This window comes from Cetorhinus maximus, chromosome 7 (assembly GCF_964194155.1).
Source record: "Cetorhinus maximus chromosome 7, sCetMax3.hap1.1, whole genome shotgun sequence".
Lineage (NCBI taxonomy): Eukaryota > Metazoa > Chordata > Chondrichthyes > Lamniformes > Cetorhinidae > Cetorhinus > Cetorhinus maximus.
In genome coordinates this window covers 28,371,039-28,584,917 of record NC_135885.1, presented here as the reverse complement: position 1 = coordinate 28,584,917, position 213,879 = coordinate 28,371,039, and the positions used below count along the sequence as shown (strand labels likewise).

At 41.6% G+C, this 213,879-nt stretch overlaps 5 protein-coding genes across 6 annotated transcripts; 3 read left to right on the top strand and 2 right to left on the bottom strand.

The window, feature by feature from the left end:
• Window positions 1–381: 381 nt before the first annotated feature.
• Window positions 382–48,219, bottom strand: vps36 (vacuolar protein sorting 36 homolog). The gene is made up of 14 exons (XM_078545254.1): window positions 48,068–48,219; window positions 45,488–45,556; window positions 43,769–43,839; window positions 36,905–37,019; window positions 32,100–32,189; window positions 30,179–30,265; window positions 20,531–20,563; window positions 16,564–16,641; window positions 12,000–12,134; window positions 9,016–9,081; window positions 7,737–7,801; window positions 3,470–3,554; window positions 2,602–2,678; window positions 382–2,519 (listed from the first exon to the last, which is right to left on the bottom strand). Exons 1-14 carry the CDS (start codon window positions 48,161–48,163, stop codon window positions 2,426–2,428), a joined length of 1,161 nt encoding a protein of 386 aa, XP_078401380.1. The 5' UTR covers window positions 48,164–48,219; the 3' UTR covers window positions 382–2,425.
• A 4,426-nt stretch (window positions 48,220–52,645) lies between these two features.
• Window positions 52,646–72,974, top strand: LOC144682676 (cytoskeleton-associated protein 2-like). Its single transcript, XM_078545251.1, has 9 exons — window positions 52,646–54,156; window positions 54,356–54,446; window positions 62,032–62,092; window positions 63,400–64,394; window positions 65,021–65,219; window positions 66,119–66,289; window positions 68,620–68,692; window positions 70,881–71,418; window positions 71,685–72,974. Exons 1-9 carry the CDS (start codon window positions 54,099–54,101, stop codon window positions 71,905–71,907), a joined length of 2,409 nt encoding a protein of 802 aa, XP_078401377.1. The 5' UTR covers window positions 52,646–54,098; the 3' UTR covers window positions 71,908–72,974.
• A 4,747-nt stretch (window positions 72,975–77,721) lies between these two features.
• nek3 (NIMA related kinase 3) lies at window positions 77,722–108,460 on the top strand. 2 transcript variants are annotated; one of them, XM_078545258.1, is made up of 16 exons: window positions 77,722–77,894; window positions 79,804–79,934; window positions 80,697–80,790; window positions 83,926–84,023; window positions 84,479–84,562; window positions 90,564–90,631; window positions 90,810–90,896; window positions 92,067–92,121; window positions 93,843–94,043; window positions 94,208–94,286; window positions 94,399–94,457; window positions 95,585–95,696; window positions 96,963–97,118; window positions 97,222–97,356; window positions 107,263–107,389; window positions 108,333–108,460. In XM_078545258.1, the coding sequence occupies exons 2-16, from the start codon at window positions 79,815–79,817 to the stop codon at window positions 108,400–108,402; spliced, it is 1,545 nt and encodes a 514-aa protein (XP_078401384.1). In that variant the 5' UTR covers window positions 77,722–77,894; window positions 79,804–79,814; the 3' UTR covers window positions 108,403–108,460. The 2 variants fall into 2 exon arrangements, with proteins under 2 accessions (XP_078401384.1, XP_078401383.1); XM_078545257.1 differs by having other exon boundaries at window positions 77,722–78,039.
• Window positions 108,461–114,459: 5,999 nt separating this feature from the next.
• On the top strand, window positions 114,460–177,539 carry nek5 (NIMA related kinase 5). The gene is made up of 22 exons (XM_078545240.1): window positions 114,460–114,679; window positions 120,038–120,178; window positions 125,507–125,603; window positions 127,504–127,601; window positions 137,484–137,567; window positions 139,033–139,103; window positions 142,861–142,947; window positions 144,292–144,346; window positions 148,141–148,341; window positions 148,729–148,813; window positions 149,667–149,791; window positions 151,331–151,515; window positions 152,103–152,181; window positions 152,280–152,390; window positions 157,411–157,494; window positions 160,024–160,128; window positions 162,002–162,082; window positions 163,244–163,306; window positions 164,980–165,121; window positions 167,438–167,581; window positions 170,412–170,529; window positions 176,886–177,539. The coding sequence occupies exons 1-22, from the start codon at window positions 114,677–114,679 to the stop codon at window positions 177,151–177,153; spliced, it is 2,427 nt and encodes an 808-aa protein (XP_078401366.1). The 5' UTR covers window positions 114,460–114,676; the 3' UTR covers window positions 177,154–177,539.
• A 1,317-nt stretch (window positions 177,540–178,856) lies between these two features.
• On the bottom strand, window positions 178,857–185,397 carry alg11 (ALG11 alpha-1,2-mannosyltransferase). The gene is made up of 4 exons (XM_078545246.1): window positions 185,173–185,397; window positions 183,150–183,383; window positions 180,570–181,498; window positions 178,857–179,297 (listed from the first exon to the last, which is right to left on the bottom strand). Exons 1-4 carry the CDS (start codon window positions 185,229–185,231, stop codon window positions 179,020–179,022), a joined length of 1,500 nt encoding a protein of 499 aa, XP_078401372.1. The 5' UTR covers window positions 185,232–185,397; the 3' UTR covers window positions 178,857–179,019.
• Window positions 185,398–213,879: the final 28,482 nt, after the last annotated feature.

Below are 213,879 nucleotides of genomic sequence, written 5' to 3'. Positions count from 1 at the left end.
GGTTGTAAACTGTGACTACTAATTAAAGTTGCAAATAAGGAAAAAAAAGCTGATTATATCCCCAAGTTTGATGGCATGCACTGGTGTGTTGCACTGGATAATTGTGTAAATTTTTTATTTGATTATTGATGCAATTTTCTGGTGGACTAAGCTCTGATCTTTAATGCTTCAGTCAAGAATCTTCCAGACAGGGGTTGTAAGGAAATGCAAATAAAGATGGAGGTAAGTACAAACTTTTATTTTAAGCATCTAAAATGTCTCCCTCTCCTCCCTCACACCCAAGAAAAGTTGTCATACTGTTTTAAATATATGCTGTCAATTTTAGACCTTTTTCCCCATAGTAGCATGTTTATCACTGAAACTAATTGATTGATCTGCACCTGCTGCACATACCATTTATTTTTCTGCAATAAATACAACACATCACAGCAAAATTGGAGTGTAAGAGGACATATTTTACATAATAGATTCAAACGTACGAGTTCACACTGCCATACGGGAGTGTTGCCTGATAGAAGCATGTAACAGAATCTCCAGCCGTCCACTGACCATTTGGTTGGAAAATCATGGGCAGTGTACCCCCAAATTTCCATTATGCCCTACAAGCAGGCGAGACTCCCTGCCAATGGCACCAATTCATAAAATTACCTTCAAGTAGGGTTGACCAAACTTATCAAAAGCGACTTAGGTTCATGCCAGGGAAACTCAATAGCCACCTATAAAAAGTTTAAACCCATGTCACATTAATTAGCATAGATCTCAAATTGCTAACATGAACAAACCTTGGTATTCTGATACACAATGGAATGCTAAAAACAACTCCTTTCAAACTTCCAGGCTCCAGAATTGAAACACTGAAAAAGCTATCCAATACGAAAAGGGTCTGAATTTCCTGAGCTTTGAGAACTGATTGCCAGCACTCATTAGGGGGGGGTGCGGCGGCAGTCACAGGTGACCGCAGGGCTGCAAGTTAAACATGCCTACTCTTCTGTATCATGGATAGTGTAATACTGCTGCTCTAATTACATTATCAATCTGGTGTAATTTATCAACTAATTTGACTGCTTAGTTAGCCAAACATGTGTCATTCACGGCTTAAACGACTCGCTGGCCCTTCTCTATTCGCCTTTTTGAATTTTGTCCTTGATCCTCAGTATATTACAGGAACAATACTAAATTCATAGGTTCCTAATCAGGTAAAGATAGTAATTGAAAATCAGGCACCAAATAGTTACAAATTTAAGCTACAGGAGTGTTTGTCATTTAGAGGTAATAACGGATCAATTTTAAAAATACCAAAAAACATTTTATTCCTGTGTCCATTCCATCCTCGAAAATCCACAGTCTGCTAGTTTGAAAGCTTAACCCACACACTGCAGAGTAACGACTAAATCCTGTAAAGGTTTTGGAGATTCAACAGATCCTTTGCTGGGTCTAAAGTTCTCTTTCACTCAATCTTGTCTACATTTTATTTCTGCATCTGTTTCCCTTTCTTCTTTTGTCCCATCCCTACCCTTAGTGCTTTGGCTTGATCTAAGTGTATAATTTCCTTTCTCTCTTGTCTATGTCCTCCCCCTTCTTTTGATTCCGTATCTCTCATACATTTCTCCCACAACCTTCCAATTGATTCTGCCACCTCTAAGGATTTTTTCTCATTACTTCCTGCCTGTCCTTTTACACTGGCTCAAGAAAAAGAAAAAAAAAACAAAAGCAGTGACAAAGAAAATGCAACAAAAAAGGGAAATGCATCAAAAAAGGCAGCGTAAAAAACAAAGAACATACAGGGGAAAACTATCAACTGAGTAAGTCAGAATTAAATTAGGGGAAAAACACAAAATGCTAACCCGAAAGAATGCAAAAACAGTAAAGGCAAAATAGTGTTTTGATGATAGCTGAGAACATAAAAATGTTTAAAAATATTGTCAGAGATGAATTTTGATATATCAAATTTAAAAAAACCTTGACATTGATTACTGTTGGAACCTGAAATAAGGACTTCCATTACTATAACAACATAATTGAAAAGAAACTTCATACAGCGCATAGGGAGCTAAGAATTCAAAATTGTGGAAGTCTTCCCTGATAAGATTTTAATTTGACTTCATTAGTTTAGTTTCCATCAGGTTTGAATTCAGAAGTAAGCCACTTGCATAATGCTACAGAAAAAATCTGGTTCAACTCAAAGTAGAAGCATAGCTAGGGCCAGAGCTCTTGCTTATGCCATGAATCCACATACGAAGAAGAATCCAAACCTTCATTAAATATCACTGGCTGTACTTTTCTATGACACGCTTGTTTTGAAGTCTGAATTTTAATGCATGACATCCTGAACTTAATGGTCATCCAGTAATCCTGTGATACACTGCGCACAGTTCAGTCACTGGGCTCCAAGGAAAACGCAGAACAGTTTTTCACAGGTGAATTTTCAGTCTTGCGTCAGGAACAAATTTGGGTAAAATCGCAGACTTTCAACAGAGTCATCACGACACAGGTGGCCAACTTTCTCTGCTAGCAGCAGTCTGGGTGAACAAAGTGAAAAGGCAAATGTGGAATAATGTTTGGTAAAATGTTCAAACGTACAATTCTGAAGCAATTATTTACCTTTCTTTGGCCAGGAGTACAGAAATGCCCACGAGCTTAGCATACTCTTCAGAACTAATAAAACCTTTCTCTGACACCTGTTTGGAGAAAGAAAGGGAAAACATCCTTGAATTTGCTAGGCAACTAGCTGGCTGGGCAGTATAAAAAAACGAGCTTGAATACCTATGCTCTGGTGGTTTATTAAATGTGCTGTGCATTCTGGAGGGACAGTTCTCTATATGAGAAGTTTCTAATTTCAACCATATCATCAGGCAAGGATGTCCAGAAACCGGTTATTTCCCTCTAGGGAGGAAAAAAATAAGTAAAGACACATTACCTTGGCGTTTTTGCCACCTCTTAATGGGTTGCTGATTAGGTGCAGTTTGCATGCTTATCTTCCTAGATAGGGACAGGCATACAGGTATGTAGAATGGAAGGGTTATAGAATATTGAAATATGCTTTATAAACCTGGTACTCATATAAATTTCTGGGGGTAGAAATTCACCTCAGGTGATGGTGGTAAACAAGCAGCACCAGATTGGCTGCCGGTTACGCTCAGCATCCAGTGTTCAGTTCCATTGCAGTCAATAAAACGGAATATCAGATCCTGTGTATAACATGCGGCAAATCCAATATTTCCCGTTTTTGCATTACCACCGAGGCAAGTTTCTACATGCCCTGTGAGTCACACCAACACTTATTCACGCATTTTTGTGACATCACCGTGCTTACTTATATGGCATCATTCATGTGATTAAGCTGGTGTCATGTCATGGTTCATTTCTTGGTTAATCACTGCCCCTATTGAATAGCCTGTAGTTGAATATTTAAAACTTAGGCTGTTTAAACATTATAAGTTTATTGTTTATTAAAAGGAAGATTCCTTACAGCCTCCACTGCTGAAGCAATCATTTCATCTTCATTGTGGGACTGTAGCTGAACTACCATCACTCCACTGTCAAAAATACGCAATCTGCAGGAAAAATAAATTAGTTTTAATAACTGAAACATACCGTTACATTTAGAAAAGTTTACAAATAATAACTGTGTTCTCCATATATTCTGTAAACATATATCAAATTTTTATAGTAGCTCTCTTCACCAACCATTCACTACCAACCCCTGGCCCATTTCCTCCCCTCTTCTGAGGCTGTGGACTCTTGCTTCCATGCAGCCCTCACTCAAACTGTGCGAGCCTCAACAGTCAGCTAGTGTCAACAAACTATTCAACCACAAAGGTCACTTTTAATAGGCATCCAGATAGGAGTTACTGTACAGGAGCAGGAACACTTACTTCTTTCCACCTCTATCCGCAACACGTAACCCCTCCCTTCCACTCAACCCACCCCCAACAACCCTCACCATCTTTTTGGCATTGAAATCAAAATGCTACCCTGGCTCAACAAAGACCAGATAATGAAGCAAAGCTTGTGGTCTCCAATTAATACACCACAAGATGCATTTCATTGTCAGGATGCTCTATCACAAAAGCACCTTATTGCTAAACAAAAGTTGCAAACAGCCAAGTACTGAATGTACAAAAATTTTTTTTCCTTCTCAGGATGAGGGCGGCACTGACATTTATTACCATTCTTAGTTCCCCTTATTGCATTAAAAGTCAACTATGAAGCATGGGAGGAGACACATGTAGAGTTGGCAAGTTGCTTCCCTGAAAACACTATTTTTTCTTACTTATTCATGGGATGTTAGATTTACTGGCAAGGCCAGCATTTATTGCCCATTCCTAATTGCCATTGAGCTGCCTTCTTGAACCACTGCAGTCCATATAGTGTAGGTACACCCACAGTGCTGTTAGGGAGGGAGATCCGGGATTTTGACCCAGTGACAGTGAAGGAACGGCAATATATTTCCAAGTCAGGATGGTGAGTGGCTTGGAGGGGAACTTCCAAGGGTGGTGTTCCCATGTATCTGCTGCCCTTGTCCTTCTAGATGGTTGCTGTCATGGGTTTGGAAGGTGCTGTCTAAGGAGCCTTGGTGAGTTCCTACAGTGCATCTTGTAGATGGTACACACTGCTGCCACTGTGCATCGGTGGTGGAGGGAGTGAATGTTTATGGATAGGGTGCCAATCAAGTGGGCTCCTTTGTCCTGGACGGTGTCAAGCTTCTTCAGTGTTGTTGGAATTGCACTCATCCTCGCAAGCGGAGAGTATTCCATTATGCTCCTGACTTTTTTTTAATTCAGTCACGGGATATGACTTTATTGCCCAACCTTAGTTGCCCTTGAGAAGGCGATGGTGAACTGCCTTCTTGAACCGCTGCAGTCCAGCTACAGCTTATCCGGGCAAGTGGAGAGTATTCTATCACACTCCTGACTTGTGCCTTGTAGATGGTGCACAGGCTTTAGGGAGTCAGGAGGTGAATTACTTGTCGCATGATTCCAAGCCTCTGACCTGCTCTTGTGGCCACAGTATCAATATGGCTAGTTTAGTTCAGTTTCCGATCAACGGTAACCCCTAGGATGTTGATAGTGGGGAATTCAGTGATGGTAATGCCATTGAACATCAAGGGGCAATGGTTGGATTCTCTCTTGTTGGAGATGGTCATTGCCTGACACTTGCGTGGTGCGAATGTTACTTGCCACTTGTCAGCCCAAGCCTGGATATTGTCCAGGTCTTGCTGCATTTGGACATAGACTGCTTCAGTATCCGAGTCGTCGCAAATGGTGAACATTGTGCAATCATCAGTTAACACCCTCACTTCTGACCTTCATTGATGAAGCAGCTGAAGATGGTTGAGCCTAGGACACTACCCTGAACAACTCCTGCAGTGAAGTCCTGGAACTGAGATGATTCACCTCCAACTACAACCATCTTCCTCCAACTCCAAACAGCATTGAGTTTTCCCCCGCCGATTCCCATTGACTCCAGTTTTGCCTGGGCTCCTCGATGCCATAATCAATCAAATGCTGCCTTGATGTCAAAGGCAGTCACTCTCACCTAGAAGTCTTTGTTGAAAGAATAACCAGGAATCCTGTATTTAAAGAGGTACTGTTGCAATAAAGATACTAATTTCTGAGACTATGGCATCATTGCTTTGGCTAGCGCGTCATGGGGCAATTTTGGAAATGCTGTCAAGTAGACAACAAAATCAAAACATCGACTAAACCTTAAGGACTGAATTTCAAGCTCAACAAGACACTGACTTCTTCTGTAACCTTTACCACTGTACCAACTTCTTTGGCCAAGAGTCATCCCCAGCACAGCAATCCCCTTCTCTTGTCTCCAGAGCTCTTTTTCCAATTGGATGCCACCCTGGCCTTTCACATTCTCTTGATCTTTTCATTGGGAACTGCCCATGTGACATCAGCTATCTCAATTTCTCTGCCCTCCTCACTCACTCAAACCTACCACCTTCTAAACTTTAGCACTCTGTTCTTTCTGGTCTAACCCCAATATTTTCATTAAACCTGCTGATGAGGACAGCATTGCTGTTGTTTGGCAAGTAGACCTCCACATTGCAGAGGTTGAACATCAACTCTCAGGCACCTTCTCCTATTTCCCCCTGGACATGACCCCAAGACCGTATATCAAACCATTGCTTCTCAGATCATCACTATCCTCACCTCTTCTGGAGACCTGACCCTCTACCGATTCCAAACTCAGTCCCCAACCCTGCTTCTACCTCCTTCCCAAGGTCCACAAACACGACTGCACCAGCAGACATATCATTTCAGCCTATACTTGTCCCATAGAACTTATTTATTCCTATTTCATTTATTTTTCTGCCCTTCCTCCTACATCCTAATCACCCGAAATAGCTCAGTTGGGAGAGTGTTAGACTGAAGATCTAAAGGTCCCTGGTTTCATCAGAGAACAGGAAATCTACTGGCTTGAGCGTCTCCAGCAGCTCACCGTATTTCTCTAAAAGTATTTGGATGTGCACTTGTGATGCCATGGCACGCAAGGCTATGGGCCTGGTGCTGGAAAATGGGATTAGGATAGTTAGATAATTGTTTGAACAGTGCAGACTCGATGGGCCGAAGGGCCTTTTTCTGTGCTGTAGACCTCTATGACTCTAGCCTACACCCACAACTCTTCTGACATCCTCAGCCATGTTAATAATTTCCAGTTTCCTGACCCTAACCATCTACTGTTTACTATGAACATTCAGTTCCTCTACATCTCCAACCTTCACCAATGCCCACTACTTCCTCTTTGAACAAAGGCCCAACCAGTCCTCAGTCACCACCATCTTCACCCAGCTAGACTTGTTCTTAAACTGAACAACTTCTCTTTTGACTCCACTCAGTTCCTCCAAATAAAAGGTGTTGCTATGGAAATGAGTCTGGATCATAGCTCTGGGATATGTGGAACTCAGGTCTGCTCCCTCAGCTCTTTGTCCAGTGCACTGACATCAGTGTCGCTGCTTCCTGCTCTTGCCCCAAACCAGAAAATGGCATCAATTTTAATTCCAGTTTCCATCCTTCCCTCGCCTGGTCCATCTCCAACCCTTCCCTTTCTTGACCTCTCTATCTTCATTTCTGGGATCAGGCTGTCAAGTGTTATCTATCAACCAACTCCCTTGGTTATACTTTCTCCCACCCCGTCTCCTGGTGATGACTCTGCTCCATTCTCACAGTTTCTCCGTCATATCTGTTTTGATGATGCCACCTTCCACACCAGCGCTTCTGATATCTCTCCCTTTTCCCTCAACTGAGGATTGTCTTCCACTGTGGTTAGCAGGACCCTCAACCATGGCCGACTCCCAATTCCTGCACTTCCGCCTTCACCCCTTTCCCTCACCACGAGATTTAAAATATTTGCCACCATTAATCTTTATTATCCAGCAGTGTGGAAATATCACAATGATTGGTAGCACAAGCCATATTTTCAGATCAGAATGCTCATCTTGTTTAAATCATTTCCTAATAGTCAGTTTAAACAAATGTTCCCATTGAATTGCTCTGTTCAACATACAGTCCCCACTTCAAGGTAACACGCTTTCATTAGCCTGTGATATAAAACAGAATATGCAAAATATATGCATGAGAAACCAAGTTGATACAATGTAAAGTCTGCTGAAAGGTTCATAAAACTTGCTATGGAATGAGAAACTATGTATCCCTCCTGACAACATTACGACACGAACGTTTGAGAGAGAGAGACTGGTATAAAAATCTCATATGTCTACTTGCCTCATCGGTAGATTCAGTGCCTCAAACATTTTGCAAGCATTCACTAAATCTTCTGGTGAGAGAAGCTAATGGAAACAAAATAAAATGTGATAATTGGAAGTTTATTTGTAAATGTTATTATAAATAGCAGAGGCTGTAAAATAAAAAAATGTGGGGAAAAACAGTTTGCATTACTTTATTTTTGCGACAGTCAGCAAAATCTAAACACTGACCAAGTGCCAAGCACCAAATTTCAAGCTCAAAAAATAGTCATTGATGTTTGAACAATTTCATTTGACACTGCACGTCCTCAGTTCAAATAGTTTTCCAATTTAATGCAACCAAGTACCAGCCCACCCTGACTTCCTCCAGATGGTGAAAGTTCCGTTTCATATCTTTCACCATTTCAGTGACCAAGAACCAAAATTGTATAGAGAAGCGGAATTGTATGTTAATGGCCTGCCTTCCAGTCATGGGTTCAGAATGTCACACTTTCATAGCAGTCACTTGTCAAAACTAAAAGCAAAATACCACAGACGCTAGAAATCTGAAATAAAAAAGATAATGCTGGAAACACTCAGCAGGTCAGGCGGCATCTGCGGAGAAAGAAACAGAGCTAATGATTGAGGTTGACAGTCTTTTGCCAGAACTGGAAAAACAATCAGAAACAGGGAAAGGATGATTTGGGGGGGAAACCAAAAAGGAAGATATGTGTTAGTTAGAAGGCAGGAGGGCAAACAAGCAGGGCAACAGCAAGTTAAAATAGATAAACAGAAATCCTGTCGAGCATAGCTTCTTCATTGCTTTCAGATTTCCAGCATCCGCAGTGTTGTGCTTTTGTGTACAAGTGTTTAATTCACTGCTACTTCCCTTCCTGGAATGCCCAATGCTCTTCTCTCTGATGGGATTTGTTTCTTTCTTACCTTGTTCATTTTCATTGCTTTTTGTTTCTCGGCTCATGTTTGCTCTCCTGCCTTCCACCCAATCACTTCTCCCCTACCCCGCCCTTTCCCTGCCCCTGTGCTCATTTAAAACCTGTTATATCTCTTTTACCAGTTCTGACAAAAGGTCATCAACCTAAACTTTAACTCAGTTTCTCTCTCTCCACATCATTTGCTACACTTCTCAATCCCATAACGGCACCTTAATCAATTCAAATGGAAGGAGTGAAATCTGCAATTGATCTGTCCTGAAAATTTATATCCATGTCCAAAAGCTAGTGCCAGTTTTAACCTGTTCCACATTACACACACAAGCTAAATTTGATCTGTCTTAAAGCTATCACATTTTGTGCCATTACCTCCATGCCTCGCGCTCGGTTTGTCAAGCAATAAACCTCTGTCAGTGCCATCATTCCACCTTGTTCCTGTCAAAATTTAAGAGTGATTTTAAAACATTTTCATACAGAAAAAGACAGGGATGTGCAAATTCTTCTCATGACAGATGCTGCAAAATACCTCCATCTTTCCAGTTAATGTAAAGCTCATCTAATTTAAGAAACTGCTTTAGTACGGTTACATTTTCTCTTAACGAAGACAAACAATTAATTCACAAAATTATTCTTCATTATATTAGTGATATCCATGATATTCACAGTAAACAGGAGCAAATATTGTTTAGTAGAGAAGCACTATAGCATACTACAATGTATTTTTCTGCTACTAGCTTGAAACGTTGTGTAACCTTAATTAGCTTTTGAAGGCTTGAGGTCAAATTGCTGCAAACAGGCAGGTCGTCTGGTAAATTAGAGGATAAATCTCTCTCAGTAGATTGGTAGTATTTATAAATCCTTGGCTCCACTCCAAGGGGTACAAGAACTAACAGGATATAACTGGGGTTCTTTTTGTTTAATGTATTACAAAGGCAAATGCTTTTTAACAAATAGAGACAGTGAAGTGTGATATTTGCGTGCCATGCACAAATCCTGTAGGCCTTAACTTGCTGTTGATTCCATTGAATTTTTGGAGGATTTGGGCAAATGAGGACAGAAAAATGCCCATGGGCACATTGCACATGTGTGGATGGGCATGTTTCAATGAAATAGCAAATTTTGTGGGATTTTTATAAAGACAGAAACACTACACATTGCAACACAATGTGGAGGGTTTTTCCCTTGTCAGGCGGGCGGGAAGCCGAGCACCGCCCGCGATCGAGGCCGGACCACAATTTCATGCTGGAGGGCCAGTTAAGGCATGCCCAGTGTGAAATGTGAGCAGCAGCACTCTGTGCTGCCTGTATGTGGGGGAGGGGCTGGGGGTGGGGGGGAGGGAGGGGGGCGAGCACGAGCTTTGCGCATGCAGGAAAAGCTCCCTGAGACACAGAGCTGCCTCAGGGAGATGAACATTTTTCAAAATAAAGATGTTAAAAATGTTATAAAACATGTTCCCTCATGTCACATGGGGCAGACTTTTCTGCCTGTCGGGCGGGTGGGCCCGACCCAATCTCCGGCGGGCGGGGAGCCGATCCCCGCCGGAGAAGCGGGCCCTGCCGCCATTTTACGTGGGCGAGCCAATTAAGGCCCACCCAGCGTGACGTCCGGCGGGAAGCGCTATGCACTTCCTGTGTGGGCGGGGGGGATTCCCCAAAAGCAAGAGTGCGCTCTTTTGCGCATGCGCACGACAGAGCGCACATCTCTCTGAGGCTAAGTGCTGCCTCAGGGAGATCGCTGGTACTTTTATAAATAATTAAAAATAGAAAAAAATAAATTCCCTAACATGTCCCCCTCCTGTAACAATGTCACGTGAGATGGGACATATTCATAATTTACATAATAACTTTATTACAATTTTTAAAACCCTGCATGAAACCTCATCCCGCTGGTGGATGAGATTTCATGTTTTATCTCTTTCCTGCCCACCAACCTGAAGGTTGGACGGGCAGGTCCTTTAATTATTTAATTGATCCTTTCAATGGCCTCAATTGGCCATTGACAGGTTGGCGGGCCCGCAGCTGATTTTGCTGTGCCTCTGCCTTCCTGAAAATTTAAATGTGGCGGGGTGACGTCGGGGGCTCCGCCCGACATCATCCCGCGTCATTTTACGCGTCGGCGAGCGGACCCTGCCCCCTGCTCACCGATGGCCAAATTCTGCCCATGAGCACGGACATGTTATAAATGAAATTTTAAAATTTTAATTTTATTTTTATTTGCTGTTGGAAACCTCATCCCGCCCGTGGATGAGATTTCCAAAAAATGCAAAGGCCGCTTGGCCTTTTCGCCTGCCCGCCAACCGTATGGTTGGACAGGTGGCAAAAAGTTTCTTTGAATAACTTTTTTAATGGCCTTAATAGGCCTTTTAATTGTCGGCAAGCGTGCTGCCAACTCCTGTGCACGCCCACCAACCGAAATATCGTGCAAGTGCAGGATGACATTGGGACGCTTGCCCGTGTCACTGCATGTTATTTTACGCTCGGTCGGGTTGGGTGCACGCCTGCTGACAATTCTCCCCAATGTGTTATTTTGTACATCTCTCTCTGCTGGCTAGAAAGTCTAATTGATGTTAATTAAACGCTGAGTAAATTAGTATGCAGGGTCAGTTATCAGCCTGGAGACATTGTGGTTGCAGTATTTTCAATTGCCTGATAGTTTGTCTATATGTCCCAAATGCCTGCCTTTATCTCTTTATACTATTTCCAAGAGTGGAGCACAGAAGTGTGCTTTAAACATCTGAACTGCAGTGCACCCTATGAACTATGAAGGTCAGAAATTGTCTGCATTAGTAAAAAGTTTTAAAATACAACTTATAATTTCTTATATTTTGTTATGAAACTATCTACGAGATATTTCAGGACATTTTTGTGCAGTTGTTGTAACACAATGCTACCCAGAAACAAGTATGGCTACACTGACATGTATTTACTTTATTTAAAAAATGCCTGACTCATTGCTCACGAAATATGTGTAAATATACATCAAGCACGTATATTTACTTAAAATTCCCATCACGGTTCAGTAAGCAAGGAAGTACAGCACCCACAATGATCACAAAAATACTCTCAGACTCTGTTTTCCTTCTTACTAGTTTACCAACAAACTCTTTAGCTTCTTCTTTGGTTTAGTGTCAATCTTAGCTTGAGTTCTCTCCTTGGGGTGTTACATGACATCTTTATAAAGGTGCTTTACAAGTGTAAGTTGTTGTTGTAACATACTGGTGCCGAGTGTATAATTGTGAACTCCTAAATTTTTTTCATGTCCAAACATTCAATGCTTTAATTTGACATTCAGGAATTACTGTACAGAATATTTATCACAGGGGCGCGATAAAGCAACTAAGGAGCATTATTTACCTCTACTGGCACTTGCAACATTCCTGCTAGCTGCTTAGCCAATTGCATGTGGTAATGTGTTCCGGATCCGTGTGTTTCTCTGGTGACTGGATTAGCTATGCCCATGCTCAGCAAATAGGACTTGAAACGAATAGTCTGTGCAACAGGGAACACATGTCTTTTCATTTCACAGCACATAAAAAATGCATCATTTTTGCACTGATGGCTCATATCACATGACTGCATGAAATCAGAAGTACAAGTGGATAAAACTCTAATATAACGTTTTTAAAAGTATACATTTTTGGAAAAAAATGTGTCTATGGGGACCAGCTGACAAACAGTTGAAAACTGAGCTAGTAAACTACAGGTAATGAGTACAGCTCATCAACTTGCCATTTATGCCAGCCTACAATTATTAGTGGAGCAATTCTCAGACAGCTGGATTTTGACTATGAAATAGCGTATTTAATTTTTAGCCAGAGACCTGATAATCATGAAATTCAAACAAAACAAACTCTATCACTTTGCAAAGATGAAGTTCACCTGCTCTCCAGGATGGCTGCTGTTTGTGGAGATCAGCAAAGCAGGGTTGAATAGTAAAGTGTGAGAATAGGTGAGCATACCTTTGATGGTAATGCAAAAAATCCTGCTCAAAAACTGGATGGGTGACACGGAGCCCATTAAAGGGTAAATTACACATGATATGTGGAAGAAGCAGCCTAATGGGCCAACTGCTTTTCTTGCCTATTTTGTCAATGAAGGAACCTATTTTACTTAAAAATATACATTAAAAGGAAATATTTCTAGTGATTGTATCCACCTGCAATTTTTATTTTCCTGAAAGTATCATTGATTTAAGTGAGAAAAATGGCTGGAACTCTAAGAATGTTCATTCACCAATCTATTTTTAAGGCTTAAATCTCAAACCAGCACTTAACAATTAACAGCCTGTCAGTTTCTCAGACCCCTTCTCCTTTTGTTGTCCTGTGGTTTTTTTTAAGAGTCCATTTCCCCATGATTGTTTGAAGCCCTGCACCTTAAATGGTTAAGCCATCCCACCCAGCTCCCTCATCACCCCCACCCCCCTCCCCTTCCTGCTCCAATGCTCTAGGAAGTAGAGTGAAAAGAAAACTGTTGCAGGACAAAAGAAAAAGAGGAAAACGAAAATTGAGAGAGAGAAGGATAAAACAAAGGAAGGGGAGATAAAAGTAAAGGAAGGGGAGATAAAAGTAAGGGAAGGAAGAAAAGTAAATGTGGAAAAAGATGAACATTAGGGAGATAAAAAGAAAGTGAAAGGGAAGAGACGGGGAGAAACCAAAGATGGAAAATATGAAGGAGTATGAATCAGAGATGGCAGGGGAGAGAGGCGCGGCGGGGGTGGGGGTGTAGTTAACTGTGAAGAACTAGACAGAAACAAAAGGGGAGGAGGAAAGAGGAAAAATAGAAAGAGAATAGCAACAGAGATAAAAGTGAAGGAGGAGAAAGGTTTTCTTTTTGCAGGTTTACCACTACCAATAGCTAAAGAAGTATCAAGATTATGTTTTTGGTAGCATCCAATGCAGAAAGGTTTGCGAAACACTAAATCAAATAGTTTTGTTCAAATTTGTTAAGAATACCAATTTGCTTCAAGCGGTTTTAAGTGAAAATTTGTGAGCAAGCACAGTTTCCCTATGATTACTTTGTTAATGACTGTGCTTACAAGTCCAGCTGAAAGTGGGAGCATGAAACCTGGTTCTGGGTCCCTGTGATTCAATGCTAGGTTTTCCTTTCTGCCCTGATAGTCTTGCCTCAACTTACGCCCCAGTACATCCTCATTAAGATGTGGATGTTATCAAAAAGCAATTGAATCTTATTCACTGCTTCAAATTCCATACTGCCATCTTGCATATCGAAAAGAAGTGATAAGGTTAAGTCAATGAGATCCAAGAAAGATAGGCAGGGAAATATATGTAGTATTCCAACAAGGGGGAAAGGGAGGGCAACCAAAGCCAGGGCTCCTTGGATGATGAAGGAAATGGAGAATATGATGCATCATAACGCTTTTTTCTTTTGTTTCATGTCAGGTTAATTCTTCAAGTGAGAAACAGGCCAAATGCAATAAGTTGAGGGGGTGGGTGGGGAGGAGTGAAGAGGGTAAAAAAAACTGCCAAAGAGAGAATATGAAAATAGAATGGCAGCTAATATAAAGGGGAACCCAACCATCTTCTACTGGCATGGAAATATAATCTGGGTAGTAAGCTTAGGGCACAGGGCAAGGCTAGAATATTTAATGAGTAGCTCGTATTGGTGTAAGAAAGAAGGTGCTGACAAAATATTGGTAGAAGCAGAGATGGAGGTAATGGAAGGGGAGAAAACTGATAGATAGGATGTACTGGAAAAGGCTAGCTGTGCTTAGAGTAGATAAATTGCCTGATCAAAATGGGGGAGGGCTTGTCATAATCTTCCACACTTCCCTAGATATAGGGGAGGTGCCAGATGATTGGAAAGTGGCAAATGTGACAGCCTTGTTCAAAATAGGGTGTAAGGACACGCCCAGTCACTATAGGCCAGTCAGTTTAATGTCAGTGGTGGAAAGGGTTTTAAAAACAATAATCAAGGAAAGAATTAACAGGCACTTGGAGAGATTTAAGTTAATTGAGAAGTGCCAGCACAGATGTGTAAAAGGCAAATCCTATTTGACTAAGCTAACTGAACTTTCTGATGAACTAACAGAGAAGGTGATGAAGGGAATGAGGTGTATGTTGACGATATGGATTTTAAGAAAGCATTTGACAAAGCACCATATAAAAAGGTGGCTAACAAAATTGAGGCTCATGGAATAGGAGGGGTCAGTACAAAGGCCATTTTTTTTTTTAAATAAAAAATACTTGGATATTGGAATACAGTGAAATTTCAAAATTTATTGATGATACCAAACTTGGAAGTGTGGCAAACAGTGAGGATGAAATTAACTGCAACATGACAACAGGCTAGCTGAATGGACTGACAAATGGCAGAAAGAATTTAATACAGAGAAGTGTGAGGTGATATATTTTGGTAGAAGGGATAGGGACATTATGGCATAATTCTAAAAGGTGTGCAGGGACAGAGGGACCTAGGGGTTCATGTGCATAGATTTTTGAAGGTGGTATGAGATAGTAGTTAACAAAGCAGATGGGACCTCGTGCTTCATAAGTAAAGGTATTGGGTACAAAAGCAGGGAGTTACGCTAAACCCTTAAAAGCTCTGGTTAAGCCATAACTAGAATATTGCATCCAATTCTAGTCACCACACTTTAGCAAGGATGTGAGGCTCCATGAGAGGGTATGGTGGAGATTTATCAGAATGATTCCAGGGTTGGGGGAATTTTAAATACTAAGTTAAGTTGGAGAGCTGGGATTGTTCTCCTTGGAGCAAAGGAGATTGGGGGAAGGTTTGTTAGAAGTGTGAAAAACTGTGACAGGTTTGGATAAAATAGATAAAAAAAAAGCTGCTCTCATTTGTTGATGGTACAGGACTGGGGACACAGATTTAAAGTTCTGGGCAAGAGATAAGGGGGAGGTGGTGGTGATATCAGGAAATGAGGGGAAGGACTTTTTTTTTTTAAACACTAGCCACACCTGGAACTTGATGCCTACCAGGGTGGTGGAAGAAGAGACAATCAATGATTTCACTAGGAAATTGGAGGGGCACTTGAGGGAAATAAACTTGCAGGACCAGGAGCATAGAGTGAAGAAATGGGACTAACCAGATTGTTCTACAGAGAGCCAGCATAGACTTGATGGAGTGAATAGCCTCTTTCTGTGCCATTATGACTATGACATTGAACAAAACAGAAATACAAAACTACATTTCTCTCAAAAGTTAAAGTCAGGTCTTGTTCTAGCAAATTTGAGGACACTGTTAAAGTTCTTATGCTCGTTGAGACCAGTTCAAATATGATTAACACATTATTATGGAATCAAAGGATAAAACACATGATAAACAGAGATTGATGATAAAAGCTGACTTCCCTTAGAGAGGAATATAGTTCTACCTTCTTATTCCATGCGTAACAACCTTTTTTTGCTTACAACTTTGTTGACCAAGTAGATTATATCACCAAAAGAAGCACTTGCGATGATTTCTTGGCTGGGCTATTAGACTGGTAATTTAAGCAAAGTTTTTCTCATGTTTCACTCAATCATGTCTAACACACAATATTTGATCCTGGATTTGAGACTAACGCTTTAGAACAGTGCTGAAGTAATGCTGCATTGTTAAGGGTGTTGCCCTCCAGGTGAGATGTGAACCAAAGTCCTATTTTCTTGTTCCAGTTGTTTGCGTGAGCATTAATGAATGACCCCATGGCACTTAAAGAGTAGGGAGGATTCCCCGGTGCCTTAGCCAACAGCACACAAAATATATTAAATTGGCACTGTTTACACTGCTGTTTGTGGGATCTTTCTGTGTACAATATGGTTTCCATATCTGTCTACATAACAGTGGTTGGCTGTTAAGAGACTTATGATATTCTTGAGCAACATGACAGATGCTATCAAAGTATTCTTTATTTCTTTGAAGTCAACTAAAATCCTAAAAGTTTGTTAGGCATATTTCTTACCTCATCTTCAGAAATATCACCTTGCTTGTCTTTGATTTTATTTGCTATTAATTTTGACAAATCAACCATCTCTTTGGCCTAAAGAAAAACAGATTACTTAGACCACTCTGAATACATTCATCAGAAAAAAAACACTTCAGAAGAATTTAAAATAGTAACCACCATGAATGAGCAGTGACGTGAATTGTACTAGATGATCACTTAGCTTTATTACTGACCATTAACAAGCTTTCCTTTCAAACTAGCCATCAACAATTACTAGTGTGGACTGCTGTGATCCACATCCAAGCTACGTCTTTAAATAAGGAGAATGTGCAGTCTCATTATAATTGCTTCTACTGATATCCTCTTTTTTGGTTCTTGACAGGTTTTTGTTTAAGGTTTTCTTTTGCCCCCTCAAACACATACCAGTTGCAGCTAAGTGAGTGAGTGAGTGGACAACCACAAAACCTTAGGAATGCAGTTCGCAGGAGCTATCCGACAGTTGCCCATGTGCAACTATCCGTGACTTATTTTGCTCCATCTGCTCCACCCCCTCAAACAGTATAAAATCCATCACATTTCTACTTCTCTTTTGCTCTAAAGAGGAGTCATATGGACTCGAAACGTTAGATGCTGCCAGACCTGCTGGGTTTTTCCAGAATTTTCTGTTTTTATTTCAGATTTCCAGCAACTGCAATATCTTGCTTTTATCACTCCAAATGTTCTTGTCCTCTGTGGGGAGGTCCTTAGGCTCAACAGGACCACCATGACCCCATTATAACTGGGTGAACTCAAACTGAACTGGACTGGACTGAGTCATATAAATATTGTGGCCACAAAAGCAAGTCAGAGGTTGGGAATTCTGCAGCGAGCAACTCAACTCCTGACTCCCCAAAGCCTGTCCACCATCTACACGACAGAAGTCAGGAGTGCGATGGAATAATCTCCACTTGCCTGGATGAGTGCAGCTCCAACAACACTCAAGAAGCTCAACACCATCCAGGACAAAACAGCCCTCTCAATTGACACCCCATCCACAAACATTCACTCTGTCTAACACCAACGCACAGTGGCAGCAGTGTGTACCACCTACATGACACACTGCAGCAACTCACCAAAGCTCCTTAGACAGCACCTTCCAAACGCGCAACCTCTAGGACAAGAGCAGCAAATGTATGGGAGCACCGCCATTTGCAAGTTCCCCTCTAAACCACAGACCATCTTGGCCTCGAACCACATCGCCGTTCCTTCAGTTGCTGAGTCAAAATCCTGGAACTCCCTTCCCAACAGCACTGTGGGAGTACTAAACCACATGGACTGCGGTGGTTCAAGGAGGCAGCTCGCCACCATCTTTTCCAGGGCAATTAGGGATGGGCAATAAATGCTTGCCTCGCCAGTGACTCCTTTATCACATGAATGAATTAAAAAGCAGATAAGGCAAACTTAGGACCCCAATTTTTATGGCACAATACCTAGGTGATGCTGCCACCTATTAATTTTTCCTTATGCTTTTAAGTCTTTACATTGCGTTAGAATTTTTAAAAAAATTTGGGCTGAGCAAGAACACATATACATAAAAAGAATCAAAGCAGCAGCCAGGAGACTGCAGTGATAATGGGCCTTGATGAAGATAATTTCCAGGTGGTGGCAAGTGACCGTCTCTGCCTGCTCCTCAGCTAAGAGTTGCAAGAACTTTTTAAATTCGTTGCTGAGATGTCAGCGTTGCTGAAAAGGCCAGCATTTATTGCCCATGCCCAATTGCCCTTGAGAAGATGGTGGTGAACCATCTTCTTGAACCACTGAAGTCCATGTCATATAGGTACGCCCACAGTGCTGTTAGAGAAGGAGTTCCAGGTTTTGACACAACGACAGTGAAGGAACGTCGATATATTTCCAAGTTAAGGCACTGTGTAATTTGGAAGGAAACTTTCAGGTGGTGGTGTTTCCATGTGTCTGTTCTCTTTGTTCTTCTGGGTGTCAGAGTTCGAGGGTTTGGAAAGTGCTGTCATTGGAACCTTGGTGAGCTGCTCCAGTGCATCTTGTAAATGGAACACACTACTGCCACCGTGCGTTAGTGCTGGAGGCAGTTAACATGGCGGATGAGCCGCTGATCAAGAAAGCTGCTTTGCCTTGCATGGTGTCAAGTTTCATGAGTGACTTAGAGATATAAAAACATTTACTAGTATTTGTTTACAAAGGTTTCTGCTTTTCAACAAGATACAGTAAGTCCCCTTTTAACATTGCCCCATTTAATGTTGTTTTGCTTTAATGTTGGTAAGTTAATGGGACCTGTAAACTTGTTGAGTGTTGAAGGATTCGTTTTAACATAGCTTCTCACGTGACCTGATTGGTGCCATTTTTGACCGGCCTACCCCACTCTCTAACTCTTGCGGCTGCTCCCCATGCCCAACCTGCGATCTCTCCCCGTGCCTGAGCCTCCAACTTGCACCCTCTTCCCCTCCCTGACCCTCCAGCTTACAGCCTCTTCCCCTCCCCAAACTCCAGCTTGCGGCCACTCCTCATGCCTGACCCGCCGACTTGCAGCCCCTTCCCCTCTCTAACCTCTCCCTGTGCCTGACCTCCAACTTGCAGCCTCTCCCCCATGCCCAACCCACCCTCTCTCCAAACCTCCTGCTCCCTGGCTTGCCCTCTCACTGGTACCCTCTCCTGACCTGCGTTCCTGTTCAAGATCCAGACACGATCTGATGCTGGAGCTCTGGGGGTTGTGAAAGTGAGAGTCCCGAAGGTGCAGGAGTGCCAAGCTGGGACTGTTCTAATCCAAGTTTTTTTTTTAAACTGGCTGTCGAAGCTGCTCCTCCTGCCTCGCTGCTCAGCTTCAGAGGTCTTGCACATAGTGCGGGTTGAGGAGAAGGAAGCGTCGAGCAGGAGCATTTAAAAAAAATACATGGATTATAACAGCCCCAGCTCAGCACTCCTGCACCATTGGAACTCTCAGTTTCACAACTCCGGAGTTCTGGCTTTGACTTGGATCTGGATCTTGAAGGGGATCTCAGGTTCAGGAGAGGAAAGAGGTGAGAGGGTGAGAGGAGGCTTGTGAGAGGCTGGGTTGGGCACAGTGGGAGGCCGCAAATCGGAGTTGGGGAGGGGCCACAAGGAGGGGAAGGATCTGCAGCAACCAGGAAGATCAGGGAGTGGGAAGTTCAGAAAGCTGGATTGGCAGCAAGCTGGAGGTACTGTAGGTAGAAAGTTACTTTTTTCTTTTATATTTTTAAATCTATTTTATTTTATAAGTTATTTCATTTATCAATGTAGGAATTTAACATGGTAAAGTTTTTCAAGTTACAGGGTATAATGTTTTAATTCTTTTTTCTGACAAGGTCCTACAGAAGCTAACTCCAGTTTCAATATTAATCCGATGGGAACCTATGTTCCACTTAAAGTCGTGACTTTCAAGAACGCAACCACAACTTTAAGTGAGGACTTAATGTAGTCACTTCAGTACGTGTCAAAATTATGTCATGCTTCCCCAGAGGTACAATAATAATTTTTATGTTTGTTCATGAGATGTGGGCGACACTGGCTAAGCCAGCATTTATTGTCCATCCCTAATTGCCTTTGAGAAGGTGGTGGTGAGCTGCCTTCTTGAACTGCTGCAGTCCATGTGGTGTAGGTACACCCACAGTGTTGTTAGGAAGGGAGTTCCAGGATTTTAACCCAGCGACAGTGAAGGAACAGCAATATATTTCCAAGTCAGGATGGTGTGAGGCTTGGAGATGAACTTGCCGGTGGTGATGTTCCCATATTGCCCTTGTCTTTCTAGATGGCAGCGGTCATGGGTTTGGAAGGTGCTGTCTGAGGAGTCATGGTGCTATTTATTTGTGCATGGTATCCAATATCAATTAATGTACACTTTGCTTTCATTTATCACTCATCAGCTTATTTCTCAAAGTCAAATGCCAGTTGTTTTCAGGTAATGTACAATCTCATTATAAAATGATTAGGATTGTTGGATAAGGAAGCTTACCTTTTTCATTAGTTTACTGAGGTCTTCAAAAGCCTGGAAATCAAAGACGAAAAATTAGCTTTGCAGTTACAATTCTGCTTACAGCAATCATGATCATAAAAACATTTGACTATTTGAAACATGTACTGAAGTGACTATCCTGTTGAAAAGCAGAAACTTCCCTAAACAAATACAAATAAATGTTTCTAAATCTCTATTTTGTCGTGATCAATTGCACAAAACTTAAAAGGCTTATGGCAATTAAGACACTGATATAGGGCTAATAGAATGTTTAACCAGGTAGCCAAAACAAGTCAGAGGAAGTAGTGATCAAAATGTAGTGCTCAAGTCAAACCACACCTTGAGTAATGTTAGCAGTTCTGGTTACTGAGAAACAATGGAGGCACTTAAATGCTTGACACTGCAGAGAAAAGCCTCGAGGCTGAACCCAGCATTAAGGGTCTGTGTTATAAACAAAGGCAGAAAAGATGGGCTTTTCAGGTGGATAAAAGGCATCCTAGCAGTGATTATGTAGAAATTATGAGTCACATTAAAGATCTTTCTGAGGTCAACAACTCCTCGAGTGAAGTCTTAAACCTTCAGAGGCGGAGGCACTAATAACTGAGCCAGCCACATGTGCCAAAAGGCACCACCTCTGACAGTCCCTTAATACTGCACTGGACAGTCAGATAGATTTTTTGTTTCGGAAGTGGGATTTGAACTCTCAACCTTCTGACTCGGAGGTAGGAGTGCTACCAGCTGAGCCACAGCTGGCAATGCCACAACATAGTGCTATAGGAATCGAGCAGGTAAATGGGGCCTCGGTTTAACGCCACATCTGAAAGTCAGCACCTCCAACAGTGCAGTGCTCCTTCAGCATCGAGTTTTGTGCTCAAGTCCTGGAGGGTGACTTGAACTCAAAATCTTGTGAGTACCATCAACTCAGCCACCATGCGCGACTGAACAGCCACCCTAGCCAGTACAGGAGTAAATGCCCTGCTAGATGTTCATTTGGATAAATAGTGGAAGTAGGGCAATGAGGCAGAGGTTTAAACTAATTAAAAGGTAACCTTTTCATTGATATAAGGAGGTTCTTCACATTGAGTGATCAATACTTGAAATGGATATTTGGGCAGACTGATGGAACCAAATACCTTTGAATCAATTAAGAAACAATTGAATGTGATAACAGGGGAAAATGTAGGGTTATTCTGGATGGGTTAATTAAAATGGGCCAAATGGCCTTCCTCATTTGACAGTATTGTGTGCTCATGTGCGTAAGGCAGCATTGCAGGAAAGTATTTAGTGAAATCTGGATGCAAGGCACCTGCTTACCAACCTCATTAAATGAAAATGGTAAGACGTTGGGACTAAAACTACTGCTGACATGCTTGATATTTGCATATTTTGAAAATTAATGGTATGCAAGTGCAAAAAAACCTAAATTATAAAACATCAAGACAGTCACCGATAAATCAATTAGGGAATTCAAAAGAAACTTTTTTACCAGAGAATGGCGAAAATGTGGTTTGAAATTGAGACAAATAGTAGAGTTGGATTTAGGGGGTAGTTAGTACATGAGGGAAAAGGCAATAGAGGATTATGCTGATAGAGTTGGATCAGGAAGCATGGGAGGAGGCTAGTGGAATATTATCGTTTATTGTGAGGGGAATTGATTACAAAAGTAGGGAGGTTATGCTTCAGTTGTACAGGGCATTGGTGAGACCACATCTGAAATATTGTGTATAGTACTGATCTCATTAAGGAAAGATGTAAATGCATTAGCAGTTCAGAGAAGGTTTACTAAACTAATACATGGAACGGGTGGGTTGCCTTATGAGGAAAGGTTGGACAGGTTAGGCTTGTAGCCACTGGAATTTAGAAGCGTAAGAGGTGACTTAATTGAAACCTTTAAGATCCTGAGGGGCCTTGACAGGGTAGATGTGGAGAGGATGTTTCCTCTTGTGGGAGAATCTAGAACAAGGGGTCACTGTTTAAAAATAAGGGGTCACTCATTTAAGACAGATGAGGAGAATTTTTCTCTCAGAGGGTTGAGAGTCTTTGGAACTCTCGTTCTCAAAAGGTGGCGGAAGCAGAGTCTTTGAATGTTTTTAAAGCAGAGCTAGATGGATTCTTGATTAACAAGGGGTGAAAGGTTATCGGGGTAGGCAGGAAGGTGGGGTTAAGGTTACAATCAGATCAGCCATCATCTTATTGAATGGTGGAGCAGGCTCGAGGGGCCTAGTGGCCTGTTTCTTGCTGTACATTCCATGTAAATTTTATGTCATTCAATGTAAGGCAGCATAATCACATGGTAAATAATTCAGAATTAAAGGAAAAATATTGACATTTTGACATATTACATCGTGAAATGCTTTCCATAAATGTATTCTCGTTCTACATTTAACACCTAGCAAGAAAAAACAAAGCATAAGCACAATATTTGGACGGGAAATGTGTCTTTCATTATGCTTCCTCAACAGGAAGAACAACTTACAATTGTTTGGTCCATAGTAGCTCCAACTAATATTCACAATTATATTACAAAAATAAACATAAAGCACCTTCAAATTAGAGGGAAGTTTGGCACTGATGAAATATAAATTTTGCAAGTGTGAAGTTTTTGAATAGAACAACTAATAGCAACCGTATTAACAAACACCAGATCCCATTTGGAATCGGGGAAAAAGCCATTTACATCGTTCCACAATAACAAGGAGCTTGTACTAATAGGTTTTAGATGGAATTCTCCACAAAGTATCATTGCTTCTATTACTGCCACATGGGAAGCTTTGCATCCAATGAAGTACTTTATGATGTATAGTAATTGTAGTAATTTAGGGAAATGCAGCAGCCAATTTGTATACAGCAAGCTCCTGCAAACAGTAATGAGATAAACGACCAGATAATCTGTTTTAGTGATATTAGTTCAGGGATACATGTTGGCCAAAAAACTGAAACCGCTCTGCTTCAAATAATGTCATGGGGTCTTTTACCAAGAGGGCAGACAGGACCTAGGTTAAGTATGTCATCTGAAAATCAGCAACTCTGACAGTTGCTCCTTCAGTATTGCACCGAAATGCCAGCTTTGACTCTGTGCTCAAGTCTCTAGAGTGGATATTTAAACCCACAACCAACTGACTCAGAGGTGAGAGTGCTACCACTGACACCGTAAGAAAATTAGTCTTGTGGTTTATGCTGGACTGCTTCATTTGGTTTCACTATCTATGAATGCTAATCCTAAAATATTTTGGCTGTACTATTGAAATACAGGTTATTCTCACCCATGATTGCTGAAGAAAGCCCATAGGGTGCAATCACATTGAAAGCAAGGAAAATCAGTGGAGGTGATTTCAACAGCTGGTTGCCCATTTGTGTCAGGTAGTGAATGGCCTAAAAGGAACTATTGATATCCACCCAAGGAAAGGCCCATAAGATTTGGACATAGAGGAGAAAGAGTTCACCTGGATCCACAAAAATATTGTGGGTATGCTCGATACTCCAACTATGGAATCAGCTCCTTCCACCCAGGTCCACACTGTCAACAAGATTCATAGAATAGTTACTGCACAGGGGGAGGCCTTTCAGTCTGTAGTTTCCATGCTGGCTCTCTGCAAGAGCAGTTCAGTCAGTCCACTCCTCCCATCCTTTCTCTGTAGCCTTCCAATGTTTCTTCAAGTGCTTATCCAATCCCTTTCAAAAGCTACGACTGAATATGCCTCCACCATACTCTCAGGCAGCATATTTCAGATCTTAATCACTCGTTGTGTAAGAGGGTTTTTCCTCGTGTCACCGCTGGTTCTTTTGTTTAAATCAATGACTTCTGGTCCTCGAACATTCCACCATTGGGAACATTTTCTCCCTGTCTTTACTCCTCGTGATTTTGAACACCTTTATCAAATCTCCTCTCAACCTCCTCTTCTCAGAGGATAATAGCCTAATTTTCTCCAGTTTATCCACCTAACTGAAGTCCCACATCCCTGGAACCATTCTCGTATATCTTTCCGGCACTCTCTCGAAAGTTTTCATATCCAACCTAAAGTGCAGTGCCCAGAATTGGACACAATGCTGTAACAGATGCCAAACCAATGTATATTAAACGTTCATCAAAACTTTCTTGCTTTTGCTTATTTATTTCTATTTATAAAGCCCAAGATTCCTAATGCTTTTTAGATCACATTCTCAACATGTCCTGTCACCTTCAATGATTTGTGCAAATATATGCCCAGGTCCCTCTGTTTCTGCATCCCTTTTAGAATTGTATCTCTGTCATGGTTCAACTGGTAGTAGTCTCACCTTACTCTTGTTAAAAGATTGTAGGTTCAAATCCCACTCCAGGACTTCAATTCAAAAATCAATGCTGCACACCAAGTGCAGTACTGAGGAAGTGCCACACTTTCAGACGTGGCATCTTTCAGATGAGACATTAAACTGAGGCTCTGCCTGCTCTCTCAGGTGGATACAAAGTATGGAAGAGCAGGGGAATTATCTCCAGTGTCAACCGGAATCACTAAAAACAGACTGTCTGGTCATTATCACACTGCTGTTTGTGGGGTCTTGCAGTGCACCACCTGGCTGCCACGTTTCCAACATTACAACAGTTGCTACACTTGAAAAATGCTTCATTGACTGTAAAGCACTTTGGGACATATGGCAGTTGTGAAATGCACTATATATTTTATATGCCTCTCCTCATTATTCCCACCAAAACATTTCACTGCACACTTCCCTGCACTAAATTTCATCTGCCTCATGTCTGCCTATTCCACCAGTCTGTCTATGTCCTCTTGAAGTCTAGCATTACCCTTCTCAGGTTTGACGATACTCCCAAGTTTTGTATCATCTGAAAATTTGAAATTGCCCTATACATTCAAGTCTAGGTCATTAATATATATCAAGAAAAGCAGCAGGCCTAGTACCAACCCCGTGCGAACCCCACTACATACCTTCCTCCAGTCCAATAAAGCAACTGTTCGCCACTACTCTGTTTCCTCTCACTCAGCTAAATTCACATCCATGCTGCCACTATCTCTTTTATTCCATGGGCTTCAACTTTGCTGGCAAACTATAATATGGCACTTGATCAGATACCTTTTGGAAGTCCACATACACCACATCAACCCTATTACTCTCATCAAACCTCTCTGTCATCTCATGTGGTTTAGTATGGGAATGAATTGATTTCCTGTTCCCCACACCAGCTGCAGCTGCCTCCCTGACCTTTCAACAGTTTTGAGCAAAAGTGAAAAAATCTAAACCCCATGCACTCCCCAACCCCACGATACTGGCTAGCAAAAGATCATCTTCTCCAATTGTTAGGTAATGTTGCATCTCTCATTTTATAAATTAATGTACATTTTGAAACTTGCACATCAGTAGGTATTGCCTGGAAGTCTGTTTTGGACTGCAGGAAATTATACACTGAACTAAGTGTGAGATGATAGAAGCCTCATTTTTGACATGTCACATAAGTGATTGCATGGATTTGTGAAATAAACACTCCAATCTCTGTGGTACTAATGGTATCAGGAGTCTATTTTTCATGAATTACAATGTTGGAGGTTAGAAGCACAGAAAAAAAGTGTCTTTTTCCCCACTGTCCTTTGAACAGGGCCCATAATCACCAACACAATGTGCAAAGGTTAACGGGGGGCACGAGCACCTCTTGCAGGTTTCAGGTGTTGCTTCAGTGTTCTCCTGAAGTCTCAGGTGAAAATGTCGCAAGGTGATATTACTGAAGTATCAAAGTAAAGCATAGTTGAATCTAAAACTTCCTGGGTTAATTACTATATGTTCGTTAGTCTTAGGTCACCTCCCTCACAGTTGGATTCAGTAACCCACTCTAGCCAGTTTCTGAAGTGCTCAGCAGCCATCAGTACAGAACCAACCACAAGTGCTGAGGGCACTCGGTAGAGCACATACCTCTACCACACTGTGTTACCTGAACATTATCACAATTATGCAGCTCTTCCTTGATGCTTTTCCCTAGCTGCAACTACAAAGCTGAAACAAGATATCTTTTTATGAAGAGGTTCCATCCCACTGACAAGCTTTCAGTTAGGCCAACCCACATCCAACAACCTGCTCTGGAAACTCTGTGCACATTTTGACAGCTGCGACAAATCACAGCAGCTGAGACAATCCACAGCATTCTAAAACAATCAACAACATTCTAACTAAAACAACCCACAACATTCTAAAAGTCAATTCACCCAATCTCCCACTGTTAACGGATCTTTTAGAAAAATTCCAGTGTCCAGATCCTGATCTGCATCTTCGCTAAAAGCTGATTAGTTCTTCCTTGGCCCTACCCTAACTGTGTATAAAGTTTCATTGAAATCCATTAGTTTTTGAGATATAGTTTACAGGCAAGCAGACTAAAAAACAGGGGCGAAAAAATTACCTCCGCCCACCTTCCGTGTCGGAGATGATAATACCGTTCCGCATTCAGAGAAATCAAAAGAAAGCCAAAATGACATCATTTAGAATTCTTTGTGAACAGTTTTTGTTAAAAGTAAAATTTTGTTAAAATAAAATATAAAAACAAAATAAACTTTCCAACTATAGCTTAGTTAGAAATAAAAATACTGCAAATTCACTTGAACATGGTTGGCTTCTGAATCAGCTATTGCGCAGTCCACTTGTGGCTCAACACCAAATGTGGAGTATTCGCCCTTCTAACTGTTGTAGCTTTGGAGAAGCTATGCAGCCTCACTGTAGTTGATCTTACCCGCAAGTAAAAGAATAAAATTATACCTCAAATTTCCCATTTCTGAAATGCTAACTTCTTATCCTCAGCTTCGAGTTCAAGATCTAGGGTTCAGCTTAGCTACAAAATCTATTAGTATCTCCTATTTCTGACAGAGTAAGCCTTGTTGGAATATTTTTCAAATGTAAATTTCAATGTAACAAAATGTATAATGGAGCTCAGCTGAAGTAATCAATCAAAAGGGGGCCGGTCGAATTATGAGAAGCTGGGGTTCAAAATTACTGTCCTGTTTACCTGAAAGTTTGGCATGTGGTTGCCTTAGAAGGGATAAGAACACTAACTTGTTGAATTGAGACCAAGTACAGTATGTAGTCAACATCTTGGACAGTAGGGGGAAAATTTGTACAAACAGATTTAATTTTAGAATCAGCATTCCAAAACAAATGGTAACTTAGCAGGGTGATGGACCTGCAAAGTCCGACTGTGTTTCAATGTGCTTTTGCATAATAAAATGCAGACGGCATCAAATACACGGTGCTTCTGCCACTGGCTACATGTGGAAACATAACCTCTCCGCCGCACCTTATTCTGAGAGGAAGGGAGTCCTGTTTTCTCCTAGGCCTTGCGACCTCCTGACAAATTCAACAGTCAGTACCAAATGGAAAAAATTGTTGCAGAGAGGCTTGTAAAGCACAGCCCTGCTGTAAAATGCACAGCAATGTAAAAGCACCTGTAATTCCTTGTACTGCAGACAAAATGCAACTGGAGGTTCTAGGCAACCTGCCTTTTGGGAATTCCTCAGACCTATTCTAGCAGTGCGAGTAAGCAATCAAATCTTTTAAATATCTGACTGTATTTACTGAAAGCAATGTAAAGCTTCATCTTATAAACTGCGAGGTACAAATTATAATTATGTATAGAAGTCATATTCTGAGAACCAAGTGCTCCTGGCTATTTATACTGAAAAATAATCAGTATCTAGTATTTCTATATTACATGATATTTTAAAATATATACTCATGGTCATGAGCCATAAGGTCATCCTTATTTGTAAGGGGTGTGGCTAAACATGCCCAATTCTGAATCCAAATTGCGCTCTCAAGTGTACACATTATGATCTAAAATAATGCGAATGAAAATACTAAAATTTCTTCCAGATGATAAGCTGAAAGGCCCTGTGGAAAGTTCCAGGACTTAAAAAAAAACATGCAGTAGAATAATCTACTTAGCGTTGTTTCTCCAATGGTGGAATTGTTCAGAGAAACTCTGGGAACAAAAGGGAATGGGCACACACCTAACAGGAACTTCCTGTGATAAACAGAATTGAACTGCAGGATTCTTATCAGGGACAAACAGCTCTGACAGGAAACCTCTACTAGAACCTGGGGTCTCTAAATATGACATAATTCATCCGTAAAATCAAAGTCGTTTGTCATAGCCAAAGGACTTGAAAAGAAATTCTAAAAACAGTATTTTTTTGCAGTGGAGTTTTGTGTGTTTTTTTTTGAGGAGGGCAGAAGGAGAAATTGTGCTTTAACCCAATATATAGTGAAATGTGTCAATTCATTTTGCTGAATACAATGTCATCGTTTCAGCAGTGTATGAATTATACACGCCCCTAAAACAAGAAATGAGTTTACAAGACTTTAAAAGCGAAATATTTCCAGTGAGAGGATTAAACCAAATTTTGTTTTATTCAAATTAAGTCACAGAGCTATGGGATTCAGTTTTTAATATGCGAAATGTATGGTCTGCATTATAATCGGACTTCTTTTCTGCTGGTTTATGTAACTCAAGAATTGAATAGTAAGAGTTACCTGACTCTTCAATCATAACAATAAGAACACATGTTACATTACCAGTGCACGGTCAATACATTAAAAAAAATAAAATATAAAACTGTAGAAATCTGCTACAAAGCAATTATTTTTCTGTAAGGCATAGAATTAGGTCCTACTGTAAAGGTTTCTATAATTTCCTTCAACACATTGTAAAGATTTTGACAATTCTGATAATAGAAAAGAAAACTGGAATCCTCTCTTCAGCAAGTCCCATTTTTCTTTGGGAGCACGTTATTCTCCATTTTCAGATCCATTTGGCCTTCAGAGTTTTGCTGCAGACATATAGAATGTTCTCAGTGACCATCATAGCCACCTAGCAAGTGTTGGTAGGTGGTACATTTGACCCCCCCTTTGAGTTCCCTCATCTGAGAGAAATCCCACAGCCTTCATTCTGTGCTGATTGGGAACAAGAAAGGCTCACTCTTCAAGGTTATCAGTGTGATCGATAGCAGTTAGCATTACTGCTCTGACACTCACCAGCTGCTTTGCCAGCTGAGCCCCAGATTCACATGCATCACTGCCTTAATATTGGGAAAATCTCTCTAGATTATAGATACAGTGTTTGTACTAGGTTCCGTAATATAGTATGGGCAATGATCAACCAAAAATTATATTTCAATAAAATGTTTTAAATAACAATCTTTGCAAACCTTTGTCAATTCCTTAAAGACAACCTTCATAGTGCAGCAAGTACCTTCTTAGGAATGCACAATGTCACTGTCAGGTTGCCTTAGTGTCAATATAAAAATATCCAGATCGAGCTGATACATGAATCACTACAGCTTTGGGATGGAAACATCTGTACCTTAAATTTACTATTTTTAGTTCTGTACTATAGCATAATACAGCATCCGAATCAGGGAAGCACAAACTAAATCTGCAACAAATTTATCTTAGCTTGTACTTTTATAATACTCATAAAACAAAATACAAACACTAAAAAAGTGTACTCATATAAATAACATTTCCTTCCTAAATATCAGACATCTAATCTGGCTTTTCAGGATGAAACAATCTCAGGAGATCTGTTTTGACACAGCATTCACACCAGCTTTTGACAGGAAATGGTTTCAGCGGATCCAGACGGATGGCTGGCCTTGAACATTTACAACAACTTACTTCAGAGATGTTTTTGTCAGTCTCCTTTCGTTTTTCCTCCAGCTTCCTTTCGATACCCACAATTCCAGCAGCCCTCACTCTTCCTGCCTGTAAAATAGGAAACTTTTATAAATTTCACATGAAAAGTGAGCTATATTCTATTCAAGTTTTTGTTCTCTTGCAAATGCGGATACTTCCTACCATATGTGATTATTAAAAGCTCCCACAGGAAATGAACTTTGAAGGAAATTCAAGTTATTTTTATTAACAGCAGTTGAGATATTAGTCTGGCTTTTGCGTCACTTTTTAAAATGTAATCATTTTCACCTCTGCTATATATTGTTCCTTCACTGGGATGTCAGGCAACCTGCTCCTCAACATCCAGCAACACTGTTCTTGTGACAGTGACTCTAGGTTACTTTTTCCCCTGCCTGAAGGAAGTACAAAACCTATGCTTTGCTTTTTCCTTCAAAGGCATAATTGAAATTAAGAACTCATTCTGCGTAAGAAATTACAGCATTGGATTATTTCTCCATCACTCCATGGAATAAAATCATATAGCACAGAAAGAGGCCATTTGGCTCAGTGTGCCTGTGCTCGGTCAAGGAATAAGCTACCAGTTAATCTCCTATTCTTTCCCCAAAGCTCTACAAATTTTTACTTTTTGAAGTATACGTTTGTTTCTTGTGGCAATGCTCAGGTTAAGCCTGACGTTCTGTTTTATTAGTACAGAAACATTATTTCAAGTAGTGAACAATGCATTATTCTGAAGTGAAACTTTGTGCCTTCGATGCCACAAGGTCTTTGCAGAGAGTTATGAGGCTGTGGAATTCACTTCCATGGTTAATGATTGAGGTAGGTTGGATTGGTGGATGAAGGAAAAGGGGTTGAAGGAGGATCAGAACTATTTGCTCACATGGAGGGTAAATGCTGCCATGTGCCGATTGCGTTGAATGGCCTGAACCATGAAATATTCTTTTAATACTTAGATAATAAATGTGGTTGACTGTATTTACAATAAATAACATACAAAACCGATATCCACGTACAATTGTTTCGGTATAAAATAAATTACGTATGTCAATCAATGTCAATTGCATACTTACTAAAATCTTTAAAGCCCACTTTCTTACAGATTCAAGTGCACTAAGTGAAATAAGATTGGGCAGTCTGGTTGCCAGTGGGTGTATCTAAGTGGATCATTTCACCCATCATTATCAAGTGTTCAAACTCAGTATAAATATTAAAATAGCTCTGCTACTTAAATTGTCTTTAACTATTAATGCATTTTTAAACATTTTTTTAAAAATTGTAATGTTGTAATTTTCCCCTGTTCCACATCACCCCTAAAGCTCAAAAGCAAGGTGAGGGTGGCAGGAAAGTGGGTGTCCCAGTGCTTTCTCAATTTTGAAAATTTACATCAAACCTAGGCGAGAAGGATAGCACAAAGGTGTTCTCGCTCTCAGATGAGAGAGCTCTAAATGAAATGACCCAATTCCTAATGGATATGACTGCACTGAAATGAAACACCTATCATTGTCAATTTGACTGAAAAGGGCCAACAATTCATTTGAAACAAAGGTCAGCTGAGATTGAAATCAAGGTACATCATCATGGTGTTCTAAAACTGCACCTGACCAAATTCATGCTGTACCTAGGAATATTTTCATTCTGATGAACAACACAAAGATGCACTACTTACCAATACTTGCCAATGCAATAAGCAAACCAACCCCTCCAACACACCTCCCCCGCCCCAAGTTTCCTTTCCTTCCTGATTACCACTGCTCACCCTGCCAACCATCTCTTCATTTAAAAAAAATTGTATGAGACTAGTGCTGGATGCAGACAGATCTTATATCATTTTTCATACATTCAGTTACAGTAGACTTTTTGACTGATCACAATAAATCAGGGCAGAAATTTCCACATTGATACCTACTTGCAATCTACTGGGTGACTGCATAGGCTGAGATACTGAAATATGCTCCCATCGCTTCTGAGACAATTCTTCTGACAGTCGCCTGTAAAACTTTAACAGCAATGTTAAACATTGATCATAGTTGTTGATAACCACCATTTCACTAATGCTATTCTCAGATACCTCACAGCAATTTACAAATTGAACTACTACAACAAAATTACAACTTGTATTTGTGAAGTGCCTTAAACATAGTAAAACAACAAAAGGTGTTTAATTATACCGCACTCGGGGGTTTGAATATGCCTTACAAAGCTGTTAAGAAATCTTAGCTGCACACGCACTAGATATCCCTAAGTATGATGCCCAGCTTTAGGCAATCTCATCATGTACCACAACTGACAACACTTGTGTGGAAAATATTCATGTGAATGCAGGGCGGGGGCAGGATTGGGGGTTGACTGTAATTTTCTCCCTCGTTAAATAACCTTCCAACACACTCTTTAGGCTCATACATAAACAAATTGTCTAGATAGGTGGAGCAAAGGTACCAGTTAACCACACACCAGCAAGAATCAGCACCTTTGAGGTGGGATAACAGAAATGGAAAAAATTGTGAAGGGTAAAATGTTAATCACATATACACACAGTTGGAGCATGCAGAGATAAATTCAAGGGTTTCGTTGATCAATCAACCTGATAGAAAACTGACTTTCTGCTTGAAAGCTTTTGAAAATCACAAGCTTATCTACCATTGCCCAGCGTCAGTTTGAACTTTGAATGTAATAGGATTTATACAGAGATCCAGCTGTCCAACAGATTTTATGTTCAAACTGGGACATTAAAAAAATGTCATTACTTAGAGTCATAGTCACAGAGGTCTGCAGCACAGAAAAAGGCCCTTCAGCCTATTGAGTCTGTGCCAGTCAAACAAGTACCTAAGTATTCTATTCCCATTTTCCAGCACTAGGCCCATAGTCTTGTATGCCATGGCATCGCAAGTGCACATCCAGATACTTCTTAAATGTTATGAGGGTATCTGCCTCTACCACCCTTTCAGGCAGTGAGTTCCAGATTCCCACCACCCTCTGGAGTTAAGTATATTTAAGCCATGACCTAATACAATGGCAGAACAGGTTCAAATAGTTGATTGGCCAACTCCTGCTCCTCCTATGCTTCTCTCATCTACTTTCAATTTTAAATTATTATATAAGGGTCGATTTTAACCCTGTTTTCCAATGGGATGCTGTGGTCAGGGGAAGCTTAGGCTAGCTCGGTTTGGTACTGCAAGCCAGTTTTAAACTATAAAATTCAGGAGGCAGCACAAGGCTTAAGTAGACAACAGGGCTTGGTGGCAGTCAGCAGAGAGGCTAGAAAAATCCCTGTTAACTATTAAAGTTTAACTTTTCTAGGAATTCTTTGTGCAGGGAGGTGCAGGAATGGTCCCCAAGGCCCATAAGCTCTCCATGATTCTTCCCAACCTTGGCCCTGTCTCTCCCTCCCAGCACTGACATTTCCTGTGGGTTCTCGGGCTCCCAGCCACAACATCACTTCTTCTACTTTGGGCAGGAGGCACTATGTATGAGGCGGTGGAGTTAAAATGGCCTGGATCTACCTATTGGCCTGCCTGCCGCATGCACCCAGAGTTAAAATCAACCCTTTAATCTCCGTTTGATCTTTCCAGGCACAATTTGGTTCCTGTGGGAGCAAGCTCAGAAATGATAACTTGCGGAATGGCATTGCTAAGTATCGAAACTGAAAGGCAAATCCATCATCACTTCTGCTGGGCAATAATTAGAAGAAAATGTTGCAAAATTTTAGTGATTACAAGGTTTCATTTCAACAGCAAAGACTAAGTTAATTAAAATTAAAAAGAACTGCTCCTATAATGAACAAAAACTTCCTTTAACCACAGCTAATGAACACTGTCCCTGATAAGTAATATACTAAGTCGCTGCAAGAATACAAGTCTTCTTAATGTACACTAGATAACATGTCTACTCCACAAGCAGCTTTGTACACTCCGTTGTCACAGGAAGATGAGAGCAGACAGAGGTTCCCTGTACTTAACGATTAGTCTTGCCAAATAGTTTTATATTGCTGTGCCAGATTTGTTTAGAGTTGTGCTACACTGCCTTAGGCATCCCCCCCACCATCCCCCCAACCCCAACCAGTCAACTTCTTCCGTCTTAGTGCTTAGAGGCAGCTAGTCTGATGATAGTTCACAAGACACTTAATTACAGGGTTTCTGTTGCCACTGGAACAATACAATATCAACCGAGATTTATTTCTGGAGAGGTAATGTTAAATTTATCTAGAACTTTGTTTAGACGACACTTGGAAGTACCGTGTGCAATCTAGTCTTCAAACTATAAAAAGATACTGGAATACAAAGAGAGAAATGGGCTGTTACCAGATTGGGAGGTCTAATTATCAAGCAGGCTGGGCTTTCCCTGAAAATGAGAATTCTTTTTTAAAAAAATTTATTTACAGTGTGTGGGCATGGCTGGCAAAGATCAGCATTTGTCAATCCCTAATTGCCCCCGAGAAGGTGACATTGAGCAACCTTCTTCAATACTACAGAGGGGCTTGCTGAGGCATTTCAGAGGGCAGTTAAACGTCAACTGCAATGCTTTAGGTCTGGAGTCACAAAAGCCAGGCTGAATAAAGGTGGCAGATTTCCTTCCCTAAGGACACTAGTGAACCAGATGGGGTACTAGCTTTTGTTTTAATTCCTGATTTACTTAATTAATATAAATTCCTCAGCTGCTGTGGTGGGATTTGAACTCATGTCTCTGGACCATCAGTCCTGGCCTCTGAATTACTAATATGAAATAAGAACAAAGAGGGCTGGAGAAACTCAGGAGGTCAGGAAGTATCTGTGGAGGGAAACAGTTAACATTTCAGGTTGATGACCTATCAGTTCTGACGAAAGGTCATCGATCCAAAACGTTAACTCTGTTTCCCTCCACAGATGCTGCCTGATCTGCTGAATTTCTCCAGCTATTTTTTGCTCTTACTTCAGATTTCCAGTATACGCAGTATTTTGCTTTTGTACCTCTGAATTACGAGTCCAGTAACATAACCACTATGTCATCGTACTCTCTAATACTAAGAAGAAAACTGACAGATGTCTTTAAAATTATGAAGGCATCCAGTAGTGTGGGAAGAAACTGCTTCCACTTGTAGGCGAGTCCAGAATAAGGGGGCATAAGTATAGGATAACCGCTAGCAGATCAAATAAAGAATTTTGAAGGAATTTCTTTACACAGAAGATGGTGCAAATAGGTAACTCACTGTCACAAGGAGTAGTGGAAGAAAATAGCACTGATGCATTTAAGATGAAGTTTGATACATACATGGGGAGAAAAAGTAAAGAAGGAAAGATTTATACCCAGGACTATTGAGAGGATTGAGGTGTAGTAATATTAAAGGGGCAGAAGGTCTAAAGGCTAATAGTGGAATAAAGGCCCTGAGAGAAATTATTCTGGCTTCTCTTAGCGATACACTAACAAATGATAGTTCATTTAAACATGACACATGTATTGGCTGAACGTGCATGGGAAAATGTAGTTTAATTGCAGTAGTCTGATTGATAGCAAGGGGTGATGTGAAGGGTGACTGTGTTAGGTCAATTTTGACCTTTGGAAGTTGAGGAAGAGAGAGAAGCCTGAATAGGATGTAAGATATAGGGATAGGAAATGAAAAATGCTAGAAAACAGTTTCCTCGCAGTCAGCAAAGGCTGACTCTTCGTTCCAGGGAAATCAAGGTCATGTCAGGCAAGTTGGATGTTTGGAACCAAGTGAATTGTTTAGAGATTTTAACAAATGTCTATAAAATCATTTAGCTTAAAAGGGGAACAGCTGTAAATAAACAAGAGAGCAGCAGAAGAACATGGGAGAACAAGGCAGCTCAAAAACACAGGCAAATGAATGCAGCTGAAAAATGTAAGCCAGGGAAGGAAGTCAGGGAAACATTGCTGAAAAACGCAAGGCAGTAGTCACCAATTGCAAAATACAAGCAAGAGCAGGCTGTTAGGAAGATCAAAGTTGGGAGTTAATTATGTGGGAACAATAGATTATGAGGTGTAAGAAGGAATATAACTATAATAGGTTCTGTGTTACAGAGGTATTAATGTGACATAAGAGTGTTACAGTATATATGTATTACAGTTGGAAATTTTGTAATGATATATAAAACTTGTCTTAAATCCGATTTCGGTATGTGGGTGGACAGCTAACTAAATACCACTGATATCAATTGAAGTTCTTAGGTGTGCTAATTGAGGAAAAATAACAAACTCTAATTGATAACACTAACAAACTTGAAACAAGCAGACTCTCCAATGGATTTCAGAATCTTACTCTTAAACTAAACAAGATCTTCACTTCATAGATTCAGATACACAAACTGCTTTTACATATAATTTTTAACACAATATTGTGAAAAGGAATCAGAGAAAGAGAGTAATCATAGCTGTGAGCAAGATTCCCCCCCCCATCACTTTAAGGTATGGCACAACCATTCCTTCCTTGAGAAAACATGGCAATGTCCAGTTTCTTCCACTGCTGGTCTATAATTGCGAAAGAGAGGGATTAGCATGCTTTTGAGTGATTTGCTCTTTCTGGGAATCCAACAACCCAACAGGCATTTGGAATTTGGAACGCACATTAATTATGCCTATGAAATTGGACCCTACATCCTGCCTGGTCACCAACCATGGAATATATTTTCATTTATTTGGTAAAACCCTCTTTCAAGTGTTAACAAAATGAAAAAAGTGAATTGCTTTACACAACATTTTAACAGTCAGAATTATAGTTACCTCAATCTGTCCGTGTTCCTTGAAAGACAGTTTGACGTAAGAGTACTTGCTGCTCTGATACGGACCAGGGTCTTTGTTGGGAGGAATTGGTTGAAGATGAACTACTATTTTGGCACTGGAAACAAAATATAAGGGTTTTGTTTTTTTTAGTAATTTACTTGGTCAAGTACCAAGTGCAGTGTTTATAAATGTAAATGTTATACAGGCAACAGATGGTCTCAATGGCATCTCTTTATCCATATTTAGCCAGAAAATTACACAATTCAATTAGGGACTAAAAGACAATTTCTCCAATCATGATTAAGTAATGACCTCAGAATGAAGGCATCCCTAGGTGGCAGTGACCACAATATGATTGAATTTTACATCCGGTTTAAAAGGAGAAGAGTGAGTCTAAGGCTAGTATTTTAAACTTAAATAAGGGCAGCCATGTGGGCATGCAAGTTGAGCAAGCTGAAGTGAACTGGTAGACACATCTAGGGATAGATAATAGAGAAGCAGTGGCAGACATTTAGGGAATATTTCAGAATACTCAGGATAAGCATATTCCTATTGTAAAGAAAAATTCTTAGGGGAGGACCCGCCATCCGTGGTTAACTTAGAAGTTCAGGAAAGCATCAAACTTAAGGGAAAAGCACATAACCACACAAAGATGAGTGGCAGATCAGATGATTGGTCAAAATATAAAGAAGGGCAGAGAATGACTAAAAGGTTAATCAGGCGAAATAAATTATAGTATGAGAGGAAGCTAGCTAGAAATGTAAAAACAGACAGCAAGAGTTTCTACAGGTATTTAAAAAGGAAAAGAGTAAGTAAAGTGAGTGTTGGTCCTCTAGAGCGTGAGAACGGGGAGTTAATAGTAGATAATAAGGAAATGGTGAATGAAATGGACAAATATTTTAAACATTCCAGTAATAGCCCTAAATCAGGAGGTAGAAAGTAGAGGGGAACTTGGTGAAATTATAATCACCAGGGAAGTAATACTGAACAAACTGATGGAGCTGCAGGCTGACAAGTCTCCAGGTCCTGATGGACTTCATCCTAGGGTCTTAAAAGAGGTGGCTAATGAAGCAGTAGATAATTGGATAGATTCTGGAAAAGGTTCCATCAGACTGGATATTAGCAAATATAACCCTCTATTCAAGAAGGGAGGGAGGCAGAAAACAAGAAACTATAGGCCACTTAGCTTGACATCTGTTGTAGGAAAGCTGTTAGAATCGATCATTAAGGAGGTTATAGCTGGGCACTTAGAGAAATTCAAGGTAATTGGGAAAAGTCAGCATGGTTTTGTGAAAGGGAAATCGTGTTTAACCAATTTATTGGAGTTCTTTGAAGGAGTAACATGCGCTGTGGATAAAGGGAAGCCTGTGGACGTACTGTACTTGGATTTCCAGAAGTCATTTGATGAGGTGCCACATCAAAGGTTATCGCGGAAAATAAAAGCTCATGGTGTAGGGGGTAACGATTTAACATGAATAGAAGATTCACTGGCTGGCAGAAAGCAGAGAGTATGCATAAGTGGATCTTTTTCTGATTGGCAGGTTTTGACGAGGGGAGTCCTGCAGGAGTCTGTGCTGGGGCCTCAACTTTTTATGATATACATCAATGACTTAGATGAGGAAAGTGAAGGCATGGTAGCTAAATTTGCAGATGACGCCAAGATAGTAGGAAAGTATACTGTGAAGAGGACATAAGGAGATTGCAGATGGATATAAATAGGTTGAGTGAGTGGGCAAAAATCTGGCAGATGGAGTATAATGTAGCAAAATGTGAAGTTGTTCACTTTGACAGGAAGAATAAAAAAGCAGAGTATTACTTAAACGGAGAACAGCTGCAGAATTCCAAGGTGCAGAGGGATCTAGGTGTTCGAGTGCATGAGCCATAAAATGTTAGTATACAGGTTCCACAAGTAATTAAGAAGGTTAATGGAATGATGTCCTTTATAACAAGAGGATTTGAACATAAAAGGATGTTATGCTTCAGTTGTACAGGGAATTGGCGAGACCACATCTGAATATTGTGTGCAGTTTTGGTCTCCTTATTTAAGGAAGGATGTAAGTGCGTTGTAGGTGGTTCAGAGGAGGTTTACTAGATTGAAACCTGGAATGAACGGGTTGTCTTATGAGGAAAGGTTAGACAAACAGCTTGTTTCCCCTGGAGTTTAGAAGAGCGAGGGGTGACTTGATTGAAGTGTATAAGATCCTGAATGATATTAACAAGGTGGACGTGGAAAGGATATTTCCTCTGGCGGGCAAGTCCAGAAATAGGGGGCACTATTTTAAAATTAGGGGTTGCCCTTTTAGGACACAGATGAGGAGAATTTTTTTCTCAGAGGGTTGTGCGACTTTGGAGCTTGCTGCCTCCGAAGGCGGTGGAGGTGGGGTCATCGAATATTTTTAAGGCAGAGGTAGATTGATTCCCTTGCCTAACAAGAATTAAAAGTTATCGAGGGTAGATGGGAATGTGGAATTCAAAACGCAAGCAGATGAGCCATGATCGTATTGAATGACAGAGCAGGCTCGAGGGTCCTACTTCTGCTCCAATTTCAGATGTTCATATGATTCCTCATTTTCTGTTGGTTGTCTCCAAAAAAATGCTCACCAATGCTGGATATTTCCCCAGAAGGAAGAAAAAAAATCAGGCTGCATGGTTCGTAACAAGTAATTATACAGGGATAATGAAAGAGCGTTCAAGGTATGCTATTGTCCCACTCTCCTCGGCATGGGACAAATATAATACAAAAGGCTGTAAGAAAAACTGAAAATCAGAATTGTTACAGCACAGGAGGTAGCCATTTGAACCATTGTGGCTGCGCTCTCCTTAGCAGCAATTTACCTAATGCCACTTCCCTGCCTTCTCCCTGTAGCCCTGCACATTCTTCCTTATATTAACTATTAATAAAAAGAAGAAAAAAAGAATTGAAATATAGAGCTGGAAATTCTTCTGCTTGCGAGAAGCACACAAAGCCCATAATGCAGTCATAGTAAGTTAAAACACAAGCAGAATATTGCAACACTTTGTCTGTGAAACCGCAACATTAAAAAACACACAAACTGTAAGCCATAGAACCACACAGGTTTACAGCTCATGAGGCCAATCAACCAATCCTATCTGAGCTAACTGTTGGCTAGTTTAATAACTTACATTTATATAGTACATTTAATATAATGGAATGTCCAAAGTCGCTTCACAGGGGAAGATTATAAAATAAAATTTGACACTTGAGCCACATGAGATGATGTTAGAATAGGTTGCCAAAAGCTTGGTCAAAGAGGTAAGTTTTAAGGAATGTCTTAAAGGAGGAAAGAGAGGTGGAGAAGTTGAGAGAAAATTTTGGAACTCAGGGTCTGGGCAGCTGAAGGTACCAATGGTGGAGCAAAGAAAATCTTGGGTAAACAAGATGTCAGAATTAGATGAGTGCAAAGATTTCGGAGGGTTGTAGGCTTGACGGGGTTATAGACTTGACGGGGTTATAGAGATAGAGAAGGGCGAGGGCGTGTGGGGATTTGAAAACAAATATGATCATTTTAAAATTGACATCTTGCTGTGCCAATGTTGGTCAGCGTGCACAGGGATGATGGTAGATGAACAGGGCCTAGTGTAAGTTCAGATATGGCCAGCACAATTTTAGATGAGCTTAAATTTATGGAGGGTGGAAGATGGGGGGTCTGCCAGGAGTACACTGGAATAGTAAAGTATAAAGGTACCAAAGACATGGATGAGGGTTTAGCAGCCAATGGGAGGGGCAAAGTCGGGTAATGCTACTGAGGTGGGAGTAGGCAATCTTAGTACTGGCAAGGGTATATGGTCAGAGGGTCAAATATGATACCAAGATTACGAACAGTCTGCTTCAGTCTCAGATATCTGCCAATGAGAGGGATGAGTCGGAGGCTAGGGCACTGTGTTTCTGGTGGGAACAGGAGAAAATGGCTCTAGTCTTCCCAACATTTAGTTGGAGGAACTTTCTGCTCATCCAGTACTGAACATCAAGACAGGCAGTCTGACAATTTAGAGACGATGGATCGAGAGAGGTGGTGGTGAGGTAGAGCTCAGTGTTGTCATGTGGAACCTGATGGCACCAAGAGACAGTATGCAGATGAGAAACCGGAGAGTCCAAGGAGTGATCCCTTGGGGTACTCCAGAAGAGTAATAGTGCGGGAGCAGGAAGAAACGCCAGTGCAGGTGATTCTCCAACAAGGCCTCGTTTCACATTTTAAATGTATCAAATAAAACATTTTTATTTAAAGAAAAACAATATTGGAAACCTAAAATGAAGTTGATGCTAAAAGTATGTTGTTGATGTTACAATTATTGTTTTTTTTAAATAATGGAATGATAAGGGTGCCATGTCACAAAACTTTCCCATCTGACTGCTGGAAATTATTAAATATCTCAAATCCAGACTTGAACAACAAACCTGACCACCTGCTGTATTATTAACTGCGCATCATGTTTTATCAACTTTCCCTCCTCTCTCCCTCCTTTTCCGGAAAGTCATCATTAATCTAGGAAAGTCAAAAGATCAACGGCCAAAAGATTGCAGGCCCTTCCCAGAAGAATAATAAACTAGCCTCATTAATTACTGTAAAACCTTTGTTAAAGCACACGCTTCCTAGCAAAACAAGACCTTCAGATCCTTCCACTGCCAAGAGAAACACACTGCACTATCCTTTATAGTATGAAAAATACATAAACATAGAATCTCCTGGAATAAACACTGTCCGAGTTACTATTCCAAATTGGAAATAATGTCTCCGGAAATAAGAGTATTTTTCTGGTTTTGATTTCAATCCTCATCGCTTCACAATGAAATTCATCCATTTCCATTACTTTTTTCCCAGAGATCTTTGAGAGTTAGAATATGGTCAGATTACTTAAAATGCAGTTAAAGGCCACAGTGATTCCACAGAACTGAGTAGTGGTTAGCAAAACCAGAAACTAGACACAGCCCATCCATTCAATACAATAATACCACATTTCTGAGAGTATATTTTTATACTGTAACTCTGTAGAGTACAGGAAACTCCAGAAGGTTAATCTTCAATTTATAGATAAAAGTTTGAACTCACAAGAAAAATCTTACTAAGAATGAATTACAGCAATGGGAGTGATGAGCTTTCAAACAAGTTACTCCTTACATGTGATAATTCATTTTCCATTTGAAGTAACTTATGGTAACATTAAGTATATTTTATTTCTCTAACACCTGTTCTATTTCAAACTTAAACTCTCCTTTTAGGTCCTTACCCTATCACCTTTTCACATCTCTCCCCCCACCTACCCCCACAAAACAGGGCCCTTTGTAGGAACATGGGAACAGGAGCAGGCCCTTCAGCCCATCCAGTCTGCTCTGCCATTCAATTTGATCCTGGCTGATCGTCTACCTGAATGCCACTTTCCCACTCTATCTCCATAGTCCTTGATGCCATTGGTCAGTAATTCCACAGCACAGATTCACCATAATTACACTGGGGCATTAAAGGGTTAAATTATGAGGGCTAGTCGCACAGATATGGTTTGTATTCCTTTGAATATAAAATTGAAGCGTTAAGGATAATTAAAGGGTTTGATAAGGTAGATAAGAGAGAAACTATTGGTGGGAGAGTCTAAAACAAAGGGGCACCTTAAAATTAGAGCTAGGCCATTGAGGGGCGATGTCAGAAAGCTTTTCATCCCACGGGTGATGATGAAAATCTGGCACTCTCTTCTGAAAAGCTGTGGAGGCCAGGTCAATTGAAAGTTTCAAAACTGAGGTTGATAGATTTTTGTTAGGTAACGGTATTAAGGGTTATTGGACCAAAGCGGGTAAGCGGAGTCAAGAGGCAGATCAGCTATGATCTAAATGAATGGCGGAACAGTCTTGGGAAGCTGAATAGTCTATTCCTGTTCCTAAATTCCCAACAACTTGTATTAAATAGTTCCTTTAACATAGTGAAAACAATCAAAGATTTGCAGGTACAGAACAGGACAGAAACTGGCACTGAACCAAAGCAGGAGACAACAGGACAGGTAATATTTGGCCATACAGGTAGGTTTTCCACTGCATCTTCAGGGAGGAGAAAGAGAGGCCAACATTTTTGGGTGCAAATTCCCAAGCTTAGACCAAGACTGCTGAATATATGGACACCAGCTTGAGGGAGCGAAGGAAATCGAAGATGCACAAGAGGCCACAGTTGGAGGAAAGCAAAGTTCTCTTGAGGGTTGTGGGGCTGGACAAAGTGACAGAGATAGGGAGGGCCAAGGCCACAAAGGGATTTGAACATGAGGATGAGAATTTTAAGATTTAATCTATTCTCATTCTTGGCCTTGCTGTAAGAATTAACACTGCTGTACTGTAGAATTTTAGATGCCCTGCCAACTCAAGCTCAATTATCCATCAGATAATGCAAAAAAATTAATTGTCCCCAGGCTAAATATGCTGGCTGCTTTGTGAGAACCCAACGCGATTTGCTCTGCATTCTCCCCCATTATCACCCTTTATCCCGCACAATACCCTCTCCCAGCACCTCCATCCCAGGCATGCTTCATGTCAGAACTCCAAGAATTCCGCCATTCGATGATATATTAGTTGCAGCAATAACATGCTGCACAATCACTGGGCATGAAATTCCAACTTCTGTTCATTTTACTGGGGGGAGAAAACAAAGTCTGGGATTTCCAATTTTGTGCTAAAACTGACCACTTTCAGTAAAATGATCAACCTGCGGAATTCCACATCGCAATTTTTTTAAAAAACACATCACGTCATTAAAATCATTGGTTATTTAGATTTGAACATCAGTTTTACAGGGTCATGGAAAAAGATAGAGAAGGTGGGTTTAAAGGAGACCAATGCCTCAAAAGTATTTGATAGTAAAGCCTGACCTTTTTCCTATTCCAGCTGCCTGTTCCTCAAAGAATATAATCTGTGACAAAGACAGAGCAATGCAGCAATCCTGTAGGAAAGGAAAGTAATTTAGTGAAAAAATCCCAGCAGCATTTTTAACTGGAACAGTGCGACTTGCAAACTTACATTCAGCATTTTGATTTAGCAAAGATTAAAATACCAAATTATACAACAAAATGTTAAAAATGTATAAAACACACTGCGCACCTACAAGGTGATGAAGATAAACCTGTATATTGAAAATTGATGAAAAATGGCATTTTTAATGTTGACTATAATTTTCAATAACATACCAATGTTATGACTTACTTTATTCAAGCATGGGTATGTTATTTTTGAATTTTAATCTACTTAACATATTACTGTAACTTAGAATTTTTTTTAAATCTAGACTTTACATTTCATTGTTAACATACTGGAATAACTAAAACACTTCTTGCCAATTATTTGTGTGTGCAATTGTCAGTTTTGTTTGTTCTTATTGGAGTTTTTCAGGCTAACTATCCTTTCTACACTCATGTGGAAAGGATGGATAGCCTGAGAAACTACAGGCAGTACTGACAGGTGGTCAGTTGAAGAGGTAAAGAAATATCACCCAGGTTAAAACTGTCCCTCCTTGAGGCCAAGGGCCTCTGATCTAACTAGTGTAGCCACAAACCATGTGAAATGAGGAGAAATTTCTTCACTCAAAGGGTTGTGAATCTTTGGAATTCTCTACCCCAAAGGGTTGCGGATGCTTCATTGTTGAGTATACTTAAGGCTGAGATAGGCAGATATTTGGCCTCTCAGGGAATCAAGAGATATGGAGAGCAGGTGGAAAAGTGGAGTTAAGGCCTATGATCAGGCACGATCGTATTGAAAGGTGGAGCAGGCTTGATGGGCCATAGGATCCACTCCTGCTCCTATTTCTTATATTCTTAAATCAGCAACGCACCACTGTCAGGGAAGGGGGTGGGGAGGGGTGGGGGTCGAGCATGGTGTTGTGGGGGTGGGGGTGGGGAGCGTGGTAGGCATGAGATGCACAATTAAGCCTGCTGAGGGCGAGCACAAACCATAATTTCCCATTCAACGGAACTTCATTATCTTGGGTTACAAAACTTGTATTCATTAAAATCACCTTTTTTTTTTAAAAGAGGGAAAAATAAAGTTTTATGAATAAAAAACTTCATGATTCTTCGTATGAAATTATACACTAAATATTTTCAGTGATGCTCGGACCAAGTGGTGATGATCAGCTGATTTGTTGATACCTCCCAGCAATAAGGGATTAAATCAGTAAAAATACAATTGTTGTTCCTCGTTCATGCCTCTAGAAGTGTCGCAAATCTTATGGTTGATCCTTTTTGTAGTGAGTATCCCTGAATTCTGGCACACAAAAGCGTCATCCCATCCACTTCAACGTGGCAATATGAAAGCTCAGCTGTACAGACTGGCTAAAGCTTGTATCAAATTGGCAGAATTTGAAATGTATATAACGTTTCAAATGACATCCTCCTCCAACATCCAGCTGGGCGATACTGCCCTCGCCTGGTTCCATTCCTACCTATCCAGTCATGGCTAGAGAACCGCCTGTACCTCTGCAGTCCCCAAAGGATCTATTCATGACTCTCTCCATTTCTCCTCTACATGCAATCTTATCAGAAGTCAAATATAATATTTTAGCAAAATACAGTTGAACCTATTTTTAACAGACTTACATGTTTCTTTTGCTCTCTCCACAGTAATCTATGTGTACTAAGAAGAAGAGTCCCCAAGTCAAACTTTGTCTGTAATAAAGAAATGAGTACATTTAATGAAAATGACACCAGATATGGGCTCCACAACACTAATAGGTCTCCAATAGTTTTGCCCATTGCAAGTGAGAGTTTAGACAGGAATCGAGGTGTTAGGCTAAGGACACTGGTGATATTACTCAGAAATCTGGCCATACTGGGATGGAATTGTGGGTTAGATGGGCTCTCAGGATATGGGAAGGGGCTTGCAAGTTTTATATTTTAAAAAAATCACAGACACACAGAGTCCAGAACATATTTTTAACTGAATATATAACATAAATCGAAAGTAATAGATTGTTTATAGAGAATTGATATTTTTAGTTAATGTTGATTTTTCTTTTCAACCTGCCCCCAAAAAAACCACAAACATCTGTTTTTATTTTCATTGCTGTCTCTCACATGAAAACATTGTTCACACATGCTTCCTCTGTTGTTCTGACACATTCTAAACAGAAAAGCACAATTGCAATTCATTTGTATAAATACATAATTGCCTAAAATAGAAGTTTGGAAAATTCCGTTTCTTTTGAAGTCTTTTAGAAAATGTAATGAAACACTCAAAGCCTCACAGGCAGTGGGGATATACCTTTGCAACCTTCAAATTCAAATCAGAACTTCTGAAAATTACACTTGCTCAGAACACATAGATGTGATTGAAAGTTCTCACTTAATTGTTGTTGGGCAAAATATTCAGTCAAAGCCTGGGCTTTTGACACTGACTTGAGGCCAGAACGAAGGTATCAAAAGAGAGAAAAATCAATCCGGTAGATAAATTAGACCATGTTGTTGTGAAATAGGTATTTTTGAAATTTTAAACTTTGTTTAAACTCTCACTTTGGAAATAAGAATTTCAGGTAATGAAATAGATCAAAATAATCATACCAAGGTTGTCAATTCTGTTCCATAATGGCACCTGGTGGCCAGAACAGTAATAGGCTTTCACGTGAATGCGAAAATCCTATTAGAAATGCCAAAAAATCAATAGCATAGGGCAGGCATTACCAGCTCACCACCACCTTCTCAAGGGCAATTAGAGATGGGCAATAAAAGCTGGCCTAGCCAGCAATGTCCACATCCCATGCATGAATTAAAATAAATAGATACAATTAATATTGAAAAACCCATAGGCAAATTTGACAACACTGAAATGAAAAGATAACTATGTATTTTTAATATATAATAAATTAAAATGCTCAATTTAGGTCAGGAAATCATGAAGGTAACAGGTTTGTGCTTAATTATGCAATTTTATAAAAAAAAATATTTAATGTAGGCTTATTTTCAAGTTGAACACCTAAGAAAATGAGTCCCATCTTGTTTAGGTAGATGCCATACACAGGCTTAGTACTTTTCTTCAGGGAGGGAGAAAACACATATCCATGCTAGCTGCTATCCACAGGTATTTTTACACACTTCAAGGCACTTGCCTACTGTGGCATATGCAGGGATCCTGGAGCAAGCTATACCTCAGCAACTTTTACTTACCTCAGAGGAGTGCTTTAAAAAACATCATTGCGTCAACAAATCCAAGAACCTCATACTGGAGCTTCTCCAGGTTACATGAGACCCATGCTTCGGGAACCAACAGTGCCTAGTATCAAAGAATAGTATAAACCACTCTTATTTTCTAGCTGCTGGCTTAGGTAGGGCAATCCCATTGCTGTCCCAAAAGGACAGGCTCAACATGCACCCTTCCCACTGACAGAAAAACATGGGAGCTGATAACAGCATTCACTGGGCTTTATTTGTCAAAGACCAGGTCTTGGGAAAGTGACTGGATAACACCACACTCTGGAATGTACGATTGAAATGCACCATTGGGTCCCTGAGAATTGACGGCACAAGTACTGAGCTCCATGGCAAACTGGCCACTGGCACAGGCCTGTCAGCAATTAGTGACGTTACGGCACACAAAAGCCAGACAGAAACGGGGCACGTGTGCACTGACACGAGAGGGGGCATGCCAAGGTTGCGCTGGCACTATTGCCTTTACCAGACACAGATAAGGTGGGCTTTGGTGAACTGTCCCCATCTTAGCTGTAGGTCTAACCATATCTGGCAGTTTTACTTCCATCTGGTCATCCAACAACCAGAGGGCAACACAAAAGCATCTTCTAATTTGGTACCAGTGACACTGCTGCCCCTCAGACACCACCACCACCACCCATTCAGGTTACATATCCACCAAACATGGTGCAAGGCTATGGCAATTACCCTTTTAAATGGTAAAACATACAGATTTAATTTTTTTTTAAATCATTAAATCTTTTCTGAAATGTTTGATGTTTTTATTACAGTTCACCCATGTAAGAATTAGACCTTAGTTGTTATCAGTGTCTGTGATTTCTTCTTTTCGCCCCCTCCCCCATCACAGCTCCAACATATTAACCCATGATGAAGTTCTGGGGCTGCAGACTGGGACCGGACCAGGCCTGACTCTGCCCTGGGACTCGGGTACACTCTCGGGCCCGCAAACTCCAGCCCCCGCTCCGCTCGCATTACCTTGTCGTCACCATCGTACAAGCGGACTCCGCGCTGCTGTATCACCAGAGTCTCGTTAATCTCCAGCAAGCCGCTCGCCCACACAAACCGGTCCATCACCGATCAGGACCAGGAGCCAGAGCACCAAGGGCCGGCTCACTTCCTGGAGCAGCAGCGCCCGCGACACCACCTCCTGCTGGACGCTGAGCCTTACAGCAGCAGCGGCGACTCTCCCACTCACTGGAACCCCCAGTGCCCCATCATGGCCCTAATTTATCCCACTTGGGGTAAAACAATTTTCTTTTCTTTTTTTGAAAAAAGGGTGGCCTAATAGACCTCTTTTAAAATTATGAAAGGTTTTGATAAGAGCGGACACGGAGAGAATGTTTCCTCTTGTGGGGAAAAGCAAAACTAGAGGTTATCAATGTGAGATAGTCACCCAGAAATCCCATAGGGAATTTAGAAGAAATCTCTTTACCCAAAAAGCATAGCTGCATTTAAGGGGAAGCTGGACAAGCATATGAGGGAGAATGGAATAGAGAGTTTTAAAAAATTTATTCGTGGGATGTGGACATCGCTAGCAAGGCCAGCATTTATTACCATTCCCTAATTGCCCTTGTTCAGAGGGCTAGACCAGACAAGGAGAGCAGATTTTCTTCCCTAAAGGACATTAGTGAACCAGATAAGTTTTTACAACATTAGCTCCAGATTTTTATTAAATTCAAATTCCACCATCTGCCATGGCAGGATTTGAATCTGGGTCCCTAGAGCATTACCTTGGATCTCTAGTCCAAGCAACAATACCACTAGGTCACCTATCATTAGAATGATAAGTTTAGAGGAAGAAAGATGGGAGGAGGCTTGAGTGGAGATAAACATCAGCATGGACTAGCTGGGCCAAGTGTCCTGTTTCTGTGTGGTATGTTGTATGTAATCCTATCCTAAGTAACATAATTTCTTATAGAATAACTAGAATTTTGCAGCACAAAAAGGTCATCATGCGTGCGCTCTTACAACCATACAAAATAGGAGCAGGAGTAGGCCACTCAGTCTCTCGAGACTGCTCCGCCATTCAATAAGATCATGGCTGATCTGTTTGTATTTCAAATTCTACATTCCCGTCTACTCCTGATAACCTTTGATTCCCTTGCCTAACAAGAATCTATCTATCTAGCTCTGCCTTAAAAATATTCAATGACTCTATCTCCACCATCTACTGAGGCAGAGTTCCAAAGTTGCACAACTCTCTGAGAGAAAGAAAATTCTCCTCATCTCTGTCCCAAAAGGGCAACCCCTAATTTTAAAATAGTGCCCCCAAGTTCTGGACTCACCAACAAGAGGAAACAACCTTCCCACCTTGTCGAGACCATTCAGGATCTTATACACATCAATCAAGTCACCCCTCACTCTTCTAAACTCCAGTGGAAACAAGCCCAGTCTTTCCAACCTCTCCTCATAAGACAACCCACTCATTCCAGATATAAATCTAGTAAACCTCCTCTGAATCACCTCCAACGCATTTACATCATTCCTTAAATAAGGAGACCAAAACTGCTTACAGTATTTGAGATGTGGCCTCACCAATGCCTTGTATAACTGGAGCATAGCATCCTTACTTATGTTTAATTCCTCTCGTAATAAAGGATAACATTCCATTAGCTCTCTTAATTACTTGCAGTACCTGCATACAAACTTTTTTAGTGACTCACGCACTGGAGCACCTAGATCCGTCTGCACCTCGGAATTCTACAGTAATACTCTGCTTTTTAATTCTTCCTACCAAAGTGAACAACTTCATATTTTCCCACATTATACTCCATCTGCCAGATTTTTGCCCAGTCACACAACCTATCTATAACCGTCTGCAACCTCCTTATGTCCTCTTCACAATATACTTTCCTACCTATCTTGGTGTCATCTTCAAATTTAGCTACCATGCCTTCACTCCCCTTGTCTAAGTCATTGATATAAATTGTACAAAGTTGAGGCCCCAGCACAGACCCCTGTGGGACTCCACTTGTCACATCCTGCCAATCAGAAAAAGATCAATTTATGCATACTCTGTTTTCTGTCAGTCAGCCAATCCTCTATCCAGACTAATATGCTGCCCACTACACCATGAGTTTTTATTTTCTGCAATGACCTTTGATATGGCACCTTATCAAATGCCTTCTGGAAATCCAAGTACAGTATGTCTAATAGGCTCCCCTTTATCCACAGTGCATGTTACTTCTTCAAAGAACTCTAATAAATTGGTTAAACATGATTTCCCCTTTGCAAAACCATGCTGATTCTTCCCGATTACCTTGAGTTTTCCTATGTGCCCAGCTATAACCTCCCTAATGAGCGATCCTAACACCTTCCCCATGACAAACATCAGGCCAACTGGCCTATAGTTTCAAAAACAAAAATTGCTTGAAAAACTCAGCAGGTCTGACAGCATCTGTGGAGAGAAAGACAGAATTAATGTTTCGAGCCCGTATGACTCTTCTTCAGAACTAAAGAGAAGTAAAAATGTGGTGAAAAATATACTGTTTAAGGTGGGTGGGCCAGTTGAAGCTGGTTAGAAGGCCAGTGATAGGTGGAAGCAAAGGAGAGATTGCAAAAGGTGTCATTATAGGCCTGTAGTTTCCTCTTTTTCTGCCTCCCTTCTTGAATAGAGGGGTTATATTTGCTACTTTCCTGTATGATGTAACCTTTCAAGAATCTAGGGAATTTGGGGAAATTAATACCAAAGCACCGACTACCTCATTAGCCATCTCTTTTAAGACCCTAAGATGAAGTCCATCAGGACCTGAAGACTTCTCAGCCTGCAGCTCCATCAGTTTGCTCAGTACTATGTCCCTAGTGATTGTAATTTCACCAAGTTCCTCTCTCCCTTCCACCTCCTAATTTACAGCTATTGCTGGAATGTCTATTTGTATCTTCTATAGTGAAGACAGTGTGAATGTTTATTCATGGTTAAAATTGAGAAAACTGTAATAGTGATATTATCACAGAGGGTTCTTCGGTCTCAATTGTATCTTAATGGCAGGGACACTGCTGTGTTGAAAGTGTAATACAGATACACCACCAGTGAAAGTGGAAACAAAATGAGGGCATAGAGTGCAAAAGCACATGGCCCTGGGATGTGGGGATTGTCCAATGAGGAGCAATTGACTAGACCACTATTGAGTATTCCCTGGAGTTAGGAACAATGGGAGGTGATCTCACTGAAACATATAGAATTCTTAAGGGGCTTGATAGGGTAGATGATGAGAGGATGTTTCCCCTGGCTGATAATTCCAGAACTAGGTGTCATAGACACAGAACAAAGGGTCATCCATTTAGGACTGAGATGAGGAGAAATTTCTTCACTCAAAGTATTGTGAATCTTTGAAGTTCTCTACTCCAGAGAACTGTGGATGTTCAGTCATTGACTATATTCAAGACGAAGATTGATAGGCTTTTGGATACTAAAGGAATCAAGGGATATGAGGATATTGAGGGAAGGTGGATTTGAGGTCAAAGAACAGCTATGATCTTATTGAATGGCATCTTAGGCTTGAGGAGCTAAATGGTCAATTACTGCTCTTATTTCTTACGTGTTCTTAAGTGATTTGAAAGCATTATAATTCCTTGGTTAAGCTGTAGTTAGTATTTTGGGGTAGATTTTCATCCTTGCTGCCTGATTGTTAAGTATCATCTGAACGGGACAGAAGAAAATCTTGCATGAAGGATTGCAGGTCCCTTGCAGAAACCACAATATTTTCCTTCCCTTTAAATTAATGGAGTAAAATCAGTTATGTTCTGTTAACGGTGTGTGATCATCCTGGTATGATTTCCCTCACTGAATTTTGCTCAACCGGTTGAGACTATAATTTAACCAACCGTGACCAGATAGGAAAAATTTTAAGGCTATTGACTGATTAAACATTTACAAAGCTGATACCATAGATGGAAGTTATGAGGAGAGATTAAAGAAACTGGGGCAGTTTCACTCCCTTGGAGAAAATGAAGGGGAGATTTGGTAGAGATATTCAAAACTATGCATAGATTTCATTAAATAAATTGAGAAAAAACTGTTTCCACTGATCAATCAGTCTCCAGAGCACAGAAACTTAAGATCACCAAACGAATCAAGAAAGAAGTTAGGAGAAAGTATTTTATACAAAGATTTGTGTGGGTGGGGATTGACCTACCAGGGAATGGGGAAAGTGGGATTATGTGGGAGCTTTTTTAGAGAGCATGTGTTTTTGAAGCCCACACAGGGAAAGTAGAGCTCCTCACAATTAACTGAAGAACATAACACACTGGAGACATGTGGTGTAATTTGCTCTAAGCACTTAAGCATATTAGATAACACATTTGAATTACAGTCCTCTCTGAACTGTTTCAATGTTGTCATTAACTGCTCATTACAGATAACTGTATTAAAATGGCAGAGGCAAGAATTTAATATTACCATGTTAAAAATAAGAGAAAGAATTAACCTCTAAAGTCTCATGTTACATATAAATGTTTATGCATCAGGTCACAGAAACTGATGTGGTATCATGAATATTGTCTATAAGCCCATTGTATGCTGCTTTGCAATGCCACTTGGTTGCTGAATATTTTCATATATGATTTTGGACAAACATCAGAAATAATAGACTCTGGATGGGTGGGTTTGAATTACAAAGCAGAAATGCAATTGAAGGCCTCAAGAGGTCATAACAAATGAATGGTTTGTTGTTTTTAGGTTTGTTCAGTTATTTGATCACTAAGTTTGAATTGCTGCCATCTAGTGTCGATTTACAGTATGCAGAATTTTTAAACTGGTCTGATAGCCTATCTTTCACTGCCTATAAACATGAAATCATCCAAACCTCAGTTCTTCTGCTTCCTACCCCACACAAAACTCTGCTCACACATCACTCCTGTGCTTGGCTAGTCCTCATGGGTTGCTTCACCATAAGTAGCTATTTAAGTAGAGTAGACCATTAAAAAGGAAATGGGATAAATATTTTAAAAGGTTCTGAGAAGAATGGGGTTACATGAGGGTCAGCATTGGGATAGGCACCAGGGACAAATGTCTCCTCCTGCATTGTAATTTATCTCATTTATATTCATCGCTCCTTTATCAAGTTTGAGCTTAGAGAATGATCTGGAAATGTTGCTGCTGAACTGAGTTTAAGAAGCCTGTGAGAAGTACCCCAAAGACAAAGCACCATTATATGTAGCTGGGAACCTGCTCCCACGAGGGTGCAGCCATTTTCTACTGCTCATTTTCTGCTGCTCGATGCCTGAACGCTGTTGATATTGTGATCCAGCTTATGTGTCAACTTGAAAGTAAACACAGCCTGCTGGCGGAGCCCACTACTCCCTGCACAGTCACTGAGGAATCCTTACAGGAAGCGGGGTGTGAGGAGCTGTAGTCGAGGTAGCTGTGGGAGTCGGTAGGCTTGCAATGAAATCCCTGCACAGTCTCTCAGTTTGGTCTGTGCTGACCGGTTTTGAACGGGTGAAGTCCAAGCACAATTTGGCATCACCACCCACAAAGCGCACTCTGACTAAGGCTCCTGCAGTTGTCATCCTCAGATAGCGCTGAGGTCCAAACAGACAGAAAAAGACACTCAATATATTTGCATATCTCACATGCTTAGAATATTAAGTGCTCAAACCACCAGGATTGCTTCCAATCAGAGTTGGCAAACCTGCAAGAAGGAGCATGAGGATGTATCATGTTATTAAAACAGAAGGAAGACATTAGAACGTCACGCGCTGAACGTTCCATTATTCGCAACACCACATTCCATTTTCGAACCCCCTGACAGTCCAATTCCTGTGCAACTTCAGCACATTGTCACCGTCCCCACCACGCCCCCCTGCGCCTGCTCACAACTGGCCAACGTTGTTTGGGTAACTGCGACCGGATTGGTCAGTTTGAGCGAGCACAGAGGAGGGGCGCAGCCAATCATCAGAAGGGAGCGAAAATCAAACGAAAAACCAATTCACCCGGGAAGAACAGCAAACGGCAGAGCCGGAGTGAACAGAGAGGAAGCTTTGGAGATATTCTGTACACACTGATATGGCAACCGCTCCTGCTCCCTCTCCTTGGACCGTGGGGAAACCTCTGTCTTATGCAGGTATTTCATTTGGTGCTTTTCAGGGAGAAAGGCGACCGGTTTGCACTGGGTTAGCTATAAGCTGCTCCTAGATTGCAATGAACTCCCAATAGTTTTTACTGCTGTGGCTTCATTTAATCATTTTGTCAGCGATTCATGAGAATTATAAATGTCTTTTACTGACAGTGGCATGTCTGCTTTTCCCCCCCTCTTCCTGAAGAACAAAAGCGCAAGAAATTAGAAGACTATATCCAGAGAAAGAAGTCTGCCAACAATGTGGCAATCCAGGCCAGGAACCGTTTGGAGAGCAGGTGATGACCTTATTTACGGTCGAGCTGTCAGTAAATTCACACTTCTGTCCTGCCTACACCTTCGACATTTCCAAATCCAGTTTTCGGGAGGCTTGCCAGTTCAGTTGGATCTGCCCTGCAGTATAAGGTGGTGGTGGTGGTGGTGAGAGGAATGGGCGGGGGGAGAATCAGGTCTGTAAAATGGCCAGTGTCAAATTTGATGGTTATTTCTAATTCTTCATACAAGTATTTATTCTTGCACTTTTAATTCAATGTCACGACATATTTTTAATTGTAGGACGGACTGGTGAAGCATTGGAGATCTCAGTCTATCACTTTGGAGTATGTTTGTTACATGCAAGTGCAATGTATAAAGATTCATTAGTAAATTTTTGCTTTTATTGGTTTGGACCTTCCCTCAGACTGTTAAACCTCTTTCAATATATCCCAACTGTACTACCTGCCAGTATGTCTATCTTATGCTTCAACTAGATTTGAAGACCTATACATCTGAATTGTCAAAACCTGCCCTTTCTCTTTAGAGATACTATGTATTTATAGCATAGAATTATAGAATAGCTACAGAACTGTGGGAGGCCATTCAGCCTCTTGTGTCTGTGCTGGCCCTCTGCAGAAAACTTAGTGAGCCCCACACCCTTGCCTTTTCACTGTAGTCCTGCAAATCTTCACTTCAAATAATTATCCAATTCCCTTTTGAAAGTGTGAGGTAATAGAGAGAGTTTAAGTAAGTTCCGTGTGTATTTTGGTATGTTAGGAATAAGGTATATCTTTAAGTTTAATTTGTATTTCTGTATTTGGGTTAAAAGGATGAAACCTGAGTTTTAGTTTCACTTTAAAAGATGCCTGTATAATTCTCTCTCACGTGCAGGTGAGCACATGTGCATGCACACCAGTTTGAATTCAGTTGGTCAGTGTGCTCTACAGTTGCAAGGATTTGCCAGCAGAAGCAGTGTAGGAGAGGGACAGATAGCAAGTCCCAAACTAAAGTTAAAACCGGCTGTCAGGAGAAGCCGAACTGGATGGAACTGCAGGAAGCAGATTTCCCCAAAGAACAGAAGAAGAGGGGACCCCGAGAAGACCTTGTAGCCAAAGGGAACAACAGGACCTTTTCCAGATTCCTGTTTAAGTGAAGTTGAGAGTGAGGAGCAGAGACTCTAAGCTTGAAGGGAGATGCTGCAGGATGCAGACATAAGCAATATAGCCCTTCACGGCCAGAAGATCCAAGGACACAGCTGAAGGTCTTTACCATGGGCATGTGAAGCAGTGGTGTTCTGTTGGTAAAGTGAGTTCTTTGAAAGTGGAGATTGGAAGCCCTGTGTGAAAGGTGGAGTTCAGTGAGACCAGTTGGCTCATGGTGTGACAAGTGTCTGTGGGGAGTTGAGAAGTCCATAACATCTGTCTGAGGTGGCATCTGTCACTTGGTTTCAGTGTGGTATGTCTGACAGGTCACTTATTGGTTTCCATGGACTGTGTACTTACTGTGAACATTAGAGTATAAGATAGCTTTTATGACTTGTATTATCCTTGCAGATCTATTTTATGATTTGGAAGGTGGTATTTGCCAGGCTGACCAAATCCACAAGGGGAGCTTGGCCACACTATCACAACAATTTTGCGATTTGTTTTTATTTATTATTTATTACAGCCTCAGAAGGCTGGTGCACTGAAGTCAAAAGTAATGAGTCCACTACCACCTTTAGAAATTTTAAAGATTAAATTAAAACATTCATTAACGAAAGAAGAAAAAACTTACAGACACAAGGTAACAGTTATAACAGTTCCCAAAATTTCTACTTGACCAGACTGCTAACTATACAGCCCCTTTTAAGGCAAGTGTCCAAATAGATTCCAAATTTATAAAGTCATCCAGCAATATTACCACAAGCAGCCACTGGACAATGGACTTCCAAAGGCTTTCAACACACATTGGTTATTGGAACAGCAAACTTCTGCAGGATGGCTGGAGGCTTTCCCTCTCCACCCAAGCCTGTTTCACACAGTCACATTTCCAGAGCTCTCACGGCCACACCTCACACAGCCTGCCATCCACCTTTAAATATATTTTACCCCTTTTGATTTGTAAATCCCATTGTTTCCACTTGCCTTTAGAAGTTACTTTTCCCAGAATATAAAAATCTATCTTGTTCTCATTATGGCCAGCACTTTAGGGAAAAATCAACTTAATAACCTTATTTATCTTGCCAGTTGTAATCATTTTCAATGTCCCTTTGAAAATCAAACACTTCTCCACTTATCTAAAATTGCAAGTTTCATTCACACAGTCTCTGTTGCTATCTCACTCTAGCTTACTTGTTTCCATTCAAATATCTGTTTTACACCTCACTTCTTTAATAATTTAAACCCTGCAGTCTTACCATCTTTAGTTTAATTAAATTAGCCACACACACACACACATAAGCCTGCTTTAAAGTATCCCGCAATAATATTAGGAAAAATATGATAGCTCCTTGACAGTATATATCTGTAAAGGTATAGTTGTGGTTGAAGGAGTAATGTAATATAGTTCATCTTTTCCTGTTTAAGGTTGTATTCTTTTGTTATAAGTTCATCAGCTGACTCTGTTCTGTAGCCACTCTGCACATATCTAAACAAAAAATAAAAGTTGGGATCTATCAAGCCAGGTTCCACCCTGGGATTTGACTTGTCCAGTAGTAACATCAGCTGGAATCAACAAAAGCCATGATTGAATCTGCCTCCAATACACACTCAGGTAGTACATTCCAGAGCCTAACTACTTGATGTGTTTTAAAAGCAAAATAAAACTTTTCCTCATTTGGTTCTCTTGTTATTCATGCTAAATTTTAATCTCAAGCCTTCTGCCAATGGGAACAATTTCTCTCTGTCCAGTCACCTCATGATTTTGAACACCAAGCAACTCTCTCTTAACCTTCTCAGAACAGTCCTAGCTTCTCCAACATATCCCATGTAACTGAAGTCTCTTATCCCTGGAACCATTCTTTTAAATCTTTTCTGTACTCTCTCTAAGCCTCTATACATAAAACCTAGGATCCTGTATGCCCTTTGAATTGCTTTCTTGCCCTGCCCTATCATCATCAAAGAGTCGTGTGCATATACCCCCTACCCCCTCCAGCAGTTTTTGCTCCTGCTACCCCTTTGGAATTATATCCTTTATTGTATATTATCTCCTTGTTTTTCATGCCAAAATATATCAAGTCACATTTCTCTGCTTTAAATTTACTATATGTTCACACATTCCACCAGCCTGTCTGTCCTCTTTGAAGTCTGACTATTCCCCCCAACAACCCCCACTACAGTTCACAATGCTTCCAAATTTTGTATAATCAGCAAAATTTGCAGATTATGCCCTACATTCACTAGTCTAGGTCATTAATATAGATAGAGAAAAGCAGTGGTCCTAGTATTGACCCCTGGGAATCCCCACTACATACTATTGTCATGCTGAGTAAAGACATGTCATATTCATAACTTTACACAAGGACTGAACTTGTATGGAAGCTTCTGGAACTGTCATTTATTTGTTTAACAGCTCATCCATGTCCAATTTAAGGGGCTGCCAAGGTATCAGGTGACCTTTGCTTATTCAACACAGACTAGCAAGCTTCTGGAAAGTTCTGAATTGAATAATCATGGGTGGGAATCTCCCCCTGGAATGGACGTACCAAGACAAATGTTATCTGTGACATTCACACCTGCCATTGTTTGAAGCTTACTCAAAACACAGTCAACGGACTCCTAGAAATTGTCCAGGTTTGCAGTTCAACAAAGGAAAGCTGACGAGACCGGTTATCCACCAGTTAAGGGTGAAAGACCACCATCTATCTCCTATTGTATATTAATGGCTTTTTAGCTTTAAGCCATTTTGGGTGGACAATGGCTGTTGACCACATGACTGAAACTGGCTCCTGATACTTGGATCCTTTATTAGGATCCAATATATTACCCCCTATGCCCAAAACCCAGAACAAATCTGAACACTTAAAAGGCATCAGCTGCAGAGAAAAGCTGTGTCATCTTTGCCTTTTTAAGAACCATCTGTTGTCAGCTAGTCTGAGAACCAGACTCTGAAACAAGCTGTCATCAATCAGCCAAAGTACTTAACCTGTTCCAGTTTCAAACTTCACCTGAGAACAACCTCTTAGATATTTGACTACAAGAAACTTCACGACCTGCTGTGACCCCTTTGCTTTACAAGATCCTCACTTCAACTTTAAATCATCAAATCCATTCAAGAAACCATAGGCCTGCCACCTGGGAGACTGGAAATCGTAAATGAGCATAAATTAGCTGTAATGTGTAAAAGTGCACAATCTTTATCTATATCCAATTTTCATGTGTGCATGCAAGAGACGTGTTTATTCGGGGTAAGTGTGAGAGAATAAATAACCACCTTTACTTTGTACTCAAAGCTTGCTGCTGAATTATTTAATTACACATTCCAAGAGTAAAGAAAGACACACCTCTTTCCATACAAAACATATTGATTACGGGCAATAAGAGAGCAAATGCATTCTGTCCGTGACTATCATCCACTTCGAAAAACAACCATTCACCGCTTCTGTTTCCTGTCACTCAGCCAACTTTATATCCATATTGCCATTTTCCCTTTTCCATGGGCTTCAACCTGGCTGACGAGCCTGGTATGTTTATCAAACACATTTTGGAAGTCCATGAACACATTATCAATCCTCTATATTACTTCATCACTCAATTTAACACAATTTGCCCTTAACCAATCTGTAGGCCTTCCTTAATTCACAATTGTCCAAGTGACTGCTAATTTTGTCCTGGAATATTGTTTTTAAAAGCTTTTCCATTACTGAGGTTAATAGGAAAACTGGATGATGGGACTTGGGAGCAGGAGTAGGCCATTCGGCCCTTTTAAGCCTGCTCCGCCATTTGATATGATCATGGCTGATCTGATTGTGGCCACAACTCTATTCCCTTGTCTATCAAAAATCCATCTACCTCAGCCTTGAGTAAGTTCAATGACTCAGCCTCCATTGCTCTCAGGGGAAGAAAATTCCACAGACTAACAGCCCTCTTGAGAGAAAAAAATTCTTCTCATCTCAGTATTACATCTTATTTTTAAACTATGTAGTTGCTGGACTTTTCCATGCATTCTTTTTTGAACAAGGGGGGTGACATTATTAAATTCACTCATCCTCTGGCACTACCTCTGTAGCCAAGGAAGATTGTATATTTGAGTCCATCTGATCTTGTCCTGGTAACCTATCAGCTTCTGAGTCGTCAGACTTTCTAAGACCTCCTCTTAATCCATTTTTAGCCAATCCAGTGTCTCAACTAACTCCTCTTTCACTATGACTTTGTCAGCAACATCTTCCTTGGTAAAGACAGATGCAAAGTATTTATTTTGTACTTCAGCCATGTTCCCTGCCTCCATGCGTACATCCCCTTTTGGTTCCTAATCTGCTAAACTACTCCTTATCTATCTTTTTCCTATTAATATGGCTACAGAAATCTTTTGGAATCTCTTTTGTTAGCTACCAGTCTCTGCTAATAGACACTTTTTGCTTCCCATTTCTTGATTCAATTCCTCTCTGAACGCTCTATGTTCAGCCTGGTTCTCACTTGTATTATCAACCTGATTTGTGATATGCACCCTTTTCCTAATTCATCTTAAACTCGCTCTCTCTTTTGTCATCCAGGGAGCTCTGGTTTTGTTTGTCCTACCTTTTTTCCTTGATTGTACCCAAGCTATTTCCCCTATAAAGGCAGTTTTGTTATTTTTCACATTTCCAACATTTAAACTTTTCTTTTAATTGTTTCTGTAGAATGTTCGGGTAAAAAAAAATCCCATTTCACAGGAACACAAGACCACAAGAAATATGGGTTGAAGTAGACCATATGGTCCAGTAAACCAGCTCTGCTATTCAATACGATCATGGCTGATCTTTGGCTTTAACTGTACTTCCTGCCCACTCCCTATATCCCTTGATCCACTGAGATACCAAAAATCTGTCTATCTCAGTCTTAAATATATTCAAGGATGGAACATTCACAACCCTTGGGTAGAGAATTCCAAAGACGTGCAACCCTTTGAGTGAAATATCTCATCTCAGTCCTAAATGATCAGCCCCTTGGCCTGAGACTGTACCCTTTTAGATTCACCAGCCATGGGAAACAACCTCTGTCTATCCTGTCAAGCTCCTTCAGAATCTTATATATTGCAATGCGATCACCGCTTATTCTTCTAAACTCCAGAGAGTATAGGGCCAATTTACTCATCCTCTAAGAACACAAGAAATAGGAACTCTGAGGGTTTTAGATTTCCCGACCAACAGAAACAATCTCTCTCTGATCTCTCATCATAGCTCAACACGCTCATGCAGGTACACAATCTAGTGAACCTTTGCCTCCAATGCAAATAAATCCTTCCTTAAATATGGAGACTAAAACTGCACAATGTTCTAGGTTTGGTCTCACCAAAGCACTGCACGATTACAGTAAAACTTAATTCTTGTACTCATCATGCCATTTGCCTTCCCAACTGTTTGCTGTACCTGCTTTCAAGCTTTGCGTTCCTTGTACAAGCATACCCAAGTCTTTCTGCACATTTACATTTAAAAGTTTCACGCTTTTTTAAAAAATTCTGTTTTTCTATTTTTATGTCCAAAGTAAATAACCTCACACTTCCCATCTGGCACCTTGTTGTCCACTCACAGCTTGCATTCCCATCTAGCTTTGTATCATCAGAAAACTTAGATCCATTCTGTCTCTTCCTCTAAGTTGTTTTAATATGGATTGTAAATAGCTGAGGCCCCAGGACTGATTCTTGTGGCGCTCCACTAGTTACAGCCCACCAATAGGCGTATTCAGTAAGTGTCCTGTTTTTGGATTTCTTAACTTCCATTCGGAGGAAGATATGAAAATGTGGCTTATTGGAATGATGATGGCGTTTGGTTTTGAAGGGATCAAAATGGAAATTACTATGTAGAAACAGGTTGGTCAGTCCAACTAGTGCATGTTGGTGTTCATCCTCCACACAATAGGTGGCCTTAATCTCAAATTTCTGCCCTCTTTCCCATTTCCCTTTATTCCCCCTCTCAATTACCTATCTAAACTATTCTTAACTTAACCTATGGTTCTATTAACTCCATTGCAACCCTCTGTCCCTCTGTCTTAAAAAATCTCCAACTTTTGGTCCTTGTATTTTTTTTTTGCTTATTTATGCTGTGGAGGTAATTCACTTGAATCCAAAATAAGTAGTATGATATTAGCAGCATCTGTGTACTTGCTGATTTGTTAATTCCATTCAAGTGACCTCACAAGTACGTGACCCGCTGATATCATATGGCTCACCATGACTTAATGAGCGACAACTTGCAATTGCCACTTTTATAATCTCTCCCTCCCCTCATGATGCTGTTGTCATTATGATGTCATAACAGAGAAAATATCTTTTAAAAATAAATTTCCCCTTACAAATATTAAGTTACTTTTGAATGCTAATGGTGCAAATACAAGGTTTTTTTTGTAAGCTAGCTGATTTTGAAAGAGAAGCAGGTCCTGCCTACAATGCCTTTCTGATTATATTGATCACACTCTTTTCTTTTCTTTGAAGGGTGTACCTGAGAGACAAAACTAACTTTGAGAAACTCCAGTCTTCTGAATGGCAGGCAGAAGTGAGTACTGGATGGAAAATGTAGAATGCCTCCTATTAATGTGTTGCCTCTTTTTATAAAGTCGAGGTTGTGTTTTGTAGCTTCTATATTCAAAAACTTTACATTTACACTTTTACGGTCATATGTTTCATTGGTATAGAAAACCAAGAGAGCTCACTGCTCATTTGAACAGTACGATGGAATCTCTTGTATCCACCAGAGGAAGTGTCAGCCTAGATTATGCTTTTGACATTTAGCAATATTAGTTTGTAAGACCAATTTTGGTCTCCGTACCTAAGGAAGGATATACTTGCCTGAGAGGTACCGAAACCAAGGTTCACTATACTGATTCCAGGCATGAGAGGATTGACCTATGAGGGGAGATTGAGTAGAATAGGCTCAGATTCCAGAATCTAGAAGAATGGGAGATGTTCTCATTGAAACATAAATTCTTTAAGGGGCTTGATGGGATTGATGCTGGGAGGATGTTTCCCCTAGCTGGGGAGTCTAGAACTAGGGGTCATGGCCTCTAAGCAGTTGGCCATTGAGGACTGTGATGAGAAATTTATTTAACTCAAAGGGTGTGGATCTTTATAATTCTCTACACCAGAGAGCTGTGGGTACTCAGTCATTGAATATATTCAAGGCAGGCATCGGTAAGTTTTTTGGGAGCTAAGGGATATGGGGTTATTGGGGGAGGTGGATCAGCCTCGATTGTAATGAGTTGAAGGGCGGAACGGCCTACTCCTGCTATTTATTACTTTCTTAGAACATAATCTAAACGTGAACGCAGTCCTTCGATGGAGCATATTAATTTTACTATTGAGATTTTTTTATGCATTCCATCACCTGGCTACAAGAATGTGTAAGGATTTCCATGTCCTGTTTCATAAGCTTCTTTGCAAGCCATAAGATAACAAAAATTGACGAAGCTGGCAGCTAGATTTTTTTAAATTCAGATTTTCCTCAGACCCATGAATAAATTAGGCAAAAATAGATTGCAACTCTTTGGACATATTTCAACTGAGGTAAAAATAATTTGATATCTCCATCTAAGTATTTGCTTCTCTCCTTCACTTTTTTAAACTGATTCTCAAATGATAGGGAAAACATTTTATTTGGAGTAATAGTGCATCCATTTAGCTGGGGAAACGCACAATTGGTCCAATGTGCTTCATCAACGAGAGTCCTGTGAACGGATCTGGACAGCTCTGTGCCACTGGCAATGATGGATATGTAGAGGAGAGAAAAGGAAATTCAATGGGATGGGGAAATTGTAATGTATTTAAAATGAAACAGTAACATTTTCTCCTGACTTTCTCTTTTAGGTATCTGGAGGGAGAAGAATTGAGTCAAAAAAAGCTATTTACAATAAGCCTCTGCTAAATAGAACCATATTCCAATCCTCTACTCAATCTGAACCTACTTTATTGAAGGAAAGGGCAAACTCATCTATCGAGAATACTAATTCAGCTGCTAGTGAAACAGAAATGCCTGCTGAGCAAATTGCTCAGCCTGAGAAACTGCTATCATCTGCCCAAGAGGACAATTTGAAAGTAGAACAAAAATTGAAAGGAAATAACAGTGTAGCTATTAACAAAACCAAAGCACCTGCCCAACAAAATGCTGAGTCAGATAAGCCTACGTTTGGCCAAAAGAACCATTCGGACATGGAACAAAAAGCAAAATTAAAGAGTCAATCAAAATTGCAAAAGGTCACCCTCAGCCAGTCCTTTCTCGCCGTCAAAAATGAGCAAGTTAAATTAATGATTGCTGAAAAGAACAATAAACCAAAGCTGCCTAATTCTACTTTTAAGAAGCCTGTACCAGGCTCGTTTCGTGGTAAGATTGTCGAATCCAAAATCCAGTCCTTTCGATCAGGTTCTCAGCAAAAGGAGAGGAAGCAGGAGAAATCTGATTTAGTGACGCAGGCCTCTGTTGCAGAGATGCCCAATAAAGAATCTAGAGGCATGTTGCACAAGCCTAGACCAAAGGGAGTGGAAAATATGCATCCTGTTAGGAGGACATTAAGTGTCATACCCCATAGTAAACAGAAGAGCTTAACTGCAGCTACTGGCCTCTGTACTGAAAGCAGCCAGAGACCACTTGTAACTGATGTGCTAAATATAAAAATAGATTTTAAACAAGGAGGCCATGGTGACTCTGCAATTGTAGCAACGCAGACAATCAGTGCAAAGAAAACTACTCCACCACTCCAAAGCTCCATCAAAGGTGTACCTACAAGGCACCCAGCATGGAAACTTTCCAAAGTTGGTGGCAATCATAAACCTATGAAACAGAAATGGTCAATGGAAGAAAAGAGGTAATTTTAAATTTTTTTTCTGACCATTGTAAGGGTGTAGCATCTGGTAATCATGTTCATTGCTATAATTGATGCACTGAAGCATTGGGATTTTTTAATTCATTCACAGGATGTGGACGTCACTGGCTAGACCAGTATTTTTATTGTCTATTCCTAATTAAAAGAGGTGAAAGTTTTTGGTTTGTATTTGGACAATTCTCAAATTGAATTAAGTATAAACCTGCATTATATTCTCAAATCTATCACTTTTTTTTTAAACACAGGGCTTACATTTGTTTTGATGGTTTAAGATGAAGAATTGCCGTTGCAAATGTGATCATTATTTTGCCCACCATTTGGGAAATTGAACAACTGAAACTGAAATTACTGTTCATTTGTTACAGAGAGCTTTTACTTTTTGGATTTTGGCGTATTTTTTCTGAAAAAAATATTAAAACTCTTAACAAGCATTATAGACCATATTGTCTGCGCAGTGAAGAAAATATTTACAACCTGTTTTTGTTTAATAATGTGGATAAATATATATTTTTTATATTAACATGAGATCTGTCAGGATTGAACCTTGCAGTACCAAAGATTTATGATGGCTTCATGTAACATTTGTTTGACATAATTTTGTCCTGAAGTGGAACACAGCTAACACAATCAACAGCATCAAAGGGAAAGTTAGTAAAAAGACCAACAACCACACCCTTGCAGAGAAAGAAATTTGCGGAAGAACCGGTGAAATCACTTTGGACGACAATTGTTGAGGAGGAAAACCAGAGTGAACTTGTGAGCGAAATCAACCAGACTCTTTCTGAGTGTCTGAAACGGATTAATGAGGTAAAATTGCATCTTAAATTGCACTTACTTCCTTCCCTTCTGATAGGAAGGAACTAAATAATTAGATGGCTTTTGAGAATGAAAGCAACAATTCTGAAGACTTGAGAGGAAAGATTAGAGGAAAGTATCAAGTGAGATATGAGATAAAGGCACCACAAAGTACCAAGATTCATGTGTTGATGCAAATAGTCATCCGAGAGTACCAATTGGCCAGAAAAGGCTGATTTTCTTGACTGCCAATATTCAACCAACAAAATATTGCTATATAAATTTGGTGGTAGCCAACTGGGACATAGTGATCCCCTGACCATGTCATTCCAGTGTGCTTCTGAAATTCTACCTCACCCTTTTTCCCCCTCTTTCTCTCCGCCCCCCCCCCGCTCCTCCCAATCATTTCTGAGGAACTCCGAATCATATATCAGAAATTATCCCGAGTCTCTGATGTCATTTTAATGGCAATGGGGGCTACCTTAAGGAGTGGGGTCATTTTAAATGTCTGGGATCCTGTGATTGCAAACTCCAACTCTTATCAGCTGCATGCGTCGATAGTGAGGGTAAATATAATTTTAATGGTTGCCCTACTTCATTGTAACAACATTCTGTGAGGAAGGTTCCTATAAATGGGAAAGGATTTAGATTTCACTTATTTCTTTATGTTTCCCAAGAGATTACGGTTTCCATTTCCTCTTTGACTTTAATTTTTCCAAGATATTAGGTGATTCAAGGAGTTTAGGTAAATCGGGCAGTTTGCTGTTCAATTCTATTGTAGAAATTTCCTAAAGTATAATTTCCAGAGAAAGGAAAGCATGAGTGTGTTTTTCATTTTTTGGGCTGGCCAAACCCACAAACTGGAACAAAGAAGTGGATCTTGCAGATCTGAATTTTTATTATCTCTGCAGGGTTGCCCAAGTGAAGATTGTTTGCAAACTCTTCAAACGTTCATCGCGAGTGTTCCAAAGGCTAAGAAGTTTGCAAGATACTGGATCTGTCTCGCACAACTTGAACAGCGCAAAGGATCTGTCCATGATGTCATGACTATTTATGAACAAGCTATTAAGATAGGGGCACAGGTACTGAAGACTTTGGCTGCCTCTTACCTTATTTCTCTATATTCCTGCAAACTAAGATAGAAATGGAACATTTTTCACTTTAATTAGACACTATACAAATTCTTGGGTGGCATATTAGCTTTATCACAAGTGAGAAAGACCCAAGTTATGACAGACTTATCTTATCAGTGGGGAAATTTTAGTTTGTCCAAGATCTGTGTATTATATTTTCTACTGTACCAGCCTACGTTTAGTTTTTTTGTTATATTATAATCCCTCCTCTTAATTCCTGTACCATGCTGTTCGGATATGTGTTGGGACAAAATAAGACAGATTTTTATCTGGTCTTGGCATGATTGCGATTCACTTTAACTTGATTACATGGGCAGAATTTTCTGCCTTCTGGGCGGGTGGGCCCAACCCAATCTCCAGCGGGCGGGGAGCCCAATCCCCGCCGGAGAAATGGGCCCTGTCGCCATTTTACGTGGGCGGGCCAATTAAGGTCTGCCCAGTGTGACGTCCGGCGGGAAGCGCTATGCGCTCTGTGTGGACGGCAGTGGGGGGGATCCCCCAAACACGAGAGTGCGCTCTTTTGCGCATGTGCACAAAAGTGCGCACATCTCCCTGAGACTAAGTGCTGCCTCAGGGAGATTGCTGACAGTTCTAAAAATATTAAAAATAGAAGGAAAAAAAATCCTTAACATGCCCCCCTCATGTGACAATGTCACATGAGATGGGACATGTTCATAATCTACACTGAAACTTTATTAAACTTTTTATATCCCTACATGAAACCTCATCCCGCCGGTGGATGTGATTTCATGTTTTTTCTATTGCCCGTCGGGGCTCCTGGCCTGCCCGCCAACCTTAAGGTTGGATGAGCAGGTCCTTTAATTGTTTTAATGATCCTGTCAATGGCCTCAATTGGCCACTGACAGGTCAGTGGGCCAGCAGCTGATTTTGCTGTGTCACCGCCTTCCTGAAAATTTAAATGGGGCGGGATGACATCGGGGATTCCGCCTGACATCATCCCGCATTGTTTTGTGCGTCCGCGAGCGGGCCCCGCCCCCTGCTCGCCAACGGCAAAATTCAGCCCCATGTCTTTAAAAATCAGGTATAGCCAGTTGTGCTTTCGTTAATGCAAAAGTTCTTGCAAATACTTCAGATAACTCCAAAGAGTTGTAGATTGAGGGGAGGAGCCAAATCACATTTGAACAAAAACAGCTCAGTTATGTGTAGGGCTGGGAGTTCCTTTTTGAACTGAGTTAGCAAATGTAAAGCAAACACACCTCTGCAACCCATTGGAGACGTTCTTAAAATGAACTATTAAAGTGAGTTGATTTAAATTTTGAGAGCACAGTTAGGCTAATAAGCTCCTTCAGTTAGAGAAGAAACGATTACAGCCTAATTTCAACATTTTTGCTTTTAATTGAATTCAAGCTGCAAATTGGAAATTGTGCTAGAAGTACTTAAATTGTGACTTTTGTTAGTACAGTCGATTAATTTAAACAATTGTAACAGTTTACTTTTGTTCAAATAGTTAATTAACTGTATTTTTTAATAGTTAATGTTTCCAGCCTAAATCAAGCTTGTCAAACATAAGTTACTATGAAAGCACAGGATTCATTCAATAGATTAGTAATTTGTAAAAAAAAAAGGCTGTGATGCATTCAACCTTTAGGAAGCCAAGACTTGCCTATGAGAGTTATGTAAAATGCAGGGGCATAGGACCATTGTTAATGCCAAGGGTTTATCCTAAGCAAAATTATTTTTATTTTAAAATAGTGTGAAATGCATATTTTTTAATTGTATCCAAATAGCAGTAATGCATTTTTTTCTGCAATTAGCACTGTTTTTTCCCCTCACCCCCCACCCTCTGCCCCACCCACAATAAACTTGGGGTTTATTAGTGCATTCAAAATTGGGCCCAAGAAGTCAGCACTACTAGCAAATGGGAGGGAACTACACAAGACTGAATGCTGATGTGCCTATTGGTCTTCTCTTTTCCTTTTAGTATGCCCAGAGGTATTGCTGAGGCAAGGAAGCTGGCATGATAACCTATGATTCAGTTACTGGTAGCAAGAAAACTATTTATTTATTGTACCTTTGGAATAGCTGCAAGTTTTTTAAATGAAGTGACTTTCTGTTGATCTCCTTGCATCATCAGCAGATTGTCATGGGTCAATACAGCACAACTAGTGAGCCATGAAGAACACCTATTTCATTCCTTTTGATGTATTTGATCCAATCATATTCATTAATTGTACAGGGGTTTGTTTTTGTCCCTAATTGTTAATCATAATGAATTATAGTGCACTTTTTTGAAATAGTTCAGTTCTTTTGTTTTTCAGCCTGCAGAAGAATTGCGTAATACACTTGCAGATATTTTGAAAAACACCAAGACTCCCAAGAAGCCTTTTGATGGTGAGTTGGCGCCTTCCCCAAGAGAGCATTCTGGACAGCTGAGTGTTAACAGACAATTAGCCCAAGAGACACTGCCAGGAAGCCGATTGTGCTGCTCTCCTGACTCATATGCATGTGCATTTTCCACCTGGAATCAAGATATAGTGTTCAGGAGTGGGTGATTTTTGGTGGGTGTAGATCTCTTTGGATTCATTTTGTCAGCTGTGGCTCAGTTGGGTAGCACTCTCACCTCTAAGTCAGACTTTTGTGTGTTTAAGTCCCACTCAAGGACTTGAGCGCAAAAATCAAGACTGACACCCTGCTGCAGTACTGAGGGAATGCTGCACTTTCAGATGAGATGTTAAACTGAGGCCTGGTCTGTCCCCTCAGCTGGCCATTTGTTTCAAAGGACGGAAGGGAAATTATCCCTGGCATGATGGTCAATATTTATCCCTCAATCAACAATACTAAAACAGATGATCTGATCATTATCACCTTCCCTGTGTACAAATTGACTGCCATGTTTTCTATGCTTCAAAAATACTTCATTGGCTGTAAGCACCCCAAGACGTGGTGAAGTCATGAAAGGCAAGTCTTTGCTCTTCCTTGTTGCCACTGTGGCTGAGACCAACTATTTTCTGACCTCTGTTTTAGTACAATACAATTGGACACATTGGCCATTGAGCCATTATATGAACCAACAACTGATTTGATACAAGTAGTTGCAATAATTCTCCACAGAAGCAAATGCAATTGTAGTGCTCAAATCAGTTGTCTGTAGCATTGCACCCTTCCTTTACTTTTGACTATTCTGATAACACTGCTGTACTGTGCAGGGACAGAGGCACCTGGGGTTCATGTGTATAAATTTTTGAAGATGTGTATAGAAGTACTGGTAGAGTGGTTAGCAAAGCATTATGGGGTCATGGGCTTCATAAGCAGAGGCATTGAATATAAAAGCAGGGAAGTTGTGCTGAGCCTTTATAAAGCTCTGTTTAGGCCCCAACTAGAGGATTGCACCCAGTTCTGGTCACCACACTTTCGGAAGGATGTGAGGGTCCTTGAGAGGGTGCAAAGGGGATTTACCAGAATGGTTCCAGGTTTGGGGAATTTTATCTACAAGGTTAGATTGGAGAAGCTGGGGTGTTCTCCTTGGAGCAAAAGGGAGATTTCTTGGAGGTGCACAAGATTATGACCGGTTTGGATAAAGTAGACAAGGAAGAGCTGTTCCCATTAGCCAGTGGTGCAAGGACCAGGGGACAGAAATTTAAGGTTTTGGGGCAAGAGATGCAGGAGGATTGTGAGTAAGTTTTTTTTTTTTACAGTCAGTGGTAAATAACCTGGAACTTGTTGCCCATGAGGGTGATGGAAGCGGAGACAATCAATGATTTCAAAAGGAAATTTGAGCATTTGAAGGAAATAAACTTGCAGGGCAATAGGATAGAGCAGGAGAATGGGACTATCTGGATTGCCCCATGGAGAGCTGGCATAGATCCTGGGCCAGAAGGCCTCTGTTACCATAAATGACGCCATGACAATGATGCTGATCCAGTTAGATATCCACCCACAAAAGGTTCGCTATACAATTTTCTATCATAGAATTAATTTGAAGAATCTTTATTTCACCTGAAAGTGGGTGACTGGCTTGTTTTCCATAAAGTTTCTCATTGGGTGCCAGCATTCTCATTTCATTATTTTTTGAAGATTCCCTTTTATAAGGTGTGTTTGAAACTGAATTCCCAAAAAAGCTTTGAATTCCTTAGCTCATAGAATCCTGCATGATTTGAGCACTGACTAAATTATAACATTATCATTGGAGTATATTGTGCTGATAATGAATAGTCCTTTGTGAAGGCCCCTTTTCATGTACTGTGGTAATCCACAAATGAATTTCTGATTATGGTGATAAATTATTCCAGGGATTACCAAAAAAAAATTACATGTTTTCTAGGGCGACCACTAGCTTTTATTATGTTTTCTCTCGATTTTTCCTTCGAGTGAGGTGGATATTGAAACTGTGAATGGGTTAACTTTGTCTGAGAGGAGCCTGATAGTGAATTCAGTCCCTTTAATGCTTCAGATTAGACAGGATTTAAGGGGTACAAGCTTATTCAAAAGTTCTTGTTTTTTAAAATTATGCAAGGGACAAAGTTTAAGAATTGCAGTACAACATTATTACAAATTTGTGATATGCTCTTTGTCTCCATAGGAATGAACAAAACTGAAGATGATGGTGCACAGAAAGATCCAAAACTGGAAATGTATTGCATGACTGAACAGGAAGTTCCTGAAGAAAAAGGAGTGGACCTTGAAGATAATGGACCGACGCCTTCTAAAGAGGAAAATGTATACTGTACAAATGATAAACAGGATCCCCCTCTAGAGGGGCAAGATATGTGTATTGCTGCAATTGATGAACGCACTGCTTCCAGAGAGAATGAAGGAGATCCCTCGGCTATTGAACAGCAAGTTTCCTGTCACAAAGGAGCAGACCTCACAGCAGATGAACAGCAACTTTACACAAAGCAAGAAGTAGAGCCCACACCAGGGCCAGAACATTCTCCTGCGGAGCATGTGGTGGATGAAGCTGATGGTACAGAGGGTTGTGTTGAAGGTGCTTCTGAGATAGAAGACATTAAAGTTGCAAATATGAAGACCCCTTTGAAGCAAATACTGACACCAAGTAAAATAGAAGATAGAGGATCATCTGTTAAGTATAGTGTGAGAGCAACACCCAATATCCAATGGTAAGAAAAGTCTTGTTATTTTTAGCTGCTATCTTTTTTTAAAAGCAAGTAATTGTGCATCTTTTCTTTTGGAAATAGTTCCAGGGATGCTTAGCAAGGCTCTGCAGGGTGGCTAAGTGTTTGAATAGTTCAGCTCTGTAAAAGACTCTTCATTTATTCTTATTTTATTCCATTACTTACATTGACTATTTTAAAATCGTATTCACTTTGTAACTGGTAATTTAGTACTGTTCATCTTATAACCCATTGGATCTTCTCTCCTACAGTGTTAAAAGTGCAGTTCAGATGGAGAAGGGCAACTCTGCAATCAAAGATTTGAAGTTTCTGACTCCTGTAAGACGTTCACGACGCATTGAAGGAGTATCTTCCCAATTGCCGTTGATGCTACAGGACCATGACCCCTGTGTTTCTTCATTGGAGGATCTGAAAAATTTGGGAGAAGGATCTACTGCCTACTCATTCAGGATGAATAGTGCACTGCCAGAATGAGCCAACATTTCCAATGAATAATATGGATTTTCTGTTGACTTTTAATTAAATGCACCTTATGTTCCAAAGCACCATTTAGTCTAAATACAGCGCACTCTCCTTCTGCATAATTGTTTCCTTGCCATTTCTAAACACCCAACAACTTGCATTTTATAGATAATTAAAAATTCTCAAAGTACTTTACAAGTGTTAGCAAACAAAATTTGATGCGGAGCCACATTTAGGCTAGATGACCAATGGCTTGGGTCAATGTTTTAAGGATCTTGGGGTCTAGGCAGCTGAAGACACAGCCACCAGTCGCAGAATGAAGAAAATTGAATGCTCGAGACCGGTGTTATTTAAAAGTGCTTTAGTGTACTGTAGTACAACAAAAAGAGCTAGGAGTTGAAATCACAACCAGATTGTCCAATGCTGTGGCTATTCTGACCTTCCAGTTAGATTCTAGCTGAAGATATCTGATAATTAACCTTTGCTTCAATATTTTAAAAAAACACACTTTTTAATAGCTAGCAATTTATGCAATACCAATCCTCTTCTCATCCCACCCCCACAAAATAGTCGTCTTCAGATTCATGGGCTAATTCTTTAAATACTAAAATTTGATAAGCACATCTGTAATCTCCAAAATATGCAACATATGGTCTTAAGGTACTGCATAAGAGACTGTGTCGGGGACAGTCATGGGTAACTATAACAAAACTACTAATTTAAGAGTTTTTAAAATTAATTTATCTCAGTCCGGAATTGAGCTGGAGTGAACACTAATTGAAGAAAAACATCTGTCTTCTCGGACTAATTAATCTCTCCAAAATAAACACTTTGTGAAGTGTCTTTTATTTTTTAAAAATATCGTTTTTTCACTTGTGACATAATGTAATTTTTTCAAATTAATAAAACAAATTTCTATACATGTTTATACTCATTGCAAGCTTATGAAGTAACAATCCAAATGAGCTTTTCACTCAAATAAAAATGATGCTTTGGCTTAGAATATTGGATATCATTTTTGAAGCTTATTTATCTTTTCCATGTATTGTACTTGTCTGCATTAAATGGTTATTCTGTTACTCTTTTGGATGAAGAATTTTCTTTTGAGTATTGCTTAAAGATATTTATCTGATGTTTGAACAAAAGACAGAAGTACTTTTTCTTCCCTCTGTACCCCTACCCAGTACACTCCAAAAAAACCTTATTGAAATATCCATTGGTCCAGGGCAAAGGGGTTACAGGTGAGTTACTACACGCTCATCTTACAGGCAGTATATGCAGGGAGAATTGGAGAACCAATCAATTTAAGACCACTGAGAGGAGACCCATCAAGCCAGCTCCTTCATATATATGTTCAATGCACTTCCCACCCACCCCCCACTGCCTTGGATTTCAATCCTCATTGCTCCTTCTCACTGAACTTCCCATATTGTTACACATTAGGATTAAAAGATTTCTGCTCCTTGATATTATAAATATGCATATGTGAAGGAGTAGGCTTGTGTATTTGTTCTAGGTGCTAGTTTGTGCTAGGATCGATGCACTCACCTTGTTCTGGAGTAATTTGGCTTAGTAGCAGATTGTAATATTCTTTTTCTGGTCAGTTTAAAACTAAATTGATACAACAAATATTTGAGTTTTTTGTGTATAGTACCATTCCTGTATTTGATCTAAGCTTATTTCTGTAGTTTTTTGACTCAGCATATTAAATACCTGGTTTATGTCTCCTTTGATTCCTTGCCCTCAAAAAGAAGGTCCAATTTTGTCTCTAATTCTGTAGTGATTCAATATTAAGGGGACATGTTGGGGGCTCAAATGGGGAGAGAAAGTGCCATGCAAGTCTTCTGTTGTAAATTTGTTTAAAAATATTAGGCTGTTATCAGAAAATATCACTGTCCATTGTTATAAGTGAATAAACAGCTCAGCAACCTTCAGTGTCTACATATGTGCTGTTAAACACGGAAATTGAAGTTGCTGCCAGATACCATGCTGCTTCACACTTTCCAAAAAGGTTATAAAACCCGACATTACTTTAATCCGTGACCTCCTCCAATTTTATGAAGTCGGAAATCTAGACTGAAAAATGGGGATTAATTTATTTGGCTTTAATGAAAAAAAGACATCAAGATTACATGCCAATCTCAGTTTAAAATTAAATTTGTTTGCTTTGGTGAAGCCTTTCATTGCTATTTAGGAAGCTTTCATTGAAGGATTCTGAAGTGATATGTGCTTAAAAGGTTATATATGCATTGCACTGAAAACTCAAAAAAAAATAAGCAATTGGAGTAGAGTAGCCCACGTGGCCCCCTTTGCACCTTTCAAAAATATGGCACTTTTTTTTTACCTGAAACAAATGTAATATGGCAAAAGTGTATCAATGGTAAACGTCGTTGCAACATCACAGGCCAAACTTCCAAGGCTCGGTTTTACTTACCCTGGAATGCAGCTGCGCATTTTTCACCTGAACTCCTGACTCAGGCCGGGTGAGCAAAGTAGTGCATCAGGTTCCTGAGGTCTTCAGTCTAGCCCCCTTTATACAGCACTAGCTGCTGTAAAGCAGGTAAGTTTAAAGACCCAGCCACTTTGAGAAGCTAGGGAGAAGTCGGTAGGATATGTCAGGTAGTCGATCAGGGGTGGTGGGGATGTAGGATGGATTGAGGGGGCGTGTCAGGTGGTTGGTTGGGACGGTAATCTGGGGAGTTGGTGGTAGTCAGGAGTTTGGTTGGGGAATCGGGTGGGGTGGTCATCAGAAGGTTCAGTCGGGGGAGTCAGTACTAACTTTTCTTGGGTAACTAGTCTGCTAAGACAGTTGGAACCATCCAAAGTTTCCAATTTAAATTGGAGACCATTGGATGGTTCCCAATGTAGGGCAATTGCCCATCAGAAGTTTGAATGTCCTGGCTAATTCCAGTGCAGGCCTCGCATGGGGACTTCCTGAGGGGTTCCCCCTGTATATCTTCTGGGGTAATTCCTGGATATGACCACCCCCCCACCCCCCTGCCACCGCCGAGATTGGAAATTATGGACCCACAAGTTTTACTATAGCCACCTAATGGCATCTGCTAATAGTTAGATTTAGCCTCGCACGTTTTGGTTTTCAAATTTTTTGAGTGCTGAAAGTGAGGTATTAATGCTGCAACGAGGGAAACCAGGCACCTGGAACCGAAATGAGCAGAACAAACAACTGTGTATCTCCCTAATTATTTAGAGAGAATGATTATAAAATTCAGCATTGAAGGGCTGGTAAGGAAGTGTAAATTAGAATGGGTGAATTCAATCTCAAATTAGGTACAGAGAGAAGAATAAAGTGAGGGAAAATAAACAATGGAAAAGCATAAAAATAATCTACAAATTACATTTTTAAAATCTCCAATAACAAAACCTGCAGGAATGAGACTGCACAATTGTAAATTAATTTTTAATGCCAGACAAGTTAATGGACAGTCAAAATACTGCAGATGCTAGAAATCTGAAAAGAAAACAAAAAATGCTGGAAAAACACAGCAGGCCTGACAGCATCTGTGGAGAGAAAGACAAAGATTAAGTTTCGAGTACCTATGACTCTTTTGCAGGTCTAAAGGGAGGTAGAGATGTGGTGAAATATATACTGATTAAGGGAGGTGGAACCGGTGGAGCTGGATAGAAGGCTAGCGATAGGTGGAGACAAAGGAGAGATGGCAAAAGATGTCATGAACAAAAGGTCAAAGAGTTGTTAATGGTGGTGGTACTGGCTAAATGAGGCGCTAATGGTGACATTAAGAAAGCAAAATGTGATAATGGCCGGACCAGGGTAAGCACTCTGGAAAGTGACAGATGGCCCTAGTTTGGGTGGGATGGGGGGGAGGGGACAGGGGTGGGAAGCAAGATCGAAAATAGGCTCAAAGCTGAGAATAAAACAATGAATAAAAATGGAAATAAATTTCAAAAATAATAGCAACGAAAATAAGTGGGGAAAAAGTTAATAAAAATTAACAAAATAAAAATGAATATGGGAAAAAGGGGGATGAAAACCGAGGGGGGTGGTGGTGGGGGTGGGGGGGTGGATAGAGGAGAGAGTTCATGGTCTGAAGTTGTTGAACTCAGTGTTAAGTCCAGAATGCTGTAAAGTGCCTAATCAGAAGATGAAGTGCTGTTCCTCCAGTTTGCGTTGAGCTTCACTGGAACATTGCAGCAGGCCAAGGACAGACATGTAAGCATGAGAGCAGGATGGGGTGTTGAAATGGCAAGCAACAGGAAGGTCTGAGTCATGCTTGTGGACAGACCAAAGGTGTTCCGCAAAGCGGTCACCCAGTTTCCAATGTAGAGGAGACCGCATTGGGAGCAGCGAATGAGGTAGACCAAATTGATGGAAGTACTCAAAAACAAAAATTGCTGTAAAAACTCAGCAGGTCTGACAGTATCTGTGGAGAGAAAGAATTAACATTTCAAGTCTAGGTGACTTTTCTTCAGAACTAAAGAGAAGTAAAAATGTAGTGAAATTTATACTGTTTAAGGGGGGGTGGGACAGATGAAGCTGGATAGAAGGCCAGCGATAGGTGGAGGCAAAGGGAAGATTGCAAAATATGTCATAAACAAAAGGTCGAAGGGGTGCTGATGGTGGTGATAATGGCTAAAGGAGGTGCTAATGGTGACATTAAGAGTAGAAAGCAGGATGAGCCAGTGACAGATGGCCCTCGTGGGGGTGTGGTGGGGGCAGGGGACGGTGTGGGAGCAAGGATCAAAATAGGCTAAAAGGTGGGGATAAAACAATGAATAGAAAGAAATTTAAAAAATAATAATAGAAATAGGTGGGGAAAAAATGTATATATAAAAATTTAAAAATAAATATTTGAAAAAAGGGGTGAGAATGGAGGAGAGAGTTCATGATCTTAAGTTGTTGAACTCAGTGTTAAGTCCGGAAGGCTGTAAAGCGCCTAATTGGAAGATGAGGTGCTGTTCCTCCAGTTTGCGTTGAGCTTCACTGGAACATTACAGCAGGCCAAGGATGGACATGTGGGCATGAGAGCAGGGTGGTGTGTTGAAATGGCAAATGACAGGAAGGTCTGGGTCATGCTTGCGGACAGACCGAAGCTGTTCCACAAAGCGGTCACCCAGTCTGCGTTTGGTCTCTCCAATGCAGAGACCACCGCATTGGGAACAGCGAATACAACTTTTATCACATTTTGCTCTCTTAATGTCACCATTAGCACCTCATTTAGCCAGTACCACCACCATTAACAACTCTTTGACCCTTTGTTCATGACATCTTTTGTCATCTCTCCTTTGCCTCCACCTATCCAGCTTCACCTGTTCGACCCCCCCCCCCCTTAATCAGTATATATTTCACCACATCTTTACCTCCCTTTAGATCTGTAGAAAAGTCATACAGACGCGAAACGTTACCTCTGTCTCTCTCTCCACAGATGCTGTCAGACCTGCCGTGTTTTTCCAGTATTTTTCTGTTTTCGTTTCCAAGTTAATTGACAGTATTAACACATCTTTAAAAGGGTACTCAGGCTGGCATCAAGATTTAACTTTGTGGCAAGTTTCTTTCATGTCTGCCTTATAAATACAGAAACTTCACGCTATTCAATGCAATTCGATTGTGAGACAAACAGCCAGATGCCGTTTTACGCTGAGTTCATGGTACAAAGCAACGCAACTCGAACAGCAAACTTTGGGTATTTGAGTTTAACGGTGCAGCCATTGAGCATAACGCTGAACCCTCTCCACATAAACAACAGTGGAGTAGTCTCGCCGTCATTTTGACAATAACATCTGAGTCACTGGTGTCAGTGAATGAACAAATAACCCCTAGCACGTGATGATGGTAACACCCGCAATAGCCTCGGTTGCGTGTTATTTCCGGCTCATGTAAAACTTGGGAAGTGGTTAACGGGTGGAGTTAGAGTGGTTTTATATAGATTGAACTGATCGGTTCTCCTGAACCAAAGTAGCATTGGGGATTAGGTGCCCGCTGTTGAATGGAAGACGCTTTGTTACTCTGTATCGGACTCTCGGTAGGTTACATTCACCAGCTGACAGTGCCAGGAATTCCTGACGCCTCCACAGGTCCTCCCGAAATACGGTTCCACCCAGGAAAAGCAGGGGACAAACAAAAGCAATTTTTAACATCGGGAGATTTTCAGATTGGTCATAGCAGCGGTGGGTTATTGTTACAATCCATCATTTCAGCTCGAGTTTATTAAAATAGTAGTTCATGTCGTCTCCTTAACAAAAAAAAACGACTCTATTGTGTACCTTCCATCATCGAAGGCCGCATGTGAGCTATAATACTCTATTAATATCTGCCCAAAGCCAAATATCAGTACTGCTCAGTCTTTGTTTGTTGTCGAGTGATTCATTCTAACCGTAGGGGAGGTTATGTCTTCTTTGAAAATCCACCATGAACCAACTTTATGTAGCTTTAAAAATCTGCCGTAATTAATTTTAAAGCTTTATGCAAACTAAGGGAAACCGAAATCACAAGAAGCACACAAATCTAAGATTATGCCATGTATAAATATTGTCATTTAAAGGAAAATAAAAAATTCAGGTTGCCTGCACTAGTCGTCCAAGGCTTCTGATCTGCACACACAAAAACAAGTAAATTGATACCAATAAATTCACATACGTGTTGGTAAATAGTATATTTATGTTAGTGTTTAGATTGACTCTGGACAAATGGGTATATTTTAATGGGTTAAAATCAGGCCCGTCAGCTTTCCTCAAGTTCACTATTCGAGACATTATAAATGTGGTAATGCAGGCACAGACAGAAAAATAAGCACCTATCATTTGTTACCTGTGATTAGGGAGATCAAAGCGTTCCCCATCCTCCTACCCTTTGGATACCGAATGACTTGAATGTCTGCTAGTGTAAACGTCACAGGTTGTGTTCACTCGGGTGGATTTATGTAACAAGGCTTATGGTCAACGGAACCCCAGATTCACTGGAAAAAAAGTGATTTATTTATATGTAGCAAAGCATAAATACAAGTTCTAAAAGCAGTAGTAACTTCTGCTTGTTTGCTTTGCACCCATCAGTTATTTTGTTACATGAACAAATCACCGGTTTCAGGTTGCCTGCTACACTAAAAGAACAGGATGTCAAAAAATCAAAATTCATGTTGCTCTAATCATATAAATATTTAATTCAAAACCAGAAGGGGGGAAATGGGTATATCCATTTTGACAACTTGATGGAATTTCACTGAAAGACAAATGCTTAACACTTATTTTTCTTCATTAATGCAATGCTTCTTGGTCAAACTTAAGAAATACTGAGCATCCACAGGCCTCTGGGGTGGGGAATTCAAAAGTTTCATAATCATCTGAGTGAAGAAATTCTCCCTCATCTCAGCCCAAAATGGTTGACCTTGTCCTGAGACTTTATGCCTTAATTGTAGACTCTCCAGCCAGGAGAAACAGCCTCTCTTCTGACAAGCCCTCTCAGAATTTTGTATATTTCAACAAAATCACCTCTCATTCTTCTAAACTCCAGAGAGTATAGTCTTACTCTACTTGATCTCTCCTCATGAACAATCCTCTCATCCCAGGAATCAATCTAGTGAACCACTGTTGCACTCCACTAAGTACATGCTTCCTTCAGCATGCATGGAGACCAAAACTGTACACAGTTCTCCAGGTGTGATCTCACCAAACTCCTGTACAATTGTAGCAAGACTTTCTTTTATACTCCAACTGCTTTGCCATAAAGAGCAACATACTATTTGCCTTCCTAATTGCTTGTTGTATCTGCATATTAAATTTCTGTTTTGTATACAAGGTTACCTAATTCTCTCTGAACACTACATTGAATAGTTTTGTGTAATTAAAACGAAATAAAAATGTATAAACAAATTAAAGTTATAGTAAAACAGTGCAAAATGGTTCACTGGTTAACACAAAATTGCAATTGTTTTCCAGACGAGTATTTCATGATGGACACTTACACAGTATTAAAGGTTATCGGGGAAGGTTCATTTGGTAGAGCTCTTTTGGTCCAAGCACACAATGAAAGTCAGCAATATGTAATGAAGGAAATTCATCTTTCAAAGGTAAATGTGATGTGAGCATGTTTTAACTTTATTTCATGGAGACATTAGTTAAGTTCCCTCTGTTATATTTTATACTTTTAGCCCCTTCATCCATCTAAAGCGAGGGATATCATCGGCTCTGTTCTCAAAGTTCCCGCTGATTGGATTGAGAATTAAGTTCAATGGGACTTGAAACTGCATCAATTATCATTTGTGGCAGTGAACGTTTTTAGAGATGGCAATTATCACCATTGCTTTGCTTATAGGGATTTTAAAAAAAAGTATAATCTGTTCTTGAATTTGGAGAGAAATCCCTTGATCATCTTTGAAAAGTGCTATGTGATCTGAACAGAGCAACCAGAGCTCTGTTTAATTCCTGATCTGAAAAGTGGCATCTTTGACTATGCAGAAGCCCAGTTTATGGGCTCAATTGTTATATCGGGGTTTGCACCCCTGACCACCTGACTGAGAAGTCAGAGTTAAGAATACTTTCATAGCAATGATTCACGTTAGCACTAAGTAGAGGATGCACACACTTGTTATGGCATATGATTTAAATACATGATGCATATCTATGCGGTTTATGATGTAATTGAACCAAAGATGAAACCGAACCTAATGCTCTTAACATCAGACTATCTCTTAGAAAACATCAGACTATCTCTTAGAAAACTTCAGTAAAACATGCATTTTTCCAAAGGTCAGAGTTGTTAAAGACCTTGGGTATTGTTTATGTTTCACAGCAAGACAAGGTGGTATCTCCTTTTTATCCTACTTATTTAGAATCCCTCTGGCCTACAAAGATCAAGAAGGGAAGCCATACTCCTTGCTAAAATGAAGCACCCCAATATTGTTGCATTCGTAGACTCATTTGAAGGTGAGTAAATCATGGAACTAATTGGTTTATCTATTCTTCTTACTTTCTTGGCCAATGTTCCTCTTTATCCTGATCCCAGTGTTCGTGCTGCTACTTGCCATCTTCTGAAGAAAATGACTTGCATAGTATCTACAGCACAGAAACAGGCCATTCAGCCCAACAGGTCCATGCTGCTATTCATGCTCCACGTGAGTCTCCTCCCACCTTTATAACCTTATCGAAATATCCTGTTCCTTTTTCCCCCGCATGTGTTTATCTAGCTTCCCCCATAAATGCATCAATGCTGTTTGCCTCAACCACTCCTTGTGGTAGCAAGTTCCACATTCTAACCACTCTCTGTGTAAAGAAGCTCCTCCTGACTCTTTTTGGTTTTATTAGTGACTATCTTGCATTCCTGGCAAGGAAAACATCTTCACTACGTGTGCCCTATCAAACCGCTCTATAACCTTTAAAACCTCTGACAGGTCACCCCTCAGTCAGCACTTTTCTAGAGAAAAGAGCCCCAACTTGTTCAATCTTTCCTGATATGCATAACCTTCAAGTTCTTCTATCATTCTAGTAAACCTTTTTGTATCCTTTCTCTAATCCTTTCTTATAATGTGGAGATGAAGACTTCTTGCTGAGGTATAGTTTTAAGATGGTAGTTGTACTCCAATACCTTGCTTTAGTGGCCATTCTTTGTGTGTCCCCAGACACACTGTCCATATTTGGTCAAGCCGGCATGATACCAAATCCCATTACTGTTCTGACACCCACATTTCTAACAGGGATAACTGATTAGCAAGAAGAATCCTGTCAATTTTCCCCTTTCTAACCTGGAGCACTGAGGTTGGTCAAAGCAGTACTCATGTTATTTGACTGACATCAGCAAACTCAGCAGAGAACAGGATTGAACCTGATGCGTGACTCAGTTACTCACTTCCTTAACCATCTGAGCCATCAGGGATTAACATGGATCAGTATGTGCCTTCATAAGAGTAGCAGAGTTAGCAGCCTGGATCATCCAGTGTTAACTACCTGCTACAAAAACAGGAAATGCTGGAAAAACTCAGCAGATCTAGCAGCATCTGTGGGGAGAGAAAACGAGTTAGCATTTTGAGTCTGTATGACCCTTCTTCAAAGCTCTGAAGAAGAGTCATATGGACTCGAAATGCTAACTCTGTTTCTCTCCCCACAAATGCTGCTAGACCTGCTGAGTTTTTCCAGCAGTTTATGCTTTTGTTTCAGATTTCCAGCATCCACAGTATTTTGCTTTTAACTACCTGCTAGTCAGGGAAGGGGCAGAAAAAGGCTGAAGTCCAAATATTCCCACTTTGTGTCCCAATGCAGATCCCAGTGAACAGGGTCAGTGTATGTCCTGCTTTCAGTGCCATTGCACGAAAGGAGGCATACTAGGGTGATCTAGAGGCAGTGATGCCTTATTGGCTGCCTCTGCTAAAATGTCACTGACCACTTGTGTACACCCCAAAATGTGCATGGGAAATTGTCTTCACAGGATCTGGTTCAGCAAAGACATGGATGCAGAGTTGTGACATTGCTGCAAGGTCGTGTAAGCTACCATATAGCTTAGGACTGGCATGGCCAGTGATAGATAGTAAAGTCAGCTGTGATCTTTTACTTGGCACCACCTTCTTGCAGGCATACTTCAATGCTGGCCAAAGGGATGATGTTATGGAATAACACAGAGGATGACTGCACTCCCAATCATCTCATGTAGGATCACCTCATATTCAGTAGCCATCTAATGGGATTGAGTCCTGAGTTGCTCTGTTAATTATCTGTAGGACTATTGCCTGGAACTTGAGTTTATTTATTTCCTGCCCCCTCATGTCTTGCCATAGGCTGTTAATGTTTGAGTTGCCTTTTGCAATGTTCCAAAGGCTCTTGTTGTGCTGCTGTTGTGACACTCACCCATAATTGCCTACACTCATTTAAGATTATTTTGTCCACAGTTTTCCACTCCCGCCAATTGTATGCAACATTTGTCGAAATCTGCTCTTGAAGCCGCACTACTGAGCTGACAGGAAAGTTAGTTGCAAACAGTTCACTTCCAGTTCTGGCTGCCTGAAACTATTCTGGCATGAATTACCCCAATGGTGGAACATTTATCGCTATTACGAAATATTATGAAGGAAGCTAAGCTAGTAAACAGGGTAAAAGGAATAATTACAAACTTTACAAAGTATTAATGTTTTGAAAGGTGGTTGAGATGGCTTATTTTATTTTTGCATGCTGATTATAGCACATTTTGTAATTAACGTGCATTATGAAAGTAAGATGTAAGAAAGTAAGGGCACTCTAAGTAAATGAGTACTATTTCTGGAGAGCCCTTTATTTCTGTATATATTTTCCTTTTCCCTAAATATACTTGTGCTATATGCGCTCCACATAAACTGGGAAAGGTTTCTTGTTTAGTCTCCTTTTTTGTTGGCATATTTTGTTAATCTCTTTACCTTCTCAATTCTGTATTTTTTTCCAGTTCTCTCACTCCATGAATAGGTTTCAGTAATCATCCTCGTACATCAGCAATCATCTATTTATATACAAGATGCCAGAACTAAGAGGCCGCAACTATCAGGAAAGACTAAAGCACTGGGGCTCTTTTCTCTAGATAAGAGAAAATTCAAAGGTGAAATTCTGCAAGAGTTGATTGCATAGACATGGAGAAGATGTTTCCAGTTACTGTGGTGTCTATAACTAGGGGCAGTAAAATATAATATAGTTCTTTACAAATTCAATAAGGAACTCATAAGAAATTTCTTTCTTCGGGCAGTGACAAGAATGTGGAATTCACTACTAAATGGAGTGATTGAAGTGAACAGCATAGATGTGCTTAAGGGGAAGCTAGATAAGCATGCAAGGAAAAAAGAAATGGAAAGACATGTTGATAAGGTTAGATGAAGAGGGGTGGGAGAATGACATAAACCTGTTAACCCCACAGACAAATAACAGAAAAAAAGGCCTGCTTCTGTGCTGTACATTCTATGTATTTGTAATTTGTGATAAAATATTGTCATTTTGCACAAAAGAATCCTGCAATTGTAAATTGTTGTCTCAGGCACTATTTGATTTAGGATTTCACTATCCTACACACCATATACATAGTTAATGTTATGGTATCTTTTTCTATTGCAGCTGATGGGCAACTTTACATCGTGATGGAGTATTGTGATGGTGGCGATCTCACGCAAAAACTTCTGCAGCAAAAGGAAAAATTATTTCCAGAAGAAATGGTATACATCTTGTCGTGAATGAAACTCAACCCTAATCCTAGAAGAACAGAATTCACTCGTGTGAATTGTTTTGTGTCCAGTTCCAGCTTTCCTTCTGGAAATGGGTGCCCGTTAGATTAAACCACAGGAAACCAGAGGGCTGGAGGAGCACCCCCATCTCACTCAAATGCCCAGGTTTCACCTGCATCTTCTGTTGGTGTAGGCTGTATTCTGTCTTCAGATGGAGCAGCGAGTAATTTCCACACTTCCCCCCAAGTATTATTCAGCCTTTAGAGTACATAGATTATTTTAAAATTAACCTGAACAATCAGTGAAGTTTTATGATAAAAAGGATAATTACCTCTGTAACATAATAACTTCCACAGAATTTATGGTGCATTTTTCATGAAGCTATAGTCTAATTCTACTGTTACATTGCCAATAGGGGAATGATTTTGTGAACTTGTTTTCAACAGGTGCTGAACCTATTTGTACAAATTTGTCTTGGAATGAAGCACATACATGACAAACGAGTTCTACACCGAGATATCAAATCCAAGGCAAGTATTCATTTTTACAGGGAAAAATATATTAAAATAACTGTTAGACTTTACAAAATTAAGAATAGTCTAATGATTGTTTGATTTCTGGCTAATCTAATGGGATTTATGAAGTTTGGCTTTGTGATGAAAATTCTGTGTTTTGAAATCTGAAGTTAATATTATTTCAAAACATCAGTATTATTTATTATTTATGTATCAGTAGTATTTAACTAGTTTGTATAATTCTCCCCCGTCAACTATCTTAATGGAGGTGTTAGGCTACTTTAGGTAACTGCCTCCATTAAAGTAAGACAGAATTCATTAATCAGCAAACACCAACGGTAATTTCTAGCTTCTCGTGAATAAAGTATTGTATTTATTTTGTTTTGCATTAATCATATCTTCAAACAAGACTTTGTGACGTTTTGTGGAAATCAAAATGATGCTTAAAATTATCGGAGGAAATCTGAAATAGATATTACACCCCTCAGTGACTCAGTACGTAACTGCATCACCCAGTTTTTTTTTTAACCAAATTACATGAGATGAAAGATCACAGGCTTTGACCCTTGATCTGTGCTGAGCTAGCTATCTAGCCTCACTTGAACTGGCAGTAGGATTGCTATTCTATTCACTGGCCAGCTTATTCTTGTAAAATTGTGCATTCGCCCATGTTTTGTTTTCAGTATGCTGTGCTGTGATCTCATTAGCTCTGTCTCAGGACAGTCATTACAGAACAATTATCTTATTGCTGTGTTATGTATTCACTGTTGATAATTTGCAATTTATTTATCAATAATCGTATCGGTAATACAGTTATCTTATAACCAGTTTCTAATGTTGCTAATTGATCCACACTAACCACATAATACCATGCAGAAATCAGATCACTAGCGGAAAAGATTCAATCTACTTTCAAACTGGAATAGTTCATCAGACCTTCATTCCATTAATACAGCACCTCTTAAATTTTGTTCCCTGGCTTGGGTTTAACCTCTACTTTGATAATCTAGGCTCACCTTGAGTACTGTAGCTAAATTGGGTACTGCAGCTCCTGCTGCATGGCATCTTCTCACCAGCCCCTCTACCCAAATCCAAGCCCAAAGTTGTTCCTGCCTGATCCCAAATGCAGTAGTCTGCTTCTTGGTCACCCTGATCTGCATACAGATAACCTTCCTGCTGTTGCCCATCTTGTGAGGATATGTGCAGAATAAGAAATGAGTGGCCATTTAAACATGTGTCAGCTTGGACCCATTGGTATTACTGTTTCCTCCATGTCCAAATATTGTGGGTTTGAGTTCCACGCCAGGACTTGAGCACAGATTCTCCTGTTCTAGCACAGTACTAAGGTAATGCTGCATTGCTGGGTGTGCCGTCCTTCAGATGAGACATTGTCCGCCTGGGATTTTGTCTGCTTGAATAGAAGGACATTAAAGGTCCCAAGGCACTATTTGAATAAGAGTTGTGTGTTTCTCAATCAGCATCACTAAAGAACCAGCGAGATGATTTTCATTATGGGCAGAATTTTACGCCTCGCAGGCGAGCCTGTGCCCCACCCGAACCTACATGAAATAGTGCGAGATGTCGTTGGGTGAGCATCCCAACGTCATTCCGCACGCAAACAATCTTTAGGTTGGCGGGCACGCATGGCTGTCGGAGCTGCACCCGCCAACAATTAAAAGGCCACTTAAGGCCATTAAAAAGGCAATTGTTCACGATTTTACATTGCCCGTGTGATTTCACCCTCGTTGCACGGGTGGGCAGCCCCCTTTTAATGAAACCTCGTCGGAGGGCGGGATGAAAAGGGTCCGCAGCATTGCCATTGTGAGTAGTGAGGAGTTTAGGATGTAGTTTGCTGCTGGTTGCTTATTTGAACATGACAACTCCATCTCTGTTCTGAGCTTCAGTCTTAGCATTTCCAGGCTTCATTTCAGGACTCATTGGTGTCTCCAAGGCCCCCATAGTATTTTGACCAAGTGGACACTTCCAGGTATCAGACAGCCTTCTGAACCCTGGTAATGGGGATTGTGGTTTCCGCTAAGGGCACCTTCTCTGAGGAGGAAGAGAGGGGAAGAAGAGAGAGGAGGCCAGGTGTCCCAATGCAGCTTGCAGGGGAACTTCCTGTGGGAGGAAAGGCTCAGGCACAAGGGGCGCGGGGCCAACAGGGAGTCCAAGGCCTAAGGGGCTGCAGAAGACGCCACTATCTTGTTGCCAGGGTTTACAGGCAGCGATGCAGCTACCTCAATATGTCCGAGATGTAATGCTGAAGGAAGCTCCGCCTCTCCAGGGAGACCGTGCCTCCATTTTTCAGATGACTGGGCCTGAGATCACCTCCAACTGGTTGGGGGGATGCCCCATGCCAGTGGCTCTGAAGGTCACAGTGGCCCTCAACTTCTATGCCTTTGGCTCTTTCCAGAGGTCATTGGGGGACCTTTGTGGAGTGTCCCAATCAGCTGTCGACAGTTGCTTCAAACTGGTGACTGATGCTCTGTTCAGGTGGGTAATCACATTTTATTCTTTTCTGAACGGACGAGGTCAGCCAGGCTGAGCGAGTCTGAGGGTTTTCAGTGATTGCTGGGTTCCCCTGCATCCAGGGAGGGTGCAATTGACTGCACACATCTGGCTATCAAGGTGCCAGCATGTCAGCCGGGTGCCTTTGTCAACAGGAAGGGCTTTCACTCAATGAATGTCCAGATAGTGTGTGACCACAATACGCAGATTGTGCAAGTCTGTGCAAGGTGCCTTGGCAGCTCCCATGATGCTTACATCCTCAGACACTGACAGGTGCCAAGGCTATTCACTGCTCCAGCTTGACTGGATGGATGGCTACTGGGTGACAAGGGCTATCCTTTGAAGAGGTGGCTCATGGCGCCTCTCTGCCAACCAAGAACAGAGGCAGAGAAGCGTTACAATATGAGTCATGCCTTCACAAGGGCGGTGATAGAGAGGACCATAGGTCTTCTGAAAATGTGCTTCTGATGCCTGGACCGTTCAGTGGGAGCACTACAATACGCCCCAGAGTGGGTGTCACTGATAGTGGTTCCGTGCTGCACTCTCCACAATCTGGCACTGGCAAGGGGGGACCCACTGGAAGAAGAGGATCTTGAGGCATCCCCACAGAGGATGAATCCAGTGGTGATTCAGAAGAGAAGCCCAGTGAGGAGAACACTATGCCTGGAGGTAGACTTCTGGATCCTTCAGGGAGGCAGGGACACCAGGGACGCTTTGATCCAATGCTCCTTCAGCTTGGATGCCAAAGATCTGCTTCCACCTCATGCCAGGGCTGCCGCCTCCATCCTGGATGTCTGAAATGACCCTTTCATTTGAACCGAAAGTCCACTCAGTGCCTGTGCAATAAAGTTTAGAGCCACTCAGGTCCAGCATTACACACTGGCGTGCCCTGCACCTACAAAACAATTGAAGCATACTGAAGCCGTTAAGACAAAAGCAAAATTTATAATATGTTGACACTCACATCAAATGAACATAACAATATATGATGTTAGTGGTCACACCGGTAAACATATTAACAAAACATGGCAGAACAGATCACCCATGAGCAGTCCCTCTTGTGCTTATGGTGCCATTAAACTTACATTTATGAGTGCTGTGTCTTGGTGTCCCCCTGCCCCCTTGCAGGCAGCGGCAATGGAGGCAGCCTGCTAACTGTGCTGTCCTGTTGGCCTTGATGACCTTGACGGTTGTCCTCTGGCCAGTGGAGCCTGTGCTGGCTCTGCCTAGGAGGGAGTAGCTATTGCCATGGCTGGCATCTCCCCAGTCATCGCAGTCTCATCAGATGCCACGCTCACTGGTAGAGGGGCAGAGAAGTTGCTGCTGTCATCCAGAATGCCCAATGAAGAGCCCGCAGAGATGACAAGCAGGTTGTGCACCAAGGTGAGGTCACTCTGGACCTCCCTGCTCACCATTGATGGACGGGCACCTAGCTGGGATGCTGGGTGCCTCACCCATCTCCCACACTGTCAATGACCACCTGAGGTCAGTGCCTGTGTGAGGGCTTGTAGGTCCGAGCACAACCCCTGGAACCCCTGATTCTGTCTCTGGAGCTGCCTCTCCATGAGAGTCGCCACTCTCTTAATGGAGAAGGCAGTGGGCTCAGCGATGAGGGTCAACGCAGTGCTCATGCTCCGCATGGACTCTTCCACAACAGAGACCATGGCATGCATATCCTCATGGATCTCCACCAAATCCTCCCGCACATCCCGCTGGACATCAGCATCTGCAAATTAATGGACAACTCCAGAGGCTCAGCATTTGCCTTTGGTTCAGCATGGTCCTGGTCTCCAACAGTCCTCCGACTGCCGGCGCCCTGGGCACTCTCTGCCTCTGCCTGCTCATCAAGCGAGTGGAAGTGCCCTCACCACTATGCACCGACATTCTAGCTGACTATCTAATGCCCACCGAGGTGCTGGTATCTGCATTGGTGCTTGCTTCAGAGAGGGGCTGCGACGCAGGTGCATCTACAGTCCTGTGGTCCTCTGGCATCAAGGGTGGCTTTTCAGGGTCCTGCGTTCAAGTGCGAGCTTGTGAATCTAAGGGAGAACAATGACATGTCATTAAAGTCATCACACTGTCACTGTGCATGCCAGGCACCCTGGTGAGACAATGGAGATCTGCATAATCTTGCCATCGTCTTTCAATGATCAATGAGGTCATCAGGTTTAAGGCTCCCATTAATGATGATACTACACAAGAATGTTTGCACAATCCAACACCTTCAACTCTGTGCACTGCATTCTTATCTTCGTCAGAGACCCCTGCCTCTCCACGACCGGCTGATCGAGGTGGGTGGCGGCACTCCAGCTCCAAGGCATCCATCTCGTACTTCGTCAAAATTAGGAGGTTTGGGGGGCCTCTGCCTGTCCTTGACCTCTTGATGGTATTATGGCTTCTCTTCTGAAAGGACAGAGGAGCATTGATTAGTCCACTCTCTACCTGCAGCGTCATTTCAGCCTGGCCAACCCCACCTGAGGAACACCTTGCAGGACACATCCAAGTCGCGGCCCTCAACCCGTAAGGCGCTGAGGCCAAGCAGCCAGGGCTCACCCCCTTGGCCAGCTTCAGTGACAGTGACAGTTGACACTCAGGCTCTAACACCCCTGAGCTCCACGGGGGGACGGCCACACCTTAACACTTCTCCACACTGATCCATGGAACTCGGTACTCACCCATGCCAAGCGCAGCAGGTCGTTCAACCTTTTGCGGCACTGCACCCATGTGCACCGCACAACATCGTGGCTGCTGACCCTGGCTGCCACCTCCTCCCAGGCCTTTTTGGTCAGGTGTGATGGCCTCCTCCTGCCATCCCTGGGTACGAGGGTGTCCCGCCTGATACCCACCTCCTCCACGAGGATCTCGAGGCACTCGTCCAAGAAACAGGACCAAGTGCCCACCCGGCTTGCTCTCCCACTTGACTTTTCCAGCCACTGGTGAGGCCATTGTTCCAACCTCCTGGACAGACTCCAAAGATTCTCCCCTGGCAGCCTTCAGGCAACTGCCTCTGCCAGTTTTAAAGCACTTGCCAGGTCGCCATGGGACCCAGCGCCCTGACAGACTCCCGCCCCCCCGCCCCCCGCCCAGCCCTCCCCAACCATTCAGAAGACTTGTTTCACGCTGGGTTGACCTTAATTGGCCATCCAGCATGAAATCGCATTTGCAATGCAACCACAGCCGGGAGCACACGCCAAGCGTGAAATTCAGGACTATGTGTTCGTGAGCCCCATGTACATCATCATAACCAGATTAGAGTTGTGTAGATTTGTCCCCAGAATATGTTTACCTAACTGGAATTGTACTGCAAATTTACCACGTGGATCTAGGGAAGGAAAGTGATTTGCTTAAACCCCAGGTACTTTCACTATTTTAAAGAATAACATCAAACTCAGTGAATTAATGCTACATGTAATAATGTGCATGTTAGGAGGTAACTTGTGGAGTTTGGTAACATATCAGTACACAGTCTATATACAATTCATCTTTGTTGTCTGATTTTAAATTACAGAACATATTCCTCACTAAAAATGGAATAGTGAAACTGGGAGATTTTGGATCTGCACATCTACTGAACAGGTGAGATTATTAGTGAATCTCTGATTATTATTTGGTTGATGCGTTTTTGCATAATTTTGTATTTGAAAAACCCTAACAATCTAGTAAGTAATACACTTCAAAGCCACTATGTATGATCTGATATGTTTTCAAAAATATTTGTTTGCTGCCCAATGTCATTTTTCTTTCCTATCTACAGTCCCATGGCTTTTGCTCACACCTATGTAGGAACGCCTTACTACGTATCTCCAGAAATTTGGGAGAATAAGCCTTACAATAACAAAAGGTACAAACTTAATTGCTAAAGAGATGACAGATTGATAAAGGATGCTGTGTGGAGGGCATGTCACACTCCCAGCACCGGGATAGATTTTGATTTTTAAATTCCAGCTGTTAACCAGCAACAGATAGGGGCAAGTAACCAGATTAATTCATTTAATTTCATAAAGTTTGCTATTGACAAGTATTATACTCACTGGGGTTTTTGCTTTTGTACTCGTTAGCTGCAGTTTTAGGCACAACACTTCAATGGATGGAATACCATGGGATATGTAAGCACAGAAACTGAAACTCCAGTCACTACTTTTTTCAATGCATGGGGTTATACAGCAAAAAACTGGATTCTCTTTAACAATTAGAAACATAATTCTGGAAATGGGTTTGCATTGGGTTATTACACTTGTTGTTAACCTTGGGGACATGGGCTCAAATTTATTGTTAGTTTTGGGAGATAGTAGGGAAATGGGAATGTGTAAAACCAGCCTGAAAGTGTGGCCTAGATTCAGCTCAGGCAAGGTATATCTTCCAATGCTAAAATTACTATTTCTATTTTTGTTTCTATGCAACCGCCATTAATTTGCTACTCATTAAAAGTGATATTGTTATGCAAGATGTTTGCATCTTGTGGAATGAAAACTGACTATCTTTGTTTCGTTATTGAGGCAGTATTCTGCTTATCCAGTTGAGATAACTGGATTAAGTCACTGTCTTCCACTGTGTCACATCCATACAAGGAGTCTTGGTGATGAGATGATTAGCCAGTGGCTCTTGCTGGAAAATGCACGTGTGGATGATGGTTAAGAACAGGCTTGTCCTTGACTGAGATTCTCCATACAAACAAAGAGCCTAACAACACTCCCTATTTAGGCCTCTTTTTGATCGAGGTGCTGGATGATTGCTGGTACCTCTGTGAATGTACTCCAGCAAGAATCAGCAGCTTCAGGGAAGAAAATGAGGCAAGGTATTTAGACGGTGCACACGCTCACTCACAGCACCTTTCTTATGGCAGCAACTGTGAGGAAGATATATTTATGTCGACAAGAGTGTACCACTCAACCAGTAAAGATAGAAACAAGCATTGTTGTCTACTTTCTATTTTTTTTTAATTTGTTTGCAATTCATTTACAGTAGAATTTGCAACCGAATAACACCAAATCTACCATTTGTACCTTTTCAGTGATATTTGGGCCTTGGGATGTGTCTTGTACGAGCTCTGCACGCTACGGCATCCTGTAAGTTTGTTTTTTTTTACAGAATTTGGCACTGTCCTCTGCAACAACAACAGTTTATATAGCACCCTTAATGTAATGAAACATCCCAAGGTAAATTTTAAGGAATTTCTTAAAAGAGGAAGGCAAAGTAGAGAGGCAGAGAGCTTGCGGCCCAGGCAATTGAAGGCATGGCCACCAATGGAGGTGCAGTTAAAATTGGGGTTACCCAAGAGACCAGAATTAGAGGAGCACACATACCTTGGAGTTGTGGGGCTGGGGGAGATTACAGAGATAGGGAGGGATGAGGCCATGGAGGGAATTGAAAACAAGGATGAGAATTTTAAAATCAAGATGTTGCTTGATGGGTGGGCCAATGCAGGTCAGTGAGCACAGGGTTGAGAGGGGAACAGGACTTGTGCAAGTTAAAACAGGGGCAGCGGAGATTTGGATGAATTTGGTAAATTTACAGAGAGTAAGATGTGGAAGAGCAGCCAGGAATGCGTTGAAATAGTCAAGTCTAGAGCTAACAAAGAAGTAAAACGAGGTTAGGGTAGCTGGTAGAGGTTTAAAAAAACCCAGAAACCTCTTCAAATTTAACTCTTGCAGGGATTGTCTTTGAATACAGAATCTCAGGAGATGGTTTACAATGTGGAGAGATCATGAGAGAAGTGCAGAAAAGATATATCATTCAGCCAAATAGCTATTGCATTTTTTAAAAAAAATCTTTTATCTATCACTGTGTCTCCTGCCAACACAAGATGGCAGTCTGCATATGCACAATCGTTCACGCATGCTCAGAAATCTATTGACATCATTCCACTGTGCCCAGTCTGCCAGTATCAGTCTACGCATGCACAATTAAGGGCCGCATGCGGTGGTGACATCAGAAGGATCGCACATGTGTGAATTTCAAAATTCAGCGGTTCCTGGGGAATGTGTCAGTTGGCACAGGGCACCCATAGGGAGTGTTAGGCTGTATTTATGGGGGTCCCCATCTGCTCCTTCTCACCCCCAACCCCTTCCTGGGTAAACACTCTTGGGGAATCCCCTGTCGATGCTTGCTATTGTAATGGCTATTGTAATGGCTAATGGCATACCGCCATATGCTTTCTCTATGCTTTTTGGGTGGCAGACAGAGTACAGTTTTCACGGTGAAACTCAATGATTTACTAACACTGCTTGTTCCACGGGCAACTCTGCAATTATTCCTTGCAAAAATGCACTTTTTTCAAGCGAACTGGCTGTATTAATTCTGGTTACAAGCAGCTGTGATTCATTCCAGCATGCTGGTAATTAAGATGGAGAGAGTGCAGTGTCTTTTCTTAAATATGTGTCTTTCCTTTGTGTATGTTTTAATTTAAACAACCCACAATGGATGAGTACAAAGTAATAAGGTTTCACATTTCTTTCTGAGTGCCTGGTAAAAGGGCGCCGCTGCCTAACTGTGATGATTTCAGCAGCGCCATCTTTGATCCTGGCCGCTGTCCATCAGGCGCTCCAAATGACATCACAGAGCAACACCGTCGAACTGCGCATGCACGGAGCATGCACGGCATTGGCAGGAAACAGGCCTTTATCTGTGCAGCATCTTATTCTGTCAAGCTGTCTTGGAACGCTCCATTGAATGAATTCCTCTAGAAGTTCAGTGCATGTCATGTTTTAGTGTTATGTTGTGAAACAGTAAATATCTCTTTTTTTATAGATTGTGAAAATAAATACTTTCAACTCTTCTATTTTGCCAGTTCCAGTCCAATAGTTGGAAGAGTCTCATCCTGAAAATCTGCAAAGGGTCCTACACTCCAATTCCAAGACACTACTCCTATGAACTTCAGTATATCATAAAACAAATGTTCAAAAGAAATCCAAAGGATCGTCCCTCTGTCAGTACTATTCTTGCTAGGAATTGCTTTGCGAAGCTTATTAGCAACTTTTTATCACCTGAGGTGAGAAGAAATCCATTGTGATTTATTCATGAAATATTCTTTTTAGACACTGACCTGTACGTCTCCAGCATTTGGGGATTTATTTACAATGCCTATCCTTTGCATTTTTTTTCCTTCTTATCTCATTAGCTCGTGCTTTTTTTATGTTCAACCTATTTTTCTAGATGGTAAAGAAGGAGTTTTGTGAAGTAAAAACCAAAAAGAAGAAAGCAGCACAAGATAAACCCAGGACAATGCAGAAAGGTATTAAAGAATTTCAGGGAATAGTCATTGGGAAGTTATGCTGCACAATATTCTACTAAACAAATTGTGAAATTAATCCATATACAAGTTTGCAAATTTCAATCCATTTCAGCCAGTGTACCAAGCAAATGTGAAGATATCTCCTCCAGGGCAGGTGGAAGTGAATATATGGTTTGTATGAACTCTTGGTAAATATGCTCTAATATTTAAATACTACAACATGCAAGGTACATATTGCATGTAAATGTTTGAACAGCAGACATTAGAACTTCATTGTGGCTGTGATTCCCACTTCTAAGTATTATGTGATCCCTGTTAGATAGTGTGGTTTTGTGTCAAGTCGGTGGGGGATTTATGCCCCCGTTTGAATAGCTCTTGATGTTCACTGTTTGGACCTGCACTTCAAGAATTACCATTTGGTTGAAGTACTGGAGGGACATTTTCAGCATTTGAGAAGAGATGTGGAGACATTTTGGGAGTAGGAAAAACTATGAAGAAGGAAAACTGCATTGTCTATGTATTGCATTAGTCTTTTGAGCTCCGTTGAGACCCTTAGTTGTATTAAAAAAAATTACTATAGCATAATCACTTGACTAACATAGACTATCATGCATCATGAGAAAATATAGGGCATTCTCGGATCAACTCCATTCTATATCATTGCTTAGATGTGCTTATTTTTCATATCACTATTATAAATCAGATTCCTCCAAATGGATTAACTTGTTTCATGCCATTATTATAAGCGTCATTATGATTTAGAAACATTAAACACTCATTGCTGCCCAGTTAATAAGGGTAAGACTGTACTTAATGAAGTCAGCAAGGTGGTTTCCTATGGAGAACATTTGTAGCAAACCAGACTACCCGCTATGTGTAATTTGGACTTGCCCAACGTTTGATTTACTTATCACTGAGTTTACTGGCATGGAGTGAGGGTAGGATTCACGCTAGTAAGTGGATAGTGGAGCTTTATTTTCTAATGTCACGACAAGCTCCACATTCTGCCATATGATTGCCAGACCAGGACAATGCTGCTGAAAAATCAGAAGAGGTGGGAAGAACTAGAGGTGATTTGTGTCTGTTGATTTTGGAATCTGTGCTGATACACTGTAAATTAGGTGCCAAATATGTACTGATACCCATATCTGTTTGGTACCCAATCTATAAAATACTCCAGTCCTTCAGTTCCATAGGAAGAATTGATTTCTTGTTTTTTTTAACTTGTGTTGGTGTTTTTGTTCATTTATTTCTTCCCTTTCCTTTTTTTGTGTGTGATGTGATATTACATTTTAAAGAAAACTACAGAGGCATCCGCAGATATTAGAAAGTGGAACCCAGCAGAAGGAGAAAGTATTGCCAAGGGCCTAGCTCAAAAAACATTGGAAGAAACAGCTTCTCAAATGGAAGGTAAAATAGCTCATTAAAGTGAAAGATCTGCTGCTATTTCCATTATGATATTTCCAAATGTGGCAAGTTGTCCTGGTTTGGCACCAGCAACATTCATGAACTAGAAAGCTTCTGCTGTTACTTCCCATCCTGATGCTAACTCTGACATGTATATGTTACATTATTTTGCTGTAATTCATAAACGTCTCTTCATAATTGAAAGTAGTTTACATGGTATACTTGGCCTTCTCCACTTTTACATCTTGGCATCCTTCCTTTCCTGTTGCTGATTTTACAGTTCTATTGTTGTGACTTTTATAATGCTGGAAATGTAATTCAATGAATTATTGTACATATTTGAATAGAGGCAAGCTGAACTGATTGTGTGTATGCAGGTTGCAAGTAAACAATTGTTCAGGATAGAATTAATAGTCACATGAAAAAATTTGGATTTATTCTGAAGAGTCAGCATGGATTTGTTAAAGGAAAATCGTTTCTAACTAATTTGCTGGAGTTTTTTGAAGAGGTAACATAGATGGTTGATGAGGGCAAGGCAGTGTGTACAGTTCTGGGTGCCACACTATAGGAAGGATGTGAACATTGGAGAGAGTGCAGAAGAGGTTTACGAGAATGGTTTCAGGGATGAAACACTTCAGTTATGAGGAGAGATTGGAGTAGTTGGGACTGTTTTCCTTGGAGAGGAGAAGGCTGAGAGGAGACGTAATAGAAGTTTTCAAAACAATGAGGGGCCTGGACAGAGTTGATAGGGAGAAACTGTTTCCGCTCGTAAACGGATCGAGAACCAGAGGGCACAGTTTTAAAGTGTTTTCCAAAGAAGCAAATGCGAGGTGAGAAAAAACTTTTTCACACAACGAGTAGTTAGTGTTTGGAATGCACTGCCTGGAAGTGTGGTGAAGCTAGGTTCAATTGAGGCATTCAAGAGGGAATCGGATGATTACCTAAATAGAAAATGTGCAGGCTAACAGGGAGAAGGCAGGAGATTGGTACTAAGTTAAAATGCTCAGAGAGCCGGTGCAGACATGATGGGCTGAATGGCCTCCTTCTACACCTTAACAATCCTGTGATTCTGTTGGTTACCACAAGGAGTATTTATGCAGTCCTTTCTCTCGAGTTTAAATGAAAAAGATTAGAATCCATGATAGAATAAAATTTACACAGTTTGTGTAATTAGCAAGCCTGATGAACTGCATTACCTTTTTTATGTTCTGTCCTTCTGTGTGTTCGCCAGTTACAATTTTATATCCGGTTTATTTATTTAATTACCAGTAACACCAAAAGGGGACCATGTGATAATCCAAAGTGGCAAAGCCTCCAACGTGCTCATTCGAAAGCAATGGAATGAATTTCCTCCAGATACAGTGTTAAACATACTTGAAAATGCAAAACTGACATCCAACATGGCTGTTGAGGATGTTAGCAGCGGTAACTTCCATTTTCCCTGTCTTCAAAATTTTGCAAAGTGTCTTTTTATTTTACAGGAAAGTTCTGATTTATTTGGTGATACTGACTTGTTGATATTTATTAGGTAATCATGTGACAGTTTATCGTAAAAATAATCCTCGAAAACAATGGAACCAACACCCACCTGAAACAGTACTGAATTTCTTAAAGAATATTAACTCGAATTTGGCTTTTAAGACCTACACAATAGATAAAGGAGGTAAGAATTTGGTTTAAAAAGCATTTTCAATTAACTACCTTAACTTCTCTTTGATTGGATGGCTGGTAAAATTATTGTTACGACAAACTTATTTATAAGTATATTAGAATCTTTGTAGTTTCTATGATTTTTCTGTTTTCCCAGTGGTCAATAAATCTGATTTGTGACTCCAGGTCAATATTTACATTCCTCTGAAAATCACCTGGTTATCTATTTCTGAAAATAGTACTAACGAACTTAATCTAATTTAAAAAGAAATATGATGTGGCACATTAATTGATTGTATAAAATGTGTTCTGGTAAATATTTAAATATTTGCAATGTATATATTAAATATTGTATGTTATATATTTGTATAAAATATAGCAGTTTTGTAAATTTGTACACCACTGCAAACCAAGGATATTTTATGTGTGAGATCATGATATAAAGATAAAACACGTGGATGGATCCACTTATATATTTCCTCCACCAGATGGAGCAAGCAGCTTTTAATAACAATACATTTTAAACGTGTCATCTCTCTATATAATTAAAATAATTTACAATACATCTGCAGAGCTCAGAATATCTTGTATGGCCTGACTTTAAGAGTCATTGAAAAGAAAATAGAGAAAAAAAAATTTCAAATCTTATTCACTGAAAAATAAACCATCATGCCACAAAACGAAATGAACATTCCTGAGTTGAGTCCCTGGCCATTATATAAATCTCCAAAAAAAAAACATTTCTAGCAAAATAAATAGAAAACAATTCTGGGGGGAAAAAAACCTACCTATCCCTCCTTTCAATATCTCCATCAATTTTTGTTAGTCTGAGCAGCTTTGCTCTCAGGTCCTCAGGCACGCCGTCCCATCTGCTTTTACCTCAAGCTTGGATGCATACCTGAGCCTTGTGTCACAACATTTACCTCTGCAGATGTACAACTCGAGTGTTTTGTGAGCCTCAATGTTGCTTATTTGCCCGCCTAGTAGAACAAACATGCATGTTTGTGATTATCCACTACCTGCTCGTCTTGTCTGTGCACAGGCGACCTCATGCGATGCTGCGTTTTATTAGCCACAGTGGCAGTCACTATCTTTTCCAGGCCCAGCACCAAAATGCACCACTGATGGTCACCTCTGCCACAATCAAAAAAATAAAGCAATGCAACAACAAATGGGGAGTCGATGGCGTGGTGGTATTGTCGCTGGACTAGTAATTCAGAGACCCAGGATAATGCTCTGGGGACCTGGGTTTGAATCCCACCACGGCAGATGGTGGAATTTGAATTCAGTAAAAATCTGGAATTAAAAGTCTAATAATGACCATTGTCTACTGTTGTTAAAAACCCATCCTCTCCTTTAGGGAGGGAAATCTGTCCTTACCTGGTCTGGCCTACACGTGAGTCAACTCAGTCATCACAAAAAAAAGGAATGGATTAAGATAATTTACAGTATATCTGAATTTAAGAGTCATTGCAAAGAAAATAGAAAAAAACATTTTCAAATCTTATTCACTGAAAAATAAACCCTAGGCGTGCTCAACCCTGTCGACCCTGCAAAGTCCTCCTTACTAACGTCTGGAGGCGAGTGCCAAAATTGGGAGGGCTGTCTCAGACTAGTCAAGCAACAACCTGACATAGTCATCCTCACGGAATCATACCTTACAGATAATGTCATCAGCATCCCTGGGTGTGTCTTGTCCCACCCAGCAGAGGTGGCGGCACAGTGGTATACAGTTGGGAGGGAGTTGTCCTGGGAGTCCTCAACGTTCACTCTGTAACCCATGAAGTCTCATGGCATCAGGTCAAACATGGGCAAGGAAACCTCCTGCTGATTAACACGTACAGCCCTCCCTCAGCTGATAAATCAGTGCTAATCCATGTTGAACATCACTTGGAGGAAGCATTGAGGGTGGCAAGGGTGCAGAATGTACTCTGGGTGGGGGACTTCAATGTCCATCACCATGAGTGGCTCGGTAGCACCACTAATGACCGAGCTAGCTGATTCCCGAATGACACAGCTGCTAGACTGGGTGTGCGCAGATGGTGAGGGAACCAACAAGAAGGAAAAACATACTTTACCTCATCCACACCAACCTGCCTGCCACAGATGCATCTGCCCATGACAGTATCGGTAGGAGTGACCACCGCGCAATCGTTGTAGAGATGAAGTCCCACCTTCGCATGGAGGATATCCTCCATTGTGTTGTGTGGTATTACCACCGTGCAGGTATTCCCACCATGTGCCTCATGGATGCCCAGTGAGCCATCAGCAGCAGCAGAATTGTATACAACCACAATCTGTAACCTCATGGCCTGGCGTATCCCCTGCTCAACCATTACCATCAAGCCAGGGGATCAACCCTGGTTCAATGAAGAGTGCAGGGGGGCATGCCAGGAGCAACACCAGGCATACCTAAAAATGAGTTGTCAACCTGGTGAAGCTATAACACAGGACTACTTGCGTGTCAAACAGCATAAACAGCAAGTGATAGACAGAGCTAAGCGATCCCACAGCCAACGGATTAGATCTAAGCACTGCAGTCCTGCCACATCCAGTCATGAATGGTGGTGAACAATTAAACAAGTCACTGGAGGAGGAGGCTCCACAAATATCCCCATCCTCAATGATGGAGGAGCCCTGCACATCAGTGCAAAAGATAAGGGTGAAGCATTTGCCACAGTCTTCAGCCAGAAGTGCCGAATGGACGATCCATCTTGGCCTCCTCCAGAGGTCCCCAGCATCACAGGTACCAGTCTTCAGCTGATTCAATTCATTCCATGTGATATCAAGAAATGGCTGAAGGCACTGGATACTGCAAAGGCTATGGGCCCTGACAACATTCCGGCTATAGTACTGAAGACCTGTGCTCCGGAATTTGCCGTGCCCCTAGGCAAACTGTTCCAGTACAGCTACAACACTGGCATCTACCTGGCTATGTGGAAAATTGCCCAGGTATGTCCTGTACAAAAAAAGCAGGACAAATCCAACTCAACCAATTACTAGGCCATGAATCTACTCTTGATCATCAGTAAAGTAATGGAAGGGGTCATCAATATTGCTATCAAGCAGCACTTGCTTGCAATAACCTGCTCACTGATGCCCAGTTTGGATTCCACCTGGGCTACTCAGCTCCTGACCTCATTGCAGCCTTGGTTCAAACATGGACAAAAGAGTTGAACTCCCGAGGTGAGATGAGAGTTGCCCTTGATATCAAGGCAGCATTTGACTGAGTGTGGCATCAAGGAGCCCTAGCAAAACTGGAGTCGATGGGAATCAGGGAGAAAACTCTCAGCTGGTTGGAGTCATACCTAGCACAAAGGAAAATGGCTGTGGTTGTCGGAGGTCAGTCATCTCAGCTCCAGAACATCACTGCAGGAGTTCCTCAGGTTAGTGTCCTAGGCCCAACCATCTTCAGCTGCTTCATCAATGACCTTCCTTCCATCATAAGGTCAGGAGTGGGGATGTTCGCTGATGATTGCACAATGTTCAGTACTATTTGTGACTCCTCAGATACTGAAGCAGCTCATGTCCTAGAGCAAGACCTGGACAATATCCAAGTTTGGGCTGACAAGTGACAAGTAACATTTGTGCCACGCAAGTGCCAGGCAATGACCATTTCCAAAAGAGAGAATCCAACCATCGCCCACTGATGTTCAATGGCATTACCATTACTGAATCCCCCACTATCAACATCCTGGGAGTTACCATTGACCAGAAACTGAACTGGACTAGCCATATAAATACTGTGGCTACAAGAGCAGGTCAGAGGCTAGGAATCCTGCGACGAGCAACTCACCTCCTCAATCCCCTGTCCACCATCTACAAGGCACAAGTCAAGGTGTAATGGAATACTCCCAACTTGCCTGGATAAGTGCAGCACCCACAACATTGAAGAAGCTTGACACCGTACAGGGCAAAGCAGCCCATTTGATTGGCACCACATCCACAAACATTCACTCCCTCCACCACTGACGCACAGTAGCAGCAGTGTGCACCATCTACAAGATGTACTGCAAGCATTCACCAAGGCTCCTTCGACAGCACCTTCCAAACCCATGACCTCTGCCACCTAGAAGGACAAGGGCAGCAGATAGATGGGAATACCACCTGGAAGTTCCCCTCCAAGTCACTCACCATCCTGACTTGGAAATATATCACTGTTCCTTCACTGTCGCTGGGTCAAAATCCTGGAACTCCCTAACAGCTCTGTGGATGTACCTACACCTCATGGACTGCAGCGGTTCAAGAAGGCAGCTCACCACCACCACCTCAAGGGCAGCTAAGGGTGGGTAATAAATGCTGGCCCAGCCAGCGAAGCCCACATCCCGTGAATGAATAAAAAAACTTTATATAGCGTCTCCAAAGTAATAAAACATTCCAAGGCACTTCACAGGAGCATTATATAAGAAGAAATGCTATGGAGCCACATAAGGTGATATTAGGTCAGAAGACCAAAAGTCTGGTTGAGCAGGTAGGTTTTAAAGGAGAGAAGCTAAGTGGAGAGGTGGTATTCCAGAAGGCTAGGCAACTAAAGGTGTGGCCACTAACATTGGAGCAATTAAATTGGGGTGTTTCAAGAGGCCAAGATTAGAGGAGCACAGTTATCTCAGAGAGTTGTAGGACTGGAGCAGATAAGGATGGGTGAGGTCAGGGAGGGTTTTGAAAACAAGGATGAGAACTTTAAAATCAAGACGTTTCATGACCGGAGTCAATGTAGGTCAACGAGAACAGGGTTGATAGGTGAACAGGACTCAGTGAGAGTTAAGACACAGGCAACAGAGTTTTGGATGACTCAAGTTTACAGAGGCTAAAATGTGGGTTACTAGCTAGGAGTGCATTGGAATGGTCAAATCTAAAGGTAACAAACATTACCAGTGTTGATTCCCCCAGCTTGATGGTAATGGCAGAGTGGGGGGTATGCTGGGCCCTGAGGTTACAGATTGTGGTTGTATACAGTTCTGCTGCTGCTGGTGGCCCACAGCACCTCATGGATGCTCAGTTTTGCAATGCTAGATCTGTTCAAAATCTAGCCCATTTAGCATGGTGGTAGTGCCACACAACACAATGGAGGATATCCTCAATGTGAAGATGGGTCTTCATCTCCACGTGGACTGTACGGTGGTCACTCCTACCAATACTGTCATGGACAGATACATCTGCAACAGGTAGATGGGTAAGGACAAGGCCAAATAGGTTTTTTCCTTTTGTTGGTTCCCTCACCACCAGCTGCAGACCCAGTCTAGCAACTATGTCCTTTAGGACTCAGCCAGCTCGGTCAGTAGTGGTGAGACTGAGCCATTCTTGGTGATGGGCATTGAAGTCCCCCACTCAGAGTACATTCTGTGCCCTTGCCACCCTCTGTGCTTCTTCCAATTGGTTTTCAGAATGGAGCAATACTGATTCATCAGCTGAGGGAGGGCAGTAGGTTGTAATCAGTAGGAGGTTTCCTTGCCCATGTTTGACTTGAAGCCATGAAACTTCACGGTGTCCTGGTCAATGTTGAGGACTCCCAGGGCAACTCCCTCCCAACTGTATATCACTGTGCTGCCACCTTGCTGGGTCTGTCCTGCCAATGGGACAGAACATACCCAGGCATGATGATGGTGGTAAAGGCAAAATATTGCGGATGCTGGAAACCTGAAACAAAAACAAAAAATGCTGGAAAAACTCAGCAGGTCTGACAGCATCTGTGGAGAGAAAGACCGAGTTAACGTTTCGAGTCCCTATGACTTTTCTTCTGAAGAAGAGTCATCCGGACTTGAAACATTAACGCTGTCTTTCTCTCCACAGATCCTGTCAGAGATGGTGATGGTGGTGCCTGGGACATTGTAAGGTATGATTTGCTGAGTATGATAATGTCAGGCTGTTGCTTGACTAGTCTGTGAGACAGCTATCCCAATTTTGGCACAAGCCCCCAGATGTTAGTAAGGAGAACCTTACAGGGTCGACAGGGCTGGGTTTGCCATTGTCACTTCCAGTGCCTAGGTCGGTGCTAGGTGGTCTGTCTGGTTTCATTCCTTGTAGATTTCTTGGCAGGTTGATACAACTGAGTGGTTTGCTAGGCCATTTCAGAGGGCATCTAAGAGTCAACCACATTATAGTGGGTGTGGAATCACATGTAAGCCAGACCAGGTAGGGATGGCAGATTTCCTTTCCTAAAGGGCGTGAATGAACCTGATTAGTTTTTATGATAATCGACAATGGTCACTATTACTGACACTAGCTTTTAATTCCAGATTTTATTAATTGAATTTAAATTCCACCAGCTACCATGGTGGGATTTGAACCCGTGTCCCCAGAGCATTAGCCTGGGCCTCTAGATTACTAGTTTACCACCTTGCCCCCAAAATGTCCCAGGGTTTAAAGAATTAAATTCTAAGGATAGCTAGCATAAACTTTGTTTGTAATTCCTTAAGTTTGAAAGGTTGAGGAATAGTCTAATTGAATTAATTAAATTGATTAAAAGGTTCAAAATGATAGATTCAGATGAACTATTTCAACTGGTGGTAGAACTCAGAACAAAGGGGAAAACCTCAATATTAGATTGTGGCTCTTTAGGGATGATGTGAAGAAGCCCTTCTTCACATTTAAGTATAGTGGAAATTAGAAACTCTCTCCCCTAAAAAGCTGCCAATTGAGATTTTCAAGACTAAGATCTATTTGATTTTTGCTAGATAAGAATATCAAGGGATATGGAACATGAAAATTTAGCTCGGGTACAGATCAGCCATGATCTAATTGAATGACGGGACAGGCTTGAGAGGCTGAATGTTCCTGTGTTTCCTATATATAAAAAAGGGAGAGAGATAAGGAACAAACGGGGCAAGAAAATGAGTAACAGACTGGAGCCTGGGATTCAAGAGACAGTTAGATAAGTGCAAAGATGCATTTACATTTTCTTATCATCTGTAAGCATTATAAGGAGAGATGAACTAGTTGTATTAAAATTAATTGGCTTACTTGCCCAATGGGTATTCTTCATATGCCAATTGTAAATTATTCATGTTGACAGACTGCATCTGTTTTCAGTTCTAATATCACTTGACTATATTTCCACATCATATCAAGATACACTGCAGAGCTCCAAAGATCGCTGTTATGCAATGTTTTTTTTCTGGCAAGCTAAACCTGTTCCACTGAAGCAAAAATTAAGGTGGATCGAATCAATTGATTCACTACTGTTGGACCTAATATACATTAACAAGTAACAACCACTTCATTTCACCACTGTAGCATTTCAACTGTTTTTTGAGTGTGTAGCATTCTATATAGCATACTGAATATGAACTTGTCAACATGTTCCAGAAGAACAACTTCTTTCCACAGCAAACCCATCAATAAGCATTTTATTTAGTCAGTATGGATCAGTAGTTTTTTTTTTAAACTTAAAATGTGGTTAAGATAGATTGGGGCAGAGTGTAGGAGCTATACTCGGCATATAGTCTGTATTGTACATAAGCCAGGTGCGCTTGTTGCTGGCACTATTGTTCTGTTCTCCAACACTCATATCAATCATCTTGAAGAGTGCCAAAATCTATTCAGAACATTTTTGAAAAAAAGAACAAAAGCAACAGTGCAGGCGGAATAAAAGGAAAATAAATGGTGATGTTGGAAATATGAAACATTAAAAAAACATTGTAAGTACAAAGTAGGTCAGGCGGGGAAAAGCCAAGTTAACATTATGGGTATAATCCTTCATCAAAATGTGGGTAAACTCTTTTACCAGTGAGTTTTCTATTCTTGTTTTATGCAACTTTAAGACCACCCTTCACATGCAATTTTTCAGAACTTGTGCTTGAGGTGTTGTGCACAGTTGTATGAATTAAACTTTTTAGGGGCTGAATTTATTATTTAGGTAGAGTTTTTTTTTTAATGTTTTCCAGGGAACTGGAAAATAAAATGCCTCGGCTGGTTGTAAAACGAATCTTGTGTTCAGCTTAGATACAACTATAGATATTTTGTGTATGATATGACCTACCACTTACGCTGGATTTTAACTCATAAATATGGCAGCAGAATGTACTACAATTTAAAGGAAGCGGGCTTGATTTTCCCACCCCATTGGACATAGGAGGGCTGGCATTATGGCGGTGGAAAGCCTTGAGAGGGGAGCACAACATCTTCCAGCTGCCATGGCATATTGCCACTGGGCAGACAACTGAGCCACTTAAGTGGCCCATTAAGGGTCATTCCTGTACTCTTGTGTTCTGAGTGGACCACCAGGTAAACCCTGGCAGCCCCCCACTGGGCTCCAGAGGTATGTGGTGGCGGGGGGGGGGGGGGCGGCGGATGCGGGGTGCCTCCTTGATGGGCACTTAGTGGCCCATGGAGGGGTTCCCCAGAAGCAATGGTGCTGTCAGTGTACCACAACCCCCACCCCCCTGCCAATAACCGGGGCCGACCTGCCTGTCTCCGGTTTCCCCCAGACCAGGTCACATCTCTCCACGGTTGCCCCGCCATTGGGGCACCCTCTCCCTGGTGGGGTTACTGAGGCTGCAGAGCTGTTGGCCTTCCAGGGGCGGGTCACCCTTTTCAATTAGATGGCAGCCTTTTAATTGGCCGAAGTGGGATTGTCCCCAGCAGTGGGATTTCCCTATAAGCCAAAAAATATTGTGTGCCTGTGTTGTATATAGGAATGCACATGACCAAAAAACATTGCCATCCATATAACTGGTCCCAACATTTAAAACAAATGTACTGCCGTATTGCTCGCAGGCCTTGTTTGCTTTGTGTTTCAGGTCTGTGACCTTTCATCAGATTCTGTTTTTCTCTCCAGATTCCCAGCATCTGCATTTGTGCTTTTTGTGTTGCATGTTTCTCCAGCTCCTACAAATTTGATGACACCACCTGCCTTTCCTTTTTAAAGTAGTTAAATCTAAATGGTCTACTTGTTGTTCTGAGTTTTTTATTATTCACTTATGGGAAAAGGGCACCACTGGCTAGGCCAGCATTTATTGACCATCCCTAACTGCCCTTGTTGACAGGGTATTTGAGTCAACCACATTGCTGTGGGTCTGGAGCCACATGTAGGTAGGACTGGTGCAGTGCTTTGTATATGCTATTTTATCTTATTGGAATCTTGTGGCCTATCATTCTGGCTATATAGATCCTGTGAATGATTTGGTTTTGTAGGACATGGTAATATTGTGTAAGCAATTTTTAACTTACAAAATCTAATCACAGAAGAAAAACCAATTTTGGCTGATGTTAAATCACCAAAGGATACCACCACGATTGAAAAGTGTGTGTTGGATGATTAGATAAATCATGAGGCAGTGGCGATATAATGCTATATTGAAAACTTGAGTTTTAAAAACTTGCAGGTTGTAGCTAGAGAGGAAGAATGGGGGAGATAAACATTTGATAATTTTGTGATCATATGCAAAGAATGTAGAATAAGAAGATGGGATATGGCTCGACTTTAATAAATGGGCCAAGAGGAGAAGAGTGTATAACAGCACACTTATTATTGAGCATAATTGTATAATGGCACACTTATTACTGCAGGAAAATGAAAGGAACTTCCTGAGGAGCATTGATCACAGCAGAATAATTTAAAAATAGACAAAGATAAGAAACATAGGTGGTGAAAGTTGACTTTGGTGATAGCCAATGGAAAAGAAAATCAGGAGGGGAATAAAATGGCTGTTGAATGGCTGTCATTCTTTTTGTGGTAATGCTGAAGTTGAATTTCACTCTGTGATAGAGGGATCTGTTTAATACAAGCCAAAAATTGTTAGGCTGCAAGCTAGTTGTGTAAATTTCTAGTGGCCATTTAGATCCAGTGTTTGCTTTCTCCAGTCAACTACTTGGTCTGTGTAGATAACCATCTTCTGCATATTAAATATTTGCAGTATCTTGGAAATTGATCTTTTGCTATTAATATTTGAAACTATATAACTGACTGTTTTTTCTTTAGCATCAGGAACCTATCTCATTGGCCCACTATCAGCTACCATTGGAAAGACTGATAATGTTGATGGTGAAATGGAAACAATTGAGTTGGATCCAGAGAGATCGGAGCCAAGATCTGACGATGAAGACACGTAAGTTCAAAAGTTATCAAATTTATTCCAACACACAGCATTGAAAACATTTACAGAGTTTAGAGAAGACTAATCCTCAAAAAGATACTGAAAACACCCTTCCCCCTTCCCATAATGATCAATTATGGTAATTGTTCAACACCAGAAACCTTTCACTATACTTAAGAAACTCCAACTCCAATTTAAGCCTTGAAAAAAATCAATATGGAGAGAGTTCCTGTTGGTTTGGTTTGAATGCACACTAGCTCCTGGTCAACTCATTCTAGTTCAGAGATCTTAGATCATGAAATAATTATAGATCAGAAGGCCATTAGACCCATCTTAATTAATCTATCCAGAAAGACTCAAATGCCCTCGCAATCCACGAATTACAGCATTCAATTGCCCTAGCCATTCTGTAATTTCCAAGCTGCCTCCCTTGATTCCTTAGCCTTTCTAGGTTAGGATCGTTTACAAATCTGACCAATTGCATTGACGCTGTTCGTATAAATTTAGAAACAGTCCTGCTACCAAACTGTGGCCACTACCCTAGTTAATACTCACCCTTCCTCAGCCACATGATGTGATTCCACCAACATGTACCTGTTGTTTCCCATTTTTTGGTCAGTTTCATATAAATTCTCAAGTAGATTGGTAAGACCTAATGTTTGGGGACCTTGGAGCAGGTGCATGGGTATTGCTGCAACTTAACTGCATACTTTAGAAATCTAGAGCACAGTTAAATTTCCTACAGCTTGTTCAGCCAAAATTACTCTGTCCATGAAAGCATGCAGGATTATCTGGAGCCAACTAAAAACTATCCCACCTCCCAGTGATAGGTCTAATTTCTTCAGGTCTCATTATGAACCAGGCTAGACGAAAATAGACATTGAGATACCACGTTCTTATTATTTTGTAGTTGTTGAAATGACTGCTGAATGTCTATTTATTTTTACTGTTACAGAGACTTTGAAGAAGCAGATGAGCCAGATTGGGTGGATGAATTGAAGAAGCTCCTGGAGAATAATCTTTAAAGTGCTGTTCTAACTGAATAATTAAAATACTGAAAATAAAGATTTGTTTTCTTTTGTGTTCTTTTAGTCATTAAATTTACCTTGTTTGCCAGAAGCCTGGTTGAAATTTTATCAAGAAAATTCAGGAAAAAGAAATAGGGTTTTCTCTTTTGAAGTTCTCATTTTAAAGTCATCATTCTGCACCCAACTTTCCTGGAACTCCAAGTTTAATTTCCACCAATCAGGTTTCTGTCCCTGCCATAGTACCGAAATGACTCTTATCAAAGTGACAGATGGAATCCAAGTGCCTGTGACAAAAGTAAACTTATCCCTCCTCATTCTAACTGTAGCTTTTGACACAGATGTCCACCTCATCTTCCTTTAAGCACAACTCTACTGTCATCCAGTTGGGTGGGACTACACTCACCTGGTTCTGTTCTTATCTATCTAATTAGAACCAGGGAATCAGCTACAATAGCTTCTCTTCCTGCTGCTACACTGTTACCCCTCATGTCTCCAAGGATCCATCCAGGGCCCCCTCCTATTTCTCATCTACACGTGGCTCCTTCACAACATAAAACTCAAATAAAAACAAAAATACCTGGAAAACTCAGCAGGTCTGACAGCATCTGCGGAGAGGGATACAGTTGACCTTTCGAGTCTGTATCTTCATTAGAACTAAAAAATATAGAAATGAGATGAAATATAAGCTGGTAGAAGGGAATGGGACAGGAGGAGCTCGATAGGGGGCAGTGATAGTTGGAGGCCAAGAAGAGTCTGTCAAAGATGTCATAGACAAAAGGACAAAGTTGACAGTGGTGATATTATCTAGAGGATGTGCTAATGAGGACATTAAGGGTAACAAGCAGGACAAGATAGTGGCAGATGGCCCTAGTGGGGGTGGGGTGGTGGGAAGGGATCGAAATGGGCTAAAAGGTGGAGATGAAACAATAGATCGAAATAAATTTAAAAATAGGTGGGAAAAGAAAAATATTTTTTTGGAAATTATAAATTATTGGAAAAAGGGATATTGGAAAAGGGGTGGGGATGGAGGAGCGAGTTCATGATCTGAAATTGTTGAACTCAATATTAAGTCCAGAAGACTGTAAATTGCCTAGTCGGAAGATGAGGCGCTGTTCCTCCATAAGAAAACTCAACGTTGGTTTTCACATGTACACTAATGACACTGAACTCTAACTCACTACCACTCTCTTTTGCTGTCACTTACTACAAACAAGTTAGCAGGGGTGAACTGACTCCTCTCTTTGTTCTACTCCTGATTTGGTTATAACAGAGTTTGAATTTAAAAGGGAGGTGTTATTGCCAATTTAATTTATATTGAACAGTGTATATAGCTCAGTGTAAGAAATAAAGCCATCCAGGTTATTTAAGTTAACAAGTAAAGAGTTTTATTGCTCAAACTCACAAAGGTAAAGATGCAGAAATTATTCACAGGAAATTTAAAATATACAAATATGTCCAACTACCCATTAATGCAAAAAGAATACACACATTATCCTACCCTGCCCCGAGCATGCAAAAAGTAATAAAACTGCAGAAAGAATATTAGATCTAAAAAAAACTTGGCCAAGTAATAAGTAAAATCAGGAAAAAAAATTCATGGATCGTCCAGAGGCTTGTTAACAGATGAAAGGTCCCTTGCTGCAGTGGAGTAGTGGGTCTGCAATCATGGCTGGTTGATTCGGAATTCTCCTTTAACAACTCTGTTTGCAGCAATTAGGTCTTCTGGTGGGTTTTTCAAATCATGAACAGCTCAGTTTTGATGAGAGAGATTTCAGAAGAAAGAGAAATTACATAAGGCTGTTACACCTGTGGCAGTCTCTCTGACTATTCAAAATCCAAAATCTTTTCATCTGGGAGCTAGATCATGTAACCACTCTTTGAATGCTCCATAGACTCTGTGTCTCCATAAAAATCAGCTTGTGCCATTTGCGAATGCAACATAGTAGCTGCTGTAAGCCAGGGTCCTTTACTTAGCAAAAGGTGTTCTATGCAAAAAATTCAAAATATTTATATTTATGTTCTTTTTCATTCAAGGGATGTGGGCTTTGCTGTCTAGGCCAGCATTTATTGCCCATCCCTAACTGCACTTGAGAAGGTGGTGGTGAGCTGCCTTCTTGAACCGCTGCAGGTCATGTGGTGTAGGTACACCCACAGTGCTCTTAGGGAAGGAATTCCAGGATTTCAACCCAGTGACTGAAGGAACGGTGATACGTTTCCAAGTCAGGATGGTGTGTGACTTGGAGGGGAACTTCCACGTTGTGGTGTTCCTAGGTATCTGCTGCCCTTGTCCTTCTAGATGGTAGTAGTCATGGGTTTGAAAGATGCTGTCTAAGGAACCTCAGTGTGCTTCTGCAGTGCATCTTGTAGATGGTACACCCTGCTACCACTGTTCATTGGTGGTGGAGGGAGTGAACGTTTGTGGATGTGGTGCCAATCAAGTGGACTGCTCTGACCTGGATGGTGTCAAGCTTCTTGAGTGTTGTTGCAGCTGTGCTTATCCAGGCAAATGGAGAGTATTCCATCACACTCTGACTTATTTTTTATTCATTCACAGGATGTGGGCTTCACTGGCTGCGCCAGCATTTATTGCCCATCCCTAGTTGCTCTTGAGAAGGTGGTGGTGAGTTGCCTTCTTGAACCGCTGCAGTCCATGTGGTGTAGGTACACCCACAGTGCTGTTAGGAAGGGAGTTCCAGGATTTTGACCCAGCGACAGTGAAGGAATGGCGATATATTTCTAAGTCAGGATGATGAGTGACTTGGAGGGGAACTTCCAGCTAGTGGTGTTCCCATGCATCTGCTGCCTTTGTCCTTCTAGGTGGTAGTGGTCATGGGTTTGGAAGGTGCTGTCAAAGGAGCCTTGGTGAATTCCTGCAGTGCATCTTGTATGTGGTGCACACTGCTGCTCCTGTGTGTCAGTGGTGGAGGGAGTGAATGATTGTGGATGTGATGCCAATCAAGTGGACTGCTTTGTCCGGATGGTGTCCAGCTTCTTCAGTGTTATAGGAGCTGCACTCACCCAGGCAAGTGAGGAGTATTCCATCACATTCCTGACTTGTGCCTTGTAGATGGTGGACAGGCATTGGGGAGTCAGGAGACGAGTTACGCATTGCACAATTCCTAGCCTCTGACCTGCTCTTGTAGCCACAGTATTTATATGGCTAGTCCAGTTCAGTTTCTGGTCAATGGTAACTCAGGATGTCGATGGTGGGGGATTCAGTGATGGTAATGCCATTAAATGTCAAGGGGCGATGGTTAGATTCTTGCTTGTTAGAGATAGTCTGGCACTTGTGTGGCACGAATGTTACTTGTCACTTGTCAGCCCAAGCCTGGATAATGTCCAGGTCTTGCTGCATTTGGACATAGACTGCTTCAGTATCTGAGGAGTCACAGATGGTGCTGAACATTGTGCAATCATCAGCAAACATCCTCACTTCTGACCTTATGATGGAAGGAAGGTCATTGATGAAGCAGCTAAAGATGGTTTGGCCTAGGACACTACCCTGCAGTGATGTCCTGAAGCTGAGACAACTGATCTTCAACAGCCCCAACCATCTTCCTTTCTCCAACCAGTAGAGAGTTTTCCCCCTGATTCCCATTGACTCCAAACTCGGTCAAATGCAGCCTTGAGGTCAAGAGCAGTCACTCGCACCCTCCTCTGGAGTTCAACTCTTTTGTCCATGTTTGAACCAAAGCTGTAATGAGGTCAAGGGCTGAGTGGCCATAGCAGAACCCAAACTAAGCATCAGTGAGTAGCTTATGGCTAAGCAAGTGCTGCTTGATAGCACTGTTGATGACCCCTTCCATCACTTAACTTAGGATTGAAGGTAGACTGATGGGCCGGTAGTTGGCCGGGTTGGATTTGTCCTGTTTTTTGTGTGCAGGGCATATCCGGGCAATTTTCTACATTGCTGGGTAGATGCCAGTGTTGTAGCTCTACTCAAACAGCTTGATTAGGGGCACAGCAAGTTCTGGAGCACAAGTCTTCAGCACTATTGCTGGAATATTGTTAGGGCCCATAGCCTTTGCACTATCAAGTGCCGTCAGCCATTTCTTGATATCAGGTGGAGTGAATCGAATTGGCTGAAGACTGGCATCTGTGCTGCTGGGGACCTCTGGAGGAGATCTGTGTGTCCAGCCGATGATATTATAAATTAATATTTTATACAACACATCTTCATAACACTCTAAACTGTCATACTGCTTGTCTGACTTGAGTACTGGATGAGCGGAAATTTGAGCTCGAGATGAGCTTCTGACCACACTCCAAACCACCACTAAGCTGCCCTTTTCTACATCTATCATATAGCTTGACTCTGACCTGCCTCAGCTCATCTGCTGCAGAAACCCTCATTTATGCCTTTTTAAAAATTATTCACAAGATGTGAGCATCACTGGAAAGGTCAGTTGTTATTGCCCATCCTTAATTGTCCTTGAAGAAGGCGGCGGTGAGACAATTTGCAAATATATATCAACAGGATTCCTGCATCCCCACCAATTAACTGAGAGACTCTTTTGGGGACGAAAAGAGAAAACCTTGCTTCTTTTAACTCATTTCTTCATGGATTTCAACAAATCTTCTGGCAAACAAGGTAAATTGAATGACTAAGCTGCAGCCCACGTGATGTAGTTGCACCCACAGTATGTGACAGGTCTTAAGCAGGTACGCAGGAAAGAAAAGGGGCAGGGGGGGGGGTTGAAGAACTGAAGGAAGTGTTTGTGATGGGTGAAGGCTGGTGAGATTAAATGACAATAGGGATAATGGTACAAAGCAAAAGGAGCTAATAATGGGACAAGTAAAGGAAACAAAAGATGAGTCTGGAGAAGATGTAAATGGGAATAGCAGAATCATCACCAACAGCTGCTGTGCAAGAAACAATGAGGGCAGAAGTTAAAATCTGAATTTGTTGAACTCAATGTTGAATCTGGAAGGCTGTTAAGTGTGTAATCAAAAGATGAGGTGTTGTCACTCCATTGAGCTTCATTGGAATGGTGTAGGAGGTCAACAGAGAGGCCAATGTGGGACTGGGGGTGAGAATTAAAATGACAGGTGATCAGAAGCTTGAGAGTCACACTCCCAATCTGCATTTGGTCTCTCCATTGTTGAGGAGACTGACCCATGAGCAGCAGATATAGTCTTCATATTTTTCCCCTTTCATGGGACATGTGCATAGCTAGCAAGGCCAGCATCTGTCGCCCATCCCTAATTGCCCTTGAACTGGCTGGCTCGGCCATTTCAGGCTTATATTCTGGCCAGACTATATAAGCATAGCAGATTTATGTTCCTAAAGGGGCAAATTGTGAACCAGATGGGTTTTTTTTTAACAACAATGGATGATAGTTTCACAGTCACATTACTTTATATTAATTACCATTTAAATTCCACCAGCTGCCACAGTGGGATTTGAACCACAGTCACCAGTGCATTAGCCTGGGTCTCTGAATTATTAGTCCAGTGACATTATCACTACAATACTGACTTTCCCAATAGTGTGCTAAACTGAAAGAAGAACAAGTTAAGTGGCAGTTTTACTCAGAAGGAGTGTTTGATTATTTTGCTCTTCTACTTTGACAGTCTCTACTCTTCTGATTGGCCAATCAGGGTGACTGACTGTCTCTGTGTCAGTCAGATTCAGGCTGCAGTGCATGTTGGACATTGGAGTCCTGCTGCCTTGGAGCAGCTGCCTTGGCTTTCGTGCACCGGGAGTCTTTGTGACTACAAAGAGCCAGGCTGCTCTGCTCTGCTCTGCCAGGGACTCCGGGCACCGCTCATGAAGCGAGGGAGCCCCGTGGCGCGCTTATCCTTTACTCTAACCGGAGGAAGGTGGCAAAATAATTGATACTTAAATAATCTTCCCTTGTTTTATGTTTGTAAGTATTTGAAAACTTTTTGCAGGTCTCGTTTTAAAGCCTGACTTCAGATGAACTGATCTCAGCAGTTGTCAGAGAGCTTTGTGTTTCCTTTGTCGCCATGGCAACGCTCTGGGACATACGAATGTTTGGTGCGAATTATTATTGGTCCCTGAAAAAGCAGTTGGTGAAAAAAAGGAGGTTGGAATTGTCACAATGAGTTAGCAAACAGTATTAAATGTATACACCAGAGGAATTAACACTAGCTTACTTTTAAAGTCCTGCAGTTTATTGTTGAGGATACAGGAACCCTGTTGATGTACATTTGGAAGAACGACCTGTAACGAATATTAACAGAGGATCGAGAGCTTGAAGGTGTGTCTTCAGATTCACCCTAATTTTGAAACTCCCTGTTAAGGATTATGGTTAGTAATAATTGGGTTTAATACCAAGAATTTTAAGAAACCTTAAATGTGACAGGTGCTCTGGGTTGATAGATTTTACAGCCTTATGGCTCCCTCACCCCGAGCTACATCATATTTTTAACTATGGGATGTGAGCGTCACTGGCATGACCAACATTTATTGCCCATCCCTAATTGCCCTTGAGCCACTTTCTTGAGTTGCTACAATGCTGCTGGCGAGGGAGTTTCAGGATTTTGACCCAGCGGTAGTGGAGTGGCAATATAGCTCTAAGTCAGGATGGTGTGTGGCTTGGAGAGGAACTTGCAAGTGATGGTGCTCCCATGTGCCTGATGTCCGTGTTCTTTCTCGGGGCTAGAGGTTGTGAGTTTGGAAGGTGCTGTCCAGCCTTTCCTGCACTGCATCTTGTAGATGGTACACACTGCTCTGCTGCCACTGTGGGCCAGTAGTGGAGAGAGTGAATGTTTCATGTGTTGGATGGGCTGCTGATCAAGGGGGCTGCTTTGTCTTGGTTGGTGTCGAGTTTGTGTTGTTGGAACTGCACACTCTCTCACCCGCACAATCTCCGCTTTCTATCTTCCACACACTCTCCGCTCTCTCTCTCGCACTGTCTGCTCACTCTCCCGCACAGTCTCCCTGTATCCCTGCATCACACTTCTGTCTTATGCCTTGGAGATGGTGGACAGGCTTTGGGGAGTCAGGTGGTGAGCTACACACTGCAGAATTCCCAGCCTCTAACCTGCTCTTGAAACTACATTATTTATATGGCTAGTCCAGCTACATTTCTGGTCATTGGTAACCCCCAGGATGTTGATGGTGGGGTTTTCAGTGATGGTAATTCTGTTGAATGTCAAGGGGAGATGGTTGTTGTTGAAGAGTTATTGCCTGGCACTTGTGTGTCGTGAATGTTACTTGCCATTATCAGCCCAAACCCAAGTGTTGTCCAGGTCTTGTTGCACAGAGGCACGGACTGCTTTGGTATCTGAGGAGTTGCAGATGGTACTGAAACAGTGCAACTGTGCATTGAACAAATAACTCTTTCCAATCTGTATTCGTGCCTTCTATTTTAATTTATTTCCCATTATTGCACTTTCTTCAGTTTTCTGTATGGAATTACCACCTTCTATTGATAATGCTGCTAATTTTCTCCTCACTTTCAAAGTATTGTCATAAACCTTTAAACGTCAACATTTTCCTTAGTGTGTAAACTCATAATCCAGTGCGAATTCATGTTGGAATTATATGATGAGTCATGGTCTGTTGTATTTGCTCAACTTCTGCAGAATAGTAACAATCTCCCTTTTTAGAAAGAACCCTTATGCCAGACTTTTGTTTTTTAACTATGTTAGCCTATTATGTCTTGTTAGTATGGCTGGAAGATGGGAACAAGGTCCTTACAAGTAGATTGTAACCATTGAATGTGGTTTTACAATGTATTAATATTTATTCTCATAGCTGATTGAAATATTGGGATTTATTATTTCTCCTACTAATAAAAGAAACATACATTCTCTTTACTGACTTATAACACTTTCATGTGTTTATTGTGATAACTATAAAACTGGTTTGTAAGTTCTTACTAAGAAAATGTTATGATTGAGATGAGGAGAGAACCTTTGGCACTTTTCATTAACACAATCAACATTAAGAGAAATCGGATAAGAGTTGTTCAAAAATAGAAAGATTCTTGATAAGGTATAAGGGAAAACTGTTCATTGAGTTGGTTATTAGAAAATATAAATTTAAGATTGGCACCCAAAAATAGGGCAGAACGAGAGTTTTTACATTGAGAGTGGTTATAGGAACAGGAGTAGACCATTCAGCACCTCAAGTTCATTTCACCACTCAATGAGGTAATGGCTGATCTGTATCCTAAATCAACTTATCTTCCTTGGTTCTATATTCCTTAATACCTACGGCTAGAAAAAAATCTGTTGCCCTCAAATTTAAAATTATTAATTGAGCTAGCATCTATTGCATTTGTTGGGAGAGTTCCACACTTCCACCCTTTGTGTGGAAAAGTGTTTCCTAGCTTCTATCCTAAATTGCTTGGCTCCCAGAAGGGAAAAAAAAGTTCAACATTTTCAGATCCCAGTTTTAAAAAAAAATCAGTAATACTGGAGTTCCATTTTAATGTACAAGACCAGTTTGGACAAGTTTTACTGGTATCCTTCATTTTCAAGTTTTGCTGGTTTTTCTTTAAAGCTCACCTCCCCTATCAGCAGAATCATAGAAATCTCAACTAAATCACCCCTTACCGTTCTATATTTAAAGGAGCATGAGCCTTGTTTTTGTAATCTCGCCTTATAATTCAACCCTTGAGTCCCGGTAACGTTCTGATGAAGCTGCATGCCTTCCAAGGCCAAAATATAATTTCTAAATATGGTGACCAGAGCTGTACACGCTATGTAAAGTGGTCTAACCAGGGCTCTGTGTAGCTTGTCTAGAGTCACAATTGTGGTTCAGTTGGTAGCATTCTTGCTTCTGAGACACAAGTTTCTGAGTTCATGTCCACTGCAGGACATGAGCACAAAAATCAAGGCTGACACTTCAATGCAGTACTGAAGGAGTGCTGCACTGTTGGAGCAGGTGCTTAGTTTTGGATGAGATGTTAAACCGAGGAACTGTCTGTCCTCTCAGATGGATGTAAGAGATCCCATAGTACCATTTCAAAGGAGAGCAGGGGATATATCTTTGGTGTCCTGGCCAATATTTATCCCTCAGTCAACATAAAAAACAGATTATCTGGCCATGTGCTATGAAAGTGCGAGTGTTTCTTTCTTAAGCAAAACCTCTCCCCCCTCCACAACCCCCCACTTTATATTCTAGCCCTTTAGAATTCTATTAGCCTTTTTGATTTTATTTTTGTACTTAAGCACTGCATCTCAGTGATCTGTGCACATGGACCCCTAAATCACTTTGGGCGGCTAGAGTTCCTAGCTTTACATGATTTAAAAAATACTCATCCATCCTATTTTGTTCCAAAGCCTCAGTTACCTGCGTTAATATTCTTCTGCCACACTTTTGCCCATTCACTTAATGTATCATTGTCTCTTTGTAATTATACGCTCCCATCTATGTTACCTACTATTCCACCAATCTTTGTATCATTGGCGAACTTGAATGTATGGTTTTCTATTTTGTTATCTAAATCATTCATGAATATAGTGAATAACTGAAGCCCAAGCCAAGCATAGATCACTGTGGGATGCCACTATTTTCCAGCATGGGTTATCAGGAGCAGATTCCTGGCTGAATTTTATTTTCTTAGCATACTGCTGCTCTAGCCAAGACCAGGTCACTCAGAATGGATTGGGAATTGAATTTGCGACATTCCTAGTCTTGACTCCTCATCATAACATTACCAATTATTGATAGAGCTTATTGTTGACCTTTGATCAGCAAATTAGGTTTTGCTCTGTTTTGCTGCATTGAACAGGAAAGCAGTTATGTTAATTTTTATTTTGTTAAATCAAGAGACAATTTAATAAAAATACTTTACAATGTAGTTGCATTTAATTGACCCTTAGAGAGAAAATGAATGAAAATCTTGAAGCAAATACAAAGAACTGTCAGAACTAAATTAGCCCTCATTACTATTGAAGATATGTTGCTATTCTAATAAACTTCACAATGACAGATTTTATTGAATTCATGTTGAATGTAACACTAAGTACATTGGGATTGTATTTTCACACGTCAAGCAATTCACAAAAGCACTTCTGCTTGTAGGTGATATTTTCATCATGTCAATTTACATAACAGCTGGTCAATAGTTTAGAAAGTATTCTAAACATTAATGAGATCAAATTGGCCATTTACGTCAGTAGTGATATGTGATACTTGTGTGCCCCTATATTTTCTTCCTCGATGAGTATTTTACCTGCCATTAAATTTAACCTGCCATTGATCTGATCCAGATTTTGTTGAAGCAGGGCATCTGGAAACATGCCTCTTAGTTAGCCTAATTCATGTACGTTTAGATTTTAAACATTTTTGTCCACAAAGTTGCTGGGAGTGTGAGCTGATAGGGATGCAGAGAGGACAACCAGGCATTTGGGACCTTGGTGAACAACTGTAAAACAGCGCATTCCTTCACCAATGAGATTAAAGGATTGAGAAATAAACAGAGGAAAGATTGTGAAACAGAGTCAATTAGAGTGAGTGAATTCAATGCCAAATCAGATGCAAAAAGTCAACAAAGGCGGAGTGGGGGAATATGGTTTAAGGGGGAAAAAAAGTGACAGAAGGGAAAAATAAGAAAAGCTATTTTAAATGTTTACTTTTGACATACTTAAATTCCCCAACAAGAAGTCATAACCTGGAGGCATGAGAAGCTTCATTTATGGGCAAGAGGTTAATTGGTAATCATTAGCAGTTATCAGACGTTAAAAGGGTACTTGCACTGTTAAGTACTAGGCTTTCTGTAGGGAGTTTGTTGGACATTTAATGTGAAAATGCATCAGCTGCATGAAAGTCACTGGAAGATTAAGTGCATTTTTGCAATGCTAACAGTGGAGGAGTGGAAGTAGACCAGCAACCTGTGGCAATTCACAATTCACAAGGTATTGCCTCCTTGACAGAAGGTGCTGATTGATTGCGCATTGATAGCAACATGTATCGTTCGTTCTCATACCGTTACTTTTTCATCAAATTCCAAACCATTATTTTGTCCTGCGAGTAGTATTGCTTCTAAGTGGACCAGTTTGGGATGGATATCTGTTTATAGTGGTTTATAATTAGGGTTTTGGGGGCGAAACTTGCCCTTTGAGATAGATATAAATGGCTGATAGCAATTTGGTAGCCTGCTTTACACTTGGTCTAGTTTGTTGTTCTAGCTTTTTCTAAAAGAAAATTGGTTGGAGTGTATAACCAGCTGCCAATTTGCTATTATTTATTTTATGCTGCTTTTCAAGACAAATTTCACCCTCTCTGTGTCAGCATTCTCCTCTGGCAAGGCAAAGAGGAGCTTTTGTACATGCCAGCTTATATGCATATACTGAACTCTGGTCATGGCCATCTAAATATTAATTAATAATTAAATATGAATGCTGGCAAAAGACAAAAATAGGACAGGAGTTTTCTGCTGTCATTAAAAATAAAGTCTGAAATCATAGTATTCTGGTTAGCCCGGGAACTTCACAAAATTCTTACTGTAACATGTAAAGTTATACTGTGTCCTGGAGTAATCTGAAGTGGTTTGAGACTGCCTCCTAAAAAGTGCCTGCCTAAATGCAATTTGAACAATTTGACACCCAAGTCATACCACACATTTTGTGTCAATTGTAACAATGTAAAATCTTCAGTAAAGCTTGTCTGTGGGTCAGTTTGCAATTAGAAAAATGTATTTTTCTATTTCAGGTTTCTTACAGATTAACTGCCACAATGGATAAATACAAAGTAATTAAACTCCTTGGTGAAGGAGCGTTTGGAAAAGCTTTCTTAGTTGAAGCTAAAGATGACAACAGGCAGGTTGTAGTAAAAGAGGTTAAAACAGCAAAGGTGAGGCTGAAATCTGAAATAAGTCAATTTCTATTGGATTATATTCTAGTGTGAAAATTTTGGTAGATTTGAGATATGTAAATGTTCATTTTATACATCTTATAGTTTTTGTGAGGCAAGTAAATTGTTTAATGTTGCTAATAACAGAAATTCTTAAAGCCAGTTTGTGCTTTGTGTTTACAATAATTTCTCGGTTAACAGAGCTTATTAAAATGTCAATGAAATTCTCTCTAATTATATAATTATCCATGATGAAGATGATATGGAGCAGACTTGTTATGGTTAAATAAGGCTTAGAATCTTAGTTTTTAGCATCAATAGCACTCTATGGAGATGCAAGTGCAGGCCCACTTGGTACATTCCATGATCAATTGGTAAGATTTGGTAACTCAACATATGGAGAATTGAAAGCAAAGACTGTTGTCTGATATGGTCTACAACATGAAATGGAGAATGCCAGTATACTGCCTGGTGAATTGGGGAATGTATCCTCCACCAGACAAAATCTCAGCATTACACATCACCGAATAAAATGGCAAGTTAAAGAAAACCAAAAAGCTGATAAGGAGTTTATGACCTTCAACAACAGCTTGCAGTTGTATTGCCCCTGTAACACAGAAAATTATCCAAAGGTGCTCCAGAGGCATGAGGAAAAATGAATAGCAACCCATATAGGGATTCATAGCAGAGGTGATCAAAAGCTTGGTCAAAGGGGGTGAATTTCAGGGAGGCTTTTAAAAAAGAGAGGGAGATGTATTTAAGGTGCGTATTAGGGAGGGAATACCAGAACATGTGGTCCAGGTGGCTGAAAGTAAGGTTGCCATTGGTGAGGTAAAGGAAGCGGGATGCAAAGGCAAGAGTCAGGGGAACAGAGTTTGGGTCGGGGAAGTAACTTAGATAGGGAGGGGTGAGAGCATGGGAAGATTTAAACACAAGGATGAGAAGCATAAACATAGGCCATTGCTCTCTAATACGGTAGAATAATTTTGTGTATTTATATGGTATAAAATGATTCTGCACTGACTCCTTAAATAGAAAATATCAGTATTTCTTTAATTGAAAAGAAAATCCATTAGATTTTTGGCTACTGGAGTGGAAAGGTTACTTAAGGCTGGAACTTATCTCTGAGGGCATTCCATTCGTGGTGCAGGGGGCTGGGGGTGGGTGAAGTTAGGAACAGGAAACCCAAGTATGGTTTTCTGATCATCCTGCAATTTTTAGCTACAGAACATCTTGTAACTTTTTTTCTATGGGTTTCTTGCCTATAGCCAGCCTGATTGACAGCTTGACTGTTCAGTGGGAAAGCCTGCATGGCTGATCTGATTGTGACCTCAACTCCATGTCGTCCTGTCTACCCGTTGTACCTTTGATTCCCTTGTCAATCAAGAATCTATCTAACTCAGCCTTAAAAATATTCAAGGACCCTGCCTCTACTCCTCACTAAGGAACATAATTCCACAGACTAATGGCCCTCAGAAAAAAAATTCTCCGCATCTCCGTCTTAAATGGGAAACCCCTTTATTTTTAAACGGTGTCACCTAGTTTTATTCTCTCCCACAAGAGGAAGACATCCTCTCCAGTCCCCTCAGGATCTTATATGTTTCAATAAGATCACATCTCATCCTTCTAAGCTCCAATGGATACTGGCTCAACCTGTCCAACCTTTCATCATAAAATAAACTCTTCAACCTAGGAATGAGTCAAGTGAGCCTTCTCTGAACTGCTTCTAATGCTATTATATCCTTTCTCATGAGTAAGGAGACCAAAACTGTACACAGTCCTCCAGGTATGGTCTCACCAAAGTCTTGTAAAATTGTAGCAAAACACACCTACTTTATATTCCATTCCCCTTGCAATAAATAATAACATTCTATTTGTCTTCCTAATCACTTGCTACACCTGCATACTAACTTTTTGTGACTCATGTACCAGGACACCCAGATCCCTCTGTACCACCAAGTTCTGCAATCTCTCCATTTTAATAGGATACTGCTTTTCTATTCTTCCTGCCAAAGTGCAAGATACTCCATCTGTCAATTTTTGCCCACTCATTTAACCTATCTAAATCCCTTCATAGACCATATCCTCCTCACAATTTACTTTGCTTCCCAAATTCAAATCATCAGCATATTTAGCAACCATACATTTGATCCCTTTGTCTAAGCCATTCATGTAGGTTGTAAAAAGTTGAGGCCCGAGCACTGATTCCCACTAGTTACAGCTTACCAACCTGAAAATAAATCATTTATCCCTGCTGTCTGCTTCTTGTTAGCTACCCAGTCCTCTATCCGTAATAATATATGTTACCCCCTACACCATGAGCCTGACTTACTGAGTATTTCCAGCATTTTCTGTTTTTATTTCACTTATCTCATGGATTCAATCCTTTCTGCCTTTCCAATTGCAACTTTCCCATTGAACATAGAAACCCTGTCAACTGTGATTAAAAATAAAAACAGTATTACAATTAAGGCATGCAGCCTATTTAAAATATTTAAATAACCATCCTCCTGACAGCAGATTGGTCACCTGTCCCTTGTCTTGCCTCCGTTAATACTGAAAGTGGGTAGGTTTGAGGTAGGCTGGGTTCCCTTTCTGATTTTTTTGCTTTTTAACACCACACTTGAACAAAACCCACCCTTTTTCAGGAGTTAAAATTTTCTGCTTTTTATCTAATGTTCTGTCTGCATTGCTGATTCCCTTCTCATTAACTTTTATGATCGTTACTTTAAAAACAAAACTGGTCAAATTTAAAAAGAAAATCTTGTGGTTTGTACTGGTACATAGTTTAATTTTTTTGTTTGCTTAAGTGAAATAATCCCATGATCCAGCTCAGTTAAGCTCAAATCACAGGATTAATTTAGTTGAAATGGTTGTAACAAAACATATCAAATATGTTGTTCTGCAACTCATTATTCAAAGCTTTCTAACCCTAACCATCTGCCTTTCACTATGGATTTCCAATCGCTGTACCCCTCTATCCCTCACCAGGATGCCCTGTGAACCCTCCAATTCTTCCTTGAATGGAAGCCCAACCAGTCCCCATCCACCACCACCACCCTCCTTTTGGCCGCACTTGTGCTTATATTGAACAACTCCTTTGACTCCGCTCATTTCCTTCAAATGGGAACCCATTTTGGGATTAACTATGTCTGCCATTTTGTGAAATATGTGGAACATTCTTTGTTCCAGTCCTACACGGGGCTCCTCCTTCACTTCTTTTTCCAGTTCATTATTGATGCTAACAGTGCGGATTACTGCTTTGCCCTGAACTGGAAAATATATCAATTTCTCTTCCAATTTCCACTTCTACCTTGCCTTCAATTGATCCATCTCCGACTCTTCCCTTCCCATTCATCACTTCTCCATTTCCATTTCTGGGGATAAACCGCCAACCAATACCTACCATAAAACTAGTCTCTCACAACTACCTTGATTATTCTTTCTCCTGTGCTGCTGTAAGGGCTTTATTCCATTCTCCCAGTTCCTCTGTCATTGTTGCACCATTTCTGGTAATGCCATGTTCAACATCAGTCTTCCGACATGCTTTCCATTTTCCTAAACTGAGTAGTTCTTTCCACCAAGGTTAACAGGGACCTTGACCGTGTCCATCACTGTTGATACACTCCTGCTCTCACTCTTTCCTCTCCTTCCCAGAACCACAATAGGGTTCCCCTTGTCCTGACCTTCTATTGAATAATGGAAGCTAGTGGGGTGAAACATTCTCCATTATTTCTACCACCTCTAGGGCAATGTCACTACCAAACACATCTTTCCCTCCTTTCCCCCTTCAGCATTCCGAGGAGATGGTTCTCTCGGCAACACCATGATCCACTCTTTGATCGTCCCCAACACCTGCACCTTGCAAATGCAGAGACGCGTTACCCGACATTCACCATCCCCCTTCCCACTGTCCAGGACCTAAACACTCCTTCCAGGAGAAGCAGCATCGATTTGTACTTCTTCCAAGTTAATATAGTGTCTTTGCTGCTCCCAAAACAGTCTCCTCTATTTTGAGGAGACCAAACACAGAGCAGATTGGGTGGTCGCTTTGCTGAACATCTACATTCATTTTGCAAGCATGACCCCGAGCTTCCCATTTTAATTTTCCCTTCCAATCCCACTCCGACCTCTTTATCTTCAGCCTCCAGCACTGTTCCAGTGAAGCTGAAATGGAAGCTCAAGGAACAGCCCCATATCTTTCGATTGAGCACTTGACAGCCTTCCAGAGTCATTGAATTCAATAATATCAGATCATAATCACAGCTTCCATTTTTCCAGACAGTGGGTGCTGGTAATAATTATGCTGTTGGCATTTGCAACTTTTCTAGGCCCATATTTTATTTGTAATTACTATTTTATTATTTTATTTGTAATTATTTGTAATTTGTAATTAAGAAGGCAGATGGAATTTTGGCCTGTATTGCTAGCGGGTTGGAGTTTAAAAAAGGGAAGTCTTGTTACAACTGTACATGGTGTTGGTGAGGCCGCACCTGGAGGACTGTGTATAGTTTTGGTCCTCGTATTTAAGAAAGGATATACTGGCATTGGAGGTTGTTCAAAAGAGATTCACTAGGCTGATTCCTGGGATGAAGGGGTTGACTTATCAAGAACGGCTAAACAGGTTAGGCCTTTATTCATTAGAGTTTAAAAGAATGAGGGGTGATCTTATTGAAACATACAAGAGTCTGAGGGGGCTTGACAGAGTAGATGTTGAAAAAATGTTTCCACTAGTGGGGGAATCTCAAACTAGGGAACATAGTTACAGAATAAGGGGACAGTCATTTAAACTGAGATACAAAGGAATTTCTTCTCTCAGGGGGTAGTGAATATCTGGAATTCTCTACCCCAGAGAGATGTGGCTAGATCACTGAAAGTATTTAAAGAGGAGGTAGATAGATTTTTGAAATATCGTGGAGTTGAGGGCAATGAGGAGCTGGCATGAAAGATTAGTTGAGGCTTGGGGCAGATCAACCATGATCTTATTGAATGGTGGGGCAGGCTTGAGGGGCCGAATGGCCTACTCCTGCTCCTATTATGTTCTTAGTTACCCCGTTATCAGTCCCTTTGACTTGCCCCATCGTATTTTGGTCTCTTAACCACTCGTGCTGTCTATTCTATCACAGATATGCACTTTTATTCTTTCCCCCCTTTTCCCCTTTTCTGCCTCAGTGCTTGCTTAAAACCTGTTACCTCTCTAGTCTTTGCCAGTTCTGACGAAAGGCCAGCAACCTGAAACATCAACGCCATTTCTCTCTGCATAGATGCTGCCTAGCCTGTTGAGTATTATAACTCATTATTGACTTATATTTTTGTGCTTACTTTCAGATGCACCGGAAAGAAAAAGAAGCTTCCCTTAAAGAAGTGACATTTATGGAAAAAATGAAGCACCCCAACATTGTTACATTTTTGGATTCATTTGAAGGTCTTTAGTTGTCTGAAAGAAAAGACAAATACTGCAGATTTTAGTTGTCTGCTGATGTAATGTAGTAATACTCATGATATGAGCCTAAAAAGTCAATTTTTTAAAAAATCAGTCACGGGTTGTGGGCCAGCATTTATTGCCCGTCCCTAGTTGCCTTTGAGAATGTGGTGGTGAGCTGCCTTCTTGAACCATTGCAGTCCAGGTGGTGTAGGCACACCCACAGTGCTGTTAGGGAGGAAGTTCCAGGATTTTGACCAGCAACAGTGAAGGAACGGCGATATATTTCCAAGTCAGGATGGTGAGTGGCTTGGTGGGGAACTTCCAGGCGGTGCTGTCCCCATTTATCTGCTGCTCTCGTCCTTCTAGATGGTAGTGGTCATGGGTTTGTAAGGTGCTGCCTAAGGAGCCTTGGTGAATTCCTGCAGTGCACCTTGTAGATGGTACACACTGCTGCTGCTGTGTGTCGGTGATGGAGGGAGTGAATGTTTGTGGATGGGTGCCAATCAAGTGGGCTGCTTTGTCCTGGATGGTGTCAAGCTTCTTGAGTGTTGTTGGAGCACTCATCCAGGCAAGTGGGGAATATTCCATCACACTCCTGACTAGTGCCTTGTAGATGGTGGACAGGCTTTGGGGAGTCAGGAGGTGAGTTACTCGCCACAGGATTCCTAGCCTCCAATGTGCTCTTGTAGCCACAGTATTTATATGGCTAGCCCAGTTCAGTTTCTGGTCAATGATAACCCCCAGGATGTTGATAGTGGGGGATTCTGTGATGGTAATACCATTGGCATTAAGGGTCGATGGTTAGATTCTCTAATTGTGACCCATATTCCATCACTCTGTTCCTCAGAACATTTTTCAGTCCACTTAGCTCTGAGCCTCTAGTGAAGATCTGCCCAGCCATGAAATCTTGACAGAGCTAACATTCAGTACTATCCCTTCTCCCTTACCTTCCTCTACAGCAATAAAATGCTATTAGGAGGTAGGGTAACTCAGAACCCTTAAGGCATGTAAAAAGGTTATATTAAAACTACAGACTAATGGCCTCAACATTATTGAATTCACACATAATCTAGGCTGACCCTTCAGGGAGTGCTGCATTTTCAGAAGAAGGCCCAAACAGTTAAGTATTTTCACTTCCTTTGTAAAGACAGACCAGGAACAGCAGGATTGCTCCTTTGGTCAACACAAGTATTGGTCTCCCATGTCCTGTAATCCTGTCCCCTGCCATCCAACCCGCAACGCTCTCGGGGAACTTCCTTCAACACACCTACCTTCATATTGGTGGACAATCAATGACTGCCCAATTGTCTGAAGGACAACAGTCACTTTCTTCCAAACCCATGACTACTACCATATAGAAGGACAAGGACACCACGTGGAAGCTCCCCTCCAAGCCTCACACCATCCTGACTTGGAAATATTTCATTGTTACTTGACTGTTGCTGGGTCAAAATCCTGGAACTCCACTCCACCCCCCAACAGCACTGTGGGTGTACCTGCACCACATGGACTGTTGCGGTTCAAGAAGGCAGCTCACCACCACCTTCTCAAGGGCAATTAGGGATGGAGAATAAATGCTGGCCTAGCCAGTGGCATCCACATCCCATGAATGAATTAAAAAAAAAACCTCTTGCTGGCAACACATTAAAAAGGCCTGGGAGTTCAAAATAGCCTGGACACGTTTTCTGCTATAGCGGGTGGGTTTCTAACTCATCCTGCCCCCACTGCCTGCACAAAACTTTCCATGATCTGTGGCTGGAAAGGGTTTGTTCTATACTTTATTAAAATACACTTAGAAATGTACAAATAAAGGAGATATATTTGCTTATAGGATTCACATTTAAAAAAAGGACTTGGGAATGATTTACAAATGGAATTATTTTTTGCTCTCATTTTACAGAGGGGCAAAACCTGTATATAGTAATGGAGTATTGTGATGGTGGTGACATGATGCGCAGAATCAACATGCAGTATGGAGTTTGCTTTGCAGAGGAGCAGGTAAGAACTAAAAACAATATCTGTACTCATTAATTAGAAATTCTGGTAGAGTGGGAAAGTTGAAGTCCCCAGATTGTTATTGGGGTATGTGAGAGAGGGAGGAACTGCGTCTTACTTTGGAGTAAACCTGAACTTCTTCCCATGCATCCCATTTCTTTTTAGTTCATTCACAGGATGTGGGCATCGCTGGCTGGGCCAGCATTTATTGCCCATCCCTAATTGCCCTTGAGAAGGTGGTGGTGAACTGCCTTCTTGAACCACTGTAGACCCTGTGATGCAGATACACCCACAGTGCTGTTAGGGAGGGAGTTCCAGGAATTTGACCCAGCAACAGTAAAGGAATTGCGATATAATTCCAATTGATAGATTTTTGATTAACAATAATGTAAAGGGTTATGGGGATAGTGTAGGTAAAAGGCAGTGAAGTGTTCGATTGGCCATGATCGTATTGAATGGTGGAGAAGGCTCAACAGGCTTAGTGGCTTTCTCCTGTTCCTAAGTCAGGATGGTGAGTGGCTTGGAGGGGAACTTCCAGTTGTTGGTGTTCCCATGCATCTGCTGCCCTTGTCCTTCTAGATGGTAGCGGTCGTGGGTTTGGAAGATGCTGCCTAAGGAGCCTTGGTGAGTTTCTGCAGTGCACCTTGTAGATGGTACACACAGCTGCCATGTCCATCGGTGGTGGAGGGAGTGAATGTTTGTGGAAGGGGTGTCAATCAAGCAGGCTGCTTTGACCTGGATGGTGTCAAGCTTCTTGAGTATTGTTGGAGCTGCACTCATCCAGGCAAATGGACACTATTCCATCACACTCCTGACTTGTGCCTTGTAGATGGTGGACAGGCTTTGGGGAGTCAGGAGATGAGTTGCGCGTTGCACAATTCCTAGTCTCTGACCTGCTCTTGTAGCCACAGTATTTATATGGCTAGCCCAGTTCAATTTCTGGTAAATGGTAAGCCCCCAGGAAGTTGGTTGTGTTTGTTGGAGGTCAGTTATCTCAGCTCCAGGACATCACTGCAGGAGTTCCTCAGGGTAGTGTCCTAGGCCCAACCATCTTCAGCTGCTTCATCAATGACCTTCCATCATAAGGTCAGAAGTGGGGATGTTCGCTGATGATTGCACCATCCGCGACTCCTCAGATACTGAACCAGTCCATGTCCAAAGGTAGCAAGACCTGGACAATGTCCAGGCTTGGGCTGACAAGTGGCAAGTAACATTCGTGCCGCGCAAGTGTCAGGCAATGACCATCTCCAACAAGAGAGAATCCAACCATCGCCCCTTGATGTTCAGTGGCATTACCATCACTGAATGCTGGTAATGCCACTGAACATCAAGGGGCGATGGTTGGATTCTCTCTTGTTGGAGATGGTCATTGCCTGACACTTGCGCGGCACGAATGTTACTTGCCACTTGTCAGCCCAAGCCTGGATATTGTCCAGGTCTTGCTACGTTTGGACATGGACTGGTTCAGTATCTGAGGAGTCGCGGATAGTGCAGTCATCAGCGAACATCCCCACTTCTGACCTTATGATGGAAGGAAGGTCATTGATGAAGCAGCTGAAGATGGTTGGGCCTAGGACACTACCCTGAGGAACTCCTGCAGTGATGTCCTGGAGCTGAGATAACTGACCTCCAACAAACATAACCAACTTCCTGGGGTTCACCATTGACCAGAAACTGAACTGTACTAGCACTACATCCACAAACATTCACTCCCTGCACCACCGACATACAGTAGCAGCAGTGTGTACCATTTACAAGATGCACTGCAGGAATTCACCAAGGCTCCTTAGACAGCATCTTCCAAACCCATGACCACTACCACCTAGAAGGACAAGGATAGCAGATATGTGGGAACACCACCACCTGGAAGTTCCCTTCCAAGTCACTCACCCTCCTGACTTGGAAATATATTGCCATTCCTTCACTGTCGCTGGGTCAAAATCCTGGAACTCCCGCCCTAACAGCACTATGGGTGTACCTACACCACATGGACTGCAGAGGTTCAAGAAGGCAGCTCACCACCACCTTCTCAAGAGCAACTAGGGATGGGCAATAAATGCTGGCCCAGCCAGCGAAGCCCACATCCTGTGAATGAATAAAAAAAAACAGATGTTGATAGTGAGGGATTTAGCAATGATATTGCAATTGAATGTCAAAGAGGGATGGTTAGATTCTCTCTTGTTGGAGATGGTCATTGCCTGGCACTTGTGTGGCACGAATATTACTTGCCACTTGTCAGCCCAAGCCTGGATATTGTCCAGGTCTTGCTCCATTTGGACGTGGACTACTTCAGTATCTGAGGAGTTGCGTATGGTGCTGAACATTGCCCAATCATCAGCGAACACCCCCACTTCTGACCTTATGATGGAAGGAAGGTCATTAATGAAGCAGCTGATGATGATATGGCCTAGGGCACTACCCTGAGGAACTCCTGCAGTGATGTCTTGGAACTGAGATGATTGACCTCCAATCACAATAATCTTCCCGTGTGCTAGGTATGACTCCCATCAGCAGAGAGTTTTCCCCCAATTCCTATTGACTCCAGTTTTGCTGGGGCTCCTTGATGCCACACTCAGTCAAATGCTGCCTTGATATCAAGTGTCACTCTTACTCACCTCTGGAGTTCAGCTCTTTTTTCCATGTTTGAACCAAGGCTGAATGAGGTCAGAAGTTAAGTAACCCTGGCAGAACCCAATCTGAGCGTCAGTGAGCAGGTTATTGCTAAGCGAGTGCCACTTGATAGCACTATTGCTGACCCCTTCCATCACTTTACTGATGATGGTGCCTACTGGGCGCAATGGAGGCCTGCTGCATTGTTCTCTACCCCAAGTCTGGGCGAAGGCCATCAAACAAGGTCACCAATCCTGCATGGGAGGTGGTGGCAGCAGTGGTCAGTGCCAATGCCCTGAGAAAGAGGACAGCCACGCAGTGCTGAAAGAGGATGAAAGATCTCCTCCATTCCGCCAGGGTAAGCACCTCCCCATGCCCACGCAGAAGATGCAACACCTGCCCCTTCACTTCCTCTCTCCTCACCGTCCAAGGGCCCAAACACTCCTTTCAAGTGAAGCAGCATTTCACTTGCATTTCCCCTAACTTAGTCTACTGCATTCGTTGCTCCCAATGCGGTCTCCTCTACATTGGAGAGACCAAACGTAAACTGGGTGACCGCTTTGCAGAACACCTGCGGTCTGTCCGCAAGAAAGACCCAAACCTCCCTGTCGCTTGCCATTTTAACACTCCACCCTGCTCTCTTGCCCACATGTCTGTCCTTGGCTTGCTGCATTGTTCCAGTGAAGCCCAACGCAAACTGGAGGAACAGCACCTCATCTTCCGACTAGGCACTTTACAGCCTTCTGGGCTGAATATTGAATTCAACAACTTTAGATCTTGAACTCCCTCGTCCATCCCCACCCCCTTTCCGTTTCTTCCCCCTCCCTTTTGTTTTTTCCAATAATTTATATAGATTTTTCTTTTCCCACCTATTTCCATTATTTTTAAATCTATACCTGTAATGCCCTGTCAGTCTTTCCACCCCACCCCACCCGCACTAGAGCTGTACCTTGAGTGTCCTGCCATCCATTCTTAATTAGCACATTCTCTTAGATAATATCACCACCTTTAACATGTCTTTATTCCTTTGTCTGTGACATCTTTTGATTATCTGCTCCTATCACTGCTTGCTTGTCCCTACTACCACCATCCCCCCCAACTTCTCTCCCCCCACCCCACCCCCCCACCTTAAACCAGCTTATATTTCACCCCTCTTCTAACTTTACTCAGTTCTGCTGAAGGGTCATAAGGACTCGAAACGTCAACTCTTTTCTTCTCTGCCGATGCTGCCAGACCTGCTGAGTTTTTCCAGGTAATTCTGTTTTTGTTTTGGATTTCCAGCATCCGCAGTAGTTTTTTGTTTAAGTCACTCTTCTCATCACTCTCAACTCACACACTCACAAACCCATCACACATCCACAGGGATCTCACTCACTGCCAGTTCAAGGGACATCACCATTCACTGCCTCACACACACCTTCATCTGCCCTGCGGATCATGTCCTCATCCCATCCATAGCACCAGTCACCACCCACACACGCCAGGTATCCTTCCCAACCAGCCTGGCAGGCTTGCTGCTTATATTCTCTCCATCTGTTTTCATGCAGGACAAGTTGGCACACAACAAAAGGGAGAGGTTACAGACTGGCAGTGGAATGCTCAATAACAAGGTTCTCACAGACTTTGAAAATAGAGCCATCCAGCAGGCCGGTGATGATCTGGACCGTTCCTGTGCTGATGGTGAGGTCAGTGGTTCTCAACCAAGTGAGAATCCAGCAGTGCAAAATCCATCAGACAACCACGCTGTGAGTGAGTTCCCCTGTTCCGCAGTCCCTGCCATGCACTAATTGTCTCTCCTTGCTTTCACAGGCACATCTGGAAGCAGCTGAGTGGGTCCATGACCCAGGTCCTTGACTCAAGCCCTGAAAGATACCACGGAAGAAAAATCTGATGACACCTTAATTGAAGACCTGTCACAGTGCTTACCCACACCCTCCACCAGCGCAGAGACACACACCTTGTTGGCACCTAGTTCTAGAGTAGCCTCGGGGTCACAACCTGGTGAGCACATCTCACTGCCTGATCCACAGCAGGCGGAGGCAGAGACTTCCCAGGGTTCCGACACTCAGAGGACAGCTGGAGGCCAGAAATCTGTTGAGTCTGAGTCAGATGACGAGCCTCTGGACTCGGTCATACCTCAGTTGCTGGAACTGCAAAGGCAAGCTCGGGAACATCAGTACGGAATGTCTGCTGCACTCCTCAGATTGCAAGGAGGAGTTGGAGGAGTCCATCCATATTCAGTCTGAGGTGATAGCGCCAGCATGTCAATGCACCGAGGTCAACACTGGTTGGATGGTGGCTGCCATGGAGACCTTAGTCCAGGACATGGGCCTGCACAGCTGCACGGGCTGAACTCCATCGCTGACGCCATGGTTGGCCTCCAACAGTGTCAACGTGAAAGGGATTCGGGGAAGTGCGATCTCACTCCAGCTTCCCCTTCTCCTCAAGGAGTCAGCCAAGGGCCATCAGACACATAAGGAGGAGGATCAGCAACTCAACACCCCGGGGCCATCCACTCATGTGACTCCGGGAATGTCCGGCTGATCCAAATCCTCTCTTCCTGTGACCCCTGTAGTTCCAGCTCAACAGACTGGGGAGGGTACAGCTGGCCCACAGCAGGTCACCCAAAGAATGCTGTGGCCCTCCAGGTGTTGGCTGTCCAGAGGATGCCCGCCAAGATCATCACAGACAGGGTGTAGCAGTCAGCAGGCTGCCTCCACCTCCGCTGTGGATGTCGGGGGAGCACCAAGATGTAGCGGCTGTGTTAGGAAGGTTAAGGAGATGTTGTTGCACAGCCTGGGCATGGGTGTTAATCACTTGTACATAATGTTCACTATTGTAAATAAACTCCCAAGAATTTCTCCTTGCCTATGGCTCCTTGTTATGATGAGCAGTGTTTGCATCACTCAGATGTGAAACTTTAGTTCCTGTAAAAGATAAGGGCAGGTTTCTCAGTCCAAGGCCTCTTCCCTGTACTTTGTGCAAACTTCAGGCCAAAGTGATGGTCCGGCTTCACACTCACTGGACACGTTAGTGATGCCTGTACCTTGATGGTGCTTGTCATCGCAGTGCGACACCCTCTGGGGGCTGTATTGCGGTGTTCCACCGGATCTGTCGAGACACTGGAACCTCATTTTCAAAATGCCTATCATTTGCTCCGCCAATGTCCAGGTGGCAGCATAACCCTCGTTATACCGTCGCTCTGCTGCAGTTTGAGGCCTCCGCACTGGCGTCATCAGCCACATCCTCTGTGGGTAGTTCTTGTCTCCGAGGAGCCAATCCTGCTGAGACCTGCTGAGGATGTAGGAGTCGTGGACGTTCCCTGGGAATCGTGTGCAGACCTGTAGGATGTGTTTGTAGTGGTCGTGCACCAGCTGAACACCAGCAATTGGAAGCCCTTCCAGTTGATATAGTTGACTGCTTGTTGCCACAGATCTAAGCGCCACGTAAGTGATATCGATGGCACCTTGCACCTGTGGAAAAACAGAGATTTGCACAAATCCCAATGCTCTTGCTTTCTGGCTTCCCTGATCTCGGGTGAAATGCACAAAGTTGTGTGCCTTTGCGAAGATGGCCTCCTGTGTCCTCTTGGATACACTTCTACATGGAGGCTAGTGAGATCCTGCACAGGTCACCTGTGGAGCACTGGAAGGAGCCACTGGCGTAAAAATTGAGTGCCACAGTCACACTCACGGCCACTGGCCGTGGATGCCCTCCAGTTCCCTGTGGTGCCAAATCCTGCAGCAAGTGGCATATGTGATCGACCAGTTCCCTAGACGTGCACTTTTCGGTGACACTGGTTCTCAGTCATCTGCAGGAATGACAAAAGCCGCCTGTAGACCCTGGGTCTAGCCAAGTGCCTATGAGCGACTGCACAGTGGATCTTCAGCTGCATGCACAGCAGGCCCTGCTACCCCTTCATCTTGAGGGAGGTGCTCCTCCCTTTGCTGAGCCAGACGCCTCTCCCGCACTCTTCTTCTCTGCTCCCTGTAAGCCATGAGGCATACCGCTAAATCAAAAGGCATCATGATCCTGATGTTCTCCTCCTGCAGGATTAAAGAGAGAGACGCGTGGGTTAGCATGTGCCCTAAGAACCTCTCTTGGTTAAGTCTGAAGGCCCCTTCACACATGCAGGAGAGTGCTGGCCGCCACTTGGATGGCCATTGTGTGGTGCGGTTCATGGCTGAGTGAAACCCCACCCACCTCCGCCCCACTCCAATTGACCGATTGGCGGCAGCTTTGACCACTGGACTATAAGCTATGCTCTCAGCTCAGGCACAGGCATTCTCCTAACCCACACTGCAAGGCTGCACTGTTAGCTTGAACCATAATAAATACTGGTCCAAATCCTAAAAAAGACATTGCAAGGGGCAGTGAGCACCTCCACCACTGACTGCACCATGCCCACCTTTCGCAAGGGGATTGTACAACTTGCCCAGTCGGCCAATTGCTCTGCTGCCCTCTAAAATGCACATTAATTTGCAGTCTGTGCCCGAGGAGTGAAAAGTTCTGGAGCATTTGGTGACAGTTTCATGCTTTTGATTTGCTTGAGTGGGCAGAAAAGCTTCAGAGGCCCGACCTCAAGCATGTCAATGGAGCTGCAGCTGAACAGTCTCAATTGTGGAAGAATGCTGACAGGCTTGTTGACAGGCTTTTCCAAGTGTGTAGCCGTTTCCCTCACCACCCTCCCCACAACCCCCTGGCATGTGCTTGTGTACTTCCTTCAGTCTGTGCTGCCTCGCCCTCTAACCACCCCCCGCAACCCTGCCGTGACCTGCACTGGAGCCCTTGCCCCAGCATTGCATTGAAAGCGAGCTGGGGAAAAGCGAATTGCCTGTGCCCCCAACAAAGGTGTGGCGCCTCTTCCTTGACATCCTACGGGCGATGCTGGTGAGCACTGTGCGAGGTTGTGTGTACTCACCTCCGAGTTCTCCTCGAAGTTCAGGCCTCCAGGTGCATGCCTTTTAAAGGCAGTCGGGAAACACGCTGTTCTGAAGTCAAGCTGACGTGGGCGGTAAATTGGACGTGGAGGGATGATTCCGGCGAGCAGGGCTTACAATGAGAGGCTAAAGTATTGAAATTAGGTTCCCAATGTGCGGCGGCGGGAAACGCAACCCGCCATTGACGGGTGGAGTGGACGACCACAAGCTGGTTTCACAATGGCGTAAAACTGATTTTTGACCTGCTCGTTCTATTGCCCCCCCTGCCCATCAGGATGCCCGATGCCAACGGGACCAGATGATTCCACCCTTGAATGGGGGTCAACATTGATGGCCAATGATAGCTGAAAGACTTCTACTCTGCTATTTTAACGGCAGATTATGGATTGTGGCTTTTGGAGCTAGTTTATTTTTATTCCCTATGATTTCTCCCTTGATCTTTCCATCTTTAAATTTTTTAAAATGCTGTGCTGAGCTCCACCTGATATAAATTGGACTTAAGAGCAGGGGTAGGCCATTCGGCCCTTCAAAGCCTACTCCATCATTCAATAAGATCATGACTGATCTGGTTGTGGTCTCATCTCCACTTTCCTGTCTGCACCTCATAACCCTTGACTCTGTCAAAATCTATCTAATTCAGCCTTGAATAAATTTAAAAATCCACCCACCACTGGGGAAGCAAAGTCCAAGCTCTAATGACCCTCAGAGAAAAAAAAACTCTCCTCATCTGTTTTATTCTTAAACTGTGTCCCCTAGTTCTGGTTTCCTCCACAAGAGGAAACATCCTCCCGGTATCCACCATATCCAGTCCTCTTAAGATCTTAAATGTTTCAATAAGATCACCTCTTATTCTTCTAAAGGTGTTTGATAAGTTGCCACATCAAAGGTTCCTACACAAGGTAAGAGCACATGGTGTTGAGGTAACATATTAGCATGGATAAAGGATTGGAAAACTAATGCAAAGCAGACAGTCAGGAATTCACCAAGGCTCCTTCAACAGCACCTTCCAAACCCATTACCACTACCATCTAGAAGGTCAAGGGCAGCAGATGGATGGGAACACCACCACCTGGAAGTTCCCCTCCAAGTCACACACCATCCTGACTTGGAAATATATTGCCATTCCTTCATTGTCACTGGTCAAAATCCTGGAACTCCCTCCCTAACAGCACTGTGGGTGTACACTGCAGCGGCTCAAGAAGGCAGCTCACCACCGCCTTCTCAAGGGCAACTAAGGATGGGCAATAAATGCTGGCAATTAAAAGGCCTATTAAGGCCATTAAAAAGGTAATTGAAATAAATTTTTCACGGCCCATCCAAACTTACAGTTGGCGGGCGGGCGAAAAGACCAAGCGGCCTTTGCATTTTTTAGGAAACCTCATCCACGGGCGGGATGAGGTTTCCAACAGCTATTAAAAATTAAACAAAAATGAAAACATTTCATTAATAACATGTCCCTGCTCATATGACAGAGTCACATGAGAGGACATGTTTTATAACATTTTTAAAATCTTTATTTTTAATATTTTAGGCTGTTCATCTTTCTCAGGCAGCTCTGTGCCTCAGGGAGCTTTTCCAGCGCGCACCCACACACATGCGTGAAGTTTGCGCTCGCCCTCCTACCTCTCCCCACACAAGCAGCACTGCCGCTCGCGTTTCACACTGGGTGGGCCTTAATGTCCCGTCAGCGTGAAATCACGGTCTGGCCCTGATCGCACCCGCACCTTCCCCCACCAATCCTCCCCTATGTGATTCATGTACCAGGATACTCAGGTCTCTCTGTACCATTGAGCTCTGCAATCTGACTCCATTTAAATAGTATACTGTTTTTCTATTCTTCCTGCCAAAATGGACAAGTTCACATTGTTCAAGAAGTTCACAAGTTCAAGAATTGGGCAAGAGGCTGCAGCCAGTGAAAGTCGAGGCTGGGGGTGATCAGTTGGGAGTAGATGAGGGCGGGCTTTCTATGACAATTGGGGAGGCTGTGCCTACAAGAAGTTCTGAGAAAGGCAAGTTTAAAAAGTTTGCCTTGGCCTCCCATGTCATGATTCTGCTGCCAGGCACAAAGAGTGTCGTACTTTCCCTGACTTGAAGTGAAGGTTATTTTGCTGTGCCCAAGGCCTGTGACTTTTGAATGTTAAGTATGGTCCTGCCTGCGGGAGCCCCACAGACGCTGTCATAAAAACTACGGTGACTGGGAGCTACATTTTTCAAATTTTAACCCCTCACACGCCACTCTCCCTGGGCTACAATGGTTAAAATCTTGACCATTAGTTTTCATACTTAATTGTTTTTGTGGTCAAAAATACATGACTGACATTCCTTTTTTCTTAAGGTCTTGGACTGGTTTGTGCAAATCTGCTTAGGGCTGAAGCACATTCATGACAGGCAGATCCTGCACAGAGATATCAAAACACAGGTAAATGTTATTACAGGCATGTAATAAAAATCAGATGTGTTTAATCCTTTTGGAATTATGGCAGAATTTTTGTGTTGTTTTAGAGAACATTTTACACTCAAAATATTTTATGATCCTAAATATTGATATATCAAAACTATTTAATTAGATAATGTCTGCTTAAAAGGCTCAGGTACTGAATCATTCCCAGTGGTTCTGAACTATTACTGTTACACTGCTCCCATTTGGTCTGAAGTTGATTAAATTACAGGCAAGCATGATGAGATTATCTAACTTTAATAGATGTCAATACTTTAAGTGAACACCATTACAGGTGATACTATTCTGTGCCTCTCTAGCCATATGACTAAATTATGAGAGTTTTCCGAAGATTCTAAATTCTCGCCTCTGCCAATCAGAGTCCACTTGTCAACCAATCAGCACTCTTTTCTCATGCAGTATAAATTGCTCCCTTTACATTTGGTATTCTTGTGAATTGTCCAGATGAGTGCAAGACAAAAAGCTTTGACAGAATGTCTTTTTTCAGCAATACTCATGTTCTAACTTTGTGTGAACTCCTGCATATTCTGGTCACCACCCATTGTCTCTTCTTTTGTGAATGGCTTATGGCCCCTTTATACTGATTTAATACTAAATTCTTTTGTTCATATCCACTGTGTCCTGCTCGCTGTTATTGAAGCCCGAATTTTCTGTCATTTTGTGTTTCTCCACTACTTTGATTTCTTTATTTGCTGGTTTCCTTTGGCCCATAGATTTACATATTTGGTTAAAATATTGTATAATGTGTACTTTACACTGAGAGGGTGCTTCCAGGCACATAAATTAACATTCAGATAATTGTGCATATTTTGAGAGAAGTGCACATGGAGTTCAGGTTAGAGGATAGAATTGAGCAGGCAGTTAGGCAGTTCTTTTACATAAACTGCGGCTGGTTGCTAGCTGTGACGTTTTATAGGCCTTTTGCTCCTTTCTTTGTTTCTCAACTTTTTAGCACCTTTCTTTATGACATTTTGATGATTTAATTTACTTTCCCTCCTTGCACATTTTTCTTGCATTTCACTTCCTCATGCTGTGTAAACTGACCTCCTTGCCAATGCAATTAATCACCAGTAAGCCTGCAAGAGCAAGGGACTGTAAGTCTGACTTTTCACTCTTCCTTTTGGTAGAATGTTTAACCTCTGTTCAATGCCTCTTTGCTGTGGCCTGGCTACACCACTTCATGGAATTCCAGTGAACTGAACTGCAGTTTATGTTCCTTTCTTTATCCTAATATGTATGAATTACATTGGCTCGTATATAAAGATACGTTATGAATTCTTGTTAAATAATTTTATAGATGCCTGCAGAATTTTATATCTAGAATTAAACAATAGTTCTGAACATTGAAAGCGTTAATGACGAGGGCTGTGGGAATTTAAGTTGTGTTCAGCATTGTGAATAAAATAAAATATATTTTTATCCATAGAACATTTTTCTTTGTCATAAAGGAGTGATTGTAAAACTTGGAGACTTTGGAATAGCACGCATGTTGAACAAGTAAGTTTCCACTAACTGAAACTGTTATAGCAGCACCTTTAAAAAATTTAAATTAAAAGTTTTCTTATGCAAGTTACCTGATAGAAAGGGTACATTATTAACTGAGCTGTTACCAGGAAGGAGGGACTTCTGTTGTGAGCAGAGTTTGGAAAAGTTAGGATTACTCCTTGAAAAAGAAAAGATATAAGAGATGACCCAGTAGAGGTTTTCAGGATATGTGAGGTTTTGATATGCTAGTAGAAAGAAAAAAAAACCTATTCCCTCTGGTGAGTGGATCAATAAGCAGAGGTTATCATTGGCAAAAGATCGAAAGAGAGATGAGAAATTTTTTCACTCAGTGTTGTCAGGATCTGGAACATGATGTGAAAAGGTGGTAGAAGTTGATTCCGTAAATAATTTTACAGTACCAATACTTTAAAATAAGGAACTTAATAGGGTTACGGGCAAAAAGCAGGAGTGCAAGACTGTGCATTAAAGCTCTTTCGCAGATGCAGCACAGGAATGAGGCACCAAATGGCCTCCTTCTGTGCTGTAATTTTGTGACGACCAACTGCAAAAGTGCACCATATCTCATATGGTTTTGAATTTTCATCTTTGGCTTTTTGTCTTGCAGAGACAATGTTTAAGGTTTAAAAGTCAATCTTCATTGTGTGTCTTGCCTCCTGAAATTTATACAGGATCATCACCATGCCTTCACTTTATTGAATGGCGGAAAATATTAAAAGCTAAGCAAGATTTGTAAAAATCATATTAACAATTATTTATACCTTATATTAATCTAATATCTTGTTTCTATATAAGTTAGTATACTAATTTAAAACAACATTGAACTACAATTGTCACTTTTTTTTCTTTATTCTTTTATGGAATGTGGGTGTTGCTGGCAAGGCCAGCATTTGTTGCCCATCCCTAATTGCCCTTGAACTTAGTGCCTTGCTAGGCCATTTCAGAGGGCAGCTAAGAGTCAACCATATTGCTGTGGGCCTGGAGTCACATGTAGGCCAGACCAAGTAAGGATGGCAGATTTCCTTCCCTAAAGGTGAACCGGGTGGGTTTTTACAACAGTCGATGATAATTCCACAGGGCAGAATTTTTAGGTTGGTGTGCGGCAAGCACCCCAACCTGATTGGATGCAAAATTGCTCATGATATTTCACTTGCCGAGTGTCAGAAGTGCACCCGCCGACAATTAAGAGGACAATTAAAGTTGTTAAGGTTCCAATTGCCCCCGAATTTTCGTGGTCCGTCCAAACTTACGGTTGACAGATGGGTGAATCTGCCAGGTGGACTTTGCATTTTTGATGAAACCTCATCCAAGGGCGGGATGAGGCTTCCGGTATTAAATTAAGAAAATATATGGGCAGAATTTTCATCATGTATATGTTCAGGTGACTGCTTCTGAGGCGTGGACATTTTTTTCGGGATTTTAAAATCTTTATTTAATTGTTTTGAAGTCTTCAGCTCCCTGAGGCAGCTCTCTGCCTTCAGGGAGCTTTCATTCAGCGCTCGCCAGTGCTTACGTCAGCGCCCGCCCTCCTGCCCCCCACCCTGGCAGCACCGAGCATTTCAGCGCATGCTTCACGCCGGCTGTTAATTGGCCAGCCAGCGTGAAATCGCGGTCGGGGTCTGATCGTGGGTGGTGATCAGTTCCCCAGCTGCTCCCGGGCCCGCCGATCGCGCCTGCACACTCACCTAAAAATCCTGCCCATGGTCACCATTACTGAGAATCACTTTCAATTCCAGATTTATTAATTGAATTTAAATTCATGGTGGGGGTTCAATCCATGTCCCCATGTATTAGCCTGGGCCTCTGGATTTCAAGTCCAGTGACATTACCACAATGTCCCCACCTCTCTTTAAATTCCTTTTTACAGCCACATGGAATAACATAGGATTTGTTGTTTTACTTAAATCAGTCATTTTACAAGAGTAGATTTTTAGCTGGCCATGAACCTAGCACTGCGAATGAAATCCCCTTTATAGAAATGCCCTATTTTCATTTCCATCGTAGGGGGAAAATTTGCCCCTTTTAAGTCTGGCTGAACTTCCGGAATGAATTGGCGGAATTTAACACCCACACCAACCCCCTCCCCGCCCCCCACCGCCACCAAACATGGCAGGTTTGGAGGTGGGGAGGGTATTTGAATGAACGGGAGGCTGCAGAGAGGGGAATCCTGAAGCCTTTCCGGCTCTTCCCCACCCCCTCCGATTAAGCTGTAGGCGGGAAGAGTGGAGGGTAGCCTTCTGGCTTGGACGCCAATTGGGGCCCTACTGGGGCCTTACTTGAGTGGGAGGGCAGACACTGCCCAGGGAAGTGCCTGATTACCTCAGACCTCGGAACAGCATCAAGCCACTTAGAGTCACTTAAGGGCTTCATCCCGCCAGCCAGCAGTGGACTCGACATCTGGAAAGGACACCTAGCAAACCCTCTCACGTTTGCCAGTGGCCTACTGGGGTTTCGGTAGGGTGGGGGGTTCCCTCGTTGGGACTCTGCATCGGGAAGAGGTGGCCATGCAGGAAGCCACCCCTGTCCTTGCTGACAACTTCCCACACTGCCCCCCCGCTCCCCACCTCCCACCTCACCCCCCCCCCCCCCCCCCCCCCCCCCCCCCCCACCAACCCCACCGCACTCTGTCCTGGCCTCCTCACGACTCCCACCCTCCCCACACTCACCTCTGTCTGGGGATCCATGGCCAATCCTTCCTGCAGGCCTAAGTGTAATACTGGCAGTGGTCACTGCTCCTGGTGGCACTGCCAATATTGGAAATGCCAGCCTCTGAGTGGCCAGCAGCACACGGGGGCAGGATTTCTGCCCTACTGGGGCCTTACTTGAGTGGGAGGGCGGACACTGCCCAGGGAAGTGCCTGATTACCTCAGACCTCGGAACATCATCAGGCCGCCTGAAAAGAAGTGAAGTGGAGTTCTCATCTGTTCTCCAACATGTGGGCGATAACCTTGTTATGCTCATTAAATTCTGTCTGTAAAACAGGCATTCAGTTTTGTGCTTTTAAACAAGGGGCTTATAATAGGCTCTTTGTACATAAATTTTAATAACAAGAAAATTATGCTAAGCTACAGACCATCATTTTTATTTGTTGCCTAGATACATTTCTAGGCTATTCTGCCGCAAACTCCAGTAATCTGTACTATTACTTCCTATTGTTCTAATTTTAATTTGTCAATGTTACAAACTAAAACCATTGCTGCAAAACTAATTGCATTAAAATATCATGGGGGGGCTGCTGGGGAGTCGGGGGGCTGGGGGTGGGAGTAGGGGTGGGGGGTTTGGAGGTGGGGTTGGGAGGAGAGGTTGGGGGTCGAGGTGGGGGTATGTGGGTGGGTTGGGTGTGGGGGGGTGGGGGTTGTGGGGGTGGCGGGGGGTTGGGGGGTGGGAGTTGGGGGTGGGGGTATGAGGGTGTGGGGGGGTTGGGGGTGGGGGCGTGGGGGTAGTGGGGGAGTTGGGGGTGCCTCCGCCTCTGGTGGGCCCAGGGGACTTGCAAAGTAGTTCCCGCCCCCTTGCCAAACAGGAGTCTGTGCTTCCCACATGGCGTCAGCCACTACCACCTCACCCCCCACTTAAATTGCTAACTGCTTTCACATCATGTTTTTCTCTTACGAGACATATGGTTTTATGTTAAAACACAAACTGGAGTTCAAAATAGTTTGAAAAAATGTCAAGTAATTTAATTTGCATCATACAATTTTATTAATAATTTTTTTAAACTTTAGTTTTCTTTTCTATTATACCCTTCTTCTAGTACCATGGAGCTAGCACATACCTGTATAGGCACACCATACTATTTATCCCCAGAGATATGTGCAAATCAACCATACAATAACAAAACGTAAGTGTAAAATGTGTTGTCAACAACAACTTGCATTTATATAGTGCTCTGTATCAAAAGCTGGATTTTGTTGTCTAATTTTGTTTCGGTACTCATTCACTTAAACCCAGTCACTCAAGATTTTAAAAATGACTGCAGTTTAGATGGCTAAGCAACATTGGAGGTTTCATCAATTATAGACTGGAGAGAGGTGTAATTCAAACTTAAACAATGCTGACTCATTGAACATGGCAAACATCTAAATGTAAACAGTCAGATATTCAAAGTTCAGGAAGTTCTGATAACTCATTTCTAAAGTAGTAAAAGGGAAGTTTGGTTAAAATCATGCAAATATGGAGATTATTTGCATGGAGGCATCCACCTCCAACTGTGTCGAGGCGTCACACAGAGCATAGGGACCATTCTGTCAAGCAGGTAAAGAATGGCCAGCTCCACAAACAGGGCAGTGGGACCCACCATCATGGAGTCCCATGTGATAGCTCTGACAGCATCCACAACAGCTCACACTGCTGCAATGGAATCTCAAACAACCACCATCTTAGCAGAGCCAGAAGAGTGCTGAGGCCCAGTGCCAAGACAGTGGCATTAGTCCCATGGAATAGGCACCTGTTGTTCTCTTTCAGAATGAAATTCTCCACTCAGCTCATTTTGCCTTGTCTGCTCCTTTTGATAAGCCTTCCTCCAAAGGCTTTCTTTTCAACCGCACCTTAATTTCTCAATCCTACCCATTTTATTTCTGTTTCCTTTCCTCATGCCTAGTGTCTAATTATCCCTCATGTTGAAAGGTGCTCCTCCACATAAAGATTTCTATAAAAGAAAATTTGGGAGACATTTTGAGATTAAAAATGTTTGATTCAAAAACGTAAGTCACAGTAACATCTGTAAAGACAACGAGGCATTTAAGTCTTCTTCTTTTGTTATTAACTGTTTGATTCTTCACGTAGCATGTATATATTGTATATTTTAATAGAACCTGCTAAAATTAGAGTGTAGCATTCTGTGTATAGGTAGAAGCTGTAGTGTTAGGGTGCAAAGATGGTGCTATGTCATTGTAAATGTACCTTTGATTAATGGTGAACCATATTTAAATGGAATGTGTTTCGGAAGGGGAGATAATTTTAATGTTAACTGATCATTGAATTTACCCAGTTTCAAATTTAACACCTTAAAAGTTGTATATAAGTCAAGCTATGTGAAAATCTTTGTAATAATTCATAACTATGCTGAAATCTGTAAGGAAGAGGATGCACAATCTAATCACAGCTATTTTTGCCTCAGTACTATCTTTTGTATATATAAATTCTTGCCTTTATGTACATATAGTCATTTTTGATTTTTTTTTAGTGATATTTGGTCTCTTGGATGTGTCCTGTACGAGTTAGCCACTCTCAATCATCCAGTAAGTACAGTAACTATCAGACGTGGTAGCATAGGTACATTTTTAAGAGCAGCTTAGTGTACTAGAAAACTAATATTCATCGTGAATTCAAGAATAAGTGTGTTGACATATGTAAATGTATGCAATGTATCTGCAGGCACTCTAGTGACACTTAGCTATCTATGGCAAGGTAACTTCTTTAAATAATTTCACTTTACCCAGATTGTACACTTTACACACAATTAGACAACCGCTGATATTTGGGCCACTATTATTTGCAGGTATACAGCACATTTTCAAGTTTATATGCATTGGAGTGAATTTCTGCATAAGTTCTCTGCTATTTCTCCATAACTTTGGAAAAGTTGTGTAAACTTTGAAAAAACAGCATAAATAGTTTTGGCAAATGAACTAGGAAACCCCAAAGATATTCAGCCCACATTGTACCATGCATGGTGTCCATGTCAATGCAAAGATGCTCCAGATTTTGGCTTAAACCAGAGTGTTTTTTCCTTTCTGCAGCTCATCTAATCTTTTACATTTGTGTATTTGTACATCATAGGCTAGATAAGGTCACAGATTTGCATTGGTCAATCATCTCCAATGTGTGCCTTGACTTGCAACACAATGGTTCTGCCCGCCCTTATGTATGCCGTTTGTATGGTGTTGTCAGCATGACTGCAATATTTCGCAGTTTAAAACTGATTTGCTTCCTAGCTTACACAACCATCAGATGATATTCTAGATGATGCTCTGCCTACCGCAGATGCATCTGTCCATGACAGTATCAGTAGGAGTGACCACCGCACAGTCATTGTGGAGACGAAGTCCCGCCTTCACATTGAGGATACCCTCCATTGTGTTGTGTGGCACTACCACCGTGCTAAATGGGATAGATTTCGAACAGATCTAGCAACTCAAGACTGGGCATCCCTGAGGCGCTGTGGACCATCAGCAGCAGCCGAATTGTATTCAAACACAATCTGTAATCTCATGGCCCGGCGTATACTCCACTCTACCATTACCATCAAGCCAGGGGATCAACGCTGGTTCAATGAAGAGTGCAGGTGGGCATGCCAGGAGCAGCACCAGGCATACCTAAAAATGAGGTGTCAACCTGGTGAAGCTATAACACAGGGCTACATGCATGCCAAACTGTTAGACAGAGCTAAGTGATCCCGCAACCAACGGATCATATCTAAGCTCTGCAATCCTGCCACATCCAGTCATGAATGGCGGTGGAGAATTAAACAACTCTATGGAGGAGGAGGCTCCACAAATATCCCATCTTCAATGATGGGGGAGCCCAGCATATCAGTGCAAAAGCTAAGACTGAAGCATTTGCAACAATCTTCAGCCAGAATGCCGAGTGGATGATCCATCTCGGCCTCTTCCAGAGGTCCCCAGCATCACCGATGCCAGTCTTCAGCCAATTCAATTCACTCCACATGATATCAAGAAACGGCTGAAGGCACTGGATAGTGCAAAGGCTATGGGGGCCTGACAATATTCCAGCGATAGTACTGAAGACATGCTCCAGAACTTGCCGCACCCCTAGCCAAGCTGTTCCAGTACAACTACAACACTGGCATCTACCTGGCTATGTGGAAAATTGCCTATGTACATCCTGTACACAAAAAGCAGGACAAATCCAACCCGGCCAATTACCACCCATCAGTCTACTCTTGATCATCAGTAAAGTAATGGAAGGGGTCATCAACAGTGCTATCAAGCGGCACTTGCTTAGCAATCACCTGCTCACTGATGCTCAGTTTGTGTTCCGCCAAGGCCACTCAGCTCCTGACCTCATTACAGCCTTGGTTGAACCATGGACAAAAGAGCTGAACTTCCGAGGTAAGGTGAGAGTGACTGCCCTTGACTTGAATGCCGTATTTGACTGAGTGTGGCATCAAGGAGACCTAGCAAAACTGGAGTCAATGGGAATCAGGAGGAAAACTCTCCACTGGTTGGAGTCATACCTAGCACAAAGGAAGATGGTTGTGGTTGTTGGAGGTCAGTCATCTCAGTTTCAGGACATCACTGCAGGAGTTCCTCAGGGTAGTTTCCTCGGCCCTACCATCTTCAGCTGCTTCATCAATGACCTTCCTTCCATCATAATGTCAGAAGTGGGGATGTTCGCTGATGATTACACAATGTTCAGCACCATTCGCGATTCCTCAGATATTACAACAAGAGAGAATCTAACCATCGCCCCTTGATGTGCAATGGCATTATCATCACTGAATCTGCCACAATCAACATCCTGGGGGTAACCATTGACCAGAAACTGAACTGGACCAGCCATATAAATACTGTGGATACAAGAGCAGGTCAGAAGCTAGGAACCCTGCAACGAGTAACTCACCTCCTGACTCCCCAAAGCCTGTCCACCATCGACAAGGCACAAGTCAGGAGTGTGATGAAATACTTCCCACTTGCCTGGATGAGTGCAGCTCCAACAACACTAATGTGGCTTGACACTGCACAGGACAAAGTAGCCCGCTTGATTTGCACCATATCCACAAACATTCACTCCCTCCACCGCTGATGCACAGTAGCAGCAGTGTGCACCATCTACAAGATGCAGTGCAGGAATTCACCAAGGCTCCTTAGACGGTACCTTCCAAACCCACGACCACTACCATCTAGAAGGACAAGGGTAGCAGGTAGATGGGAACACCACTACCTGGAAGTTCCCCTCCAGTCACTCACCATTCTGACTTGGAAATATATCGCCGTTCCTTCACTGTCACTGGGTCAAAATCTTGGAACTCCCTTCCTAATAACACTGTGGGTGTATCTACACCACATGGTCTGCAGCAGCTCAAGAAGGCAGCTCACCACCACCTTCACAAGGGCAACTAGGAATGGGCAATAAATGCTATCCCAGCCAGCCAAGCCCACATCCTGTGAATTAATTTAAAAAAAGAAGCATATATGTGAGGCTGAAATACGTCTTGTTGCTGGAGTCTCGAAGTCCCCATGCTGGAGTGTAAAGCAGGAGGTGACCTTGCTCCCAAGGGTGGTGGGTCCCTGATGCGGCATTTTGCTGCCAGCAGCCAATTAACAGGCTGCTGTCGCCCTCCCCCAAGAGCTGCAATCTAATCAAAGGGTCTGATAGAGATAGCTGGTGCTGAGGCTTCATCACTGGTGAGATGGCGCCTCAAAAGTGAGGTGCCCTCGAAGAGAGCTGAGTTTTTTGGTGGGGATGTATGGGGCCAGGCAGGCGGGCCCTGCAATCAGTTGGGCGGTGGTGAGGCTGTTCTGGTGATGTTGCTAGGACCCACAGATGGCCATTGCCTTGGGGGCCCCTCTTAAGGCCATGGAGTGCCCACCAGGGAGGGTCCCTTCTCGCCCCACATTACCAGGAGCCCACTGAGAAGCTGCCAGGGTTTTTACCCATGTGTCCCCACGAGGCGGCGGACCCTCCCAACACAGACAGAATGCCTGCATGAGTGGGAGATGGCCCTTAATTGGACAATTAACTCAATTGTCCACCTGGTGGGTGGCTGCATTGCTGAGCTTCCTGCAGCTTCCAATATGCCATGGCAGCAAGAAGATGTCAGGATTTCTTCTCGATGCCTTACCCTGCCATATTACCAGTCCCCCCCAGTCTCCAGAGGGCTCAGAAAATTATCTTTGTTTTTCTCATTAATTGCGGTTTCTGGCCATAGATGGAATAAAAGTAGATTTGATTTAAGAATGAATGTAACAAAGAAAATAAATAATAGTTCAAACAAACTTGGGAAATTGGTGTTATTTGTCCCTTGATCACTTTATTGTGAAAATAATTTCAGTAAATGTTTTTTTTTCAGTTTGAGGGCAATAATTTGCATCAGTTAGTGGTGAGGATCTGTAAAGGTTGCTATGCCCCGATAAATCCCAGATACACCTATGACTTGAGAATGTTATCAGCCCAGTTGTTCAAAGTTAACCCTCGTGATCGACCATCCATCAATTCAATTTTAAAAAAGAAGTTCCTGGAAAAGCGTATTACAAAATACCTAAGCCCTGAGGTATAGTTTTGTTCTTTTAAATTTTATTTGCTGTATAAATTATTTTCAGTAGATCTGCATTAGGTTTAATCTAATGCACCTTATTAAGTAAGAATGTTAATGATATTGTCTTGAGGTCCTCATGCAGCGAGATAGTATACATTATATTTTATTGAAAGATATATTAACCTTGTGGCCAAGTGTTAGTATCCACATCTGGATAATTAACTTGAAGACTAGAACTTGCTGTAAAAATTGAAAGACTTAATCATAAAAAGCTTCCTGTGAGAGAAATAATATCACACTGAGTGAAATCTTGTTCCTGATTATCATGATTTTGGTCATATTTTCTGGCTGTAAAATAAACATAATTCTCTGGTGTTTGTATATATTTTTTTAAAAATGCAGCTAATAAAGGAAGAATTTAGTCACACGGTCATTCATAGGAAGAAGTCACCTGCATCAAGACCTACAGCAGCTACCTCACAACCAGGTAGAACAAAGCTGATCTTAATGTTAATCACAATGGGCTCCAAAGATGAGCTAATGCCTCAATATTGTCCTGTAAAATGGAGTGAAATGTCATCGGAAGTAATTTTAACTTGTGCAATAGTCAAAAGATCAGTGATAGCAGATTGGCTGCCCATCTTACATCTCTCCTGATTTTGATTTCCATTAATTTCAGGAACAAAGCTGTGAACCGAAATTGATCTTCACTATACCTCCAGTTGCAATTTATTTGCTAAAAGCATCTCCATGACTATCTGTATTTTTGAGCAATTTCAAACTATTATCTCCCCTTTCCCTTATGATTCTCCTTGGAACATGCATGCACCAGCTGGGGAAGTAAGAAATGGTCTCCCCTGGTACTTTGATCAATGCTACTCTTGAATAGCTAAGAGGACATAGAGAGGAATGGGCCACTGATAGCTGTTTTGGGAAGCAACTGGTCTCAGCTTAGTAACCCCTTTAAATGCCTCAGATTGATAACTCTGGTGAGCTGTTGACACTATCCTGTGGCCCAGTTGCTCTGCACTGTTGTTAATTGGAGCTTGTTTTCATATAAAGTCCTTTTAGAACACAGCTTCGTTTGCCATTTACTCAACAGGAAACTAATATATCTGCAGCTTCAAATCTTATTGAAGCTTTTGGAAAACTTATTCTCCAAATTGATTTTATTAGGATACCTTTCCCACAGGTGCTTTTATTTTTACAAAACTAGGAATTGATGTATTAAAATTTGTAACAGATAGTCTAGATATACTGCATGCTAGTCATCTGGGAATTAAAAAAAAACAAAGTATCTTTGCTAATTTTTTTAATATATTGTGGTCTTTACTTGCAAGCTCCAAAGACACAGAAAGCTAAATGTGAGGTGAAGCGACCACCAAGGCCACTGATGAATAAAAAGGAATTACCAGCTCATTCTGAATGGAAACCATTAGCAGTGGTCAACAGGCCAAATATCAAGGTGCGATATAAAGAATATGTCTGTACTGATTAACTGTGATACTGAGTGTATTAATTGTCAGAAACTACCATGCTCTCAGGCAGAATGGAAGTGGTGTGGGTTGGAATTATACATCTGCTGCTTAGAATCTGTATACATTTTATCCTGGTTTCACACAGGCAGGTCTTAATAGAACTTTGTCCTTCTCTGCCAGCAGCATCCCCCCACCCCCCATGACAGTATTAGTTAATGTGCTGTGTCAGCTTCGCTCAGTTGGTCACCCTCTTGTCTCTGGGTCAGAAAGTTGTGGATTCAAGCCGCTACTTCAGGCTTTGACCATATTAACTGACCTGATATCCCAATGCGTTGCTGAAGGAGGTACTCTCAGTCAGATCTATTGTCCTTTGGATGAGATGTTAAACCAAGAACATAGCTGTCTGCTCTGATGAATTCAAGAAAAAAAAAGACAGAAATTGCAATTATATATTGTCTTTTATGACCTTGTACGTTACTTGCCATAAAGGGAGTGCAGGGGAGGTGCACCAGACTAATTCCTGGGATAGCGGGACTATCCTATGAGGAAAGATTGAGGAGACTGGGTCTGCATTCTTTAGATTTTAGAAGAATAAGATGTGATCTCATTGAAACTTACAAAATTCTTAAAGGACTAGGCAGGGTAGATGCAGAAAGGCTGTTTCCTGGCTGAGCAGTCTAAAACCAGGAGATGCAGTCTCAGAATAAAGGGCAAGCCATTTAGGACTGAGATGAGGAGGAGTTTCTTCATTCAGAGGGTGGAGAATCTTTGGAATCCTCTACCCCAGAGGGCTGTTGAAGCTCATTGAGTACATTTAAGACAGAGATCGATAAATTTCTAGGTATTAATGACATCAAAGGGTATAGGGATAGTGCGGGAAAGTGGCATTGAGGTAGATGATCAGCCATGATCTTATTGAATGGCGGAACATGCTCGAGGGGCTGAATGACCTATTCCTGCTGCTATGTTCCTCAGGATATCCCAAAGTGCTTTACAGCTAATGAAGTATTTTTGAATTGTAGACACAGTTGTAACATCGGAAATGTTAGATGAATGTTACATATCCATGGCACTACTTGAAGAAGTGCAGGAGATTTTCCCATTGTCCTGATTAACATTTCATATTAAACCAACATGATCAGATCATTCATCTCATTGCTGCGTATGAATCATGTTGGATGCAAAATGGTTGCCATGATTGGCTACAAGTCACTACACTTCAAAGTAATTAATTGTATGCAAAGTGCATTTTTAAAGTCACTTTAAAACTATTAACAGTAGGTAGGACTTCTAAAGGGAGACTTTGTCATATGTTCACCAAAGGGGATCCATATTGCTTTCCAGCATATTAATAAAACGCCTCTACCATAGCCTGTTTGAGATAGAAGTTAAACAAAAAATGTTTACTGCTATTGAGAAACTCAACAGGTAATCTATTTTATTTCAGGCATGTGTAAGTTCTGAATCTAGGTTACAAAATAAAATCCATAATAACAGTTTCCAATTTTATAAAATATTTTCTCTAGCAATTTAACCATCTATCAGCTGCAAAGCCACCATCTTCTAAGATCGAAGGGCGATATGAACACTACCATGGTTATCTAGATTACATAGAGAGAAGATCAAATGACCACATAACTCCAGCTGCGCCTTATTATAACTTCCTAATTGAAGATTACAGACAGAGAGTGAATCATGATCCAATCCATTGGTAAACATCTGTATTCGGTTCCAACGGTATTGTAAAAAATGAAAGTTTTTTTGGCCATTAAGACTAAACTGCATTTTGGAAGCAAAGGTTTCTTTTGTCGGTTTTATGTTTTAGACGCCAACTGAGTACAGTGGTCATCATTTTAGGCAAATTCCTAATCATTGAATGAGCATTTAACCAATATTTTCTCAAAACAATTGGACTCGCTTCACTGATAAATGATAGGGAGAAACCTGCTTGGGAATTAACCCTTAGAATACGACCAAGCATGTCCTTCGCAAATTTACCTCCCTGCCTTTGGGAAACAAGTAAATCTGTGAGTGGGGGATGGTGGGCAAGAAGCTGCTCTAAACTGTTCAGTGAAGTTGTGACCTTGTACTTCGACATCTATTATATATAATAATTTCTGAGGTGAATACTTGTACAGTGAAATAACATACGTTGATAAAATAGATGTTTCACAGTTTAATTCGATTAACATTGAATTGAAGAGAATGCTATTTTATTGAGGTCAGAGAGAGCAATTAACAAGATGAAAACCAGTACCAAGGAAAAACCTTAGCAAACATCACTGGATTATGTTTCAGGCCATATGCAGTGCATGAAGAATACATTCAAAGAAAATTAGAAGCACAACAGTATAAGATTAAAGTAGAAAAACAGTTGGTAAGTGGCTGCATTGAAAATTTTATCGCAATGAAGTTTTTTATGCTTCCTAATGAAAATAATTTTTATCATCCGGATTTGTTACATGTGTTCCACAGGGAATACGTCCTCGTTCATCAGACCCTTGTGAACATCAAATTCAGAATCCAGATGTACAGGCTAAACAATGTGCTGAGCAGCAAGCTAAGAAAAAAGCAGCAAAAGATGAGGTACATTGCTTGATATATTAAAATATGTTTACTTCAGCTAATGAGAGAGTAGCACACAGACCATTTTTTTGTTGCTCTTTCATGGGATGTGTGCATCACTGGTGAGGCCAGCATTTATTGCCCATCTCTAATTGTTCTTGAGAAGGTAGTGGTGAGCTGCTGCAGTCCATCTGGTGTTAGGAAAGGATTTCCAGGTTTTTGACTTTTGCACTGATGTGCAGGGCTCCCCCATCATTGAGGGTGGAGATATTTGTGGATCTTCTTTCTCACTGGGGATAGTGTGCTGTAACATCAAGCCCCACTGCTCCCCCAGCCAAGATAAATGTGAAAAGTTTGATTAGACCACTAAATTGCCCAATTCTACCCAACGGTTTAGGTTAATAGAATAGGAGCACCAGGTTTGTAAACTTAACAAGTAAATAACAGTTTATTAAACAAATTGTCCTTAACCAGTGGCAAAATAAAGAAGTATAAACTGCTAACTTCTAACTCTATAACTTAAACTCTGCCCCTTCTTAACTCCTAAACACAAACACACATACATACATGTAAAACATACAAATCATGGATTTTAAGGGTGAGATAAAACAGTTCAATAGCACCAATCTGGAGTATGGGATTAGATGGGTTGATTTTGATTGATGACTTTCCAAATTCCTTGCAGTTTGTTGTTAATGACACAAGATGGTCTTCCAGCACTTTCAGTCTATGGTTCACAGTTGAAAAACTTCCTTTTCAAAGTCTCTACTGGTGATTTTCCCCTTTTCCTCTTGACAGGGGGTTTTTCAGAGAAAGAGCAGGCTACAGAGATATGAGGGATAGCCAGCTAGCTATTATGGCAGAATACTGGAATCTTAAGAGAGGTTTCAGGTCTTCCCTCTTTGCGGGCTAGGAGCTGTACTGCCTGCACTGTTACCACACAAAACCCTGGTCATCTGGTCAGGAGCCAATTAAAATGCTGTCATCAGGCAGTACCCCTTAATTCAGAACCCCTTTCTGGCACCATCCTGTTCTCTTATGACACCCTATGTTCCAGGATAGCAACATTCTAGACATTCCTCATCCTGCTCCAGTGAACATGTCTTTCAACTGCAACATGGTAGTTTTTTTTAAAGCCACAGTCCAATTTCAAAGCCACAGTCCAAGAAAAATAAAAAATAGGTTCTTTACATCTTCCTCTGGTTAGTTGTTTAATTGTCAACAATCATTCATGAATGGACATGGCAGGACTGCAGAGCTTAGATCTGATCCATCGGCTGTGGGATCACTTAGTTCTGTCTATCGCATGATGCTTTTGCTGTTTGGCATGAAGTAGCCCTGTGTTGTTGCTGCACCAGGTTGGCACGTCATTTTTAGGTATGTCTAGTGCTGCTCCTAGCATGCTCCCCTGTACTCTCAAGAATGTGACCATTATTACTATCCACAAGAAGGGGGACAAATCTGATTGTGAATACTACGGGGGAATTGTCCTCCTGTCTGTCGTGGGTAAAATCCTGGCCCACGTCCTCCTGAACTGCCTTCGTCCGATCGCTGAGAAGGTCCTCCTGAAAACCTAGTGTGGCTTCCCACCATCCCGGGGTACTACGGACATGGTCTTTGTGGCTAGACAGATCCAGGAAGAATTTTGGGAACAAAATCAAGAATTGTTCCTCGCCTTCATCGATCTGACCAAGACGTTTGATTCTTTAAAACACGAAGGTCTATGGATCGTCCTCCAACGCTTTGGTTGCCTGTTGAAGTTTGTCACCATCCTGAGACTCCTGCATGACAACATGACTGTCACCATCCTGAGTGGAGGATCCGAAACTGACACCTTTCACATCCACACTGAGGTCAAACAAGGTGTGATCGCCCCCACCCTTGTTCACAATTCACCCGACTGTCATTGTCTACCCCATCCGAAATGACCTACTACTTGGTGTCAGCGTTCAGCATCGTCTGGAGGGGAAGCTCTTCAACCTCGGTCGCTTCCGGGCAAAAACAAAACTCACTAGTAAAAACTGGGAAATAAGAGTACAGGTCCGAAATGTTTTTTCATTCTGAACAGGCCTGCCAGAAAGCCTGTGATCAGTGTCAAGGAGCTCGGAGGAGGCCGGCATCAACTTGTTACAGGGCTAGTGTTCCGTTTTAAGGTATAAAAGATCAATTTGGACCAGTATTCTTATTTCCCAGTTTTTGCTGTTTTTTTCGTTCTGGGTGCCAACAGGCCTTTTGATGTGTCCATCTATCAGTCTTCTTCTGCAGACTGTCCCCATCAGAGCCCTCCTCTGAGTCCTCTGCAGAACGCATGTGCGATGTCACCTTCCAGTGAGCTGACTTGTGCTACCCTCATCTCCTGCCCTGGGATCAAGCCACTGGTTATGCACCATCTTGCCCTGCAAGGGAGAGGTAAGCGAGTCAGTGAGTGGGGTGCAATGTGTTTTGGTGATAGCTGTCATGGTTGAATAGTTGGCAGTGTGTGCAAGCTGTGAGATGCTAATTGTGTGAGGTGAAGCCATGAATGTTAGGTATGTGTCTTCATAAATAGAGATTATTGGTAGTTGAGTGCTGGGGATATTGTGTGTTGAGCAATGTGAGAGACTATCCATCCAGCTGGGGGAATCAACCCTGGTTCAAAGAGTACAGGAGATCATGCCAGGAGCAGCACTAGACATGCCTCGTCATTGGCAGTCCCTCGGAATCGAGGATGACGTCCGTCAGGCTTGGTGAGACTTCAGATGACTGAGGAGCCCAATTCTGGATCCACATGTTCTTCCACGGTGGGGCATTGCAGAGCACCAGCGTGGATGTGGTGGCAAGCTCCCTGAGAACACTTGCAGACCCAAACATAAAGCGATGTCTGATGTCTCACCTTCTATTGCAGCACAGGCAGAAGCCATCTGACATTTGGGTGCTTAAGTCGAAGCTCAAATTAAAGTCAGGCAAGCTCAGACATCTCACACGCAAGCTCAGCTTGCTGCCATACTAGCTGATACTGCTGCCGTCATGAACGTACAAGTGTTCACAGGGGCTTGCAGGGTCTCACAGCAGTCCAGCAACCTGTCTTCGAATGCTGAGGTGCAGCCCCACATGAGTGGCAGTTCCTCTAATCTGCTGTTCTGTCTTAAGGCTGAAGTATTTGCCTTCCTTCCACTGCTATGGCCTGTCATCCAGCTAGCCCAGAATGCTGCCTCCTGTGCCAAGAAGTTGCAAACCGAAAGTGGGCCTTTTAGGGTCAAAGCTGCTCCAGTTCATCCTCCAAGACCATCTGCAGTCTACCCCATGGAAAGTCAGCAGCCTTCCACCAGACATACTGCAGCCACTGAGGTGGGAGAACTGAGGCAGGAAAAGGCAGATGGAAGACTGTCGCCAAGGGACTGAACAAGGATAATTAGTTGATATTTATGCAGTATGGAATGATTTGATTTATAAGCGAGGCTTTTATTTTTGCATTATGGCCAAGTGGACGCTGTGATGGTCATTAACAGAGGGAAGGTAAGGTGTGGGACTGTTAGTGAACGGGCAGTTGGATTACATTTTCTAATACAGGAGAAAGATGAGCCCATCGTGGACAGCCCAGTCAGAAAGTGGCTGTGTGTTGCCTCCTCAATTCTCCCCTCCTCTGCCTCCTCTTTTTCCTTCTCAATTGGTCACTATATAGCTGGTGACAAGGGCTGTTTGCTTCTGGTGGTGAGGTTGCGCAGCATGCAGCAGGCCACCACAAATTGTGACACGTGCTCTGCTAAATACAGCAGGGCTCTTCCAGAATGGTCCAGGCAGCAGAAGTGTTATTCAAGCACCCAGTGATTTGCTCTATCACATTTTGTGTACCAGCATGTCTTTTGTTATGTGCAGTCTTCCCACCCATGTGTAGGTTGTGCACCAGAGTAATGAGGTGTGTCAACAAAGGATATGCCTTGTTGCCCAGTAGCCACCCCTGGTTTGTCATGGTCGCTCAAATGTAGATGGCACAGCGGGCAGTGACAGAATGAAGGCATCATGAGTGCTGTTAGGCTACCGGAATTGATTTGCATCATTCACTACCTATGGCCACACACATGATGGAGGCTGAGGGAGAGGAATCCCTTTCGCTTGTGGTACATCTCACAGTTGACATGTGGCATCCTCAAAGTGACATGCGTACAGCCACTGGCACGCAGCACCATGGGGCTGCCTGCAATCCTAGTGAAGCATGTATTCATTTCGCCGGTTTCTCTCTGGCAAGAGAGAATGAAATGTAGTCAGCTCATTTGGAATAGAGAGTGTCAGTGACCTCCCTTATGCAACTGCTAGATGTTACAAATATTGCCTCTTCCAGCCTGGAATGAGCCAGTTGTCTAAAAGTTCACAGCTACGGTCACTTTCACAGCTACTGGCAATGTCATTCTCATTCTGTTCTGAGATCGCAGTGATTGCAGCAGGTGCCCAGATTTTAGTGAAGATCTCCTTAGTGAAGAGGAAACTTTTGATGCACTGTTTCTCATTGAGGCTCATAATAGGGAGATTTGACCCCTGAACCCTCGGAGGATATGGCTTCCTGTTGAGAGCCATTCTCTTCTTCCTCCTCCTCTTCCAACAGCTTATCTTGCTTTGTGTCACCTCTGCTCATTCTCCCTGTCTTGTTGAAGGCCAAGGGAGATAGAAACTACAGCATCCATAACTATGTGCAATGTGCTCATGGAATCTCCCCTTTTAAACATTTTAATATGTGGTCAAACTCAAAATTCATGTAAAAAGACAAACCATTAAATTGAAATGGGGCGGGCCTAGAATTCCTCACACCACACGCTAGCCTTTTTTTCCCCAACACCTTTTGAGGCCAGAGCTTTCGTCAATAGGCCTAAGACCAGTTGGAGAATGTTCTTTCTCTCACCATGGCCTCTCCTCGATGAATGGCAAGTTAGTCCCATCTTGAATGAAACTGGAACTCAGTCATAATGTTGCACATTTCCATGTCCTGCCCACACAATCTGAAAATGTATCTTTTGCAGTTAACCTAGAAGAAATATAATTGTAAAATATTAGTTTTCTATTTCTTCAGGAATATTGTCAGCGACTGAAGGAAATCAGGCAGCAGTACCATAATGAGGTAAAAGAAATTAAAGGAAAAATGGAAGTAAAAGAGGTAAGAACATAGAAATGGAACTATTTGAACAACTGCAACATTGATTTGGCACTTCCTAAATATTGTAGGAATCTTAGTCAATCAGAGAACACTCGCTCAACGACATAAATTGAAATACCAATGTACTGTATCACAGAATAATAAGATATAAGTTGGTGCCTGTGAACCCAACCACATCATTGATTCCAATTAAAGTACTTTTGCTTCCTGCCTCCAGCAGCACATGATTATTCATACCAAAATCTGAGACAAAATAAAAACTGTAAAGGAACGGGTTTCTGATTACACCTCTGTGAACTGCTTTGGGATGTTTTATTATGTTAAAGGTGCTATATAAATGCAATTTGTTATTTTAGCTTAAACATTACATTAACTTAGAACATAAGAATATATGATCAAGAGAAAGAGGAACAGGAGTAGGCCATTTGGCCCCCCGAGCCTGATCCACTATTCAACAAGATTCTGGGCAATTTTCTACCTCAACCCCACCTTCCTACACTATCCCCATATCCCTTAATTTCCCCAGTAACCAACGTTTTATTTTATTTTAAGGAGAGCCAATAATTAGAGATTTAATTAAAGAATCATTACAAAAACATAGAAGAAAATAAGCAGATAACCGGTATTTTGTTTTATGGGACTAGTCTGCAAAGACTATTAAAATGAGAACATGTTTCATATCTGCATGGAGATGTGCTTGGGGTTAATGCGGGAGCGGGATAGTATGCCTGACAACCTACAAAGAATTAGATTAACTTTGATCACTTTTGCAACATTTTTGGCATTGAACTTGAGTATTGCTGAATAAAAGAGACATGCTGTCGAAGCTTTTCGTTTTGTACTCATCAGGACAGATTCACAAGAATACCAATTGTAAAGGGAACAACAATTTATACTGCATGAGAAGAAAATGCTGTTCCCTGGTGAGTTCTCCACTGCAACGCCTCTGCCAATTAGAGTCCACTTGCCAATCAATCAGCACTCTTTTCTCATGCAGTATAAATTGTTCCCTTTGTTGTTGGTTTATCTTGCATAGCTATCCTGATGAGTACAAGACAAAAAGCTTTGACAGCATGTCTCTTTTTTCAGCAATTTTTGGCACTTCTGAGACTTATTTTCCTCACACAGAGTTGGTACGTGGAACAGACTTCCATAAAGCATTTGGAGCTGAATTAAACAACTTCATCAAAGAGGAACTCGAGAAACATCTAATTTGCAAATGCGATTGGAAATTTTTGGCATGTCCGATTCAATAGTTGAACAATGATTCTGCGCTGCTGCATCTGCTAAAGTGGGTGATGGCAGGGGGAATAATGCCTGTGGAGGACAGCAGGCTTGTAAAGATCAATACAAAATGAATGAGTTAAACTTAATTATCCCTGGAGATACATAGCTTCTCCTTCAGAAGATTGAACAGGAAGAGCTCTTGTTAAAGTGTAGGGTCCATATTTATAAATTATGCAGCAGAATAATTATGCTGAGCCAAATGGTTTTTCTCATTCAATGTTTTCTTGTGTGTTTTTGTTTGAATACAAAATTGCTTTCTATGCTTACCATTTCGGGATTTTGCTCTCTTGTTTATGCGTTACTTTTCTCCTCTTTATTAACCTCTCTTACCATTTACGAATTCTGCTGTGAAACAGAACCATATTAAGAACTCCTCGACATGAATAAGATTCAGAGCTCTATATACATCATGCACATTTCCCCTTCTCTGATCATTGAAACTCAAACATGTTTTAAAATGCTTCAAGGTATAGGATGTTCATGCACTTAATTATTAACAAATCATATTATGTTTAAAAGGAACTGGTGCTGTGTTCTGTGGTGAGTTTTACTATATTTAGTTGGGGGCCCTGGACACAAGCGTTGTAGTCCCATACATTAATCTGCACAAGCCCTGAAACCACCATAAAGAGATGTGCAAGAAAGAGTACAGTATGACTCTCCCTATGATATCTCCTACTAATCTGTGAGGTGATTTTTAAAATTCTTTCATTGGATGTGGGTGTGGCTGGCAAGACTAACATTTGTTGCCCATCCCGAATTGCCCTTGAACTGAGTGGCTTATTAGGACTTTTCAGATGGCAGTTAAGAGTCAGCGACATTGCTGTGGATCTGGAGTCACATGTAAGTCAGACCAGGTAAGGATGGCAGATTGCCTTCCCTAAAGGACATTAGTGAACCAAATGGGTTTTTACAACAATCGATGCTAGTTCCATGGTTACCATTAATAAGACTAGCTTGCACTTTTTTAAATTAAAAGCTGCCATGATGGGATTTGAACTGATGTCTCCAGAGTATTGGGCTTTAAGATTACTAGGCCAGTGATGTTACCACTACACCACCACCTCCCCTAATACAAATTATGTAGGGAAAACCCACTTTTTAACCACACTCTGTGATGTAGATGACTATAACATGCTGTGCTGGTGTGCTGCTGTTACAGCCAAATATTTTATAATTCCTGTGAAATTAAACCTGATAAGCATAATGGCTTTGTTCCTTTTTTGTGTGCGTGTTACCTAGAATCATCCAGGTATATCAACTGAGACATATCATATTGATCGAGAGAAATCTACAGAGGAAGTGGCTGAGCTTCAGGGGCAAAGCAAAGGGAAAGAGCCTGTTAAGGTACTGAAGTTTACTATTGCAAATGGTTCAAGTACCATAGCTGAAGAAGTATTTTTTATTTATTCAGTGTTTAAGCAATGAGCTTAAAAAATCTGTGCATTAACTGAACTTTTAAAAATATACAATTATTTTTGTTATTTAAAGGAATTAAGGGCTATCGGGCAAAGGGAGTATATGGAGTTAGGTCATAGATCAGCTGTTATCTCATTGAAAGACGGTGGAATAGGCTCGAGGGACTATCAATTAGTTGGAATGCTGTGGCATTAGATATTCGTATTTGAACACTTATTCTAAATTCTCTTTGAAGCCTGGTCCAACCAAGACTTGTATATCATTCCCATATGTACAAGGCTTTTCGAACATCTTTCATATAAGAGCCAGAGGAATATTTCCTTGGCCTTCCGAACATGCATGTGACCCACTTCCAGATACTGTATCCGTTAATGATGCCCTAAGTCAACTACCAGGAGTTACAACTTTCCCTCCAATTTTGATTGTTCTCTAATGCTGAAGTGCCTGATCTCTGCTCAGGACATCAATACATTATTATAAGTGAGACTGGGAAATCATTATGTGTATCACACCATCCAGACAGGTGTGTGTTACATTAACACCTACATAAGTTTTGTTGCAGCAATTTATTGTAAAGTTGAAGATCTGAAAGTCTGGAACATTTCTTTTAATGTTCAAATGTCCATTTTAGTGTATGCTAACTTTCAGGAAAATATTAGGATATGATTCAATGTTATATCAAAAGTCAACTTTTTAAAAAACGTATTGATTCATGAGGTGTGGGCAGAGCTGGCAAGGCCAGCATTTATAGCCATTCCTAGTTTCCCTTGAAAATGTGCTGTTGAGCCACCTCTTGAACAACTGCAATCATGTGATGATGGTACTCCCGTAGTGCTGTTAGGCAAGGAGTTCCAGAAATTTAACTCAGTAACAATGAAGCAACAGTGATATATTCCAAGAATGGTGTGTGTCTTGGAGGGGAGATTGTGGGTAGCTACTGAGGTGGTAGAGGTCCTGGGTTTGGCCAGTGATCTCCCTAAATTTTCTTTCAGTTTAAAATAATAAATAGTAATATTTGCGACATGTGTGTTGGAGATCTAATTACTGCAAGCCTATATGAAGTTACGATTAAATTTTGTGAAAGCAGTTTCCTGCTCAGGTCAAACTTGATAGGAATGCAAATCAGATGTGGAAGTCGGCACACTTGATTTGTGGGACTTCGGACTGTTAATTCAACCAAGAACATAGGCTTGCAAAATAAAAACAGAATTACCTGGAAAAACTCAGCAGGTCTGGCAGCATCGGCGGAGAAGAAAAGAGTTGACGTTTCGAGTCCTCATGACTCTTCAGCAGAACCAAAATGACACTGCTCTCTGTGGTATCTATCTCTGGCACTTACATGAAAATAGTAGTGATATTTGCATATATAGAATTGACACTCATTTTTGCTGTTGCTTAGTACATTATTCTGTACAAATTTCAGCCATATCATTAAAAAAAGAACTGCCCAAGGAATGAGGTATAAAAAAAATTGCACTATTTCTAAAGACTTCTTCCTCACAAAACTGTAAAATTCAAGGAAAGAGTAAAATATGTTTTGAGAATAGAGCTAAATCTAGATCTAAAGTCAGATGCAGAAATTTAGTACATTATCACAGAAGAGCAATTTTCCTCATGCTCATTATGGTGAAAACACAAACTTCTTGGCACACTTAAATATATTATATAATGAAATATTCTGTAACAATGCTAACTATTTGGCAACGCACTATCACTGGTGTAGTATCCTCCATGTTGAAATTTTTGTCTAACTCATTCATTTTACTTTTTTAAAATTCATTCATTCTTTTACATTTGACAGGTCATGGAGGAAGATCTGAAGCAAATGGGATTGCATCACCAAATGGAAATGAAAGCATTAGAGCACAAACACAAACTAAAGGTAAAGGTGATTCCTGCCAAATTAAGTCTGCCATTATCATGATAACATATAGAAATGTTTTGCATAACAAAGTATGTAAAAGAAGCATGGTATTGAGCTGTGGGATACAACTTATACCTTGTGACCCATCCAACCAAATAATTCATGAGTGACAAAGCACCAAGTGAGTTAAGATCCCCTATCCCAGTGTCTTTCATCATACATATATTTACAAACTACATTAAGATAATTAAATAAAATTGAAATAACTAAAGCTAGACATGAATTTCAAAAATTAAGAATTTTTTAAGTACACATGTATTTGCAGTTTTTATGCATGGTCCAAGAAAAAAACAAGCTACCAGTAAGTAAGGTGAGACTGAGGTACATTGGGATAGGTTATAGAGGATTGAAAGTTTAGACCAGAGCAAGTAAATCAAAGCATGTGAAGTTTGGGGCAGGTAGTGTTAAATGGTTGTGGAATGTAGAAGGCCTGATTGTGGGGGAAAGAATTATAACGGATGGATAGTATTGATTTCAAACTCCCGAATGTTTTAGAAGAGGGCATCTGGCATGTAGAGGATAGTGATGATATAAACACTCAAAAGCATCCCTTGTATATTTGTTAAAATAAAAGTTCTAGCATGAATGGCTGAATGAGGGAGATGCAATAAAGTTTGCTATCCAGCTTTCAGCCTTCTCTAAAACTGGTTTATTATAGTTCAATTGTATTTTGTTTACGTTTATAGACAAAGCAAAATATATTCTGTCCTGATCCACCCTTGTTCCCATCATTTACACAAGTACAGTCAGAGCTTGATGGCACCAAATTATTGTAATACCTCACAGCTTCTTCAGTGATCTAACTCATAAGCTTACAAATTGAGGTCTGCAGATGATAGAAGTTCTACAAGGTCATTACTGTATTCCACGAGAAATAATTTTATACTTTATACTTTTTCTGTATCTATGACATACTAACCCATTTATGTTATTGTATACTAGTAAGAAAATGGTGCTGTCTTTTAAATGTTAGATCCAGGGTTCTGTATAAATGTGTCAATATTCTTTGGAACATATCATTGTTTGCAGTGTATCCTCAGTACAGAATAGTTTGGAAATTAATAATCTAACATATGTCATAATGTGCAATACTGTAAACAAGCTTTTCTTTCCCAAAAGGGAGGAATAAAATTTGAGATAATGTTGGATGACGAGGTGACTCATGAAGATTCCCAAGAGGAGGTGAGGTGAACAATTGTGATGTTTTCTCGAGAAAATTCAATATACAATGAGATAAAATATTCTGTGTAGCAATTAAATAATCATACAATGTAGGATAAGCAAGTATGGTATATCAAACAATCTGGTGTATTCTTGTTTTCAGGGGCCAATAATAAATTAGATAACCTAATAATAATAATTAATGAGAAAAACTCACAGAGTCCTGAATTGCTCCGGGCCTTTTTGATGGTAGATCTAGATATTATGCTGGAACCCAGAGACAGTGGGCAGAATTTAGTGTCCTCCCCCATAGTAAGTTTGGTGGTGGTGGGGCATTTAATCAGACGAGAGGGCGGTGGGGTGGTTGGGGGGATTCTCGCTGTCTTCCTACTTCTGCCCCAATTAAGACTGGGGCAGGAAGCTCGTGGATGGCCTTCCAGCCTTGCCGCGAATTGAGGCCCTTCAGTGGATAATTAATGCCCCTTTAAGGGGGAAGCACAGCAGGGGTGATGGATGAACAGGTGAGTGTGAGTTAACAATTGGGTAGCACAGTTTTGGATGAGTTCAAGCTTACATTACATTTAATTTTTCAATATGGTAAAAGATTCAGAAAAACATGTTGACGTATAAATTTACAAACAACAATAACGTGCACTTATCTGATGCCTTTAAAGTAAAATATTTATTGTGAATTCTTTATTCCAGGCCATGTTGAGTGCTGTACACATAAACAACTTACATTTATATATCACCTGCCATGTAGGGAAACATAAGGCATTTCACATGACCATTATCTAACAAAATTTGACATTGAGCTGCTTAAGAGATATTAGCACAGGTGATGAGAAGCAGGATAAGGAGGTAAATTTTAAGGGGTGTCTTAAAGGAGGAGAGGTACAGAGGTGGAAAGGTTTAGGGATGGAATTCCAGAGCTTAGGGCCTAGGCTGCTGAAGACAGTTGCCAACGGTGGGGTGTTGAGAATGTTCAAGAGGCCAGAATAGGAGGAGAGCAGAGATCTCAGAGGCTTGGTGGGCTGGAGGAGGTTACATAGATAGGGATGGGTGAAGTCATAGAGAGACTTCAAAACAAAGATGAGAATTTTGAAATCACGGTGTAGCTGGACTGGAAGCCAGTGTACATTAGCAACTATGGTGATGGGTGAACAAGACTTGGTGTGATTTAGCATATGGGTAACAGAGTGTTGGATGAGCTCAAGTTTACATTACATTGAATTTTTTAATATGGTAAGAGATTCAAAAAGAAATGTTGACCTAGAAGACTATAAACAGCAACAACAACACTTTGCACCTATCTGATTAATCTCAAGGTGCTTCACAGATAAGGAAAATGGAAGGGAAAGATCACCAAAGGCATAGGCTTTGAGAATGTTCTTTAAAGGAGGGAGATGAGAGGTTTGTGGAGAGAATTCCACAGAGTCGTACCCAGTTGACTGAAAGCTCTGCTGGGTAAAGGGAGGGCCACGCACAGAAGACCACAATCAGAGAAACAGAAATAATACAAATACTGGCAGTACAGGTAGTGTAATAGAGCACCTTTGTAAACAGAATGATGATTTAAAGTCTGTTGTTCCCTATACTAAAGTTGTAATATAGCTATAAGACTGAGCTAAAAATGGTTCTGTTATTTTTCATGATGAATTAGCACAGCTAGAATTGATGTTAATATGTTTTAGGAATTGGATATATTAAATCAAACATTGACGCACGAACAAGGGGATAACCTTAAACAGAAGAAATGGCAGTTCATTGAGGCAGCAAGTGTTCTAGAAGATCTTGCAAACAAAACGTTAGAAGTAACATCTTCTCAAATGGAAGGTATGTATTAATTTTTAACATCTGCCCTTTATGCTTTTGCTCTATTAATACATTTCTTATTTATGTTATTTGTACAATATAATCTGAATAATTCACTTAAGTCTGGCGTTATGTATCTAATTTATATTCTTTTGAGGTGTAACTGTTAAGTTCAAAAAGAGGTAGCTATCACTAGAATAAATGCCTCACAAACTTTGATGTTTATTGAGTAAAGTAAAACCTGGAGAATATGTAGAAGTTAAACAATGAGCTAGAACCGTCCTATGGCCTAAGCCATTCTTCGGTAATTCTAGTTCAATGCATGATAATAACTGCATTTGAAGTTCTGGTGACAGCATGAATGTAGAATTAACTCTTGTTTTCTGCCATAGGTTATTAGGTAGATAATATTTATTACAATCTATAATCCTGATTCCCTGGGAAACAGCACTTGTTTATAATGTGCGACTGGAGAACAGTACTGCCCACATTGTGATATAAGAGAGTCACATGATAGTAGACTGTGTGTAGACGGAGTCTAAAATAAGTCAGCAGGAAGGTAGCACCTAGATAGGACTATACCTTGGAGGTGTATATATAGTTGTGTGTGAACAACCACACAAGCCTCCAGACTTCTTATTGAGACACCAAACAACCTTACCACATGGTGGTAGCTAATGAACGAACCAGAACCCTAGAGAAGCTGTTGAAGGACCTCGAAATCTGACAAACTAAAGGAACAGCATCCTGACCTGACTGGAGTGCACTGGAACTGAAGACACAGCTGGAGGTCACTTAAAAGAAGTTCTGTTGCAGATGTGGAGGCTGAAAGGGCAGAAGGAAAGTCCACTGTGCAGCTAATGGACTCCACCAGAGCACGTGGAGGTCCATTATGAGTCCCCATCGATTGCAGAGGCAAAGGACCTAGCCAGATGGCAAAGTTGAGCAAAAAAATACAAAATTCAGGAGAAAGGCTGAACTAGCCATTGACAGTATTTAAGGCATTGATCAGACAGAGCAATCCATTTCTTTAATCACTGCTGCCAGCCTGGGTTCAGAGTCAGCGCCACACCACGTGGTGGCCGAGCTCCATTGAAAAGAATCAAAGTTTTAAAACCTTAGCCAGAGCCAGGAATTGCCTTTTAATCAGCATAAAATACTCCAAAAATATTCTAAAGGGCCCAAACATTTGATTTAAAGATTTGCTGCAAAAAAAAATCCATTTGAAATCAGGCCTATGATCACAGCGGGAGCCTACCAAAACCCAATAAGTGCGGGAAGAAGAGAAGAAAGAAAGTTACTGCAGCACCATCTTTAAAACAGACACAACATTTCAAGCTGTATTCCGCTGTGCCGAAAATCAGTCACGGGCAATAAATCAGCCCTACCAGATCAATTTGGGCTGATACAAGGGCCAGACCAGGCACAGAATTGGGGGCTTCGGTGAAAAAGATTTTAAGATATATGATAGCTTCAGGATTACCTAAGAAGACAGAGGTTGAACAAGTGAATACACTACTGTACTCAGTGGGTTCAATAGCTGATGACATCATTGTGAGGCAAGGAATAAATGAATCTTGAGATAAGTTTGAATAGGTTCTGAAATCCTTTGATGCCTATTTTAATTTAAGAAGTATTAAAATTTTAGAGCGAACAAAATTCAACAACTGAGTCCGGCAGCCTTTTTAATCAAAAGATTTATGTTCTGCATTGTCAGGCAACCTCTCCGGCCCAGTAAGGGGAAGGAGTCTCATTCCTACAAGTAGTAAATTATTGTTTTTAATTTCTCTCTTACTTATCATTGTTTTTTCCTCTCTCTCTATTAATCAAATCTTTCTCTTTCTGAATTAAAAACAGAAAATGCTGGAAATACTCAGCAGCTCAAACAGCATCTGTGGAGAGAGAAAGAGAGTTAACAAGCTGAATTTTACAGACACAACTAAAGTCACTCTGCCGTGGTCAAAAGCAGGAGCTGACTCAGCTTAGGCCGGGAGTGGGACCCAGGGAGGCATAGCCTCAGTGATGACCAGTGATTTGACTCTAATTAACTCTATTCCTTTCTCTGTTGTTCCTCCGTTACTTTCTCAGTCTTTAACGTTTATTGGTTAAGGAGATGTTCTGTTGGTCCAGCCGCTCACTAAGATCCCAGGTGCCCCGTTACCCTCACCGCGTTGCTACCAGCTTGCACTTTCAGCAATTCACATCGTTTTTGAGCTGAAGGTTGAGGGAATAAAGTCTAACAAAGAGGCCATGCTGTGCGATGCCTCACTTCAGTGGATTCTGGGCCACCGTAAACTGTTACGATTGTTACTATACCTGACTTTCTCATTTCTTTAGCCACCTCCAAAACTGATGAGGTTATGGTAATGGATGCAAATGGTCCAAGAAACAAAAATCAGTGGGAACAAAAACCACCAGATGCTCTGCTGAATGCACTAATGGCTGCTCAGCTGTCGTCAGTGTGTCTGACCATTTGTGAAGGTAAAATTGCTAAAGAAACATCTTACATTTAGATAGTATGATATGATAAACCAGGATGTGTATTTTTAAAATTATGGTCTACATCATGAACTATCACCCAGTGTAACTAATTGTATTTGAAAATATATAAACTATATTTTTACAATAAATATGATTGTTCATAAGCTGAGTAAAACTGTTTAAACAAAACCATAATTTAGTAAATGCAAAGTATTTTCCTGCAGTTTACACACTGGCCATTGGTGTACAATAATACAAATATATACATCTGATCATTTTTGCAACCACTTATCAGTAATTCAAAACATCATTTAAATACAATGGTTGGAGATCTGACATTAAAATGGCATAACTCATGTAACCTCAGTCCCTGTTCCTTTTTTATATGAGGCAGTATTTCTTGCATTTATATAGCATCTTTCACAACGTCAGGAATCCCCAGAGTTCTTTGCAGGCAATGAAGTACTTTTGAAAGTACCACCACCTGTAAGTTCCCCTTCAAGCCACACACCATTCCAAGTTGGAACTACGTTGCTGTCGCTTCACTGTCACTCGGTCAAAAGCCTCAAACTCCCTCCCTAACAGGACTGTGGGGGCACCTACGTAACATGGACTGCAGCGGTCCAAGAAGGTGGCTCACCATGACCTTCTCAAAGGCAATTAGGGATGGACAATAAATGCTCACCTAGCCAGTGATGCCCACACCTGTGAATGAATAAAAATAAAAGGAAATATATTCACTGTTATATTGTACAAAATACTGGATGTGATGGCAGGTGCAAAAGGCACCAGCCCACTTGTGTGCAGACATAGGCAAATAATATGGTCACATTTTGTGACACTTCAATTGCCCTAAACATTATGTGTGCTTACCTAAAGTAGGTGCACCATCTTGCCAGTATCAACAGTCCAAAACAAAAACAATTGTTAAAGTGACAAAGTGGGTAAAATTTAATTGGCTGCCAAGATTTTGGTCGCAATATTTAAGGGGGCGAGGATGGAATGGCGGAGGCCAAAAATGGCTGAAGAGTCCTGCAAGGCTGGGGACCTGAAGGTCCTGCAGGAGCACATTGTCACTTTCTGTTCCATTTCTTGCCCAGTAACTTGTCAAACTGAGCCTAGCCAGTTACTGAGAGCAAACAATAGCAGCAGGAGCTTGCAGCTGGGGACTTATAGAGTCAAATCCTGGCAATTGAGGTAGGGAGGGAATGATTAACTTGTCAAATGGAACTGATTTTAGAAAATAGGCCAGGGAGGGGAAGGACAGAATCTTAGAATCATAGCTTGGACACAGCACAGAAGGATGCCATTCAGCCCATTATATCTGTGCTGGCTCTCTGCAAGAGCAATTCCTCGACATTCCTCCAAAATAATGAGGAGGCCAAAGGACTTCCCATTTTGCTCCTTTTAAAGCAGGTGAGGCCCAAAATTAAACAGACCCAAAGACAATTCCTAAATGGGATAGATTGAAGCTGTTCAAGAGATCAAAACTTCACCTGACTGAAGATGATTGCAAATGCTCCGGCCTTGTCTTTTACACTGACGTGCTGGTTTCTGCCGTTGTTGAGGATGGGAATCTTTTTGGAGCCTCCTCATCCGGTAGTACTTTAATTGTCCACCACCATTCACCATTGGAGGTGGCAGAACTGTAAAGCTCTGATCTGATCCACTGGTTGTGACATTGCTTGGCTCTGTCAATTGTATTAGTTTATTAGTTCTGTGTTGTATCTGTGAACAGAATGATCAATGGATGGCACAAAATATTGCGCAGTCTATGTGAAGTTTGCTATCTCACATGCCTCAGCAAATTGTTAGTCACCTTGTAGCATTGCACTGTAACTGTGGTGTGGCAGGGTGAGGAGAAGATAGTGGAGATGGGAGGATGTGGGAGAGGTGGCATTTATGGGCACCTCCTTCATGGTTCAAACCACAGACTTTGATGCATTCCCCTACAACAATGTGCCTCAAACAGTCCCTCTTCTGCTGCATCTGCTGAAGGAGAACCTCCAGACTCATATCTGAAAAGTGAGCTGAGCTACACTTGAAGGTGGCCTTGCTGCCATAATTCTTGTGTTGTTACAGTGTTGTTCCCAGAAGTCGTCCAGTTGTTGCCTGGCCCCTTACCTTGAAAGATAAAGCCTCACCTTGCTCCTCCTTCAGGTATTTCCATTGGATTGGTCCATGCTTATGCTTGGCAAAGTACTGCAGTGGTTTACTGTTGCCTTCTGCAGTATGGCTGACCAGAAAATTCTCCTGCTCTTACTACCTGCCACCAGGTGGATTGGAAGGATTTGCAGACATAATCGCCCAGTGGCCACTTTATGAAGGTACCTTCCATGGCCATCAAATCCTGAAGTGGAACTTGAACCCAGAGCTTCTGGCCCAGAGGCAGGAACATCACCATTTCACCACAAGACCTCTTAAAGCCCCATACAACAAGCAAATTAATGGTGGGCCTTATGTTGAGTCTTGAGAGCCCAGCCAACATAATCCTAAAGAGCTGACTTCAGAAGATGGACAAGGATCAATAGCATTTTCAATATTTTGGCAGAAATCCTGTCTTACTGCACTGTTGCAGCCCCTGAGGAAAGTTAGTCCATATTTATGATATGTATATATTTATTTATATTTATAACTTACATATGCAATGTATATTGTTTAAAAATTGCAGCCATCAATTTGGTTTACAATTTAAGCAATTCCATTATACTTTTATTATTTTGACACCAGATCCAGAGAATGATTATGGAGACAATTGTTTGTTTGCTGAGTCAGCCTTCCCTTTTCCCACGGTGCAGGTTACTGATCAATATGTGTTTCTGTTCAACAGATGACACACTGACTCCTTTGAAACCTACAGAAGAGAGCAGTGATCCCAAATCAAATTCTACCTCTGAAATAGAAGTAGATAAGGAACGTCTGGAGCCTAGATCTGATGATGATGACACGTAAGCTAACTGCTCTTTTGTTCCCAGGTTTAACCTCCCAACATTCAAACAAACAAAAACTAATCATATGATGAAATTTATACTGTTTAAGGGAGGTGAAGCTGGGTAGAAGGCCTTAACTGAGGTTTCCCACCCACTGTGGTTGACAGGGCCCTCAACCATGTCTGATCCATCTCCCGCACCTCTGCCCTCACACCTTCCTCTCCCTCCCAGAACCATGATAGGGTCCCCCTTGTCCTCACTTTTCACCCTACCAGCCTCCACATTCAAAGGATCATCCTCTGCCATTTCCGCCAATTCCAGCATGATGCCACCACCAAACACATCTTCCCTTCACCCCCACTGTCGGCATTCCGTAGGGACCGTTCCCTCCAGGACACCCTGGTCCATTCCTCCATCACCCCCAACAACTCATCCCCTTCCCACGGCACCTTCCCATGCAATCGCAGAAGGTGCAACACCTGCCCATTTACCTCTTCCCTCCTCACCATCCAAGGGCCCAAACACTCCTTTCAGGTGAAGCAGAGCTTCACTTGCATCTCCTTCAATTTAGTTTACTGCATTCGCTGCTTCCAATGCGGTTTCCTCTACATTGGAGAGACCAAACGCAGACTGGGTGACCACTTTGCGGAACACCTTCAGTCTGTCCACAAGCATGACCCAGACCTTCCTGTTCCTTGCCATTTCAACACTCCACCCTGCTCTCATGCTCACATGTCTGTCCTTGGCCTGCTGCAATGGTCCAGTGAAGCCCAACGCAAACTGGAGGAGCAGTACCTCATCTTCCGATTAGGCACTTCACGGCCTTCCGGACTTAACATTGAGTTCAACAACTTCAGATCATGAACTCTCTCTTCCATCCTCACCTCTTTTTATTCCCTTTTTTCAATATTCACTTTTATTTTTCAATTTTTACTTTTTATCTACTTATTTTTATTTATTTTCATTTTTATTCATTGTTTTATCCCCACCTTTTATCGTATTTTCGATCTTTTTTCCCACCACCGTCCCCTCCCCCCACCCCATTCCCACAAGGGCCATTTGTCACTTGTTCATGTTGTTCTTTCCAGAGTGCTTTACTTTGTCCTGCTATTATCACATTCTGCTTTCTTACCTTAATACCATCATCAGCACCTCCTTTAGCTGGTACCACTATCATTAACACCACTTTGTCCTTTTGTTCATGACACCTTTGTCAATCTCTCCTTTGTCCCCACCTATCGCTGGCCTTCTATCCAGCTTCACCTGCTCCACCCCCTTTAAACACTATAAATTTCATCACATTTTTACTTCTCTTCAGTTCTGAAGAAGAGTCATATGGACTAGAAATGTTAACTCTGTTTTTCTCTCCACAGATGCTGTCAGACCTGCTGAGTTTTTCCAGCATTTTCTGTTTTTGTTACAGATTTCCAGCATCCACAGTATTTAGCTTTTAAAAACTAATCATATATCATCTAGAATGTAAAGCACAGAAACAGGCAGTTTAGCCCAACTGGTTCATGCTGGTGCTTATGATTCACATGAGTATCTCCTCACCCCTCTCAATCTAATCCTACCAGCATAACCTTCCAGTTCCTTCTCCCTCATGTGTTTTATCTATTTTCTTCCTCATATGTTTAAGTGGCTGCCCCTTAAATGCATCAATGCTGTTCACCCCAACAGCACCTTATGGCAGTGAAAATAGATTAGCCTAAGATTTCAGTAAAGCAGAATGGCAAGAGTTTGAAATTTCCATGCTGCATCCACTTCCATATGTTTTGGATCAGCACAGCAAAGTTCTTCACTGTAGAAGCTCTACCTTCCCTGTAAAGGACTTAGAAAACTTACCAAAATCTTGAAAATCAAGAGGTGAAAGGGAGGAAGGGAAATAGTAGAGGCATTGGTTATAATCTTTCAAAATTCCTTAGACTCTGGAAAGGTCCCAACGGATTGGAAAATAGCAAATGTAACATCTTTATTCAAGGAAAAAGGGAGACAGAAAGCAGGAAACTATAGGCCAGTTAGCCTAGCATCGGTCATAGAGAAATTAGAATCCATTATTAAGGAGGGTATAGCAGGATACTAAAAAATCATAATGGGATCAGGCAAAGTCAATGATTTTGTGAAAAGGTAATTGTGGTCAGTTAATTTATTAGAGTACTTTGAGGAAATAACAAGCAAGGTAGATAGAGGGGAATCTGTAAATGCAGTGTACTTGGATTTCCAAAATGCATTTCCAAAGGATGCCCCATCAAAGGCTACTACAAAATAAGAGCTCATGATTTAGAGGATAATATATTAGCATGGATAAAGGATTGGTTAGCTAACAGGAAGCAGAGAGTAGGGATAAATGGATCTTTTTCAGGTGGCAAGCTATAACTAGTGGAGTGCCACAGGGATCAGTGCTGGGAATTTAATTATTTACAATCTATATCAATAACTTGCATGAAAGGACTGAATGTATGGTAGCTAAATTTGCTGATGACACCAAGATAGGTAGGAAAGTGAGTTGTCAAATGGAGTTAAAATGTCTACAAAGGGATATAGATGTGTTAAGTGAGTGGGCAAAAATTTGACAGATGGAGTATAATGTGGGAAAATGTGAACTTATCCACTTTGACAGGAAGAATAGAAGAGCAGCATATTATTTAAATGAAGAGAGATTGAAGAACTCAGGGTGTACAGAGGAATCTAGATGTCCTGGTACATGAATCACAAAACATTAGTATGCAGATACCACAAGTGATTCAGAAGGCAAATGGAATGTTGGCGTTTATTGCAAGAGGAATGGAATACAAACATAGGGAAGTTTTGCTGCAGCTGTACAGGGCCTTGGTGAGACCACAATTGGAGTACAGTTTTGGTTGCTTTATTTGAAAAAGGATATAATTGCAATAGAAACAGTTCAGAGAAGGCTCACTCGAATCATTCCTGGAATGAAGGATTTATCTTATGAAGAAAGGTTGAACAGGTTGGGCCGATACCCATTGGAGTGAGAACTGATCTTATTGAAATGTGTAAGATCCTGAAGGGACTTGATAGGGTGGATACTGGGAAGATGTTTCCTCTTGTGGGAGAGACTAGAAATAGGGGACTTAGTTTAAAATAAGAGGTCTCCCCTTTAAGATGAAGATGAGGAGACACTTTTTTCTCTCTCAGGGGTTCATTAGTCTGTGGAATTCTCTTTCCAGAAAGCAGTGGAGGCTGGGTCATTGAATTTATTCAAGGCTGAGTTGGGTGGATTTTTGATTGACATGGGAATCAAGGGGATAAACAGGAAAGTGGAGTTGAGGTCACAATCAGATCAGCCATGATCTTATCGAATGGTGGTGCAGGCTTGAAGCACCAAATGGCCTACTCTTGCTCCTAAATCCTATGTAAGTTCTCCAGACCTGCAAAAACATTATTGCATTCTGTACAGGTTTTGACATCAACAGTGATACACCTGTGAAAATTAGCTAATCAAAAATCTAGCGCCTCTAGAGCTAGCTGTACCTCTACCCAAGCTGTTGCCCTACTGCCATCTACTTGACAATGTGGAAAATTGCCCACATATGTCTTGTCCACAAAAAGCAGGACAAATCCAATCTAGCCAATTACCGCCCTATGAATGTACCCTCAATCATGCAGCAAAGTGATGGAAGGTGTCATTGCATCATCCAGCGGCACTTATTCATCAATAACCTGCTCACCGATGCTTAGCTTGGGTTCTATCAGAACCATATGGCTCCAGGCCTAGTTACAACTTTGGTGCAAACATGGACTAAAGAGCCAAATTCCAGAGGTGAGCTGAAAGTGACTGCCCTTAGTTTGGAACTTTCTTCTGCAAACGGTAATTGATGCTAAGTCAGTTGTTAGTTTTCAAACTGAGATTGGTAGATTTTTGTCTGCCAAAGGTATTAAGGGATATGGGGCAAAGGCAGATATATAAAGTCAGAAATAGATTACAGATCAGCCATGATCTCATGGAATGGCAGGACAGGCTCGAGGCTACTCATGGCCCTATTCCCATGTTCCACCTGATATTATCCCTACTGTCCCATAGCATGTATGGACAACATATGTTTCAGGAGTACCTTAGTGAGAAGATCTGTATAAGATGATAACTATATAAGAGCAATAAAATAGCTTTCCCATCTCCTGCATGACATTCTGTGCCAGAGCCATCTGTCCCCACTAACTTTCTTCATGGCCATGAAGATGAGGACTACACTCAAATTTTATGGTACAGATTCATCAAAAGTAGCCAAGAGGATATTTGAAATATCAGACAGGCTGCAGAGCATGCAACCACCAAATGACCAATGAGTACTCTATTCTAATACTCTTCTGGCCAGCCTCCTATCTTTCATCCTCTCTAAACTGCAGTTCCTCCAAAACTTTGTTACCTGTATCCCAACTTGAACCAAATCCCAATCACCCATCACCCGTGTTCGCTGACCTATATTCGGTCTCAATCCATAAGACCATAAGACATAGGAGCAGAAATTAGGCCATTCGACTCATCGAGTCTGCTCCACCATTCAATCATGGCTGATCAGTTGATCCATCAAAGTCTCAAATTTAACATCATCAACCCTGTGTTCAAATCTCTTATCCTTGTGTTTGAACCTCTCCATGGTCTTTCCTTTCCCAGCTTCCTAACCTCCTCCAGCCCTACAATGAGAACTCTACATTCGTCCAATATTTTCCTGTCCAATATTGTGTCATTATTGAGTAGCTCAGTTGATAGTATTCTCAGCTCTGAGTTAGGTGGTTCTGGATTCAAGTCCCATTCAGGAGTTGAACAAAAAGAAATCAAGGCTGATGCTCCTGTGCAGTACTGAAAGAGTGCTGCACTGTCACTGAGTTTCAGATGAGACAGTAAACCGAGGTCCTGTCTGCCTTCTCAAGTGGACTTAAAAGATCCCATGGCACTACTTTGAAGAAGAGCAGGGAAGTTATCTCTTGTGTCCTGGCTAATTATCTGGTTATTATCAGATTGCTATTTGTTGGAGCTTGTATACTAAATGACTGCCAGGTTTCCAACATTACCAGAGTGACCACACTTTAACAGTACTTCATTGGTTGTAAAGTGTTTGATATGTCCAGTGGTCATGAAAGGAGCCATATGAATGCAAGTTTTTTTTCTTGTGCATTCCCAATTCTCTTTTTTTAGCTATGCCTTCAACCCAAGCTCTCGAATTCCCTCCCTAAACCTCTGTATCTCTGTCTTCTCCTTTAAAACACTTCTTAAAACCTACTATTTTGACCAAGCCATCGTCACCTGTCCAAATATTTTTTTATTCTTTCATTGGAGGTAGGCATCATTGGCAAAGCCAGTATTTGTTGCCCATTCATAATTGTCCTTGAGAAGGTGATGGTGAGCAGCCTTCTTGAACTGCTACAGCCCATCTGGTACAGGCGCACCCACAGTGTTGTTAGGAGAGTTCCATGATTTTGATCCAGCGACACGAAAGGAATGGTGACATAGATCCAAGCCAGAATGGTGTGGAGCTTGGAGTGGAACTTGCATGTGGTGGTGTTCCCATGTGTCGCCTGCCCTTGTCCTTCTAGGTGGTAAAGGGCATGGGTTTGTAAGATGCTATCAAAGGAGGCTCGGTGAGTTGCTGCAGTATATCATGTATTTAGAACACACTGCTTCAGGGGTGGAGAGAGTGAATGTTTAAGGTGGTGGATGGGGTGCTGATCAAGCAGGCTGCTTTGCCCTGTATTATTTGTTCATGGAATGTGGGCATCACTGGCTAGGCCAGTATTTATTGCCCATCACATCTCTTTATATGGTGTCTAGCTTCTTAAGTGTTGTTGGAGCCACACTCAGCAGGGCAAGTGGAGATTATTACATCATACTCCTAATCTGTGCCTTGTCGATGGTGGACGACTTTAGGGAGACAGGAGGTGATTTACTTGCCCCCAAATTCCCAGCCTCTGACCTGCTCTTGTAGCCACAGTATTTACATAGCTGGTCCAGCTCAGTTTTTGGTGACACGCTGTGCATGGGTAATATTCTCTGGACAATACCATCTCCCACAGCAGGAATAGAGTGACGTGCCAGGAGCTCCATGGCTGTCTCCTCACTGGCAATGATGTATTTCAGGTTTCAACCCAATCTCTACTACATTGGATTTGCAAATGAGCTAAGCCACGAAATACCCCTCGAGACTACTGAACAGCCTTATTCTGTGCTTTAAACTTTGATGATTCTTTAGATTTTTATTCATAATCAGGATTTCTATTTGTTGTGACCAGGAACGTTTCAGTTCTGTATTGCCAAAATCTTCCCATATTGCCCTATTTAACCACTAAGTTTTATTATTGTGACTGCATAGTTTGGTAGGATTCTTAGTGACACTTGTATGAATTTATTGTTTCCTTAGAAATTTTGAAGAATCAGAAGATGAACTCACAGAGCAGCTGGTGGGGTCTTTGCAAGATCTAATTCATCCAGAGGAGAAAACACAAGGTAGTGATGGGAAAGGAATCAACCAAATGCCCGATGAAGAAAGAGAGCAGGAGAATGAAGGCCACAGGGAAATGCATGCTTCTGGTTCTGAGAGAGAGCCTGAGGAATGCTGTGATGTAAAAGATGTATCTGCACCTGATCCAGACAAGGATTATACAGAACAAAATAGGACAACTACCTGAGAATGATACATACGGTTAACCTGCTGTGCTTATAGCTGATGAAATACCTGGAGTCACTTGAAACACAAGCAGTTGCACATTTCTGTCTGAAACTATACTTGTATTTCAAAGAAAAACATTCTGGGCATTTTCTGATTGACTAACTTGGGCGTTCGAGACAACCAACTGGGAATCTGGTCATTGTGCTTCACCAAGGATACAATACTTTCCCCCACCATGGTTTTAACTTGTACAGTCACTGTAGTCAATAATAAAAGTCAGTAAGGATTAGTCAAGTTTAGTCATTTTTTAGGAATGCCTTTTCAGTCATTTGTAAATGAAATATCTTAAATCTATTTCTATAATTATATGGGGACATCTGTGATAGGACTAGTACCTCTGGGTTATTGCCAGCCACCCACTCTGATTTTGAATATGGGTAAGGGTCATTGGTATCTGTGTCCTCAGCTTTCAGTTATTCCTCTAAGCAGCTGATAAAGCACACTAGTGGACATACCCTGGTACCTCACCTGACCCAACGGGCTAAACAGGCGAGGGCATCATCAGCTTCATCTGTTGGTGCCCCCTATCTACAAGTGCATGAAGTCTGGAATGAAGGATGAGACAGATGATTACGGGAAGAGGACATGGTTCTGAAGGTGGACACCAGCAAGAGGTGTGACACATTCAGGGCACTCTCCTGATGAAGTAGACTTGTGGCCAGTCACCTCGGAAAAGATTGGGACCTTACCGCGTACCATCCTATAGTTAGCAATGAAACCTCGTTGCAAAAATGCTATTGCTTACAGTAATAGTAACTGACCCCTCCAACCCTTGACAAGAGGAAGGAACCTGAAGAAAAGATTATACCATGTTTAAAAACACCTGTTTTAAATAAACTGAATGTCTTGAACTGTTTATGAAGGATTTAAAAACAATGTGGGCTGGATCAGCAGGTCTTACGGATTAATAAATTTAATTTACCTTACAAATTACAGGAAAACAGCTAATCATAATCTTTTGATATATATTAGATTATGAAGATATGTATCTTCAGAATTCAGACTTGTCCTATTGCTGCTTCTGCAACTATTGTGCCTGCACCCATTGCCATGAGCAGTTCTAATTTATGTTTTCCTTAAAATATTGTTAAAAGACAGTTTTGAACATTTTTATACCTTTGGTATTTACTGTTGTTAGTCCCTAGTGACCCATACTGGAATACACATATGCAGACATGATGAGGCCTGAATCAGATCTAGCTACTTTATAGCTAAACATATTATTATTATTTTTGGAAACATCCAGAATATTGTGTGTATTACTGGCTGTGTTTTCCTTCATTATACTCCACGATTGACTTAGTAGCAGCAAATGAAGGTAAATGGGTTGGAAAGGCCTACTGCTACATCATTATTCCTGCCTTCTCTCTCCCCAATCAGTGTAATGATACATTACAGCAGTCCGCAGGAGAATGACTCAGCAACTACTATTCATCTTCATCTGACAAACAATAACACTGCCTGGAGGATTAGTGTACTATATAACTATTATACTTCAATATTCTAGAAGCGATTAATGTCTTTTTCATTTACACATCCTGACACATAGATGTGTTGTTAATGTTGCTAATATTTTAAGTGTTTGGAGTTCTGCAAGTAAACATAAACATAGGATTTTCATATCTCCTTTTCCCTATATACAAAATAGGAGGGAAGTATAGGTTTGCTTTAGAAGTCTTTATAAGAGAGTTTCAATACAGCCATTGTAAGCCTTTTCAAATATATACAAACCATGGCATTACAGTGCATTGTATCTCTCTCCTCCCTCCCCCTAAGGGGAGGGGAATCTGTTTCCATTTATTTACATTGTTCAATAATTAGAACATCATCTTGTGTTAAAAAATAGTTCCACAGCAGATATAAAAGATGTTTCAAACTCCTGGTCGGAGAATCTGCTCACAGACTGACGAGCATTCTTCCTAATCTCCAGTCTCTTTTCAGGTGACAGTGACAGAATGGTATTCACTGCATCAGCATAACTTTCTTCGCTGTCTGCCAGGAAACCCGTCTCAACTCCATCATGTGGTACTACTATATCTAGCTTAGGCCCTCCTGAATTATGGGCCAAAATGACAGTTCCTGCTGCCATGCATTCAACCACCCCTACAAAAAAAAAGTGCAGAATGATTAAATAGTCATGTTCAATAATACAGACCATGCACAGGTCCTGAATTATAAATCACAATAGTTACCATGGCAGAAAATATTCTAGAGGTTGAACTAAATATCAGTTTGAAGTGCAATAAAATTATTTCACCAATAAAAAAACCCTTTTTTTTAAGCTTATTGGGAGTCCTATTTAAATTGAACACTTTAGTTCTAACAACCATTCTGTGGTACCAGCACCAGTAAACAGCTCATTGTGAAATGACAATCTGAAAATTTCAAAATAATTGTGTACTGGGCCAGTAGAGCTGTAAGTTCTCTCTTGGCTGCCCTATCTTGTCAGTGAAGGTTCCAGGTTCCCTCTGCACACAAGCCGAATGGTGTGCCACTAAATTCTGCTTGGGTACAGGTTTATAACAGTGAGTTCCCAACCATAGTCAGGCAGTTTGTGAATAAAAAGGCACCAAAACAGGATTCACGTCGCAAGTCTCTGAAGCTGAGACACTGGTTGAGGTCCAATTCTGGATTCATTCATTATTTTCTACTCGCCTCAATTTTCCTTCACTCAACTGAAATTTCAACCTCATTTCTGACCACATCTCATCTTTCCTCTCAGTTATTGAATGGATCACTCAGGCTTTGCTGGGTTATAGCAATAAATCCTTAAAAAAATTGAAAGCCCTGTTGCCACACCTCAAAGCACCTCTTCATAAAAAGATTCCAATGGCAGCAAAAACAGTCTTTGTTTCTTGTTCCTACTGAGTGAAAAATGCATAAGGAGTGAACTAACACCCGACTCTTAGCAGAAGCCTCCTTAATTAGCAGAAACTCAACCTGTTAACAGAAACCAGATACTGAATTTGTTTTAGGAATTCATCGCTTGCTAACCTTCCAAATTGAGCCCAAACAATTTGAGCAGAGAGCAGGAGGGCCAATTGCCATGAAACATGGAAGGGAAAGCTGATGATTGTTTGCTATTATGGCAGATGACACCATAACATCCAGCAAGGGACCATGCTAATTTGCTCCAACTAGGAACATTTTCTAAACGTAATGCAACCCAAGAATCATAGCTATAGTTAGAAGTTCTCTCTTAAGAAGACTGTGTCTGTTTAGAGCTATCGAGTTGTATTATACTATTTTTTTCTCTCACAACTTGTATGTAAGGTTCTTAAAAATGGCCTATAAGCCAAAATAATCCAGCTACAATCACTTTTGAAATATAGTCAATATTAAAATAAAATATACACGATTTTATAGCATTCTCACCTATACCAAAATGTTCATTCCACATGGTGTGCAGTCCAATAGTGGCTTCAGCTAGATGTTTTTTAAGTTCTTCAAATGAAATGTTAATCTTAAACTCAACGTTTTCTGCAACTCCCAGAATCTTGCACAGTTCTTTTAGGCGAGATACTCGCTCTTCATCATCTGCGTTACGGCAACCTCCAATCAATATTAGCTTCACAGCTGACTGCTGAGCACTCTTCATCTGAAGGAACTGATAGAAAGCTTTGATTTGTAGAGAATGGTCCTTCTCTGGCCGAAACTGGCCAATTGAAACAATGGAATGTTCTGTCTTTTTGCTATCATCTTCTAATGGAATATCCAAGAATGTCTGTACGTCACAGGGTGGGCAGACAACGTGGGTTCTGTCACCAGCTTTCCAAAGAGCAAGGATATGATTCAGAGTCCATGTGGAATTTACCATTATAACATCACTGCAAGAACCAACCAATCCATACATCCAAGCAAAGATGTAATAGTATACAAGTTTGAGATTGCTCAGTGTAGGATTTGTTGATATAAAAGCTGCATTGTTAAACCTTGGATTCCTGTCCCTCACCACAGAGAGCATGTCTGTACTAATAGTAGGATAATGAACATAGCACCCCACTTGGCAGCCTCCCAAGTACTTGAAGAGAGGAAGTGTGTATGCATAGCCCATGGAATCTATAAAGATATCAGGAACACACTTCATCAGGGCCTCCCATCCAAGCAAAACAGACCCCAGGCTTTGACCTAGCAGAGTGAAATATGGATAGAGCTTAGCTTCAACAAGATATCGTTTTTCAAGGAAAATGAACTGAACAGGTTGAAGAAGTTTGATATTAAACCGCCTGTAAGCCCCATCGAGAATTTCTTGATCCGTGGCATCTTGATCTCCAGTATAAATGATAATTATAATATCTTCATACCTGTGAATTTCACAAATACATAACTTTTAGAACAGGTCAATCATTGATTTTGATATTATAAGTGCTGCGGGAAATGTTTTACAGGATACTTAACAGTTCTGATATACAGAAGGAAGCAATAACAGTACTGATGTGATGCAATAGGAATTTTATCAGGCATTTTAAATTTGTCTGAATATTAATTTTAAAAATGGCAAAACTTGATTGTAAGCTTTATACTTATGCAAATATTTGATATAATATAAACCTCCAGCACGGGCTACATTGTGGAAATGTTTACACAATAACTCGCATTTATACAGCACTTTAACATAAGAAAATGTCCCAAGGCATTACATGGGAGTATAATCAGAAATAAATGAACAAGAAGACATTAGAAGAGCTTTGGTCAAAGAGGAGAGTTTTAAAGACTTTCTTAAAGGAGAGGTAGAGTGGTTGATGGGAGGAATTGCATAGCTTAGGGTCTAGGCACCTGGAGGAAGTGGGGGGCTCAGAGGAGGCAAGGGTTTCAGGAATGCGGAACCCTCCCAGGGTTGTAGTGCTGGAAGATGAGAAGGAGGGGGGCGGCCGTAGAGATATCTGAATACAAGGACAAGAATTTGGAATTTGCGGAATTGCTGGGTCGTGAACATTTTGTTTTCTTTCATTCTTCCATGGGATGTGGTTGTCGCTGGCTAGTCCAGCATTATTGGCCATCCCTAGTTGTCTTTCATGTGGTGGAGGTGAGCTGCCTTTGTGAACCATTGCAGTCCACGTAGCATGAGTATACCCACAGTGCTGCTGGGAAGGGAGTTCCAGGATTTTGATCCAGTGACAGTTGAGGAATGGTGATATAGTTTCAAGTCAGGATGGTGTGTGGCTTGGAGGGGATCTTCCAGGTGATGGTGTTCCATGTGTCTGCTACCCTTGTCCTTTTAGGTGGTAGAGGTTGCAGTTTGGAAGGTGCAGTCTTGGTGAGTTGCTGCAGTGCAACTTGTATGTGGCACACACTGCTGCCACTGTGTATCAGTGGTGGAGGAAGTGAATGTTTAAGTTGGTGGGTGGGATGCCGATCAAGCAGGCTGCTTTGCTTTGAATGGCGTCGAGCTGCTGCTCCAACAAAACTGCAGAATTTATCAGGCAATTGGAGAGCATTCTAAGACATTCCTGACTTGTGTCTTGTAGATGGTGGACAGGCTTTGGGGAGTCAGGAGGTGAGTTACTCTCCACAGAATTTCTAGCCTCTGAACTGATCTTGCAGGCACAATGTTTATATAGCTGGTCAAGTTCAATTTCTGGTCAATGGTAACCCCCAGGATGTCCATAGTGGGGGTTCCTTTCTTCATGGGATGTGGGTGTCATTGGCTAGGTCAGCATTTATTACCCATCCCTAATTGCCCAAGAGAAAGTGGTGGTGAGCTGCCTTCTTGAAGCACGGCAAGTCCATGGAAATGGCATTGAATGTTAAGAGAAGATAGTTAGATTCTCTCTTGTTGGAGACGGTCAGCACCTGGCACTTGCGCAATGTTCAGTATCATTTACAACTCCTTAGATACTGAAGCAGTCCACTTTGTATTCTATATATTTAAAATTATACCACAGCCATATTGTCCTTTGGATACAAATAACTAAAAATGTCAGCTAGACTCCAAATGAAGAATTTGCGACTTACCTCTTCTGCATAGCTCTTATTGCACACCATAAAACCCTTTCTCCTCCACCCCCAGCATTACAGTATGGGTGAAAGAATGCCACCACTGGTGGCATCTTGCCATCTTTTCTTGGGCTTTGTGTTATTTTTTTCTTTGGACAGATCCAGAATCGAATATACAGTAAAACAACCACGAGGATAAACGATAAGCCAGCGGTTACAAAAAGCATAGGAATGATCAACGAAAACATAAACCTAGCAGAAAGAACAACAGGTTATGAACAGCTAATCGTTATATGAATGAATTTCATATATGCAAATACATATCAATTCATATATTACAAATTGATTTTTCAGCCACAACTTCTTGGAAGCTTTTCTTTTGATCACAATCCTAAATTGCATATGTGTTCAGATAAATGCTGCTCTGCAGCCTGCCAAATCAAAGCGCCCAGAAATACGCTGGGTTGACTGGACCTCTTTTTTTCCATACTCTCACCCGTAAGAATTGGCTCTCAAGCCCCACAATGCAATGGAAACAAAATGGACCACTGTGCTATGTCCTGCAATCTGTCCAAAGCATATACAAACCTGGGACAATTAATCTTTTCACACACATTACATACGTAATACATTTATACAAGCAGACTTACATATAATACTGAGCTAATTCAGAATAAAGTAGCATGCTGATTCATTTTAACTGAAAGCAAGCAGATAGCTAGTATGCAGAAAGGCTACCACCCTATGTTGATTATTGATAAAATAGAGCAAGGCAAAAAATGTTGCACAACATCGAAAGTGTGGGAGGGTAATTTAACTTTTGCTGATGACATGAAATGAGGTGGTATCAAACCAGCCATTCTTTTTTTCCTTTCATCAAGGTCGATGAATGGGATACATAATAGATGGCTGATATTGTCCAATTATCACCTTTCTGAAAAGCGGCCTTTAGCCATTTAGGCCATAAGAAACAGGGATTCTTATTTCCAGGATAGATTGCACAATCTGAAACTTTGCAATGTGATTACATGGAATGCTTCTCTCAAGACTGTCAAAATTGGGGGTAATGTTAGAAGCAATGTCTTTGTGCTGATAAAAGTGACATGGATTAGTGACAGCAGATAGAACAATGCGAGCAAAATTTAAAATTTATATTCTAAACATCAAACCAGTACAAAATTAAATCAAAATTCATGAGATGTGGCAGATGTACTCTTTTTGATTATGAAGTTCACGCCTAACATTTAGAACTGTCAACATCAGAGGCATGTTAATGACACAAAGATAAAAGAGTGGAAATCCATTTCAATAAACAGAGAGCTCTGCGAGCAGAAGAATGATCAGTAAATCTAGTAAGAAATTGCTCAATAACCTTGTGTAATCTTAAGAAATTTATTTAATGTTATAGAAATCTTTTGAAGAAAGCTCCCATAGTAGCTTGCTTGTCTAAAAAATAAGGTTGGGTCTCATGACCCACGTGCAAACTAACGGTCTGAGAAAAGATTAAAATCAGGCTTTTGAGAGGGAATATAAACACTTCTGACAGGAGACAGACAGGAGTGATCCATGCTGGGTTCGACCTTCTTCAGACAGAGGAAGAGCAGAGAAGAGCTTCTTAACACTTTGCCTAGAGAGCAGAAGGCTGCTGCCACCAGCTACAGAAACCAACACTCACTCCGCAACATCTGTCCGGTGGTCCTCCGGGACCGGTAAACCATTCTCACCCGTCACGGGGTGGTATGATTTTCCTATCTATTTAGCTTATGCATCATTTTCAAACTGTCGCTTCTTAATAAACTACTTCGAAATTACTTTGAGCTCGACCTCCTTTCTGAGTAATCTGTGACTCCCGGATCAGAATCTTGCAGTCTACATCAAGAAAAGAGTGGAAAGACCCATTCCCTAAAATACCGCAACTTGCCCACTTTATAGTGTCAACGTGCTTTTTCAGCGCTTTTAATGGTCTCTAATATCCTAATCTAATGTTATTTACTCCGATTCATCATTATCCCCCAATGAAAATAAGCAGCACTTTACTCACCTCAGAAACTCGCAAATACACCAGCCACTGGCGGCCATCTTGGTAGCGCTGACCTTCATCCCGGAAGCGATTGCTCTCGCACTTACCAGTCACTAAATATAGAATTTCTTTTTAAATGAGCCCTCCCTGGAATATATGCACCTTCGTATGAATTCTATTACAATTAAAAAAAAATATATAAAAATCAGTTTCTAAAACGGAAGTAAAAGAAGTTAAGCGGTCGCCAAGCAACCGATGTTTGAAACGTTCATCGCCGGCTGCGGACCGGATGACGTCATGCGCAGGACAGCGTGCTGGGCGCGATGACGCCACAGGCTGGCTGGGTTCTGGCGCGAGTTGGGCTGCCCGGGGCTGATGTGGGTGAGTGACAGGCGACTGGAACTATGCGCTGCCCCGGTGCAGTCCTGGCACCTGCTCCATTTCAGCTGCCTTATTATAAATAAATATGTAAACCTGGTTTACCGTCTTATTTTGCAAAGTTTTTTTAAAACTAAAAAGTCCAGGGCAGTCGGGTTGTTGTATTGCTTTGTTTACAAAGTTAAATCCCTTACCTCTGGGCAACTAAGTCTAAAATTATTGGGTGCAGCCTTTGTATGTGACTAGGTATTCTTTTGTTGTTTATGTATTGTGGGAATGTTTTCTCTTAGGTAGGCATTTCGTCTGGAGGAACAGTGCTTTCTATTAAAATATGCACACGTAGTGAGTGGAAAAATGTCTTTTTTTTACTTAAAGGGGCACATGTATCCGTGGAAAAAGTGTTTGGCAAATTAATTCCGTGATGGAGAGAAGTTGGGTGCTATTTTTACACAGGCAGAATTTGATATGCATATTAACCTATTTTAGACCATGTTACCTTGCCTTTGGGAATTCTTTGTTCACAGTTTCATGAAGTTCATGCCTCATAAAAACTCTCGTAATGGTCTTGGAGTGAAGTTAGTATGTTATAAACAATAACAGCTTGTATTTATATAACAGGAGGGAGTGGGGGGAATGTCCGGCCATTGCTCAATTTCATCCGGCCCTCAGCAAGATTCCTGAAAATATAGACCTATGACAGTAGAGCCTTCAAAATAGCATTCATCATCATCTTTACAAATTTGCTTTGGATAAAAGTGTCAACTAAATTACTATAATAATATTTGACAATATAATATTCAAATTCAGCCATCGCATTAAAACAGCGGGTGAGTTGAACTTTTCTGTATTCTCTCATTAGAAAACTAAATTAAGTTGATTTTTATGTGTGGCCCGCGACTTATTTTGTCTGTGTAAATGGCCCGTGATAATGAAAAAGTTCCCCACCCCTGCAGCAAAACATCCCAGTGTTTCACAAGAATGTTATCAAACAATTCAACTCTTAGCCACATAAGGAAGTATGTGGTGATTTTAAAAGTGTCATAAAGGAGAGAGAGATTTAGAGAAATGGCCAATTCTGATAACTGAGTTATGAAAGTACTAATCAAACTAATTACATCAGCTGAGACACTGTTAAAATTATGCATTTAATTTTATGAAAGGCTCTCAAAAACACAGTAAGTTTTTGGGGAGATAATAGTGAAAACAATTGTTTGCAGGAAATTCACGGTATTTATGACATAGCAGTTCTCCCTTCAATAATCTTAAAATCCATTGTAAGGATTTTCCTGTGACTTTCAAACGACGTTTTAAATAGTTGATTTTTTGCTTTGTTATTTTACATTTAATAACATATTGCCTTTGTGCCAGATCTGCAGTTGCTATGATACTATCTGTAATTTGAATTGGAGCGGAGGATGGTCTAAGTAATTGGTCGCTTTGCCTGTGATATCAGGGAAGAAAATTATATAATTGCTGCATTTCAACATTCAGAAACCTTTTGGCAATTAACTATATCTTTCAAACCAATAGGGAGCAATGAATGTCCAGCATTGTTTTTATATTTTGAAGCATGCTTGAAATTTCAAATAAACAGTTTTTGGTTTCAAAGCTACATTGTATCATAATAGCATTGTTGCAAAAGTGAATTTGTGTCATATTTCGCAATGTAAATGGATTTACTCTGGCTTGTATAATTGTACCCATTCAACCCATTCATTTATCTGTAATTCCTTTGTTGTATGAAGAAATGAGTGTTCTTCTATAGCACATAAGTTATCTCTCAGAAAAATCCCAAAATGCATAAAATACAATAGATTAATTTGAAGTAACCTATGTAAATTATCTGCTTTTGTTTGAAGCAAACCTGGATTTACAGCAGTTGCATCGATGACTAGCTCATTTGTTTTGTGTTGTTAGTTAAGGTCAGAATAGTGACCAGAACACCCTGCTCTTCAAATATTGCTGTAGGATCTTAAACTTTTACCCAAATAACAGGACTAGGCAGATAGGGTTTTTGTTTAAGATCCCATTCAAAGGATAGCACTCCAATAGTGAGTTGAATGGCACAGGAGGAAACCTTTCATCCCTTTGTGTCCATGCCAGCTATTTGCACAAGCAATTCAGCTTAGACCCTTTCCTTCTTAGCCCTGCATTTTTTCCCCTTTAGACAATTATCCAATTCCCCTTTGAAAGCCATGATTGAATCTGCCTTCACCAAACTCTCAGATTCTCATCCTGATATTAACCACTTGCTTCATTTTTTAAAAAAATTGCTCATGTTGACTTTAGTTCTTTTGCCATTTGCCTCAAATCGGTGTCCTGAACCTTCCTTCCAATAGGAACAATTTCCTTCTGTCTACTTTGCCCTTTCATGATTTTGAAATCTATCAAATCTCCTCTCAACTTTCTTTTCTCCAAGGAGATCAGCCCAGTTACTCTATCCGCAAAACTGAAATACCTCATCCTTGGAACCATTCTTGTGAATCTTTTTTGCATCCTCTAATACCTTCCTAAAGTGTGGTGCCCAGAATTGGTCACAATACTCTAGTTGAGGCCAAACCAGTGTTTTATAAAGATCCACATTAACCTCCTTGCTTTTGTACTTTATGCATCTACCTATAAAGCCCAAGAACCCTTACACCTTATTAACCACTTTCTCAACTTGTCCTGCCACCTTTAATGAGTTGTGTATATATGTGCCCCCTCAGTTCCCCCTGCCCCTGTACCACATTTAGAATTTTAGCTTTTATATTGCTTCTCCTCGTTCTTCCTGCCAAAATGTTTCACTTCACGCTTCTCTGCATTCGGCTTCATGTGCCGTGTGCCTGCCCATAGCACCAGATGTCTATGTCCTCTTTAAGTCTATCACTATCCTCCTCAGTTCACAATACTTCCAAATTTTGTGTCATTAGCAAATTTTGAAATTGCGCCCTGTACATCCATTAATACAGATCAAGAGTCAGTGGTCCAAGTACCAAATCCTGGGCATCCCCATGTACACCTTCTTCCACTCTGAAAAACTACTGTAACGCTTTCGATAAAGTGCCATATAAGAGGTTAGTGTGCAAAATTAAAGCACATGGGATTGGGGTATAATATTGGCATGGATTGAGAATTGGTTAGCAGACAGGAAACAGAGTAGAAATAAATGGGTCTTTTTCAGAATGCAGGTGGTGACTAGTGGTGTACCGCAGGGATCAGTACTTAGGTCCCAGCTATTCATGATATATATCAATGATTTGGACGAGGGAACCAAATGTAATGTTTCCAAATTTGCTGATGACACAAAACTAGGTGGGAATGTGAGTGGTAAGGAGGGTATTAAGAGGCTTCAAGGTGATTTAGACAGGTTGAGTGAGTGGGCAAATACATGGCAGATGCAGTATAACGTGGATAAGTGTGAAGTTTAGGAACAACAGAATTGCAGAGTATTATTTAAATGGTGATAGACTGAGGAATGTTGATGTACAAAGTGACCTGGGTGTCCTTGTACACCAATCTCTGAAAGCAAGCATGCAGGTGCGGCAAGCAGTTAAGAAAGCAAATGGCATGTTGGCCTTCATTGCGAGGACTTAACTACAGGAGCAAGGATGTCTTACTGCAGCTGTACAGGGCCTTGGTGAGACCTCACCTGGAGTATTGTGTGTAGTTTTGGTCTCCTTACCTAAGAAAGGATATACCTGCCATTGAGAGAGTTCACCGGATTCATTCCTGGGTTGGCAGGATTGTCGTATGAGGAGAGATTGGGCCAACTAGGCCTGTGTTCTCTGGAGTTTAGAAGAATGAGAGGGAATCTCATTGAAACGTATAAAATTCTAACAGGGCTGGACATACTGGATGCAGGGATGATGTTTTCTCTGGGCTGGGGATCTAGAACAAGGGGTCACAATCTTGGGATATGGGTTAGGCAATTTAGGACTGAGATGAGGAGAAACTTCTTCACTCAGAGGGTGGTGAACCTGTGGAATTCTTTACCCAGGGGGCTGTGGAGGCCAAGTCACTGAATATATTTAAGAAATGTGTCAGGGGGTATGGGGGGAGAATGGGAGTATGGCATTGAGATAGAGGATCAGCCATGATCATATTGAATGGCAAAGCAGGCTCGAAGGGCCAAATGACCTACTCCTTCTATGTTTCTACTGTGCATTACTGTTTTCTGTCACTCGGCCAACTTTGTATACATGCCGCCACAGTTCCTGTTATTCCATGGCCTTTGAATTTGCTGATCAATCTGTTATGTGGCATTTCATCAAATTGGAAGTCCATGTATATCACATCATCATGTAACCCTCTCTGTTATTATACCAAAAATCTCAAGCAATTTAGCCAAACACCATTTGCCTTTAACAAATCAGTGCCGGATTTCCTTAATTAATTCACATTTGTCCAAGTGACTGTTACTATTGGCCCAGATTATCATTTCTGAAACTTTCCCACCACTTGGATTAAACTGGCTTGTGGTTGCTTGTCTTATTCTTATGCTCTTACATCACCTAACGTGGATTGAAAAGAAGATATAGCAAAGCCTTTCATGGCAAATGATCATTAGAAGGATGCAAAGTGGGGATCAATGCTGAGGGTAGTTGTTCACAAAGGTATTGTTAGATGAAAACAAACCAAGATTTTTCTAGTTTGTATTCTACTCTCCTGGTCGTCACTTGATGAAACAATAATGGAGTTTTTGACTAATGGTACCTTTGTTCTTTATCACATCCCAAACTGTATCCCAAAATATTATTTGATGAAAGAAACCTACTTAATTTGTATTTGAACGAATCAATACTATTGGCTTTCATTGTCTCCCTAGGCACCTGTTACACTGACCACTGAGCCAGTGTTTTTACTGGTGTTTCAATGATTTGAAGCTAGGAATTGAACCATTACTAAGTTTTCAGACAACACCGGATTGGAAGTATAAACATTAGGAAAAGGCAAGCCAGATACAAAGGAATCAGGAAACTTTGGCAAGGTCGGCTCATGATAAACAACTCCCATTTAAATTGAACAAATGCAGAGCAATGAGATGCAAATAGAGATGCAAACTAGTTGTTGGTCAAAGCGTACACGGAATAAGATGGATCCAAGAATATTGGTGAGTTGTTTGCTGAAATCAACTGCAGTGTGTGGGGACAGTATGGAAAGCTAACTAAGTCTTATATATAAAATCAGACATAGAGAATGAGTTTAATAGGTGTTAATGAACTCCGGTCTCTTGTGAATTCACCATCCCTTTAACATCACCATTGGTTCTTTGCTTTTGGCCGTGTAAGCCCCATACTTTGAAATTCCCTCCATAAATTCCTTGGCCACGTCCTCCTTTAAAGCCCTCCTTAAAAGCCACCTCTTTTTTGATCAAGATTTTGACAACCTCCTAATATTTCCTCCTTTCCATCAGTGTCCATTTTTGCGTCATACACTTTTGTGAAGCAGTTTGCATTAAAGGTGCTATGTAAATGCACATTGTTGTGTAAGGGCACAACTAAAGTACTGTATACACTCCAGGTTTCTACATTACACCAAGGTACCCAAGCATTGGAGCCAGTGCAGAAGGAGTGACCATACTGCTAAGCTAATGTAAGGCAACAGATTTGTGAGAAGTTAAAAAGCCTGGGACTGTTTATTCCAGAGAACAGAAGACTCCGGGGAGAAATTGTTCAAGATTATTCAGGAAATCAATACGTGACAATAGTTTGTTCAACATGCCAAATGCTTAATCTTTAGTCTTAAACATAGAAGGGAAACTTTAGATTTAGCGACTTTATACCGAGAGTGGGGAATTAGTGATCACAGCTTGACTGGAAAATGTAAGGAAGAATTCAATAGAGGGAGTGGGAAATTTAGGCACCTTAGTTGTATGGACTGGCCAGATGGATATATAATCTTTTCCAGTCTTGTACATTCGGATGTAACATTTAGCATTCAGAACTGAAATGCCTACCTAGGTTATGTTCTTAAACCTAGAATTGGATTAGCTCCTTGACAGTGAGGCACAATGAGATGCCAGCTGAATTAACATCATAGATGCATGAAGAGTTTCGCACTGTGGCATCCCACTATTTAGTTTACGCTAAAGTTTACACTTGCCATGCCACTTAACTGCTATATGGTAAGTGACATGGCAAGAGCATGCCATTTATTGAAATTAAAAATTAAAAACAAAAATCAACAAATGGCCAGCATTTTATGGGAATAATGACAGCAAAACTCAGCATTTTCTGTCATTACTCCTCTAAAACTAACAGCAGCTACTGGAGTCCACACATATGCAGTTAAGTGTGGAAATCTAAGGTTGCTGTCAGTAATTCTATGCTTCCTCATAGGGTGAGCTGTTGAAAGACCTTAGACTGCAATAAATTAGAAATCACTGAACTGATGAAAATTGTCCTTTTTTTGCTATTATCTCAATGTCTAAACCCTTGAAAAAGTTGCACCTTTCGAACAAGGTGTAACTGAGTTTTTAATGGGGTACAGTCCATGATTACTTTTGAAAAACCTTGGTGGCCCTGAAAAACTGTTTTATATTTGTGGAATGTCAAATTTCCCCATTTTAAACATTTACAATTTATCATAATGCTTTTTTAAAGACTATTTGACATTCCAGCTTCAACCTTCATCCCATTGTATGTCCGAATCATTTATTACACTCCCCGTAACATTGTATTAAAAAAATGAAGGATAATCGGTGCACTTTACTTCCTGCAAAAGCAAAATATTGTAGATGCTGAAAATCTGAAATAAAAACATAAACTGCTGTAAATGCTCAGCAAGTCAGGCAGTATCTGTGGAGTGAGACACAGCTAACGTTTCAGGCTAATGACCGTTCATCAGCACAATTACTCCTAATGAAGGGTCATTGACCTGAAACTTTAACTCTGTTTCTCTCCTGAGATGCTGCCTGACCTGCTGAGTATTTCCAGCATTTTCTGTTTTTTTTCATTTTGTTTTACTTCCTGGTTTACTGTCTGTTAGAATACGTTAATGTGATTGATTGCTCACCCTGCTTAATGACATCACTGTTGCTGGATGATCCTGGTGATCTTCCTGACGACAACAGATTCAAACTAATGTTGAGAAAGGGAAATTTCATGACACTTGGGTCGTTGGATCTTGGAGGGCAGTTTTCTTCAAGGCTGATGGCCAGTGTCAATTGCTTCGCTGCTGATTGCAAATATAGTTTAACATTTAAATTTTGTTCACAAGGCACAGGTGATACATGATAAAATGTTGCTTCATCCTTAGTGCTCTTACTGACGTAGTGTGTGCCAAGAAGCACAGCAGAATTCACTTAATGAGCAAGTTAATATTTATTGAGCACTTTGAAATGCAAAATAAATTGAATAAGCAAGAACAGTGCTCAGAGTAAATATTGGGCACTGTAAATCAACGGCAGCATCTCTGGCAAAAAAATATACAGTGTGAATTTCCATGGGGGTTCTCCTCATCCATCTTATCCATTGGAAAAAGAGCTATGGGAATGCTGGAAAGATGACACATCACAGTATCTGCCTATTTACACAATTTTCCTACTTTTTATCGTTGGCTATTATGCCAGGCAAGCAGGAGAACTCTTGTAGAAGTTTTATCTCCCCATAATTTTTTTATAACGCTTATAAAACACTGGCGCGTGGCTGTTTTTAAACTAAAATAATCCAGTTAATGCTGAAAAAAACATAATCGTTATTTTTCCTCAAATATTTACAGCTCTGCTCTGAGTCACTGACTCTTACATTCCATGGCCATTTGTAGCTTTCAAGTGTCTTGCCAAATGGTTTTTCTCCATTTAGCCCAGTACTTCCCAAACTATTTTCCAATACATCCCCATTTTAACACTTGAAAATCAGCGTGACCACAGACTCTTAACAAAAACAAAACCGCAATAAATTACAGGCTGAGTATCCCTCGTCCGTAAATCCAAAAACCAAACACATTCAAAAGCTGCATTTTTTTTTAAACCTCATTGACCTTTAGCGTGGGAAGTCTGGCTGAAGCTGACACAAACCACCCCAAATGCACCGACCTTTATTATTTAGTGGTACGTCTTACTTTTCTAGCCATTTTATTTACATTACACTATAGCTAGACTTGGCTTAGGCTATTGTAATGTAAGTAGGTCAAGGCCAATGTGCGATATCCGAAAATGGAAAATACTTGAAACCCAAAGCGCAATCAGTCCCAAGGGTTTCTGATATTCAACCTGTAACATAGTATCATTCAGTATATAATTATTAACGTTCGCGCTGTCATTGTCAGCCGGCCCTCAATTCGGGGATGACATCTACTTGGTCGTGAGTTTTTGCCATGAGTCTTAATGTGACTGACCAGGTCGATTCCCGACCTGCACATCTTTGGGCACATGAGGTAGGACATCCCGTGAGGTAGTGGGATCCGGAGTGCAGGATTTACTTCCTCCCCTTTCTTTCTCTGTCGCTGCCCCGCTTCATCATTAAGATGATGTGATGCAAAGTCTGATGCAGCTTGACGAACATGTTATTGTTTTGAACAGTTGGTAACAAACTGCTCCCAGTCATTAATATCAATGCTGCCATGCTTCAAGGAGAGCTTCAGAGTGCCTTTGAAGTGTTCTTTTTGTCCTCCCCAGAACAATAGCCTTTTGAAAGTTGAGAAAGCAGGACCTGATTTGGGTGGCAGGAGGGGGGGACAACAACAGTTTTTGGCCACCTGGACACAGTGTCCAGTCCATCATAGTTGATTTTGCAGGAGTTTTGCCTGAATCCTTGCAGAACTGGCTTCAAGAAGGACACTAACGATAGTCCTCCTGTTGAATCCAGAGGATGCGGCAGAGGCATTGGTGATGAGATTACTCTGCACTCTTATGTGTCGCTGGTACACAATCCAGGTCTCACTGCAGTACAGGAGCATTCTTAAGGATTCTTAAGGATGACAAAGCATCTGTCACCACTGGAAAGAACATTTTGAACAACTCCCCAACCGTAAATCCACAGTTGCAGCTGATACTCTCCAGGCTATCCCCCAGTGCCCTGTGGTAATATCCAGGGGTGAACCACCATTGATGGGAGAGCTGCAACAAGCAATCAAATGGGTGAAAGACAACAAAGCCTGAATCCCCGATGGTATTCCAGCTGAGTTCTTCAATGCAGATGGACTTTAACCCGCATCAAGGTTCCATGCACTCATCCTAAAGTTCACGTATTATACATCAATATATAACACGTCATATAAATATGAAAATCTGTGATTAAAATCCCAGGCCCTTGGAAACCAGACTGCTGACAGTTGCTAAATCTACATCTGTTTTTATCACCACCGCTCCAGGAAACCTCTGACGTATTTAAGTAGTTGCAGTTACATTGCAGCGTAAGCTGCCACAGCCAAAGTGTCCAATGCCAGGAGTTTGTCTAGTGACTGGTTACGTCCCAATGCCAAGATAATATGAGGGGCGGGGGGGGGGTGGGAAATTAATGTGATTTTGTTTCTTGTGATCCCATTTGCTGTTGTTGCAACCTGCGAATTAGATCGTGACCCACAGTTTGGCAACCACTGGTTTGGCCTAAACAATGAACGGTGGTCAACTTCTTGACTGTGGGGAACATTTCAGTTGTGCCTGAGCATGCCCTGGCCCAACTTCCATACACACTCTTGCCAACAATGACCATAGAAACATAGAAAATAGGAGCAGGAGTAGGCCATTCGGCCCTTCGAGTCTGCTCCACCATTCATTATGATCATGGCTGATCATCCAACTCAATAACCTGCTCCCGCTTTCTCCCCACATCCTTTGATTCCTTTCGCCCCAAGAGCTATATCTAACTCCTTGAAAACATACAATGTTTTGGCCTCAACTACTTTCTGTGGTAGCGAATTCCACAGGCTCACTACTCTCTGGGTGAAGAAATTTCTCCTCATCTTAGGCCTAAATGGTCTACCCTGTACCCTCAGATTGTGACCCCTGGTTCTGGACTCCCCCACCATCGGGAACATCCTTCCTGCATCTACCCTGTCTAGTCCTGTTAGAATTTTATAGGTTTCTATGAGATCCACCCTCATTCTTCTGAACTCCAGCGAATATAATCCTAACCGAATCAATCTCTCCTCATATATCAGTCCTGCCAACCCAGGAATCAGTCTGGTAAACCTTCACTGCACTCCCTCTATAGCAAATACATCCTTCCTCAGATAAGGAGACCAAAACTGCACACAATATTCCAGGTGTGGTCTCACCAAGGCCCTGTATAATTGCAGCAAGACATCCCTGCTCCTGTACTCGAATCCTCTCACTATGAAGGCCAATGTACCATTTGCCTTCTTTACCGCCTGCTGCACCTGCATGCTTACCTTCAGCAACTGGTGTACGAGGACACCCAGGTCTCATTGCACACTCCCTTCTCTCAATTTATAGCCATTCAGATAATCTGCCTTCCTGTTTTTGTTACCAAAGTGGATAACCTCACGTTTATCCATATTATACTGCATCTGCCATACATTTGCCCACTCACTCAGCTTGTCCAAATCACACTGAAGCATCTCTGCATCCTCTTCACAGCTCACCCTCCCGCCCAGCTTTGTCATCTGCAAATTTGGAGATATTACATTTAGTTCCCTCATCTAAATCATTAATATATATTATGAATAGTTGGGGTCCCAGCCCTGATCCTTGCGATACCCCACTAGTCACTGCCTGCCATTCGGAAAAAGACCTGTTTATTCCTATTCTTTATTTCCTGTCTGCCATCCGATTTTCTTTCCATTTCAATACACTACCTGCCAATACCATACGCTTTAATTTTACACGCTAATCTCTTATGTGGGACTTTGTCGAAAGCCTTCTGAAAGTCCAAATAAACCACATCCACTGGCTCCCCCTCACCAACTCTACTAGTTACATCCTTGAAAAATTCTAGTAGATTTGTCAAGCATGATTTCCCTTTCATAAATCCATGCTAACTCTGTCTGATTCTGCCACTGTTTTCCAATTGCTCAGCTATTCCTGCACTGCCTGCCTAGTCTTCTTGCTTTGCCTGGTGGTCACCCATTCCCTTCCTGCCTGTGGACTCTTAACCTGAGGTGTGACCTCTCTATACGTGCTATGCACGATACTCTCTGCCTTGTGGATGCTCCACAGTGTCCCCAGCCGCCGCTCCAGCTCCAAAAGCCAGGCTTCCAGGAGCTGCAGCTGGAGACACTTCCCGCACACATGCTGGCCCCGGGCACTGGAAATGTTCCCGGTTTCCCACATGGAGCAGGAGGAGCAAACCACAGCTTTGAGCTCTCCTGCCATGACTTACCCTTTAAATTAAATTAAACCTTTTGGAAGATACTTAATATCAAATAATATCAATTACACTAGGGCCCTTCTTCCCTGTTCCTTGTTGTTACAGAATATAGCCCCTACAAACAATGAACACAAAATAAGACCTTAAAAACTATAAGCGATAAAAGTAGTAAATACTTACCCGACCACACTCATGGCACTCAAAGGATCACCTCCTTCCCTCCTCACTGACCTCCCTCGGTCATCAAACTCCAATTTAAGCACTCCAGTGCAGACCAGTGGCATAGCAATTAGGAGTAATGATTCTGATTTACTATACCCTTCTCTAACCTGGTGTACCAAAGAAATTGTAGCTTCTCCCTTCAACTACGTCCCCCACAGCCCAGCTTCCCTACAGCTCGTGGCAGGAGCTGGTTTGTGCTTTGCAGAATGCCGTGAAACTTGTCTTCAATTCCATTTGATACAGAATGAATGAAAACTAAAGACATTTAACCATAAGAATCATTTCTTGTTGTGCAGTATTAACTAAATCAAAGAATTAAAATTCAGTTCCTGTTAATTCAAGGTGAACTTGGGTGAACATTATTGGTGTGTCAGTCTTGATTTGTTTTAACCCAGTCATTTTGTTGCCATTTCTTTTATGAACTTGTTTATCAAATATGTTCCAAAACCTATTCCGGCTCAATGTTTCCTTTATTTGTTCATTCACAGTGCTTTAATGGTGCTCTTTCTACTGATCTATAGTTCAATAAGGATCAAAAGAAGAAATGGTTGTGAAGGAAGAAACAGAATATATTGTATTCTCTATAGACTGTATGACTTGTCAAAGCAACAAAGCAATTGGCTATTCTATAGTGGGGTAGAAGGAGAATATCAAATATCTGCTCAGTGTATTTTTATGGATTTTTACTCCAGCTGTTTGTTGCTATTGATGTAACTGGCTTGGGAAAATGGTTCAAATTAACCGGTGTAAGGTTAAATGGTTTAAATTATACAAAGAAGCTGCATTGGAGAGGGAATCTCGACTAACAATTTATCTTCCTCGTTTACTTCTGTAACCCTCACCTCGTTCAATTAATCAGAATTTACTGCTCAAAAAGACAGAAAAAGATATTTTAAAAATTCTTTGAAGGTACTCAAGCCATCTTGTCTTCCTAGTGCTCTGGACCTCTACAGCACCAGGAGACTGGGGAGCAATGACTGAATTAAGTATCAATTCAAAACTGGAACAAATGTGTGAATATTTAAAAATCCAGCAGAAAGTCTTGGATTTGTATAGTGCCCTTCATGACCTTAGACATTTTAGAAGTGCTTTACAGCCCCTGCTATTGTAGTGTAGTCACTGTTGTAATGTAGGACACGGGGCAGCCAATTTCCACACAACCGGACCTCACCAGCAGCTAAGTGATAAATAGCAGATAATTTATTTTTATTAATTAGGGGATAAATATTAGCTAGGACACAAGGGAATTAGCCCCAGATTGCCTTCAGATCGTGCCATAGAATCTTATATGCCCACTTGAGAGAGCAGACAGGGCCTGTGTTCAACATCTCATCCGAAAAATGGAACGGCACCTTCAACAGTGCAGCACTCCTCAGTACTCCACTGGAGTGCAAGCCTAAATTTTGTGCTCAAGTCTCTGGAGTGGACTTGAACCCTACAATCCTGACTTAGAGGTGAGAGTGCTGCCACTGAGCCACAGTTGACAACTAGCAACTGTGACACATTAGGAAGAAAGTTGTATTTTCTTTCTTCAATGTCTTGGCACTACAACATGAAACAAAAAATGTAAAACTGTGTTGCCTTCCTTGTTGAGGAGAAGCAGAAGAGTTATACCCTTTATATGATGATGACACATGCAACAAAATTGCAGACAATTTTGCAACAAAGTTTCAAAATGACATATCAATAAACTGTGCTTATTTATTCACTTTTTGCAAAACAATAGTCACTAATTGCATATCTGCAATGCCAGGTTAGATAGTTCAAGACATCAGCTTTAGAAAAGGGAATATTTAAAGTAAAACTGGAAATGCTAGAAACCGAAAATACTGTACATGCACAGCAAGTCATAGTATTTGTAAAGAGAAAAGACAGGTCATGATGTTTTGGATGTTTGTCAGATTGGCCTGTTTCTGTGCTGCGTATTCTATACAATCTTAACTATAGATTTTTATACATCTGGTACAGGAATGCGAAAGAAACAGAGTTAATTTTTGAGTTCGATGACCTTTCATCAGAACTGTTGTGAAGGAAGGTCTTTGATCTGAATTATTAACTCTGCTTCCCCTTTTGTAGATGCTGCCAGATCTGCTGAGCGTTTCCAGCATGCTCTGTTTTTATTTCGGATTTCAAATACCTGCAGTATTTAGCTTTTTGCAAAGGAGTGTGAGTTGGGCTGTCAACTTCAGACGTCTTTGAAGTTTTCTGTGTATGAGGCAGTTGAAAAGAAAAAGCTGTACAAGCTCCTGTTCATTTTTCCTTCCATTTTTGGTGCAGGGCTATTCTGAAGGTTGTTGACATCATTGGTGCCACATCAACACAATCTGATAGCATTTAATTTAAAAAAAGGGCTTTAATCCTTTGCATGTTCTTGGTAGTATGACACATGAAATACTTGGATACCAAGATCCTCTTAAATCTTAGGTGGATTTGAATTTTGTATTTTAATATACACTTTGATTTGATTTCTGTATTTAGAGATGAAGAAAGACCTGGATTTTTGTGCATGGGGTGAAGGAACAGCGCTCACCATTCATCATGTTTACAGCTGCCCACTGACCATTTGAGTGCCAACTTGCTGTCATCAGGCGATTGATAGAGTGTGATGCCCTATGTGAGCAGGGCAAGCAAGAGTGCGGTTCTAAAACCAATTAAATTGATGAATCCTCACTGAGAAATGCAGAGGCTAAATTAGAAATAAATGCAGAATATGCTGAAAATGCTCAGCAGGTCAGGCAGCATCTGTGGAGAGAGAAACAGTTAACATTTCAGGCCCCTGACCTTATATCAGAACTGGGAAAATGTTGGACACGCAACAAGGTTAAAGTGATTACTGAGGCCGGGAAAAGGTGTTAACAGGGGAAGAAAGAACCCGAAGAAAAGTCTGTGATGGGGTGGCGACCAGAAGAGATTAAATGACAAAAGAGATAATGGAGCAAGCCAAAAGAGGATGGTAATGGGACAAGTGAAGATGTAAATGGCAAGAGTGGAATCATTACCAGCACCTACTGTTATTAAAAACAGGAGCAGCATCACCACCTGAAATTGTTGAAATCAGCTTTGAGCGTGGGAGGCTGTAGATTACAGCTTTCTGGACGCAACATCGAGTTCAACAATTTAAGATCATAACTATAGATCCCTTTTTTTTTTCCTGACAGCAGATGCTGGTAATGATTCTGCTGTTGGCATTTACATCTCCTTTAGACCCAACTTTTGTTTCTTGACCTGTCCCATTACAAGCCCTTCATGCCTTGCACCGTTATCCCTTTTGTCATTTAATCACTTCTGCCTTGCATTCTATCACAGACCTTAAATTCTGCTCTTTCTTCTCCTCCTCCTCCTCCCCCCACCTTTCCCTTTTGCTATATTTGCTTAAAATCTGTTAGATCTTTAACTTTTTCCAGTCCTGTTGTCAGGCTATTGACCCTGGAACTTTAACTTTGTTTCTCCTTCCACACACGCTGCTTGGCCTGCTGGGTATTTTCAGCATTTTGGTTTTTATTTCAGATTTCCAGAATCCACAGTATTCTAACTGTATAGAGAGACCTGGTAATTTAGCGTGCGGGGAGAATCACAGATGGTAAGCCCCCTGCCAGTACTGCCCATTTGATCACTGATACTGTGGCTGCAATATATTTGTCTTTCAAATGTATTTGGCAAGTGAACGGCACAATATATTGCATGTGGAGCCACTAAAGGTGGATCCAGCATCCGATTCCCCATATCCCCCACTCTCAGTCCCTAGTTTAGCTGCTGTGGTAGGAGGTACCAAACAAAAGCCTAGTATTTCAGCAAACAGGACTGAAAAGGCTTGTGTGTAATAGTAATGAGCTCCTCATGATAGTCATATGGCTTTTAACTACTATCCATCCAGTTTATAAAGTCTGTGCCCTAATCCTTTTTGTTCATAGGATTTCTCCACCACACACTGTGATATACTTTGTAAAAAGGTTGCGTTTGAAACCAAAAGACTGCTGTTTTCTATAATTATGTACGGTACTTTGTTAATCACACGACGCACCAGACCAATCACTTTCAATGTAAGTTTATTTTTTGATGTTTTACTTTTTAAAAAGGGTTTGGCTTTAATGTGCAAATCTTGCATTCCTATTCGAAGTACTGTGAATATTTATAGCACTCAATGTAAGCATTGTACTTGAATTTTTCATTGTTACCTGGTAGAGCTTTTAGTTTTCCTCGCTTCTGTATGCCAAGTTATTTTAATTATTGGTTCACCAGTCTGATTAGTATAAACAGAATTTGAACTGTCCTTTTATACTAGCCTTAGCTAAAGAAGATAAAGAACACAATTTCCACATGTACAAGTCTTCACTTATTCATGGGAGATTGGTGGTATTTACACAAGTACAGACACAAAATTCAGAAAACGAATGTGTTTATGAATTAATGTATTTACTGTTGGAGTTTTCTTTTATTTGTAATGTCAGATGAAGTTTTGATATGTGACTACGTTAAAACAAGTATAATTCTTATTTTGGAGTCTTATCAATTGCCAGGGCTTTTATTTACACCAGAGGAATTTAAAGGGTAATTGATGGACAGCGGGGGGCAGATTAGATAGAAATAGACTGTTTTCAGGGATTGAGAAGACTAGAACAAGGGACATAGATATAAGTTCAAATGTTAAAAGATTTAGGATAGAGAGGTGGAGAATCTTTTTCACAATGTTGTGAGGCTGTAGAATACACTGCCAGAATTAGTGATTGAAGCAGGGACATTTAAGAAGTTGGATGGGTGGTTGAAGGGAAGGGGAGTAAAGGGATATGGGAGAAGTGTTATCTTATGAGCGATTGCAGCTCGTGTGGAGGATGAATACTATGCAGACTTGTTGAGCCAAACGTCCTGTTTCTCTGTTCTAATTTCTATGTAATGTAAAGCTTGGAGAATTGGAGTTGTTAAAGAATTATATGCTACCCTTTGAGTGAACTTTAACTGATAGGTTTTACTGCATTTTTTGATCACTAAGAAGCAAGTTTAGCTTGGCATCAATGTAAAATATGTAGTATAACTAAGACCAGATTGGCTTCACTTTATGTTGTGCATTGTTAATGTTGGGAGGTAATCTCAACTACTTGGTGTTCATATTAGCTGCAGTATTAACTGCAACCAATGCAAAGTGGACTTCATAAAAACTGGAATTAAAATTGAAACACTCCCGTGCAGTCTACTGGGCTGGTTTTAAAATTGTATTAATATAAAGAGATGATGAGACTGTTGCCTTTCCTGTAACATTATTCATTAAATATTTATTCAAGTGTTGATTAACAATCTACTGTGCATGCATATAACTGAGTTTGCATAATGCATCACATTGAAACTCTTGTGGAGCTGGCGAGGTGCCATGTGCTGCAGTTTTACACCACTCCAAAGCACATAGCAGTGTCAAACTGATAACTGGACTATAGAGGCCATATCATTAATGGGGATCATGCAACTACTGGATTATAGGAAAAACCCATCTGGTTCATTAATGTTCTTTAGGAAAGGAAATTGGCCAGATTGGCCTACACGTGACTCTTCAACCACATTGTGGGTCCATCTTAATTACGTTGTGAAATGGCCTGGCAAGCCACACAGTTGTATCAAACTGCTACGAAAACATATGTTAAGAATAAAACTGGATGAACACCGGCAATGACCTAGGTGTAGGATTTGGACAGGGCAAAGGCACACACAGGCCAGTACATCCTGCAGTGTGCCCCTCACTAACATCTGGGGACTTGCATCCAAAATTGGGAGAGCTGTCCCACAGAGTAATCAAAAGTCTGACATTGTTATACTCGCAGAATCATACCTTTCAGCCAAAGTTCAAGACTCCTCCATCCATCCCTGAGAAAGTCATGTCCCACACGCAGGACACACCACTGTGTTGGTATCTCCACCGATGCTGCCAGACCTGCTGAGTTTTTCCAGGAATTCTGTTTTTGTTTTGGCATTTCTAGTTGGCATTTTGGGAGGGAATTGCTCTGGGAGTTCTCAACATTGATTATCGACCACTTGAGTTCTTATTTATGGCATTAGGTCAAACACAGGCAAGGAAACTTCTTGCTAATTGCAATCGCCCTCCTTCAGCCGATGAATCAGTACTCCTGCATGTTGAACATCAATTGAAAGAAGCACTGAGGGTAGCAAGGGCACATATTGTACTCTGGGTGGGAAAATTCAATGTCCATCACCAAGAGTAGCTCAGTAGTCCCCAACTGACGGAGCTGGCCAAGACCTAAAGAGCATTGCTGGTAGACTGGGTCTGCAGCAGGTGCTGAGGGAACCAACAAGAGGGAAAAGCCCATTTGACCTCATCCTCATCAATCTACCTGTTGTAGAAGCACCTGCCCATGACAGTATTGATAGGAGTGACCACCACACAATCCTTGTGAAGACAAAATCCTGTCTTCATATTTGAGGATATCCTCCATCATGAGTGGCACTACCACCGTGTTGAATGGGATAGATTCAGAACAGATCCAGCAGCTCAAAACTGGGTATCCTTGAGGCACTGTGGGACATTGATAGGAGCAGAATTGTATTCACCAGAATCTGTAACCTCATGGCGCAGCATCTTCGTCATTCTACCATTAACATCAAAGCAGGTGACCAAACCTGTTTCAATGAGGAATTTAGAAGAGCATGCTGGGAGCAACGCCAGGTGCAACCAAAGAATGAGATGCCAAACTGTAAAGCTACAACACAGGACTACAGGCATGCTAAACTGCAGAATCAGCATGTGAGAGCCAGAGCTAAATGATCCCACAATCAATGGATCAGATCCAAGGTCTCCACTCCTCCACATTCAGTTGCGAATGGTGGTGGACAATTATGCAACTAATTGGCAAAGGAGGCAGTTCCATGAATATCCCCATTATCAATGATGGCAGAGGCAGCACATGAGTTGAAAAGACAAGGCTGAAGCATTCGTAAACATCTTCAGCCAGAAGTGCTAGTGTATGATTCATCTCAGCCTCCTCCTGAGTGCCCCACTATCACAGATGCCAGTATTCAGCCGATTCACTCCAGATGATATCAAGAAATGGCTGAGTGCACTGGATATGGCAAAGGCTAAAGCCAAGCTTTTCCAGTACAGATAGAGCAATCCATCCATCTGGCAAAGTGGAAAATTGCCCAGGTATGGCCTGTCCACAAAAAGCAGGACAAATCCAATCTGGCCAATTACCACTCCATCAACCTACTCTCAATCATCTTCCAAGTGATGGAAGGTTTTGTTGACAGTGGTAGCAAACCTTATTACAGCCTTAGTCCAAACACAGAAAAAGAATTGAAATCCAGAGGTGTGTCAGTCCTTGATATCAAGGGAGCATTTAGCTGAGTGTATAATCAAGGATCCCTTGTAAAATTGAAGTCAGTGAGGATAAGGGAGAAAACTCTTTACTGGTTGGAGTCATACCTAGCACAGAGGAAGATGGTTGTGGTTGTTGGAAGCCACTTATCTCTGCCACAGGATATGGTTGCAGGAGCTCTTCAGGGTAGTATCTGAGGCCAACCAGCTTCAGCTGCTTCATCAATGACCTTCTTTCCATCATAAGGTCAGAAGTGGGATGCTCGCTGATGATAGTGCAATGTTCATCACCATTCAAGACTTCTCAGATACTGAAGCAGTCTGTGTCCATGTGCAGCAAGACATGGACAATATTCAGGCTTGGACTGATGACTGGCAAGTAACATTCGCACCACACAAGTGCTAGGCAATGACCATCTATAACAGGAGAGAGTCTAACTATACCCCCTTGGCACTCAATGGAATTACCATCATTGAATCCCCCACCATCACATCCCAAGGTCATCATTGACCCAAAAACTAAACTGGACTAGCCACATAAATAGTGTGACTGCAAGAGCAGGTCAGAGGCTGGAAATTCTGCAGCAAGTAACTCATCTCCTGACTCCCAAAGCCTTTCTACCACCTCCGAGGCACAAGTCAGAAGTGTGATGAAATACTCTCCACGTGGCTGAGTACAGCTCCAACAACATACATGCTCAACGCTGTCCAGGAGAAAGCAACCCACTTGTTTGATACCCCATCCACCACTTTAAATGTTCATTCCCTCCACCCTATGTGAAACGTGGCTGCAGCATGTACCATCTACAAGATGCACTGCAGCAACTCACCATGGCTTCTTTGGCAGCACCTTCCAAACCCGTGATCTCTGTCCTCTAAAAGAGCAAAGGCAGAAAATGCATGGAAACATTACCACCATTCCAAGTCCCCCTCCAAGTTATACACTATTCTCACTTGGAAATATTATGGTGATTCCTTCATCGTTGCTGGGTCTAAATCCTGGAACTTGCTACCACTGTGGAACTACCATCATCACATGGACTATAGCAGTTCAAGAAGGTAGCTCACCACCACATTCTCGAGGGTAATTAGGGATGGGAAATAAATGAGTTGCCAGCAATGCCTAAATCCTGCGAATGGATTAAAAAAAGACATTGAGCCAGAAATTGGAATGAATTTCTCATGATTTTTGGGTCTGAAACAGGCATACAGTGATGTATATTGTAGTGTGACAGCCCATGTCCAATTGGGTCATGCATTTGGGCCACTGTCAAATTTACCAGGATCTTGTTTTTAGGTACCTTTTTGACTGCCTGAGATTAGTGTGGGTCTCATTTCAAGATTGAAATGAAAGTCATGACAAGCTTTTGCTTAGTTGCAAACAGAGACAAGGGGGAAAAAACACCCCAAGAGGTAGATGGACGGTTAGGTCCGGAACAAAAGGTTAAAATGCAGTATAGTTAGAAATTACTTTTCAGTTAAGCCAGTTGTCAACTGATGTGGAGAATAGTAATGAACTTGTTATTTTGTATAATTGCATGATGACTGTGGAGTACCATGTACCTTTAAGAGAATGCAAGTGGACTAACCATGTGACATGACTGGCTGATCACTGTACAGTGCGGGCTATTGGTTAGTTGTAAGTCGAGAGCTGGAGGTGGCTGTGGGAGCACACATGGATTTAGTGCTCTGTCTTCTGTTGCAATAAACAATCAGTTTGTTCTTATGTCGGTCTCTGTTATTGATAGCGAGCATCAACTAACAAGTGTATATGAAAGCGTTCAATTCAAGTTTACTCGACTAGTGAACTCATAGACTTAAGACATAAAACTAGTGATGAGGATGAAAATAGCCAAATTGTAAAACCTGAGTGAGAATCCACAAGACAGGTGAGCAAAACATTAGAAAGAGAATCTGCATTAAGTCGTAAAATAGATGGCAATCAGAGCAGAAAGTAGAAAAAAAAATTTTAAAACCTGCAGAATCGTGATAGTGGGGATCCTGCCAAAACTTGAAAAGAGCGTGAAACACAACCTAGAAAAGCCAACAGCTGCAGGGAGAGAGTTGGGAAAAAAAGTGATGACTGCTCTTAAAACAGCAGCACATTTAAAGAGGTACATGCAAGAGAAATGGTTATGGACAGAAAATTATAAGAAACCCCAAAGAGAGGGCAACTCTGTGGAAGGCAATACATGAATCGATCAATAGCAGTCAAGAAAGCCGCAGTAAGTCAAACACCTGAATTCATCATTAACTGGGAAGCCATCGGAAGCGCAATCCCCTTGCAGTTGTTCACGATGCCACAGTTCGGGCCATTCGACCCCATTTCAGATGACTGGCCTCAGTATGTCGAATGCCTTTCACTCTTTCTTATCTCTAACGACATGGGGGGAGGAAAAGAAGAGGGCGATTCTTTTGTCTACGTGCGGGAACAAAACGTACGGGCTGATCCGCAGCCTCATGTCACCTAACACCCCTGACTTGAAGACTTTCAACGAGCTAATAAAAATTATCCGAAACCACCTGAGACTAAAGCCCTCAGTTACCATGCAGTGCTTCAAGTTCAATTCAAGGAATAGGCTTCCAGGGCAGACGGTAGCTGACTATGTTGCCATTTTAAAGGCATTAACTGAACCTTGCAAATTTGGAACGATCAGTAAAAAACAGCAATACTACAGTGAAAACCGACAAAATGAATGAGAAATGCATCCAGTGGACAATCGACAATTCAAACAAGTCAAAAGCTTTTTCTACCATTGCTATGGTCACATAATGCGGCACTGCAGAGATAGGCTGAAACAGCATTTTAAAGACAAAGGGAGAAATCGTGAAATATGTCTCATGGAAGAACCAGAAGAAATAGAATCCGACATCCATTCATTATATAACCTGAAAGTGGGTTGAACCGAGCCAATCCAAGCAGTCATTATAGTCAATGGACAACCCGTAAAGGTGGAAGTTGATACTGGAGTGTCGATGTCTGTCATTGGAGAGCATACATTCAGATGCTTGAATAAAGGAACCCATCCTTTAAGATTGGAAGTTTCGGATATTAAACTGGGAACACACACGGGTGAAGAAATAAGACTGAAAGGGTTATGTCAAGTCTCAGTGACGTATGGAGATCAATCTGAAAGGTTGCCCTTGATAGTGGTAGCTGGAGAGGGCCCCAGCTTAATTGGCCACAACTGGCTGAATAGATTAAATTGAAATGGGCTGAAATGTTTCAAATTACAACGAAAGGCTTACAGAAATTGTTGCAAAAGTATGCTTCCATTTTCAACGATGAGTTAGGAAGGATTTGAGGGCTATAGGCCAGAATTCATGCAGACCCAAACGCAACCCCAGATTTATAAGAGGTGGACCAGCTCCTTGTGCCCTACGGGACAAGGTTGAAACCAAACTGAACAGACTGGAAAGATTGGGCATCCTACAACCAGTGCAATTTTGAGTGGGTGGCACCCGTCGTACCTGTACTGAAGTCAGACCAAAGTGTGTGTTTATGCAGTGACTATAAGCTAACTGTCAATAAAGTAGCCAAACTTGATAAGACACCCGATACCCAAGATTGAGGAATTGTATTCGAAGTTGGCAGGGGGCACCACATATTCAAAATTAGACATAAGCCATGCCTACCAGCAGGTAGAGTTGGAAAAGGACTCTAGGGAATTCGTCACCATTAATACACACCGAGGATTGTATCAATACACACGTCTATCCTTTGGGGTCTCCTCAGCATGTGCTATTTTCCAAAGAATGATGGGAAACTTGCTCCAAGGACTGCCCCATGTTAGTGTTTACTTGGATGATGTGTTGGGCACGGGACTGACCGATGATGAACACTTAGCAAATCTAGAAGAGGCGCTCAAATGCTTTACACAAGCCGGGGTATGTTTAAAATGAGAGAAGTGTCTGTTCCAAGCTAAGTAGGTAGTTTACTTGGGCCACAAGGTTGATGCGCAGGGCCTGCATCCTGTGGAAGAAAAAGTCCAGGCCATTCACGAGGCACCTGCCCCAAGAAATACCACAGAGCTTAAGGCCTTCTTAGGCATGGTAAACTACTATGGCCAGTTCTTCCCAAATCTCTCGACTGTTCTGGGCCCATTGTATGGCCTGCTTAAGATGAACCAGAAATGGAGTTGGCAAGCCCTGCACCAGCATGCCTTCCTGAAAGTGAAGCGATTGTTAAGATCATCGGCTTTGTTGGTCCACTTTGACCCCAAGAAGGAATTAATTTTAACATGTGATGCATCCCTTTATGGAATAGGGGCTGTCCTTTCACATCAGATGGTGGATAGCTCTGAATGACCCATTGGTTATACATCTCGCACACTCAGTGTCGCAGAGTGACAATATTCCCAAATTGAGAAAGAAGGCTTGTCTATTGTGTTTGGCATCCAGAAGTTTCATCAATATCTCCACAGTCGCTATTTCCATATTATTTGAAGAAGATAAAGCGATACCCCCTATCGCATTGGCTCGCATCCAGAGATGGGCACTAATGTTAGCTGCCTTTACTGTTCGGATAGTCAAATTGCACGTGCCATTGCACTAAGCCGCCTTCCCCTGACAGCTAATAACGGGGAAGCTTCGATTCCCCAGGAACTGATCTTATTGCTAAATTTTCTGGATTCCTCCCTTGTTCAGACCAGACAAATCCGTGAGTGGATAAGCCAGGACCCAATATTGTCTAATGTCCAGGAGCAGGTCTTGAATGGTTGGTCAGGTGGATCTAAATCCGAGGATTTGAAGCCCTATTTTGATTGCAAATATGAACTCTCCTGCCAGGACGGCATATTACTCTGGGGAGCAAGGGTTATTGTGCCCCCGAGGTGGCAAAGGCTGTTATTAGCCAAGTTACATAACGCTCACCCGGGCATTAGCAGAATGAAGATGCTCGCACGCAGCTATTTGTGGTGGCCAGGCATGGACTTGGATATCGAAACCCTGGTCAAAAGCTGTCCTCAATGCCAGAACTTGCAAACGCTTCCGCCCCTTAGCTCCATTGCACCCATGGGAATGGCCGGGGCTGCCATGGGTGCGCCTCCACATGATTATGAGGGACCCTTCTTGGGCACAATGTCCCTTTTACTGATTGACCCCCCCACTCCAAATGGATGGACATCTATGAAGTCTGGTCGCACATGTCGGTTGCCACCTTAGACCCGTTTGCAGCAGAGTTTTGCAGTGCATGGGTTCCCGGAGGTCCTCGTGTCCAACAACAAGACCACTTTTACCAGCGGGGAGTTCCACAGGTTCACGACCCTTAAAGGCATTACCCATATCAAAACCTCACCCTACCACCCAGCATCGAATGGCATGGCTGAGCGGGCAGTCCAAACCTTTAAATCTGGAATGAAAAGGATGGAAGGGGATTCCATCAGCTTGAGGTTGTCCTGGTTCTTGTCCTCCCAATTGGCTGTTAGGCGAGGTGAGTGCAGTAACTGGACATCTCTCCTATAATGTATCAGTAAACGGCCACATAATTAGACGACACGTGGATCGTCTCCGCAAACGAACGCCAGTCCCACAAGAAAAAATGCAGTCTTCATCTACGCTTGAGTTTGTGGCTTGTGTAGAGGACAGGTCACACGATTTGGAAGTACCGTTGGGGCTTGTGATACCCAAGGGGGTCGGGGAGACAAACCTGCCAATTTCCACTAAGGAACCTAGTGGACCTAACTGTCCCCTGGAAAGGAGGTCTGAGAAAAACCAGCCGAGGTTGTTGAACTGCGATGCTCAACATGTCCAAGAAAGCCTCCTGAGAGACTTGATTTGTAAGTAGTTATTATTGTAAATAGTTCACATGTTATTAAGTTTGTCAATTGTATTTTTTAAGTAAAGGGGCAGGGATGTGGTAAAGTGGAGTACTATGTATGTTTAAGAGAATGCAAGTATACTAACCATGTGACAGTACTGACCAATCACTGTACAGCTTGGGCTTACAGGTTAACTAAGTCGAGAGCTGGAGGTGGTTGTGGAAGCACGCAAGGATTTAGTTCTCTGCCCTCTGTTGCAATAAACAATCACAGTTTGTTCTTATGTTGGTGTCTCTGTTATTGATAGCGAGTATCAACTAACAAGTGGAAACGAAGGCATGCAAATTCAAATTTACTCGACTAGTGAACTCATAGACCCAAGACATAACAATGACAAAGTATACTGATTGAACTAATTGAATCTGCTCACATATGTTGTTCTGTATATTCACTCGCTGTGCCATGAAGTAGTTTAATGATTTATCTCTCTGACCTTGTCCTACGAAATGTTTGCGTGTGCTGAAGAAACACAATTGCCGATAGGAATATCTGGTGCAGATCACGAGGAGGTACTAATATTACCTCCTCGGGTTGTGCTGTTGGTAAAGTTAGGTGTTGGACAGTAAGAGCACACCACTAAAGAGATTCTGGGGTGGATTTTGACTTTTTGACTGGCAGAGTGCTCTGGTCAACTGCCCGTTCCCGTGGTGAGAAGGTCCCCACAATGTTGAGGTTGCAGCCTAATTTAAAGTGCTTCTGCTTCGGTTGGTCAACAAGGAAATATAAAAACGAACTATCTTTCAGGTTGGCTTGGTGGGAAAATGACAACCATTTGGTTCACACAGGCCTGCAGTTAAATTGCAGTTGGCCCCGATCTGCATGTTTTAAAAAAGGCCATGCTGCCTTTTAGCAGGGTGCCTCTCACCATCTCGCAAAGGTAGGTTAAGGTTGCAACCTGCAGAGAGGCAGCGGGATCACTGTGGAGAGCTGTGCCGGCAATTTTAACTGCCAGCCTGCTTGGTTTCCTACTGATTGGCAGGATTAAAATTGGCCCTTTTCTGTTGAAAAATTGTGAAATTGCTGATTGTGGCTTATCGCCATTCCACCTCCCCCAATCACTCCCATACCCTGAGATAGATCCCATGCCATTGGAACCCAATGGCTCGCTTACAAAGATTGTGCACTTCTTGCTGACTACGTAGAATCATGGAATGGTTACAACACAGAAGGTGGCAATTCAGCCTGTTGTGTCTGTGCTGGCTTTCTAAAGGAGCAATTCACCTAGTGCAACATCCCCGTCTTCTCCCTGCAGTTCTGACTTCCTTCTCACCACTGCCAGGTTACCTCGGATAAGTAAGTGATACTAATGCAAATGGCTGACAATCAAAAAAATTCCAATAATGTTAGTGTAAATCTCAAGACTAGGAAAACCTAACTAATCGAGTCTAATCTTAATAGACAGAGCTGAGCATATGCCATCAAAGGAAAATTGAAAAAAAATGTGATGGTTTCCACAGTTTTGCTGTTTATAATAAAATAAATGTATGTTTAAAGAGCGGCAAATAGTAAAACTATTTCTCCAAAGATGTTAATAGAGGGAGGAGGTGGGTGGGGAAGGGAAGGGAAGGCAGCTGCTCTTTGGATGCCCACAATCTACCTGCTGCAATGTTCAGGTCGATTTGAAATGCATACATTGCTCCCACCTGTAACAAGTGGAACAGGCTTTTACTATTTTATGGCCTTGCAGGCATAGGTAAATACTCATGAGTGGGGAGACCAGTAGACAAATTATGCATGAGCCAGCTGTTCAGCCTGCCTTGAGTGAGGCTGAATGGACCTAGCCAAGCAGAAATCAGATATCTGAAGACAATGAAGTCAGAGGTTTTGAATATGGTAAAGTAGGCTACAAAGTGAATCTCAAACGGTTTCATGCATATCCTGCAATGCACACCAAAGCCAGGTGAGCTCATAAGGTATGAGACAGCCAATGATTGACAGTGTAGAAAGATTGGCTCCTAACCTTCAACCGGTCATGGTAAATGGCGGGGGAGCCCAGCACAATGCAAAAGACAAGGCAGAAGCATCAGCAAGAGATGCCAAATGGATGATCCATCTCGGCCTCCTCCTGAGGCCTGCCGCATTACGAGTGCCAATGTCATCACCCAATTCAATTCCATTCCATATGATGTCAAGAAACGGCCAAAGGCACTGGATGCAGCAAAGGCTATGGGCCCTGACAACTTCCTGGCTATAGTACTGAAGACTTGTGCTCCAGAACTAGCTTTGTCCCTAGCCAAAACATACCACGGTTTGATGATGGAATATCCTGTCCCTTGTTTGATAAACTCAGTTTGCACTATAAAATGCTGGAAGTCTATTTGCATTGGACCATAAATAAAAGGTCAGTATTTGCTGTTTCATCAAAGGACATTTGTTTTAAGTAAGACCCATTATGTTGAAAGCCAATGAATCATAGAATGGTTAGGTAACAGAAGAAGGCCATTTGGCCTGTCGTATCCATGCCAGCTTTCTGTAAGGGCAATAATAAAAACAGAAAATTCTGGAAAAACTCAGCAGGTCTGACAGCATCTGTGGAGAGAGAAGCAGAGTTAATGTTTTGAGTCCAATGACTGTTCCAAAGAAGGACAATACAGCCTGCTTGATTGGCACCCTATCTATCAACTTAAATATTCACCCTTTCCACCAGCAATGCACAGTGGCAGCAGTGTGTACTATCTACAAGGTGCAATGCTACAAATCACCAAGGCCCCTTCAACAGCACCTTCTAAACCTACGATCTCCTACCACCTGGAAGGACAACGACAGCAGATGCATGGGAACAACGCCATCTGCAAATTCCCATCCAAGCCACACACCATCCTGACTGTCGCTGGATCAAAACTGTGGAACTCCCTTAACAGTACTGTGGGAATACTTGCACCAAATGGACTATAGCGGCTCAAGAAGATTGCTCACCACCACCACTTCGAGGACAAACAGCGATGGGAAAAAAATGCTGGCCTAGCCAGCGACATCGACATCCCTTGAAAGAATAAAAAGAACACCAAGCCTAGGTTATCCTTTCTCTCCTTCCGTTGTCTACCTGAAGGCAGGTCAGATCCACAGCACCACGCACGACCTCCACCTCAGGTTAGAGAAGGAGGCAGGTCCCAAATCCACCCCAGCTGGAATGGGAATCAAACCCTGTGTGTTATTGGCACCAATCTGAACCACACCTGCTGCCCAGCTAACTGCACCCCCCCCCACCACCCCCAAGGAGCCCGAGTTGCTCTGGCAACATGTACCTCTACATGCATTGTGTGGTCTGGAGCCATGAATAGTGATGATAGAGGCTCTGGATACAGATTGATGAGTTTGGTGTGTGATCGGCTGTTGGTTGGTTAACGTATTCCAAGTTGTCTACATTGGCTTAGCCATATAAGGACTTCTTTCTGTCTCATTGTGATTACCTGTCTCCACTGATTTCAACCAGTTTGCTGTGATTAATATTTCTATTCAATTCAGCAGTATCACTGCAATTAACAAATATCAACATAACCACATAAACACTGCTCAGAACTGGTAGCCAGTCCATTAACCCTTTCCTTACATTATTATAGATCAACAAAAGCATCAGTCCTAATACCAATGCCACTATATAACATCCTCCAGTCAAAAAAAAAACAACCATTCACCAATACGCTCTGGGCCAGAATTTCTGAGGAGTGGCAATCATGGTCGATTGCCACTCTGCTCCTTTTTTACTTACCCAGGTTGGGAGCTGCACATTTCTTGCCCAATC

Coding starts and splice junctions, on each gene's coding strand:
- nek3 (XM_078545257.1), top strand. CDS start 77,859: ATGGAAGACGCTTTGTTACTCTGTATCGGACTCTCGGTAGGTTACATT. Junction 78,040..79,803: donor TCAGATTGGTCATAGCAGCG/GTGGGTTATTGT, acceptor ATTGTTTTCCAG/ACGAGTATTTCATGATGGAC. Junction 95,697..96,962: donor AACAGCTTCTCAAATGGAAG/GTAAAATAGCTC, acceptor TTTAATTACCAG/TAACACCAAAAGGGGACCAT.
- LOC144682676 (XM_078545251.1), top strand. CDS start 54,099: ATGGCAACCGCTCCTGCTCCCTCTCCTTGGACCGTGGGGAAACCTCTG. Junction 54,447..62,031: donor AGGAACCGTTTGGAGAGCAG/GTGATGACCTTA, acceptor TTTTCTTTGAAG/GGTGTACCTGAGAGACAAAA. Junction 71,419..71,684: donor GCAACACCCAATATCCAATG/GTAAGAAAAGTC, acceptor TCTCTCCTACAG/TGTTAAAAGTGCAGTTCAGA.
- alg11 (XM_078545246.1), bottom strand. CDS start 185,231: ATGAAGGTCAGCGCTACCAAGATGGCCGCCAGTGGCTGGTGTATTTGC. Junction 183,384..185,172: donor TGTATTTGCGAGTTTCTGAG/GTGAGTAAAGTG, acceptor TCTTTCTGCTAG/GTTTATGTTTTCGTTGATCA. Junction 179,298..180,569: donor GAATGAACATTTTGGTATAG/GTGAGAATGCTA, acceptor TTTTTTTTGTAG/GGGTGGTTGAATGCATGGCA.
- vps36 (XM_078545254.1), bottom strand. CDS start 48,163: ATGGACCGGTTTGTGTGGGCGAGCGGCTTGCTGGAGATTAACGAGACT. Junction 37,020..43,768: donor GCAGCTGGAATAGGAAAAAG/GTCAGGCTTTAC, acceptor TTTTGTTTCCAG/TGCCAAAATAGTAGTTCATC. Junction 12,135..16,563: donor GTGATATTTCTGAAGATGAG/GTAAGAAATATG, acceptor CCTGTTGCACAG/ACTATTCGTTTCAAGTCCTA.
- nek5 (XM_078545240.1), top strand. Junction 139,104..142,860: donor ATAGCACGCATGTTGAACAA/GTAAGTTTCCAC, acceptor CCCTTCTTCTAG/TACCATGGAGCTAGCACATA. Junction 157,495..160,023: donor GAAAAATGGAAGTAAAAGAG/GTAAGAACATAG, acceptor CGTGTTACCTAG/AATCATCCAGGTATATCAAC.